General features: G+C 49.8%; 4 protein-coding genes, 2 long non-coding RNA genes and 1 pseudogene across 26 annotated transcripts; 1 reads left to right on the top strand and 6 right to left on the bottom strand.

The window, feature by feature from the left end:
- Window positions 1–49,531: 49,531 nt before the first annotated feature.
- Window positions 49,532–49,839, bottom strand: LOC144579208 (cystatin-B pseudogene; annotated as a pseudogene).
- Window positions 49,840–62,425: 12,586 nt separating this feature from the next.
- On the top strand, window positions 62,426–74,643 carry LOC100411698 (glycerol-3-phosphate acyltransferase 2, mitochondrial). 16 transcript variants are annotated; one of them, XR_013526263.1, is made up of 23 exons: window positions 62,426–62,531; window positions 64,841–64,968; window positions 65,119–65,232; window positions 65,925–65,998; window positions 66,412–66,516; window positions 66,712–66,840; window positions 68,375–68,474; window positions 68,929–69,062; window positions 69,338–69,476; window positions 69,573–69,785; window positions 70,206–70,328; window positions 70,497–70,579; window positions 70,909–71,027; window positions 71,676–71,746; window positions 71,821–72,079; window positions 72,162–72,310; window positions 72,499–72,576; window positions 72,861–72,919; window positions 73,115–73,246; window positions 73,329–73,449; window positions 73,532–73,597; window positions 73,904–73,959; window positions 74,334–74,643. XR_013526263.1 is itself a non-coding variant. In XM_054244485.2 (22 exons), exons 2-22 carry the CDS (start codon window positions 64,915–64,917, stop codon window positions 74,448–74,450), a joined length of 2,397 nt encoding a protein of 798 aa, XP_054100460.2. In that variant the 5' UTR covers window positions 62,426–62,531; window positions 64,846–64,914; the 3' UTR covers window positions 74,451–74,643. The 16 variants fall into 16 exon arrangements, 13 of the variants coding, with proteins under 13 accessions (XP_054100460.2, XP_054100456.2, XP_054100464.2 ...); XM_054244485.2 differs by lacking the exon at window positions 72,861–72,919 and having other exon boundaries at window positions 64,846–64,968; window positions 69,377–69,476; XM_054244481.2 differs by lacking the exon at window positions 72,861–72,919 and having other exon boundaries at window positions 64,846–64,968.
- LOC144579207 (uncharacterized) lies at window positions 73,591–74,228 on the bottom strand. Its single transcript, XR_013526266.1, has 3 exons — window positions 74,091–74,228; window positions 73,874–73,953; window positions 73,591–73,727 (listed from the first exon to the last, which is right to left on the bottom strand). It is a non-coding gene; the product is annotated as an uncharacterized LOC144579207 (long non-coding RNA).
- A 106-nt stretch (window positions 74,644–74,749) lies between the features above and the next one.
- On the bottom strand, window positions 74,750–85,495 carry LOC118142870 (oxaloacetate tautomerase FAHD2A, mitochondrial). 2 transcript variants are annotated; one of them, XM_078348563.1, is made up of 9 exons: window positions 85,360–85,495; window positions 85,218–85,327; window positions 82,087–82,337; window positions 80,748–80,964; window positions 77,302–77,361; window positions 76,861–77,023; window positions 75,359–75,467; window positions 75,139–75,226; window positions 74,750–74,997 (listed from the first exon to the last, which is right to left on the bottom strand). In XM_078348563.1, exons 3-9 carry the CDS (start codon window positions 82,329–82,331, stop codon window positions 74,935–74,937), a joined length of 945 nt encoding a protein of 314 aa, XP_078204689.1. In that variant the 5' UTR covers window positions 82,332–82,337; window positions 85,218–85,327; window positions 85,360–85,495; the 3' UTR covers window positions 74,750–74,934. The 2 variants fall into 2 exon arrangements, with proteins under 2 accessions (XP_078204689.1, XP_078204688.1); XM_078348562.1 differs by lacking the exon at window positions 85,218–85,327.
- Window positions 85,496–101,797: 16,302 nt separating this feature from the next.
- On the bottom strand, window positions 101,798–199,458 carry KCNIP3 (potassium voltage-gated channel interacting protein 3). Of its 5 annotated transcripts, none has more exons than XR_013526259.1 (9): window positions 199,329–199,458; window positions 186,017–186,182; window positions 112,762–112,886; window positions 112,273–112,342; window positions 111,987–112,057; window positions 106,026–106,133; window positions 105,248–105,912; window positions 104,481–104,543; window positions 101,798–103,788 (listed from the first exon to the last, which is right to left on the bottom strand). XR_013526259.1 is itself a non-coding variant. In XM_078348557.1 (9 exons), exons 1-9 carry the CDS (start codon window positions 199,341–199,343, stop codon window positions 103,741–103,743), a joined length of 771 nt encoding a protein of 256 aa, XP_078204683.1. In that variant the 5' UTR covers window positions 199,344–199,458; the 3' UTR covers window positions 101,798–103,740. The 5 variants fall into 5 exon arrangements, 4 of the variants coding, with proteins under 4 accessions (XP_078204683.1, XP_035127433.3, XP_017819546.3 ...); XM_078348557.1 differs by having other exon boundaries at window positions 105,248–105,352; XM_035271542.3 differs by lacking the exons at window positions 186,017–186,182; window positions 199,329–199,458 and adding an exon at window positions 178,806–178,940 and having other exon boundaries at window positions 105,248–105,352.
- On the bottom strand, window positions 192,862–198,202 carry LOC128929550 (uncharacterized). Its single transcript, XR_008476165.2, has 2 exons — window positions 194,310–198,202; window positions 192,862–193,925 (listed from the first exon to the last, which is right to left on the bottom strand). It is a non-coding gene; the product is annotated as an uncharacterized LOC128929550 (long non-coding RNA).
- Window positions 199,459–207,363: 7,905 nt separating the features above from the next.
- Window positions 207,364–223,064, bottom strand: PROM2 (prominin 2). Its single transcript, XM_054244478.2, has 24 exons — window positions 222,721–223,064; window positions 222,043–222,092; window positions 221,434–221,636; window positions 221,219–221,339; window positions 220,903–220,966; window positions 220,522–220,611; window positions 220,019–220,221; window positions 219,575–219,649; window positions 218,768–218,831; window positions 218,408–218,567; window positions 217,591–217,743; window positions 216,313–216,436; window positions 215,658–215,749; window positions 215,458–215,542; window positions 212,950–213,096; window positions 212,316–212,387; window positions 211,413–211,505; window positions 211,195–211,248; window positions 210,819–210,899; window positions 210,569–210,637; window positions 209,738–209,827; window positions 209,430–209,536; window positions 208,677–208,750; window positions 207,364–208,266 (listed from the first exon to the last, which is right to left on the bottom strand). The coding sequence occupies exons 1-23, from the start codon at window positions 222,968–222,970 to the stop codon at window positions 208,687–208,689; spliced, it is 2,511 nt and encodes an 836-aa protein (XP_054100453.2). The 5' UTR covers window positions 222,971–223,064; the 3' UTR covers window positions 207,364–208,266; window positions 208,677–208,686.
- Window positions 223,065–252,173: the final 29,109 nt, after the last annotated feature.

Genomic DNA, 252,173 nt, shown 5'->3' with positions numbered 1-252,173 from the left:
CACTAGAGAATATTACTTCAGCAATAAAAAGGGACAAATTGTTGATGCAACATGGATATATATCACGATAGTTATTTGGAGTGGAAAAAGGTAGATTAAAAATGAGTATATATGGGAATATTTCATTTGTATAGAGTATCCTTGGGGGACACCTTCAAAGACCCTTAGCGGATGCCTGAGACTGCAGACAGTACCGAACTCTGCATATGTCATGTCTTTTCCTATACATACCAGTGATCAAATTTAATTTAATTAAGATGAAGTTAATCTGGTGCTATATTGTTGCAGATAATCAGAATATATTTCTGTTCATCTGTTCCACCCACAAATCTAATGCCTTTTCCACCCTAACCAAGCTCTTCTCACGCACTGTAGCCATAACTTTTGCAGTTGAGATGCAACAGCAAAACCGGCACAAATTTCTTTTTCCTTCTTCACAGTTTCATGGATAGAAGATTCGTTCTTTCCCTAGATCTTAGCAACCTCTTTCTGTGATTTCTTTTTCCTGCTAGCTTGAGAGGGGCACATGTTGGCAAGAAGGAACTCAGGATCCCTGCCAGGTGCTCTGCCCTATGTGTATCCTGGACTAGCCACATCCTCCTCTGGCTTGCTCTGGTCTGGCCTCCTCCTGCGATAAAGGGGCTCCATCCACAGCCCTCTGTCCACGAGCACCCAGGCTCTGCTCACATTTTTTCAGGGACAGGGAGCTCACTCCTGTGTCAGTGGCTGGGCCCAGTACTTTATGAGGAGGGGGAGAATGGAAGGCAACACAGTCTTCAAGTGTTGGTACTGTGCGGGGTGAATGGAACGGCCCAGGTACCAATGTGCCCTTGGTGCTCCCTTTTGCTGGGTAGTCCTTCCTGTCAGAATGTGCTTCCTGTGACTCCTAGCTGGTAGAAATGTCCTCAGCTTTGCCCTGGATTTGTGCAGAGCACATTTTGTCCTGCATTTTCTAAAATGTTTGAATAAAACCAGCATGTCATTCCTCTGCCTCCTCTCCCCTAGTTCCCTCACCTTTCTCAGACTTCACATTATTCTCATGATGTCCTTGGGGTAGATCCAATCACTGTTGGTCATCATCAGGTGAGCCTCTTCCTGCTGGAGGATGGGGTGTCCGCACCTAGCTGAACCAAGGCCTGGCCATGAGACTTGTTTTTGGCCGATGCTATGTGGGTAGGAGCACCATATGCCCCTTATAAGTCTCCTGTTAGAGCCAGCCTGTGTTTGCCACATGTCTTTTCCCTCTGCTACTAGATGGAATGCTCTAAACAAAAAACCACTCTGTCAGCTTGGGTCCCAGAGTAAAAATGACATGGATTGAGCCACAGCCGACTCACATTAGATGTGAAACATGAGAGAGATGACCCTGAGGTCTGGGAGTCTTTTGTTGTTGCAGCAAAACTCAGCCCATCCTGTCTGATATGACTCATTTGCCAACATCTCTTAGAAAGTGGGATATCTCATCTTAAGAGGATGTGAATGGTCTGGAGTAAGATAGCATGCTCAATTCCTTGTCCAGAGATTATAGATACATCTGTGAATTCAACATCCCTTACAGAAGCACATCGTAATTACCTTGAGTGCAACGCATTCCTTGTGTACACGAATAGCTGGTAGAAAAATGACTTTCTCATTTCTTGCCTAAGCAAAAGATCATCTACACTTGAAGAGACCACTTGCCCTTCAGTGGCATTATATTTCATCCTGATGACTCTGACCTATCTCCCCAGCTGTTGGGCTAATTTTTTGAACATTGTATTAGGAAACTTTCGAACATACAAAAAAGTTGAAAAAAATACAGTGAAAACCTGTTTACCCACCACCTAGACCCCACAGTTTACGTTTTACTATAGTTGCTTTATCAGAAGTCTATCTCTCTATCCTACCTATCTGTCCTTGTCTTTTGATGACTTTCCAAGTAAGTTATAGACATCAGTATACTTTCCCTGCCCCCCTCAAATATTTCAACATGCATACATTGGCTAAAGTTCTATATTTGTTTATGTTTTTTAGGCGTATACAGGGTTCTAGCTGTCCTGTTTCATCCAAGGGGACACAACCAAAAAGCATTCGTGAAGTTAACATTTCAGAGACATAGAATCATCAAAAGACTGAGACCTAATCATGGGACTGTGAACACTCTCCTGCTGTCTGTCACCTTACTACATATGACATTACTAAAGGGCCTACTAACTGCAGTTCGTCTTACCCAGGACATCATGTCTGATATCAAGAAAAAAGTTACAAGTCATACTAAAAAGCAAAACACAAAGTTTGAAGAAAAGAGCAAGCATTAGACCCAGACTCAGATATGACAGGAATGTCAGACTTATCAGACTGGAAATTTAAAATAACTACAATTAAAATGCTAAAGGTGCTAACGAATAAGGTAGACAGCATGCAAGAACCTGTTACACAGAGAGATGGAAATCCTAAGAAAAAAATAAGAAGAAAGGCTAGAGATCTTAAACACTGTTACAGTGATGAAAAATGCCTTTGAAAGGCCCATGAGTATACAGGACATGGTTGAAGAAGGAATCGCTAAGCTTGAGGATATATCAATAGAAACTTCCAGGACAGAAAAACAAAGGACAGAGAGACAGGAAAAAGTGAAACAGACTATTCAAGAACTGTGTGACAGCTACCAAAAACAAACAAACAAACACATAATGGAAATGCAAGAGAGAGAAGAGAAGAGAAGAGAAAGAGAAAAAATGTTTAAAATGATAATAGCCTGGGCAATGTAGGGAGACCACATCTCTACAAAAAAATTTAAAAATTTAGCCAGGCATGATACACACCTCTGGTCCCATCTACTCAGTGGGCTGAGATGGGAGAAGGACATAAGCCTGGGAGGTCAAGGCTGCAGTGAGCCATGATTGCAGCACTGCACTCCAGCCTGGGTGACAGAGTGAGACCCTGTCTCAAAAAATATAAATAGTCAGATGTGATGGCACACACCTGCAGTCCCACCTACTCGGAGGCTGAGGCAGGATGATTGCTTGAGTCTGTCCAGGAGATCTGGGCTGCAGTGCACTATGCTGACTGGTTGTCTGCATTAAGTTTGGCATCAGTATGGTGACCTCTGGGGAATGCGGCACCACCAGGTTTCCTAGGGAGGGGTGAATTGGCCCAGGACAGAAACGGGGCAGGTCAAAACTCCCATGCTGATCACACCTGTGTAAGGCCGCTGCACTCCAGCCTAAGCAACATAGCAAGACACTGTCTTTTAAATCAACAAACAAACAAACAAAAATAATGACAGAGATTTTCACCAAATTAATATCAGGCACCAAACCATAGATCCAGGAAGCTCAGTGAATACAAAGCAGAATAAATGCCAAAAAACTCCACCCAGGCATAGCATATTCAAACTAGAAAATCAAAGATAAATAAAACAACTGGAGACCAAGGCAGGTTGATCAGAGACCAAGGTGGGTGGATCACTTGAGGTCAGGAGTTTGAGACCAGCCTGGCCAACTTGGCAAAACATCACTACAAAAAATACAAAAATTAGCTGGGTGTAATGGTGGGTGCCTGTAATCCCAGCTACTTGGGAGGCTGAGGCAGGAGAATCGCTTATACCCAGGAGGTGAAGGTTGCAGTGAGCTGAGATTGCACCACTGCACTGCAGCCTAGTTACAGGGTGAGACTCTGTCTCAAAACAAATAAAACAACCCCCTAAAAATATGTTGAAAGAAGCCAGGGGAAAAACCAGCTTATCTATAGGGGAGCAAAGATAAGAATAACATCTGCCTTCTCCTCAGAACCCATGCAAACAAGAAGAGTATGAAGTGAAATATTTAACATCTTGAGAGAAAAAAATAACCTAGAATTCTGTACCCTGTAAAATGATTCCTCAAAAGCAAAGAAGAAATACAGACTTCTCAGACAAACAAACTTGAGGGAATTTATTGTCATTGCACGGACCTTGTAAGAAATATTGAAAGAAGTTCTTCAGAGAGCATGCAAGTCAGTCTTTCTTTATATGAAAGAGAGGACTGAAGAAGGAATGAGTGAAGATAAAATAGAAACTTTTATTTTTATTATTCTGAATTGATCTAACAGATAACAGTTTGTTAAAAATAATAGCAACAATATATTCAATCATTTGTTCACACGTATATATATATCCACATAAACATAAACATATATACTTAAGTATGCTTATGTATAAGTAAAATGAATAACAGCAGTGATATAAGAGACAGGAGGCAGGAATTGGGATTATTTTGTTGTTATAAGGTACTTGGCACAATATACCAACTATATACTACCACGAAATAGTATATAGTGTTTGAAAATGGATTTGTATTCATTGTAGATGTATATTGCAAATCTAGAGAAAACACTAAAACAAATGAAAAAATAAGAATAAACTTTTTTTTTTTTTTTAAAGGAAGTTGTTTTAGTCCGCTTGGGCTGCTATAACAAAATACCTTAGACTGCATTATTTATAAATAATAGAACTTTATTTTTCATAGTTCCAGAGGCTAGGAAGTCCAAGATCAAGATAATAGCAGATTTGGTGTCTGATAAGTGCTCACTCTTGGCTTCCAGGATGTACCTTCTTGCTATGTCCTTCTGTGGTGGAAAAGATGAATAGCCCCCTCTCATCTATTTTATTAAAGCATTAATCCATTAATGAGGGCCCCACCCTCATGACTTAATTACCTCCTAAGGGCCTCACTTCTTACGTTGGTGATTAAATTTCAACATAGGAATTTTGGGGGAACATAGACCATAGCAGAAATATGCTATTTCTTTTTTGGTCATAGAAAATACTCAAAATCACAAAAGGCAGAAAAAGGGGGGAAGACAAAATAGATGAACAAATAACAAGACAACAAATAGAAAAATAGAAACAGATATGGTAGATATTAATCTAACTATGTCAGTAATCATTTTGAATGCCAATGGTCTAAATATAACAACTAAGACAAGATTCTGCGAGGCAGAAAACTATCAACAGGGTAAACACACAACCTATTATAGAATGAAAGAGAATGTTTACAAACTATGCATCTAACAAAAGTCTAATATCTAGAATCTATAAGGAACTTAACAAGCAAAAAATAACACCATTAAAAATGGGGAAAGGACATGAACAGTCCCTCATCAGAAGACATATGCACAGGCAACAAACGTAGGAAAAAATACTCAAAATCAGTAATCATTAGAGAAATGCAAATCGAAACCACAATGAGGTACCATCTCACACCAGTCAGAATGGCTATTATTAAAAATCAAAAAATAACAAATGCTGAAGAGGCTGCCGAGAAAAGAGAATGCTTGTACACTGCTGGTCAGAACATAAAATAGTTGAGCCACTGTGAAAAGCAGTCTGGAGATTTATCAAAGAACTTAAAACAGAACTACCATTCAACCCAGCAATCCAATTACTGAGTGTATACCCAAAGGGATATAAACCATTTTGCCATAAAGACACATGCAGGCATATGTTCATCGCAGCACTATTCACAATAGCAAAGACATGGAATCAACCTAGGTGCCCATCAATGATAGATTGGATTAAAAATGTGGTACATATATACTATGGGATACCACAGAGCCATAAAAGGAATGCAATCAATGTCTTTTGCAGCAATATGGATAGGGCTGGAGGCCATCATCCTAAGCAAATTAACACAGGAACAGAAAACCAAATATTGCATGTTCTCACTTATAAGTGGGAGCTAAATACTGAGTACACATGGACACATAGAAGGGAACAACAGACATCTGGGGCCTCCTTAAGGGTGGAGGTTGGGAGGAGGGTGAGGATTGAAAAACTACCTATTGGGTACTCTGTTTATTACCTGTGTGACAAAATGGCCAGCACACCAAACTTCCATGACATGTAATTTACCCATGTAATAATAAACCTTCACATGTACTCTTTGAACCTAAAATAAAAAGTGTGAAGAAAGAAATAAAAGAGATTGTCAGAGTAGATTAAAAAAAAAATCAGACCCAACTATATGCAGTCTGCGAAAAACCTATTCTAAATATAAGCATGCATCTAGATTAAAATTAAAGGGATGGAGAAAGATATACCATATTAACACTTATCAACCCCCCACCCCCCAGAATATCTACATTAATTTCAGACGGAGCAGACTTGAAGAGCAAGAAAAGTTAACAGAGATAAAAAGGAACATTACATAAGGAAAAAGGAGTCAATTCTCCAACAAGACATAACAATCCTAAATGTCTGTATGCACCTAAAAACAGCATAGAAATATGTCAGGGAGGCCGGGCGCGGTAGCTCACGCCTGTAATCCCAGCACTTTGGGAGGCCGAGGCGGGTGGATCATAAGGTCAAGAGATCGAGACCATCTGGTCAACATGGTGAAACCCCATCTCTACTAAAAATACAAAAAATCAGCTGGGCACGGTGGCGCGTGCCTGTAATCCCAGCTACTCTGGAGGCTGAGCCAGGAGAATTGCGTGAACCCAGGAGGCGGAGATGGCAGTGAGCGGAGATCGTGCCATTGCACTCCAGCCTGGGTAACAAGAGTGAAACTCCATCTCAAAAAAAAAAAAAAAAAATGTCAGGGGAGAACTGACGGAACTTCAAGGAGAAACAGATGAATCCACTGCTAAAGTTGAAGACGTCAACACTCATTGATCGGAAATTGGCAGACTGAGCAGGCAGAAAATCAGTTAGAACATAGTCGATCACCATCAATCAACCGAACACCATCAATCAACCAGATATAAAGGACATCTACAGACTACTTCATCCAATAAGAGAAAATTACACATTCTTCTCAAGCTGGCATGGAACATGAACCAAGATATCACATTTTGGGCCATTAAATACACCTTAACAAATGTAAAGAATATACTTAACATATGGTCTACAACAGACCGCAACAGAATTAAACTACAAATCAATAAAAGAAAGACAGCTGGACACCATCGAAATAAATGGAGATTGAACAATACTCTTTTAAATAATATCTGGGCCAAAGAAGAAACCTAGGGAAATTAAACAAGATTTTGGACTAACAAAAATGAAAAGATAGCTAATCAAAATATGTGGGATGTAGCAAAAGCAGTGATTATAGGGACATTTATAACACTGAATGAATTAAAGTATTAGATTCTGCATTAGAAAAGAAGAAATATTGGAGAGAGGATTCAAGATGGCCAAATAGGAACAGCTCTGGATTGCAATTCCCAGTGAAAACACAGAGGGTGAGTGATCACCACATTTCCAAATGAATTTTTACTGCCCACAGACCAGGAGATTCCTGGGTTTCTTATGGTTTAGATGCAAAGAGGAAGGTGCCCTTGCAAATGGAGATTTTCATTACAAATTTCTCTCACAAAGAGTGGTTTTTTGAGATGGAGTCTTGCTCTTGTCGCCTAGGCTGGAGTGCAATGGCACAATCTCAGCTCATTGCAACCTCTGCCTCCCAGGTTCAAGTGATTCTCCTGCCTCAGCCTCCTGAGTAGCTGGGATTACAGGTGCCCACCACCTGTAATGCCTGGCTAATTTTTGTATTTTTTAAATTGCATTTTAGGTTTGGGGTACATGTGAAAAACATGCAAGATAGTTGCATAGGTACACACATGGCAGTGTAATTTGCTGCCTTCCTCCCCATCACCTATATCTGGCATTTCTCCCCATGCTATCTCTCCCCAACTCCCCACCCCCTGCTGTCCCTCCCCTATTTCCCCCTGACAGACCCCAGTGTGTGATGCTCCCCTCCCTGTGTCCATGTGTTCTCATTGTTCAGCACCCACCTACGAGTGAGAATATGTGGTGTTTGATTTTCTGTTCTTGTGTCAGTTTGCTGAGAATGATAGTTTCCAGGTTCATCCATGTCCCTACAAAGGACACAAACTCATCGGTTTTGATTGCTGCATAATATTTCATAGTGTATATGTGACACATTGTCCCTGTCCAGTCTATCATCGATGGGCATTTGGGTTGGTTGCAGGTCATTGCTATTGTAAACAGTGCTGAAATGAACATACGTGTGCATGTGTACTTATAATAGAACAATATATAATCCTTTGGATATATACCCAGTAGTGGGATTGCTGGGTCAAGTGGAATTTCTATTTCTAGATCCTTGAGGAGTCGCCACACTGTCTTCCACAATGGTTGAACTAATTTACTCTCCCATCAACAGTGTAAAAGTGTTCCTATTTCTCCACATGCTCTCCAGCATCTGTTGTCTCCAGATTTTTTAATGATCACCATTCTAAATGGTGTGAGATAGTATCTCAATGTAGTTTTGATTTGCATTTCACTAATGACCAGTGATGATGAGCATTTTTTCATATGTTTGTTGGCCTCATGTACGTCTTCTTTTGTAAAGCATCCGTTCATATCTTTCACCCACTTTTGAATGGGCTTGTTTTTTCTTGTACATCTGTTTTAGTTCTTTGTACATTCTGGATATCAGCCTTTTGTCAGATGGGTAGACTCCAAAAAAATTTTCCCATTCTGTTGGTTGCTGATTCACTCTAATGACTGTTTTTTTTTTTTTTTGCTGTGCAGAAGCTTTGGAGTTTGATTAGGTCCTATTTTGCTATTTTGGCTTTTGTGGCCAATGCTTTTGGTGTTTTGGTCATAAAGTCCTTGCCTATGCCTATGTCCTGAATGGTTTTGCCTAGATTTTCTTCTAGGGTTTTTATGGTGTTAGGTCTTATGTGTAAGTCTTTAATCCATCCGGCGTTAATTTTAGTGTACGGAGTCAGGAAGGGGTCCAGTTTCTGCTTTCTGCACATGGCTAGCCAGTTTTCCCAACACCATTTATTAAACAGGGAATCCTTTCCCCATTGCTTGTTTTTTTCAGGTTTGTCAAAGATCAGATGGTTGTAGGAATGTTGTGTGCCTCTGAGTCCACTATTCTGTTCCATTGGTCTATATCTCTGTTTTGGTACCAGTACCATGCTGTTTTGATTACTGTAGCCTTGTAGTATAGTTTGAAGTCAGGTAGTGTGATGCCTTCCGCTTTGTTCTTTTTGCTTAGAATTGACTTGGCCTTGCAGGTTCTCCTTTGGTTCCATATGAAGTTTAAGGTGGTTTTTTCCAGTTCTATGAAGAAGGTCATTGGTATCTTGATGGGGATAGCATTGAATCTGTAAATTACTTTGGGCAGGCATACACAAGTTTCAATAGCCAAATCAACCAAGGAGAAGAAAGGATATCAGAAATTGAAGATCAACTCAATGAAATAAAATGAGAAGGCAACATTAGAGAAAAAAGTAAAAAGAAATGAACAAAGCCTCCAAGAAATATGGAATATGTGAAAAGGCCTAATCTACGTTTGATAGGCATACCTGAATGTGACAGAGAGAATGAATCCAAGCTGGAAAACACTCTTCAGGATATTATCCAGGAGAACTTCCCCAACCTAGCAAGGCAGGCCAACATTCAAGTCCAAGAAATACAGAGAACACCACAAAGATATTCCTCAAGAAGAGTAACCCCAAGGCACATAATCATCAGATTCACCAGGGTTGAAAGGAAGGAAAAAATGCTAAGGGCAGTCAGAGAGAAAGGTTAGGTTACCCACAGAGGGAAGTTCATCAGACTCACAGCAGATCTCTCAGCAGAAACCCTACATGCCAGAAGAGAGTGGGGGCCAATATTTAACATCCTTAAAGAAAAGAACTTTCAACCTACAATTTTATATCCAGCCAAACTAAGCTTCATAAGCGAAGGAGAAATAAAAACCTTTATGAACAAGCAATTGCTCAGAGATTTTATCACCACCAGGCCTGCTTTACAGGAGCTCCTGAAAGAAGCACTAAACACAGAAAGGAACAACCAGTACCAGCCACTCCAAAAACATACCAAATGGTAAAGAGCATCAACAAAATGAAGAAACTGTGTCAATTAATAAGCAAAACAACCAGCTAGTATAAAAATGGTAGGCTCAAATTCACACATAATAATGTTAACCTTAAATGTAAATGGACTAAATGCCAGAATTGAAAGACATAGACTGGCAAATTGGATAAAAATTCAAAACCCACTGGTGTGCTGTATCCAGGAAACCAATCTCACATGCAAGGATACATATAGGCTCAAAATAAAGAGATGGAGGCAGATCTACCAAGCAAATAGAGAGAGAGAAGAAAAGCAGGAGTTGCAATCCCCTCTCTGATAAAAGAGACTCTAAACCAACAAAGATCAAAAGAGACAATGAAGGGCATTACATAATGGTAAAAGGATCAATGAAACAAGAAGAGCTAATGATCCTAAATATATATGCACCCAATACAGGAGCACCCAGATACATAAAGCAAGTTCTTAATGACCTACAAAGAGACTTAGACTCCCACACAAAAATAGTGGGAGACTTTTAACACTCCACTTCAATATTAGACAGATCAATGAGACAGAAAATTAACAAGGATATCTAGGACTTGAACTCAGACCTGTACCAGGCAAACTGAATAGACATTTACAGAACTCTGACCCAGAAATCCACAGAATATACATTATTCTCAGCACCACATCACACCTACTCTAAAATTGACCACATAATTGGAAGTAAATCACTCCTCAGAAAATGCAAAAGAACGGAAATCATAAACAGTCTCTCAGACCACAGTGCAATCAAATTAGAAGTCAGAATTCAGAAACTAACTCAGAACCACACAGCTTCATGGAAACTGAACAACTGGCTCTTGAATGTTGACTGGATAAACAATGAAATGAAAGTAGACATAAAGATGTTCTTCAAAACCAATGAGAACGAAGACACAATGTACCAGAATCTCTAGGACACATTTAAAGCCATGTCTAGAGAAAAATTTATGACAATAAAGGCCCATATGAGAAGCAAGGAAAGATCTAAAATTGACACTCTATCATCAGAATTGAAAGAGCTAGAGGAGCAAGATCAAAAAAACCTCAAAAACTAGGAGAAGAGAAGAAATAACTAAGATCAGACCAGAACTGAAGGAGAGAGAGACATACAAAAAACCTTTCAAAAAATTAATAAATCCAGGAGCCGGTTTTTTGAAAAGATCAACAAAATAGACAGACCACTAGCCAGATTAATAAGAAAGAAAAGAGGGAAGAATCAAATAGATGCAATAAAAAATGATAAAGGGGATATTGGCACAGATTCCACAGAAATACAAACCAATATCAGAAATTACTACAAACAGCTCTATGCACATAAACCAGTAAACCTGGAAGAAATGGATAAATTCCTGGACACTTACACCCACCCAAGCCTAAACCTGGAAGAAGTTGAAACCCTGAACAGACCAATAACAAGGGCTGAAGTTGAGGCAGCAATTAATAGCTTACGAACCAAAAAAAGCCCAGGTCCAGATGGATTCACAGCTAAATTCCACCAGACATACAAAGAGGAGCTGGTACCACTCCTTCTGAAACTATTCCAAACAATGGAAAAAGTGGGAATTCTCCCCATATCTTTTTATAAGACCAAAATCATCCGTATACCAAAACCCGGCAGAGACTCAACAAGAAAAGAAAACTTCAAATCAATATTCATGATGAACATAGATGCAAAAATCTTCAATAAAATACTGGCAAACTGATTACAACAGCACATCAAAAAGCTTATCCATCACGATCAAGTAGGCTTCATCCCAGGGATGCAAGGCTGTGTCAACATATGCAAGTCTATAAACGTAATTCACCACATAAACAGAACCAAAGACAAAAACCGCATGATGATCTCAATAGATGCAGAGAAGGCTGTCAACAAAATTCAGCAGCCCTTTATGCTAAAACTCTCAATAAACTAGGCATCAACGGAATATATCTCAAAATAATAAAAGCTATTTATGACAAACACACAGCCAGTATCATACCGAATGGGCAAAAAAGGGAAGCATTCCCTTTGAAATCTGTCACTAGACAAGTATGCCCTCTCTCACTACTCCTATTCAATATAGTATTGGAAGTTCTAGCCAGAGCAATCAGGGAAGAAAAATAAATAAAGGGTATTCAATTAGAAAAGGAGGAAGTCAAATTGTCTCTATTTGCGGACGACATGATTATATATTTAGAAGACCCTATTGTCTCAGCCCAAAATCTCCTGAAACTGATAAGCAACTTCAGCAAAGTCTCAGGATACAAAGTCAATGTGCAAAAATCATAAGCATTCCTATACACCAATAACAGACTTAAAGAGAGCCAAATCAAGAATGAACTGCCATTTACAATTGCTACAAAGAGAATAAAATACCTAGGAATACAACTAACAAAGGATCTAAAGGACCTCTTCAAAGAGAACTACAAACCACTGCTCAAGGAAATAAGAGAGGACACAAACAGATGGAAAAACATTCCATGTTCATGGTTAGGAAGAATCAATATTGTGAAAATGGCCATACTGCCCAAAGTAATTTATAGATTCAATGCTATCCCCATCAAGCTACCAATGACCTTCTTCACAGAACTGGAAAAAACCACCTTAAACTTCATATGGAACCAAAAGAGAGCCCACATAGCCAAGTCAATTCTAAGCCAAAAGAACAAAGCTGGAGGCATCACACTATCTGACTTCAAACTATACTACAAGGCTACAGTAATCAAAACAGCTTGGTACTGGTACCAAAACAGAGATATAGACCAATGGAATGGAACAGAGGCTTTGAGGCAATGCCACACATCTACAACCATCTGATCTTTGACAAACCTGACAAAAACAAGCAATGGGGGAAAGGATTCCCTGTTTAATAAATGGTGCTGGGAAAACTGGCTAGCCACGTGGAGAAAGCAGAAACTGGACCCTTCCTAACACCTTACACTAAAACGAACTCCAGATGGATTAAAGACTTAAACATAAGACCTAACACCATAAAAACCTTAGAAGAAAACCTACGTAAAACCATTCAGGACATAGGCGTAGGCAAGGACTTCATGACTAAAACATTAAAAGCATTGGCAATAAAAGCCAAAATAGACAAATGGGATCTAATTAAACTCCACAGCTTCTGCACAGCAAAAGAAACAGTCATTAGAGTGAATCAGCAACCAACAGAAAGGGAAAAAAATTTTGTAGTCTACCCATCTGACAAAGGACTTATATCCAAAATCTACAAAGAACTAAAACAGATATACAAGAAAAAAACAAATCCATTCAAAAGTGGGTAAACGATATGAACAGACCCTTTTCAAAAGAAGACATATATGAGGCCAAGAAACATATGAAAAAATGCTCATCACTGGTCATTAGAGAAATGCAAATCAAAACTTCATCAAGATACCATCTCAGCCCAGTTGGAATGGTGATCATGAAAAAATCTGGAGACAACAGATGCTGGAGAGGATGTGGAGAAATAGGAACAATTTTTCACTGTTGGTGGGAGTGTAAATTAGTTCAACCATTGTGGAAGACAATGTGGTGATTCTTCAAGGACCTAGAAATAGAAATTCCATTTGACCCAGCAATCTCATTACTGGGTATATATCCAAAGGATTATACATTGTTCTATTATAAGGACACATGCATATATATGTTCATTGCAGCACTGTTTACAATAGCAATGACTTGGAACCAACCCAAATGCCCAGTGATGATAGACTGGACTGGGAAAATGTGGCACATATACACCATGAAATACTATGCAGCCATAAAAAACGATGAGTTCATGTCCTTTGTAGGGACATGGATGAAACTGGAAACCATCCTCAGCAAACTGACACAGTAACAGAGAATCATTATCTCACTCACAGGCGGGTGTTGAACAATGAGAACACATAAACACAGTGAGGGGAGCATCAGACACTGAGGTCTGTGGGGGGCACTCAGGGAGGGACAGTGGAAAGTAGGGAGTGGGGGAGGGATAACATGGGGAGAAATGCTACATACAGGTGATGGGGATGGAGGCAGCAAACCACATTGCCATGTATGTGCCTATGCAACAATCCTGCAGATTCTTTACAAGAACCCCAGAATCTAAAATTCAATATATATATATATGTAGAAAAGAAGAAATATCAAAGATCAGTAAAATAAGCTTCCACCTTAGGAAGGTAGACAGAAGAGCAAATTAAATCCAAAGTAAATAGAAGAAAGTAATCATAAAGATTAGAACAGATCTCAATGAAATTGAAAACAGGAAATCAGTAGAGAAAATCAGCAAAATCAAAAGTTGTTTATTTGAAGATAAGTGAAACTCATAAGCATCTAGTTAGGCTAAGATAAAAGAGAGAAGACACAAATCACTAATATGGAAAATGAAAGGGGTGACATCACTAATGTCCTTTTATGGATATTGAAAGGATTATAAAGGAATATTATGAAAAACTCTATGCCCACAGATCTGTTAACCTAGGTTAAATGGAACAATTCCTTGAAATATACATTCTGTCAAAACTCATTCAAGAAGAAATAGACAATCTGTACTGGGGCATGGTGGCTCATGCATGTAGTCCCAGCACTTTTGGAGGCTGAGGTGGGAGAATCTGTTGAGGCCAGGGGTTTGAGACCAGCCTGGGCAATATAGTGAGACCCTGTCTCTGCAAAATAGAAAATTTGATGGGTATGGTGTTGTATGCCTGTTGTCCCAGCTACTTGGGAGGCAGATGTGGGAGGATTGCTTGAGTATAGGATGTCAAGGCTACAGTGAGCAGTGATTGCACCACTGCACTCCAGCTTGGGTGACAGAGTGAGACCCTGTCTCAAAAAAAAAAAGCAAAAGACATTCTGAAGAGGTTTATCTGTGTTAAAGAAACCAAATCAGTAATTAATAACCTTTCAAAACAGAAAGCACCAGGCCCAGATAGGTTTACTGGTGAATTCTACTAAACATTCAAGGAAGAAATTATATCAATACTCTACAGTTTCTTCCAGAAAATGGAAGCAGAGAGAATACTTCCTAATTCATCCTATGAGGCCAGCATTACCCTAATACCAAATCACACAAACCTGTTACAAGAAAAGAAAACTATGGGACCAATATCTTTCTTTTTTTTTTATTTTGAGAAAAAGAAGGGGAAAAAAGAAAAAGAGGGAAAAAGGAATATTACTTCATTCCTAAAATGGGTTTCAATAATGGCCGATCAATATTTTGAGTGTTTAAAGTGGTTGGGACCAATATCTTTCATGAACATAGATGCAAAATTCCTCAACAAAATACTAGGAAGTAGAATCTAGGAATGTAAACAAAGAATTATACACCAAAACGAAGAGGAACTTATCTCAGGTATGCAAAGCCGGTTTAATATTCAAAACACATTTAGATGTATAATTATCACATCAACAGGCTAAAGCAGAAAAATCACATAATTATATTAATAGATGCAGAAACGACGTTTGACAAAATACAACACCCATGATAAAAAAACAAACAAAAAACCTCTCAGTAAACTACGACTAGAGGGGAGATTTGCAACTTGATAAAGAATACCTGCAAAAAACCTACAGCTAGCATTATCCTTAATGGTGAGAAACAGCTTTTCTGCTAAGATCAGGAACAACACAAGGATGTCTCCTCTCACCACTCTTTTTCAACATTGTACAAGAATCTTAGCTAATGTGATAACACAAGAAAGGGAAATAAAAGGTATACAGATTGGAAAGGAGGAAAAATATGCTCTCTGTTTGCAGATGACATGTTTGTCTATGTAGAAAATCTGAAAAGAATAAACAAAAAATTTCTAGGCTGGACATGATTGTTCACACCTGTAATCCTAGCACTTTGGGGTGCCAAGGTGAGTGGATCACTTGAGCCCAGGAGTTCAGAGAGCAGCCTGGGCAATATGACAAAACCGTGTCTCGACCAAAAATATAAAAATTAGCCAGGCATGGTGGTGTGTGCCTGTAATCCCAGCTACTCGGGAGGCTTAGGTGGGAGAATCACTTGAGCCTGGAAGGTGGAGGTTGCAGTGAGCCTAGATCATGCCACTGCACTCTGGCCTAGGTTACAGAGCAAGGCTCTGTCTCAAAAAAAAAAAAAAAAATCTAAAAATTTGAAAATTAGTAAGTAATTATACCAATGCTGCAAGACAGAAGGTTAATATGCAAAAGTCAATCATGTTCCTAGATGCCTACAATGAACAAGTGAAACTTGAAATTAACACACAATACCATCAAGCTAGTATCATACTGAATGGGGAAAAACTGAAAGCCTTCCCTCTAAGATCTGGAACACAACAAGGATGGCCACTTTCACCACTGTTACTCAACATAGTACTGGAAGCCTAGGTAGAGTAATCAGACAAGAGAAAGAAACAAAAGGCATCTAAATTGGAAAGGAAAAAGTCAAATTATCCTTGTCTGCAGATGATATGATCCAGTATAGCCAAAGTTATCCTTAGCAAAAAGAACAAAACTGGAGGAATCACATTACTTTACTTCAAATTATACTACAGAGCTATAGTAACCAAAGCAGCATAGTACTGACATAATGACAAACACATAAACCAATGGAACAAAATAGAGAACCCAGAAAGAAATCTACAAACTTATAGTGAACTCATTTTCAACAAAGATGCCAAGAACATACACTGGGGAAAAGACAGTCTCTTCAATATATGGTGCTGAGAAAACTAGATATCCATATGCAGAAGAATGAAACTGCATCCTAGACTTCTCCCTCTTGACATATGTAAAATCAAAAGTGTTTAGAGACTTAAAACTAAAACCTCAAATTATGAAACTACTACAATAAATCATTGGAGAAAATCTCCAGGACATTAGTGTGGGCAAAAGTTTCTTTCCCTGCCCCTCTCCCTCCCCCCTCCCCTCCCCTCCCCCACTCCCTTCCTTCCTTCCTTCCCTCCCTCCCTCTCTCCCTTCCTTCTTCCCCTCCTTTCTTCCTTTCTTTCTCTTTCTTCCTTTTCTTTCTTTCTGAGTTCTTTCTTTCTCTCTTTCTTTCTGACAGAGTCCTTTCTTTCTGTTGGAGTTCTTTCGTTTCTTTTCTTCCCTCCTTCCTTCCCTCTTTTCTTTTCTTTCTTTCTTTCTCTCTTTCCTCTTTCTTTCTTTCTTTTCTTCCTTCCTTCCTTCCTTCCTTCCTTCCTTCCTTCCTTCCTTCCTTCCTTCCTTCCTTCCTTCTTTCTCTTTCTTTCTTTCCTACAGAGTCTTGCTCCTGTCACCCAGGCTGGAGTGCAGTGGCACATTGTCTTCCCACTGCAACATCCGCTTCCTGGGTTCAATCCTTTCTCACATCTCAGCCTCCAGAGTAGCTAGTATAACAGGTGTGCACCACCATGCCTGGCTAATTTTTGCATTTTTAGTAGAGGCAAGATTTCACCATGTTTGCCAGGCTGGTCTTGTACTCCTGGCCTCAAGCAATCCACCCCCACTAGGCATCACAAAGTGCTGGGATTTCAGGCATGAGCCACCACACCTGGCCCAAAAATTTATTTAGCAATACCCCACAAACAGAGGCAGCCGAAGCAAAATTGTACTAATGAGAGCCCATCAAGTCAAAAAGCTTCTGCATAGCAAAGGAAACAACAAAGTGAAGAGACAGCCCACAGAATGGCAGAAAATATTTGCAAACAACCCATCTGAAAAGAAATTAATAACCAGAATATATGAGGAGCTCAAACAACTGTATAAGAAAAAAATCTATTATAATAATCCTATCAAAAACTGGGCAAAATATTTCAATAGACGTTTCTCAGAAGAAGACACACAAATAGCAAGCAGGCATATAAAAGGGTACTCAACATCACTGCTTATCAGAGAAATGCAAATTAAAACTACAATGAGACATTCTCTCACCACAGGTAACATGGCTTATGTCCAAAAGACGCAATAACAAACGCTAGTGTGGATGTGCAGAAAAGGGAACCCTTGTACACTCTTGGTGGGAATGTAAATTAGTAAAACGGCTACGGAGGACAGTTTGAAGTTTCCTCTAAAAACTAAAAATATCTCATGATCCAGCAATCTCATTCATAGGTATATAACCAAAAGAGAAATCAGTATATCAAAAAGATATCTTCACTCCCATGTTTGTTGTGGCACTGTTCATAAGAGCTAAGATTTGGAAGCAACCTAAGTGTCCATCACCAGATGAATGGATAAAGGAAATGTGGTACATATACACAATGGAGTACTATTCAGCCAAAAAAAAAGAATGAGATTCTCTAATTTGCAACAACATGGCTGGAACTGGAGAGTATTATGTTAAGTGAAATAAGCCAGGCACAGAAAGACAAGCATAGCATGTTCTCACTTATACGTGCAAACTAAACAAATCAAAGCAATTGAACTCATGGTGATAGAGAGTAGAGGAATGGTTACCAGAGGCTGGGGAGGGTAGTGGGGTGGGATGGGGATGGTAAATGGGTACAAAAAGTAGAAAGAGTAAATAGGCTTTAGTGTTTGATAACACACTAGGGTGACCATAGTCAATAAAAACTTGCTTGTACATCTAAAAATAACAAAAAGAGTGTAATTGGATTGTTTGTAATACAAAGGGATAAGTGTCTGAGCAGATGGATATCCCACTTTCCATGATATGATTATTTCTTATTGCATGTCTGTATCAAAACATCACATGTACCTCATATATATATATATACCTATTATGTGCCCAGAAAAATTTTTAAAAGGGATATATCAGAAAAAAATCACAATGCCATTTACATTAACACCCCCTAAATTGAAATACTTAGGTATAAATCTAACAAAATATGTATAAGATCTATCTACGCAAAACTACAAAATTCTGATGAGAGGAATCAAAGAGGAAGTAAATAATGGAGAGATACTCCTTGTTCATGCACACAAAGACTCATATTGTCAAGATTTCAGTTCTTCCAATTTCATCTATGGATCAAATATAATCCCAATAAAAATCTAAGCAAGGTATTTTTTGGATATTGATAATGTACTTTTAAAGTTTATTCAAATAGGTAGAAGACCCACAATAGTCAACACCATATTGAGGGAGAACAAAGTTGGAGAACTAATGCTACCCGACTTCAAGACTTGCTATAAAACGATCGTAATCATAACAGCATGGATTGGTGAAAGAATAGACAAGTAGATAAATGGCACAGAGAGCCTAGAAATAGGTCCCCATAAATACAGTCAGCTGATCTTTATGAAAGGATCAAAGGCAAAACTGTGGAGCAAAATTAATCTCTTCAAAAGGTGCTGGATCAAATAGATATCCACATACTAAAAAAGAAGAAGAAGAAGAAGAAAAATCTAGATTCTAGACACACACCACATATCTATCACAAAAATTAACTCAAAATGGATTAAAAACCTAAATGTAAAATACAAAACTATAAAATTTCTACAAGATAACATAGGAGAAAGTCTAGATTATCATGAGTACTCTGATGATATTTAAAATGCAACAGCAATGGTGCAATTCATGAAAGAAATATTTGATAAGCTGGACTTCATTAAATTTGAAGATTTCTGCTCATGGAACACACTGCCAAGGGAATAAGAAGACATTAAGTGTCAATAAAAAATTTTTTAAAAGATATAAATATATGCACTAAACAATGATTTCTTTCTTTCTTTTTCTTTTTTTTTTTTGAGACGGAGTCTCATTCTGTCGCCCAGGCTGGAGTGCAGTGGCATGATCTTGGCTCACTGCAACCTCCACCTCCTGAGTTCAAGCAATTCTGATTCTCCTGCCTCAGCCACAGAGTAGCTGTGACTACAGGCATGCAGCACCATACCCAGCTAGTATTTTTTTTTTTTTTTGTATTTTTAGTACAGACAGGGTTTTGCCATGTTGGCCAGGCTGTTCATGAACTCCTAGTGACCTCAGGTGATCTGTCTGCCTCGGCCTCCCAAAGTGCTGGGATTACAGGTGTGAGCCACTGTGCCTGGCCAACAATGACTTCTTAAAAAGAGAAAAGAAGACAAGCCACAGACTGGGAAAAAGTATTTGCAGAAGACCTATTTGAAAAAGGACTGTTATCCAAAATGTGTAAAGAACTCTTTTTTTTTTAATTTTTTATTGGATTTTAGGTTTTGGGGTACATGAGCAGAGCATGCAAGACAGTTGTGTAGGAACACACATGGCAGTGTGCTTTTCTTTCCTTCTCCCCTTCACCCACATTTGGCATTTCTCCCCAGGCTATCCCTCCCCACCTCCCCCTCCCACTGGCCCTCCCCTTTTCCCCCCAATAGACCCCAGTGTTTAGTACTCCCCTCCCTGTGTCCATGTGTTCTCATTTTTCATCACCCGCCTATGAGTGAGAATATGCGGTGTTTCATTTTCTGTTCTTGTGTCAGTTTGCTGAGGATGACGTTCTCCAGATTCATCCATGTCCCTACAAATGACACAAACTCATCATTTCTGATTGCTGCATAATATTCCATGGTGTATATGTGCCACATTTTTCCAATCCAGTCTTTTGATTTTTCCAATCAATGGGCATTTTGGTTGATTCCAGGTCTTTGCTATTGTAAACAGTGCTGCAATGAACATTCGTGTACATGTGTCCTTATAGTAGAATGATTTATAGTCTTTTGGATATATATCCAGTAATGGGATTGCTGGGTCAAATGGAATTTCTATTTCTAAGGCCTTGAGGAATCGCCACACTGTCTTCCACAATGGTTGAACTAATTTACACTCCCACCAACAGTGTAAAAGTGTTCCTTTTTCTCCACATCCTCTCCAGCATCTGTTGTCTCCAGATTTTTTAATGATCGCCATTCTAACTGGCGTGAGATGGGATCTCAATGTGGTTTTGATTTGCATCTCTCTGATGACCAGTGACGATGAGCATTTTTTCATATGATTGTTGGCCTCATATATGTCTTCTTTCATAAAGTGTCTGTTCATATCCTTTGCCCACTTTTGAATGGGCTTGTTTGTTTTTTTCCTGTAAATCCGTTTGAGTTCTTTGTAAATTCTGGATATCAGCCCTTTGTCAGATGGGTAAACTGCAAAAATTTTTTCCCATTCTGTTGGTTGCCGATCCACTCTAGTGACTGTTTCTTTTGCCGTGCAGAAGCTGTGGAGTTTGATTAGGTCCCATTTGTCTATTTTGGCTTTTGTTGCCAATGCTTTTGGTGTTTTGTTCATGAAGTCCTTGCCTACTCCTATGTCCTGGATAGTTTTGCCTAGATTTTCTTCTAGGGTTTTTATGGTGCCAAGTCTTATGTTTAAATCTTTAATCCATCTGGAGTTAATTTTAGTGTAAGGTGTCAGGAAGGGGTCCAGTTTCTTCTTTCTGCACATGGCTAGCCAGTTTTCCCAACAGCATTTGTTAAACAGGGAATCCTTTCCCCCTTGCTTGTTTTTGTCAGGTTTATCAAAGATTGTATAGTTGTAGATATGTTGTGTTGCCTCCGGTGCCTCTGTTTTGTTCCATTGGTCTATATCTCTGTTTTGGTACCAGTACCATGCTGTTTTGATTACTGTAGCCTTGTAGTATAGTTTGAAATCCGGTAGTGTGATGCCCCCAGCTGTGTTCTTTTTGCTTAGAATTGACTTGGCTATGCGGGCTCTCTTTTGGTTCCATATGAAGTTCATGGTGGTTTTGTCGAGTTCTGTGAAGAAAGTCAATGGTAGCTTGATGGGGATAGCGTTGATTCTGTAAATTACTTTGGGCAGTATAGCCATTTTCACGATGTTAATTCTTCCTAACCATGAACATGGAATGTTTCTCCATCTGTTTGTGTCCTCTCTGATTTCGTTGAGGAGTGGTTTGTAGTTCTCCTTGAAGAGGTGTCTTACATTCCTTGTGAGTTGTATTCCAAGGTATTTTATTCTTTTTGTAGCAATTGTGAATGGCAGTTCGCTCTTGATTTGGCTTTCTTTAAGTCTGTTATTGGTGTAGACGAATGCTTGTGATTTTTGCACATTGATTTTATATCCTGAGACTTTGCTGAAGTTGCTTATCAGTTTCAGGAGTTTTTGGGCTGAGGCGATGGGGTCTTCTAGGTATACTATCATGTCGTCTGCAAATAGAGACAATTTGGCTTCCTCCTTTCCTATTTGCATACCCTTAATTCTTTTTCTTGCCTGATTGCTCTGGCTAGAACTTCCAGAACTATATTGAATAGGAGTGGTGAAAGAGGGCATCCTTGTCTAGTGCCGGATTTCAAAGGGAATGCTTCCAGTTTTTGCCCATTCAGTATGATATTGGCTGTTGGTTTGTCATAAATAGCTTTTATTACTTTGAGATATGTTCCATTGATACGGAGTTTATTGAGGGTTTTTAGCATAAAGGGCTGTTGAATTTTGTCAAATGCCTTCTCTGCGTCAATTGAGATAATCATGTGGTTTTTGTTTTTGGTTCTGTTTATGTGGTGAATTACGTTTATAAACTTGCGTATGTTGAACCAGCCTTGCATCCCCGGGATGAATCCTACTTGATCATGGTGAATAAGTTTTTTGATTTGCTGTTGCATTCGGCTTGCCAATATTTTATTGAAGATTTTTGCATCTATGTTCATCATGGATATTGGCCTGAAGTTTTCTTTTCTCGTTGGGTCTCTGCCGGGTTTTGGTATCAGAATGATGTTGGTCTCATAAAATGATTTGGGAAGGATTCCCTCTTTTTGGATTGTTTGAAATAGTTTTAGAAAGAACGGTACCAGCTCCTCTTTGTGTGTCTGGTAGAATTCGGCTGTGAATCCGTCTGGACCTGTGCTTTTTTTGAGTGGTAGGCTCTTAATTGCTGCCTCGACTTCTGACCTTGTTATTGGTCTATTCATAGTTTCAGCTTCCTCCAGGTTTAGGCTTGGGAGGACACAGGAGTCCAGGAATTTATCCATTTCTTCCAGGTTTACTAGTTTATGTGCATAGAGTTGTTTGTAATATTCTCTGATGATGGTTTGAATTTCTGTGGAGTCTGTGGTGATTTCCCCTTTATCATTTTTTATTGCATCTATTTGGTTGTTCTCTCTTTTATTTTTAATCAATCTGGCTAGTGGTCTGTCTATTTTGTTGATCTTTTCAAAAAACCAGCTCTTGGATTTATTGATTTTTTGAAGGGTTTTTTGTGTCTCAATCTCCTTCAGTTCAGCTCTGATCTTAGTAATTTCTTGTCTTCTGCTGGGTTTTGAGTTTTTTTGATCTTGCTCCTCTAGCTCTTTCAATTTTGACGATAGGGTGTCAATTTTGGATCTCTCCATTCTCCTCATATGGGCACTTATTGCTATATACTTTCCTCTAGAGACTGCTTTAAATGTGTCCCAGAGGTTCTGGCATGTTGTGTCTTCGTTCTCATTGGTTTCGAAGAACTTCTTTATTTCTGACTTCATTTCATTGTTTACCCAGTCAACATTCAAGAGCCAGTTGTTCAGTTTCCATGAAGCTGTGCGGTTCTGGGTTGGTTTCTGTATTCTGAGTTCTAACTTGATTGCACTATGGTCTGAGAGGCTGTTTGTTATGATTTCAGTTGTTTTGCATTTGTTGAGCAGTGCTTTACTTCCAATTATGTGGTCAATTTTTGAGTAGGTGTGATGTGGTGCTGAGAAGAATGTATATTCTGTGGATTTGGGGTGGAGAGTTCTGTAAATGTCTATCAGGTTTGCTTGCTCCAGGTCTGAGTTCAAGCCCTGGATATTCTTGTTGATTTTCTGTCTGGTTGATCTGTCTAATATTGACAGTGGAGTGTTAAAGTCTCCCACTATTATTGTGTGGGAGTCTAAGTCTCTTTGTAAGTCATTAAGAACTTGCCTTATGTATCTGGGTGCTCCTGCATTGGGTCCATATATGTTTAGGATCGTTAGCTCTTCTTGTTTTATTGATCCTTTTACCATTATGCAATGGCCTTCTTTGTCTCTTTTGATCTTTGTTGCTTTAAAGTCTATTTTATCAGAGATGAGAATTGCAACTCCTGCTTTTTTTTGCTCTCCATTTGCTTGGTAAATCTTCCTCCATCCCTTTATTTTGAGCCTTTGTGTATCCTTGCATGTGAGATGGGTTTTCTGGATACAGCACACTGATGGGTTTTGGCTTTTTATCCAATTTGCCAGTCTGTGTCTTTTGATTGGTGCATTTAGTCCATTTACATTTAGGGTTAATATTGTTATGTGTGAATTTGATACTGCCATTTTGATGCTAAGTGGCTGTTTTGCCTGTTAGTTGTTGTAGATTCTTCATTATGTTGATGCTCTTTAGCATTTAGCGTGATTTTGGAATGGCTGGTACTGGGTGTTCCTTTCTATGTGTAGTGCCTGTTTTAGGAGCTCTTGTAAAGCAGGCCTGGTGGTGACAAAATCTCTGAGTACTTGCTTGTTCGCAAAGGATTTTATTTTTCCTTCACTTCTGAAGCTCAGTTTGGCCGGATACGAAATTCTGGGTTGAAAGTTCTTTTCTTTAAGAATGTTGAATATTGGCCCCCACTCTCTTCTGGCTTGTAGTGTTTCTGCCGAGAGATCTGCTGTGAGTCTGATGGGCTTCTCTTTGTGGGTAACTCGACCTTTCTCTCTGGCTGCCCTTAGTATTTTCTCCTTTATTTCAACCTTGTTGAATCTGACGATTATGTGCCTTGGGGTTGCTCTTCTTGCAGAATATCTTTGTGGTGTTCTCTGAATTTCCTGCATTTGAGTGTTGGCCTGTCTTGCTAGGTGGGGGAAGTTTTCCTGGATGATGTCCTGAAGAGTATTTTCCAGCTTGGATTCATTCTCTTCGTCCCCTTCTGGTACACCTATCAAACGTAGGTTAGGTCTTTTCACATAGTCCCACATTTCTTGGAGACTTTGCTCATTCCTTTTTGCGCTTTTTTCTCTAATCTTGGTTTCTCATTTAATTTCATTGAGTTGATCTTCGACTTCAGATATTCTTTCTTCTGCTTGGTCAATTCGGCTATTGAAACTTGTGCATGCTTCGCGAAGTTCTCGTATTGTGTTTTTTCAGCTCCTTTAATTCATTCATATTCCTCTCTAAGTTATCCATTCTTGTTATCATTTCCTCATATCTTTTTTTAAGTTCCTTAGTTTCTTTGCATTGATTTAATACATGTTCTTTTAGCTCACAAAAGTTTCTCATTATCCACCTTCTGAAGTCTAATTCTGTCATTTCGTCACAGTCATTCCCCGTCCAGCTTTGTTCCCTTGCTGGTGAGGAGTTTTGGTGCTTTCTAGGAGGCGAGGTGTTCTGGTTTCGGGTGTTTTCCTCCTTTTTTCGCTGGTTTCTTCCCATCTTTGTGGGTTTATCCGCTTATCATCTGCGTAGTTGCTGACTTTTCGATTGGGTCTCTGAGTGGACACCCAGATTGTTGATGATGAAGTATTTCTGTTACTTGGTTTTCCTTCTACCAGCCTAGCCCCTTCACTGTACGACTGCTGAGGTCCACTCCAGGCCCTGCTTGTCTGGGGTGCACCTCTAGCAGCTGTGGCGCAGCGAGGGATGCTACCCGTTTCTTTTTCTGCTATCTTTGTCCCAGGATGATGCCTGCCAAATGTCAGTCTTTTGGATATAGAGGGGTCAGGGAGCTTCTTGAGGAGACAGTCTGTTCTTTTTAGGAGCTCAATTTCTGAGCTGTGAGCTCTGTTGTTCATTCAGGGCTGTTAGGCTGCTATGTTTGATTCTGCTGCAACAGAGGTCATTTAAAAAACCCTTTTTTTCTCAAATGCTCTGTGTTGGGGGGTTCAGGCTTTATTTTTCGATGTCCTTTGAGGTGTCCTGCCCAGCTAGGAGGCAGACTAGCCACTGTTTGCCTGCCGAGTCTCCGCCCTGCTGTTGTGTGATTCGCCCTGTTCCTGCAGGCTCTGCTGTGGTCTCCGCCACGCCCTGCGGCGGAGTCTCTTGGTTGTAGCGTGTTGCCTTGGCAACAGCAGGCTGCGTCAGCAGTGGGCGTGTATCTCAGTAGGGATGGGTTGCCTCGGCAACGGGAGGCTGCCTCAGCAGTGGGCGTGTATCTCAGTAGGGACCGGTTGCCTTGGCAACGGCTGTCTGCGTCAGCAGTGGGCGTGTATCTCAGTTGGGGCAGGTTGCCTCAGTAGTGGTGGACGCCCCTCCCCCACAGAGTGTCTCGGACCGTCTGCTCGGGATAGTTTGAAATTGCGGTTTTGTTCGTCCCACTGGGTATCCCGAACGCTCTGTCCCTGCAATCCCCTGGGCTGGCCTACTGTCCAAGTCTCGTTCAGTCTCAAGTCCAGCCCTCTCAAGTCTCAGGTTGCCGGTTCAACAGGGCACCTGGACAAGCGCGCCCTGTGGGGATTGCTGGGTAGGGCCGAACGCCGCCGCGCCCCGGCTGCCGGCTTCGCCAGGCAGACTTACTGCCTGGCGTCCTGTGTCTTTTTTATACTTGGGAGTTTCCCTGTTCTGTGGGCAACAAAGATCAGTCTGGAAATGCAGCTCGGACTCACCTCTTTGCGGATTCAACGAGAGCTCCAATCCTGGGTTGTTCTCACAGCGCCATCTTGAGTCCTCCTTCATAAAGAACTCTTAAAACTCAACAATAAGAAAATGAATAACCCAATTGAAAAATGGGCAAAAGACCTGACTAGACAACTCATGAATGAGGACATACAGATGGCAAAGAAGCATATGCCATTGGAGAACTGCAAGTTAAAACAACGAGGTACCACTACACACCTATTAAAATGGCACAAATCCAAACACTTACAACCCCGAATACTGCTGATGATGTGGAGCAACAGGAACTTTCATTCATTGTTGGTGGGAGTACCAGATGGCACAGACACTTCAGAAGAAAATGCAAAACTAAGCATGCTCTTACCATATAATCCAGCAACTGCAGTCCATTCTACTTATCCAAATGGGTTGAAAATGTACGTCCACAGAGAAACCTGCACGTGGATGTTTTCAGTAGCTTTATTCATAATTGCTAAAACTTGTAAGTTATCAAGATGTCTTTCAGTAAGTGAATGTGCAAACCGTGGTATAGCCAGACAACGGAATGTTATTCAACACTAAAAAGAAATGAGCTTTTAAGCCATGAAAAGACAAGAAGAAATCTTAAATGCATATTATTCAATGAAAGCAGTCAATCTGAAAAGGCTACGTACTGTATAACTCCAATCGTACAATCTTCTGGAAAAGACAAAACTGTGGAGAGAGTAAAAATTTCAGTGGTTGACAGAGATTAGGAGGGAAGGAGAGAGGAACAGATGGAGCATCGTGAATTTTTAAGGCAGTGAAGCTACTCTGGGTGACACTATAATAGTGGCTACATGTCATTATACTTCTGTCAAAATCCATAGAAAGCACAACACTGAGAGTGAACCTTAATGTTAAATATTGACTTTGGTTGATAATGATATGAACATGACTTAGTTGTAAGAAAAGTGCCACGCTGGTGGGCGATGTTGATAGTAGGGGAGGTTGTGTGTGTGTGGGACAGGAGGTGTAGGGGAACTCTCTGCACTTTCTGATCAATTTTGCTGTGAATGTAAACTGGCTCTAAAAAATAAAATCTATTAATAAAGAAACTAAAAAATGAATAATATCTATTAAAAAATAAACATGTGTAAGCTCTAGATCTGAAAAATATAATCTAAAATGAAGTCTTCACTTAATAGGCTTGACAACAGATTGGACACAACCAGAAGAAAGGGTCGGAAACACAAAGGCAGGTCAAAGTAAGTTCTCCAAGCTGAAGCACAGAAAGAAACCAACAACGACAGAGCGGAGGAAGGGTCAGCAAACTGTGGGCCCATGGACCAAATATAACCTGTTGCCTGCTATTGTAAATAAAGTTTTATGGCAACCCAGACGTACCAGACGTTGTTTATAGAATAGCCGAGTAGTTGTGACAGAGACCATATGGCCTGCAAAGCCTAAAATATTAAGTCTTCCCTTTAGAAAAAAGTTTGCCAACCCTTGTAATAGAGCATCAAAATCTATAAAACAATATATTAAGTGGTATGTTATTGTATAACTGGAGTCCCAGAAGGAGAGGAGAATGAGAATGGGGCTTGACTAAATATTTGAAGAGAGAATGACTAAACACATTTCACAAAACTCATGAAAGACATCAACACACAGACTTAAGAATAAAAATAACCCTAAGATGTATAAATACAAGAAAGGCTACACCTAGATATGTAATCATCAAGTTAGAAAACAAAGTTAAAAAGAAGATCCTAAAATCATCCAGAAAATACAGATTATATTTAGGGGAAACACAATAAGAATTGTAGCTGATATCTCACTAGAAACAAAAGCAGCTAGAAGACAACTGAAGGACCACTTTAAAGGGTCTCAAGAAAAAAATCTGTGAGCTTACAAGTCTATATCCAATAAAAAATGTTATTGAAAACTAAAGGCCAAGTCAAGGTATATTCAGACAAATGAAAGCTTAAGGTGTTCATTGCTACACTATAAATAGTACTAAAGGAATTTCTGAGGCCAAAGGGAGAGAATCTCAGATGGAAGCCCAGACTACCCAAAAGAAATAGAAAGGACAAGGAATTATAAATAAGTGGACAAATATAAGAGATTATTTTCTGTGTTTTACTTTAGAAATACATGGTTGTCCACTTAAAGCAAAACTAGAGGCATGTAGAAGTAAAATGTGTAATAACACTAGTGCAACAGGCAGAGAGGGATCAATACAATTACACCCTTGCAAGCTCCTTTTATGATCTGGAGGCGAGTGATGGTTATGGTGTATGATTTGTGGAAATTTATCAAGCCGTGGCTTAGGATTTGTGTACTTCACTACATGTTAACTATCCTGCACTTTAGTAAAGTACCATTACCGGAGAGAGAGAATGGGCGTGACAGAGCGCTGCAGCCAAGGCAGACTCGCCGATGGAGCAGATATTTACATTTGTCAGGGGAGAGTCAGGGCCCCCTCCTTGGCAGAGGCTGCTGGGAGCTGAAGATGGGGTTGGCTGGGATTCTCCTTTGTGGAGATTGCAACAGGACTTGACCCATGAAGTGGAGAGCCCAGAGGCCTGGCCTTCTTGTCCTGAACCCGTGTCGCTTCTGGGGACCCTCTTCTTTGGTGGAGAAAACCATAATGTCAGCCTGGAAGGGACTTCTGATTTAACCACTTGATGGCTGCCATTTTATAGAGAAGGGCTCCGGGGTTCAGAGTGAATATATTCTAGAAACAGGACTGGAAACCAGGTGTCCTCTTGATACTGTAGCGGCTGTCTTGGGCCCATTCAAGCTTGTCCTTTCTAGGTCCACAAGTATTCCACTCTCTTCTCTTTTCTTTAAAATCCTCATGCCACCAACGCTAAATAACTGATGATAAAACTAATTTATACGAAAATGTGAGTGACTGATGCACAGTTAAAGTCTTCCCAAGAAGGGCATGCATAGTAACCACCTCCAAGAAACCATTCTAATGGTGTGACCCCATTCCGCACGCAGGCTGAGGAGAAATGTTTTGGGATGAAGCAGGCAGAGGTGACAAAAGGGTTGTTAGTCTGGAGGTGGCATGGTGCAGGAGAGAAGCAGGGCTCCGTCTTTGGCGAAGCTCACGGGATCATCTTGGACACATTCTCTGACCTCCGCGGGTCTGTTTCTTCTGCTGTTAAGTGAAGGCTGGACACTCAGATAGCCCCGGGCCCTTAAGCTCTGGTGTCCCGGCCCTGTTCACTTACAGCTTTCTGGAGCTTTTGCTTTACAATAAGCAGTCCTCTGGATCATCAGCGTCTCTCACGATGTTCTTAGAAGCAGATTAGAGACTTGGGTGTGTGGGTCTCCTTGTCACAGGTGAGGGAATGGGGCAGAGTGGTCGGGTCAGTGGCCCAGGGCCACTGTGTGGGATGACGCTGCCTTCCTCCCCCTCCCCCAGGCTGCCTCATGGTGGGGCTAAAGGAGCCTTCCCTTCCAGACAGAACCAGCTGCTTCTCTGGTCAGCCCAGCACAGTGGAGCCCTCCCTGGGCAGGGGTGGGAGTGCAGAGCCAGCCACGCTCAAGTCCCCAGGGGCAAGTATGGGGCCCCTGCCAGAGGGGCCCTTCCCTCTCATACTTCCCCAGGGGAAGCCACCCCCAATGCCTTCACCAGCTCCCAAATGCCTCCCACCTCTGCACCTCAAAGCCTTTGCCGAGGCATCCCCTCTGCCTGGATGCCCTTCTCTTCTTTTCTGCTGAGCACACTCCCAGCAAAGCAGCTCCCCAAGGCAGCACACGGCTCCTGCTGTCAGTGGTGGACGCTGTTTCCAGCTTACTTCAGTTTCCCTTGCTGCCTGCAGACTCCTCGCGGGGAAGGAGCATGTCTTGTGTCTCCTGTCCACCCACTTCCTAATGCTCAGACGTGGCATGCAGTGGGGTCAGGACACACGTTCTGAGAACTTTAGCAGGCCGGCATGGCACAGTGTCCCTGAATGCCCTCAGAGTCTGGGTCTGGCCCAAGCACGTTCTTGAGGATGGGAAGCTGGAGAGGTGGAAATATCTGGGCTGAAAGCCCAGCTGGTCACATAGGAGCTGGTGAACTGGGCACTTCACCTAATGCATCTGAGCCTCACCTTAACACAGGAGCCCAGCTCTCCTCTGCAGCCCGTGGTAGTGAGCAGGTGAGGTTGTGTCTGTGAAGACTTAGAGCAGACGTGCCTGGGACATAGGGCATGCTCAGCTTCTTCTTCCTGTGAATCCTCCTCTTATACCCAAGGGACCCTGGCCAGGCCACCAAGCCTCCTCTGTTTTCTCATGGTGAAGGGGAATAAGGGCCCCAGCACTGCCCAGCCCCTAAGGGGTGGTGAGGGGCACAGGTGGTTCACGATGACAGTTGCTGGGAGCTGCAGGAGAAGTGAGGAGGGCTGGTGGGTCCTGCGGCAACTTCCCAAAGCTCACAGGAGTGCTGGAGCTGACCTGGCCACTCTGCTCTGCTGCAGAAACACCAGCTGCTCCCTGGGCTCTGGGCTGCGTCTGCAGGAGTTGCAGACACCAGAGCCACAACCCAGTGGAGCCCCTGCCCTGCGGTTCTGTGTTCTTCAGTGCCGACCCACAGCTGCTGTGCACCTCTCTTGCTTTAGGGATTTAAAACGGTTTTATTTCCAAAACAAAGAGAACAAAGACTCCTTATGGCAATAATTATGCAGTCATAAGAGGGGGCTTAATGGGCCTTCATTAAAAGGTACCCTCAGGGAATGACAGCTCTGACAGCTGCCAGTACTGACTGTCTAGAGTCATGGTGTGGTTCCCTGAGGGAGCATCACCCCTTCCCCTGGGCTGCAGCTTTTCCTCTAGGGAATGGCATGCATGGGAAAAAAGTCTCAAGAGCCGACCTCTGGAGCCACCAGAGCCTGGTCTGGTCTCTGGAGTAGCCTTGGATGGTGTGCGGCTGCATTCGTGGCACTTTCTGCCTTATCAGAGAAGCAATGAACATATGCCAGGCCAGGATGTCAGAGGCGTTGAGGCTGGTCTGACAAATCCTCAGCCACATCTGACAACCTCCGTGCCTGTCATGCTGCGCTTGCTCCAACTGAGCCGAGGCTGCATCGGGATTCTTCAAACGGCCCTCCAGATAGCGAGGCTAGGGTGGCCAGGGAGTGGTGACTGGCTCTAAATTCCCCATCGAGTCCATATCCCCTCATCCCTGGGCGAGGTCACCCTGGGACCCAGAAAGGGTGTGACCTGAGGAACAGCCACTGCTGGATCCCGGCGTCCTCACACCCCTGGCATGTTTGGGTGTTTCCACAGCTCACTTGTCCCCAGGGAGAAAGCAGTGACTCAGGCCTGGCTGAGGGACCTGGACAGACACTCAGCATCTTCCTCCTGAGCCCTGTTTCCCGTTGCTCAGGAGAGGTGTTTGGATTGGTCCTTCATTCCTCCAAAAGTCCATGGAATCCCATGCAAGTGCCAGCTGGAGCTCCAGGCTCAGGAAAGCCAGAGCATCAGAGGCCCCTTTACTCCAGTCCCAGCTGTGTCTCTCCTGCGTGATCTGTGTCTCGAAAGCATAAGGATTCACCCACTTTAGTCCCATGGAGGGAAGCTGTCCCCTCTGCACAGAGTTGCCCAAGGGCAGGAGTTTGGACACCTCTAGGAATATGGCACAGCTCACATGTGGGTTAAGGTGTATGTGTGTTTCTGAGTGGGTGAGTGGCTGGGAGCTGCAGGATTTGGCTGAGCCAAAGACTGGGTGGGTTTGTCCATCTTAGTGTTGTTGGCCTGGAGCTCAACTGCTCTGTGATGGAGGAAGGTGACTCTGGAGCTGTCAGAAGCACAGAGAGGGGCAGAGGGACAGAGAGACGACAGGGACATGGGAAAGACAACACACCACTCCTTCCACGAGGCTTGCTGGATCTTCAACTCCGGGAGATGCCCTCTGAGCCTGGGAAGCAGGATCGGTCAGGAGAAGCCCCTAAGGAAGGGCTTTGGAACCTACCTGTGGCCACACTGTCCTCCAAGACAAGAAGAGACAGACAGGAGGGACTCTGGGCAGACAGTGGCACCGAGCTCTCAGGGTCAAGGGCTGAGTCCACATCGGGCTACACTTTCATTCCATAATGGCAACATAACAGAGTACAGAGTGCTGGCTAAACACTGGGTAGCTTCCCTGGTTCAAGGCCAACCTCGGGGCTGCCACTTTTTTTTAGTTGAGCAGTGGCCAACCGGCACAACAGGCCCCTTACCACATGCCAACACTGGGTAAAGCCTGTGCTGTAGGGGTCTTGGGAAACTGAATCTTGAATGTACCCTAATGTTCTTTCTCTCACTGGGTACTCCTCACTGGGCTGTCTTGGTTTGTGCCTTGTTCACTGGGCCAACTCCACGCTATATCCCCAGCCCAGCCTTGGCACTGCATCTGGCGCACAGATGGGGGATGGTAGTAGCCTTCAGGAAACTGCTCAGTGACAGGACTGCACATCGTGCAGGGGATGACTCATGTTATAATCTGTTGTTTAGACAAAATGCTTCTAAAAGCTTCCAGAGAAAAGGTGCATAGAGGAAAGGACGTCTGCAAATGTCATTAATGCATCCCCATGTTTAGCCGATAGAGCGTCTGGCGAATTCAGCGAGGTGCTGAGCTGCAGATATTGTCTCCAGCGGGGCTGGCGGGTTGACCCCTTTGGCTTCCAGTTGCTAGGCAGCTCCCCTGACTTTGTGGATACTGCCCTCCCTGCACCACCTCCGCTGCAACACCTCGTCACACAGAAACTCCAGCAATCCAACCCCACCTCCTCGAAAAACAAAAAATCAGTTGGGCGTGTGGTGGATGCCTGTAATCCCAGCTACTTGGGAGGCTAAGTCAGCAGAGTTGCCTGAACCCCGGAGGTGGAGGTTGCAGTGAGGCAAGATAGTGCCACTGCACTCCAGCCTGGGCAGCACCGTCTAAAAAAAAAAAACCACAGTAACCCTCAGAAACAAACGAGACAAGGAGCCAAAGACAGGCTAACAAAGGGTGGCTTTGATGACCAGGAAAGCACATGGCGCTCTCATTCCAGCAGTGTCTTTTAAGTAGTGGTGCCTCCTTGGGAAAAAAAGCAAAAGAAAAAAAAAAAAAAAAGAAACTCCTAGTAATAAAAGAAGCCCAGCCCTGCTCCTGCCAAGCTCAGCTCTGGCAGCAGCTGCTCCTGTTTGGAAGACCTATATCCCAGGAATATTAAATTTTTTATTGTGATTTTTTTAATTTATTGATGCACAGGGTGTTTATTTTATCTTTCGAACCAGTAGCAGCGGGTAAGGGAGAAACGGGGGAGCTGAAACTACCTAAGGGTGTTCTCCCTCCTCTGCTGGGGGTGGGAGATGGCACCTGAGCCCCCTTCGCTGGGCTACCGGGCCACACAGGCTCCTGTCTCTGCCGTGGTGTGGGAACTTGTGATATTGGGAGGAAAAGAAGTAAAAAGGATGGGAGCACAGGAGCAAAGGTACGTGGCCAGCGGGTGGCACAGAGGAAACTCAGTTGCTGCTCCCACATTCAGGGTCCTGGTCATCTGCTAGGACAGGCGCAGTGGAGGAAGCAGAGGCCAAGTCCGTGCAGAGGCTGCCCAGGACCGCTGAGAGGCCACCTCAGGGGCAGACACCTTATGTGCACCCAGGACTGAGAGTCTGCACCTTCTCCTGTGCTGCCTGGAAGCAAACAGGTAAGACCACAGGTGTCCACCCCCACGAAAATGGTGAAGAAAGTGCGGGGCCCTGGCAGGGAGAAGCGGGAGCATCACGGGAACCCAGGAGGTGGGGGTGGGGGATGCAGAGGAGGGCCTATTGTTACTCTTATTAAGTATCCATTCATCTTTATGAGACAACAACAAATATCTGGTGCCTGAACATGAGCATGAATTTTAAAAGATCCGGAGGAGTACCTGAGAAATTGTAATGATTATTGGGGAAAGGGAAACATTTTATCTTAGACATTTGGTGTCGATTAAGGTGTATGTTTTGGAGGGCGATATATTATTTTATTAAGCAGTACTGGCTGAAGTGGTTACCTCTAGAAACAGAAATTTGTTTTGTGGGACGGTTAGGGGGTTAAGAGACATATTAGCACTGTCTGTAACACTTCAGTGTTTTTCTAACAAAAAGAGATGATCTCGGACAATTTTGAAAATCTTTAAACTCTAATAAATAAACAAAAACAAAACAACTCCTGTCTGCAGCCTCTGGCCTTCCTTCTCCTGCACACCCTGCCTAGGAGCTCAGGTTCTAGGAAGACAAGCCCCTGCCTGCAGCTCACCTTCCTAAAAGGCCCCACCAACTTCCAAGAGAGGCTGTGTGCTGTGGCCAGGGCAGCTCAGCACCTGCCCAGCTCCATGGGGCTCCAGGAAGGCTCAGAGGGCACAGCAGTTAATCAATCCTGCTGTGGGCTGTCAGAGGGGCAGGTTGGGAGCCCAGGAGCCTGGCCCAGCTCCCCAGGGTGAGCTCTGACTCAGTTCTCTTGCTCCTTCCCCTCACCCGTGGCCTCTGGTTCCTGAGGGTGAAAAACAAGGGCTCGAGGGGAGAGGGTGCTTGGGGAGGCATCCCAGGCCCATTCCCTGTGCCAACCTCTCCTCCCCCTCCCGGCACTCCCCCCATACTCTCTTCTCCTCAGTGGCTGGCAGGTGGCATTGTTCGGCACCTGACAGCTCCCTCCACTCCCACAGCTCCTGCCTCCTGCACCATTGTGTCAATTTGGACAGCTGTCATGCCAGCTCTGAAACACACCCAGTGTTCCCTACCCAATTCTGGAGGACCCGCTCTGCTCCAAGAAGCCTGGTGACCTTGGGTGTCCTTTTTTCTGTCTGGGCCAGGGATCCACCTGGGTCAAAGAGACCAGGGGCAGTGTGGTGCAGCAGGAGTCTATTCCCATATTGTGTGCTCGCTGAGAGCTCGCTTCCCCTGGGGCATGAGAGATATACCACCTTCCTGCCCAGCTGGGCAAAAACATTAGGAGAGCTGAGGGTTGCAGGAAGCCTGGAGAAAGCAGTGTTTTCCGTAATGCAATATGCAGCATTCACCAGCACCTGAAGCATACAGGTGCAATGCTAGGACATAACAGATCACGGAGAAAGGGCTCCAGCACTGAAGAGCCCACAGCGCAGTGGAGTGGCCAGCTGACAAGTGCATGGAGGATGATGTGAGAAATTCCACAGTGAAGACATTTCAAGGCAGGAAGATAGGGCTTTGAATTCTGCCTAGGGGAACTCAGAAGCCTTTGCAGAAATGGGGGCATTTGAGTTGGGCTTTGAAGGATGGCTAGAAGTTCACCAGTTTCAGAAGACTAGAAGGACCTTGTAGTTAGCAGCCAAAGAGAAAGCAACATATGTTTCACACAGAGAGGCATCAGAAGGGCAGTGGTGGAAAACGAGACTGGAAAGACTCCGCAGATAGTGTTGAGCCTTTGCATCTGTTAGGGTGCTTTTGGCTGTCAGTAAACAAATTGTCCAATAAAGTATATAACCACACATCATGTCTTACTATGTGATATAGTTTGGATGGTCCCTCCAAATCTCAGGTTCAGATGTAATCCCCATGACTGTCAGAGCCTTGAATGCCAAGACATTTAGGCCACAGTGGAAGGGAGAACTATTAGGGCTCAGAGCCCAGGGCATCTGGTTGAGGAGGCATTGATGTCCCTGGTTGCTCCCAGCACCTCCCCTTGGAATCCTCACTCTGCTTCTAGGAAGCAGCGGCAGAATTCTTCAGAGCTGCAGCCGCTAAGGTTCAGGCTGAGGATGGATCAGTGATGTGGGCAGCAGGGCCAGAGCAACAGCCTCATGGTTCTGGCATTTCCCGAGTCCCCAGGGAGAGGCCCTGCACTGGCAGCCCTTTGCAGCAGCCTGGAGGAGCAGAGCTGTCCTTGTGATCTGTGGGGCACCACATGCAGGCCCTGAGCAGGCCCTGCACAGACGACCTCATCAAATCCTCAAAGTGACCACCTCCTAGAGCGAACACGATCACTACACCCGCTTCACAGATGAGGCGACTGAGGCCCAGGGAGGCTCCACACACAGCTGAAAAGTGCAAGCAGAGGGAGGAAAGGTAGGACTTCTGCACATGCCTGTCCCCACTCTATGCTGCCTGGGAGGCTGAGGCTGCAGGGTGGAGCCCCCTCCACCTCTGAGACCCTTTGTAGGACATAGCCAGTAAGTGCTCTGATCTTCCCACAGACAGGAGAGAGAAATCAACTTCCATGGTATTCAGGTGCCGTTACTCATAGCAGAAATGGATCCCAACAGACCTGAGCCCCTTACCCTTTGGAGTCCTGTAGTTATGGCCAAGTCTGTCACCACACTATCTCCCACAGGACCTGCCAACACCCACGGGATTCCCTGGCATCCTCACTGAGCATGTAAGAGGACCGAGGCTGGGCAGTGTTCAGGTGGCCTGTCCAGAGCCAGATGCCATGGGGTGGCTTCAGCCACGGGCCCTCTGCCCCTCATTCAGCCTGTGTCCTTAAATGCTTGAGTTGCAGCATTTGTGAACTGCTTATTTATGAGACCTCTGCAGATATGTTGAACCAGAATCTCCAGGGACAGGCCCAATTACATGCATTTTCTGCAGTCCTGAGTGAGGCTGAAGAGCAGAGCTTGCCTGAGTCAGAGAGAAGTGAACCGCCCAAGTCCACATAGCCAGCCAGGGGCAGAGCTGATGTCAGAGCATAGATAGGCCTGGATCCCAGGTCATGTCAGCTGGGGATGAAGTGGGCATTGGCTCCTGGGGCCCCCAGAGCTGGAGGGGGAGGGGCATAAAGGCCTAGGGGCGGTGGCTGTTCATCCTTCCCTGGGGCTGGGATTGCAAGCCAGCAGAGCACTTGCTGCTCCTCTGGGCAGCTGGGACAGCTTTGCCACCCAGCACACACTCTTCCTCCTGCTGGGAATATCTAAACCCAGCTCAGGAAGGTGCCTGTTCCTCGGAGGCCCCCAGTCTCAGCTCCTGACTCTGGCCACTGGCTCCCCCTGGGCTCTAGGCTGCTGCTGCTTCCAGGGACTGCCAGCACAGGAGGCTCTGAGTAGTTAGTGGGGAAAACACTAATCTGGGAGAAGAAACCCTGGGCTGGACACCTGGCCCTGCTCTTACATTGCCAGGCGACCTTGGTCTAGTGCGCCCCTTCCCTGGACTTGGGACTCTACCTCTGGATGCGCTGGGACTCGGCCTGGATCATTCAGAGTTGAAGATGAGGGTTGATGGGCTCTACTCCCCCTCTCCAGGTGAAGATTCTATTCATTCTTTCATTCATGTGACATTCAACAAATATGTATTGAACACTGATTTTGTGCCAACTTCTAGGCTTTAAGATATAACAGAGAACAAACCCAGGAGTAATCCTTTAGAGCTTTTTCAGATTAATCCTTTAGTAATCCATTTAGAGCTGTTGTTTTAGGAGACACAAGGGCACAGGGTGACATCATTAAGCATTCTGAGATTAGATGGATGGACACGTCAATAGATGAACAGATAAATGGATAGATGAACGAATGGGTGGGTGAATGGATACATGGATGGATGGATGGATGGATGGATGGTTAGATGGGTGGATGGATGGATAGACGGACAGATGAATGGGTGAATGGATGGATGCTAGATGGATAGATGGATGGACAGATGAATGGATAGGTGTGTGGATGCATAGATGGGTAGATGGACAGATGAATGGATGGGAGGTAGATGCATAGATGGATGGACAGATGAAGGAATAGATAGATAAGTGCATGGATGCATAGATGAATAGACATATGAATGGATGGATGGATGGATGGTGGATGGATGGATAAATGGATGGATAGATGGACAGACAGATCAGTGAATGAATAGAACAATGGAGGGATGGATAGATGAGATGAATGAATGGACAGATGAATAAATGAATGGAGGAATGGAAGATAGATAAGTGGACGAATGCATAGATGGATAGACACATGAATGGATGATGGATAGATAGATGGATATATGGACAGAAAGAAGAGTGAATGGATGGATGATAGATGGATAGACAGAGGGACAGATGAACAGATGAATGGATGGATGGATGGATGGATGGATGGATGGAATGATAGATGGACAGGCAGATGAACCAATGGATGGGTGAATGAGGAGGGGAAGGAACCTGAGCCCCTGCTCTCCTCCCTGTGTCTGCATTTCTATCTCAGGACAAAACTGACTGGCTGGGTCCCCCAGATGGAAGTGAAGGGGACAGTGGCCTGGCTGAGGCAGGGCTGGGGATGACAGTAGTTGGACTCTGGGAAGACTCTGGTGATGGATGGGCTGGATGTCAGGGAAGGTGGCCTGAGAGGAGGCAGTAGGGGATGGGCTGAGTGTTATGGGGACACAATGCAAACATGTGAGCCTCCCTGTCTTCTGCCTGCGTCCAGGTGGGAGACTCTCTTTGGGTGTGAAGACCCCCAGTCTGAGATGTGTTTTTTCCCATGTGTCCTGCCAGGGCACAGTGTATAGCATTCTGGGGACACCAGGTGTTGGTGAGAATGAATCAGGGAGCCATAGTCAGGGGGCCAGTGCAGGGAAGGGGTGAAAGGAGCACTGGAAGCAAGCAGGCTCAGGAGTAGGGCATGTATTTGCTATTTGTGGGGGCCATCTCACAGGGGGTGCCCAGCGGGCTGTGGTGACGTGCCACAGTGCTTTAGTCTTCTCAGCAAGTCTGCAGCAAGAAGCTGCTGGAAGCTGTGACATTCAGAGCTGCAGGATAGGCAATCAGCTCTATGAGTCAGGCTCTGCTCCCATCTACAGGCCTACATGTGAAGTCAAAGGGGCAGTCAGCCCACAGGTCTGCGCAGCTGGGCGGCACTGGGTGAGGATGGAATTCACTCCCATGCAGCCACTAGAGGCCTGGCCTCTGCTGGGAAGCAAGCTGAGGGCAAAGACTGCCCCACCAGGGCAAGAGCAGGAACCACAGCAGGAGGTCACCCCCCAGGCACCCAGGACACAGAGCTGGGTGCAGACAACCGTGACTTCGAGGAATGAGCTCCCTCCACACGCACCCCTCCCCAGCTGTCCCTGAGTCACCGGCACCCTTCCTTTCCACGGTCAGGGAGGCTCTGGAGCTGCTTCCTATCCCCCACTGTCCTGTGAGTCACTGCTCCACCCTCCTCATCCCTCCCACATGGTGCAATCAGCATCTCCCCTCTCTGCCCACAAAAGTGCTTTCAAAAGGCAGAGGCAACAGGCAGTGGGTGGTCAGGTGGGCAATGCTTATCACCTCCCAGTCCATCTCTAGTCTGTCAAGTGGGGCAGCAGCAGGGCTGGGAAGACCAAGTTCAAAAATTCCTGGAAGGCCTTGGGTTGTCAAGGTCTCCAGGCAGCATTTGAGGCTTTGAGGGGTGTCCCTGCCTTGCACCTGGGCAGGCTCCTTCCCTGCTCTGGGCTTCCCATCTTGAGCAGACTCTGGAACCCACCTTTCCACCATTAGAGTGACAGATGGGCTGGATATCAGGAAAGGTGGAGTGTGTTCCTCCAGTCCATAGCCCTGGGCATCTATGAAAACCCCTTTGAGATGAATTGACCCAGGTGGAGAGTCTGTGGGGTGGGGGGCCCATCTTCAGTGCTCTGGCATGGCTTCAATTTTCAGCCTGCTCCTGTAGCCACCTCCAGCTGAGGACCAGGCCCAGATCCACAGTGGCCTGGGAAGTGCGCCCAGCAGAGCAAGCAGAGCTGGACTCCAGTGCTGTCTGCCCCCTGTCCTGCTCCAAGGCCAATCATCTCCCATTTCTGGGCCTTGAATCCCTTTTACAGCGTGGGGTTGGATGGTCTTTGAGCTTCCTCCTGGCTCCCATCCTGGAAACCGACACCTACTTCTGTTTGCAGTTGCGTGACTTGGTCGAATCGTGTAACCTCTTGAACCTCAATTTCATTGTGTGTGAATGAAGCAGATAGTGAAAGCCCTTGAAGATTAGATTTTTGATAGAAGAATTGTAACAGCAGTGACCCCATAACCTTTACCATTTGCAAGGTACTTTCAGACACATCTCACTGGTCCCTCCCAACAATTCCGCCACCAAAGGTGGTGTTACTTTCATCCCCAGCACACAGTTTGAGGAACGATGGCCCAGCTGCAGGGGCAGGTGCAGAGGTGGGCCTGGCTCCCAGGTCTCAGCCTCTGGATGAAGGGCAAGATCTCTGCAGCTAAGGACCAGGGAGTGGTGGCACAGAATGTCAGGCCTGCTGGCCTTTCTTGCCCAGCTTGGGGCATCTCTGTGAAGGCCGATGAGTGGCGGCCCCTCCCCAGGTGCTGGGGCGAGACAGCGGGGAGCTGCTTCTGACAGCTGTGCAGATAATTGTCACTCTCCATCACTGCTAATAGCATGTTTAGCTTGCCGACTCCTGTTTGCCTGGTGCCTCCCACGGGCCCAGAGCTTGGAGTCTCTTCCTTGGCTGGGGTGGGACAGTGTGGCAGAGGGGCATCTCTGACACCCTGGCCCTGGCTGTAGCCAGTGGCTCCACCCAGGGCCCTGCACCTGGGAAGTGGCCTGCAGTGCCATGCCTTGGCTCCCACACTCCAGGGAAGTCTGTCTGGGCTCTGGGACAGCAGAAACTGTTTCCGGCAAATCTCCTACCTGACACTGGACTACGTGTGGGAAGGTTCTGGTCCAAGGGGCTTTCTCCAACTCTCTAGACCACAGGGAGCTGGCGGAGCAGAGGCCGGGGCACCTTCTGATTACACCTCTACCCCTGTCTCAGACTCCTTTGCCTCCCAGGCAGCTATACAATGTCTCCTAGTGCAGATCTGCCATGATGAGGGCAGGATGGACCCCAGCCTGTTAGCCCCTCATTTTTGACCCTTCCTGAGCCCCTACTGGTTAGGTTATTAGAAAGCTCAACTCACATTCTTGGGGACTGCTCCTCCCTGAGTCCACCCACAAATCTGTAAGCTTCATGGGCTTCCTAAAAGCAGCGTGACAAATTTCCCTCCTTGGGGAGAAGACCCTGTGGTCTGGCAGGACCCATTGCCCTTGGTTAGGCACCCTGGCTTTGATCTTGGGCCTGGCTCCTGCCTTAGCAGCCTTCGGACCTCTGTGGGGCCACTCCCTGGTGACCCACCCAGCCCTGGCAGGACGGACCCCGCCGTGGGCAACACTCGGTTCTGTTCATCTCCCTGCCTTGGGGAAGTACTTACCTGTGGTTTTGATTCACTTTTGATCCTGTATCTCACTTCTGGAATGTTCCCTCCATGAGGGCAGGGACTTGGTCCTGTTCATGGGGATCTCTCTGGCACCTGGAGCAGCTGCATAGCCCAGACGGGCGCTCAGTCAGCATCTGCTGCCTGCAGAAATATGTGCAAATTTGTCTTCTCACTGCCCTTAACAATATTTATCAGTAATTTTCCAAGTTTACCAGTTTTCTTGGATGTCTAATAAATACCCTCCCTTATTGACCCACAGTTCCCCCTCCCACAACTTGCAAAGTATTTTGGCTGACTTGACTTGTTTACTATTATAAATAATGTTGCTATAAACAGCTGTGCACATATAGCTATTTTTCGCTTTGCAATTATGTTTTTGGGAGAAATTCCAAAAAGAGGGATTAGTGGGTCAAAGAGCATGGCATATTTATGGTCCCGGATGTACTGGGTACTGGGACTGCCTAATTCTCAGCCCCCAGGCCACCCATGTTTTCCCTGAGGTCTAGCTCTGGGTGAACACCCACAAAAGTGTCTTTCCTTTGGTGCCTGAGGCTGGCCCAGCCACCCAGAAATGCTCCCTCTCTGGCTCCTGTGGGTATGGAGCGGACCTCATGGCTTGGGAGCTGGAGGCGGCTGTGGGAGTTTGCGGAGGGGCAGGAGGAGGCAGCTGTGGCAGCCATGGGGATGGCTTCACAGGCCAGGAGCCCTGTTCCAGGAGGGCGGTAGGACCCCCTCTTCTCCCAGAGCCCTTGCCTTCTCTTGCATGGCTCTCCTGTCCTGGAGCCACCCGGCCCCCTGCAGCTAAGCCTCTAGCCCCAGTCTCTGAGAAGGGGCAGTGGCCCCTGTAGTCAGGTGTGTTTGGAAGAAGGAAGGGGACCCAATGCCTCATCCTACTCCCGACTTTCTCCTGTGGCCCTAGGGCAGCACCCCGGGGAGAGTAGCCCGTGGAAGCTAGCTGCAGAGCAAAAGGTCTTCATCACCACAGAAAATGCACCTGAGATCTGCTCACCTTCTGCCGCCATCTCCTTATTTTGTCCCTCCTTACTCAGGTCCTTCAGCCTCTTTTCCCCACCATCAGCCCTAGATCTGCAGGCCTGGATGGTCAAAGGGGAGGGGTCCACATCGACCCCTTGGGGAGTCTTCCAGAACCTGGCTCCTACTGGAGGGCAGGGTATCCAGGGTGGCCCCTCCCTGGGCAAATCTTCCCATCCTGGGGAGACCAATTCTCTGTCTGGGGATGCCTGCATTTTATGTGGACCCGAGGCTTTCCCCTGCCAAGTGTTTGTGCCTGGGAGGTGGGGCCTGCTGTTCCTAAGGATTGGTGATCCCAGCCCAAGCAGGGCTAGGCAGCGCCCTGTGGGTGGTCCTGACTGGCCTGGGCGTGGCCGGTGCTGGTTGGGAGGAATGAGGCCCCTTTTGTCCCTGGGCTGTCTCTGGGAGCAGGATCTCTGTACATCCTGCCCTGTCCCTTCTGGCTTGCAAGCCCCTAGTGGCAGGAAGTTTTGGGAAGCAGTGTAGAAACAGCACAGGATTTGGGCGTTCTTATCCAGTTTCTGCCACCAGTGGGCTGTGGGATCCAGCCCCTACCTTGGTCCTTAGCCGGACACCCGCCTGTGGCCTTGTGCAGCTCCTGTGGCCTCAGCAGGGTGGCTGAGGGTGGCTGAAACCCAGGTTGTTGGGGGATCTGGAAGAGCCTGGCTCCTGCCTCCCCATGTGGATGTCAGCCGTTGGCCTGATGCTAGGAGCCCCTCAGGGTTGGGAAGGTTGCCCCCCTTCCTGCTGCCTCCCAGTCCTCCTCCCATGCCCCCACTCTGCTTTTCTGCTGACTGGTGAAGGAGGCAATGGCTGTGGGGCAGGTGGGTGCAGGTGTGGGGGCCCAAATGGGTTGTGTAATTTTTCTGGACAGCAGGTGTGAGAGGGAGAGGAAATTATTCTGTCTAAAATCTCAGAGATGAGTCCTTGAGAGCTGGCACAGTGACAGCTTCATGTCTGGGTGGGGAGGCAGGAGACAGGATGGGCCGTTTGCAGGAGCAGGAGCAAGGCAGGGCAGGGCTGGTCCTCAGGGAGAATCCCAGGAAGCCCACAGCAGCACAAAGATAAGCCCTCAGATTTCCCACGCATCACCTGGACAAAGAGCTGTGATGCCCGCATAACTGCCAGTCCTCACAAGGATCCAGAGAGCTCACTAGAAGGGCAGACATTATGATAACCCAGTTTACAGATGAGGAAACAGAGCCTCTGGAGGGGTTCACTGACCTGCCTAGGTCACGGAGCCAGCCCATTAGCGACCGAGCCAGGGCTTAAACCCAGGTCTCTGGATCCTGAATCCACATCTTCCTCCTAAATGACCACAGGGAGGTGAGGTCTCTGAAAGCAAAGCCAGGGAGGGCTGCCAAGGCAAACAGGTGCCACAGTTTTGTTCAGGCAGAAAGTGCCAAAGGTCCCACACTCCCACCTCACCCCACCCGGCCATCACCTTCAAAAGTTCATCTTTCATGCTAAGAGGGGGAAGGGTTGAACCGGGAAGACATCTTCCCTGGACCCTGAGGCCCAGAGGCTGGGCTGAGCAGCTCTCTGGGATTCACAGGGAGCCTCCTATGGGACTCCTAGATCTCTGCCATGATAATTTTTATTTATTAATAGCCACAGAAAAGGAGCCAGATAGCAATAGCTAGAAACTGAGCCCTCCATGGAATGTCTTCCTCCTTCCCTGGCAACATTCACTTGCATAGTGGGAATTCCTGCAGCGAAGGGCCAGGTGAAATGGAACAGGCAGGGGCTCTTGGTGAGGTGTCATTATGGTAGTCACTGGGGCTGTTCACAGGTGTTCAAGCCTCCTTTACACCAGGCCCATGGTAGGAGCTGACTTCTCCATCCACCTCAATTCAAGCATGGCCATGTGAGTTGTCCTGACCAGAAAAATGTGGGTGGAAGTGGATGGAACGTCACTTTCAGGCAGAAGCCTTAGGAGCCCATGTTCTCTTTCCCTGTCTCTGAGATCCAGGGCACACCTGTTGAGATGAAGCCTCTGTCACACTGGGTCACCCAGTGACTGTGATGCCCAGAGCCCTCCCGCTGAATATGTCAGAAGGAAACTTCACTGTTTTCAGCCACTGAGATCACGGGCGGCTTGTTACCAACGTAACCCAGCCTGTCAGCCTCGATATAGTCACCACGCTGGCCAGTAAGATCCCTGCCCAGGACTTCAGAAATAGGACCTCCAACTCTCCAGAGGGCTGGGCCCATAAGATGTAAACCTGGCTCTGTGTTTTGCACTGTGGGATCATTTTTCAAGGACAGTGAAGGAAGCAGGCACACGGTAAGGAGAGGTGCACAGCCCTCCTCAGGATTCTCTCTGCTGCCTAAGATCTGGATGCCTAAATCTCCCTGTGTCCTGGAAAACCCTTCCCTTTTCCTGTACAAGCTTGGGTTGGTTTAGGTTGCTTCAAGTATTGTAGGGCAGCCCACAGACAAAATCTCTTGAACAGTGAACTGGGAAGGAAGGGGTGATTTATTCAGCTGGGAGCTGGGGCAGGTGTGAATGCCCCAAATAGCTGAGATCCCCTAACAAAAAGAAAATCCCTGTCCTTTTAAAGGCTTACAACTCTAGAATTTACATGTGAAATGGTCTGGGTCCATGGAGTAGGTTTGGGGTACGTGACTTAGGTGGGGGTTTGATCGTGCTTAAGTAAAAACAATACCTTATGGAAAGATTCCTCCATAGGATGCCTGAGATCTATAGGAGGGTGATTACAGGTGGCACCCTGTCTGCCAGCCTTTACTTCTCCTGTTGAAATGCAATGTAGAAGTCAAGGGAGAGGTGCTCTTAGATGCTTAAGGGTGATTCAAGGTCTCCTTCCTCACAACCATGAGTCCTAACAGAGTCAAAGGGGACATGGGAGAAGTCTCCATCTTACAGATGAGACACTGAGGCTCAGAGTGGCCAAGCGCTTGTCCAGGATCATAGGGCCATTGAGGACTAATGCTCACCTGCTCCCTTTCTGGTGAAATAACCCAAACGGTAAAATCCATTGTGAGTCCTCCCTCTCCCTCTCCTATCCCACTCTCAGAAGTGGCCGCTGGAAGGGTAGCCAAGAGAAAGAATAGACCCAAAGCCAGGCAAGCAAGTTTTACTAACCTGTCCGGCTGCTCCATAACAATCAGAGGAGGCAATCCCAAGCTTACAAAACAGGGGTTTATAAGGGGTGAGAGGGGCATAAGGGAGTTTCAGGACTGAGGTAATCTATCTGCTGGTAACAGGCACAGGGATAGTTTGTCTACTTTTAACAGACAATACATCATCCTGTGACTTTTGTGCTGGCAGTGTTTTAAAAAAAGAGAGAAACCAGGATTTTTTTACAGATATGTGTCAAACAGGAATTTACAAGTATAGATAACCAACATATGTTTTCTTTGTCCTCCCTCAAGCTGCCTGGATGGCTGTGATCAGGTTTTGTTTAAATGTAACACGTCTGGCAGCCTTGATGTGGTGCCCAGCTAGGGGTTCAGGAATGCAGCTGCAGAGCAGTCAGTGGGGGGGAAGGGGTCAGCTTACCAGGAACAGGTTTTCTGAGGCAGATCGTCCCTAACAGCCACTCTTAAGAGTTTGGTGGGCATTGTATTAGACCTTTTAAGGCATGTGTTTATAAAGATGTATGTATACCACACTCATACAGTTAAATTGGAAAATGGAATATTGACCTCTTCTTTCTGCAATTCACTTTTTTCACTCTTCAGATTGTCAAAATTGCCAGATTCCCTCTTTGCCTGGCAAATCTGGTGATGTGTCCAGGAAGGAAGCGGTGAAGAAGGTCAGGGCTACCTTGGGCCCTTGTGTGTCCAGACTAAAACGATTGAGGTCAGAAAATCCTCCAGGCATGGCTGAGACTTCGACTCAGGTAGAATCTTCCAGAAACTGGTGCGGCCCCTCCTGAGGCTCCCAGTAGCCCCTCCGGGCAGTCGGTCCCTTGGGCTAGCTCTGGGCTGGAAGAGTTCAGCCTTTGATTTTAGTGAAATCTGCTTCCCTGTGGAATACTCCTGCAGGCCCCATACCTCCCCCTCAATTCTTGGTGTAAATTGCCTTAGAAGCCTTCCTTCCTCCCACAGTGGGCCAGGCAGGAGAAAGGCTGTTAGCTGTGGGGTAGGGGGTGTAGCCCCAGATTTTTACCTGACAACCCCAGTAATGGGCACTGCAGAGGCAGCCACAGACACCCTTACTGACCAGGAAGAAGTCAGGAGCCCAAAGGCAGAGAACTAAGGGCTGGGGGGCCTGGGGAGAACTCAGGGAAACCTAGACAGCCAGAGGCAGGCAGGCAATTAAAGAAGGGGGTGGAGTTTTCAATTAACAGGTCCTCTGCTAAAAGCAGATAATTAACAGATTAGAAAGGTTGTTGGCAAGGCTGCTTGCTGCCGGTGAGGAAGGACCAGGCTCCAGATTCCACAGGATGGAACGGACTCTTTGGACTGGGGAACCTGGTTGTGAGACTCAGCAAGGACACAGTGAGCAGGCTGGAAGGGCAGGAGGCAGGCCAGAGTGGATGGGGCAGTATAATCCCAACTGTCCCCTGGCCTCACACAGCCCCTGGATTGCAGAGCCCTCTTTGCCTGGGATGGGCTAAGGAGGCCCTTTATGAGAATATCTGGGGGTCATGGTGCTGACACCCCTGAAATTTGCATATCACCACAGGGCTCACACGTTTTCACAGTGATCTGGGGGAAGCTGCATAAGGCAGGGCTGGCAGCAAGGACTTTCATGTTAAACACGCTTCAGTTAAGCCTCGCTCCACTCCCCACCCTAGGGAACTCGGGGGTCATCAAACAGCCCAGATGCTCCTCAGACTTCTCAGTTAGCCAGGATCATGCCAAATTCTAAAGGAGCCAGTATGCACCTGCATCTGTGTCTTCCCTTCCCAGGGAGTTGGCAGAGGCTGCTGTTCCAGAGAGCAGGTCCTCAATCAGCCTGAATCCCTGAGTGCCTGCATGGAACAGATTCCCTCACCAGCACCCCTGAGACATGTAGTGGGAGTGAGAGGTAAACTACTGTGTTAAGTTATGTGATGGCTAGAGCTGTGTGTTACAGCAGCATAACCAAGCCTACCCTGACTATTAAACAGGGGCAACCTCACTTTGTAAAATGGGTAAGAAAGACACCACCTAGAACCATTATTGTGAGGTTGAGTGAGATGATCTATGACTTGGTTGAAGGGTACACTCAGCTCCTGGACCCCACACCCTCTCCAAAAGCAAGGAATGTTGCCATGGGCCAAGAGCCAAGGTCAGGGACATTTGATTGGCCACTTCTAGCAGAAGCCACTACTATAATGCTGAGCAAAGTGTTAAAGGGTTGAACACATATGGGGAGGGGCCTGAGCCATGGGATGCTGGCGGCCTGGGCTGTGCCCTCTCAGAGGGGGCTTGGCCAGCTCCCTCTCTCTGGCTTCTTCAGCTCTTTTCTGTCTCTAGTATGGGGAGAGAGGTTGGGGGCTGCCACCCCAACTCTTGCTGGCTGGAGCGGTGAGCATTGCTCGAGGTGTTGCTGGGCTCTGGAAAGGCTTCCCTTGGTTCTTCAAGACCTCAGGCCACAAGTGACTCTTGTGACCCTATCAGCAGCATGAACTTTTCCTCTGCCCCTCTGTCCCATAGCAGCCCCAGCCTTTTCTCCTCTCCTGGCCACACCTATACCCCACTTACCTTTCCATCATAAACCTCCAGCTTGTCCCCTGAGCTGACCCTGCTTCCCTCCATTTGGGAGAAGCCGTGGAAGCCTCTGGCTGTTCTCCTCCCCTCCTTTTTCAGCCTGTTCTCCAGTGTTCATGTTTGGTCCACAACATCAAACCCACTTTTTTTTTTTGGTTGATCTCATTTCTCTGGAGTTTCTGATGCTCTGTGTCCAAAGCCCAAGCCACCGTATTCTTTTCACTTTCCAAATTCAAAGCCCTCTCACCCTGGCTCTGCAGTTGGCTCCCTGCTCCGAGCCAGCTCACCTGATTCTTTAGGGGCAGAATGTTCCAAGCACAGGCTATAAAAATGTCCTTCCTAGCTTTTGCATATTTCCCTGGGACTCTTTCCCGCTTACCCAAGAAGACACCATTTCTCCCACAAAGCTGGCAGCTTTAATACCCTTCTCCAGCGCCCTTCCTGCCCACCGTGGCTGAGGTCACAACTCTGGACTATGAAATTCACAAACACAATCAGAGGTTATCTCCTGTCATTTGAGGATCCCTGATTAGAAAAGAACTTGATACCTAAGCAGGGCATGTATAGAAATAAAGAATTTGAAAAAAGGGAGAAAGAAAACTGGACACACAGATCAGCAAGGGTTAGCGGTTTCCTTGTCGCTGTCACAAGCAAACTCCTGTTCTGGGTCATGCCAGCTGCTGCCAACCTTACAACCAGAGGTACAGTCATTGGGCCTGTGCCATCCAGGACAGCAGCCACTGGCCACATGTGGCTGATGAGCACTCGAGAGGAGCTCAGAAAAGCTGAGATGTGCTGTGGGTGTAAAATACACACTGAATTCTAAAGACTGGGTATAAAAAGAATGTGAAATACCTCATCACCATTTTGTATATTGATGACACACTGAAATGATAGTATTTTGAATATACTAGGTTAAAATATATTATTGAAATTAATTTTACTTGTTCTTTTTCTTTTTTTTTTTTTTTGACATGTTGTCTCGCTCTGTTGCCCAGGCTGGAGTGTAGTGGTGCGATCTTGGCTCACTGCAACCTCCGTCTCTGGGATTCAAGTGACTCTCCTGTCTTAGCCTCCTAAGTAGCAGGGATTACAGGTGCCCATCATCACTCTGTGTTAATATTTATATTTTTAGTAGAGATGAGGTTTCACTATGTTGACCAGACTGGTCTTGAACTCCCGACCTCGAGATCTTCCCATCTCAGCCTACAACAGTGCTGGTATTGCAGCCACCATGCCTGGCCTCTTTTTCTTTCTTTCTTTTTTTTTTTTTTTTGATTTTTAAAATATGTATTTTATTTTTTGAAAATATTTTGAAAGTAATTAAGATACCTGATTGGAAGGGAGAAAAAATCAACACAATGAAATTTAGGAACAGAAATGCAAGAGCAGCTGCTGCATCCGGCCCCTTCCACCCGAGGGGCGCAGCCAGGAGATGCTCATTTTATGATCCCAAGTGTACGCTGTGGTCCACACAGAAATCACTAATTACCAGCCTTCTGGTGGAAGGACCCTGCCCAAAGTCAGGGTCAGAAATAGGACAGCTCATCGTGCTTGGCTTTGTTGGTCTGGTAGTTAGACAAGGTCAAGGGCTTGTTTTCATGAGGGAGACTTTGGAATACTCGCAAGTGGACAAATTCCTCATCACCGACATGCACCCTGATGAAGTAGTTCGTCTCCGCAACCACCTGGCTCCTGAAGGACACAGCCTCGAACACGGGGAACTTCTTGTTTTCTTTTTCTTCAAGCTGGGACCTTACCTGGTTGGCGATGTTCTGGGTCTCGGCGGTGGCCGGCTGCGCGGCGGAGGGCGCCACGCACATCATCGTGGCGGCAGCAGAAGGACTCGGCGAGGGGACAGGGCCTCTTTTTCTTTGTTAATGTGGCCACTAGAAAACTTTAGTTCCCCATTGCAGTGCACGTTGTATTTCTGTCACCCACCACTGCACAGGGCACTGCTCTGTCACTCTCACCATGGGGAACCCTGCTCTTGGAATGCCGTGGCTTTGTTTCTTACTGCTGCTGTAACAAATTGCCACGAGCTCAGTGATTCAGAACAACTCGTTTATTATTTTGCAGTTCTCAAGGTCAGACTCTGACCTGGGTGTCACTGGGCTACAGCCAAGGTGTCACCAGGGCTGCATTCCTTCTGGAGACTGTGGAGAAGAATCTGCTTCTCTGAGCTGCCCACATGCCCTGGCTCATGGCCCCCTTCCATTTCTAAAGTGAGCAATTGTTGTGAGGATTTTTCATGCCTCACATTCTCATGCGGACTCTCCTACCTCCCTCTTGCACATTGGAAGGATGAGCGTGATTGTACAGAGCCCACCTGAATAATTCAGTATTATTTCCTTACATTGAAGTCAGCTGACTAGTTACCTTAATCCCATTTGCTACCTGAACTTCTTTTGCCCAGGGTCCAGTTTGCTGACATATGCATGGCTTCCAGAAATTAGGACTTGTTCATCTTTGGGGCCTTTCTTCAGCTGCCCACTTGCCTGTGCCCCATACATCTGTTTTCTTGTTCTGTGCAAACTGGCCAGGTCTTGGAAATGACTGGTGTGGGGACTGCTTCATTTTCTCCCTTTTCTTGGTTATAGTTCAGAGATCTGCTGGGGGATGGTGTGACCCCAAACAAGCCAATTTCCTCCTTGAAGGGAGTGAGAAGAAGGGAGCATGTGACTTGACCAAGCCAATCAGCAAACGACCCTCCCTCTTGTTCAGGACGGGGCATGTGACAGAAGCTGGGCCACTCACAGCCCATATAAGGACTTCACTGAGATGCTGACAAAAGCAGGCCATTTGTGCCACAGGGGAAAGCCAGCCTGAAATGAAACTGTCTCACAAAGAAATAGAGATGAATGACTTGTAGAGAACTGGAAACAGAAAGAAAATGAAACTTGCAGAGAAAATATTGCAAGTACAGTTTGAACCTCTGGATCGAACCATGCCTGAGTCCCTCCTGGCTCTGACTTTTCAGTTAGGTGAATCCACACATTGTCTTTTTTGGCCAAGCCGTTTGAATTGGATTTTCTGCTATTTGCAAGATAAAGATCTGCCATGACTCAGAGAGGGGTTAAAGCCATATTTGATCTGGACTCATGAGAGCTCATGAAGCCTGTCCTCACCCAGTTGTCACTTCTCACCAGCCTTTGAGGCACGGGTCCTAAACGAATGCCCTGTCTCACCTTCCCCCAGATCTCCAAGAGGAGCCTCCTGCCTCTACTTCTCTTCCTTCCCTGGAGTCAGTGTTTAGGTGTGCTGGTCAGCCTCATCCAGCCCCTCTTTTCTGGAAACTGCTCTAACTCCATGGCTGGATTGACTGGCCAAGAGAGACACCAGGGTGAGCTGGACTATCAGACAGTCTCTCCTAGGAATCTGAAATATGAATTCAGAGAGGCCAGCAGCCCATTGTCCATGGGAATGCAGGAGCTGTGGGGCTGAGAAACCCCTTTCTATCCAGAGGGAGGGAAGGTATGGTGGGTGAGGAGAGAACAGCAGAGGCAGGCAACCCTGGGGCCAGGGGAGCCAGAAGGAGCAGCTGCCTCTGTCTCCAAGCGCTCACTAGCTTGAGGTCAGGTTCTTCCTGAGGTCTGACAGCTCCTCTTGCCCACTGGGTCTGAAATAAATCAATGATCATCCGGCCATTTTCGCTTTCAATGAGATAAATGAATGTCCATCACTTGCTATCAGAAGAGCCTTGAATAAGCCACTCTTCCCAATCCCACGCTTGCCCCAGGTCCCACTGCCCCAGATGGGGAGAAGGCCAAGTGAACACCCAGCTTGCAGGGACCCTCACCGAGGCAGTTCTCTTCTCCCACCTTGTGCCAGGCATGGGAGGCTGCTGAGGTGGCAGGCATGATGTGGGCTGCCCCGGGTTACTGAAGGCAGCAGGAAGCAGTGTTGAGTTGAGTCCCAGGACTCCTTACGCCACACCTGGTGGCCCAGGCAGCTAGCTGCCCAGCCCACAGCCATTCTCCCCTTCTTCTCCCTCAAAGCCAAAGTGGCTACACAACTCAGGACAGCGCAGGACAGGTGTCCGTCCTCTGAGTGGGGCTTCCAGGACAGCTACTGCTTTCCTGTTGGAGCTGGTGGCTCTTCACTGTACCCTTCCCCATCCCTATATTGCTCCCTGGGGCACGAAACTCTGCCTAAAGGTGCAGCAGCAGCCATTTGTGATCCTGAGGATGAAGGAACCTGCTGAGGATGGCAAAGGGAACTGGAAGAACCCTGGTCCCCTAAAGCCTCACCCAACCCCAGCAGTGGGACCAGCAGGGATCCTGACCTCTGGGCTTCTCATTACTCAAGGAAAAGAAAAACATCTAATCCTGCTTGCTTAAGACCCTGTTGTCAGGTTTCTGAGTCTTTGTTATTTGCAATTATAACTGATCCTTTCCTATGTCCTCTGAAAATTTGGGTCATGGGTGGAGCTTTCTGGTGAGAAGAAGAAGGGCTCAGGGACTTTCTAATTTCATCATTTTGCTCAGGGTCCAGTTTCCTCTCAAGTTTGCAAGGACAGATGGAAAGTCAGCAGAAATTTGGCCTTCTCAGTGACTGGTGGGTGAATTTTACAAGGATTTCTCGTCACGGAGGACGGGAGCCCAAAGGAGAATGGCCGCCATTGGAGCCTTTCCTCTCCCTCCACTGCTGCAAACACTGAGGTCTGTGTCAGGTGGGCTGCAAGCAAAGAAATCTCAAGTAATGGAGGCCTCATTGAACAGGAGTTAATTTTACTCATGTAACAAACTAGTGTGGTCCCAAGATTGTCTCACAGGCCAATGAAGTCATGAGGTTGGCAGGTCTGAGATTGTCTTGATTTTCCCCCATTGTTGCAAGATGTCTCCCAGTGTGGCAAGATGTCCCCCATAGCTCCAAACAGCACATCCTCAATGGTGAATAAAGCTAATCTCCGATTGGGAAGGGCCTCTGTCTCCTTGTGTGGTGGAGGCTGTTGAAGCATGTGCAGGAGTATCTGAACCGTGTGCTACTGGGGTAGTCCGCACCCTTCAAGCCAGTCATGGCTTTCCTGTTTGCTTTGCCAGATACTGGCTAAGGATAGGTCTGTGATGCAATTCTGACCAGTGAGACATGATGGAAGAGCTGCTGGGTGGGATTCTGGGAATAGTTCCCTTACTCTTTGAAAGATGGATCCAGGAAAAGAGAGTCTCCTCTGCTGGGTGTTGTCATATCTGGAGGTGATGCCTGGAACTGTGGCAGCTGTCTTGTGATCATGAGGGAACCTGGCCTGAAAACAGAGCTGGCCCACTGAAGAGGGCAGTACGGAAAGGTGGAAGAAACCTGGGTCCTTGCTGATGTCCCTGTGGCACTGAACTAAGCAGCCCTGAGCTGTCCTACCTCTGCACTGCTTGGCACAGGAGACGCATTTTGATTGTTTAAGCCCTGTGAGTTGGGCTTTCTGTTCCTCACAGCTGACAGCACTCTAACCAATCCACACATTTCCCTCTGCTCAATTTCCTGCTCCAGAGACACAGGTGCAGACCAGTACCAGGCAGCCTGGCTCTGGGGAAAAGCAACAGTGCTTATTCTTCGCTGACACAGTGGGAGCGCTGCCTCCTGCGGCTGGCTGCTCATTCCATAACCACACTGCCTGCCACCAGTCCTTTCTACTTTTCAAGGACTGTGTTCAAAACCCCAGGAAGTGGGAGGAGTGGTTTGGGGAGGTGTTGTGGGAATGGATAAAGGAAGGCCATTCCCTGACCCTCAGAGCCCACACTGCCTTCACCCCACACAGCCCTACCCAGCCCAGCATCTCCTCCAGTGCCCCTGGAGACAATGAAGGCAGTCATCCACTGGCTTCTCCTGTGCTGGGCAGGGCAGGAGGGCTGGTGGTTAAGTGCTGGAGAACCCCAAGGCCCTGGGGCTAGGCCGGAATGTGTTTCTATAGAGACATCATGGACATTCTGTCCCCTGCAGCCTGCCTGGTGCCAGATGAAAAGTGGCCAGCTTGGTACTTTTCTGCCAACTGATTATATAGATGTGCATCCACATGAGCTGCCTCTTGCAATGACCCAGGCCCCCATGAGGGCCCTCCCTACAGGCATTTGTGTTGAGAACACTCTGCGCCCTTCAGCCTCCTTTCTCTCTGGGAAAGGGACATTTTGGTAGTGAGAAAGGCCCAGAGGGAGGCACTTCTGGAGGCATTTTCTTTCTAGGAGGAAATGCTCCAGGGCTCTCTTCCATCACTACTAGCTGCCAAGTTGAGGGAATGGGGCGAAGGTCACAGGTGAGCTGCACAGCCGCGGAATCGCGCTTTCTACTTTTCAAGATTCATTCTCCAAGACGTCCCTCCATGAGCTCGTGCTCCTGCCATGCCAATGCTGGATGCCCGTGCTGGCGGCAGGTGGTGATGTGACCCAGGCCTGGAGCTGGGAATTACTACAGGCATGCCATTCTTTCTAGGCCAAGGGGGCAGCCTTAGGGCGTTTGTGAAAACCTCTTAGTAATGGAGGCTCACATTTCTGGTTTCCCAGCTGGAGAGAATATGCCTGGCACTGCTGGAGACCGTCTTTCCCACACAATGGAGTCAGCCTGGACTTTTTAGCCATTTTAATCAATAAATTGTCTTTGTTAAAAACAAATCAATTTGAGTCAGACTCTGTGTCTTGCAATGGAAAGTCTTTAGTAATATAAAGGCAGATGTCCCTCTTAAGCCAAATTAATCTCTCCTTTATTGCTCTCTCTATACCACACATACCCACTTCACTGGTGTTTACTGTTTCCCCACCTGCACGGGTGACCTCCCTCCTCCACAAAGGAGTGGACAGCGCTGCCTCTGCAGCCACCCCTGGATCCAGTTGCAGTTAATTCTACTCTCAAGTCCAGCTAAACTCCTCGGTGAATTATTATCATTGGTCCAATCAAAGCGGTCTGGTTTTATTTATTCTTTTCTCTCCACACTTACTCCCCTTCCCTTCCCCTGCATGGGCAACACACTCCCCATAGATTCCCCCACCTCTTGCCCTGCTTTTAAAATGCTCTTGCAAAACAGATACTTTATGTGCTTTTAATTTCTGCAAATGGTAATGTTTGGGTTCCCATGTTGCTTCCTCCTTTTTAAACTCAGCCCTGTGTTCAGGCCCAACCATGTGGCCGTGTGTGCATTTCGTCTCTCCTTGCTGCTGCAGAATTCTCCATGGTGTGGACCATTCCCACTTTGCCTTTCCATTCTCCAGCGTAGACCCCTAGGGTGCCTCCCACAGCCCCCATCCCACACTGCCTCACAGAACTCTGCAGTGAACATCTCGGTGTGCATGTTTGATGAATCTGTGTCAGTTTCTTCTACATCTATGGTTGTAGAGGATGCATATTATTGACCAAAATCCCTCCACAATGGTGGCTCTGGTCTATACTCCACAAGCAGTGCCCTCACCAACGTCCCACGTCCACACCCAACACAAACGCTTGTGTTTTTGTTTTTTTAAGAGACAGAATCTCGGTTGCTGCCCTGGCTATTGACAGTTGTCGTAATAGCTCACTGCAGCCCCAAACTCCCGAGCTCAAGCGATCGTCTCATCTCAGCCTTCCGAGTAGATGGGATGACAGGCATGTGCCACTGTGCCCAGCTCCAATACTTGTCTTTACCCAGCTAAATTTTGCCCAATAGATTGCATTAGTCTTCTACTGCTACTGAACAAGTTAACACAAGTTGTGTGGCTTGAAACACCATATAGTTTTCATCTTCCATTTTCTGTGGGCCAAAATTCTGGGCTCAGCTTAGCTGGGTTCTCTCCTCAGACTGCAATCAGGTGTTGGCCAGGCTGCATTCTCATCAGAGGCTCCATTGGAGGAAGATCTGATTCCAGGCTGCCTTAGTTCCCTGGTGGAAGTCATCTCCGAGTCGTTGTAGAACTCAAGGAGACTCGTTTCTTCAAGGTCAGCAGGAGCAAGGGAGTCTCATACCTTTACATCCTCTTTTAAAGGGCTCACCTGCTTAGTTGCACCCAGGATGATGTCCTTTTTGATTAATTCAAAGTCAACTGATCAGGGACTTTAATTACATTGACAAGTTCCTTTCCCTTTTTCCATATGGCACACTGTCACCTTTGTTATAAGCTATTGATTAGAAACATGTTACAGGTTCTCCCCACAGTTACCAGGAGAGGATTACAGAAGGGCTTGCCTATTGGGGTTCAGCTGAGAATTTTGTCTCCTATGTACGTATTAGGTGGTATCTTGTTGTTCAAATTGTAGTAAAATAAGCATAATGTAAAATTTCCCATCTTAACCACTGTTAATTGTACACTTCAGGGGTATCAAATATATTCACACTATTGTGCAACCATTACCACCATCCATCTCAAGAACTCTTTAATTTTGCAAAACTGAAACACTGTGTCCCATTAGACACTATCTTCCCATTCCCTCTTGGCTCAAGCTTTTGGCAATCATTCCAGTTTATGTTTCTATGAATTTGATTATTCTAGGTATCAGAGGTAAATGCAATACTGTCTTTTTGTCACTGGCTTATTACACTTAGCACAATGCCCTCGAGGTTCATCCATGGTGTAGCCTGTCACAGGATTCTCTCCCTCTTTAAGGCCGAATCATATTTCATTGCACGTGTAGACCACATTTTGTTTATGTATTCATCCAACAATGGACACTTGCTTCACCTTTCAGTTCCCGTGAATGCTGCTGCTATGAACTTGGATATACAGTATCTCTTTGACATCCTGCTTTCAATCCTTTTGGGAATATGTCCAGAAGTGGAAATTCTTGGTCATATGGTGATTCTATTGAATTGTTTTTTTAGGAATGGCCATGTTGTTTTCCACAGTGGCTGCACCTTGTGCATACCCACCAGCCGTGCACAAGGGTATAATGTCTCACTCCTCACCAACACTCGGTATTTTCAGTTTTCTTGACAGTAGCTCTTCTAGAGGGTATGAGGTGATATCTCACTGTGCTTTCCGTCCACATTTCCATTATCCTAAGTGATGCTGAGCATCTTTTTGTGTGCTCATTGGCCATCTGTATATCTTTTTTGGAGAAATATCTGCTCATATTGTTATAATGTATGTTTCTGTACTAATGATCTTGGCCACCTCCTCATGTGCTTCCTGGATTTTGGGGTTTCCTCTCCCAAAAATTACCTGCTCGTGTCCTTTGTCCATTTATTTTCCTTGTTAATTTTCAGGAGTTCCTTGTATATTGAGGCTACTAATCTCCTGTCAATTTTATACTGCACGTAACTTCTCTCATTTTGCCATGTGTCATTTGGAACAGATCTATTTGATTTTAACACCATGAAGTCCCCTCTGCTTTTTCTGCCTTATGGTTTCTGCTTTGAATTTTTGTCTAAGAAATCTCTTACTGCCTTTGAGTCTAAAAGATGTTTCCCTTTGTGTGAGTGTATGTTTTTTTTTTTTTTCTAGCATGTTATAATCTGGTCATGCATGGTGGTCAGCATGAAAAATAATCCCATATAATGTGGACGCTCAGATAACGGATTAAAGAATTATTCATGAACAATGTGAAAAGAATGTGAAACAAACTGAAAAGAATCATTCACTGATTCTTTAATCCATCATCTGAGCATCCACATTCTATGGGATCACATTGTTTTTCTCCACATACTAAGTAAGAGGTTTTTCAATAACAATAGCAACTCTTGGCCGGGCGCGGTGGCTCAAGCCTGTAATCCCAGCACTTTGGGAGGCCGAGGCGGGTGGATCACGAGGTCAACAGATTGAGACCATCCTGGTCAACATGGTGAAACCCCGTCTCTACTAAAAATTACAAAACATTAGCTGGGCACGGTGGCGCGTGCCTGTAATCCCAGCTACTCAGGAGGCTGAGGCAGGAGAATCGCCTGAAGTGAAGTGATAGCTGAATAAGGGAAAACTGACACCTTGATATATCAGGCCACCCCTCCCAGGAGCAGGACATGAATTTACGTGGGGAGTGTCTACACCCCGTTCTACTCCCACCCACCAATGAATCAGCAATGGATGGAGTTTGCTAAATCGATGCTAGGGAAGAGATCTCCAGGGAGGAAAACAGAGTGGGCCTGGAATATTCTTCTGTACCACTGCTTCCATTCCCAGCCATGCCTGGCAAGAGGGAGGAAACATCTTGTCATAGATCTATATTTCCTGGGTGGATGAAACCCAGGTATCCTAGAGGAAGCAGTTACGGCGGGAAGTTGGGGCAAAGGACGAGGGGACACAGAGCAACAGAACTCCTGGCTTTCCCTAGCATGAGCCAGTCCTCCCAGTCAGCATCTTGAGGTGGCACCGGCTAGCTCCCCCTCGTCCTGGGCATTGGGAGGATTGATGTGCTTCACTCAGCTTGTCTTCCTCATGACTTGACTGAGCCACACCTCAACCTTGTGAAGTAAGGAGCCAGATTATCACCCCTATTCAGGAGAAGAGGAGAAGCCATCTCCTGCTAAGGTCCGCAGAGAAGGAAGTTCACTCATCACTTGACAAACATTTATCAAGAGCCCATAGCGCAGCAGCTTCTCGGCCCTGGGAGCTGGCAGAGACCAGACAAATGGTCAAATGGTTCCAGTCAGCATTAGACACCATGGTGGACATGTTGTTCTTGTCAGGCAGCACCATTTCCTGAGAGAACAAACCCCCTGCACTCCATTCCTGCTAGGCCGGTCAATCGTGGTGCCCCCTCGCCAAAGACAGGAAAGAGGGCAATTGTCTAGGTCCAGCCACTATGGCAGGACATGCCACACCCCCTAGCCACACTGATTGACTGAGAGGGCAATATGAAGAGCCCTGCAGGACCAGAGTCTGCCCTGGGGTTTCACATGTATGTTGGGGAAAGACGTTTCTTTCTACTAAGGTTGCTGGAGGAGGGTGGAAACAAATCTTGGGCTGTTGCCAGTCATCTTTTTAAAGGAAAGAGGCTTCAGGAAGAAGAAAACCAAGCAGAGACAAGCAGTATGGACACAGGAGAGAGAACTAGAGGCCTGCCAATGTTGCTTTAGTACTTGGGTCCAGCCATGCCCGAAGTTAACACATTCATACTTTCTATGTGAGCCAACCCATGATCTTTTGGCTTATGCTAATTTGAGTTGGAATAAGTGGAAACAAGGAGTCCCACTGGACAGAGCCCCTACCAACAAATCCACCTCTCTGCTCCCTCTAATGAACTTTCACCCCTCAGATTCCACCAGACTCTTTTTGGTTGGGGCTTATTTTGATCATAATTCCCCTTTCTCAAAATGTCTTTGAATCCAGATTCTGCCAGTAAGTATCCTTTATTCCTTATTGATTTCTAACATCTGCTAGAAGGCCAAGCCTGCCTTCTGTGTCATCCTACAAGTTGGTGATGAAGATACTGATGTGGAGGCAGAACAGTGTAGCATGCTGCACCCTCCTCCCTCAGGGTGTCAGCCCTTGAAGCTTTCACACTGTCCCTTCACAGAATCCCGGAGTCCCAATATTAGAAATGACCTCAGGTTCCCCACTCACTCTCTCACAGTCTCTTGGCTCAAGTTTTCATCTATAGAGGTGGTGCCAGCCTTGGCCAGAGGAAAGTGGCCTGTGTGGTGAGTGTCTGTTGGCAGCTTCTAGCATCAATGTTCCCATTCTCCAGCCACTAGTGCCCAACCTGGACTTCTCCATTCTAGGCTGTGGTTTGCTGCAACGCTTAGCAAGGCTTTATGGAAGGTTCTGGAATAACGGAAGGGAACTACAACATAGAGCACCACCAGTGGCTACCTCTTGAGGTGGCTGTGCTCAGAGGACCTGGGCCTGGGAAGGAAAGGGGTGTCTCAGAAAGAGGCATGTCTCCTCCATTAATCAGGTTACTCGGAGATTGGCATTAGAATCACTGGACTGAGTAAGGAATGTTCACCTTCACCCCACAGGGCAGACACCATCCAATCGGGGGAGGGCCTTGATAGAAACAAAAGGCAAAAGAAAAGCGAATTTCCACATAACCATGACTAATGGAGGAGACATGCCTCCTTCTGAGACACCCCTTTCCCTCCCAGGCCTATGTGCTCTGAGCACAGCCACCTTCAGAGGTAACCATTGGTGGTGTCTATGTTGTAGATCCCTTCCATTATTCCAGAACCTTCCATAAAGTCTTGTTCGACATTGTAGCAAACCACAATCTCCATTCTCGCCAAGAATGGAGAAACAGAACCAAGAGCATAGGTACGGAGAGGGACAGATGAGCTCTATTATGGGAATTGGCTCCTATCATTATGGAAGCTGAAAAGCCCCACCATATGCTTTCTGCAAGCTAGAGAACCAGGGAAGCTGGTGGCGTAGTTCAGTCCAAGTTTGAAAGCCTGAGAACCTGGGTGTGGGGGTGCTGCTGGTACAAGTTATAGAATCCAAAGGCTGGATCTGATGTCCAAGGGCAGGAGAAGAAGGGTGTCCCAGCTGCAGAAGAGAGGAAGGGGGAAGCGGTGGGTGGTGAGAGGGAAAGAGAGAGAAGAAAAGAGAGAGCCTGAATGGCAAATTCACTTTTCCTCTGCCTTTTGTTCTATCAAGGCCCTTAACCAATTGGATGGTGTCTGCCCCCATTGAGTGAAAGTGAATATCCTTACTCAGTCCAGTGAATCAAATGCCAGTCTCTTCTGAAAATACCCTCATAGATATACCCAGATATAATGCCCTATCAGCTATCTGGGTATCTGGGTATCCCAGTCAAGCTGACAGCTAAAATTACACATCACATCTCCTTTTCTAAGCCCCAGACAGATAGGCAGGAGACCCTCTGCCCATTCTAATGCCAGCCCAAGTCCTTTTCTCCAGATGATGTACAGGAGAAAGGCCTGTCAGCACCTTCAGGGAAAACCTGTCCCCAGCCACAGGGAGGGCCTTTGTCCCTCTGGGAGCAGGCAGTTATGGTTGCATCAGGACATTCTGGGTAATGCATTATGGCGTAAGTCCAGGATGGGGCTCACCAAGCCCAGACCAGATTGGGCAGAGCACACCCCAAATTGGTTTCTGTTTCTCTCCGGGTCGGGTCGGTCACCATCAGTGGGCATGGTGGCTGGCCTGCAGGTCTTGCTGCATTGCAGCTCTGCTTGTCCTGCAAACTGCTTGAAGGAGAAAGAGTACACTGAGTCCTTGGTGTCCCAGTCCAGGTCTGAGAGGAATGCTTCTTTTTAAATGTCCAAATTGCAGCAAACAACCTCCAGCACCACCACAACGACAAAGTATGTTTCTTCCGAAGAAGCTGCACACCTGCGAACTCAACTATGTGAGCTGCTGGGCCTCCTCTCTATAGCCAACCCATGCAAACTTCTAGTCTAAGGCCTCTGCCTTGGGGTACTTCTCAGCATGAGAACGTAAGAGGTGAGGACCTGTTCACAATGGCAAAACTCAGCTGCCTGTACAGACGGTGTTCCTAGAACTAACGGGCATCAGCCCTCGGTAAGTTCAAGTCTGCCCTGTTAGGGGGCAACTTACAACTTCTAAATGGTCTATATTTTTCGTTTTTCAGCTTCAGAGTCTCAGGATCTCAATGCAGACAGGGCACCGTGATAAAAAAGAAAGGTAAGATGGGGTACAAAATAGAGTCTGCAGGTACCGGGAGGACATTGCAAATCCGGGTGAAGGTGAATGGAGCCACACCCAGCCTGGATAGACAGGAAATGGCACAAAGGGAGAGAAAGGCTACATGCTGCAGGGACAGGGTGTGGAGTCACATCAGGGTTGGTGAGTCAGAGAGGAGGGAGGGATGTGAACACGTTCTGTGCTCTCTTGGGTCCCGCCAGGCTCACGTGTGGCTTTGCTCCGACACGTTTTTGTTACATGCTGTGACACTGGACTCCTCTGGCATGTCAGGTGGGCTCCTTCCATGGGGGCAGGAACAGAGAGACAGTCATTGCGGGTTCTTTTGTTCTATACTGCTTGCCTCCCTCCCACTGGCTGGTCTCCTGCTGTGTGCTGGGAGCACAGTCAAAACACGAAGGAACCCAGGTCTCTGTTCACGTGGACCTTAGGGCCGAGACAGGAGTCGGGTGTTAATGGAATAACCACACGGACGAACACACTGGCCACAGGCCCAGCTGAAACCTCGGCACCTCGAGGCTGCGGAAGGTCCCCAAGTGAGGTCTAGGGTTTTCACGAACAAAGGAAATGACCCTGGGCGGGGGGAGCTGACTTGTTTTTCATGACTGCAACTGGCTCTTGACGATCTTTTCTGCTAAACGTCTCCAACTGGGAATTTTGCGAAACCCCTGCTTCGAGGAGAGTGAGCCCTGGGAACCTCCTTATCAGAAGATGGCCTGAGTTCTTGCTTGAGGCTCGGTCATCCGGGGCCTCGCGGCTGCTTGCATCATCACCCTCGCACCGCCAGCCCGGGCTGACTGAGAAGAGGAACAGGCCCCGCCCAGAACACGGGTCAGGTGACCACGTCCAGCTACGAGGGCACGCTGCGTGGGGCGGGGCTTCCGACCCAGCCGCGCTTCCCAATTGGCTTCGGGGCTTTCTTTGAGCTGGTCGCAGGGAGGTGGGTCCGCGCCTTCCAGAGGCTTCGCGGGGCCGCTTCTTTGGCGGGAGTTGGCGGCTGGTGTGAGGTGAGACTCGCAATGGCCCCTCTCTGGCGAGGCCCTGTCAGAGCCCGATCGGGACCATCCAGGGGCTTTCGTGCTCCAGGAGCCTGGTCTGAGCGGCCTGTTGAGGACCCCGCAGGAGTTGAAGGGGACGGAGCGCTGGCAGTGCGGGGCCTGTGGTGGGAATGAGTCTCTCTGGGGCGTGGTGTTGGGGGCGGTGGTGGAGAGCGCCGCTTTGCCTCGTCCTTGGCATCCTGTTCCCCTACATCCAGAGGGGGCATCCGGGACCCGACGTGGGGCAGGTGCTCTGCGAACATCTTGACGTAGTTCTGGGAGCGCCCGCCATGGCTCTGGTGAGGGAGCAGAGTTTTGAGCGGCCCTGGGCGGGGACTGTGGGGCGCCGAGGCCATGTTCCAGGCTCTCTGTAGGGCACAGGCATTCCAAACATGGGGGCAGGTTTAGAGTTTTACCCTTGATCAAGGGCTGAACGCCCAGATGTGTACAAGGCCAGGCATCAGTGATAATCAAGATGGAGGCAAAGGGGAGGGGTCCTGTTGCTGGGCTAAAGGGACAGTGGCGGGCAGCTGGGCCCTGCGGGGTGTGTGCTCAGAGATGCCAGAGTTCAGCCTTTTCTATGACAACCACGACCGGAAACCTTGTTTTAAAAAAAGGAAGTGTGTGTGTGTGTGTGTGTGTGTGTGTGTATCTCAAGCCCTCTGGTGTTAATGTAGGTTTTAATTTATAATGTTTTAGCATATTGTATAGCCAAATATCTATATCTATCTGTCTCTCTCTATATATCTATGAGTTGAATTTCCCTGGGGTGCCAGTTTGCAGCCTCTGCCATAGGAATCCTGAGCTTAGTCGTTGAGTTAATTGGAAGATGGGGGTTACCCCTCACCCTGGCTTTGACTCTGCTTCGGTAAAGCTAGCAGAGACCTACCGGGGTTAGATATGGGCACTGGGGGTGATCTGAAGCTAGGGGACAGACACCTCCTTGCAAAGTAGGCAGGACTCGCCACAGGCCTGTGTTTGTAGCCTTCCTGTACCATGTGTCTGTGAACGGGGCTATGCAAATATTTTCAAAATAGCTAGTGCCTTTGGGATGAGCCTCCCACGGCTCCCCAGACCCTGGGCACTGCAGGAATCCTGATCCCATTACTGTTTGGATTCATGGCTTGAAAGTGAGCTGACTCGGGAAAGGAGGAGTATGCCTGGGGAATTCTTGGGAGGAAGTTACCGTGGGTCAGCTGGCTCTTCTGGGCCCCTCTTGCACTGAGGGCACACAGCCAGACATACAGAGATGAGCCTCTGCCCTCAGGACACTCTGATCACATGGGGAGGTAAACTGTAGCCCTGGAAGAGGGCTTTGTATGGCTCCTTGCCTGGGAGGCTTGGGCTGGGGAATTCAAGGATGAGAGGGAGGGCCTAGAGGGTGTACCAGAAGCAACGTGGACTTAGAGCCCTGTGCAGAGTTGGGTGGGTGGCTGGGAAGGGAGAAGAGGCTCCCAGGTGGGCCTGATCACCGTGCGGTGGGGATGGAGAAATATGATTAGACCAGCCTACTCATCAGGGTCATGCTAGGAAGTAGGGAATTGGGGCTTTTAGGCCCCAAGTTTTGAGTCAGAAGGGGTTCAGTGCTGTTTTAAGGAACACAGATATTTGTTAGTTCAGGGAAATATTGTGGTGGGAAGGAGTGGTTGAGGAGGTACAAGTGGCTTCTTCTGAGGAGAAAGTTCATGTGAGAGGGGATTGATTGTCTCCGACTAGATGCTCATTCCCTGTGAGTAGGTCTCTGTGTTCTGACCCCCAGTTGTCCCTCTTCTGTTAGTCAGCCCACCTTCCCATAATGTTTGGATGGTTACAGGGGTATCTCCTGGTGCAGAGGGAAAGGGCAGCTGAGTAGGACCTGGTGGCCTCATGGTGATGGTCTTCGTCCTCCTTGGCAGTTTTATGCCTCCTTCCTGCCAATCCAGCCCTTACTCGTTCTCTCTGCACAGAAAGAATCAGCATCTCCAGTACAGCCCCTATCTGTGCTAGGAGATGGCAGGATGGGTGTGGATGGTAAGACAACCAGTCCCACTCACGTTGGCCTTAGGCAGCCCCTGACCTGGACATTGTGAGACCTTTTGAGGACAGCTGGCTCCTTGGTGGGACCAGTTGGGTGTGGGGCGGGGCCTTGATCTGAGCCAGCCCCTAGTTTCACCCTAAGTTCTCCTCACTGCTGATGGCCTAAGTGATGTCTGTCCTGGGAGTGGGGTATTGCAGTTACCCCAGGAATCCCTGGATTATGGCTCAGATTCCATATGGCTCCATCCTTGCACCTTTCCTAGCTCAGGTTTCTGTGGAGAGAAGGAGAGTGGCAGAGGTGACTGGTTCCCGAATCATATAGGCTCTCATTGCCACCATGTTGGAAAGCAGACTCCAGACCAAACCAAGGAGCAGCCCCAATGACCGAGAGGTAGTGTGCCTCCTCCCATTCCTCAGATCCCCTCTGTTCTGCTACCCCTTCTGCTGTGCCCCTGACTCCTAGAGCCTCCTTCACTCCATCTTTCCCCTTCTCCTGCCAAGGACTTTGAGTCCTGTCATCTCTCCTCATTGCTCTTTCCAGACTAGCCTGTGGTCCTCAGGCCTTGGGATGAAGCTGGAGGCTGTCACCCCATTCCTGGGCAAGTATCGTCCCTTTGTGGGTCGCTGCTGCCAGACCTGCACCCCCAAGAGCTGGGTGAGTGATAGTAGGGCCGGGCCCCAACCAGGAAGCATGGTTCTGGGAGCCAAAGCTCTGGGAAGCTGCTTCCTTTGTGTCCCTCCGAGCTTGGCTCTTCCCTGTCCCATGCCTCTGCTTCTGTCTTTCAGGGGAATGGATGCACTGGTATTGGCTGTGTGGTTGGGCTAGCTCCCAGGCCTGGGAGAGTTGGGTGGGGGAAGTGCAGAGGGGCCTAGGTGGTGATAGGGTGTGTCGTGAGGGCTGGGGTCTCATCATGCCTGTGTGAGTTTTGTTGTTCAGTTGTGGGGACATCACGCACTCAGACTTCCCCAGCCCTTGGTGCATACTTGGAGAACTCTTTTGGTTCATGCCATGTGATGGTGGTGAGGGGTCCCAGATTTCTGATGAAGACCCGGGCTTCATGCTGTCTGCTGTTAAGAAGATAACTTCTTGGAGACTTTCCTATGCCACTCTGAAAGAGGGTGATTCTGTACAGGATATGGCATTTCAGTTTTGAGCATGGGCCCCTTTTTCCTGGGCCAGCACAGGATCTAGGATCAAACACCTTTTGGGAAATATTGTGCTGTAATCTTTTCTCCTGGAAGACTTAGCAGGCCACCAGGCAGAGACCAGAGGGGCAGCACAGCGGCTCTTTTTTGCCAGTTTGCGGTGGCCCTCCAGGACATGCTATCTCTCCCCCTCTCTGGCAGGATTCCCTCTTCCACAGAAGCATAAGGGACCTAGGCTTTTGCAATGTGATTCTGGTGAAGGAGGAGAACACCAGGTAGTCAGAGCTGCAGAGTGGAGCAGGGTTGGGGACAGGGCCCCTTTGGTGCAGGGCTTCTGGGGCCCTGAGTTTAGGGGCCATTTTCTTCCTGTGATAGAAAAAGAGGGGCCCGGTCCTCTGTTCCATACAGAAGTCTGCAGGGAGGCGCACTTGGAGCTCTCTTGCAGTTCCTTCTGTGAGCATGTATGGATTGCCCACCATGTGTCAGGCTGTGAACCTGTACCCGACTCAGCAGGGTGAGGGGTGGGAATGGGGCACAGGTGAGTAGGCTGTTCCTCTTCCTGCTCAGGTGTTCCTGGGACATGAGACTAGGGTATGGTTCCTTTCTGATTGAATAGCCCTCTGTGAGCCCTGCTGGAGGTGGGCCCTCTCTGAATGATCTTCCCTCCTGCTTTGGGAGTTGTTCCCAGGTTTCGGGGCTGGCTGGTTCGGAGGCTCTGCTATTTCCTGTGGTCCCTGGAGCAGCACATCCCCTCCTGCCAGGATACCCCACAGAAGATCCTGGAAAGCACTGGGTGAGGAGGCAAGCACTGGGGTCTGGCTGGCACTTCTGGCATCCTGAATGGGATGAAAATGACACTAGGTAGGGGTGGTTGAGAGGGCAGGCTGGGGCACAGGTTCTAGAGCATGAGCTTTGCCTGGGACTCTTCCTTAAAGAGGAGGGTGAAGCCCCGCCCTAGCTGATACCACTTCTCCCAATCCCCTCACAGGGTACAGAACCTTCTCTCAGGGAAGGTTCCAGGAGGTGCTGGGGAAGGCCAGGTGCCTGACGTTGTGAAGAAAGAGGTACAGCGCATCCTGGGTCACATCCAGGCCCCACCCTGGCCCTTCCTGGTCAGGTAACTGTGCTGAGGGGCACTCACCCCTCGGTTGGGGTCCTTCTGGAGAGTGGGTGTTGACCAGGCTTGGGGAAGTGCTGGACTTCCCTCCTGGGGAGCTGGAGAATGTTTACCAGAGGGAACTGTGGCTGCCTTCACCACCGCCTCACATTGCCCCAGCACAGGTCTGAGTTTCTGTTAGATGCAGGGCACTGTTCCAGGGAAATGAAGGGGTAAACAGATACACGTGGCTAGGAGAAGGAAGGAGCAGGGCTGAGACAGAATACCAGGAAGGGGACAAAGAGACTGTAAGCCAGGGCCAAGAGGAGGAAAAGGAGCCAGGCTTGGGGGCTCACATTTCATTTCTACTCCCTTGATCTGCCTACCTTGACATCAGCCATTAGCCTCCCTTTCTGTGTTTCCTTCCTTCCGAGCCTAGCTGAGTTTCCAGGCTCAGGGTGCTAATAATGCTCTTGTGAGAGAGTCATGGGCACAACTCCCTGCTGTCTGCCTTCTCTTTGCACCTGAGCAGGTCAGCATTGCCAGAGAAACACAACAGTGGACTGGTTTCCTTGCTAAGTGCAAATGTCAAAGGGACACAGGGCACTCTCCAGGGCTCCCACCCAGCCGGCTCCTTTTTGGACTTACCCATTGTCAACTGATGCCCCATGTAATGCTTCACAGAAAGATAAAAGCCATCACATGGGACCTGCTGCTTATCCACCACACCTCCCTGCTACATACAGCTATGTGTCTGTCTTCAATTAAAGGTTCCAGGTCGGTGTGGTGGCTCAGGCCTGTAATCCCAGCACTTTGGGAGGCCAAGGTAGGTGGATTGCTTGAGCCCAGGAGCTCGAGACCAGCCTAGGCAAAATAGACCAGCCTGGCAACGTCATCTCTCCAAAAAATTAGCCGGATACAGTGGTGTGCACCTGTGGTCCCAACTACTTGAGAGGCTGAGGTGGGAGGATTGCTTGAGCCTAGAAGGCAGAGGATGTAGTGAGCCAAGTTGGTGCCATTGCACTCTAGCCAGAGCAAAATAGCAAGACCCTGTCTCCAAAAATAAATAGAGCTGTTCCTCCTGTTGAGTTGGGGGGACAACCCCACCTGCCTGCCCACCAGGGACTTCCCCCCTGCAGTTATCCCCTTTCCTTTTTCTATCACTAATTCTTCCCTGTTCTTCCACCTTTCCTGGCAGTTTGCAAAGACCAGGGTGGGTTTGGCCTGGGGAGAGGCTTGGTCTTCTTGTGTCCTTTAGACTAAATGGAGGCAGATGCTCTGATTCTGATGTGAGGCAGCTGCACCATGAGGTCTTGGGAGAGTAGCAGCATCTGGTGGGCATGCACTCTGGGTCAGAACTTACAGTCCCAGCACTGCTTCTTCTTAGTATTCTCTACCATGAAGCAGTTCTGTAGCTTCCCTGAGCCTTACTTTCCTCTTTTGTAAAATGATGATGGTGATGGGGCCTGCCTTAGAGGAACACTGGGCAGCCCTCCAAGGTGACATGGGGCTGAGATTCGCCCTTGTTGCACCTCAACCCCGGTGTCACTCCCAGGCTGTTCAGCTGGGCGCTGCTGCGGTTTCTGAACTGCGTCTTCCTGAATGTGCAGCTCCACAAGGGTCAGATGAAGATGGTCCACAAGGCCGCCCAGACGGTAAGGCCTGCCCTCTTTTGGGATGGGGATGGCAGGAGCAGAGAAGCAGAGGAGCAGAGGCTGGGCCAAGCCCTTAAGTCAGGAGTAGCCCCCATCTGGTCCTGCTTCCTGGCCTCTCTGCTCCCAGCTGTACAGCAGCGCATTCCCCATCAGCTGGTGGGAAAAATCCACTGCTCTTTGCCGACCTTCCCTTTATGTCTCACGGTCCTGCTCCCATGGGGCTTCCTCTAATGTCTTTTCATCATGGTCTTAACAACCATTACGTCAGTGCATCAGTGCGTCAGTGCAGTTACCTTAGAAGTTTTGGAAAGGCTCCTTTGCTTTTGGGAAATGTGCTCAGAGGAAGAACTCTTCAGCTGAACCCTCCCTCCTCCAGGGGTGCCCTGGGTTTTTGGCTGCTTGTGTCCTCAGAGTGGGGCAGGCTGGCACTTTCCTCTGGCTCTCCCTGGAGCAGGGTTCACCGCTTGTCCTCCTCTCTACTCACAAAACCCTCCTGGATGGGATCCTGCTGCCCTTTGTGCTGCTCTCCCAGGGCCTGGGTGTGCTCCGTGTGGCCTGGGACTCCCGTGCCTGCTCCCCTTCCCTCAGGTAAAAACCCTGTGTCTCTAGACACGCATGGGAGAAGTTGCAGGTTGGGATGGGGGGTGTGTATTGGGGTGTGTTGGCGGCAGCTCCCTGCCAAAGGCCCTCTTCCTGGCCTCTCTGTTCCTAGCCACACAGCAGTCTAACCTGTGGGGCTTAGATGGAGGGGTCAGCCACAGGCCCTAGGGCCATGGCTTTGCCACAGGGTATTCAAGTAGGACACAGTCTATTCCTGGGGGAGCTGGGACTCTCACTAGCCCTTTATTCATTCTCATCTTCAGAGCCCCTTGCCTTATCAGGCTCTGCCCTATGTCGCACAGAGCTCTGCTGAGGAAGCTTGGGGGGCTTTTCCTGCCCTCAGAGGCCAACCTCTCCCTGGACAGCTCTGAGGGGCTCCTTGCAAGGGCCGTGGTCCAGGAGGTGAGTGCCCCAGTGGTTATATATGGGCCAGGCTAAGGGGACAGGGGTCTGCTTCTGCACTGGCCTTAACACCCCTTCTGTCCCCTCCTATTCTAGGTCATAGATCAGCTGCTGGTCAGTGGGCAGCCCCTGCTCATCTTCTTGGAGGAACCTCCTGGGGCCCTAGGGCCACGGCTGTCAGCCCTGGGCCAGGCTTGGCTGGGATTTGTGGTAAGGGCAGTCCAGGTGGGCATCATCCCAGATGCTCTGCTGGTACCAGTGGCTGTCACCTATGATGTGGTTCCGGATGCACCATGTGACATATACCATGTGAGAATGTGAGACCCTCCAGCCCTTTGGGCAGAGGCTGATAAGGCAAGGGGCCCCTAGGTGGACAGCAGCTCCAGAGAGAAGGCACAATATTGTGTCCTGTGGCTGAGTCCCTCTTAGAGCTGCGGGGGCTTCAAAGGAATCATCCCTATAGTCATCTTGCAGCACCTGCCAGGGCTATTGCCATCATCTCATTTCATCCTCTGAAGACCTTGATAGGGAGGGATTTTCCCTGTTTGTTGGATAAGAAAAGAGGAACTTGGGGAGGGCAAGGTAATGCACCAGTGTGGCCTGAGATAAAACTGAGCAGGCTGGGACCCGAGGATACCCCTGGAGAGCAGGATGGGGTGGGCAGCCCTGATGTCCACTGAGAGCAGTGCCCCCGGTGAGGCTGTACAGTTATCCTCTCTCTTCTTGCAGGCCTCAGCCCCCCTTGGGCTGTGGACAGGAGCTCTGGCTGTCCTGCGGAGCCTCTGCAGCCACTTGGGCTGCAGCCGTCAGATCTGCTCCCGGGTGCACCTAGCTCAGCCCTTCTCCCTGCAGGTATGGAGCCAGCTGGGGAAGGCTGGGAGTACCTGGGGGTCTGTCCTGGGCCTCCTGGCAGCCTGGCCTTCAAAGCCACTGCAGGGATAGCCTTGCCTACTTCTAGTGGCTGTGGGCAAGTTTCCTGGTGGGCCAGAGCAGGTCACTTAATAGCCTTGTCCTGGGCAGGAATACACCATCAGTGCCAGAAGCTGCTGGGGCAGCAGGCAGACCCTGGAGCAGCTACTGCAGCCCATCTTGCTGGGCCAATGGTAGGGGCAAGGGAGCGTGTGGTCTCAGGGGAGAGGCAAGCAACCCGTCAACATCAGCTTATGTATCCTCCATAGACACAAACATACTAGCAGCCCTCCCTCACCAGATATCCTGGGGTGATCTAGAATAGTTCCAGGCACTCGCCTTGCTAACAGTCTGAGTGTGGGATATGGCACAGAGGCCTGGAAGGGGCTGGGGATTATAAATGCTATCCTCTGTCCTGGGGCTGGGATGGGGGGGACACCCTCACCTTTCAGAAAGCCCAGGGCTTCCCCACAACTGTTTTTAGGTTGGTGCCTTCATTCTGTGATCTATGTCTCTGTCCCAGTACTGCTGTTCCAGACACTGAGAAGGAGCAGGAGTGGACCCCCATAACTGGGCCCCTCCTGGCCCTTAAGGAAGAGGACCAGCTCCTGGTCAGGAGACTGAGCCATCATGTCCTGAGTGGTGAGGATGAACCAGATCTGGGCCTTTGGGGGTGGGTCCCTGAACTGTCCCCTCTCTCTGGGTCAGCCAGTTTCCAGGGTCCTTCATTCCAAGTGAGTGTCTGCACCTGAGCTGCCCTCCTTCTGTGGGACCTTGGGGACATCTGAAGAAGAATGGAACCTTTCTCCTGCAGGAGGAGCAGGGCAGTCAGGGCCAGTATGAGGGAGCACTTACTTGCATGGACACAGATGATGGCCTGAGCACAGGAGGCTGCAGCTGCTTCCCGAGGCCACACTCAGCCCTGCCTTCTGAGCAGAGTCTCCCTAGCTGTGGATGGGGATGGTGTTAACTGAATGGAATGATATGTGTAAGGGGCTTAGCACAGTGCCTGTGCAGAGGGCCCTTATACGGAGATCCATCAGTATCTTCTCTAGTGCCCCTGTGTGGTGGAGGCTGTGGGTTGGTGTGTGGGCCCCATGATGAGACCCAGGGTAGGGCCCCTAGGTCCTGGCCTGGCTCTCTGCCTCTGTGTGATAAATTCACTGCTCTGGGCATATGTTCCCCCTCCCTGGGGTGGAGTGGGGATGTCTGATAATGGAGGGATCAAGCTGCTGGACCTCAATGCCTGACCAGCATCTCCACCCGCTGTCCTGCCTCGCCCCACCCCAGCCAGTGTGGCGAGCTCTGCCATGATGAGCACGGCCATCATGGCGACACTGCTGCTCTTCAAGCACCAGAAGGTAGGGGGTACAATATGGTGGGGAACTCTGGGTGGGGTATGGCCCTCCTGATCATCCCTGCTCTGCCCACCCAGGGCGTGTTCCTGTCGCAGCTCCTGGGAGAGTTCTCCTGGCTGACGGAGGAGATACTGTTGCGTGGCTTTGATGTAGGCTTCTCTGGTCAGCTGCGGAGCCTACTGCAGCACACTCTGAGTCTGCTGCGGGCGCATGTGGCTCTGCTACGCATCCGCCAGGGGGATTTGCTAGTGGTGCCACGGCCCGGCCCAGGCCTTGCGCACCTGGCACGGCTGAGTGCTGAGCTGCTGCCCGTCTTCCTGAGTGAGGCTGTGGGCGGTGAGTCTTGAGGGGTAGGTGGGATGTGTGTGCAGGTGTTAAGGGAACAGATCCTTCCTCATAACGGTCCCTCCTCCCCCAGCCTGTGCGGTGCGGGGGCTGCTGGTAGGCAGAGTGCCGCCCCAGGGGCCCTGGGAGCTGCAGGGCATAGAGCTGCTGAGCCAGAACGAGCTGTACCGCCAGATCCTGCTGCTGATGCATCTGCTGCCGCAAGAGCTGCTGCTCCTGCAGGTCAGGCCTCCCCTGCGGCCCACTTGGTCCTAGGCCTTCCCCTCTTGGTGGTAGGAATGGCCATCCCTGCCCAAGCACCACCTCTGAAATCTCCTGGGTGGTAGGTTTGGCCTTGCCCTGCCTTTGGCTAGGCCCCCACCCATGTGCCTGGCTTGCCTGAGGCCACATGGGTCCCTTTTTCTCCCTAGCCCTGCCAGTCTTCCTACTGTTACTGTCAGGAGGTGCTCGACCGGCTCATCCAATGTGGGCTCCTGGTTGCTGAGGAGGTAGGCAGGGCCAGGGGAGGTAAGACCCCTGCCTGGGGCCTGGCCTCCTCCAGCCTCCCACCCTGAGTGCCAGCTGCCCCAGGCTCCTCCTCTGGCCTGTGTGTGCTGTGGGGGTGGGAAGCCCCTGGCCTTGCAGTGGGGAAGCCTAGCTCACACCTCTGCGCCCTGTGCCTTGGGATATGGCCACCTATGCCCTGGGCCCATGTACGTCTCTCTGGACAGCACTGGCTTGTGTGCCTCTGAGCTTCTCTGCACACCTCCTGTTTCACGTTTCTTGGCCACAGGGCTGCTGCCACTGAGGGTGGGTGTTCACTTCCTCTGACTCTGCAAGTTGGCCCAGCAGGTGCTGTGGTGTGGCATGGCTCTGGGCATCCTCTTGGGCTCTCTAGGTCTGGTTTTACTGGATTCACCTGCATGTGCCTGGTCTGGGGGTATAGGGTTGATCTCTGGCCAGCTTGTCAGAGCATGTGCCTGGTCTGGGGGTATAGGGTTGATCTCTGGCCAGCTTGTCAGAGAACAATGCTTCCATGGCCCCTAGACCCCAGGCTCCCGAGCAGCCTGTGACACAGGGCGACAGCGAATGAGCAGAAGGCTGCTGTGGAAACCGAGTGGGGACTTTACTGATAGTGACAGTGATGACTTCGAAGAGGCCGAGGGCCGGTACTTCAGGGTGTGTTGGAAGCAGCTGCCCCTGGAGGGATGTGGTAGGGAGGCTGTGGTGAGCTGCACTCACCCCCACCTGTCCCCTCCAGCTGAGCCAACAGTTGCGCTGCCCAGACTTCTTTCTTTTCCTCTGCCGCCTGCTCAGCCCACTGCTCAAGGCTTTTGCACAGGCTGCAGCCTTCCTCCACCAGGGCCAGCTGCCCGATACTGGTGAGGCCCTTCTTCCCTTGCAGTCCTCCAGGCAGGCTGTGTCTGTGCGGGGCCCCAGGTCTAGGTCTTTTCTCTTCCGCAGAGTCTGGCTACACAAAGCAGCTTTTTCAGTTCCTCCAGGCCACCGCCCATGAAGAAGGGATCTTTGGTGAGTCCCAAGTAGTCAGCCCCGGCATGGCTGAATGCTGAGCTGCTACCCCTCTTCCTGAGGGAGGCTCTGGGTGGGAAGTCCGAAGCTTTCTGGAGGCAGGGGTGTGTTTGCTGGTGGCTGCTGCCCCCTGCCGGACAGTGACAGCCCACTCTAGGAATGATGGCTGCAGAGTACAGAGGGTCTTCTGTCCAATCAGAGCTCTATCCCTCCCTGAGCTGCTGCTTTAAACGAGAGGAGAGAAGCCTGTGCCCAGTGGCTCCCTGTGCTCCCTACCTAGAGCCTTCACTTCTGTCTTCTTTCCAGAGTGTGTGGACCCAAAGCTCGCCATCAGTGCTATCTGGACCTTCAGAGACCTAGGGGTAAGAACCAATGTCACCATCTTCCTGTCCTCCTGCTCCCACCCCGATAGAGCTGCTCAGGAAAACCCAGCTATGTCCCATCACCCCACAGGGATGGCCTGATGGTGCCTCATTAATACCCTGGGGTTTACCTGGTGTCTTCCAGCAATAGATGTGCTGATGGGTTGGAGAAGGTGGGATGGTTTTCCTGCCTCTTTGTCTTCCAAATCACTGGCTCATCCTTCTAGGTGGGGTATGGGGCTGCTTTGAGGCAGCATTTGTACTTAAACACTGAGGCCTAAGGGGCCAGAGGTCTCAAGACAGGTTTCTGGGGGACAGGCCTGGCCCCTGGGCCCTGTGGACAGGGCACTCACGGCCCATTTTCCATGGCCCAGGTTCTGCAGCAGATGCCGAGCCCTGCAGGCCCCAGGCTCCACCTGTCTTCTACTTTTGCCAGCCGGGACAATCAGGAAAAACTGGAACAGTTCATCCGGCAGTTCATTTGTAGCTAGAACTGTGAGGTGGAGCCCGTATTGAGACTTCTCAGCTCCAGAACATAGCTGTGTCCTAGAGCCAGAAGACAGACAGGAGGCTGCAGACCCTTAGCTGCTCTATAAAATCAGAGCTTGGTTGTCCCTTGCCATTCCCTCCTTTGACATAATAAACAAGGGGACTGGTCGTGTGGTCTTTTCCCAAGCCCAGCAGTATCTTTTCGGCATATGTGTATGTGTGTTATTTGCTCTCCTCTTTCCCAGTCCCACAAAATTACCCCATCTTTTCCCATGAAAGAAAGCTCAAAAGAAGACAGACCGTAGAAGCCAAGCTGCTGCTTTGGCCAGACGAGTTTATTGAAGAGAGTTGTCTTTCTCCCTTCTACCTAGAAGAAGAGGCTTGCAGGGCTGGCCCCTGCCCACACCTGGCATTGGGCCTTTCCCTGGGCTAGGCTGAGTGGGAGCAAATGCCCCCCTCCTATGTCGAGGGCCTGTGCAGGAGTCATCACACCACCTTGTTGATGATGACACCTAGTTCTTCAATCTCACACTGGACTTCATCCCCCTTCTGCAACAGAGCAGGAGGCCATGAAGGTGTCAGCCCTTCTGTCAGACACACATACATACACGCAAGCCTGTACTTCTCAAGTCTGAGCCAAGCCTGCCAGGTCTTCGGGGCCTTTGCTCTCTTTCCTTTTCGCTAACCTACCTTGAGAAAGACAGGAGGTTTCCTGAATACACCAACACCTGGGGGCGTCCCAGTCAGGATGACATCCCCTGGGTAAAAGGTGACAAACCTGGAGCAAAGCAAGAGGACCCAGTGAAACCAGGGGCTGACTGAGGTGGCCACAGCCAAGGGTGGAGGGCTCGCATCAGCCTCCCCATGTGTGGCAGGTGAAGCGGGGCTGGCAGGACAGGCCGTCACTCACTGGGAGACCCAGGCTATCAGCTCCTCTGTCTTGAACACCATCTGCTTGGTGTTGCTGCTCTGGACCACTTCCCCGTTCACTCGGCAGCAGATCTTTAAGTTGTGTGGATCTGAAATGCAAAAATGGTACCTTGGAGTTATCCCTTTTCCCCCCTCGACCCCCCATATTTCATAAACACAACTGTAGGGGGCCTTCGTGACTTGCCAGGTGAAAAGGCTTTGTGCCTACACTGACTCAGTGCTCTACGTTAGAACTTTCTGTATAGACGTTGGCCTTCTCAGGCCTCCCTGTATCCCCACCAAGAGCACCAGGCAGTGGTCACTTGGATGAGCTGAGAAGATGTTCCAGACTCTGAAGGGGGAGAGAAAACTGGCTAGGGTTTTTGTCTTGAAAAAAAAAAAGGGGGGGGGGGCATCTGTCTACAGTATAGGACGACACTTGTAGATACAAAAATGACTTGGGAGGGCCAAGCGTGGTGGCTCACGCCTGTCATCACAGCACTTTAGGAGGCCAGGGCAGGTGAGGACTAAGCTAAGGAGTTCACAACCAGCCTTGGGAATGTAGTGAAATAATAAAAACAGCCAGGCGTGGTGGTGCATGCCTGTTGTCCCAACTACTCAGGAGGGTGAGGCGGGAAGATCACTTGAGCCCAGGAGGTTGAGGGTTCAGTGAGCTGAGATTGCGCCACTGCATTCCAGCCTGGGTGACACAGAGACCCTACCTCAAAAACAAAACAAAACAAAAAGACTCAACATCGATAGTGCAGTGAGGTAATGGCGCAAGCAGGGAGTGAAGCCTCGTGTACTGGAAGCTGTCGGGGAATGGATTACCGTAAGAGCATCCTGGCTAACCAGCACTTTTAACTGTTTTGCTGGTGGTCTTTGCCCTTAAGAAGAGCAGCTGAAACACAATTTAACTTTGCCAAGGACTCTGCACGGGGTGCTCTGAGGCACTGGGGTTTTCAGCATCCTGGCAAGGCTGGCCCACATGGAAACCCCCCACCTCCACCACCGTTGTGGGTGTCTGTGCCTTAGAGGCTACTCTGCCCTCTGGGCCACTGCCTCTGTCCTGGTGCGCTCTCCTATGTGTGGTCAGTGCTGCTGTTTCCACAGTGGCTGGGTGAGTCGCACTGGCTCTCGTCTCCTGTACTGTGGAAAATGCCTGGGCCTTGCGAGAGCTGTGCTCCATGATGCTCAACTTAAAGGCTGTTCCAGATGGTGGCAGACACAGGAAGCCCGATCCACCCGTCAGCTCAGTGTTCTTTGTAATTTACTTCATGCATGCAGTTTTATCCTCTGCAGCTGAGTTTCCTCTAGGGGGCTTGGGAAGGAAGCCCATGGAAGAACTCATGGCTGAGGATAAGAAACTTGCCCTGTATGGAGTCAGCAGTGAAAGGGCAGCCAGGGAGTGCAGGTGCACAAGTACCTGAACCCACACTCCTCCCTGCAGTGCTGTTCATCTGTACAGTAGTAGGCACAAGGGGGCAAGAACCAGGGACCTACCTGCTACACTGTCCTTGGTCACCAAGGCAGGGCCCAGAGGGCAGAAGGTGTCAAAGGTTTTTCCCAGCAGCCACTGTTTCCCATTGCGTCTCATTTGCCAGTCACGAGCACTCACGTCATGAGCCACAGTGAAGCCGGCCACATGGGCCATGGCATCTGTGGCCTATAGGGGCAGGGGATTTGGCCATACAGGAGGTGAGATCACGGGTGACACCAACCCCTATAGCAAAGGATCTCAAAGCCGTTATCCCATGTTAGTAGCCAGAGCCAGCTGAAGGTGGGTGAAGGGCAGGGCAGCGTCAGGGAGCAAGGAGGCTGACCGCTTTCTAGTGTCAGGGACAGCTGGCACTCGTGTGTTGGTGAGTGAGGTCAGCACTAGGAGAGGCAGGAGCTGGGGCTTCTGCTGCACTCTGGCCTGGGAGCCCACCCTTTCCACCTCACCTTGATGTGCTTGCCTTTCTTTCCAATGACCACGGCCAGCTCCACTTCCCAGTCTACCTCCTGTAGGGTGGGAGAGAAGTAATGAGCCGCAGTGGTTTCTGGGCCCATTGTTTATGCTGGGAGGCTGCACACCGTGGATCTCCGTCAGTATGGCTTGGCTGCCAGCCCATGTTTGCCATCACCATGAACCAGTGCCACGTGAATGACAAGGGAGGTGTGACTTATAGACCCATACATTTATTTTGGGCAGTGGCAGGCAGCATTATGGGATGTAGGCACAGGTCCCCACCCCACTGTGACTGCAGACCCCACATGTGTCCAGGGGTCACAGTTTAAGTCACTCTGGATACCTGCAACAAAGGATAAATACGAAGTCATATCACCTAGCAATATGTCACCGTACTGTGTCAGGCACTACTCTAAGTGCTTTAATATATTAACTCACTGTGGTAAGAAAAAGATTGACATTCCAGAAAGGACTTGAATAAGCAAGTCATAAGGAGGTAATACACGTGGCCACAAAACATGAAAAAATACTTAGCCTCTCCCATAGTCCATAAAGTACAACTACAAAATAGATATAATTTGGCTTTTAAAAGAGTTGGTATAAGTAAGTACATCTGACATCCAGATGTTGGTCTCTAATACCATGCCCTACTAAGAAGCACCAAGTTCCTGGGGAAACAGCTAATTCTAGGTCCAAGACAGACAGTACATGATGAGACTGGAACATCTTAGCCAGAAAGCAAGGATATACTAAAAGTGGTGGGGATGGAACCAACTTAATGGCCCCTCACCGGCCAAACTGAGGTTATCTAAAGAATGTAAATGATGAATTTCAAACAACTGAGTAAAAACAAAAATCATGAATTCATAGTGATATTGAAGACACAGAAATAAAATGGAGGGAGGCAGCTTTTCTGCATAGAATGCCAGCCAATAAAAACAGAAGGCATGATTTAGAAAAGTCATTGTTCTTCTGGGCCTGGTGCAGTGGCTCATACCTGTAATCCCAGTACGTTGGGAGGCGGGTGGATCACCTGAGCTAAGGAGTTCAAGACCAGCCTGGCCAACATGGTGAAACCCTGTCTCTACTAAAAATAAAAAAAAAATTAGCCAGGTATGGTGGTACATGCCTGTAATCCCAGCTACTTGGAAGGCTGAGGCAGGAGAATCACTTGAATCCAGGAGGTGGAAGTTACAGTGAGTGCAGATCATGCCACTGTACTCCAAGCTGTGCAACAGAGCGAGATTCCATCTCAGAAAAATAACAAAAAGGTCATTGTTCTCTAACTCTCAGTGCAATAATGGATTCAGTAAAGATGACCACAGGATCCCTGGATGAGAAGCTATGGGGCAATAAGATAGTTACGTGATCTCAAACTACCACCCACAGATTGCTTATTAATTACAAAAATGGAAATGCATCTTCACAATGGAGGGACCTAGTGAACGTCAGGTAAACCAAGTGGTCAACTTCTGGGACTACTGACATGAGCTTCCCAGTGGAATGCAACGGGAAATGTACATCTCTGTAGACCTCTTGATAAAAATGCTTACCCTGACACTAATCATGAAGAAACAACCAGACAAACCCAGGGTGTGAAACATGCCATGAGACAACTGGACTCTTCAAGGAAATGAGAGGGAGGATTGTTTGAGGTCAGGAGTTGGCAAACAATGGCCAGCTCATGATCTGCTATAATAAAGTTGGACTGAACCCCATCATTTCTGTATCATCCCTGGTGGTTTTCATACTACAGCAGCAGAGTTCAACTGTTGCAAAAGAGACCATATGACACTCACAGCCTAATATTTATTAATTGGCCCTTGATATGGTTTAGTTGTTTTCCCACCCAAATCTCATATTGTAGCTCCCATAATTCCAAAATGTTGTGGGAGGGACTTGATGGGAGATAACTGAATCATGGGGGCAGGTCTTTACCGTGCTGTTCTTGTAATAGTGAATGTGGGTCTCATGAGATTTGATGGTTTTAAAAATGGGAGTTTCTCTGCACAAGCTCTTTTTCTGCCTGGTACCATCCATGTAAGATGTGACTTGCTCCTCCTTGCCTTCTGCCATGATTGTGAGGCTTCCCTAGCCACATAGAACTGTTAAGTACAATTAAACCTCTTTCTTTTGTAAATTGCCCAGTCTTGGGTATGTGTTTATCAGCAGCCTGAAAACAGACTAATACAACCCTTTAAGAAAAAGTCTATGGAACCCAGTTCTGGATTGAAACCACTAAAGAGATATAACTGAATACAATGTGTGGCCTTGGTTGATTATGGGGCAACAAACAAAGTAATGAAATTAAAACTCATCTTTGGGGCAGTCAGCAGTACTTCCAATTGGGAACTGGGGCAACTGGATTACATATTAAATGTTATTCAAGTTAATTTTCTTGGTTGTGATAATGGTGGTATGGTCATGCAAGCCATTGTCATTATTCTTAGAAGACGCTATTTAAGTTCTTATGACTAAATTTTCTTAGTATTTGCAATGTGTTTTAAAAGGTCCTCTCCACCCTATGCCCTGCACACACACACACACAAAGTGTATGTTTGCCATATGGTGGGCAGGGAGAAGGCAAGGGAGAAAGAGCAAATACGGCCAAATGTTTACAATGAAACCAGGTGAAAAAGTATCTGAGCACTCACTTTGTTATTTTCCTTGCTTTTCTATAATTCCCATGACATTTCTAAAATAAAAATTTGAGAGAAAAAGTAACCAGTGCTAGTAAGGGTATATACACTAATGGTAAATGCATAAATTGCTTTTACAATTTTTTTAAAAGGCCAATTGGCAGAATTTTTCAAAAGTTTTGAAAAACTGTCTATACTTTGACATATTTAAATTCTAAGGGTTCATTCAAAAAAATAATAATTAATGGACATGCAAAGCGTTTAGAAAAGGATGTTTATTGCAACATTTATTTATAGAAGACAAAAACTGGAAATAACTATCCAGCAGTAAGGTACTCGGGAATATAACTATCCTGTCCAACAGAAAACTCCATGGTAATCTAAAATACATCAGGGAGAGTATTTAATGACATGAAAAAATGCTTCTGATGCAGTCTTAAGTTAAAGGTAAGTATATGCACAGTATAAACATATACAGGAGTGGAGAAACACTGGGAAGATAGACAGAAAAAAATTAATATTGTGAGTCCTGGGCAGTGGGAATATGGGTGATGTAATTTTTTAATGTTTATCTCTATTTTATTAATTTTCTAAAATGAAGGTGTATTGCTTTTGTAATTGGGAAAACATGTACATTAACTTTATTTCCAAGGCCAATGTTATTACTATGTATATAATTGCCTAGAGTTTCTGTTGAATGCACTATTGAGAGAGAGGTGGCTCCAGTAGGCTGAATACTGAGCTCAGAACACCCTTGTGGTGGGCCCAGTGACTAGGGAGAGCAGTGGGGAGGCACTGACCTGGCTCTCTGGTGGGAGGACCACCTCATCATAGGGCCCCACGATGGAGCTGGCAAACTTGCTGAAGATGATGGGCTCCTTGGGCACGGGCACGTTCTGTTCTTTGCAGTGGTCCACATAATTCATGCCCACACACACCACCTTATCTGGCCGTGTGACTGGAGCCAGGAAGGTTACCTCCGACCGTGGTAGGACTGGCAACTGGGCAGCCAAGGCTCTGTAGAGACCAGAGCAAGTGAGACGGCCTGGCTGGGAACAGGTTGCAAACCCCGGGCAGGCTGGGCAGATCCTGCAGCAGCTACAGGTTTGGTTTTTGAAATGATTTCCTAGCTCTATCAACCATCAGAGTCAGCATGAAAATCAAGCCCAGCTATTGTCCTTTGATATCAGAGCAGGGCTGTTATCCAGTGTTGATTTCCTCTTCCCCTTAGGTAACTCATGTCCATGTAAGAGAATTCAAAAGATGCAAACTGGAATACATGGAAAGGTTTCCCTTTCCCCTTCTATTTACCCCATTCCCCTGGCTCTTCACTGCTACTCTATGGATATTCTTCTAGAACCCTTTTGTACGCAAATGATAGCACATTATTTACTTTTGTTTTTAAAAAAAACCAGCTGATTTTGGATATCTCTCCTCTCTTTGTCTTATGGCTGCATATTACTGCTCTATAGAGATATACCTAAGTCCCTAATAAGTGGCATGAGGTTGTTTCCAATCTTTGCAGAATATGGCAATATGGGAACATACAGTTAATGATACTGGGGCTGGGAAATATTTGTATTTTTTCCCATTTTAATAGATGAAAATGACATCTTTAAAGTGTTTTTAATTTATTGTTCATCAACTCTTTAGACCAGATTCTATAGGGCTCCAGGCTTCAGGGACACTCTCACCTAATCTAGTCCAAACCCAGGAACAATTGGATTATAGAAATCGTCTTTGCAGTCCTCTCTCCTTGCAGGATCCAGGAGTCTAAATCACTCCCCCAGCTGCATAAGATGTCTTTTAGGACCCCTAGTCCCAGACCTGTCAGTCACGGACTCCACTCCCAGAGGAGGCAGTATGATGAAGTATAGAGTCCTGGTTCCAGCACCAAATGCATGGCCTTGCATGGTTAATCACCTCCCCTAGGCCTCAGTTTTCCCCTCTGAAAATTGAAGATATTGTTAAATAAGATTTCTAAGCATCTTTAAAGAGAACAGGTGGGAAAGGAAAGGTGGGGTTACTCTGATCACTTGCAAAAGAGCTACTTGTTGGTGCTGTTTCCCAGAGCAGGGATGGGGTGGGAGAGTGCGGGGGGACCAGGGCCGCTGATTCAGGGCGGTGCTGCCCACTTACCTTCTTGCCACTGACAGGGTGACTTCTCCCTGCTCGAGGAACTGTATCATTGTTTTGGGGAGTGTGGGGTCAAAGGCATTGAGGTTGATAACTCCTCCACCATTCCCTGTTTCCAGGCCCAAGTGAGGCCCCACTAGGTGGGGTGCCTGGAACTGCACTAGTCTCATGTCTCTGGATGGTTGAATGGGCCACTTCTGAGCCTGCAGCAGAGCTGTGAGCAACCTTCTTCTACCAGAGACCAGCATCAGAGCCTGCAAAGAACAAAGCAGGATCCATGAGACGGAGGATCCCAGAGCCATCATCAGGATCCCTGAAATTCCAAGGGCTACAGCCCCAGGCCCTTTGCCCCAACAACTGTTCCCTGCATACCACATGGGAAGTGGTCCAGGCTTGTATTTTACCTTGCTGTACTTCATAAGGTGAAACTTTTCTAGAGGAGCAACTACTATGTGCTAGGCACTAAGTCCCAGGGATTCCAAGATTCCTTCAACCGGTGCTCTCTGAAAGTTCCCATTGTGCTTGGCTCTGCTGCAGGCATTGGGGAAACAATGTAGCTCAAACTCAGCCCTGCCATTCTCCCTGCAGAGGTCACAGATGTTAACAACCGACCTAAGATTCAGCTATCAGGACTAGTGCTGTGAAGATGATCAGGGGCCCCTACTCTTATCTAGTTTCTTCAGGAAGTGATATGAGCTGAACTGGGCTGAATGAGCGGGACCAGGAATTGGCTGAGTGGCAGCACAGCGTGGGCAAGAGACTGCTGGTGAAATAGGCTTCACAGCGGCCACATGCAGATGATTTTAAATGTTAATTTGTTCCTGTTAACCTCCTACTTAAAATGGTTTCCAATGGTCACATGATCAAGCTAGACCCTCTACCAGGCTGTCCCAGTCTTCTAGGAGCAGCGCCTCACCTGCCTCTCCAGATAATAATTATTTCTTTTCTCGTGACAGAGAACAAGTTGCCTAAGGGAAGAGGTTGCAGACAAACAGCAGGGTCTGGGCCTGACAGGCATCACTTGGTCATCTCCTCCCTGTGTCCAGGGGACATGTTTGTCTCTTTCACTGCCTAGCACTGTGCTTGCTGCACAGAAGGCTCTCAGTGACATTCTGCCGAATGAACGAATGACAGAAGCAGGGCCTTGACTTTTCACCACTTGGGAAAGTTTAGTGCTTGTTAACTTCAGGAAACATGGCTGTGCCTTTCCTCCTCAAATCACCTAGAAAGTATCCACAAGGGCTGGACACCGTGGCTCCCACCTATAATCCCCAGAACTTTGGGAGACTAAGGCAGGTGGATCACTGGAGTTCAGGAGGACCAGCCTGGCTAACATAGTGAAACCCTGTCTCCACTAAAAATACAAAAAATTAGCTGGGAGTGGTGGCTGGCACCTATAATCCCAGCTACTAGGGAGGCTGAGACACAGGAATCAGTTGAACCTAGGAGATGGAAGTTGGAGTGAGCTGAGAACGCAGCACTGCACTCCAGCCTGGGTGACAGAGCGAGACTCTATCTGAAAAATAAAAAATAAAAAAATCCACAGGGCTCAGGTCCTGTTTTGAGTCCAAGGCTCCACTTAAAGACAAACACTGCCCTTTTGTTTTGTTCTTAATCCAAGTCTGGCCTCTATTCCTTACCACATAGTGCCTTCCCTGAATTGCTCCTTGCTCTTACGGTAAAGGTTGTATAGCCTTTTATGCCCAAAAGTGTGGAGGCACCTGAGCCCCAGCCTCTTGGTCCTCACCTTGATGATTCAATCTGCCTTGTTCAGTTAAAGACTCCTTAGACTTAGGTCACCACTGTTGTGGCCCGCCAATCTGACCAGAAAACCGAGGCTTTGAGTTCCCTGCCCTGCTGTCTTACACAAGCACCAACTGTGCTACTGTGAAAAGGCTGTTCGAGCCAAACTGCACACGCTCAGACACTCCACACCCCACACCCAGAAATAACGGTAACGGCTGATGCTGAATGCCAACTATTAAGTGCTCTACCTACAATGCCTGATTTAATTCTTGATAATTGTGGAAGGTTAGCCCCATGTTATAGATGAAAATATTAAAGCTTAGCAAGGTCAAGGGATTTCGCCAAGGTCGGGCAGTCCTAGAGCTAGGAGGGGAAGGAGTTGGGATGTGAATACAAGTCCAGGTGACATTGAAGTCCTTGATTCAGAAGCTTGAAATGCAAGCAAGAAAATCTAACTTCAGCCCCCATTCCCCTACCAAGGACTTTGTCTTTCTTTTTGTTTTGTTTTTTTTTTTTTTTTTGAGACAAAGTCTCCCTCTGTCACCAAGCTGGAGTGCAGTGGCTGGATCTTGGCTGACCGCAAACTCCACCTCTCGGGTTCAAGGGATTCTCCTGCCTCAGCCTCCGGAATAGCTGGGTTTACAAGCATGCGCCACCACACCCAGCTAATTTTGTATTTTTAGTAGAGATGGGGTTTCGCCAGGTTGGCCAGAATGGTCTCCATCTCTTGACTTCGTGATCCAACCGCCTAAGCCTCCCACAGTGCTGGGATTACAGGTGTGTGACACCGGGCCCGGCCCCAAGGACATTTTAACCCAGAATGTTGTGAGAATTGGCAACCTTCCATAGGAAATCCTTAAAAATTGTGGTGAGAAGTAGGGACCTCCCACAGGAGAGGCCTAAATACTAACAGCCATGGGTGGGGAAACTACAGGCACCCTCTGGCTGTTGCCTCAGGGACAAGGCTGGTTACCTGCTTTCCAAGAGGACCCCGGGCCACACTGACTGCGCCCTTCCCACATGACACACATGCGGGTTCATTCCAACCTTACAGCAATCCCCTCAGGTAGAGCGCCCTCATTTTACAGAATGGGGCACTGACTCTCAAAGGGGCGAAGACACGTGCCCAAGGTACCAGTCAGAAAGTGGCCCTGGGGCTTCTGCAGCAACCACTATGTCACGCAGCCCGAGCTCAATCCAACTCTGCAAGAGTCCGTAAGCAAAGGGGCGGTGACCTGAGGTGGAAACAGCAGCCCCCATCTTCCAAAGCCCGAGACTGGGTTGTGCACGTCGGATCACAAACCACAGTCCACTCGCCTGGAACCCGCGCCAGTCCCCTAGTTTCCCTATATGCCCAGCTCCGTCCCCGGCAGTTAGTGAGCGCTCACACATGTCCGTGTGGTGGGTAGCAGCCGGGGACCCGGTTCCAGTTCCGCCCTCCGTGAGAGACCGGTGCCAGGGACACTCTTCTGGCCTGACCCAGCCAGGCCCGTCCTACCTTCTGGCCTGACCCAGCCAGACCCGTCCTACCTGCGCTATAGGGTTAGGGCTCGCGGGGCCGAAGGTCAAGGGCTGCGGGCGCCTAAGCACTGGCACCGGTGACTGCGGCCAGCCGGGGACCTGCAGCAGCGATGAACCTTGGGCCGCTAGGCCGGCGTACCGGAGCGAGGCGCCGTCGCGCCCCTGTGACGTCACAGGCAACGGACAATAGCGGGGCGGCAATCCCGGAGGGGCGGGACCAACGCAGGGCCGGGCGGTTCCGGGCGGTCCTCAGACTGCTGGCACAGCTGGGCCTCAGGCGCTTTCTCCCGAGACGCTCCCTCTCGGAGGGACCCTGCTCTGGCTCGAGCCCGAGAGTGGGCGCTGCCCGAAAGTTTTTCCCTAAACGCCTTGCTGGCCTCACCCAGTGTCGGCCCCGTTCTGGGCCTGGCGCCGTTCTCATTGCTGGGGAAAGTGGTGGAGGAGACCAAGGCAGCGTGCTGGCTGGTAGAGATTTGTGGCTTCCGATTGTGACATAGGTCGTTGAGGAGGGGACAGATCACTGCCCCTGTTTTTCTTACGGGGAACTTGGGGCCAGAGCTGTTTTCCCAGGGCGACACAGGCAGTGAGTAGTGGCGCTGGCATTCCTGACCCCAAAGCCCAGCGTTTCCCAGCCTCTCTCAGCAGCCCGGCCTTCACCTGCACTGCTGGGCGCAGGTGGGGAAGAGAGGAAACGAGGCTCCATCCCCGGCAGAGGGCAGGCACGCAGGGAGCAGCGGCTGAACTCCACAGACAGCTACAGCTAGCTCTTGAGCTGTGGGCTTGAAGAGTGTGAGGGGCTCTGGGCAAGAGGCCCCCACATTACTCAAGGACCAGATCATCAAGGGGTTTACTTGGCCCACGATGGAGTCTGGATCTTGTTTAAGTGCACAGGAGACCGCTGGAAGGTCCTTGCCGGCATGTATTTGAGTGCCCGACTTGTATTTGAGAAGTTTTTCCCTGGCCACCCCTGTAAGGAAGGAAGGGTGTCTGGGTGAGTGGTGCAGGTGAGAATAATGGCGGTGTGTGGGGGAGAAGGTGAGTGTCCAGAGATGTTCAGGAGGAAGAACTGACAGCTCTGGATGACAGGAGGTGGAAGTGGGAAGGACGTCCAAGGCCGACTCCTGGGGTTCTCTAGCCGGGTAGGTGCACGGCCATTCATGGAGACAGGGCTTCTGGAAGAGCAGCAGGTCTGGGGAGAGGATGGTGAGCTCTGTTTTGCATGGGGCATGGTGGGCACTTGGAGACATGGGTCAGGAGCTTGGGACTTCAGCCTGACTTGCAGAAGGAGGTCACCACAGATACAGAAATGGAACCTGTGGGGGTGGCTGTGACCAGGGGGATGCGCTGAGGAGAACCTGGCAAAAGCGTGTCACTAAGCCATAGCTCCCAAAGACTTTCTGAAGAGATAAGTTACAGCCTGGAAGAAAATATCTGCAAAGCATATATTTGATAAAAGACTTGTATTCAGAATACAGAAAGAACACTTAAAAGTCCATTGATAAAATCAAAATTCAGTTTTTTAAATGGACAAAATATTTGAACAGACATGTCACCGAAGAAGATATACAGATAGAAAATTAAGACATGAAAAGATGCTCAACATCATTAATCATTACGGATATGCAAATTACAAGCACAATGTGACACCATCTCACACCTACCAGAATGGGCAAAGAAGACTGATTATACCAAGTATTGGCAAGAGTGTGGAGGACCTGGGACTTCTTGTATACTGCTGATGGGATCATAAAATAGTTACCACCACGATTGAAAACCATTTGGCAGTGTGTGAAGAGAGTTAAACATACACCTAGCATAGGATCTAGCCATTTCACTTGTGACGATCAACAGTATTGAATTTTACCTTTGCGCTTTGCTCCTAGAAATAGTGAAGGTTAAGGAATCCTGCCACTCTTTGGTTCCAGAAAACACCCTACTGGAAAGAACCAGTGACTTTCCATATAACTTGGTAAGACTCCCAGATGCTCCCTTGTTCATCCATGACCCGGCCAGACGCAGACCCTCTAAATTCCCATTCTTGGCGTCATAAATGATTAGCTGGACTGCTTGTCCCCATGCATCAATAAGAACACACTGCCTGTAACCAAACTTTGGTTCAGATTCTGTCCTCCAGGCCCCTGAGCTTTGGCCCACCAGCAGCTTGTGGCAACCCACAGCCCTCCTGAGAGTCCCTCGTGACAACAGGCTGTCATCAGGGTAAGACCTGCTGGATTGTGACACTCCTGCTCAGCCCACTTTTCCATAATAGTTATTTCTAGCCAAGTTTATTCCTCCCTATACAAGATTAGCCCCTTGCCTAACTCCTGAGACACTTGCTGATCATATGGGGAGCCCGACAATGGGGACACTGCAACGTTTTCCTATTGTAGTAGTCCCCTCCACACCCCACAACAATCCTTTAGGATTAATTCCTTACAGAATCCAGATTTTTTTTTTGTTTTATAGTAGCTACCTGAGAAATGAAAAAATATGCAACAACTTACACATAAATGTTCACGGAAGCCTTTTTATAAAATTTTTAAACTGGTAACTCGATTTTTCATTAACGGGTGAATGTGTGAACACTCTGTGTATATCCACATTAGGGAATACTACTCAGCAATAAAAAGGGACAAATTGTTGATGCAATATGGATATATAGCAAGATAGTTATTTGAAGTAAAAAGGGTAGATTAAAAATGAGTATATATGGGATTATTTCATTTGTATAGAGTATCCTTGGGGGATACCTTCAAAGACCCCTAGCAGATGCCTGAGACTGCAGACAGTACCTATCTCTACATATGTCATGTCTTTTCGTATACATACCAGTGATCAAATTTAATTAAGATGAAGCTAATCTGGTGCCACATAGTTGCAGTCAATCAGAATATGTTTCTGTTCACATCTTCCACCCAGAAATCTAATGCCTTTTCCACCCTAAGCTCTTTTCTTACACTGTAGCCATAACTTTTGCAGTTTGAGGTGGCACAGATTTCTTTTTCCTTCTTCACAATTTCATGGGTAGAAGATTCGTTGTTTCCGTAGCTTAGCAACCTCATTATGTGATTTTTTTTTTTTCCTTTTTTAAGTCAAGAGTGTTCCCATTTTCACTTAAAGGAAAGCTTCTCTTTTGGCATATTGGAATTGCTGGCACAACTCTTATTTTGCTTTGGGGCCATTATGAAGTCAAGTGAGGGTGCCTTGCACAGAAGCACTGTGGTACCGTGACAGTGGATCTAATCATGAAGTCAGCTCCTTGGTGACTAAGGGGCAAGGAGAGCAGATGTCATGGGGAAGCTGAACAGAGGAACGATCCCTGTCCCAGGTAGGATGGAGCGGGACAGTGCAGGATTTCATGACGCTACATGGAAAAGCACATCATTTAAAACTTGTGAATTGCTTATTTCTGCAATTTTCCATTTCATATTTTTGGGCCATGGATGACCTGAGCAACTGAAGTTTCAGAAAGCAAAATCATGGATAAGAAGGGACTACAGTACATTAGAAATGCAAATGAATGTGCAGTGACAGGAAACAGACCAGTGGTTGCTTAAAGTATAGGTGTAGACACCTCCTTGGAGAAACTGCTTGTACCTAGGGCCAGAGATGGTGGAGAGCTGGACAACTCCAGGGTGGTAAAACAGAGACCGTAAGACTGGCAGAATGAACTTTTTGTGGCCTATTATAAATTATTTAATTATAAATAAGACCTAAGGCCACGCCAGACAAAAGTCACATGCCCCTACACTAAAAGAAAAATGTTCTTTTGCCGTGCAGAAGCTGTGGAGTTTGATTAGGTCCCATTTGTCTATTTTGGCTTTTGTTGCCAATGCTTTTGGTGTTTTGTTCATGAAGTCCTTGCCTACTCCTATGTCCTGGATAGTTTTGCCTAGATTTCCTTCTAGGGTTTTTATGGTGCCAGGTCTTATGTTTAAGTCTTTAATTCATCTGGAGTTAATTTTAGTGTAAGGTGTCAGGAAGGGGTCCAGTTTCTGCTTTCTGCACATGGCTAGCCAGTTTTTCCAACACCATTTGTTAAATAGGGAATCCTTTCCCAAAAAGGGGAGGGCCAGTGGGAGGAGGAGGTGGGGAGGGATAGCCTGGGGAGAAACGCCAAATGTGGGTGAAGGGGTGAAAGCAAACAGAACACACTGCCATGTGTGTACCTATGCAACTGTATTGCATGCTCTGCACATGTACCCCAAAACCTAAAATGTAATAAAAAAATAAGAAAAAAAAAGAAAAATGTTCTAACTCGCCAGCGGACAGATGCTAACTGATGCCCCCAGACTCCAGACTCCATTCCACAAAGCACAACTATAGGTTTGATTGAACAAGAGACTGACTTCAGTAATTTTTTCCTGATTAAGACACCACTGACCATGGGCTGGTTCTGGCCAGTTTATAGTGGCTGCGCACTGAGTGCTTTTGTGTTCTTGTTTTTTTTTTGAGGCAGCGTCTGGCTCTGTTGCCCAGGCTGGAGTGCAGTGGCATGATGTTGGCTCACTGCAACCTCTGCCTCCTGAGCTCAAGCCATTCTCCCACCTCAGCCTCCCAAGTAGCTGGGACCACAGGCATGCATCGCAGCACCTGGCTAATGTTCTTTTACCTTTTTGTGGGAAGAGATGGCCAGGAGCGGACCTGTGTTACTTATAGTTAAATGATTACAAGCTTGCTTTGCTTTTTATGCACTGAGATTTGTGCCACGGATCATATCCAAACTATGGTGCAGTAAAATAAAAGCAGAGATCAAGTGGTAACAGGAGGCCTATGGTCAAGACCACCTGAGAGCGCCTGTAACCGTGGAACACTGTGGGACTCTAGACTTTCAGGCTCCAGGCTTGCATGTGGAGGCCTGACGCACCTCAGCCTCTCTGATTTTTCCTCTGAAGTGCCTGCTTTTGGTTTCTGTTAAAGGCCACATTTCCCTGCCTGTGGGATGACCAGCCTGCAGGTAGCTACCCTTTCCAAGAGATAAAGCTCTCCTGGCTAAATTTCTATATTTTGTGACTTTCAGTTGGCAATGTGGCAGAATAACCAGAAAGGAAATAAAAGCTTTTGATCCCTGCTTTCTCCATGGCCACCCTTATGATGTAGGTTGGTTTTGCCATGAATTCTTTGTCACCGCCTCAATGCACACCCAGTCAAGCAAGTAGCTTGCTTCTCTCTCTGCCTTTTCCTTGCTCTGGCTGGTGACTCACATGTTTAACAGAGAAAACAGAAGCCTTCACTTGGGGGGAATGCCCTCCATTTCCTACCCCCACTCCCTCAGGCCTTCCACACCTGCACCTGCCGTGTGCTGGCCCCAAAGATGGGGAGAGTTCCCCTTCCCAGGCCTCAGGTCCTGTGTAGGAGCCCCGGAACTTTGGTTGCCTTACACTGAGAATTAATCCATATTCCTCTTGAGCAGGTCTCTGCCTATTCAGCAGGTCCTTCCCCCTCTCTCTTAAACGAAACCAAGCAAAAGTCTTCTCTGGCCTGTCAGGTCTCCATCTGCAAGCCTGGAGCCTGAAAGTCTGAAGCCCTGCTTGCCCCAGCTGACATCTCCCACCCCGTGCCTGTTTGCCAGTGTTCCTGATCGCCCATCAGAACTTCCCCAGACAAGCCTCTCACCCAACTCTGCTATCTTAACTGTTCTTATGATAATGTAAATACCTCTCACCCAACCCTGCCATTGTAACTGCATGTATACTCCTTGCCCCTACCCCCACCACTGTAACTGAAGTTACTCTGCAACACCCCTGCCCCCCCAAAACTACCCAAACCTATAAAACCAACTCCTATCCCACTGCCCTTTGCTAATGCCCTTTTCAGCCTTAGCCCACCTGCACCCAGGTGAATAAACAGCCATGTTGCTTACACAAAGCCTGTTTGAAAGGTCTCTTCATTCAAAGCGCATATTTTTCAACATGGCCCCACTTCCCTCCAGCTGCCCTTCCCACATTGCTTACCAACCTTCCTTGGAAAGTCTCCCACATGAGCTAATTCCCATATGAATCTTAGCTTGGATTTCCTTGTCTCCCATTCATTCCTCATTCTTCCTGATCTGATCTTTGCCCCAGTCCTCCCAATGAAACAAGTCTTACTTAAATCCTCAATTACTTCCATGGTGCTGAGACCAAAATACATTTTACGTCATTACCTCTAAGCACTCGTGGAGTCTCTGGGCCTTTTCCCTGTGCTTTAAATACCACCTTCCCATGGGTTTTGCAGCAGAGGTGAATGGTTTCCCTCCAGTATTCTTTCTCTCCCTCTTCCTTAGCAGCAAAATAAATGGCTGCCTAGAATAGAGAGACTGATTTCTCCATCATGCTTTGAGGCTACATGAGACCATGAGAGTAGTCTGGTTAGCAAGATCTAAATAGAAAAGTTTGGGGGTTCAAGGAATTGTTGAAACAGAACCAGCAGGCCCTTATTCTTCACTGTATTTATTTCTGCTGGCTGAAATGTGAACGTGATGTCTGGAGCACAAAGGGCCATCTCGAGCCTTGAGGTGACAGGCTACCAGAGCTGGGAGCTGGATCCCTGAGAATTATTGAGCTGCCAAGCAACTGCCAAACAGTGCTCTGTTGGCCTTTTATGCAAAAGAGAGAAAACAAAATCCATGGTTTTTAAAAGCTACCATTACTCTGGATCCCCAATACTTGCAACCAAACATATTCTCCATTGATAGGTCTTCTGTCATATCACATTGTTTTGAATTTTCCTCCTCTATCTGGGTCATTTTTCAGGCTCTCTCCTCCATACAACCTATAAATGTTAGTGCCTCTCAAAGCACAGTACTTATGTCTCTTCTCACTCATTAGGATCCCTGAGGCCACATTTTTCATGCTTGATGGTTAAATTATCAACTACAGAAAGAAGGCTCACGTGTATAACTCCATAAACTCAACTGTCTATCGGACACTTCCATTTTGATGTCTCAAAGGCCCACAAACTCATGATTTTTCCACATCAAATGTGGTCCTCTTCTGTATCTCAGAGGATGTCATGGCATCCTCCAGCCATTCACCTGGTCAGGCCCCAAACCAGAATTCTGTCATTGCCCTTTCCTCACCTTCACTCCCATTTGCATCTTCATATCTCGGCAAATTTACCTCCCCACATTGTTTGAACCAATAGACTTGCCACTATCCCAGGCCAAGACACAAATTGATCCTGCCACTATGGCCTTAGTGATGACTTACAAACATGTCTTCAAATTATTTGACATGCCTTCCATGTCCATAGACTTTATTGTGGGTGGAACCTAGCAATTCACTTCTGATGAGTAGAGAGTATGGGAGAAGGACCCTGCATTCCTTCTATACTAGCCTGTCTGCCTGCTTGGCTGCTGCAACAAAGACAATAGCCTGAGGGGCTTAAACAGCAGCCATTTGTCTCCTCATTTCTGGAGGCCAGGCACCTGAGATCATGATGTCGGTGGGCTGGGTTCTTCTGAGGCCTCACTCCTTGGCTTGCAGGTGGCTGTCTCCTGGTTGCCTCTGCCCGTGGTTGTCCCTCTGTGCACATATGGCGCTTGTGTTTCTTTATGTGTCCTAGTCTCCTTTCCTTATAAGGATGCCAATCTGGTTGGGTGAGGGCCCACCGTAGAGCCCTCATTTTAATTGAATTACCTCTTTAAAGGCCCTATCACCAAATCCAGTCACGTTCTGAGGTACTGGGTTAGGACTTCAACATGTGGATGAGGAGGGGCACATGCAGTCCATCACAACTAGATTCTAATTGGTGACCCAGCTTCTTCCTAGCCCTCAGGACAGTGCATCAGTCTAGGCCCAATCAAGAGAGAGAAATCACACAGGAATTGTAACAGACAGAGTTTAATACAGGGAAGTAGCAACTATGACATGGGATTGGAGCCATGAGGGATTAGCTGGTAGGAAGTAACGAGAACTCTAAGGACTAAGGAAGGACCAGATACAAGGAACAGCCAAGTTGGGCACAGTGGTTTACACCTGTAATACCAGCCCTTTGGAGGCCAAGGCAGGAGGATCACTTGGGCCCAGGAGTTTGAGACCAGCCCGGGCAACATAGTGAGACCCTGTCTCTACAAGAAAAAATTAAAAAACAGCCAGTAGCATGGGATGTGTGGTCCTAGCTACTCAAGAGGCTGAGTTGGGAGGATTGCTTGAGCTAGGGAGGTTGAGGCTGCAGTGAGCCATGAGCATGCCACTGCACTCCAGCCTGGGCAACAGAGGGAGACCCTGTCTCAAAAAAAAAAAAAAGCAGCCAAACTCCTAAGATCCAAGGAAGCACCAAGGAAGAAGCTGCCACCCCACAGACCATGAGATCCAGAACTTGCTAGAGACAGCAGAGGGTGCTGTAGTTTTGTGCTGGTGAAACTCGCTGAAATTTTGCATCCATTGTAGCAACCATATTCCTGTTGGAACCAAATTTTACTCTGGGACATCAGGACCCATCGCTGCAGCCACTGGATCAACCCTCATGTTTTGCCTGTTGATTCAGTGGCATAAGGAACCCAAAGTGACCAGGAAGCAGTCTTAACTTCTCTGTCTCCTGGTGGAGGCACTCTCCCTTTGAGTACAAATGTCTCCAGGCCAGCAAAGCTCAAAGTGGCCAGGATGGGAAACAAAACTGCTATGAGTGAGTTATTAAATGTACTAGTGAGAGAAGCACTCTTACTTCTTATAGTCCATAGACGATCCTGGGCAGGGAAGTTGAAACCCTCTAGAATATGAGTCCTGTTGGGCAAAACCCCTGCCTCTTCCATGATGGAGGGGGTCCAGTGTAACCAACCTGCCACCAGGTGGCTAGCTAGTTTCCGTGGGGAATGGTGCCATAGCAGGGACTTGACATTGGTCTCTGCTGTTGACAGACTGTCTGAACAGTGGTGTTTGCTAGGTCCGCCTTGGGAAGGGGAAATCCATGTAGTTGAGACCACACATAGACCCCATTCCTGCCACCATTCTTTCCACCATCCCTTACTCCAGACAGTCAAATATACTGCTCAAAGTTCTTTCCACTGGAGGACTTTCTTCACCACTGCCCTCAGAGTCATCCCTGAGTGGGGCTGCCATCTGCAGCTTGTCACTCTTGGGTGGCATCAACAGATTGTACAGACCCATCCATAAGTCTTGCTTGAGTTTCTTCTTCCTCAGTAGACTGACCCTAAAGAACATGCAGAAAGCAACAGGCAGGCATTGAGGGAGAGGAAGCAATGCAACTGAACCCGATGTCAAGGGAACCTGAGCCACCTGCTCCTGCAGCTTAGCTGTCCCTTCCCCACTGTGTGAGCTCTGACTCTTATCTGCCACTTCCACTTGATGTCACATCCAGCTTATGACTAGGTGGGTCTGACAATACAGATTGTTTTGGGAAGCTCAGGCCACATGGTTTCCTGACAGCACATGGTTAGGTGTTCAGTCTTTACCAAAACCCAACAGCAAAGCTAGAGGCTGTTTCTCAAAAGGAGAGTGATTGGCTCCAGGAGAGTGTATAGACTGGCTCCAAAATCCTAGCAGTCCAGCTCTGATGGTCATATTAGTATCTTCCAGAGGCTCCACAGCTCGTGTGTATTGGCCATGAACACTCCAACCATCAAGTGAGTTTCACCTCAGCTGCTGTCTAATTGCAACTGGCATGAGTGACTGTGCCAGGAATCACCTAGCAGCCCTGTCAAGCCCTGGCCTTGTGACATTTGAGAAAGCTTAGTGGCTGTGTGGCAGTAGCCAAACAGAGTAGCCTCCTCCCTGGTTTCTCTGCATACTTGGGTCCCCTCCAATCTGGTGTCCATGTTTCAGTAAGAGTGGGGTTTTCAAAACACCAATATAATTTAATACATCTCAGTGGCTGCATGCTGCTCTCGGGCTGAGATCAACACCTTTGGGGTGGTTCTGCCCTGTGGGCCTCTCCCATTTCCCCAGCTTTTGCCTCTGGGATCTGGCTGCAGCCCCAGGCAGTGCTGTTTCCCTCCCACCCCTTACCCTTTTCCCCGCCCCCGCTCCACCTCATCCTGCAGGCTGGGCTCAAAGGCTGCTCCTTGGGGGAGCCTCCAGCTCATGCGCCTGGCCCAAAGCTCTCACAAAACCATGGGCTTCATATTCCTGATCATGCCATCAGATGTAAATTTGTGCCTTTTGTAGGATTTAATTTATTAATGTCTTGTCTCTGAAAAAATGTAGAGTCCACCTGAGAAGGCTTTGCAGGTATTCTGCTGTTCTATCCCTATTCCCTGGCACAGTGCTGGGTGCACAAGTTATTTTTTCTTTGTTTGTTTTTGTTTCAATGAATGAATGAAGAAATGGCTGGATGGGAGATTGGGTGGGATAGATGGGATAGGTGGTTGTCCCTGCTAACCAGTGTCTTGTTGCTTTTTCTACATCTGCAGGGGCAGTGGAATGGGGCCCTGGAGTGGGCAGGGAATGGGGTTAGGGTGGGTGGGGGAGAAGAGGAGGAGACCAGGGATTCCTGCCCTCTGGGCCCCATTTGCTCTGCCCAGAACAAACTTCTACCTACTTGGAAAGTTTTCTACTGGGAAAGCTTGTCAACAAAGCAAGAAACTTGAGGATTTCAAAATCCTGGTTGGCTATCAGGAACTGACAGATGCCTGGCTCCTTGGTGCCTTATTTTTAGTTTCTGGATGTTTTACTGTATTTGGTGATTTTTCAGAACTGGGAAAAAGTTCCACCTGGCTTGATGTGCTATCTTTGTGGGTCAGGACACAGCCAGAGGAAAGTGAATGGAGGAGGGGTTGGGCTGGGGTGGGTGACCAGAGGTGGTCCCCTCCAGTGCAGGCAGCCCGCCAGCCGAGGTGTTTCTAAGAGACTTTGACCCTGGTGTAACTTCATAGCTGGTCTCACCACCCTGAAGGCTCAGGGCCCTGTGCCTGGCCCCGCCCTAGAGGCCCTTCCTGGGCCTCCTGAGCACTATGCTGTGGCCTCTCTCCCTATGCTTCACTTCAGCAGCACTGGCTGAGCTCTGCCTCCTCACTGGCTCACATAAGTGAACAGTCCAGAGATTGGAAGGCGGTGGCTTCAGGTGCAGTTGCAGGGCTGACGCCCTTCCAGGTTTTGTTTACTCTCTCTTCGGCCCTCAGTCAGGACTTCCCCTGCTGGCTTCCTTCCATGGCTCCTCACAGTGACGAAATGGCGCAACAGCTCCGGAACTCACACCTTTGTAGCTTCAGAGATGCAGGAGGAGGAAGCATCTTTCCTAGCCTTCCCAGCAAAGGTCTCCCTGGGCCTTAATGACTATAATCCGGTCATGTGCCCACTCCTCCACCAATCACTACGACCTGAGGAAGGCAATGCACCCATTGGCTTAGGCCTGGCCTTGCTCTTCTCCCTTGGAGGTGAGGGCCGACTCCAAGGTTTCATGGATGGAGAGTGGAGGAGGGTTCCCCCAGTGAGACTGGGGGCTATTGCCAGGAGAAGACAGAGGAGACTGAGGAGGCAGAAGACTGGTGCTCAGTCAGGAGACCGGACACCTTCCTCCTTTCCCTCATGGTGCCCAAAGCCATGAGCGAGAGAGATGCTCCTGGGGGCTGTTACCCTCAGGCAGAGGGATGGGGTAGACACAGATCCTTCATCCCTGAAAGGTTTGATTATGTTCAAAGCTGGTAAGAGAGCTTACCCGGCGGGTATCTGTGCACAGGTTGAAGATTAAGAGCAAAGGCAGGAACAGCAGGGCCTGGTGAGCTTGAGAGAAGCTGGGTTTCGTCTTTGAGGAACAGAGAGAACAAAGAGGTGCACAGGGCTGGCAGGGAGGCCAGTGCTAAGACTGATGGCCCTCTGTGGCCGGGCAGCAGATGCGGGTGCGTGGGAGGCAATGGGGGTCCACTGAATGCTGCCACCCCTGCTCAAAGACGGCTGCCTCCACCGCTGGCACTGCGCAGGAGGCTGACTCCCTTCCAGGGCCACACAGGGCCTTCTTGACAGGCCCACGCCTGGTACACAGCCCCTTTGTCAGGACCTTTCAGCTCTGGCCAAAGCCAAAAAACACCCATGTGTTCCCCTTCTAGATCCCTGAGATATTCCCCGTGAGTGGCGGGGGTGTGGGCGGGGTGGGAGAGTTTCTTCCTGGTACCATCAGCTTGGCCTCTCTCAGGCATGGAATTACTCCTGGCCATGCTGGTTCTGTCACTGGCCCTCGGGCCCCCTTCCCTGTGCAGTGCAGGCCCAACCTCCCCATCAACTCTTTTCCCAATCTCTGACCCCTGCAAAGCTCACTCTGCACATTCACTTGACAACCAGCTGGCTGGGACAAAATCCAGGCCACTGCAGCTGGATGACCAGCGATTTCCTCTCCAGGAATGGCTGGCCTTTGGTAGACCCTTAACCCAAGGGATTGGGGCCCAGGTGAGAGGACCAGAGGGCTGGGGTAGGGCCCAGTACTTGCTTTGGGCTGGCAGCAGTGCCTCTGGACTTGGGTGCTTGTCTGGAACAGAGGTTGATGAGATCAAAGAACCACCTTTGGAGGAGGGCAGAACTGGGTCGGAGAGGACCTTCAGAGTAGGTGTGAAAGCCTTACTTATGCTAGACAACCCTGCCTGGAATGTGTCCACCAGGGAATTCAGGACTGGTGACCGGGATCAAGGGCTCCACAGCGATCTGAACACGCAGCAGACACGGCCTGCACCAAGGAAGCCTGTGCTCACTCCTGTTCTGTTCACAGTTCCAGGGGAAGTCCCAGCTCTCCACTGCATCCCCACAAGTGCAGTCCCCCACCTGTGCCCGAGGTGGCTTCCTGCATTGCTGCTGTCACCATCAGGGCCTGTTCTCACTGCTTTCTGCTGTTCCTACAGACTTGAATTTCCTGACAGCAGGAACTGAGGCCTCTTCCCTGTGGACTCGCTATGCAGCTGTACCCGGGTGTGGGAGGTGTTTAATAAATGGGGAATGACACCTTCCTTGCCTAGACTGGGAACAAAGAGCTTGGAAGACATGGGGAGTGAAGGTCAAAACCCCACCGGAAGCAGATATGCAATGATTAGGGCTCAGGGAGGGCAAAGGAGCTTGGGAGGCAGCCGTGAACTTCAAGGACAGTTTTGGCTTCTTGAGGGTTCAGGGCCATGGGGCACAGGTTGGAGACAGCACGGTCCCTAGAGAGTGCAAAGAGGTCTCCACCTCCCCAGGGCAGGGTGTGGTCGTGTCAAAGTCCGGGTCTGTGGGCCTCAGCTGTCTTCAGGCATCTCCTTCTGTGGGTTCCTGGAAGGCCACTGCCTCCCGCCTTCCGGACCTGACAGGCACCTGTGAAGGGTGTGAGTGGGGCTCATAAGCTGTCTTCAGTCCAGTCCAGAAAGCCTAGAGGGTCACGTACAGGCTCCTTAGGAGCGCCAAGGGGAATTAGGTCGGGGACATGCATTGTGCCGGTCCCCAGCCCCCAGTGCGCTCGGTGTGCTAGTTACTCAATACATTCAGTTTTGGGGGCAAACCATATGGAGAGTGAGGCAGAAATAGGAACGTGTCTTTGGGGCTATGAAGGAAATGACAAGGGAACAGATGCTCTTCCAAGGAGCTACCTCCACGAAGGCCAGAATGAGCTGGAGGCCGCGGTGTGGCCCTGTTGCCCCCTGGTGGTCAGCAGGGGACACAGCCGTCAAATACGCACTCTTGTCTCCCAAAAACCTCTTCTGCAGCCGAGAAGCCTGAGACCTCCTAAATGCGGCCCAATGGCTTGGATTGCCCCTCCTCAGCCAGTCGGTCCCCTCCTCAGCCAGCTGGTCCCCACACTGGCCTTGGGGTTACCAGGAAAACTGAGGACCAGCACAGATTTGTTTCCAAGATGTGGAAACTCCTTCTGAAATGTCTGTTCACTCTCTGATGGCTTATGGGTGTGAGTCATTTCCATAGAAAGGGGACAGATGCAGGCACACATCAGTGGCTAAGAAGGAGGGACACCCGTGTTTATTAAGAGATGAGTAGACGTGCATGCAGAATCATCACACCAGCCCTAGCAGAGGAGTTTTGTTGTTGTCGTTGCTTATTTTACAGATAAGGGAGACCAAGGCTCAGCAAGGTAAGCTGACATGCTCAAGATGACACAGAAAGTTCCCAAATGGAAGCATTGCCATGTGCCCTAGATGCCACAAGGCCTTAGAGACACGGCATGTGTTGAGCAGTCACCAGGGGTGTGGACTGGAGACATGCTCTTCTCTGCCTTCAGGAAAGGATGAGGGGGGCAGAAGGACTCCCCTGCCTTTACCCCCTTCCCACCCAGACTTCTATGTTGATGTCTGGGTGGGAGCAGCACAGTACTGGCTCCTAGAACAGATTGGACCTCTCCCAACCCTGTCCCAGGGGCTGTCAATCCATAGGCCAGTGAGAAGCTTGGCAGGGTAAAGCTGTGCCCAGCAGAAAGGGCCATCTTCTGTCCAGTCAACTCCTCTTGGGGCGGTGGGAGTGTGCCCTATGGAGAGAAGATGCTGCACATGACAGAGAAGTGAGGCAGAGGGCAGCCATGTTTCGTAGAAGCAGTGCTGGGGCAGGGAATGGTCTGCTCCTCAATGCCAGGCCATGAGATGGTCCAACCCATTGCTGGAGCTGGATGTGGTATCTGAACATCCCGTGCTCATTTAAGACTGATTCTGTAATGCAAGCTCTCTCCTTGTACTTGTTTTACAGATGAGGAAACTGAGGCACAGAGAGATTGTGTGACTTGCCCAAGGTCACACAGCTGTTGTTGTATTGTGGCAGGTGGGTGACTATGTCACAAGGGTGTGTGGGGAGCTCCTGTCTGTCTTGTATGCTTGAGGCTAACACAAGAAGCATGAAGGGCATAGAGAGCAGTAAATATTGAGGGAATCTAAAGAAATGCAATGCTACTTGCAAAAGTAGTAAAAAAAAAAAAAAAAAAAGAAGAATCAGTATAATTTCTAAAAATAGCTAATGCTAAATTTCTAGCCCCAGTGCTCTCCCAGACTTTATCACCTCCTCATCAAGAGATAAAGACTATTTCTCTTATGCTCAAAACTCAGTAGGACTTCATGTGACTCTTGATGAATAGAACATGGAAGAAGTGATGCAGCTTGACTTCTGAGGCTAGGTCATCAAAGGCAATACAGCTTGTTCCTGGTTCTCTCTCAGGAGACTTGCCCTTGAGAACCCAGCCACCATATTGTAGGGAAGCCCAGGTCACACTGAGAGCACACACTTATATGTGACCTGGGCTTCCCTACATCCCCAACTGATATTTCGGCTTTCTGCCAGCAGCACCAACTATCAAACATGTGAGTGAGCGAGACTCACTTCTGCCAGGCATCACTTCTGGGAAAGCAGTGAGGCTAGAAGTATCGCATTAGTTGTTTTTGAAAATTATACTGATTTTTTTTCTTTACTATTTTTTCAAGTGACATTGCATTTCTTTAGATTCCCTCAATATTTACTGCTCATCTACACCTTGCATCTTGGACCTTTTAGCTGGGAGATCACCTTGCTTCCACATGAAGTAAAGCCCTTGAAATTTTCTTTAGTGTCTATTGGTGGCAAAGTCTCTTATTTATTTATTTATTGAGACAATGTCCATTCCACCCAGGCTGAAACGCAATGGCACCATCTCGGCTCACTGCAACCTCTGCCTCCCAGGTTCAAGCGATTCTTCTGCCTCAGCCTCCTGAGTAGCTGGGATTACAGGCACCCACCACCATGCCCAGCTAATTTTTTTTAGTAGAGATGGGGTTTCACCATGTTGGCCAAGCTGGTCTTGAACTCCTGTCCTCAGGTGATCCACCTGCCTTGGCCTCCCAAAGTGCTGGGATTATAGTCGTGAGCTACCACACAGTGCTGAAAATATTTTGCCTGGTATAAAATTCCAGGTTGACAGTTACTTTTCTCTCAACAAAATGGACATGCCATCAAGAGCTGGCCACCAGTCTATCTCTGTCTTTGTGACCTCTTTGTCTTTGGTGTTCTGCAGTTCACTGTAACATGTTTGGGTGAGTTCCGTTTTATCCTGTTTGCTCACAACATGTTTGGATTTCTTAAGCTTGAATTGGCGAGTTGGGGAACTCCCTCCCCCCAGGCTCTCATTCTTGTCTCCTTCCCGGCATTGTCCTCACAGGGCTTATCCTTTTGAAAGTAAACACCAGGAGATGTGTTCAGGCAAATCCTGCTTTTTTCTGCCCTGTGACCCTCCCTCTCCAGCCAAGGGGACACCCAGAATGACTTCCTGGAACTGGGAAAGAAAAATTATCTGGGGGTGAAGTACACATGGTGCCTCAAGAAGTCCTCCCGCCCTGTTGGGTCTGCGTGGAGGCTCCAGGGCTGGCCCTTCTCGTGAGGGTCCCAAAGGGCCACCACACGCATCTCTCCTCATTGGCCTCAGTGAGGTCACACTGTGAGCTTGAGAATTCGAGGGGCATTCTGCGCTCCCAGGACCAGCTGTCATTACCAGCACAGCACCGGGCAGGATCCACAGCTAATGGCAACAGGGGTGGGAAGGGCTGAGCTGATGTTTAGAGCTGGGACAAAGCCAACAGGAATCCTTCTCCTTTGTCAAGTTTATTTTATTAAAATATACAGGACTGAATATTAGTGGATGCTGAGAACAGGAACCACCCTCCCAGGCCGGGGCCAAGGGAGACGCTTCTGCCATGCAGACATGCGGCTGGTCTGTGTCCCAGTGTGGGAGGCTCCTCCTGGTTGGGCTGTGCAGCCAGTCTGGCTCCGAGGCCAAGGCGGGCAGGAGCGTGGTGGTGACACTCTCCTGAGGCCTTGGCCCTAGAAGCTGGGAGGGCTGGGCAAGGGGTGAGGGGAGGGAGGAGATCCCTGAGCCAGGGAAAGCTGATGCCCTCCTGGAGGCAGAGGCTCCCAGTGGGCCTGGAGCCTGGCGTCAGTGCAGCTCCATGGGGGAGGCCAGGCTGTGCGTGAATGCCGAGGGGCTCCCATAGCCTCCGCCATACCACCTTTCCTCTGAGGGTCTGCTCACTCTGGTGCTAGCCTCCTGGGGCACCTGGGGCCAGGCCTGAGTGGAGCTGGGGTGGCTGCCGATGGAATGTATTATATGGGAATGTTCCTGGAGGGGCCGTGCTGCCTGGGACCAGGTTCCTTCTCCTCGAGGCCCCAGCAGGAGTGAGCAGGACGGTTTCTGCTGATCCCCCAACTGCAGGCTCCGCAGCCCTTACCATTGGCTCCAGCTTTGGGCTGGTATCCTCCATCCCCAGATGGAGGGGACAGCCAAGCAGAGTCCCCAAACTTTGTGCTTTTGAATGTTGGTCAGCCAGGCTGGGCTAGGGCTGGCCTTTGGGGCCCCACTGCTCTCAGGCACAGAGCAGACCCCCCCCCCGAGGCGTCCTCCCTAGGGCCACTGCATTGGGGCTACTGGGCCCAAGCCTCAGCCAGCAGGAGGGCCTGACTCTGAGAAGCAGTGTGCTTGGCTCCCAGCAGGGCTTTGCCTGAGCTGTTAGGGGTGCTTGTGCTTTTTGTGCAAGGCTGGGGCAAGCCTGGGCAGAGGAACGGTGACACTGCTTCTGAAGTGGGGCTCAGCCAAGCCATTGGGCCATAGGAGGGGTGCTGCAGGAAGAGGAGGGAGATGCCCCTTTCCAGGCCCCTGAGCTCTGCCCAGGCTCCCTGGAGGCCAGTCCCTGAACCACGTGCCTCCTCCCGGGACCTAAGAGGACCTCGGAGGGAACAGTTTGTGCTGGAGGGTGTGTACAACCCCACCCACCGCATTCCCATTGAACCAGGACTGGGGCAAGGAGAGGCTCATCTCACCCTGTGGAGCTGGCAGAGTGCCCTCAAATTCTCCACTAAGACCCAATCCCCAAGCTTCAAACCCCCGCCTTCCTGCCACGGAGACAGAAAGGGGCCCAGTGGCCCCTCACCACCCAAGCTTGCCCCACAGTGGGTAGCCTGCCCCAGGCAAGCATTTCCAGAAAGCTGCAGGCTCGGCCTCCATCACCCCATCTCTCCTGCCCCTCAGCTGGCCCCTCCAGGGTCTTGAGGTGAGGGGCTTTCTAGAAGCATAGGTAGTGGGCAGGGAGAGGCTGTGGGGAGGAGGCCGGGGGGCCTGGAACTGGCCCACTGTGTGGCAAGAAAGCAGAGTGGAGAATAGGGTGAGGTGGGCTCACACCGGAGATGGGGCCCTCCCCTGCAGGGGTGCTTGAGTCCCTTCCTGGTGACATCCAGTGGCTGGTGACCTGCAGACCTGCTCTGTCAGCCACTCACCAAGAGGCAGCCTCGGCTCACTGGTTTGGGGAGGGCTGGCAGGGGCTCCTGGACTTCGACTACAGGAGGGGCTCCAGACTTAGCCCCTCCTTGATCTCTGTCCCTCTCTGCCAGCCCAGATAAATGGCTGTGTGTGTGTGTGTGTAGCAATCTGTTCACTTTTTGCAAATCTATTTTTTAAAAGTTTCTCAGAGGCTGCTCCTGGCAGGATGGAGGTTTCTTGGGGGTGGAGGTGGCCATGGCCATGCACCCATCCTGACATGTCCTAGATGACATTCTCAAACAGCTGCATGGAGCTCATGATGTTCTCATCCTGTGTGGAGAGAAGAAGGGAGGCCAATCAGGTGCTGGGTGGGCTCCAAATACCACCCCGCTGAGCAGATTCCCGCTAGGGACTGACTCTGGCAACTTGTCTGTCTGTCTGTCTCACTGAAAGGAGGGGAGCTGGGGGCAGGGAGGTGAAGTAGCTGGTCCCCAGCTGGTGAGGCATAACCTGTCTTCAATGCCACTCCTGACTGCAAGCCCATCTGGTACAAGCTGATGAAGGGACCCTGGCTGGCCCCAGCAGAGGCAGGGGCTAACCAGAGCTGCTTTGGAATGGGGCAGTGGAGGCACCGGAGGCCCAGTGTCTTGCTGCCAAGATGCTCTCTGGAGGGGCCAGCAGCAACAGTGCGGAGACTCTGGTGCCTCCCTGCAGTGATTCTCTCCTTCTGGCTGGCCCCATGTCTGCCCCTGACTTGAGGCTCTCCACGGTGGGGCTGAGGAAGGGTACGGGGGAGTGGGGGGATGCTGTGGGCTGCAGGTGTGTGTGAGGAGGAGGATGGACTCAGACAAGAGGCGAGTGGAGCTTGGGGCTGCCCAGGAGGTGGTGAGGGGCCAAGGACAGCTGCCATGTCCTGGGCTGGCAGGGGTGGGACTGGAATGGGGGAAGGGGTGGACAGTACCAACCACCCACCTCCACACAGAGCTGCAGAGAACTGTGGCCTGGCCTCCTGTGCTGCCTACCTTCTGACAAGTCTCCAGGAATTCTTCAATGGTCACCACCCCGTCCTTGTTCCGGTCCATTTTCTGCAAGACAAACCATGCCCAAGATGAGTCTGTGCCCCAACAGACATAGCCCTGTCCCTGGCCTGAGGAAGCAGCAATCATGGGTAGGTGGGTGCCTACTCTGTCCCTACCTGGATCCAGGCCACATAATGCACCCTCCATAGCTACCTCCCACCCCACTGCTGAGGCTCCAAGCATCTCCCCACTGCCCCCCAGGCCACTTCCATGAGCCTACCTGGGCTTGGGTTTCCCAGAATTTGTCCCCATGTTCATCTGAGCCCTCACCTCCCTGACAGGCAGCCAGGACAGAGGGAGCAACAGAGTCACAGGATGGCCTATGTCTCGTGGCCCCAGCAAGTGGGAGGCAAAGCCTGCAGTCTCTGCAGCCCGCATGCATATAGGTGAAGGCCCCAAACCGCTCCTGTCCCAGAGTGGCTCCCTGGAGGAGCCACACAGCTCTCAGGAGGCACAGAGCTCCAGCCCAGGGTCAGCTGCCTTGGGATCCCCAGCCCTGGCCCCCAGATGAGGTCCACAGGGCAGAGCAGTGGTGTGATTCCCTTCTCAGGGGTTCTGACAACCAGCCAGATTGGAGGGGCAAGTTTAACCTCCTTGTGGGGAGTGGGGCGGCTTGGAGCGGCAAGCCACTTGCCTAAGGTGGCCCCAAGGGTGAGAGCCTCTTCCTCTGCCAGGCTCCCCTCCCTGGGCAGGGGCTGGTGCTTGCTCACCTGGAAGAACCTCTCCACGTGCTCTGCTGGCGCATCCTCCCGCAGAATGGGGTAGGTGTGTCGGCCCATCATGTCATAGATGGACTTCATGATGGCCAGCATCTCCTGGAGGGGGAGGCTACTGTGAGCCTGCTGCAAGGCTGGGGTGGCTGCGAGGGCCCAAAGGGCAGCATCCAAGGGTGCAGGGCACCTCCAGGGCAGTGATGAGTGAGTGTGAGGGGCTGGATGAGCTGGGGAGAGGAGCCTGCCCGCTTCCAGGGCACCCAGAACGAGCTTCTGACTCTAGGGGAAGCTCATCTCCCAGAAGAGTGGGGGATGGATTGTTACGTGCATATCTCCAAAAGGTGACATTGCAGCAGAAAAAGTGCTTGGACCAAACAAAACCTGTCTGAGGGCCCACACGGGAGGGCTCCCATCTCCACTCCTGCCTTCAGGGACTAAACTGCCCCCTTCACTTGGTGGGGGCCAAGGCCAGGACCTCTGGCTTCTCCACTTGAGTCTCTCCCAGGCCTTCTGCATAAGATAGGATGATGGAGAACACTTGCTGAGCTGGAATGAGCTGTGCGGTACAGGGCAGATGAGCCCACACTCCACACCTGGATGTCCAGGGCCTAGAGCCCGGGAAAGGAGGACAGCCTGCTGGCTGCTGTCCCCAAGGCCAGTATCTGGATGGAGAGGGGGAGAAGACAGTTGGGCGGCAGGAATGGGGAGAAAGAGCGGCCGGTGGTGGAGCAACAGGAGGGGAGGAGGGGACAGCCCCGCCCCCAGCCCCCACTACCTCTTTGGTGATGTAGCCATCCTTGTTAATGTCGTAGAGATTAAAGGCCCACTTGAGCTTCTCGTGGACTGTGCCCCGAAGCAGGATGGAGAGGCCAACCACAAAGTCCTATGGGGGAAAGAGAGGGCAGGCCGTGACAATCCAATGCCCAGGTTCTAGTTCCAGTTGCTGTGTGGATTCTACTGAAATTCACACCTCCACAGGTGCAGAGCCTCCCTAATAGACCGATGGTATCCATTCAGGTTAGCACATGCATAGTTGTGCACCTGTGTGAATGTGTGAACCAGTGTGAGTGCACGTGCATGTATCTGGGTGAGTGTGGCAGGAGTGGCATGGTAGCTGATATTTTTATTTGATGTCAAATAAAGTTATTTAAATATATATGGTGTTCTAGACCCATTTAATGCAGTGCTACCACCAGAGAGGCCTGGGGTGCTCTTTTAATAAAGGAGGTGCTCTACTTTTAGTCTGACAAACATCTGTATGGCAAAGGTGCTTGAAAACTTCCAGCTTAAAAAGCTAGAGGAATGATGCTCAGCTTTTTATTTTTTGGGTTTTCTTTTTAGAGACAGAGCCTCAGACTGTCACCAGGCTGGAATGCAGTGGCATGATTACAGCTCATTGCAGTCCCAAACTCCCAGGCTCAATCCATCCTCCCACCTCAGCCTCCTGAGTAGCTGGGACCACTTGCAGTAGTCCATGCCTGGCTAATTTATTTCATAATAGAGATGGGATCTCGCTATGTTGTCCAGGCTGGTCTCCAACTCCTGGCCTTCCAAAGTGCTGGGATTACAGGGGTAATTCCAGGGCCATCTTGCCCAACCCTGGTGCTCAACTCTTGAGTCATGACATGCTGTGTGTGGCCATCACCTCTGGCATGTGACACTTTATTATTAATGTGACAAAATATGACTGTTCAAATGGTTTCCTGTGACAACTTCAGCTGTTTTGTTACAGCAGTTGGTAGAAAGCAGGTCTTTCCCCCACCTGTTGGAAGGTTTAAAGGTGAAGCCCTCCCTGCACCCTGGGGTCCTCCCAGGCTACTCTGAAAGAAAGGGGTCAGAAAAGGGCTATCCCAGCAAAATGGGATAGAGGTCAGTCAAAGTGTGAGAGACAGGACCATGCACCAAGGCCTGAGGTCCCTCAAGTGTTAGATTTTTGGGATTGGAGGAAGTCTGTACCATGAGGGAGAGAGAGGCAGAGAGAAATAGATGAAAGTGATTTGGAAGAACAAAAACTATTAGGTTGAGAGATTATAAATCTTGCATCACTAAGATAATAGGATGTCATAAAAAAGGAGTAACTGGAAAAAAGAAAGAGCTCTTAGAAATTAAAAACAAGAAAGCAAAATGACAGACTTAGAAGAAAGGTTGGGAGAGCAAATGGAATCTTCCATGAAGTGGAATGAGAAGACAAACAGCTGGAATATAGGGGAGAAAAGAGGATAATGAGAGGTGCACTCCGGAGGGCCAATGGGGGACACAGGCGGTTTGGGAAGTACGGGAGAGAACGGAGGAAAGTGGGTCAGAGCAATCAGGAAAGATTTCCTAGAAAGGAAGTGGAGATTTTCCAGTGTCTACCAGGGCTTGGCACAATGCATGAAAACAGTCTGTAGTTTAGCTGCAGGCACAGATCATGGTGTAATTTCAGCAAATTGGGTACAAAGAGAGGATCTTATAAACTTTCACAAAGAAAAGCAAAGCCAAACAGAAAAAGCAAAATCGGGTCCCATTCATGGGTGAGAGTCAGCAGTGGCACCTGCTCTGCAACAGCACCTGGGACAGGAGGCCCAGGGAACAATGCCACCCCTGCTCTGAAGGAGAGCAGCTTCCCCTGGGAGTGTGGGTCCCTGCAACAGAGTAAGAACAGAATCAAGACACTCCCAGGTGCTCAAAGGCTCCAAAGTTACAGCCCACAACCTCTTTTATAGGAAGCAGCTGGGTGGTGAGCCCCTGAACACACGAGAGTAAAGCAAGGGAGAGGAAGATCGGGGATCCCAGGACCAGGAGGCCCAGCCCAGCAGAGATGGCAGGAGGCCCCAGAGGGCAGCAGGCCCCAGCGAGGATGGAGCCCTGGCAGGCTGTGGGGACCTCCTCAGGCAGATGCCCGGCAGAGGGTTCAAATGACTGGAGAAGGGCCTGGGCTTAAATAAATAATGAGGTCACAGAACGCCAGGCAAACGAATCATCAGAACCAATGTTAACTGTAGGCAAAGGAAAGGAAGACATCATCGCAGTGGACAGCAAGCTCAGAGAGGGCTCCAGTTCACAGATCAGAGTAAACCAAGGCCTTATCCAACCTGAAGCCTAGAGTCTGTTGGAAAGCTGGGCTCATTGCAGTCCCAAACTCCTGGGCTCAACGATCCACCCACCCAGCCTCCTAGGGGATGGGTGGGGGGCTGGGGGATGGGAAAGGTGTGTGTCTGAGGGAGTCCCAAATTCTCACAGCAGGGGGTTGAAAAGTGAAAGGAGCCTCCTGGGGACATGAAAACAAGCACTGGCGCCTGCCTACAGCAAAGGTTTCCCACCCGCACCCTGAGAATCTGCTGGACTCCAGTCATGTGTGTACAAAACTGAAGACAATGAAAAAAATTTTTTGAGACACAATCCCACTCTGTCACCCAGGCTGGAGTGAAGTGGTAACATTCTCAGCTCACTGCACCCTCTGCAAGTGATTCTCTTGCCTCAGCCTCCTGAGCAGCTGGGGGTACAGGCGCTTGCCACCACGCCTGGCTAATTTATTTGTATTTCTAGTAGAGACAGGGTTTCACCATGTTGGCCAGGCCAGTCTGAAACTCCTGACCTCAGGTGATCTGCCCGCCTCAGCCTCCCAGAGTGCTGGGATTACAAGCACCCAGCCAATGAAAATATTTTAAAGGAGAAAAACCCAGGTGTTGTGGCTCACATCTGCAATTCCAGCATTTTGGCTTGAGGCCAGGATTTCAAGACTACCCTGGCCAACATAGTGAGACCCTGCATCTATAACAATTAAAATAAAAAAAATAGCCAGGCAGTCCCAGCTACTCGGGAGGCTGAGGTGGGAGGATCACTTGAGTCCAGGAGGCCAAAGCTGCAGTGAGCTATGATAGTGCCAGTGTACTCCAGCCTGTCTAAAAATAAAACAAAAAATTAAAAATTACAAAACAAAGGAGAAATATTGTTATACTTCTATTATAGCCAAGTTTAGGGAGTAATAACCACTGAAGCTTGGGCATGGTTTACACACTGGTGAAGGTTTAAGTTATCCTTGAAGCCCCGGGTCAGACAGGCCTTCCTAGTGGGTGGCAAAAGCATTGAGCACAGTGTTCTCCCGTGGACCCTGGGTGGGCACCATTGTCCTCCACCTTGTCTTCAGCTGGCATGGCCTGTCAGGTGGTCTGTCAGTCTGCAGTGGAGAAGCTGCAGAGCCCGCTGCTAGCAACTGGGAATGTCCCCATCTAGTGTCTCTCAGCCTCTCTCAGTGTGTTGGGTATGGTAGAGACAGTATTAGGAGATGGAGGGAATGTCCCGTTAGGCCACTGGCTAGTCTCCATTTGTAGAGGTAACACACAGATGACCCCAAGTCCAGCCAGCCCATGTCAGAGTGCACGCTGGTTCTAAATTCCTTGGCCACCCACAGTGCAACCTACACTGAATGCCAAAGTGTAGGAATCCTGTCACATCCACAGCCTCTGCTCTATAGCTGTCCCCATGGCAGGGCCTAGGTAGGGTAAGGGCTCCGGCAGGGACACAGCACACTTCCAGGCAAAGGTGCACCAGAGTGCACAGGAGGGCCGCCTGGCAGAGCCTGCAGCAGGTGCTCGGCGAGGGGCTGGGAGGCGCATGTGGCTGCCAAGCTCGCAGACCTGCCCTCATGCTGCTCGGCCAATGGCACATGGAGCAGTTTGCTGCCAGGGGAGGTAAGAGAAGCGGCCACACCTCCAGATGTACCTACGCCTGGATGCTACTTCCAAGCTGGGCCTGACTTGATCCTGGGCACTGGAGAGGCCCCAAAGATCTATGGAATCGTTCTGGAAGCTTTACATGTCTCTGGCAAGCTAGATGAGTTGCATGAGCAAGGCCCTGGTGGCCAGAGTGTTCAGCAAATCTGTGTGGGGTGCTGCTCGAATGGGGCTCCCTGCCTCTGGCAAGTCCCAGAAGGTCTGTGGGGATGGGAGCAGGAGCCATTCAGAGGTGGGATGTGGGATGGCATCGCTCACTTGGCTCTACTGAGGTCTGCATGTTTTCCCATTTGGTCTTTTTGGATATTCTTTTTGGTGAGGAGAGGGAGGGTATATTATCTTTTACGAAATCCATGCATCTTGTCTCTAAGAATATATAGAAAGGGACAGGACCATTGCAGACAGTGTCACGCCGGCTTGCCTTGCATCATAGGCATATATGGGAGGCTGCAGCCTGGCAGTGAGGATGGCCGGTGGGTGTCCCCCAGACCAGATTCAGTGCCTCCACTCCTGGCTGATCCCAGCTGTGGGGCTCCCAGGATGGGGCAATGCGGGCTTGCGCCCTCTTCCTTTCCAGAGCAGAACACTTTGAAATCAAGAAGCTCCTCAAGGTTGAAGCCAGAGGACCTCGCTTCGTGTGCAGAGAAGCCACAGAAGGTCTGGAAGATGCCAGGGATGAGCGACCTTCTGAGAAGGTGCCCAGCAGAGGGGATGCAGCTCAGCCACTGACAGACCCAGCCCAAAGGGCTGCCACCTGCCTCCTTAAAGGGCCACAAGGCTGTCCCTTGGGGGGAGTGAGGGAGATGGCCACAGGAGGGGAGGGGCGACTGTGAGCCTCCTGAGCACCGGCCATGCCTATGCGCAGGGGCGCTGCTAAGCCTCTGAGTCTTCTCATTCCAGAACAAGAAAAACCACTCCTGGCTGCCTGCTCCCTTACACTGCTTCCTAATGACGCTTTACTGCCTGAAGTCTCAGGTGCCTCTTAAAGGGCACCCCAGGAGGGAGGCTGGGGAAAGGACTATGAGTCCTCCCTAGCTCCTCTGTGCTGACCGGGTGTTTTCTGTGTGCTGTACGGTTGGTATTTCAGATACTGCAGAAAACACTGTCTGCTTCTATGTGCAGAGCCCTGAGTGTGGCTCAGAGTGGAGGGGTCCTGTGGTCACAGGGCAGGCGGGGAGTGTCAGTGTGCCCGGCGGGCCTGCGGCATAAAAATAACCCTTGCAGGTTTATCGATGAGTTATTATTACCCCCTGTGGCCGGGGCCTTCTGGCCCCATGTGCTTCTCTGTGCTTTCCTGTTAGCTGCCCTTGGCCTGGAAGCTGAGCTGTTGGTGTATCGATCAGGCCGGCTCTCAGCAAGGTTTTCCTCCCCAAGGTGGTTTCAGCTTTTCGCCTACAGCTATTTTTAGAGTCTTGTGCTCCACAGATGGGGCCTCTCTCCTAATGATCCCGTGTGGCGGGGCTGGGGAGGATCCCAGGCCAGGCCCCCACAGGGAAGCTGTCTGGGTGGGGGACAGGCTTCTCCTTCCACTGAGGGTAACACCAGGCTTTACTCTCAGTGCCCAGCTGGGATGAGCCCTGGAGCCTGCTCAGGCTGGGATGTTTTCTAGATATTTCTGGCCTATTTTCTGGGTAACAGGGAGTAAATTCTGAAGCTGGAGGTCTCACATCCCACTATAAGCAAACTAGACCTCTGAGTCCTGAACCCTTTGAAAATGCAAATTCCTGATTGGTCACTACCACCCCTGTGTGCCTCGGGGCCTCCCTTGGTCGGGCAGAGCTGGATAAAAACTCTTGATTGGAAGAAAAGGCGGAGAATGCGGTGCCGGCCCAGCAAAGTCAAACACCCCTGACCTCACTGGCCCAGGGCCAGCCACATCCAGTCGGTCCCAGGGTGACACACCAGATCCTTTCCAACCAGGGCCATGGCTCTCTCGACAGCCCTGAGAGTGATGCCAGGGCAGGGATTCACCCCTGCAGCCACCGGAGCAGGACACGTGGGAGGAATCCTCGAAGACCTACCTCAAAGTGGATGGCCCCGTTCCCGTCGGCGTCGAAGGCGTTGAAGAGGAAGTGTGCATAGGTGCTGGCATCTGGGGAGGGCAAGGAAGAGGCTGGGGTGTGTCGGGGCTGCCTGGTGGTTAATCCCACACCTCAGGCAACCCCAGCTGGGGGTGCTGTGTCCTGGCTGGCAGTCCCTGTTTCCCACAGGACAGGGGCAGCACCAAGCTTCTAGGATGCAAGGGCAGCAGGAGGGTCCCCTCCCTCCACACTGGGACATAGCAGGGTTCCCCGGCCTTGGACTCACCTCCCTGAGGGAAGAACTGTGAGTAAATGAGTTTGAAGGTGTCTTCATCCACCAGGCCCGTGGGACACTCCTGCAGCAGGAAGGCACCCTCTCAGCACTCGGCCACCCCCAGCTCCAAGCCCGGCTCTAAGGGACTGGACTTTCCCACTCCCTTGGGGGCTGCCCACTGCCTGTGGCACTGCTGGGGTCCCCTGGCCTGGATTTCAGAAAGCCCAGGCAGGGGTGGGGTGAGAGGGAGCAGGGGTGAATAGGAAGGGAGTGGCTGCTCCCCCATACCTTCCTCCTCTGTACTGGCAGCAGAGACACAGAGGGAGGAATGTGGCAGCCTCAGCAATGCCCATTCTGGGGTGTGCCCCCGCTATACAGTGTTCCCACAACACATAAGCCCCTTAGAGGCCCCTGGGATATTTAGTGTGGCGTGGAGAAGTTTCCTGGTCTCCCTGGGCCAGGGTATTCAAGGCTTTTCCCAGGAGAATGGGGAACACTCACATTCTTGAAGCCCCTGTAGAGGGACTGCAGCTCCTTCTTGGTGAACTTGGTCTGGGCCTGCAGTTGGTCCAGCCCCTCTGGCTGGTGGCGCACCGTGGACAGCTCCAGCTCACTGTCACCGCTATCTGGAGTGGGACACAGACCAGAGAGCGTAAGGCCTGTAGCCCTGCTCCTCCATCTTGCTGCAGTATGGGCAGATGCCAGGGCATGAGATGAAATAGTGGGTGGATGAACTCTCCTTGCATGACTACCATGTACAGCCACACAGGCTGTGCACTGCACAAACCGAGAGGCTGTGACTGAGTGGCCCATGCAAGAGCTGTGCCTCTGCTTTCCTGCCCGCAACAGGGTGGGCCTCCCAGTCATAGCCCCGGCAGTGGGCTAGCTGCACGGTGGGACAAGGTGGGAGCTGCTCTTGTCCTAGAGAGGCATGAACAAGGGGATACAGGAGGGGGAAAGACAGCAAGAAAGGCATGAGGTACCCTTGAACGTCAAGATCCATTCCTAGTCCACTGCTCCATATGGTCCTCCTTGACTTCCCCCAGGAATGGAGAGGGTGCCTCCCTTGGCCCTCAAAGCCTAAGGTGATGCTGTGCAGCTACATTTGGCAGAGGGGTGTCATTCACATCTGCGTAGGAGACTAGACCTCCAGGGCTGTGGGAGCAGGTATCAGACCTTTTCTTTAAATACACAAAAATGTTTACTATCCATGGCTACCTTTGTGGAGGAGATGCGATTTCCGGTGAATTTACTTTTTTATTTATGATTTAAAAAAACATTTTTCTCATTTCTTTTGGTGTGACATGCATCACTTTTACAATAAAAAATAAAGCTAGGGCTGAAACAGTACTGAGTGCCCACACCTTGCTGAGCAGCATCCTCGCATAACTAGAGAGTGCCACCTTCCCACAGACTCAGGACACATGCTCCCCACTGCACCGTCACCCCATCTCCCCTGGACCACACAGAATGGATGGTGGTAATCCATGATCACCCACATGGCTGCTGGGCCACACAGAATGGATGGTGGTGATCCATGGCTGCTGTTGGCTGCTGCCTCTCCCACTGCACAGCGAGCTTTTAAGGAGCAGCTGTCCTGCACAGCTCGTCCTATGCCCATGGTGTCTGGCATGGTGCTGGGCACCAGTCCTGTGCTGAGCTTGGTCCATACGCAGGCCTCTCCTGAGAGCGTAGTGGGAAAGACAGCCTGCACTGCCCACTCTCAATAACCACGAGTGCCCTGAAAGCCGCTCAGCAATTGTGCTGTTTCCTTGGTCCACACATGCTCCCAATCTCCAAGATAACTATTTCATACCTTCCTTCCCTTTAAGTTTCCAGTATCTCCTCCCCCATCCTTATCCTCAGGTTGCTTTCCAATTCCCTGAGAAGATAGAAGCTATGGAGGAAAACTTCCCCAAGCCCTCACCCCACACCTACCCACCCACCAGCACCTGGCCCACATGTCTGCACCTCCACAAGCTCCGTGGCTGAACTGTCCCAGTGAAAGCAAACCTGCTGCTTGTGCAGTGGGTCCCAACCCCTCTCGCCTACCCAGGCAAGTGGTGCCAGCAAGTCCCTCACTCTTTCCTCATCGTCTTTTCCTCTCTTCTGGATCATTCCCATCACCATATAGACATTCTGTGGAATCTGGAATCCTTAGTCAAATTAAGTATAGTCAAACCCTATAAACCAGCATCCCACACAGACTCTTCCCCAGCTGAGGGGCCGGCACAAGGATGCTCACAGCAACAGCATTTTTGGTGGGAGAGTTGGAGGCCAATCAGGGGTCCATGTCAGACAGAATGGGTAGGCAAAATATGGAGACCACACACCCAGGAGAACTGTGCCATGGAGCAGATGTTCACACAGCAGTGTGGATAGATGGATAGTAAGAATCCTTTGATTAAGAGGTCAACTTTTCAGACTGGATTGAAAAGCAAGATTCAACTATATGCTGTTTACAAGAGGGATACTCCTAACACAGACAGATTTAGGCCAGGCGCTGTGGCTCATGCCTGTAACTCCAGCACTTTGGGAGGCCAAGGTGGGTGGATCACCTGAGGTCAGGAGTTTAAGACCACCCTGCCTAACACAGTGAAACCCTGTCTTTACTAAAAACACAAAAATGAGCCAGATGAGGTGGCGGGTGCCTGTAATCCCAGCTACTCGGGAGGCTGAGGCAGAAGAATCGCTTCAACCCAGGAGGCAGAGGCTGCAGTGAACTGAGATCACGCCATTGTACTCCAGCCTGTACCACAGAGCCTGAGACTCCATCTCAAAAAAAAAAAAGAGAGAGACAGATTTAGAGTAAAAGAATGGAAAAACATATGAAAGCTGGATGCTTTATAATGATATAAGGATTAATTCATCAAGAAGACAGAATGATCTGAAGTAGACATTACCTAGTAACAGAGCTTTTAAATACCTGAAGCAAAAAAAATCAGAGAGAAAAATAATTAAGCCATGATTACAATTGGAAGATTTTAGCATCCTTTTCCAGTAAATATGACAAGTGATGATATAAAAGATTTGAAAAACACCATCAACCAATTTGACCTAATGAATATTATAACACTGTATAGTTGTAGACTACACATTCTTTGCAAGAGCATACCCTATGCTTACCAAGATATATCAGACGCTGGAACACAGACTCTTACCACAATGGTATTAAGTTAAAATTCAGAAAAAGATATTTAGAAAACCTCAAGTAGTTGGAAATAAACAATACATTTCTAATGAGCTCATAGGTTAGAGAATACACTGCAAGGTGATCACATTTTGAGATATTTTGAAGTGAATGATTAAAAAAACAGTATATCAAAATTTGCTGGAAGCAGTTAAAGCTGTGCTTAGAGGGAAATTTATTGCTCTCAATTCCTTTATTAGAAAAGAAGAGGGCCGGGCGCAGTGGCTCAAGCCTGTAATCCCAGCACTTTGGGAGGCCGAGGCAGGTGGATCACGAGGTCAACAGATCAAGACCATCCTGGTCAACATGGTGAAACCCCGTCTCTACTAAAATTACAAAAATTAGTTGGGCACGGTGGCGCGTGCCTGTAATCCCAGCTACTCAGGAGGCTGAGGCGGGAGAATTGCCTGAACCCAGGAGGCGGAGGTTGCGGTGAGCCGAGATTGCGCCATTGCACTTCAGCCGGGGTAACAAGAGCGAAACTCCGTCTCAAAAAAAAAAAAAAAAGAAAAGAAAATAGCTGTAAAAGCGATGACATAAGCTTCTATATCTAAAAGTCAGAATCTAAAAATGCCATACAAATTAGATTCAAAGTAAAAAGAAGAAAGAACGTAATAAAAATAAGAGTAGAAATCAATGACAGGTTGGGTGCAGTGGCTCACACCTGTAATCCCAGCACTTTGGGAGGCCAAAGTGGGTGGATCACTTGAGGTCAGGAGTTTGAGACTAGCCTGGTCAACATGGCGGAACCCTGTCTTTATTAAAAATACAAAATACAAAAAGAAATAGCTTGGTGTGGTGGTGCATGCCTATAATCCCAGCTACTTGGGAGAGTGGGGCATGAGAATCACTTGAGCCCAGGAGGTTGGAGGTTGTAGTCAGCTGAGATCACACCACTGCACTGCAGCCTGAGCAACAGAGTGAGACTTCATCTCAAAAAAAAAAAAAAAAAAAAAAAAAAGAAAATCAACGACAAATATAAGCATAGAGGCAAACCTTATAATAAAGTCATTAAGAAACTCAAAAGTCATAGACTGGAAATACATATCTCCAGAACATGTGTCTGTCAACGGACTCATTCCGAGAATACATAATAAACTTTTACAAATGAACATAATAAGACTAATAACTCATTTTTTAAAGAGATGGGGTCTCGCTATGTTGCCCAGGCTGGAGTGCAGTGGCTATTCACAGGTGCGATCCCACTACTGATCAGCACAGGAGTTTTGATCTGCTCCGTTTCTGACCTGAGCCAGTTTACCCCTCCTTAGGCAACCTGGTGGTCCCCCGCTCCTGGGAGGTCACCATATTTATGCCAAACTTAGTTCGGACACCCGATTGGCATTGCGCACTACGGCCCAGAACTCCTGGGCTCAAGTGATCCTCCTACCTCTGCCTCCTGAGTAGCTGGGACTACAGTCATGTGCCACTGTGCCCAGCATAACTCAATTTTTTAAATAGGCAAAAGACAAGGACACTTCACAAAAGAAGATATACAAGTGTCCAATAAGCATAGGAAAAGGTGCTTGACAGCATTAATCATCAGAGAAATTCAGGTGACCCAATGCAAAATGCAAAATATCCAACCATCTATTGTCTCAAAAAGACCAATAACACTAAATGTTGGTGAGGATGTGGAGCAACTGGAACTTCAATATATTATTGATTTAAGTGTAAACTGGTATAACAGTTCTTCAGAACTCCTTGGCAGTTTCTTATAAAGCTAAAACATACATCAGCCTTATGACTTATTTACTCAGGACAAAAGATATACATCCACAAAAGGACTTATGCAAGTATATTCATAGTAGCTTTATTCATAATAGTTCCAAACTGGCAATTACCCAAGCAATAAACAGAAACATTGAACTGTGGGACATTTACGCAATAGAATATTATTCCCCATTAAGAAAGGATGAACTGTTGATATATGCAACAACATGCACACATTTCAAAAATATTATGCTAAGCAAAAAGCCAGATGTAAAGGAGTTTAAACTGCATGATTCCATTTAACAAAGTTCTAGAACAGGCAGCACTAGTGCATTGTAAAAGAAAGCAATACAGTGGGCGGTTGTTACAAGGGTGTATATGATCATCAAAACTCACTGAACTGAACATTGAACATCAGTGCATTTTGTTGTATGTCAATTACAACAGTTAAGAAGAAAACATACTGATGACACTTATGCTTTCAGTTATGATGGTAGAGTGACTGTCAGGCTTACCGTCCCAGTGCAAATGACTTTAACATTGCAAGAAATAGATGAGGAAAATGTTTCCAGGCTTTGGACTATAGCACAGGGATGCAATTTTTGAAAGCAGGGGAACTGAAGGGAGCTGCATATTCGCCCTGGATATTTGCCTGGAGGTACTTTCCAGACCACAGGACAGGGAGGTAGGGCACAAGCCAGGGAGCAGCAGTCTTGCTGAGCTGACAAGTCACAGATCAGTTTGGGGCTGCTAAGGCAGATGGAATTTTCAGAGCAGAGTCCTGGAGAGGAAGAAACTAAAAGAGTGGGCCCAGAAGTCGGAGTGGAAGTTCCCTGAGTGGGGGCCTTGGCCAAGGGCTAAGCTACATATGCTTAGAATGAGACTCTATGAGGGTCAGAGGAAAGTCGCTTTCTGCAAGGGAAGAGGTGGGCACGGAGACAGAGGGCCAAAAAGACATATGAGAATTCACACAGTGATAGGAAAACTGGAGTACTGGCTCAGCCAGACTGGAGATACCTCCCTAAGCAACTCAGGTGTTAGCTGAAACCCAGAAAAGCTATGCTTTAGAGTATGAACCACATCCTTGAGTAAGCACATGTTCTAGACCCAAGGACAAAGTCAAAACAAACCTACTCTAACAAAGCCTACAGTAAAATCTGGGGAGATCACGTGGATTGGCCAATAATTTAAGTATCTGCCAAACTAAAATTTGTTAGCAGTTGTATTAAAAATTAGTTCAACCCTTGTGGAAGACAGTGTGGCGATTCCTCAAGGACCTAGAAATAGAAATTCCATTTGACCCAGCAATCCCATTACTGGGTATATATCCAAAGGACTATAAATCGTTCTACTATAAGAACACATGCACACGAATGTTCATTGCAGCACTGTTTACAATAGCAAAGACCTGGAACCAACCCAAATGCCCATCGATGATAGACTAGACTGGGAAAATGTGGCACATATACACCATGGAATATTATGCAGCAGTCAAAAACGATGAGTTCGTGTCCTTTGTAAGGACATGGATGAATCTGGAGAACATCATTCTCAGCAAACTGACACAAGAACAGAAAATGAAATACCACATGTTCTCACTCATAGGTGGGTGATGAACAATGAGAACACATGGACACAGGGAGGGAAGCACTACACACTGGTGTCTGTTGGGGGGAATAGGGGAGGGACAGCGGGGGGGGAGTTGGGGAGGGATAGCATGGGGAGAAATGCCAGATGTGGGTGAAGGGGAGGAAGGCAGCAAATCATACTGCTACGTGTGTACCTATGCAACTATCTTGCATGTTCTGCACATGTACCCCAAAACCTAAAATGCAATAAAAAAACACAATATAATCCATTCCCTACAATATACCTTTCACAATGTCCAACAAACAATAAAAGATAAAAAGACATGAGAAGCAAGAAAGTGTAACCATAATAAAGAGATAAAGCATAAGCAGAATTATTAGATGTTTATTGTTAGAATTATTAGAAAATAACTTTAAAACAACTATTATTAACACTTTGAAAGAAATAAAGAAAAAAAGCCTAATATATGAGAATCTTAGTAGAAAAAACTAAAAACTATAATAAAAGAACCAAATGGAACATCTAAGCTTGAACAAAACAATATCTAAAATTAAAAATTCACTTGATGGGCTAAGTGCAGTGGCTCATGCCTGCAATCCCAGCACTTTCAGAGGCTAAGCAGGTGGATTGCTTGAGCCCAGGAGTTTAAGACCAGCCTGGGCGACATAGCAAGAGCCTGTCTCTACAAAAAAATTAGCCAGGCACAGTTGCATGCACCTGTAGTCCAGCTGCTTGGGAGGCCAAGGTGGGAGGATCACTTGAGCCTGGGAAGCTGAGGCTGCATGACCATGAGCCATGGTCATACCACTGCACTTCAGCCTGGGCAGCAGAGCAAGACCCAATCTCAAAAAAAAGAAATTAAAAAAATTGAAAACAAAAAGAGAGAGAAGATATAAATTACCAATATCAGGAAAGAAATAAGTACTAACCTTCCAGACATTAAAAGGATATAAAGAGGATATTATGAACAAGTCTTCCCACACAAATTCAACAACTTCTATAAAATGGACCAGTACCTGAAAAATTACAAACTACCAAATTTAGCTGAGGTGAAAAAGATAGCCTGAATAGTCCTAACCAATATTCTTCATAAACATAGATGCAAATTTCTCAACAAAATATTAGCAAACTGAATCCTTTGATGTATAAAAAGAATAATATACCACCATCAAGAGGGGTTTTCCAGGAACATGAGGATGATTCAATATTTGAAAATAAATCAATGTAATCCACAATATTAATAGTCTAAAAAAGAAAAAAAAGCACATGATTATATCGATTGATGCAGAAAAAGCATTTGACAAAATTCAACATCCATTCATTAAAAATAACCCAGTAAACTGGAAATGAAAGGGAACCTTCCCACCTTAATAAAGCACATTGGCTGGACATGGTGGCTCTCATCTGTAATCCCAGCACTGTGGGAGGCTGAGGTGGGCAGATCGTGAGGTCAGGAGTTCGAGATCAGCCTGGCCAATATGGTGGCACTGCATCTCTACTAAACATAGAAAAAAATTAGCAGGGCATGGTGGCGCATGCCTGCTGTCCCAGCTACTCGGGAGGCTGAGGCAGAAGAATCGCTTGAACCCAGGAGGCAGTGAGCCAAGATGGCACCATTGCACTCCAGCCTGGTGACAGGGCAAGACTCCGTCTCAAAAAAAAAAAAAAAAAATAGCATCTACACAAAATATATAGTTAATAGTTAACATCATTCTTAATGGTAAAAGACAGAATGTTTTCCCCACAAGAAAAAAAAAAGGTCAATATACAAAAATCAATCACATTTCTATAGACCAGTTGAACGATTAGAAATCAAAATTTAGGCAAAGGTATCTCCTGAATTTCAGTGGCAGTAAGATCCAAGATCCTTGCTCCAGTCTTTTTTTAAATCTTGTTTTGGAGCTAAACAGGGAGAGGGAAGAATGGTGGAAGCTTTTTGTGCTGCCTGGAAGCTGAACTCTGATGACTATGTAAAGGCTCATCAAAGGTATGGGCTTTGCCACTGGGTAGGTGAAAATGTGACCAAACCACAGTGATTATCAGTCAGGAAGGAGACAAAGTGGTGATCAGGACTCAAAGCATATTCAATAACACAGAGAAACCACTGCAGATGACAGATACTGTACACTGTTAGTGTATGTCTGTTGTTAGTCTGCATGGAGACAAACGTGTTCACATACAGAAATGGAATGACAAAGACACAAATTTTGTAAGAGAAATTAAGGATGGCAAAATGGCTATGGTTTCCACTAAAAAATTTTTTCCCATAGGTTTTTAGGGAACAGGTGGCGTTTGGTTACATGAGTAAGTTCTTCAGTGCTGATTTGTGAGATTTTGGTGCATCCATCACCCCAGCAGTACACACTGAGCCCAATTTCTAGTCTTTTATCCCTTGCCCCCCCCTACCCTTTCCCCTGAGTCCCCAAAGTCATTGTGTCATTCTTATGCTTTTGGATCCTCACTTTTGGTGATTTAGTTACTGTTTGCCACGATGAGAAGTCATAGAAAACTAGCTGGTCTGGGGCTGGAGAAGATCTTCAATTTTTCTGTTCACTCAAGTCTCAGGGCTATGCTGCTATTACAGCACAGCTGATCACTAATTAGAAGGTTATCCCTAGCACGGAGGTAGAAAATGGTGACTTAAAAACGTGTTACTCCAAGCAACTAGCTTAACTTTGTCCTGCAAATTTATCAGTTATTTATAATTTGCATTAAAATGTCACTTTTTTATACAAAAAAGTGGATGGATCTTGTAATTTCCTGTGGAACGCAAATCAAATTAGAATAAAAATCTTACACACAAATGAAAAAAAAACCAAAACTTAAAAAAATACCATTTACATTTGCTCATCTCACAAATGAAATACTTAGGTACATATATCTTGCAAAACACATATATAATCTGTATGCCAAAAACTACAAAATGCTCATGAAAGTGATCAGGAAAGATTCTGGATTTGTCATTTTTTTTTTTTACTAGAAGGATCTGTAGCCTTCTCCTTCATTAAACAGTGTTAATAAAATCACCTCTAAGTAAAAAAAGAAAATAAAGAAATCAGGAAAGATTCAAATGAGGGAAGAGACAGAACTATGTTCATGGATTGAAAGACTCAATGCTATAAAGATGCCAATTATGTCCAAAATGATCTACAGAGTTAATACAATTCCTATCAAAATCCCACCAAGAGTTTTTTGTACATATAGACAACATATTCTAAAATTTATCTAGAAAGACAGTGGGAGTAGAATAGCTAAAATAATTTTGTGAAAGAAGAATAAAGATATTTGTTTTCTTTTTTTTTTAAGATGGAGTTTGGCTCCATCACCCAGGCTGGAGTGTGGTGGCATGATCCCAGCTCACTGCAACCTCTGCCTCCCGAGTTCAAGTGATTGTAGTGCCTCAGTCTCCCAAGTAACTGGGACTATAGGCACGCACCACCACACCAGGCTAGTTTTTGTATTTTTAGTAGAGATGGGGTTTCACCTTGTTGGCCAGGCTAGTCTCAAACTCCTGACCTCAGGAGTTCCTAAGTGATCCACCCACCTCAGCCTCCCAAAGTGCTGGGAAAACAGAGATATTGTTAAATAAAAAGGCAAGCATAGACTGGGAGAAATAATATATTTGCCAATTGTATATCTAATAAAGGATGTCCAGAATATATAAAGAAGTCCCAAAACTCAGCAGTAAGAAGTCAAATAACTCAAATAAGTAAACGTCAAAAAAATCTAATCAAACACTTCACTATAGAGGATACAGGGCTGGTAAATAAGCACAAAAAAAGAGGCTTAACATTATTTTCTATTAAGGAAATACAAATTAAAACCTCAACAAAACACTACTATATACCTATCAGAATTGCTTACGTAACAAATATTGACAATGTCGGGTGCTGGGGGATGCAGAGCAATGGGAATATGTTGCTGGCGGCAGTGAGGAGTGGTAATACCACACTGGAATTCAATTCATCCTGGCACTTTCTTATAAAGATGCTCGTCCCATAAGACCCAGAAATCCCACTCCTAGTTATTTACCCAAATGAAATGAAAGCTACTATATTCACAAAATAACTTTAGGCAAATGTTTAGAGCAATTTTATTCAAAAGTGCCCCAAACTGTAAATAACCCAAATGCCGTCCGACCAGTGAGTGGATAAACTGTGGTACGTCACACAAGGGATGATACTCAGCAATAATGCGAAACGAACTCCTGACAAATGCAAAACATGAATGAATTGCACATGCAATGACGTAAAAGAGTCCAGACTCCAGAGGCAGATTGTGTATGACCACATTTATGGGACATTCTGGAAAAGAAAATATTACAGAAAATTACAGGGAAAGAGAACAGATCAGTCGGTGCCTGGGGGTTGACTACCAAAGAGGCAGCACTTTTTTCTGTGGTGATGACACTATTCTGTATCTCAGCCGGGTGTGGTGGTACGTGCCTGCAGTCCTAGCTCTCAGGAGGCTGAGGTGGGAGGACTGCTTGATCCCAGGAGTTCAAGGCTGCCTTGAGCTGTCATCACACTACTGCACTCCAACCTGGGCAACAGAGTGAGACCCCATCCCCAAAAAGTAAGTAAATCAAAATTAAATTAAATTAAAATAAATTGTTCTGTTTCTTGACTGTGGTAATGGTTATATGACTTTGCATATGTCGGCATTCATATATTGACACAGCCAAAATGGTAAATTTTACATTAATTTAAATTAGAAAAAGTTTAAAGAAAAATAAAAATACTTACTTATGGGGAGGAGGGAAATGGGGGAGGAAAAGGGGGAGAACAAAGGAGATGCTGTAAATGGGTCAAGGCTGATGATACCCATGAGCTACAGAGTAGGATGAACTTAATCCTCTTTCCTAAGGGCCAAGAAAGAAAATAAGACAAGAACTCCAAACCCACTGCTATTTCTTCCATTAAAAACCACAAAAGTCCTTGCCTGTATTTTCCCAGGCCTTTTTCTCACCTTCTGTAACTCACTGCCTATACTGCCTCTCTTCCTGTCCTCCCTTGAACTTACTCCACTCCAAGAAAATGGCTCTTACAAGGATCATGGATGTTCTCCATGTGGTTAATATTGTAATTTTGATTCAAAAATGACATAAGGGGCCAGACATGGTGGCTCATCCTGTAAATCCAGCATTTTGGGAGGCCAAAGTGCGTGGATCACCTTGAACTACTGAGGTCAGGAGTTTAAGACCAGCCTACAACATGGCGAGATCCCATCTCTACTAAAAATACAAAAATTAGCGGGGCACAGTGGCACATGGCTGTAATCCCAGCTACTGGGGAAGTTGAGGCAGGAGAATCACTTGAACCATGGAGATGGAGGTTGCAGTGAGCTGAGATCATGCCACTGCACTCCAGCTTTGGCGACTCCATCTCAAAAAAAAATGACATAAGGTCAAGATGTTAATCTATTCTTGCGTTGCTATAAAGAAATACCTGAGACTAGGTAATTTATTTATTTATTTTTTTGAGATGGAGTCTCTCACTGTCACCCAGGCTGTAGTGCCGTGACGTGATCTTGGCTCACCGCAATCTCTGCCTCCTGGGTTCAAGCAATTCTCCTGCCTCAGCCTCCTGAGTAGCTGGGACTACAGGCTTGCGCCACCATGCCCAGCTAATTTTTTTTTTTTTTTGTATTTTTAGTAGAGACAGGGTTTCACTATGTTGGCCAGGATGGTCTCGATCTCCTCACCTCGTGATCTGCCCACCTTGTCTCCCAAAGTGCTGGGATTACAAGCATGAGCTACTGCACCCAGCCAAGACTAGGTAATTTTTTATTTTAAGACAGGGTCTCACTCTGTTGTCCAGGCTGGAGTGCAGTGGTGCGATCCAGCTCACTACAGCCTTCCAGACTCAGGTGATCCTCCCACCTCAGTCTCCCAAGTAGCTGAGACTACAGGCATGCACCACTATAACCAGCTAATTTTTTGTATTTATAGTAGAGACAGGGTTTTGTCATGTTGTCCAGGCTAGTCTCCAACTCTTGGGTTCAAGTGATCCTTGAGACTGCATTATTTACAAAGCAAATAGGTTTATTCATTCGCGGTTCTGCTGGATGTGCACAAAGCATAGTGCTGGTATCTGCCTCTAGTAAGGGCCTCTGAAAGCTTCTCATTGTGGTGGAGGGTGAAGGGGATGCAAGCAGGTCACACGGCAAGAGTGGAAGCAAGAGACACAAGGAAGGAGGTGCCACGTTCTTTAATGTATGATATAAATTGTATAAAAGCCAGATTTCACATAAACTCAGGGAGAGAACTCACTCATTACCATGAGTATGGTGCTAGGCCATTCAGGAGGGGTCCCTGCCCGTGATCCAATACTTCCCACTAGTCCCCACCTCCAACACTGGGGATTACATTTCCACATGAGATTTGGAGGGGAGAAACATGCAAACCATATCAGACAACGCAAGAGTGAACAACATATGCCTATGCCACTTTTGAACAGAGATGCAAAACCCTAAACCAAATGTTAGCTAAATGAAGCCAATGGCATTTTTTTAAAAGTACATCATGATCAAGAAGATTTTATCTGAAGAACATAAAGCGGAAAAATTACATGAAAATCCTAATCCAGAAAGGGCATTTGATAAGATTCCATGTCTATTTATAATTAAAATAAACGACAGCAAACCAGGAGTCAAAGGGAAGTTCTTTAAGTTGCTTTGCTTATACCTGTAAACCACATGTTTACAAAACAAGTTACAGAAAATGTTGGATTTAATGGCAAAAGCTTAGACATACTTTAATTCACCACTAATCAATGTCCTGCCAATGCTCTTAAGAAATTTAGAAAAGAAATAAACAGTATGAGAATTAGGAAGTAAAGGATAAAATTAACATTATTTAGATGATATGGTGTCTAGAGGGACTAAAAGAATCAACACACATGGGAGTTCAGTAAGGTTGCCAGATACAAGATTAATCAACAGAAAAATCAATAGCAGTTCTCTACACCAGAAATAACCATCTAGAAAATGTAATTAAAAATACCAAGAGAAACACTCCCAATAGCAATAAAACTAAAGAGTCACTATAAGTACTAATAAAAACTCAAAGGACCTCTAATGTCAAGAAAGACATTCTGAATACATGAGACATTCCATCCTATGGCCACATAATATCAAGATGTCATTTCTCCCCAAAGTAATCTGTAAGTAAATTCAACGCAATTCCAGTGAAAAATCCAGTTGAACTTTTTTGAAAAGCTTGATAAGGGCCGGGCACGGTGGCTCAAGCCTGTAATCCCAGCACTTGGGGAGGCCGAGGTGGGTGGATCACGAGGTCAAGAGATTGAGACCATCCTGGTCAACATGGTGAAACCCGTCTCTACTAAAAATACAAAAAATTAGCTGGGCACGGTGGCGCGTGCCTGTAATCCCAGCTACTCAGGAGGCTGAGGCAGAAGAATTGCCTGAACCCCTGAGGCGGAGGTTGCGGTGAGCCGAGATCGTGCCATTGCACTCCAGCCTGGGTAACAAGAGCGAAACTCTGTCTCAAAAAAAAAAAAAAAAAAAAAAAGAAAAGCTTGATAAAACTTACACTGAAATGTATATGGAGAAATAAAAAATCCATAAAAACCTGAAAGAAAAGAACAAGGGGGGGTTCTATCAGATACTAGTACATGTCCTATAGTCATTGTAATAAAAATTGGATGGTTGGTACGAGGACAGACCTATCAACAAACAGACCAGAAAAGTAAAAAAGAGATGAAGATGTAGGAGGGAATTTCATGAAAGTTATGAGAAAAAAGACCACAGTGTTTAGCAGATGGTGTTAGGAAAACTGGATCATCATATAAGAAAATAAATCTAGATTTCTTCCATATCCCACATGCAAGAGTAGGCTCTAGGTGCATTAGAGACCCCAGTGTGAACAGTAAATGATAGAGCTATAATAAAATGGAAAGGAGCCTCTTGTTAACCTAAGGTTGTGGACAGATTTCGTAAAACGTCCAAAGCTCAAACCACAAAGGAAAAAAATGGATGGATCTGATTACATCAAAATTAAAGATTTCTGTTCAACAAAGTTGAGTGAGACACTCAATAGAACAGAACAAGATAGTGTACAGTGTTCACAAATGGCAAAAGAGAAATAGCTAGAGCAGGTATTAGCAGAAAAGGAAACCAGAAAGATGGATACAAATGAGAGATGGCTCAGTTTCAGTAATAAACAGGAAAACGTAAATTAGCATGAGAATGCAGTACCTCCTAGATTGCTAAAATAATAATAATGAAAAAGTTAGTCTTTCTGGCAAAGATGTGGATCAATGGTAATTCTGAAACACTCTAGTGCAGGGGTCCTCAACTCCTCAGGCCAAGGACCAGTACTGGTCAGTGGCCAGTTAGGAACCTGCATAGCAGGAGATGAATGGCAAGTGAGCAAGTGAAGCTTCGTCTTTATCTACAGTCACTCCCCACTGCTCGCATCACTGCCTGAGCTTCAGCCAGATCAGCAGTGGCATTACGTTCTCAGAGGAGCACAAACCCTATTGTGAACCATGCACATGAGGGATCTAGGTTGCACACGCTCCTTATGAGAATTTAACTAACGCCTGATGCCCATTACTATCCCCTCCCCCACCATCATCGGTGGAAAAAGTGACTTCCACAAAACCAGTTCCTGGTGCCAAAAAGGTTGGGAACCATGGCTCTAGTGAAAGTGGAAACTAGTACAAACACTCTGGAAACCTATTTGCATTTTTCATAGTAACTATGTATTATATAAATTGTATAAAATTAACACTGCGCCTAGGGCCCAGGAATCCTCTCCTAGTACATGCTAAATCCCAATGCCCAGAAGACATGTACAAGAATAGCCATTGGCACACTCTTTAAAATAAGGGCTTGAATCAACCAAGCATCCACCAACCACAGAGCAGATAAATATACTGTGGTCTAGGCTGGGCTCAGTGGCTCACACCTGTAATCCCAGCACTTTGGGAGACCAAGGCCAGAGGATCGCTTGAGCCCAGGAGTTTGAGACCAGCCTGGGCAACATGGTGAAACCCCATCTCTACTAAAAATACAAAAATTATCCAGGTGTGGTGGTGTGTGCCCATGGTCCCAGCTACTCAGGAGGCTGAGGTGGGAGGATCGCTTGAGCCGGGGCGGCAAAAGGCAGCAGTTAGCCATGGTCACACCACTGCACTCTAGCCTGGGTGACAGAGTGAGACACTGTTTCAAAAAATAAACAAATAAAAATATATATTGTGGTATATGCACCTGATGAAATAGTACATGGCAGTGAAAAAATGAATGAACTATATTAACACACAGCAAGATATATATTGTTGAATGAAAAGCAAATCCTAGGAAACCAGTATAAGTCCATTTTTTAATGGAAAATTCAAAGCCAAGAATAACTGAATCCTATATTTTTAGGGAAGAGATAAAATCATAAGAACAAAAATCAACGAATGACAAACACAGATCTGGCTATGGTAACCTCCACGGGGCTGGGACAGGGAGGATGGGTTCACTGGTATTCATTATGTTATTCTTTATAACTCACATATCAAATACATGTTTATTAGAGGCTAATTGACATGGTAACAATTTCATTTTCCTAGAGCAAGAGAAAATGAGAGAGCGCATGGGAGGCATGAGCAGACACCTAGTCTGGATTAAACCCTGGATGCTTGGACAAAAAAAAGTGGACAGCAATCCCAGGAGAAAAGGTCAGAGAATGTGCAAAGGCCACTGACAGAGGAGGAAGCTGGGAAGGCCAACAGGCACACACAGAGGTATTCAAAATTATTAGTATGGAAAATGCAGAGAACAATGAGAAAAAAAATGTTACTCATTTAACTTGCCAAACCTGAAAGCTATCTGAAATCAAGCCTTGGTCAGGAATGTGGGCAGTTTCTCCCCTGAGCTCTGGGCTCACCTGCGTCCTTGCCATCTGCACTGGCTGTCAGGGAGGTTTCTTATGGGCCATGTCCCGGGTGAGTTCCTGAGCTTCCCTGTAAACCTGCTCCACCTACAGCTTTCCCTGCTCAGTTGAGGCAACTCTAATTGAGCTGGAGCTCTGGAGGGGCACACACTCCATTCATGTGCAAATCCTGCCAGCTCTGCTTTCAACGTATGTTCTGCGTCTGACCCCTCCCCTCCCTCCACCCAGGCCCAGGGCTTCTACCCTGGACCCTGTTAGTCTATTCTTCAAATAGTGCCAAAGGAAGATGCCGTAAACATAATACACATGCCTCTGCTCAACAACGTCCCCCAAGCTCTCAGTATAAAATTCAAAGTCCTTAAATGGCCAGTAAGTGTCCCCAGCCCCTCAGCTCTGACCTCATCTCCCATGTCTCTCCCTTCAGTCCCTCCAACTTAGCCATGTGGGTGCCCCTCAAACCCACCAGGCACACTCTCTCCATAGGGCTCCCCAGTTGCTGGCTTCTGCTCAAACATCACCTCCTCCTCAGAGGAACATTTCCATTTCTCTCTATCCCCCATCTGTTTCTCTCTTCATTTGGCTATCACTCCCTGGCATGTGCAGATTTCTGTTTACTAGTGCTATGGATTGAATTGTGTCCCCTCAAATTAATCATTGAAGCCCTAACCCCCAGTGTGACTGTATTTGGAGATAAACAAATAACCAGATAACCTCCTTAGGAGGTAACCAAGGTTACATGAGGTCACAAGGTTGGGCCCTAATCCCATAGGATTGGTAGCCTTATAGGAAGAGTAAGAGAAACAGCTGTCTCTGCCTCCACATGTATGCAGTGAAAGGCCACATGAAGACAGAGCAAGAAGGCAGCTGTCTAAACACCAGGAAGAGAGCCCTCACCAGAAACTGACCCTACTGGCACCTTCTTCTCAGACTTTCTTTCTAGAGCTGGGAGAAATACATTTCTGTTGTTTAAGTCCTCCAGGCTGTGTTATTTTGTTATGGCAGCTGTAGAAGACTAAGACACCTGGTTTACTTTTGGTCTCTCTCTCTCTACAGGGTGACCGCAGCAGCGATTCAGGTCTCCTCACTGCCGTACCCAACCCTGGAACAGTGCCTGTGCATGGGAGGTGCTCTGGGACACGCTGGGTAGGCTACTCTCAGCTCTGTTACCTAGGTGACTTTACGGCTTACTGGTGTGGGCTTTAATTTCAATGTCTCTAGGCAGAGCCTGCCTCCTGAAGATTGTCCTAGGCCCCAACATTCCCTGATATTTACACCTGTTGGGCACAGAATGAGTGGGAGAATCAGGGAAAGAGAGATAATATTTCAAGACTCAGGTCCAGTGACAGCAGGCGAAATGGGATCAAGGGTGCCCGAGCAGGGAGGCTAAGGTGAGCCAAAGCACATGTGGGCACGAGAGCCATTGAAGGGCCCAAAGCAGAGAAAGTGTTCTCTGATTTCCACTCCAGAATGACCACTCTGGCCACAGGGTGTCACAGTGAAGTGAAGAGAATGGAGTGAAGGGAACTGGCAGGAGGTGTCAGGAATGAAGAAGCCAGAGTTTCGAGCTGCTGACTCAACCAGGGGAGAGCAGGAAGAGTCCAGAATGACCTGCATTTTGGACCTGGGAAACTGGATGACTGCTAGTGTCATCCACCAAGACATGAAAGATAAAATTACCCAGAAATGGAAGATAAAGCAAGAAGATGGCTGCATGGCTTTTCAGCGTAACACTGGAGCACTGTCTATAGGAAACTTGGACTTTCTACTATTGATTAGGGCTCCAGCTCTGTATGTTTAGATGTTAACTTGTAGAAGATTGCTCAGGCCAAAATGGTGATGCCAATGAAGTCAACCATTTCCCAGTGTGGCCCTCCTCCTTCTTCTTCAGGGGCTAGTCCTGGGCCACCTCCCCCCATCAAGGTGCCCATTTGCTGTGGTCTAAATGTTTGTCCCCTCCAAAACTCATGTAGAAATTTAGTCACCACAGGCTGATTGCTGGCAAGATGGCCAAATAGGAACAGCTCTGGTCTGCAGCTCCAGCAAGACTGACACAGAAGGTGGGTGATTTCTGCATTTCCCACTGAGGTACCTGGGTCATCTCAATGGGACTGGTTGGACAGTGGGTGGAGCCCATGGAGGGTGAGCTGAAGCAGGGTGGGATGCCGCCTCACCCAGGAAGCACAAGGGGTAGGGGAACTCCCTCTCCTAGCCAAAGGAAGCCATTAAGGACTGTACAGTGCACTCTGGCCCAGATACTGTGTTTTTTCCCACAGTCTTCACAACCCGCAGACCGGGAGATTCCTTCCAGTGCCTACCCCATCAGGGCCCTGGGTTTCAAGCACAAAACTGGGCGGCCACTTGGGCAGACACCAAGCTAGCTGCAGGAGTTGTTTTTCCATACCCCGGTGGTACCTGGAATGCCAGCAAGACAGAACTGTTCACTCCAGAAAGGGGGCTGAAGCCAGAAAGCCAAGTGGCCTGGCTTGGAGGGTCCCACCCCCATAGAGCCCAGCAAGCTAAGATCAACTGGCTTGAAATGCTCGCTGCTAGCACAGCAGTCTGAGCTTGACCTAGGATGCTCAAACTTGGTGAGGGGAAGGGTGTCCACCATTGCTGAGGCTTGAGTAGGTGGTTTTCCCCTCGCAGTATAAACAAAACTGCTGGGAATTTAGAATTGGGTGGAGCCCACCACAGCTCAACCATGCCATTGGGGCCAGAATGCTTCTCCTCTCTGGGCAGGGTGTCTCTGAAAAAAAGGCAGCAGCCCCAGTCAGGTACTTATAGATAAAACTGTCATCTCCCTGGGACAGAGCACCTGGGGAAAGGGGTGGTTGTGGGCACAGCTTAACTACTTAAATGTCCCTTCCTGACAGCTCTGAAGAGAGCAGTGGATCTCCCAGCACAGTGTTTAAGCTCTGATAAAGAGCAGACTGCCTCCTCAAGTGGGTCACTGACCTCCTGTATCCTGACTAGGAGACACTTCCCAGCAGGGGCTGACAGACACCTCATACAGGAGAGTTCTGGCTGGCACCTGGTGGGTGCTACTCTTGGATGAAGCTTCCAGAGGAAGGGACAGGCAGCAATCTTTGCTGTTCTGTAGCCTCTGCTAGTGATACCCAGGCAAACAGGGTCTGGAGTGGACCTCCAGCAAGCTCCAGCAGACCTGCAGCAGAGAGGCCTGTTAGAAGGAAAACTAGCAAATAGAAATGAATATTACCAACATCAACAAAAAAGTACATCCACCCAGAGACTCCATCCAAAGGTCTTCAAAGACCAAACTTCAAAGACCAAACTTCAAACTTCATCCGACTTCAAAGACCAAAGGTAGATAAATCCATGAAGATGGGGAAAACCCAGTGCAAAAAGGTTGAAAATTCCAAAAACCAAAACACCTCTTCATCTCCAAAGGATCACAACTCCTCACCAGCAAGGGAACAAAACTAGATGGAGAATGAGTTTGATGAATTGACAGAAGTAGGCTTCAGAAGGTGGGTAATAAACTCTTTTGAGCTAAAGGAGCATGTCCTAACCCAATGCAAGGAAGATAAGAACCTAGAAAAAAGGTTAGACAAATTGCTAACTAGAATAACCAGTTTAGAGAAGAACATAAATGACCTGACAGAGCTGAAAAACAGCACGAGAACTTTGTGAAGCATATACAAGTATCAATAGCTGAATTGATCAAGTGGAAGAAAGAATATCAGAGACTGAATATCAATTCAATAAAATGAGGAAGACAAGATTAGAAAAAGAAGAGTGAAAAGAAATGAACAAAGCCTCCAAGAAATATGGGACTATGTGAAAAGACAAAATCTACATTTGATTGATGTACCCTTTCAGGGTAATATGGAACCAAGTTGGGAAACACTCTTCAGGATATCCCAGGAGAACTTCCCCAACCTAGCAAGGCAGGGCAACATTGCAATTCAGGAAATACAGAGAACACCGCAAAGACACTCCTCTAGAAGAGCAACCACCAGACACATAATTGTCAGATTCACCAAGGTTGAAATGAAGGAAAAAATGGTAAGGGCAGCCAGAGAAGCCCATCAGACTGACAGCAGATCTCTCAGCAGAAACCCTACAAGCTAGAAGAGAGTGGGGGCCAATATTCAACATTCTTGAAGAAAAGAAATTTCAACCCAGAATTTCATATCCAGCCAAACTAAGCTTCATAAGCAAAAGACCCTTACAGACAAGCAACTGCTGAGAGATTTTGTCACCACCCGGCCCACCTTACAAGATCTCCTGAAGGAAGCACTAAACATGGAAAGGAACAACTAGTACCAGCCACTGCAAAAACATACCAAACTGTAAAGACCATCAACACTATGAAGAAACTGCATCAACTAACAGGCAAAATAACCAGCTAGCATCATAATGACAGGATCAAATTCACATATAACAATATTAACCTAAATGCAAGTGGGCTAAATGCCCCAATTGAAAGATACAGACTGGCAAATTGGATAAAAAGTCAAGACCCATCGGTGTGCTGAATAGGAGACCATCTCACGTGCAAAGACAAACATAGGCTCAAAATAAAGGGATGCAGGAATATTTACCAAGCAAATAGAAGCAAAAAAAGGCAGGAGTTGCAATCCTACTCTCTGATAAAGTGGACTCTAAACCAACAAAGATCAAAAGAGACAAAGAAGAGCATTACATAATGGTAAAGGGATCAATGCAACAAGAAGAGCTAACTAACCTAAATATATATGTACCCAATACAGGAGCACTCAGATTCATAAAGCAAGTTCCTGGAGACATACAAAGAGACTTAGACTCCCACACAATAATTGTGAGAGACTTTAACACCCCACTGTCAATATGAGACAGATCAACAAGACAGAAAATTAACAAGCATAGCCAGGACTTGAACTCAGCGCTAGACCAAGCAGACCTAGTAGACATCTACAGAACTCTCCACCCCAAATCCACAGAATATACATTCTTCTCAGTACCACATCACACTTATTCTAAAATTGACCACATAATTGGAAGTAAAACACTCCTCAGCAAATGCAAAGAACAGAAATCATAACGAACAGTCTCTCCGACCACAGTGCAATCAAATTAGAACTCAGGATTAAGAAACTCACTCAAAATCAAACAACTACATGGAAACTGAATAGCCTGCTCCTGAATGACTACTGGGTAAATAATGAAATGAAGGCAGGATACAGATGTTCCCCAATGAGAACAAAGACACAGCATACCAGAATCTCTGGGACACATTTAAAGCAGTGTGTAGAGGGAAATTTATAGCACTGAAGGCCCACAAGAGAAAGAAGGAAAGCTCTAAAATCAACACCCTGGCATCACAATCAAAAGAACTAGAGAAGCAAGAGCAAACACATTCGAAAGCTAGTAGAAGACAAGAAATAACTAAGAGCAGAACTGAAGGAGATGGAGACACGGAAAACTCTTCAAAAAAAAATTCGATGAATCATGGAGCTGGTTTTTTTTTTTTTTAAAGGATCAACAAAATATATAGACTGCTAGCCAGACTAATAAAGGAAAAAAGAGAGAAGAATTAAGTAGACACAAAAAAATGATAAAGGGGATATCACCACTGATCCCACAGAAATATGAACTACCATCATAGAATACTATAAAAACCTCTATGCAAAGGAACTAGAAAATCTAGAAGAAATAGATAAATTCCTGGATACATACACCCTCCCAAGACTAAATCAGGAAGAAGTCAAATCCCTGAACAGACCAATAACAAGTTCTGAAATTGAGGCAGTAATTAATAGCCTACCAACTAGAAAAAGTCCAGGACCAGACAGATTCACAGCTGAATTCTACTGGAAGTACAAAGAGGAGCTGGTACCATTCTTTCTGAAACTATTCCAAACAACAGAAAAAGAGGGAATCTTCCCTAACTCATTTTATGAGGCCAGCATCATTCTGATACCAAAATCTGGCAGAGACACATCGAAAAAAGAAAATTTTAGGTCAATATGCCTGATGAACATCAATGTGAAAATTCTCAATAAAATATTGGCAAACTGAATCCAGCAGCACATCAAAAAGCTTATCCACCACAATCAAGTCAGTTTCACCCCTGGGACGCAAGGCTGGTTCAACATACACAAATCAATAAATGTAATCCATCACATAAATAGAGCCAATGACAAAAACCACGATTATCTCAATAGACACAGAAAAGGCCTTTGACAAAATTCAACAGCCCTTCATGCTAAACACTCTCAATAAACTAGGTATTGTTAGACTATCTCAAAATAATCAGAGCTATTTATGACAAACCCACAGCCAATATCATAATGAATGGGTAAAACCTGGAAGCATTCCCTTGGAAAACCAGCATAAGACAAGGATGCCCTCTCTCCCCACTCCTATTCAACATAGTATTGGAAGTTCTAGCCAGGGCAATCAGGCAAGAGAAAGAAATAAAGGGTATTCAATTAGGAAAAGAAGAAATCAAATTGTCTCTGTTTGCAGATGACATGATTGTATATTTATAAAACCCCATTATCTCATCCCAAAATCTCCTCAAGCTGATAAGCAACTTCAGCAAAGTCTCAGGAGACACAATCAATGTGTAAAAATCACAAGCATTCATATACACCAGTAACAGAGAGCCAAATAATGAATAAACTCCCATTCACAATTGCTGCAAAGAGAATAAAATATCTAGGAATACAGCTTACAAGGGATGTGAAGGATCTCTTCAAGGAGAACTACAAACCACTGCTCAAGGAAATAAGAGGACCCAAACAAATGGAAAAACATCCCATGCTCATGGAGAGGAGGAATCAACATCGTGAAAATGGCCATTCTGCCTAAAGTAATTTACAGATTCAATGCTATCCCCATCAAGCTCCCATTGGCTTTCTTCACAGAATTGGAAAAAACTACTTTAAATTTCCTATGGAACCAAAAGAGAGCCCACATAGCCAAGATAATCCTAAGCAAAAAGAACAAAGCTGGAGGCATCATGCTACTTGACTTCAAACTATATTACAAGGCTATAGTAACAAAAACAGCATAGTACTGGTACCAAAACAGATATCTAGACCAATGGAACAGAGACCTCAGAAATAATACCACACATCTACAACCATCTGATATTTGGCAAACCTGACAGGAACAAGCAAAGGGGAAAGGATTCCCTATTTAATAAATGGTGCTGGGAAAACTGGCTAGCCATAAGCAGAAAGCTGAAACTGGATCCCTTCCTTACACCTTATACAAAAATTAACTCAAGATGGATTAAAGACTTTAATGTAAGACCTAAAACCATGAAAACCCTAGAAGAAAACCTAGGCAATACCATTCAGGACATAGGCATGAGCAAAGACTTCATGACTAAAACTCCAAAAGCAATGGCAACAAAAGCCAAAATTGACAAATGGTATCTAATTAAACTAAAGAGCTTCTGCACAGCAAAAGAAACTATCATCAGAGTGAACACACAACCTATAGAATGGGAGAAAATTTTTGCAATCTATCCATCTGACAAAGGGCTAATATCCAGAATCTACAAAGAACTTAAATGAATTTACAAGAAAAAAACAACTCCATCAATAAATGCGGTAAAGGATATGAACAAAGACATTTCAAAAGAAGACATTTATGCAGCCAATAAACATATGAAAAAAAGCTCATCATCATTGGTTATTAGAGAAATGCAAATCAAACCCATAATGAAATAACATCTCACACCAGTTAGAATGGTGATCATTAAAAAGGAAACAACACATGCTGGAGAGGATGTAGATAAATAGGACTGCTTTTACACTTTTGATGGGAGTGTAAATTAGTAAATTGTGGAAGACAATGTGGCGATTCCTCAAGGATCTAGAACTAGAAATACCATTTGACCCAGCAATACCATTACTGGGTATATACCCAAAGGATTATCAATCATTCTACTATAAAGACACATGCACACATATATTTATTGCAGCAGTGTTTACAACAGCAAAGACTTGGAACCAACCCAAATGCCCATCAATGACAGACTAGATAAAGAAAATGTGGAACATATACACATGGAATACTATGCAGCCATGAAAAGGATGAGTTCCTATCCTTTGCCAGGACATGGAGGAAGCTGGAAACCAACATTCTCAGCAAACCAAACAAAAAGAACAGAAAACCAAACACCACATGTTCTCACTCATAAGTGGGAGTTGGACAATGAGAACACATGGACACAGGGAGGGGAACATCACACACTGGGGCCTGTTGGGGGTTGGGGGTAGCATTAGGAAAAATACCTAATGTAGATAATGGGTTGATGGGTGCAGCAAATCACCATGGCATGTGTATACCTATGTAACAAACTTGCATATTCTGCACATGTACCTCAGAACTTAAAGTAAAATAAAAGACAGAAAGAAAGAAAGAAAAAACAAAGAAAGCCAGAAAGAAAGAGAGAGAGAGAAAGAAAGAATTAATTTAGTCACTACTGTAACAGTATTCAGAGGTGGGACCTGTAAGAAGTGTTTAGGTCTTGATAACACCATTATCACAGGAGTGGGTTTGCCCTCTCCTACTTTTTCTCCCTCTCTGTTCTTCTGCCATGGAATCATGATGCAGTAAGAAGGCCCTCACCAGATGCTGAGCCCTCAATCTTGGACTTTCCAGACTCCGGAACTGTGAGCCAATACATTTCTGTTCATTATAAATTACCCTGTTTGTGGTATTCTGCACAAAACAGCCTAAGACAGAAAACTGGTACTGAGAATGGGGTGTTGTTATAACAAACACTTAAAAATGTAAAAGTGGTTTTGGAACTGGGTAGTGGATAAAGGCCAGAAGAATCTGGAGAAGCAGATTTAAAAAATGCCTGTCACCATGAACAGAACATTAAGGGCTCAGAAGAAGAGAAGAGATGTAGAAAAAGTCTGAAACTTCCTGGAGATTAATTAGTGGCTGTGATCAGAATGTTGGCAGAAATACGGGTGGTGATGAGGTCTCAGAGGGAATTGAGGAATAAGGTATTGGAAACTGGAGGAAAGCCCATCCTTATAATGACAAGGAACTTGGCTGAATTGTGTCCACACCCAGTGGCTTTATGAAAGGCAGATTTTTTTTTTTTTTAGACGGAGTCTCGCACTATCACCTGAGCTGGAGTATGGAAGGCAAAATTTAAGAGTGATGAACTGGGATACCCAGCAGAAGAAAATTCTAGCAAATAGTGAAGGTGCTGTGTGCCTTCTTTCAATATCATATAGTAAAATGAAGGAAGAAAGAAATGACTTAAAGACAGAACTTATCAGAAAGGCATTTGAGGATCTTGCAGGCTGCCCCTCTCATCACAGGCCCAGAGCTCTAGAAGGGCAGAATGGTTTTATGGGATGGGCGGCCTGCTGCCCAGGACTAGCTTTGGGACTCTGCTCCTCACATTCCACTGCAGTGCTCCTTGGCTGCCCCAGCTGTGGCTCAAGTGGGCCTGGGTATGGCTCAGGCCATGGCTCCAGAGGGCGCAAGCAGTTAGCCTTGGCAGCATCCATGTGGTACTAATTCTGCAGGCACACAGAGCTGAAGAACAGTAGAGGTATGGCTACCTCTACCTGGGTTTCAAAGGCTGGATCAGAGAGCATGGGGGCCAGGGCAGAGACCTGCCATAGGGAAGAGCTACTCCAGAGAGTCCCTGCTAGGACAATGCCTCATGGAGCAACAGGGGCCCAGCAAAGATGTGGGAGGAGCTGCCCAGGGCCCCAGTGTGTCCAGGAGATGGGACATGGAGATAAGGAACATTATTGCCAAGTCTTAAGATTTAATGTTGCTCTCCATGGTGGGTTTTGGACATACTTGGGACCAGTTACCCCTTTTTTTCTTGCCTATTTCTCCCTGAGTATTCTGGAAGCACTAACCTGTTTAATTTCACATGCTCACAGCTGAAGAGGAATTTGCTTCAGGATGAATCATGCCTTGAGTCTTACCCATATCTGACTTAGATGAGACTCTGGGCTTATGAGCTGCTGCTGAAATGAGCTAAGACCTTTGCGGATATTGGGATGGAATTAATATATTTTATATGTGAGAAGGACATTAATATTGCGGGGGTGGGCAGGGCAGAATACTATAGTTTGAATATTTGTCCCCTCCAAAACTCATGTTGAAATTCAGGTGCCACTGTAACATTATGAAGAGATGACCTTTTTAAAAAAAAATTTTTTTTTGTTTGGTTTTTGAGGGGGGTCTCACTGTGTTGCCCAGGCATGTCTCCAACTCCTGAGCTCAAGTGACCCTCCTAACTCAGCCTCCCAAGTAGCTAGGACTACAGGTTGCACACCATTATGCTTGGCAAGAGGTGGGATCTTTAAGAAACATTTAGCTGGCTGGGCGCGGTGGCTCATGCCTATAATCCCAGCACTTTGGGAGGCTGAGGCGGGTGGATCACGAGGTCAAGAGATCCAGACCATCCTGGTCAACAACGTGAAGCCCCATCTCTACTAAAAATACAAAAATTAGCTGGGCGTGGTGGTGCGCACCTGTAGTCCCAGCTACTTGGGAGGCTGAGGCAGGAAAATTGCTTGAACCCAGGAGGCGGAGGTTGCAGTGAGCTGAGTCCTGCCATTGTACTCCCGTCTGGGTAACAACAGCAAAACTCCGTCTCAAAAAAAAAAAAAAAAAAAAAAAAGAAACATTTAGCGTACAAGGGCTCTGCCCTCATGAATGAACTAATGGCCTTTATTGCAGAAGTAGGTGTGTTACCTTGGGAGTGGGTTTGCCCCTTATTCTCTCTTGCTCCCTGTGCCCTTCAGCCATGTGATGCTTTCCACCATGTTATGATACAGCTGGCCCTCACCAGATGCCAGCCCCCCAATCTCATACTTCCCAGCCTCCAGAACTGTAAGCCAATACATTTCTGTACAATACAAATTACCCACTCTCTGGTTTTCTGTTATAGTAGCAGAAAACAGACTAAGACACCATTGATAGCCAGAGGGTCTGCAACCAAGTTTGAATTCCTCTATCCAACAAGAATTTTGCCAAAAGAGTAAAAGCATGAGGCCTTTTTGATGTTTAAAAGTTGTATGGCAGCTTGACAGATTCAAGCTGGGCTTTCTTCCCAGTGTGTAAAAGTCTCAGTCAGGTCCTGTCCTGTATCCCATGAAGTCCTCCCCATGCAAAAGCTCAGCAAAGTGGCTCCAAATCTTTAATTCATTGAGAAAATGTAGCAGGTACTGGGCAAGGATACCTGCCCACCCCAGTGGGTGAATCCTGTGAAACCTCACTAGGCTGTACCAGTCCCTCTGCAAAGACCCCTGTAGGCCTTTTTGACCACCCCAGTGGGTAAATCCTGTGAAACGTCTCTGGGCTGTACCAGTCCCTCTGCAAAGCCCCCTGTAGGCCTCCTACAGCTTGTCACATAGGGGAGAAAGCAGAAGCAATGGAAGATTCTCTAAAAACCTCTTGAGCCTATGCCCCCTGCTGTCATCCATCCCTTTCCACTTTGCAGCAAAACTCTGAAGAAGTGCCATGCTCCCTGGCTCCTGTCCCTCCTGAACACACTCCATGCAGATTCTCTCTGCACCAGGATTCCCCAGAGCTGCTGGTCAAGGTCCCCTTGGTGCACTGTAGCACATTCATGCCCCTGTGTGACACTGTGCCTGGCCAGTGCCTGACACACCCAGAAGCCAAGGGTGGGCACAGCTGGTGCAGACAACAGCCAACCAGCTCCAGCTCCAGCCACAGGGCACCAGGCTGTGTTGTGATTGGATCTGGTATTTCCAAAAGTACCCATGTGGTCACCAGGGGAATACTCATGGCCTTCCTGACATAGATACTGTATTTCAACACTATTAATTAATTTACTGATGGAAAGCCCTGGAATTCCTGCAGTCCTGTGGCCACTGTGGCCCTATACTAGTGACTTCATGTCATACCTTCCTTACTGATGGTGCACTGGGCAGGACGGCTGCCTAATCCACATAAGGCCTATGGGGACCAGGGAGAAAGCAGCCCTAACCACTGCCCCAGGGGCCTGGCCTCTAGAGTACCCTGAGCTCCTGAGAGGCACAGTTGGGCCTGGAATTGCCCACTGGTACCTTTGACTGACAGTCAATGAGGCTTGGGGAAGAGGGAGACACAGCGTCCAGCACGCCATGAAACGGGGCTTCCTACCCCTGCCCCGGGCTGGAGATCTCAGCCTTCACTTAGTCTGTGCTGCTTCGGTCACTCCTAAACCCTAGGGTCCCACAGAAGGTCCGGGGACTGCCATGGGGTGAGGGGGCGCCTCTGGGGAAAGACTCGCTTTTGAATCTAAGCTGAGCTGTCCATTTCATCCATCATGGGGCACTGGACTTGTAAGACTTCATTGGAGAGTCTGGTGAGACTGCTATGATGCCACCACCTGTATCTAGGTATATGACAGTGGAGCCGCTGACCTGGGGAGGAAGCGACCTTGCCCAGGTTCCCAGTCTAGAGCAACATCAGGCGTCTGGCTCCAGCCCAACCTGTCTCCTGCAGAGGTCACCCACGCCAGCGAGCCTGGCCCAGCAGTCCCCAGGCCAGCAGGCTCTGGGCTTCCAACCCTACAGGGCACGGGATGAAGGATGCAACACGATGAAATGTGGGCCACGTGCATCTTCCCGTCCTACTAACTCGTAGGACCAGGGTAGTCATGCATGGTTGTGGAGAATGTGGCCTGGGACATTCTGGCCAGAAGCAAGGTAAATGTACACTTTCAAAGTGCCTCCTCTGTGCCCGGTGCTGCCTTATAAGCTCTGTGCACACTCACATATGCAGTCTCCACAGCAGCCCGGCGCGGGGGCTCCTCTCACTGTGGACTTGGACCAGGGCAGCTGCGTCCACTTTGGGCTCCTGACACCTGTCCTATACGAGGCTGGGACACACACGGTCCCTGAGGCCCTGCAGTTGGAGCTGCATTCAGAGCAGGAATGCCAGTGTTTGGTCCTCACTCTGCCTCTCCCTGGCCCTCAGTTTCCTCATCGATAAAATAAGCCTGATGAGGACAAGATTAGGATGTGCACAAAGTGTCCCCAAAGAGAGAGCACTCTCTAGAGGTTGGCTCCTGTCATTGTGATCAGCATCCCAGATCTGGAAAGCCTGCCCAAGGAGCTGCAGGAATGCTGACGGACTGGCAGTTTACAAAGGGCAGTAGGCCCAGCCAGGGAAAAGGGCATGCAGCACACTCACAGCAACACCACTGACCCCAATAAAGGTGCGAGAGGACGTTGGGGGAAAGGAGAGCAAGAGAACGAGCAGGAAGGATCACAATGGGCCCTTGGGCCTGCTCCAAGCCAAGAGATGGCTGGGACCCAGCAGGCCCCAAGGTCACCTCTGCAAGACCAAGCCCCTGGCAGTCTCCTTGGCCCTGCAGTTAGAGGCGCATTCAGGGTAGGTGCACAGAGGGCATGTGCAGAGCATTTGGGGCCACTTCCCTGGAGGGAGGAGCAAGGGCAGTGGGCCAGACCCTGCACATCTCAACTCTAGGCATTCTCCTCTTCCCCATCACACCCCATACCTCTGGCTGTCCCCAGGCCCACAACCCAGGCTCCCTGCCTCCACCCCAGCCAGAGGGACCCTTCCTGCAGAGGGTACCTTCCTGGGGCTACTCTAAAGGGAGGGCCAAGACTCCATGTTACCTGTGCTCCTGGTGGCCTCACCCTGCCTGGTATTCAATGCATGTCCAATAAGTGTGTGCTATGGTGGCATATAATTTACATTTACTGAATGCCCACTGCTTGCCAGGCAGTGCTGGGGATACTGTGAGGCCCTAAGTGTAGAGACACATGCCCCTGCTGCTCTGAGAGAGCCACAGCAGGGTGGGACAGGAACACAGAAAATCTGAGGGCTGTGGCATCTAACACAATCTGAGGAGGCAGGGAGAGGGAAGGGTCTGGGGGAGTTTCCAGGGCAGATGGTGCCTCTGCTTCCCACCCCTCACTTACAGGTGAGGAAACCACTCAGACAGAAGTGACTTGCCCATGGGAAGCGGCGTGCCCAGGTCTCGGCCAGCGCTCCTTCTAGAATGGTACTGACATGGGGTCAGATACTCTGTGCTGGGGCCGTTCTGTGTGCTGTGGGATGGTGAGTAGCACCCCTGGACTGCACCCCCGGACTGCACCCCCAGATGCCAGTAGCACCTTCCCAGCTGTGACAACCAAAAATGTCTCTCGGCGTTGCCAAACCTCCCCATGGGGTAAAACTGCCTTGGTTGAGAGCCGTGTGGAAAACTGAGCTGAGCTAAAAGCAGCAACAGTGAAAGCCTCGTGTCACAGATGTGGTCACAAAGCTGTGGGTTAGGGCTGCATCAATGTCAAGACAGCGCCCAGGCTTGCCCGCCCACACCCACCTCTGCTCGTCTTTCCCATCTGAATTTCTGAGATCCGAGTTCCTCTTTCAACTTTTCCAAAGTTTTTTTGGCTCAGCACTTCCCCCCTGTAAAGTGGATACTAGGAGGTATTATTATCCCCACTCTACAGATGAGGAAGGTGAGGCTCGTGGAGGTTAAACATACAGAAGTCACCCAGTAAGCAGGTAGCCAAACTGGCTGGAATGGAGGGGAGCCCACTGTGTTAGACCAGGCAGGAAGGACCAGCAGGTCAGGGTGCCTGGCTCCAGCCCAATGCCAGCTGCCTCCCGCTCCGGCCTCTGAATCGGATCTGATCCCAGAAGGCTCTTGGTGGAAGAGCTGAGCTGGACCACATGGCTGCATCCAGTGAGGGGCCTGGTGTCAGCTGCTCTTCCTCTGGGATCAGTTCTGTGTGGAGTGCTGTGGGAGACCCCTACCCAGGTCCTCCACATGGAAAGCATCGCATCCTCTTCCTGGGACTTGTAGCCTTGGCACCTGAACAGTCTTGGCAACTCACTCACTTTGTGCATAGGGCTCAATCCTCCCACTAGGAGACACCCCTGCCCCAGCCAGCATGTGATTCTACCCAGCTGGGAGGCCCTTACAGCCCCCACCCCAACACACACTCTCAGTGTTTGCTAACTAACCCACATGGCTAATGGTGGGACTGCAGGCACTGGGACAGAGTGCCAGGTTTAGGGGTCAGATGCCTGGGAATCCCCAAATCACTGAAGCAACAACCTGACAGGCGGCATACCTTCTTCAGCCATGGACGTGAGGCCACCTGCAGGGCGACAAGGCTATCTTTTGTTTCCATACAGGAAAGCATCCAGCCTTCCTGTCTCCCTCTTGGATATGTCCGGCCAGCAGTTGTGATGACCGGCAGAGGCCTGGCATCGTCAGTGGATCAGGGCCCTGGCAGGCCCCCTGGCCAACCCCTAACTGGCAACAGGATGCCCCTGAACTGGAGGGCATGGGAGGAAGGGCTGGAGAGGAAGGCTGGTCGGGGGGCATGGGGACTCCAGGAGGGGCTGCTAAGTCAAATACTGGGTCTTGTCCTCAGGTGACCTGGATCTTGGATGTTCGGGGACCCAGGGGCTACTCCCTCCTCCACTTGCCACCCCTCCTTCCAGCTCTCCTGTTCTTTCTCCCTGACCTGTTAACAAATGTTGAGGGTCCTGGGGTTGAGCCCTTGAATCTAGTCCCCTTTCTGGCCTATCCACTTCTTTTGTTTGTCTGTTTGTTTTGAGACAGTCTTGTTGTGTTGCCCAGGCTGGAGTGCAGTGGTGCGATCTCGGCCCACTGCAATCCAGGTTCTAGTGATTCTCCTGCCTCAGCCTCCCAAGCTGCTGAAATTACAGGTGCTCACCACCATGCCTGGCTAATTTTTGTATTTTTAGTAGAGACAGGGTTTCACCATGTTGGTCAGGCTGGTCTTGAACTCCTGACCTCAAGTGATCCACCCACCTCCTAAAGTGCTGGGATTAGAGGCGTGAGCCACCATGCCCGGTTTGTCCTACTCACTTCTCTGGTGACTTTCCCAGTCTCACAGTGCTATATCACCACATTTGCCAGTGGCCTGTAAACTCGTTCTCAGCCAGACTACTCCCATGAATTCCTGACACACACACCCAACCACCTCCTTCATGGGTCCACTTAGATTTTTTTTTTTTTTTTTTTTTGGTAGAGACAGAGTCTTGCTATGTTGATGAGGTTGGTCTGGAACTCCTGACTTCCTGTGAGCCTCTCACCTCAGCCTCCCAAAGTGCTGGGATTATAGGCATGAGCCACCGCGCTCGGCCTGCACCTGGATTGTTTATTAGACAATATGTGAGGCAGAATAATGGCTTCCCAGATCTGTCCCCACTCGAATCCTTGGAGCCTGTAAATGTTTGGTCACATGGCAAAGAGGTATTAAGGTTGCAGATAAAATGAAGGTTGCTATTCTGCGGACCTTAAAATAGGAAATTTTTCCTGGGTTATCTAGGTGGGCTCAGTGTAACACTTAAGTCCTTAAAAGTGGAAAAGAGAATCAGAAGAGAGAACCAGAGAGGTGGCAGCATGAGAAGGACAAGGTGTGGGAAGGATTACGCTGTCTTTGAAGATGGAGGAAGGATCAAGAGCCAAGGAGATGTGTCTAGAAGCTAGAGAAAGGAGAGTGGATCCTCCCTGAGCATGCCCAGAAGGAGGGCAGCCCTGCCACCACTTGCTTGATCTTGGTCCAGGGAGGTCCCTGCAGGCCTCTGAGCCACAGAGCTATACAATAGTAAATGTGCGTAGGTTTCAACATGACATCTGTGGGAATTTGTCACAACAGTGATAACAAAATTAAGACATCCCAAAGGTACTAAGTCCAAATGGAGCGGCTCACCTTCCCACAAACCTGTACCTGCCCCAGTCTTCCCCATCTCAATAAACGGCCCCTGCACCTTCCAGGTGCTCAGGCCAACCTTCCAGACTCCTCCCTTCCTTCATGCCCCACTGTAAACCGACAGCTCTCCCTGGGAAATGTATCTGGAACCACAACTTCCCCCCACCCCACTGCTGTCTCCCTCCTGAATGGCTGCAAATTCGTCTCATAGGATCTGCTTCCCCTAGTGCCTCACATCCCAAGTCTGCCCTCAACACAGCAGCCAGCAGGACCCTGCTGAAATGCAAAGCCACTTCACTCCTCTGCTCAGAATCCTCCAATGGCTCTGAGTTAGTCTGACAGTAAAAGCCAACGTCCTTGCAGAAGTCCACCCCGGCCAGGCTTGAGTATGTCCCCAGCACACCTGGAGCTGGGGAAGACAGAAGCCGCTGGGCCCGAGTGCAGACTTTCTGAGCCCACAGGTTTAGGGTAGGGGCCTGCAGATGCACATTTCTACCAAGCTCCCCGGGGCTGCTGCTGCTGTTGACCCAGAGCACATGTTGAAAGCCCCCATTCTCGAAGGCCTTGCGCCTGAGCTCCCAACTCTGGCTTCAGAGTTCACTTACCCCTGATGACACTGAACACTGCTCAGGAGGAGTGGCTGCAGTGACTTCCCCATGAAGTCACCCAGAGAAAGAAACTGATGGGGGACCCAGGGCAGAGAGTCCCCCAAGAAACTCCTAAAAATCCAATTGCCTGGGTTCCACACAGAGATTTAGGGTTCAGTGCCCTAGGGAGAGCACGGCAGTTTTTTTTTTTTTAAGTTCCTAGATGATTCCGATGAAAATGTGCAGCATGGTAGAGGCTGGCCCACCACCTCCATTGCCACTGCTCCTCACTCACACAGCTCCACCCACTTCTCCTGATGACACCGAACACACCCCACCTTCAGCCTCTGTGCTCTCAGTAGCAGCCCCCACCCCTGCTGCTCTGGGCCCCCTGCTCTGTGCCCATCCAGGCTCTAGCTCTCACAGGACCTGGCCTCAGGCTTGCCGGCAGGGGCTGGGGCACAAGGGACAGGAGAAGGCTCCAGTTCTTCCTCTTAGTCAGCGGGTTCCCTCATGAATTTAACAAATCCTCCCGAGCTCCCTGGTGCCAGGCACTGTTCTAGGCACACGGTGCTAATGTGAGCAAGACAAAGTCCCTGCCCTCGTGCAGCCTGCAGCCAGTGGAGAGAGACCAAAAACCGATGATAAACAGAGATACCCAGTATCTTAAGGGAGTGACAAGGCTGTGGAGAAAAATAAGGGAGTCTCGGTTCCCACAGGGAACGTGCTAGGAGCCTGGAACCACAGAGGGACAAAGAGGACCTTTCTGTCACCAGCATATCAGGGATGCTGCCCGCCTGGGCCCACCAGCACCCTGTACCAGCAAGGCTCCATGGAGAGCCACAGGGCTGAGCCTTAGAACACTTTGGGAGCAGACCCCCTTGAGAACCGTATTTCAGCACTCCAGAAAGAAACACCCAACATGCTATCTTGCCCATAATTTCAGGGGCTTTATGGACCTTCAGGGCTAGGACTTGCTGGGCAGGCACCAACCCCAGCCCAGCCTCACAGAGTCCAGGTCCCAAAGCCAAGATGAGATCCCCCTGATGGCCCTCAGGGCTGTTCCAGCAGCTCCAGGCTCCTGTACCCTTGCTGTGGTGAGGCTTGTGGATGGCAGGCAGCTTCTTCATCTCTGATATCCTGTAGGTCACCAGGAATGGAGAAATCCTAATTAAGCAGACAGGGTGAGGACTTCCTTTCTACCACCTGGAGCCTGTCACACTGAGGTTGGCTTGGCCTCCAGCCAGGCCCATGCCCTGCTGCCCACCGATTTGCTCTGGTGGGCAGGACAGCCATGCCACCACCCTGGGCTCAGCCCCCTTGCCCATGGATCAAGGGGTGAGCTTCCTGCTCTACTACAGCTCAGGAAAAGTGATGGTGGTGACTCCGCCATGAAGTCACCCAGGGAAAGAGACTGATGGGGGACCAAGGGCAGAGAGGAAGGCTTTTTGACTGCTGTGTGTATTTCCAGAAGGCTGCATCCCCAGAACCCGGATCCATTAGTTCCTAACAATCCCCAGGGCACCATAACTCTGGTCTATTACAGATGAGAACCACGGAGGCTCATTCTGGCCCTCAGTGGCCACATTCAGGCTGGTGGGACAGCCCGGGCTCCTCATAGCTCATCTGCCTGGCCAATGGGAGTTTCCAGGCCCTCGGATGGCTGACACCATTCCCCACCAACAGAACATCTGGAACTCACGAGGCCCTCCCTCCGATGAGGGTGGGGTGTGGTGGGGGTGGGGGTGGGGGTGGGAAGTGTCTGAGTGAGAGAAAGCTGCAACCACGAATCAGTGCTGTTATTGTATCACTCACATACTCATTGCTAGTATCCTTGATATGCCCTGCTCACAAAACCTGCACATTATTAACCATGCAAGCCTCACTGACTGGTTCGAGTCTGCCAAAGCCCTTGGGGACTGGACTTCTTATCAGCCCCACTCTATAGATGGTGAACTGAGGCTCAGATGGTTTAAGGGATTTTTACAGCCAGTTTATGAAGGTGACAGGATCCCAGCACAGGCCTGGCTGACTCTGAGGCTCTGAGCTCCCCCAACTGCCTGAAGACCCCAGAACTCCAGGGGCATGAGTGGGCACGTATACCAGAAAAGGGAGACTCATGCGAGCCTGAATGGGGTTTTTGACAGGTAGCATAAACCATCTGCTGTCTTGCAAAGAAATCCCTCCTCAGAAATCTCAAAGGCAAACTTTGCACTGCCACCGACTGTGGGCCAGTCGGCTGCTAGGAAGGTTGAGGTATGAAGTGAAGTGAGGCTGGCTGGTGCTCCTGGCCACTGGAGGGCCCAAGGATCAGGGAAGAACAATGGAGAGATCATGGCTTCCCTGGGCACCAACGACCCCCTACACCCACCCCAGGCTCCTAATGGGGAAAGAAAAGGGGGTTAGGGGGATGAGGGATGGTGCTGCCCTGCAGGAGGCACCGTCCTCTGAGGCACAGCAGCACAGGATGCTCACCCCTCCACACTCCCACCCCAATCACAGCAGGTGTATTTCCCACGAAGTTCCCTGCACAGATTCCCCCTGCCAGGGCCAACATCCGGCCAAGTGAAGACCCAGCCTGGGCCACTTTCTCCCCCATCTGCAATCTAAAGCTCCTGGTGGCACCCCTCTGAACTACTCTCTGGGCCTCATACACTCACCAAGAGAGAAGGTGTGGCAGAGCCCAGTGGCTTCTGAGGGGCATGTGCCCATGGGCTTTGGGAAAAGAGCCAGCCCTGGACACCAAAGGCAGAATGGAGGGAAGTTTTGCTTCCTGGCCCCCTCCTGCCCTCAGCAGTCCTTCGCAGGAACTTGGGGCACATCCCCATGCCGGAGGGGCTGCTGGGCAGCTCCCAGGCAGAGTCGGGCTTACTCTCTCCTATCCCCAGGCCTCTGGGTCTCAGTACTGAGAGCTGGAGCCGGGCAAGGTCAGCAGAGTGCTGGGGCAGGCAGAATGCCCACATCTTCAGAGAGGGCAGCAGGGACCAGATCAGGACGAGCTAGCCCCTTCCCCATGGTCCAGTGGTGCAGAGCCTCTTTGAATAGGGGAAAAGCTACATCCCTGGCTTCAGGGTCCCCTTCAGAGCCAGGTGTGCTATGCAGGGGGCCCAGGGGGCCATCAGTGTCTGATCCAAGTGTGGGTCTGCCTCCTCAGTTAATATTTTATTGGGACAGAAATGTGGCGCCTGCGGGTTTGGTTACTTATCCCAAGGGCTTGAACCTTGCCTGGGGAGGGGAAACTGGATACCGGGTGGGGGGCGAAAGAGGAGGCCCCATCACGTGGCAGAGGCCTGAAATCACTCCCCATCGCCAGCCGCCAGGTGCCCTGAGCTGAGGGTCCTTCCTGTCATCTTCACTCTGGACCACCTCCCGCTACAAGGGTGGCCCAAGCCTCACCAGGGGCGCTCGAACTTCAGGCCTAGGACGGCCGGGGCTGTCCGCTCAAGGTGTCACCAGGCGCCTCGCTCACACCCAGCCCAAGGGCTGCGGCTTCGTTCCCTCTGGGGCTCCTAGGAGCCCCGGCCCTCTGCGTCTCCTTAGTCCCAGGCCCAACCCTCCGGAGCCGGGAGGGGTAGGTGGCTCAGGCCGCTCCTCGACAGACCAGTGCACCCAGGCTTGCGGGTGCTGGTCCCTCCCTCCAGACCGCTGGTCTCCCGCGGAGGCGGCGGAGGGGCGGGAGGCCACGCATTACCTTCCATGGATATGGGCTCCAGGATGCCGAACTGCTTGAGGACGGCGATGAACAGCAGCACTACCACGGCCATAGCACACAGCTCCATGCCCTGGATGCCCATGGCGAGCCGGGCTGCCTGGGGCCCTGCGGCCCGGGCGTACCCCTCGTCCGAGCGCTGCCTCAGAGGCGCCGGGGGCCGCGCAGCCCGCACGGCTCACATGCCCCCGGCAGGCGGGGCTGCGGGGTTGGCGGGGCTGGGGCCCCTCGGAGGGTGGCGGCGGCGAGCGGGGCAGGCGGGAGGCTGGACGCGGCTGCCGAGCTCGAGCGCAACTTTCCGAGTCAGCCGGCAAACTTCGAGGCGCGGCGGCGCGAAACACAGCGCGGGCGGCCAGCGCGGGCCAGCGGCGCCTCCATGCCCCGCGCGGCCGCCGCGCTTCTGTCGCCCCCTCTCCAGTCCCGCGAGCGCGGGGGCGCGGGGGTCCCGGGAGCTCCGGCCGCCCCAGCCTCCATCGCCTCTCCCTGCGCGCTCATTGGCCTAGGCTCGGCGGCCACTCCGGGAAGCGTCCCAGCGGCCCCCCCCGCGCCAGCCCGGGAAGGGCTGACGGAGCGGGCCCCGCCCCGCCCCGCAAGGGCCAGCCCGGGACAGAGTCTGGCCCGTCGCCACCGCTGCTCCACCAGCCCCCGGAGGCCGAGCGGTCGGCGGTTTCTCCCACGCGCAGGATGGGGGCCGAGGAGCTGGGCAGGGGCCGGGAGCCCGAGAGAAGGGGGCGGTGGCTGAGCTCTCGCGGGTAGGTGCTGCGCCCTGCCCGCCCCGCCCCGCCGGCCCGCCCCGCCCCGCCCCGGCCCGCCCCGCCCTGCCCGCCCTGCCCGCCCCGCCCCTCCCCGCCCCGCCCCGCGCCGCCCCGCCCCGCGCCGCCCCGCCCCGCCCCTCCCCGCCCCGCCCCCTCCCCGCCCCGCCCGCCCCGCCCCGCCCCGCCCCGCCCCGCCGGCCCGCGCGCAGTCGGCGGCGGAGGATCCGGGAAGCCTTTGCGCCCCGGCGCATTTCCCGCAACCCCGGCCCTCCGCCGGCGGCTAAACTGCGCCCGGGCTGGCCCCTTTGAAAATGCAGAAGTTGGTATCCAAAGTTCTCCGGTTCCGGAAACCCGCGTGCGCTCAGGGATTTAGGGGAAGTGTGGGCTTTGGCTCTGGCGTCCTTGGAACGGAGCTCGGGCGCTGACTTTGCTGCGTGACCTTGGTCGAGTCACGGACTCGCAGCCGCCATCGCCTATTGCTCCGCAGAGAGGGGGAGACGCCTGCCTTCGGGCGGCGGGGAGGAGCTAAGCGGATGCAGAGTGCCACTGGCAGGGCAAGCGCATGTTTACTCGTTTGTGGGTGGCTTTATTCCTGCCGGGGGCTGGTAGAGCAGGGGAAGCCGCGGAAAGGAATAAGAAGAGGAGAAGACGAGGCGTGGCCGGGCGGAGCCGGGTGTCCTCGGAGCCGCGAGGCCGGGAACTTAACGCGGGAACCTGGCTCTCTGCTGCCCTCCAGCGGGCGCGGCGCACCCAGAGCATCCCGGCCGGACCGACTTAGCGGCCCGCCCCTCATTCTTCCCGCTGTTGGCGGAGGGAGAAATCCGGCTCCGAGCGCGAGTCCTGTTTCGATTCACGGCCTGCAGTTTCCATCTAGGAAGCTTCTACCACCACTCGGCCATTGATTCAGCGGATACTGAACACGTGCTTGGTCCCAGGCACAGAGCTCGCTGCCTGGGTGGGGTGGGAGCCATGGCGCGTGTCTGCCAGGGCCCTCTGGAGCGCGCATATGTGGGCCAAACCTTTGGGCTCAAAGGTGTGATTCTCAAAGGCTCTCCCCGTGGGCATTCCTTTTCCTCCATTTTACAGGTGAGGAAACTAGGCTAGAGGGCGAATTACACAAGGGAGACAGGGACAGCCAGGCCTGCTGGAGTCCGGAGCGGGGTCTTTCCTGTGACACCAGCCTGTTTCAGCTAAGCAAGAGAGGGGCTGCGCAGTGCAGCCTCACTGCATCACATGCATAGTTAAATGTCTAAGCCTTTTGGCGATACTTTAAAAGAACAGTAAAGGCATAGCTTTTAATTCCAGTTCCAGTTAATTGGGATGTGGTGAGTCTCCACTGACCAAAGGCAAAAGTTCTAAGCAGAGAGGCTAACAATCCCCAGAGAAAACAGCTCTGCTCCAGGTTAAAGAGCCTCCTGCAATGTAATTTACACACTTAAGTACTGAGCAAGATCCAGCCTGTGCCCAGCTAGTGCCGGCTCAGCCTTCATCAGTGACTTGTGAGAACCTAGCAGTACGTAACTACTCTGAGCCTCAGTTTCTTCATTCATAAAGTGGGAACAACAATCCAGCCCCCGCTCCAATGGCCCCTGTAATGCACGCTTAAAATTGCATGTGCTCAGCTTCACAGGGTGACACGTGTTAGATGAGATAGAGAACTGAGCATGCAAAGGAGGCCATCTTGGGGGTCCTGAAGCTGGTATCCACCCCTCTCCCCTGCCTCTGTTTCCCCAGGTGCTCCTGAGCGTCTTCCCAGTTCCCACTGAAAGCGTCAATGACTGCCCAGAAACCCTGAGCTATAAACAAGACATCGATCCCCTGGCTGTGCTGTGTAAAATATTAACAACGCTTAAGTGGATACCAGGCCTGAGAGCAGTGTCCGCGCGGCATTAGCCGCCTGGGCCACGGGCCTAATGGATGAGGAACTGACTCCTGGGCTTGCTCACCAGCTTGGGGCCCGTCAGCTCTGGGGCCACAGTGGGCTCACTGAGGCTGGGCTGATGGTCTTATCACACTCCCCTTTCCTGGGACTTGGAGAAGGAAGCTGGCAGGTGAGCCCTCAGGCCCCATGTATCCCCCACACCAATGAAGTGCTTTCCCAGGCGTCTATAGACGCCTGCCCTGGCGTCTATTTCCTCTGTCCCCAGCACACCCCAAGTGCCTCCATGTGGCAGTATGCTGCATGTGGGTGGCACTCATTGCCTTCAGGGGAAGACACAGGCTGGGGGTGGGGCACAAGCAAAGAAACCTCTGCCCCGTGGGGAGTTAGGGAAGGACTGTCACAGAGGCGGGGACAAGTTGAGGGGCAATGTGGAGGGAGCAGTTCCCTGGGCCTTGGGTGATTCGGGAAGGCTCGGGCCTGAGCCCTCTCCTGAAGTCCTCAGGATGACTAGTCCTCAGGATGTCCTGTGTCTTGCTCTAGTTTAGGAGGTTTTCAGAGAAAATTGCTTTGGGGTGGGGGTGGGGGTCACTCCAAATCTGGACATGTACCCCACACCTGAGGTTACGACCATGCCTGCAATATTGAAGCTGCCAGTCCAGTTCTGTCTCCAAGAAGCCAACCCAGATTCTAGTAGCCCTGCCTTGTCTGCCTTTGCCTATGAACTAGCCCACAGCTGCCTGGGCCACACTTTTTCTCCCTGCATTTTGGCTCTGCCCCGGCATCTTCCATGTTGTTACTACAGCTATGTTGGCAGTTCCCAGGGCCTGGGACTCTGTCAGTTTGACCAACATTCCCCGGATACCCCATGCTACCTGTTCCTGACCACCTAGCTGCCTGGGGATTTTGTGAGGTCTCCTGACTCATAAGGTGGGGTCTGGGCTGGATGCATGCTGTTTGAGTCAGCCCCACTCAGCACACTGGTCCAGTCCCAACTCTCCTGAGTGGGGCTGGCAGAGGCCTCCCTTATTCTAGTTTAGTTCTAATGCTTTCTACTGGGCAAAGCAGGCATTATTCAGTTTATTTATTTTTCCCATATTTTATAGAAACCAGACAAGAATGCCCAGAGTGGAATTTCACACCCTCAAGGCTCCTCAAACTCAGCACCTGCAAAGCTGACCTCTTCATCCTCTCCCAACCCGCCACTCCCCAAGTCTCCTCATCTCAGTGTACAGCCAAAACCTCGGCTCTTACCTTGGAATATCTGCCTGTCCCCACCTCTGTCCAGCCTATCACCAAACTCTAGCCCTGTGCCTCCTGCTCCATCTCTGCCCCACTGCCATCAGCCCAGCCATACCATCGTCCTCCCTTCTGGACTCGAAACATGCGTCCCCAGTGCCTCTCCCCACCTCCACTGTGCTTCTCCTGCTACCTCTTCTTGGCTCAGTAACCAGCATGATCATCTCAAGACAAAAAGACCCTTCCCCTTCCCAGTTGGAAAGCCCCAGGAGCGCCCATTTCAGCACTGGCTGTGTTTGCCTCTGTGGCTGGTGACCATACGCCAATTTCCTTTTCCAGCCTCAGTGCAGTGACTTTGAAGATTTGCTCAATCAGTGTGAGTTTCTCTTTTCCACTCCATACCACCCCTCTGCTGCCACCGTGGTTGGCTCAGGGATGGCCGCCAGATGGGAGCCAGAAGACTGGCCCAGGGAAAAGCCAAGGTTATAGAAGCTAAGTGGCCAGCCTGCCACCATGTGGGAACAACAGGCCTGAAAACGGAGTCATCTCAGGAGGAAACACAGCAAAAAGTGAAGAGAAAGGGACCAAGTCCAGTTGGCAATGCTATGTGCGCCATGACACATCTAAGCTTGTATCTTTCAGACATATGAGCCAATCAATCCACCAGTTATGGCTTAAGGCAATGTGACTTAGGTTGCTGTCCCTTGCAGCCAATAGAATCCTAATAATGCATTCTCCATTACTCATGGAACAATGACCACAGTCCTAAAAAGACCCCTAATACAAGCAGCTAAAGCAATTACTATGTACCAAGTGTTTCAACATGACTCATCTCTTTCATTCCTCACAGTTCTGATAAGGTAGGAACTGGAAAGGAAAAGAAGTTGAATCACAGAGTGGTTAATGCTTTGTTTAAGGGCACACAGCTGATAAACCAGAGTCAGGATTTGAATCCAAGCAGTTCAGCTCCAAAGCCTGTGATTTCATTTCAACCTTGTCCCCCATGGCTGGACCCCTCCTCTCTCTTGCTTGTGTGGCTCTGGTCACACTCGCAGCTACCTGACTGAGCCCAGCACTCTCTCACCTTGGGGTCTTCGCACATGTCCTTCCCTGGACTATGCACACTTTTCCTCTTCCTCGTCTTTGCCCAGTTTCTGCCTCATCATCCTTGGGGTCTGCACTCCAGTGTCACTTCTGCAGAGTTGCCTTCCTGGATCTCCTCCCCATCATTGGTCTCTACTTCACCCCCATCCTTTTCCCTTCCTGCAGTTACTGTAATGGGAATGTAGACATTTGCCTATGTGTTTATTTGTTTCTGCTTTCCCACTAGAAGACCTGCCTTGTATAAAGATTTATTTGATAGGGCTATTGCCTGCCTTGTATAAAGATTTATTTAATAGGGTTGGCACATGACACCTTTTCCCAATTGTTTCAGTACAGGCGTCCTAGTGTCACTAGCAAGAGTATGGGTCTGGGAGTCTAGAAGAACCAGGGATGAGTTCCTACGCCCAACCTTAGCCTGTTCATGGACTTGGCCACAGCACATTGCCTCTCTCAGCCTTCCTTTCCTCCTTGTAAAATGAAGTCACTTGGTGATATTATCTGCCTCTTGCACAATGGGCTATGGATGTGAAAGTGTCTCAAGATGCACAAGAGGGACCTTGTTTCTAGACACCCTGTTTCCTCAGAGCCAGGACAACATAGAAAATGACACCAAGGGAGCCCAGCTCTTTTGACCTTAGACTATTGCCCAAGCCCTCTGTATTAATCCATTCTCACATTGCTGTAAAGAAATCCCTGGCTGGGTACAGCGGCTCATGTCTGTAATCTCAGCACTTTGGGAGACTGAGGTGGGTGGATCACCTGAGGTTGGGAGTTTGAGACAAGCCTGCCAACATGGAGAAACCCTGTCTCTACTAAAAATACAAAATTAGCCTGGCATGATGGTGCGTGCCTGTAATCCCAGCTACTCGGGAGGCTGAGGCAGGAGAATCACTTGAACTGGGGTGGGGGTGTGGAGGTTGCAGTGAGCAGAGATCACACTATTGCTCTCCAGTCTGGGCAACAAGAGTGAGGTCCGTCTAAAATATAAAAAAAAGGAAGAAATCCCTGAGACTAGGTAATTTATAAAGAAAAGAGGTGTGGGCCAGACGCAGTTGTTCATGCCTATAATCACTTTGGGAGGCCAAGGCGAGCAGATGACCTAAGGTCAGGAGTTCGAGACAAGCCTGACTAATATGGTGAAACCCTGTCTCTATTAAAAATACAAAACTTAGCTGGGCATAGTGGCAGGTGCCTGTAATCCCAGCTACTAGGTGGGCTGAGGCAGAAGAATCCCTTGAACTTGGAAGACGGAGGTTGCAGTGAGCCAAGATCATGCCATTGTACTCCAGCTTGGGTGACAGAGCGAGACTCTGTCTTAAAAAAAAGAAAGAAAAGTGGGGTAATTGTCCTATGGTTCCACAGGCTGACCAGGAAGCGTGGTGCTGGCATCCTCAATCATGGTGGAAGGTGAAGGGGGAGCAGGCATACTTTGTGTGGCAGGAGCAGTAGCAAGAGAGAGAGTGAGGGGGGAGGTGCCACATGCTTTTAAACAACCAGATCTCGCAAGAACTCAGTCTCTATCATGAGAACAGCTCCAAGTGGATGGTGCTAATCCATTCATGAGAAACAACTCCGTGATCCAATCACCTCCCACTAGGCCCCACCTCCAACATTAGAGATAACAATTTGACTTGAGATTTGGGTGGAAACATGGGCCCAAACCATATCACTCTTGAATCAGACTCCCAGGGGCCACACAGAACCCTTCCACACAGTCTCTGCTCTGGCCCAATGTCACATGAAATCTGGGAGGCTTATGGCTACAGGTAACAGAAAACCCACTCCTTGGCTTAAACCATAAGGAAATTTACTATGTCACACATGGGAAGTCCAGCCAGAGGGTGTCTCCGGGGGGTAGCAGCTTAGATGCAGCAGTACCAGCAAGAACCTGGGCTCTTCATCTAACTACACTGCCAGCTTTAGAATATCTAATCTACCTTAACCACAGCCTGCTCCCATGATGATCACAAGACAGATGTCCAATTCCAGATCACATTCTGACATGATACTGTCCAAGGGGAGAAGAGACTATCTGTTCCTGTGTCTCTTACTGTGAGAAAGACTTTCCCATTAGGCTTAGCGTGAAGAATCCCCCCATGTTTCATTGGCTACAATTGTGTCACATGCCAAGCTGAAATCAATTGCTGGCAATGGAAATGAGGCCACCACTGTGGCAGAGACTGCCACCTTGCCACCAAAACCCATTCTCCTCTCTTCTACAGTAACAAAATCTTAGCTAGACATGTGACTGTCTGGCAGGGACTGTATTTCTCAGGCCTCCTTGCAGTTAGTGTGGTTGTGTTGTTGCTGGTGCCAAAGGAAGCTATGAATGCTGCTTTGGGGACAGAGGTCCCTTCCTTCCTTCCTTCCTTTCTTTTCTTTTCTTTTCTTTTCTTTTCTTTTCTTTTCTTTTCTTTCTTTCTTTCTGAGATGAATTTCACTCTTCTGCCCAGGATGGAGTGCAATGGTGCCATCTCAGCTCATTGCAATCTCCGCCTCCTGGGTTCAAGTGATTCTCCTGCTTCAGCCTCCTGAGTAGCTGGGATTACAGGAATGCACCACCACACCTGGCTAATTTTGTATTTTTTGTAGAGATGGGGTATCACCATGTTGACCAGGCTGGTCTCCAACTCCTGACCTCAGGTGATCCACCCACCTTGGCCTCCCAAAGTGCTGGGATTACAGGCATGAGCCACCACCCCTAGCCTGGGACAGAGGTCTTAAGACAGTAAATGACTCTCTTCCTTGTTCTCTCTTCTCCTTTCCCACTGGCTGGAACTCATACATGTTGGTGACCAGCTTCAGCCATGCAGATCTTAGGGGTTGGGGGAGAACACAGCCACAGGGTGAAAGGGACCTGGGTGCCTGAATGACCTCATGGAACAGAGCCTCCCACAAATCTAGAACTTTCACATAGGGATGTTAAGGGGGAAAGAAATACACATTTTTTTCCATTTGTTTTTTAAATTTGTCTTACCCGAATTTCATCTTGAAGGAAATACACATTCTTTTATGCCTTAAGGAAAGATAAAAGATCAGGTAAGAGCTATCAATTTGGAAATAGAGGTGGAAAGAGAGATGGAGATACCAGGTGTTGAAGGCTTATTCACAGTGTTGGAAAAGCCAATTGCTTTTGGACCAAACAGAAGAGATAAGACTGACGCTACTCGGTTTTGGGGGTCTCATTACAGCATCTGGTCTGACCTAATAATAATTATTATTGTTACTATTTTCAATCTTTTTTTTTTTAGGCAGGGTCATACTCTGCCACCCAGGCTGGAGTGCAGTGGCGCAGTCTCAGCTCACCGTGACCTCTGCATTCTGGGTTCAAGTGATTCTCCGACCTCAGCCTCCCAAGTAGCTGGGATTACAGGCACATGCCACTATGCCCAGCTAATTTTTGTGTGGTTTTTGGTAGAGACGGAGCTGTACCATGTTGGCCAGGCTGGTCCCAAACTCCTGATCTCAAGTGATCTGCCTGCCTGGGCCTCCCAGAGTGCTGAGATGACAGGTGTGAGCCACTGTGTCTGGCCTGACCTAACTAACACAAGCATGATGATCAGATCAGTCAGGCCTGGCTCCTCTGTGGCTGAAGGAGGATGGGGGACAGATGAAATTGGGGCCAAAAGCAGAGCTTTTAGAAGAGGAAGAAGGAAACAGGTAGATTGGGGCAGACAATCAGCAGTGTCTGCACTAACACCTGGCTCCTTATAGCATCTAGGCACAGGGCCCAGAGCCTCATCCTCCACCTGTTGAATCAAGAAAGCAAGTAAAGAGCGTCAACTCCCTCCAAGGCAGGGCTTTACAAAGGCTTCAGGCTGTGTCCCATCAGCCTCTACTGATGGGTCTCTCCTTGGGTGGGGCTTAGACAAGTCAATGCTGCAAGCGCTTATGAAGGCTTTTCTCTGGGGATGGACCTTAGAGGGGTCATTAGAAAAGTTCCTCAAACTCAGGCATACCTGCTGCCATTTGCTGAACAAGTACCCGCTAGGTGCTTTACACAAACATCCTGATTTCATCCTCACATCAACCTCATGGACAAAGGAAGTGGCGCCATTTACCCCTGTGGCAGAGACTTCTGGTTGCTGATTTTGTGTTGCCTTTCCCCTTCTTCCTCTCGAGTAGCATCCTTACCTTGTTGGAATTGTTTTTCTCTGCCTTTTGGCTAAGATCAAGTCTAATTTTGTTGGGGACAACAGTGGTTTTGTGTTGTTGTTGTTTTTTTTTTGCCACAGAATTACATTTCCCAGGGTCTTTGTGGCTAGATGGCCGTATGATATAGTTTGGGCCAATGGGACATAAATAGAACCATTGGATAGGGCTTTTAGGAAATAGTCTTTATGGAAATGGAGGGACTCAGCTAGCATATACTTGTTGCCATTTCTTCCTCCTCATTTCTGGGATGGGTTTATGATGACTGCCCCTGGAACCATGAAAGAAGGACACAGGTTCCTGGGCTCTGATGGCTGGAGTTACCAAGCTAAATCTGTGGTTTTCTCATTGCTTGAGAAAGCTAAACCCCTGTCTCATTTAAGTTACCATACTTAGGTGTTCTATTCCACGAAGCTAATGTCAACCTCAAATGGATTCTAAGGTGGAGAAACTGAGCCTAACAGATGTGCCCAAGTGTCCATAGCTGGTGAGAGGCAGGGCTGGGGTTTGAACTCACCTTGAAGGCAGTGCACAGTGACATGCTGCCCCATGGCCTCTGCCTCCCCACCCACCTCCTGCCCTGGCCGTGCTGATGCCTGGGGGCCTCTGTCTTGCCAGTGTCTGCCTGCTCCTCGTGGGCCATCAGTCTTGGGCCTGTGTCTTCTTCTACAGGCCTAATACCTGACTAAGAAGCATTCACTGTTTGTTCTCCTGCTTCCCTCACCACCTCCAGGTTCCCACACTGTAGCCCTGTGGTTGGGCTGGACTTTCTTGGCCCCAGTCCTCATCAGCACCCCCAGTCTAACTGCCTGCCTTTCTACTCTGGCCCTGCTTCTCACAGAAGAAGTCTAGAAGCAGAAAAGTCCAACATGAAGACAGCAGAGAGCTGGCTTGACAGATGAGGGTAGCCTGGACCGAGGTAGCGGCAGAAGGACTGGAGAGGTGGGGACGTCATCAAGGGGAAGTAGTAAAGCCAACAGACCTTGGGAAAGTAAGTTAGCCTCAACATCATTCCATTTCTGCAGCTATAAGGTGGGAATGATAGTAGTACATATGGGAAGGTGACATCAATTAGATGTATAAAGCACTTTAGAATAAAGCCTTGGTCCATTTAGGGTACTCAATAAGGGCTGAAACCTCAATTATTATGACAGAGAAAGGATTCATTTTACATCCTAATGACACACTCAGAGACCAAGCAGTAACATAGATGAGTTTGAATAAATTTGTATTTTTAACCATATAGGCCTCATTTTCTCCCCCATCTCATTGAATCTAGGAAAGGGAGGTTCCAACTGTGATAGAGTAGGTGGCATCAGACTAATCTGACCACTGAAAACAACTATAGGACCTGGACAGAGTATGTAAAGCATCTCTAGGAGGGCACTAGACAGCAACTAACAGAGGGTAATGGTCCTTGAGAAGAGAATCACAGTGAATGAATCCCACAGTTCACTTTATCTTTATTCTTGAGTGTATTTTCCAAAATGCTGGGCATCAAAATCTCTTAGCACTGGTGGTCACACTGGATGAAAGAAATAGAGCTCAGACTTCAAGGCTGCTAAGGCAGCTATGATTTGAGGCGTTAGGGGTCTGGAAATGAGGGAGCCACAGAGAAGAAGTAGTCCCCAAAATCTGCATGAAAAAATCCTTTGGGGCCTTGGCTAATTGCTACACTCTGCATTAGCAGGGAGAGACTCTGGAGCACTTGCAGGGAACAGCTTCTGTGATGCTGACAGTAGAGCAAAGATCCCAAGGGTCAGACAGCTCTGAGGAAATATGGAGGTCCAGGCCCAGCCAAAATGGAGAACACTGGTGAACACCCTGGGCTTTCTGTTGAGACCTCAGGAAAGCCATTTGTTAGGATTAAGATCATGCCTTAAGAGAAGAGCTAAACTTTATGAATAAGTAAAAAAAGCTGAAACAGACCTGCCCTAACAAAGGCTAAAAGCAATCTTTGACAGAATTATGTGATTTGCCAGGAATTTAAATACCTGCCAAAACAAAACTAACTGCTCTTTATCAGGAGGTAAGCAAATCCAGGGCCTGTATAACATACCACTCACAATTTCTAGCATGCAATAAAAAAAAAAAAAATTGTCAGACATGAGAAGAGGGAGAAAGTGGCTGATTATGATGTCAATAGAAATAAAATTCAGAGGTGACCCAGATGTTTAAGTTAGCAGATAAGGACACAGTTTAAAATACCTATGATAAATATGTTTTTAAAAATAGAAAAAAGAAATGGACAAAGTAAAAGAAAAGATGTAGTTTAAATTTTAACAGAATTTGGATCTTATACCATTTAAAACTTGATCAGAGAAGTACAACCACTATGAAGAATAGATCCTTGCCCATTACAGGAGCTGTGGGATATCTTGGCATCTTAGGCCAGAATCAGGACCAGTGATCTGAAAGGAAAGGAATTTCATGTTCCTTAATTAAGAGGTTCTGGTTCCTATGAGTGATATGGAATCTGGGCTTTGTTATAAGAATGAGACCTTGTATAATTGTGGAAGCTGAGGAAGAAGTCTTATTGAAGGCTGTTGCCTCTGCATATGACTGAAGTTGCTGTAGGTCAGCAGGACCAGAAAATGGGAGGAAAGGCTGGACATGAAGTAAGAGAAAGTGAGAACAAACTGGAACTCAAAAGGGCAAACTAGAATCCACATCTGTCTCTCACTGCCCTCAAACATGACAATACTGGTGACCTGCAAAATAAGCTCACACTGTCTAGCACAGAGCTACCTGTGTGCCTGACCCAGTGTTCAACAAAAAATTACAAGACCCAAAATCTAAAATGCAATAAAAAAAATTACAAGACATGGCAAGAGACAAGTAAGTGCAAATACAACAGATGATAAAGGAGCAACAGATAAACAAAAAGATATGTGACAAATAGAAAACAAGTGGCAAAATGGCAGTGTAAATCCAATAATATAAATAATTCCATTAAATGTAAATGGACTAAAAGTGAATGGAAAAAAAACCAGAAAACAATATAAGGAGGACATGGGTCAGTCAAAAAGTCTAAAAAATGTATAGCTGGAGTCCCAGAAGAAAAGGAGAGAGAGAAAAACATGGAATTAGAATTTGAAGAAATACTTAGAACTTGAATAAATTATGATAATAATTACAAAAGAAATTATTAAAGAAATAATAATAGAGTTTGAAGAATTTTCCAAAACGGTTGAAAGATATCAAATCACAGGTTTAATAAGCTTAATGAACCCAGGCAGGACAAATACAAAGAAAACCACAGGTAGGCACATCTGCTATGGTGTGGAGATTCTGACGTGTGCATAGTCAAACTGCTGAAAATTAGAGGTAAAGAGAAAACCTTAAAAGCACCCAGAAGAAAAACAGACACATTATATTCAGAGAAATAACAATACAAAAATGATGATAGACTTCACAACAAAAACTATAGAAGCCAGAATACAATGGAATAACATTCTTCAAAATGCTCAAAGAACAATAACAGGCCATCCTAGAATTCTATACCCAGCAAAAATGTCTTTCATGAAATGAAGGGTAAATTAAGGCATTCTGAGTTAAGTAAAAACTGAGAGAATATATCATCAGTAGATACATTCACAAGAAGTACCGAACAGATATGATTTCCCATGTGGGAACCACATTCTGGGAAAAGATCTTTGCCCATTACAGGAACTGTGGGATATCTTGGCATCTTAGGCTAGAATCAGGACCAGCGATCTGAAAGGAAAGGAATTTCATGTTCCTTAATTAAGTGTTCCTGGTTCCTATGGTTCTCATGATCAGGAAAGGCTTGGAAGGCAGGAGAAGACCAGGCTACTTGGCCAAGTGAGGACCTGACATGTGCCCAAGTGTACTGTGGTAGCAGGTCCCTCACTGCATACCTGCAGCAATATTCTTCTTTGAGTGCTCAGTGACATGTCTGACTCCCCCTTGGCCAGGAAGAATGGATCTCTCTTCATGCCCCCATCCCATAAGGCATATCCAAATCCCCATCTGTTCTGCCAGACGTCTGTAAGTGTCTAGTAACATTGAACAGGCAATGGAAGGGGGACACTTGAGGCCAGCTTGTCCTGTGAGCCCCTCACCCTGCTTCCCAGTCCCTGGTGATGGAAGGTTCCCATTTCCTCTCTCATGTGGAGGACTTCTCATCCCATCTTGTGTCTTTTCATGCCCCTACCCAGATCCAGTCCAGGGGAGCTGACCAGTCCCAGTATGACAGGACTGGATGAGGCCAGCTATAGCTCTTCTCTTCATACTCTTAGAGTTTGTACAAAGTCCACCATGTTTGTTTGTGAGTTTCTCTGGTTAAATTTCTGGGTTTTAGCTGAACTTGCTTTGCCACCTGTCTCTGCTGGCAAGACAACAGGGTAATGATGAGTAGGGAGACCCAAGGCTGTGTGACCTCAGCTGCCTGGCTTTGCACCTCCCTGAGCCTCAGTTTCCCTCATTTACAAAGTGGGGAAGCATTCCTTAACCCTTGCCCACCCTGCATATTGTCACGAGAACCAGGTGCACACATGCCTGTGCAAGTGCGCTGTGAACGGGGGTGCTGCAGGACATGCTAACTAGTGTGGCACTATTCTAACCTCCCCCTCAGCCTAAGCTAGCACCCTCTGCACAGAGTGTATGCAGGAAGCACGGCTGGCCAACTCAGAGCCTGCATTCCCCTGGCACTTGCCCCAGTTGCACGGGTCATCAATCCTCATGTTTTATGACACTGACGCAAAGTGCTCTCCAGTCACATCCTTGCTGCTGATCTGTGAAGATCTTTGAACATAAGCATTTCTTTGTTTGAACTTGAGCAGAGGGACTAAGGGTGTCTTGGGGAATTTCCATCTGGGACGCTTGATGCTAGGATCTCAGCTTCTGTGGTGTCTTCTGACAGCTCAGAGAGGTATGTGTCTTGCAGATGGCCTGTGTCAGCTGAATGCAGATGAATGACTTGGGAATCAAAACCTTGGGTTCTGAGTCAGAAAGCAGCAGGGGAGCAGCAAGGATGTTGGGCAGGAGTGAGATGCCCCCTATCCAAGTCCCACCTTTGCCTCAAGGAAGCTGGGGGGACTCAGCCACCCATCATGCCCTCTGGGATCAGTGAGGGAATTGGGTAAAATAATAATGGACACCAGCAGTGTCATTCATTACTGCTTACTGTGTGCCAGGCACTGTCCTAGGCACTCACTTACATAGTATCATTGAATCCTCACCATGCTCCTATGAGTTATCACAATTGCAACTAACAGAGGCAACAGGACTTGCCCATATGATCTCTAGAAATATGGGGACTCTATCCTGAGCATGTGCTCTCAGAAGTCCCTGGAAACACCGAAGCATTCCCTTCTTCAAGGCTAGGTTGGCTGAGGGTGGCCCTGGTGAGGCCACCATGGGGGAGGAGTCAGGGCCCAGGGGAGTCTGTTTCCCAGCAGCAGTAGTGGGAGAATGGTGTTTGATTCTTCTTTCAATCCAGGCGGATAAAAGATTTCAAAGTCAGAAGAGGCCTAAGTTCATGCATCTACTGATTTGACAAACACTTCCTAAGTCAACTCTGTGCCTGCCAGATGTGGTATTACATACAGCAACTGCAGCCCTGGCCTCAAGGAGCTTATACTCTAGAGGTGCAGGCAGACAGTCAAACAGTTATAAGGGCCAAGCATGTGATTGGGGATTTGTCCTCAGAGCAAGGGAGTATTCATTTGGTTTCTGTTTTCTCTATAACCATCACTCTAGCTGCAGTGTGACTGAATGTGGGGTGGGGGAGCTGCAGTGGTTTTCCCCCAACTCCCATTTCACATGGGAGACAAGCGAGGCCCAGCCAGAGGCTGTCACACTGCAGCATGACAGAACTCATGCAAGACAGGGCATTTTACATTTGCATAAGCTTACATTTTATGAAGCATCTTCACGTTTGTCTTCTCCCTTTGTCTCTAAGTCTGGAAGACCCACAAGGATGTAATTGTGATTCCCATTTAACAGATAAGAAAATTGAGGCCCAGAGGGACAAAAGGTCTTCTCAAACATCACAGAGACAAAAAGAGTCAGGGAAGGCTTAAGAACCCATGTCTGGCCGGGTGCGGTGGCTCACGCCTATAATCCCAGCACTTTCGAAGGCTGAGGTGGGTGGATCATGAGGTCAAGAGATCAAGACCATCCTGGTCAACATGGTCAAACCCTTCTCTACTAAAAATACAAAAATTAGCTGGGCATGGTGGTGCGTGCCTGTAGTCCCAGCTATTCGGGAGGCTGAGGCAGGATAATTGCTTGAACCCCGGAGCTGGAGGTTGCGGTGAGCCGAGATCACGCCATTGCACTCCAGCCTGGGTAACGAGCAAAACTCCAACTCAAAAAAAAAGGAACCCATGTCTGAGATTCCAAAACCAGGACTTTTCACCACCACATTGTCTTGAAAATATAATGGGTGCATAGTAAAGGCTCTGAGAAGTTCTGTAGTGAAAGAATTTGTGTAGCTTCATCTGACTAGTTCTTCACAAATGTGTTTCCCCACAAAATCCCGTTCCACATGACACATATTAATGTCTCACAGCCCACACTTGGAGAAACCCTGTTTGACTATGTACACTGCTAGGGAATAGACAGCATGTTTCAGAGCCACCTTGTGGCAATGACCTAAGCTCTGGAGTCAGGCCAGCCTGGAGCAGATTCCCTCCTCACTGTGGGGCCCTGGAGAAGCCCCATTTCTTTTCTCCTTTGATTTTCTCATCTGCAAACTGTGGATTCCTCACTATGTCGCTGGGAAGATGAAACAAACTGATGCTTACGCTTGCTCTCTTTAATATTAAGGAGCACCTCTTCCTCTCCGTCCCTTCACCTGTTTTCTGGGACTCCTTTTAGATGAAAGTTGAGAATGCTGAACTCTTCTCCATGACTGTCAAGTTCTTTGTGATAATTTCAAAATAAGGGATGGTGTTCAAGACCAGCCTGGCCATCATGGCCATCATGGTCTTGAACTCCTGACCTTGGGTCATCCACCTGCCTTGGTCTCACAAAGTGCTGGTAATACAGGCGTGAGACATCGCACCAGGTCAGCCTTATATATCTCTTAAAACAGTTGCCTCAGAATAGAATCAGATCATCAACACGTTCTCCTGTTGGTACGCTTCTGCCCCCGAGTGCCAAGGCCATTTGTGTGTCACATGCATGTTCTTGCCTGGCTCTGTGCAGTCCAGTCAAGAGCTTAGAGGACCGACCTTTCGCCTGTGATCGTGGGCACCCGAGTTTCTTGGCCTGTACCTCCTCTCTCTGTCTGAATGCTGAGATGCTTATCAAGGCTAACTTGAGTAAACTCGCTCAACCAACCAAACAGACTTCTTAGCCCTTAAACCAAGCCACGGGAAGAGAAGGGGTCAGGGATCACCAGAAAAGCTGGCTCGGACTGTGTCCTCCACATGTCGTGTGCAGATGCTGCATGTCAGTGTCCCTTCTCAAGTGGCTTCTTCCATGTGACTTCATGCTTGGCTACAAGAAGTCGCCCAGGCCTGCATGTTACAGCCTCTGAATCCCAGACATGGGGCCACCCACTGTCAAAAGATCTGGGAAGGAATCTCTTTGGCCCAGCCTGAGTCAGGCACCTGCTGTGATTGGCTGGTTGGGTTGGGTAAGAAGCTGGGAGCCCTCGTGGCTACGAGCACTCTTTGGAATGTGTATAGGTGCCTTTCCGAACAAAAGAAACAATAGCAGCCTTCTGCAAATGTCCAAGCCAAGCTCTGGGGATGGGTGCAGACAGGTAAGAAGGCCTTTAGTATCAGTGCATGCCTGGCTCAGTCCTGGGCCACTTCTGCTCAGTCTATATATTTGCTGATGACCCTAAAATATATCCCTCCAGTTCCAGCCCTGCAGATCCCACCTGCCTCCTTGAAGCCTCCACTAGGATCTCTTTACGTGTCTCAGACTTGAAATGCTACCACTAAGCCCTCTCCTCCCCTCACGCCAGGCCAGCTCCTCTTTTTCTTGCCACAGCAAATAAAGGCTTAGTTCTCCCAGCAACTCCAGACAAAAGCCTTGGCCTGACTCCTCTTTTTCTCATGCAGCCGACACCCAGGACATCTGCAAATCCTTTCAGTCCCATCTTCAGAATGCCTCCAACCACTCCGCTGCACCCTCCCTCCTCCACTGCCACCCTGCCATGAGTTGGTGCCTTGACAGCCACAAAACCCTGGTGCCCTCCTTGCCTACCCCTCAGGCTCACCTGTCGGCAGTAGGAGGGGCCTCTCCTGCCAGCTCACCTCATCCCTGAGCTCTGGCCCTCACTCTTGCTGCCCCTCTGCCTGCCTGGACAGCTTCCCTTTCACTCTCCCTTGCCCCTTGGATCTGTATTCAAATGCCGTGTGCTCAGCAGGCCCTGCCCTGGGCATCCCTCCCTTCTTCCCCATCCTAGATAATTTTTGCAGCCCTACTCCCTCCCAATATATAGTTTATTCAGCAATCTCATTTTATAGCCTATAAGCCTTAGAGGGTTTTGATCTGTCTGGTTCCCTGCTGTGTTCCCAGAGCCTGGGATAGCACCTGCCAGATGAGGAGCCCCATGGCTTCACAATGGGGTATTTCAGACCAGAGAGCAGAGGAGGGATCCGTGCCAGCCTGGTGACAGGACTGGGAGTGACAGCCCTGGCATCCTGGCCAAAAGGGCCCTCTGCATTGGTGGCCACTTGCTCCTGGTCAGCTGCAGTTTTAGTGGCTGTGTGCCCGTCCTCTCTCAGGCCTGTGTGGTGTTTGTCTGGCTGTGAGAGTTTTACACTGGGCAGCTGCTCTGCAGGGTGAGGACAGGTGACTCTCCCCTAGCACCGCTGTGTGACCGGGGCTGGACCTCGAGGGAGAGGGAAGTGAAGTTGGCAGTGGAGCTCTTGGTAGCCCCTGGTCATCCTGCCCTGAGGGCAGGGATGGGACAAAACGCAGTCCCCTAGACTCCACCCCATATGGTATCGTCCTCAGAGGCTGCAGGGGAACAGCCCCAGCCAGGAGACCTGGTGCCCAGGAGATGCTATTAATATTGATTTGGCTACACCTCCACCCCCAGCCCTTGGCAGGGAGGTCTGGGCTGAGGTTTGTCCAGGGACCCATTCAGGATGAGCCTCTTCATCACCTCGAGATGCCCAGGATCCCTGTCCCCCCCTGCCCAGCAGCACTGCAGGGTGCCTTGGGGAGCCAGGGCCAGACCTTCCTGCTCCTGCCTTTTCTCAGCCCAGCCCTACACTCAATTACTCCCAGGTCGCCTCGGCTGCAGCAACCGGTGGTGGCTGTGGCTGGAGGTGAGGGACGTTGTGAGCCCCTCCTAGAAGTGGTCATAGGCAGGGCAGGGAGGTCAAGATTTGCAGCAGAAAAGGGGAGAGGGGGGCCCCTGGCAGGGAGGATGAGAGGGGGACCAGAGTGGGGGTGAAGGCCCTGAGTTGGCATTTTCAGGTTTGCGTTTGGAGACAATTAGGAGCTGAATTATTAAAGACGCTCAGGGAAAAGCTGTTTTTAAGAAAGCATGAGTAAGCAGCGCCATCTCACAGCAGTAGCGCTCAGGATCGAAGGCGATCAATGGCCGTAATGGCTGTAAATATTTACTCCGCGTAATTGGGAACGTGCGCACCAACCACGAACCTGATGCAGGGGTTCGTGCCCAGAACACCCCTGTCGGGCCGGCCAGAGGGTACGGCTTCAGCCCAATGGCGGGTCCCCTGCCCCCAGCAGCCAGGGAGGGAGACCAGCAGTGAGGGAGCCCCAGCAGTGCAGGTGCCCTAAGGGCACAGGCTCTGGATTCAGATACAGGGGGGACCTACCAGCTTGATCACACCAGACAGGCTGCTAGTGATGCCCACCTCAGGGCATATGAGCAAGCCCAGTGTGGGGTCCAGGGTGGCTAGTGCCCAGTGAATGCCAGTCCTATCGGCCTGGGGCCTGGTGGTCCAGAGGTGGAGGGCCAGTGTCAGGAGGGATACCTGGGGCTCTGCTCTTACCCCAGCCCTTTGACTTAGTTGAAATACAGGACCAGCGTGCTCTCGAAAGCAGGATATTCTCTGTAGAAGTGCTGTGGGATGAGAGGGTTGTAGGGCCACTCTGAGGCTCAGCCAGTCGCTGGGAGCCACAGCACTAACTAGGCACTTACTGTGCATAGAGTACTCCTGGGCTAACCTATTTAATCCTTGAAGCAACCCAAAGAGGCAATTTCTTCTCTTATCACAACCCATGTTAAATATGAGAAAGTGGAGGCCAAGAGAGGCACAGTGACTTGCCCAAGGTTGCTGCAGTCTCAGCCCTCCTACCCCTCCTAGGCACCATCTCTCCCCTGCCCTCCTCTCCTCTGCAGCTCCCCTCTTCCCCATGGGCCACTGAGAGGTGTCCCCGGCCCCGGCCAGCAGCCCACATTCCTAAGGGCGTAGCTAAAGCCCAGCAAAGGCCAGAGCCCGGAAGTGGCGGGAGCCCAAAGGCGTCTAACCTGTGTTTCTTCCTCTGAGGTGTGTGCTGGGCATGCACTTTGCCCAGCAGTCCCTGCACCCCAAGAGTCTGGTATTGGGGAACAATGCCTGCTTGGGTCAGGCTCCCCAGCGGCCCAGTTAGCAGATCTGACTGTAGATTGAGAATGCTGCTACAAGAACAGAACCCGAGCCCTTCCCCAGCACACAGGCACGACAGCCACAAAGGACCTGAAGGTGGTGAGCACGCGCGCGCACACACAGGGGTGTGCACACAAATGCACGCGCCACACACATGGGTACACGCAGCTAAGCAGACTCGCAGTGGCGGCCAGCCCGCCCTCCCCAGATTCACCACTTCCTTTGTGAGATCAGTGCTTGGAAACAGCTCAGCCGCCCACTGCATGGCCTGCCGCTCTACTCCAGGTGCTCAGATAGAGGCCACACCTCTCTGTGTGGGCCTCACATTTCCCAAGTGGGGACACTGAGGCTCAGATAGTGTGTGGAGCGGTGGCAGTGCTGCTCTGGGAGTTAGACCTACAGGACCTCAGACAACTCGCATTCTTTCTCCAGGCATCAGTGTCCCTGTTGGTGCCACAAGAACTCAGCAGGTCTAAGATGAAGGTCAGAGAGGCTGGGGGAGGGGGAGGGTGTGCCATTATGTTTGGCCCATTTTCCCAGTCCTGGGGCCTGGTGGGGGCGGAGGATGGTTCAGGGTCTTGAAGGCGTAAGATCCCCATGGTGAAGTCCCCATGGGACGAGGCCTAGATAAACTCCACATGGGCCCTTGCCTCTGCTCTCTTCCCATGAGAGGGTTTGGGGGCCATGGAGCCCCAGGTCTGTCCAGTACAGGCTGGCAGTAGGTCTGCAAATCTCCCCAGCTCAGGTCTGGCCCCAACAGCCCAGCCATAGCAGATTCTTTGGCAAGTTTAGCATGAAAGTTTGGGATGAGAAGATTGGAAGGGGCCCTCCATGCAAGGTGGGTAAGCAGAGGGGAAGGTTTCCCTGGCTCCTTCCCTCCCAGCTGGGCTGAGTCCTGCTGCATGCAGGCTCCAGGGTGCCTCATGCTGTGTGTTGGATGGATGGATGGATGGATGGATGGATGGATGGACAAACCATTCCCTCTCTCAGTCTCAAGCTCTTTCCAAGAAGGTGGGGGCAATGGTGACGTCCCCTAGAGGATTAGCATGAGGACTAGCTGTGGGCACAGGTGTGGGCACCAGCACCTGCCCAAGACAGAGAACGTGTCCTGCCACTCCAGGTCCCTCCTCACCGTGGACATCCCCTTGCTCTGGCCCCAGGAAGTGCTCAGAAGTCACGTCAACTGTGGCTATAAATGAAAACAACAGCCACTGCTTCCAGCTGCATGTGTGTGTAAGAGAGCCTGTGTGAGTGTGCATGGTATGTGATTATGTGTGTGCACCTGTGTGTGTGTGAGTAGTGCACATGCAGGGTTCTTGAAAAGCAGGTAGGGGGTCCTTCAAGTGGCCTCAGAGCCATTAAGCTGGGATCCCTCAGAGCCATTGTCCCTGCAAGGGGGACAATGAGGTCCTGGGGTGGAGTTTGGAGGAAGTGGTGGCACTCATTACAGACAAGATGGGCATGGTCCCACCATCAGGACTCACAGAGATTTTGAGAGTCAGAGGGTTGACCTCGGGTCCCTAGAATGGAACTAGGCAGGGACCTACTCAAGCCTTCCTTGCTCCATCGACATGGCACAGTCTAGGCCTGGTGAACAGTCAGCCTTCATTGCCCCAGAGAGAGAGGGACTTGTCCCATGCAATCTGACCAGGCAGCTGGGACGTGCCAGGCACTGAGGTGACAAGAGGGGGCAAGTCTTCTGAGGAGGTGACCCCTAAATAAGGCCTGCTGGGGAGAGCTGCCTGGAGGTGTGGGTGCTCAGGGCAGAGAGGGCCCCACGAATGAATGCCCTGCGGAGGAAGGGCAGGGCAAGGGGAGGAGGCCTAGTGGGACCAATGGGCTCAGCCATGTTGGCAGAGCCAGGTCTCACAGGGCCCTGTAGGCAGAGGGGCATTTGGAATTTGTTCAAGGACCAACGGAAACAAGGGTTTTGGTAGGAGAGTGGCAGGCTCCAATTTATGTTTCCGAAGCTGCCCCTAGGCCAGGTGGCAGGAGGAGGCCCACTCTCTGGGGAGATCTTAGGTGGGAGGCAGGGAACAAGGAGCAGAGTCAAGAGCACTCCCCCGCCCCCACCGTGGGCATTCCCGCACCATTCACAGGCACAGCCACGCTGCAACAGGGGGTGTCCTGTGGGGCTCCCCTTGTGAGAGCAGGGCCAGCAGGCCCTGCCAGGTACACAGGCCCTGTAGGCCATGTTGGGAGCTAGGAATTTGGGAGCTGTCGTCCTCCCAGAGCCTGGCTCAATGCTGTTCTTGGGCCTTCCAGGTGGGAGTGTGTGAATGTGTGTATATGTGCATGTGAGTGTGTGTGCGCATATGAAAATGTGTGCTCGAGTGTGTGTATGTGTATGTGTGCACGTGTGAATGTGCACATGTGTATGCATGTGTATGTGTATGAGTGAGTGTACATGTGTGTATGTGTGCGTATGAGTGTGTATGTGTATATGAGTGTGTATATGAGTATGTGTGTGCATAAGGGTGTATGTGTTTGAGTGTGTGTTTGTATGAGTGTGTCTGTTTATGAGTGTGTGTACATGTGTATATGAATAGGTGTATGAGTGTATACATGAGTCGTGTTTATGAGTGTGTATGAGTGTGTGTATGAGTGTATGAGTATGTACATGTGTGAGTGTATTTATGTGTATGAGTGTGTATATGTGTGCATGAGTGTTTGTGTGTATGTTTATGTGTGTGTGTGCACATGCACATGTGCCCTGACCTGCCCCCTGCCCTGGGCATCTTGCCTCACTCCAGACAACCTGTCTGTTTTGGGGGTAGGGGACAATGGCTGCCTTGGTCCCCTGAACCTCCTGCCTGGTCAGGATCCTCCTCATACAATACCCAGCTCTCAGCCAGACCCCAAACTTCTGGGGTGTCCCCAACTGTCCTCTTATGTTCTTTCTCAGGCTTAGAGGCAGGCACAGGTTTCCCTGTGTCCCTCCTGTGGGCTGGCACTCCCTGCCACAGCCGCTCTGCTACTCAGGCAAGCTCCTGCGCCATCTCCACCAGGCCCCAATCCAATCCCAGGATTCCGGTCACTGCCTAGGCCCAGGCCCAAGCCTATTCCTCTCGGGGAAGGCCGCTCTCAGCCATCCGAGTGAGGAGTTCAGGCCTGTGGACACCACCAGCATGGCTGGCTGCACCTTGCTTCGAAGGGCGGACACTTCCCTCCCCACGCTGTCCCTGTCCTCTGCCTGTCACTCAGCCAGCAAGGGACTGGAGCCCCCTTCCACTTCCCAGCACAGCCTCAGCCAGCCGGGGGTCTGCCCCCTTGGTCCTGGGCTTTTTGCATTTCCTCTCAAGTTGGAAGACACCATAAGACTGTCATTTTTTATTTTGCAAAGCAAGGGCATGAAAATGATTTTTAAGACAAACTACTCACGACCTTCAGCATTATTTCAAACAAGAATGAAAACCTGAATCTGTGACAGGGAATCCTTTGAGTCACTTATTCCCCACAGAGGCCCCGCCAGCGGGAGGGGAGGTGGGGAGATCGGTCTATCTGAGAGAGTGGAGATTGCAATGCGGTGACCACGGGCTCCCTCTGCCTCCCCAGCCCCATCAGGTGCAGGCCCCAGGTGTACACATGACCCCCACGGTCAGGAACCCTGCGTGTGGCCTTGGTGGCCCTCCACTTCCCTGCCTGCCTGAGCTGGCCCCTCATCCATACAGGAGGACAGGCCTTCCTAGGTGACATCTCAAACCCACTGCCCTCCTGAGGCCTCTGGGGTGACATAAGACAAGGCCTTTGTCACCCCCAAGGCCCTTAGGGCCCTAGGGGCCAGGACAGGGACTGCAGGGGAATGGTTCCCAGCCTGTCTGGGGCTTAGCTCAGGGCATCGGGAGCCAGAACACATCCTGGAAGACAAGCGGCATCCTGGGGATGCCAGATCCAGGTGTCCTTAAGCCCCAAAGCTGTGAGAGGGTGGGAACAGAAAACGCAGTGGAGTTAGTGACTTGAAGGAGTGAGATGGTCCCAGGAGGCAGAGGGGTTGGCACTTGCTGTCCCCTGGTGGAAGAAGGCGGAACACCTGCAGAGAGCGCTCCTGCGCTGGCAGGGAGGGACCCTTTCCTGGAGGAGTGGCCAGGTCTGCGGGCTCCAGCCTGGTAGATTCTGCCCCAGAGCCCCAAGCACCCAGTGCCCTCTCTTCCACTGCAGTTCTGCCTTTTCCTTGAGTAGCCCCAAGCACACAAAGATGTTTCCTCCCATCCCAGAGCATCTGAAAGCTGTTCCTGTCTCCTCTCCCCACCTTCCCAAAAAACTCTCAACCTCCTGCACCCCAGAGGGCAGGAATGTGGGCCCCACATGCACAGAATACTGGAAAGAGTCCTGCCCCCAGGAAGCTGGTCACAAGGTCAAGGGGCCCTATGCCTGGGCAGGTGGCTCTGTACTCTTCTGGAGGCTGCCCTGCCTACCTCAGCAGTCAGCATGTCCTTCCACTGACCATCCCATCGTGTTCCTGTCCACCCCCCTCCATATGTTCTGTTTGGCCATTTGGAGGCAGGCAATGGGGGAGGCTGGGTGGGTGGAGGCCAGAATGGGGGTCAGGACTACCGCAGCCCATTCTGACTGGAGAACCCCAAATTCCTGGACAAAGAAGAGCATCGACCTGCTCACAGTGGCTCTTAATGAACTCTGCCTCATTCACAAGGCCCTGGGGAGGTGTTTGAGAAGTGCTCTGAGCCGAGAGGCACAGGGCCTTGGGCCTTGCAGGACTCAGAAGCGCCAGGGAGAGCTGCCAAGGGCCAGGGCTGGGCGATGCTCTGAAGGCAGGCCCCGTCCCATGAGCAGGAGCCCCAGGCTTCCTAGCCCCTGTGCCTGGATAAGTAGGGTGGGGAGAAATCACGGGATAGAACTCTGGTCCTAGGCCTTGAAAATCCTTCTCTCCAGCCTTCACTTCACAGACAAGGAAACTGAGGCCACAGCTCAGGGCCCTGAAGCCAGTCATTATCACCAGCCCTGCCCTTGTGGCCAGGAGCAGCACTGCGCTGGCCCTTTATGGACACTGATAGAATCCTTAAAACCACTCTCCATTATGCCCATTTGATGGGTGAGGAGACTGAGATGCATAGAGACCCAGCAACTTGTCCAAGGTCACAGCAAGGTGGGGAGGGCAGCAGGCTGTCCACAGGGATGGGGTTTTTTGTGTACTTCTGACAACAACCTCCGCAGTGACCGAATTCTTTTTTGGGGGAGTGGAGGAGGGTCTCACTCTGTTACCCAGGCTGGAGTGCAGTGGCACAAACATAGCCCACTGCAGACTTGACCTCCCCGGTTCCAGTGATCTGCCCATGTTGCCCGAAAGTAGCTAGGACCCCAGGTGTGTGTCCCCGTGTCTGGCTAATTTTTGTGTTTTTTATAGAGATGGCATCTCACTGCGTTGTCCAAGCTGGTGTCAAACTCCTGGGCTCAAGCAATCTGCCCACCTCAGCCTCCCAAAGTGTAGGGATTACAGGCGTCAGCCACCATGCCCTGACACTCTCATTATTCTCATGGCCATTTTGCAGATGAGGAAACTAAGGCTCAGGGAGGTTAGAAGCAATTTGCTCACACAGAGCTGTGAGTGGCAGAGATCAGATTCTGCTTAAGAGTAGTGGAACTGTGGCCCGAGGAGCATTCAGCGACCCTTGAGGCACTGTCTAGCACGGCGGTCAGGGCATCTGACTCTCTGAAGGGCAGAAGTAAGCCACACATTTGATTAGGGCTCCAGTGTCTTCCTGGCCTGTAACATGGATAAGATGCCATGGTTTCCTCTTCCCTCTGGCAGAGGAGATAACCCTGCAGATGGTGACCCCACTCACCTGGGTCTTTCTCCATTTAGTCTCGTGTCTGGACTGAGCAGTCCTGTCTCTGTGTGCCTTGTTCCTACCCTCTCGAAAAAGCCCCACATTTCTCTCTTAAATCAGCTGTCATTCTGTTAGTTCCCTCATTAGGGAGTTCAGCAGAATCTTCACTGCACTCAGCATCTATTTGCAGAGTGGTGTTTGTAGAGTATCAGAATGATGCTTTGTCAATTCAAGCCAGATGTGCCCAACTGTGTGTAGCCTCTGGTCTCTGTTGCCTCTGTCAGGTGCCCCAGCCCCAGCCCTGGCCCCCTTCCTACACTGCACCCTAGTCTTGTATCTGGGGCCCCAGCTGGGGCACCCGCCCTGTGATAGGGTGAGTGGCCCAGAGCACAGGGCTGGCCCTCTCTTGATGTGAACTCCATGCTTTCATCTGGTACTAAATATGACTTTTCTTTTTGAGTTTGGGAAACAGCAAGAGAGATGCAAGACCTGAGCTGCAGGCTGCACTAAGGGGCTGGGAGACCATCTCTGTGACCCACCCCCTCACCTGCAGAGGGTAGCCTAGGGAAGCCTGGGGGAGCAGGGAGGAGACGGCCTGAGGAAAGCTGGTGTGGAGGGGAGATGGCCTAGGGGAGGCTAGTGGGGAGGAAGGGGAGAGGGCCTAGGGAAGGCTAGTGGGGAGGAGGGGGAGAGGGCCTAGGGAAGGCTAGTGGGGAGGAGGGGGAGAGGGCCTAGGGAAGGCTAGTGGGGAGGAGGGGGAGAGGGCCTAGGGAAGGCTGTTTGGGAGGGGAGGAGAGGGCCTAGGGAAGGTTGGGTGGAGTGTTTCTCCTTTTCCCTTCTTCTCCCACCCTGGAGTGACTTCAGTCCCCTCCTCCCTCCAATTCAGGGACTTCTGCGAAGCCTGTGGTGATCTGAATTTGTCCTCTGGAGTTTGGGGGATGCTGGGCCAGCTGGGTCTGACCTACTCCTGGAGGTAGTGACTGTGGCAACACTGGCCAGCAGCCACCAGGGTGAGGACAGTGAACTAGACACCCACCCAGAGGCCATCATGGAACCAGAGGGGACACTCCAAGGGAATCCATCTTCAAAGTCCCATCATCCCCACAAGAAAGACCATCTGAAGAGAGGCAGCCTCAGCACCTGGGACACAGGCTGAGGGGCAGCAGGGGCAGCTGCCTTGGGCCAGTCTTTGAAGAGCATAGAGACTCCGGGACCTGCCCACACCCCATCACACCCCGCCTCCTCCTCCCTGACCCCCGCCAGGCTGCTCTGAGTGTCAGGAGGGAGTCCTGGAGTGAAGGAGGGGTACTGGGCTGGAAAGGATTCCCTCAGCACTTGCTGACACCTGCAAGGTGACCACAGGATCTGCAGAAAATTTAATGCAAATTGGCAGGGAAGAGCAGCCCCACCAAGTGGATTGAGAAGATCAGAGGCCACAGTGCCTCAAGCTCCCTCCAGACAGTTCCACACCCTGGCAGCAGGCAGTGGTGTTTTCAGCAGCACCCACCTCATTCTCAGCTGCACCTCCAGGTCCACACCCAGCCAGCTCTCAGCCTCCTCAGCCCTGCTCCCAGAAAGCACCTCCCCTCCCCGGCTTGTTGAGAATCCCAGAACCAGCATTGCCAGAGCTGGGAGAAGCTCAGAGGTTGACCAACAAGCCCCAGCCCTGGGCCAGGAGAGACACCTAGGGCCCAGACAGGGCTAGCCCGCCACTCTTGCCCTCCCTGCCTTGTTCTGAACTGGGGCTCAGTGGCCACCTTGGGAATAGCCCTCCTGTCCTCTTAATCCGGTACAGGGCTTATGTCTCACTCTCCCTAAGGAAGGCAAGGGACATGGGCAGAGACAGACAGCAGAATGAGGGAGAGCACCATGAGCCCAAGCGCCTATGAGGCAGGAAAAAGGTATGACACAGGCGCCCAGAGGAGCTAGCTCCAGGCAACGAGGACTCTTGTTTATGGCAACACCATGCAAATAAACTGGCCCTCTGGGCCACCCAGTGGAGGAGGGCAATGTCACTGTGGCCCCAGGGGAAGATGAGGAGCCAGGCCAAGGCGGCAGGAGGGATGCTCAGGTCACTAGCCAGGAGGAGAGAGGAGGATGCCCAGCTAGGAGGGTCATGCCCAGCGGGTCGGTGACCCCAGGCATATTCCTCTTCCCTAGGGCCTGGCCTCCCAGTTTCTCTCCTCACAGAGAAGCAGTCCACTGTCTCCAAAGTTCTCTTTTTCCCCAAAAACACTTCCTGGGGAAGGGGAGGGCTTGGGAGCCGAGGCACCGCTAAGCATTCCCCTGTCTTCTGAAAAACCGGAAGGCCCAGGATCCCTGGACTCCCTGAGTCCCCACCCAGAGCTCCCGAGCTTGCCACACGGGGCTAGACTCAGTGCCGCTCCACACAGCCTCCCACAGCAGGGTCCGGCGCCCCCTCCCACAGCCTCCCACAGTGGGGCCCGCCTTCCTCCTGCAGATCCGCGCTGCTTTATGGTACTCCAAGCCCGTTATTCTGCTGCTTTGGGGATGAGTGAGGCTATGCTCAATCTTACCTTTGCACACTTCTCGAAATGTTATGCATTAATTCTCCAGGCATTTGTGTGTCAGGCTCTGTGCTAGGCGCTCAGGAAAGGGCAGGGACAAGACGGGGGCTGAGACCCCCACCCCTGGAAAGGTTGTGGCAGCCCAGCCCCGCCAGCTGCTATGGTGACCTCTTGGCATGGGGGAAGCATCTCCTGCCAACAGGGGCAGCTGGCAGCACCGGGTCCTGGATTTACACGTCATGTATCTACGCCAGCTTATCTTCCCTTTCGGGACTTCATTTTCTCTCTCTTTGGAAACCACTTGACTTCTTTCACCTACTTTCCTCCACAGCTCCCCAGCACTTGCTCAGCGCTCCAAGCTGCTGATGGTCACTCCTTTCAGAGTCTGAAGCTCCTGATACCAGCCCTTCCCCAGGGTCCTTCACAGCAAATGCCAGATCCCTACACACAGGACGCCGCCCCGGGCTCTGCCTCGTGGTCCCCACAGCCGAGCTTTGGTCTTGGTCCTGTTCAACCCTGGGTGCAGGAAGAGGAGCTGGAGCCAAAGTGGTGGGGCACTGGCTGGCTGTGGATCACCTGCCTCCCAGGCTCCCCACAGGCCTGGGCCCAGGATCACACACTCAGGAAGCCCCCTACATCCCTGCCGAGGCCTCCAGGTTTTGCTTTGGTTTCGCGGGTTTTGGGAGGCAGCCGTCATTAACTGACTGAGCACTTTCTCTATTGAGGTCTCAGTACAGACTTGACCATTTTTGTTAACCTCATCACAGACACCCTTCTGCCTTTGAAAGAAGAGGAGAGGGTCTCCAGTGAGGGAGGCAGGAAGGGAGGGCCTGGGCAGTGGAGTTGGTGTACACGGGCTGGCTGTTGGGGGGCTGGCTTGAGAGCCGCCCCACCCCCTCCCTCCCCCAGGCTGGGCCTGAGTCTGCACACCCCACAGAGAAGCCGGCCCCTCCCCATTTGCTCTCCCTCCCTGGACCCAGGAGTGGGGGAGCCCAGGCTTGGCATTCACTGTCCCCAGGTCACAGTGAGGATGGGTGAGCTGCAAGACTGTGGTCCTTTCTGGTCCTGCTCCCAGGGCCACTGCCCACTCTCCCCAACCCTTGCCCTACATGAGGGGCTCAGTCCTTGGCTCAAAGCTGCCTCTTCTGCAGCCCCATCCCAGCCCCACCAAAGCAGCCCTTACCTCGAGCCAGGTTCCCAGAGATAAAGCAGAAGAAGATGCTGATGATGCTGCCCAGGTGCTTCCCACAGCTGTGCTGGCACTCCTGCAGCCTCGGGCCAGGGCTGTGCCCTGCCATCCTTGGGCCCGGCTTGATATGCCCAGCTTCTGCCCTGGGCTCTGCCCTGCCTGCCACTGTGTGGGCGGCACCCCCACAGCCTGCTTCCCCACCTCCTCTGCCAGCCCCTCCTCAGCCTGACACTCAGTGCCTTTCCTTTTCTAGGACTCCCCTCTCCTGGTCCATCTGTGTCTGTCTCTCAAACACAGCGTTTATCCTCTTGGTCTTGGCTTGTCCCCAGTGTCTTGGCCTCTCTGGGCCTGTCCTTCTCTCCTGTGCTCTCTGTCCCTGCCTCTGGCTCTCCCAGCCTTTCTGGGAACTGCCTGCCCCTCAGCCCTCAGCCCTCAGCCTAGAGCCCCAGGGCAGCCAGAGTGCCTTAGCCCTGGTGTCTTGGTCTGCCTCCTCATGTAGCCCCAACCCTGTCCCTGCTGCAGGCCAGCCCCTTCACCAGGCCCCCAGAACTCACTGTTCCCAGAGGCAGAAGGGCTCCAGTGGCTCCCTGGGCTGGGAGGAGTGGGGACAGGGTGGGCATCGCTCCTGAGCTCCCAGCACCAACTGAGGAGGTGGCACTGGTGTGATTATCAGCTGAGGGTGTCATCTCACTGCAGAGGGGCCTCACCCAGGCCCCAGAGCTTCTCTGCAGCCAGAAAGGGACCAACCTGCTCCCACACAGTCCCTGACTAGGAGGCTTGGGGCCAGGGTCCCTGAGCAGAACGGGGGTATTGGTAGGGCTCTGGCCTTTTGCTGTCTCTTGACCTCTGACCTCTACCCACTGGCATCCCTCAGCCCTGCTGTGTCTCTCTAAAGTGCAGAAGGGGAGGTAGGAAGGGGTTCCTCTGCTCAGGAGGATAAAGAAGAGCTAAATACGTGGCTGGAGCTGACCAACCCCCTGCCCTCCATATTTTTTAGCACCTAGAAATAAATAAAAGCAATAACAGCCAGGAAGCTTGCTAAGGTCTTTCTGGGTGCCAGTGAGTGCCTTCAATTGTCAAAACTACCCTGCAAGCTACGTGTGGCTGAGAATGCCAGTTCTGTATTCATTTTTCCTGCATTTCACCAGTAGAGTTCAGACGCTGCTGGGGATGGAAATGCACCCAGCTGAAAACGCCACCATTCTCCTGCCTTCCTTGCACTTAGGGCAGCTTAGCTCTTGACAGTGGAATGGAAGCATCCTTCTTCTGGAGACTTCTGTGAGTGTAGCCTTCCTGACATGGGGGCCACCACTCTCCCCTTCCATCTGGGTTCTCTTTCCTCTTGCCTAAAACGAGGCTGTGTGGGCTGCAAAGCAACCACCTTGCCACAGCGAAGGGAACGGCAAAAGAACCAAAGACGTTGACGCTGACATCCCTCAGCTGCCAAACGAGTTCCAGCCACTGCCTCGCCCCACATATCCCATATAGGAGCTGATGCACCTGTCTTGATTAAGCCACTGTTGCTTGTGGTTTCTGTTATATGCAAGTGCAGACAAGCCACCCGATCCCCTGCAGAGGGAAAGAGGAGTTGCTGCGCCTCAAACCCCTGCCAGTAAAGGAAGGTGCAGTGCCTGGCGGCCCTTCTGTGTACAGCAGTTAAGTGTGTTACTCACAGGCTGTGCTGCAGGTGGAGGCCGAGTACAAGCAGCACTGCTCCTCGGACCTAATGACCCAGCGCATTCAATGACACACGATGAGTCTAAGGCAAGTTGGGACGCTCTGTGGGGCCATAGCAGGCCCCCAGAGGGGAAATCTGTGGTCTCTAGGGTTTTGAGCAATGCCAAAAATCTCTCCTGTTGGCATTCAGCTAACTGCCCACTGCTAGGCTGCCAGGGAAGTGCCAATGGTAGGATGCCAGGTGGCCATGAGCACCCACCAGGAACAGGTATCAACCTCACCCAGCCCTGCTGGCATGTGCATGTGCACAGAGCACTCCTTTGTGAGGTCCAAGTGCTGTGGATGGGGCCCGAGGCAGGGCGGGTCTGGAGGGCTGGGGGAGGCTCTACCTGTAGGCCCACGACTCCCACAGTACCTGCTACACTGCCACCTTCCCCACAGCCCACCCACCCCCCATGGTCTCCAAGTCCATTTGAGAAGGAAAAACATTCAGAGGGGACTTATAGACAGAATTGCAAGAAACATTGGCACCAACTCTAGGTGACATTGAAGCCCAGCCAGGGAAAGTACATGGAGAAGGGACATCTTCCTGGTACTGCCCACGTTGTCTGAAGAAGAGAGGGCCCGAGGCACAGGCTTACGTTGATTCATGGGCGGTTGTTAACTATTTGTTCAGGGTCAGGAGGGTGGAGGGGCAGGATCAGGGGAGTAAGGTCTCGGGGCCCGGGGAGGAACCACCCAGAGTGTGGGACAGCAAGTGCTTCAAAAGTGCCCTCCAAGGGGTGCTGAGGCCAAGGAGGTGCTGGCTGATCAGGTGGGCCAATGGTCCCCTCTGTGCACCTCACAGCCTCTGTTCCTGGCCCCTCTGGCATTTGCTGGTGAACAAAACACCATGGGTTCAATAAAAGAACTTCTCCCTGGGCTGATCAGGCTGCAGCTGCGGTTCAACGCCCAGCCAGCCACCAGGTGGCAGGTCAGCCACTCTGCATCCCTGCTGTCACTCCAGGGCTCCCATTGTCCTCATGAAGTGATGATCACTCTGTGTATGACCTTCCCTCTGGCCTGTCCTGGTGCTGCCAGCATGCCCCATCATGGTGCCCCCACACCATAGTTTTTGAGTAACAGTCTCATTTCACCTTGGTGCAGTGTGGCCAAAGGCCAGGGCTCATAGGCTCCTGTCCCCACCCTGTGCCCACCCCCAGAGGCAGCTGACCTCACAGGACAGTGGTGAGACCTGCTGAAGATGGGTTCCAGTGCCAGCTGAGGGTTCCATGGCTGCCCTGTCAGGCCCCAGTGATGCTGCTGGATGTGCCTGCCTCTCCCCTGGCCAGAAGAAAAAGCCTGGAGCTGGGAGGCATGTGGAGGCCCCTCCCTTGTCCAGTATCCACTCACCGCACCTCTGCTGCTCCTTTCCAATATTCTAGGCTCTGGATAAGAGGTTTTAGGGTCCCCAGCGGGAGGCAGCAGGAGGTCTGCTGAACTGGAAGCTGGGACAGCTGCCTGGCCATGCTGGACCCCTCACACCACTCAGACCAACTGGCATCAAGGGCCGTTGAATGACCCTATTATCAAGGGGAACAGTGAGGACTCTACCTCAGATCCAGTGAATTCTCCAGGGAGCCTAGCAATGCTGCTGCCAATTACAAATGAAAGTCTGTGGGGGCGTCTAGCAAACCCACTGAGGCAGGACCACCAAGGACTCGGATCCCTCAGGAATGGGGGTTTGGATCATTCCACCAAGGACTCAGCCAAGGCCCTGGTGGTGGATTAAAGACGGCCACAGATGTTGTACTACAACCACCATGCAAAGGGGTTACTTTGCGGAAACCCTTGAAAGTTTGCACTAATCTGATGTCTCACTTTGATGCCATGTATCTTGATGCCTCACGATGTCGATTGTATCTTGTATCTTCAAAAATACAAAAATTCTGTGACCACATGTTTTTCTATCTTTGTGTATTAAAGATGAGTTAATTCACCTTTTGTTCCCATAGCGTTCTGCTACCCCTTTTTACCAGGAGCACTGGTGGTGGTGACTTTATGATTTTATGTGCAGTTACCATGGAACCTCAGGAGAATGAACAGCGACTGAGGAGGATGTGGGTCTTCCCTTAGTGGGAGAGGCATGTGCATGCATGTGTGTGCATGGTAAGTGTGTGTGCTCATGTGTGCATGTGTGTGCATGGGGGAGTGTGTGGGTGTGTGGTTGCATGTGTGTGTGTGTGTGCGTGGGTGTGTATGCTCCTGTGTGTGTGCGTGGGTGTCTGTGCTCTGTGTGTGTGTGCATGTGTATGTGCGTGTGTGAAGAATGGCTATGCCGTGTCACACAGAAGCATTCCTGCCAGAGTGGTCCAGGATAGCAGGCATCTCCTGAGGCAGCAGGGGCCCTGGCTGTGTCCCATCCAGGCCTCCACTTCTGGTCCTCCAGAGTTTCCCTGAACTTCCCGAGATCTAGAGCAGATGCTCCGCTTAAACCAGCTCACCTGGGTTCAATTGTCTGCAGCCGGGCCCCCAGGTTATCTATGGGGGATATTATTATTCCAGTTAAAGAAACCCAAGTCCCACAGCCCTTGTGGGCACCAGACTTGAGAAACAGGTCTGTCCAGTTGTGGCACTGGCCATGCCACTGGAGAGGTGGCCTGCAGGGAGGGACTTTAGATGCAGGGGAGACATGGGTGGGGTGGGTGGCAGGCCGGAGTCCCAGCTTCTGGGTCACAGAGGAGGGTCCAAGGAGCTGAGGATGGGGCACTTCTCCTTGATAGGGCGGGGCCAGGCTGCCTGTGCTCTGAGTCTACTGGCTCCCCTAGTAGAGGTCCTGATGCTGCCCACCTCCATCCTGGGGCCACCCAGGGCCCAGCCACAGATGCTCCAGCCCTTGCACAGTGTCTCCAGACCCCTGTGTCCTGCCTGCTCCTGGCTGACATTCTACCTCGCCCAAGCCTTGGGGACTCCGGAGCTGGGTCTTGGCTTTCACTCCCAGCTGTTCCCAACATGTGTCTCTGGCCCCGATTCTGCTGAATGGAAAAACCCCAGTACAAGGGCACAGTGTGTGTGTCCGCTCCCACAGGCCCCCAGAGCTCAGGACACTGTGCTGGGCCTTGAAGAGCACACAGCCGGGGTGCACTGAGTGGACCATTGTTCTTTGAACCCAGAGCCTACAAAGGCTCCCAAAGAGCCGGGGTGCCTCATCTGCACATGGCATAGCATTTCACACATGCACAAAGCCCTCAGTGTGACCACACAAGCCTGGCCTCCTTGCGGGACACACACGAGATGTGATTGGACTGAAGAGAGGCCATCCAGGAGCTATGCCCAAGGGAGACAAAGGGCACATCGGAGTCCCAGCTCCTCTGTTCCTGAGGTCCCTGGGCTCCCTCCTCCCTCAGCTCCCACCAAAGATGCCCATCAGGGCTCTGGACCCCAGCCCTCTCCCACCCCAAACCCTAGTGCCATCTGCTGAGTCATTTGACCTCTGAGCTGCTGCCGTGGACGCTTCGGTAAAACTGAGTGATGAGCTCTACACTGTCTCCCTCTCGCAACCAAACAGGTTCACGTCTGCTCCCAGTGCCTGCACAAGGTCTGGCAAACATGCCCACCCCGGGGAACAAACCCATCGCTGGTGCCCTGGCCCTGCCATGGCCCTTCCTCTCCTGTGTGCCTTCTACAAATTGTTCAGCAAATGTGTCCTGATAGCTGGGAGTAGAAAGGCCCTGCCCTCTAGGAAGCTGCCCTGAGCTGGGGGTAGGGCACACAGGGGTGGGCCGTGTAAGGGTGGTCCCCTTGCCCTGGCTTGAACATGCCATGCTGGCTCCTGGCTCGCCTTTCTCCTGGACCACCCCATTCAGCACAGCTGCTGCTATCACAGGTGTGCAGAAAGCCTTGGTGAAGGGTGCACATCAGCCCCAGCCCGTCCTGAGCCACCTCTGCCTGCCAGAGAGAGATGGATGAGGCTGAGCATCGGCAAGACCTGAGGAACAGAGAGTTCCTCTGCAGCACCCCCTTAATTACTTGTCGCCACCAAGAAAACCCTGGAAGACTGAGGTGGAGGAAATCTGAGTCTCGAGCGACACAAAGCTGCACTCGCCAGAGTGGACCTGAGCCCCCCGCCCATGCAATGACCACTGTGCCCTCGCTCCTACCCTAAGGGAAAACAGACGAGTTTTCATCCTGATGCAGAACAAAGAGTGCACTGAAGGTGGCTCTCCCAGTCATGCTATGTGCTTGTGCTTCTAGTGACCTTATCATATTTCTGCCACTTGCAAAACCTACCACCCCACCCCCGAGAAGTCGAAGGTGCACATGAATCTCACCCAGGCATTCATAAGTGCTAGCGCTTCCATGGGAAGGGGCTGGGGACAAGTGTCAGCCAAGCTGACAGCATCACAGATGGGTAGGGGCTCTGTGGGGAAGCAGAGGTGGTGGACCAAAAAGGGAGGGGGCTGGAATCACCCTGGAGTGACGTTTGTGGGTAAAGAATGGGGACCTGGTGCATGGACCTCTGGCCATGGCTGCTAGCCACTGTGCCTGCTGTTTGCCCAGACCCCTCGGGTGATCCCTTCCACGCATGACCCCCATCAAGCTTGGGAGGCTGGGACACCGATTGTACCCATTCTCCTGGCCGGGGGACTGAGGATCCCTGGAAATCACACAGCTAGAGATGCAGCTTGTTCGCTGTCTTGTTAAGGGCAAGTCTGTACCTTCTCCTTAAAGTCAGAGGCAAACTCTTACACATGCCATACTCACACATGTGATCCCATGAGTGTGCATGGTGTGTGTGAGAGCATGCAAATGTGTATGGTATGCCTACCTGTGTGGGCATAGTGAGTGTGCAAGCTCGAGTGTGATAGATGCACTGGTGTGTGTGCAAAGGTGTAAATGTGAGGTGTCTGCATGTGTGCGTGAGATCATGGGGGCTGCATAAGGCTGCCACTGTTTGTTCAGCTCAGTCATACTCGACAAACACCAAATATCACCCACAGCAAGCCCAGAGCAGTGATTTCTGCCAGTTCTTTCACTAACACCCCAGAATGTAACCCAAGGCAAACAGCACCAATCCTTGGGGTGAGGGCAGAGTCTCCTGATCACCAGGCACTGCACACATTATTGCCCATCTTCAAATGTGCCCTGTGGACAGGTGTCAGCCTGCCGTCTCATGAAGGATTTAGAAAGGATGAATGAGGCGCTCCAGATTACTCAGGAAGTGAGCAGTGGGCAGGGTGCAGCCTGGCCTGGTCTGTTGGACTCTGCAGCCTGGCTCTGTCTTCCTAGCCCACTGGAAAACCCTAGTATGGCTCCAGCTCTCTGTCTCCATGTTCTGTGGGTCCCACTGGGAGCTCAGTGGCCTGCATGGAGCAAGCACTTAATGAATGGGGAAGGGCATGAATAAATGAAAACACAGCTCCAACAGAGAGAGAGGTGGTGTGACCCAGGCCAGGGTTTCAGGCTGGCCTTGGAGCCCTCAGAAAAGACAGTGCTCAGAGCAGACCTCCTCACCCCCACCCTCAACCGCAGCGCGCGCCGGCCCCTACCTGAGCCCTGTGGGGCTGTGCTGGACAGGATCCACTTGACCAGGCAGCATCTCATCAAGGCCTGGCGGCTGAGCCTCGGCCTCTGCCACTTGACACCCTCCTTCTTGCTAAGAGGTGTGTGCCCAGGGTCCCCTAGGAGGCTGCCATCTGATGCCTTTGTCACCTCCTGCAGTAGGAACAGGCAGAGCAGCCCTGAGCCCCTGCACTGCTGGATGATTCTGAGCTGCCCTAACACTCTCCAGGGCTCACCTTCCAGGGCTGGATGCCTAGTGCCCCTCATCCTGGCCATTCCTGCCAGACCTGGGGGGGGCAGTTTCTTTCACTTTGCATCCTGGCTGTGGTATAGATGGGACCCCTGGAAGAGGGGAGGATAGGGGTGTAGAGAGGGGATGTCAGGAGTGAGCCCAGACTTTGCTCACTGGATTCCCCACTGTGGCACAGGCCAGGTTGTCAGAGCTGGATGGCCCCTTAGAAATCACTGTCCCAATTTCTCACCTGCCTGAAGCCCAGAGAGGGGAGAGGATCTGTACAGGGTCACACAACAAGCTGGGCTCCTTCACTCCCCCAGCAGGGCCCCTGCTCTGCCTGAGTTTTCATGTTGAGGCAAGCTGAGAATGAATGAAAGGCTAGGTGGTCACCGCAGAAGGGTTGCATTGATGGAACCCCCCACTGAGACAGGCAGTGATCTGAAGAAACGGCTCCAGTGATGGGTGGAGGAGTCTTGGGAGAGGCGAGCCGTGGTGGTCATTAAGAAGCAGTGGGCCAGCAGGGCGTGGTGGCTCATTCCTATAATCCCAGCACTTTGGGAAGCCGACTTGGGCAGATTACCTGAGGTCAGGAGTTCGAGACCAGCCTCGCCAACACGGTGAAACCCTGTCTACTAAAAATGCAAAAATTAGCTGGGCATGGTGGCCTGTAATCCCAGCTACTCAAGAGGCTGAGGCAGGAGAATTGCTTCAGTCTGGGAGACAGAGGTTACAGTGAGCCGAGATCGTGCCATTGCACTCCAGGCTGGGTAACAGAGCAAGACTCTGTCTAAAAAAAAAAAGAGGCTGTGGGCCATGAACCTGAGTCAGTGTGGATAGGAAAAGAACAGTCTGGGATCACGGTGGAGGCCCCAGGGCAGCAGGATTTTGGGGTCCCCAATCCTGACATCCAAACTGCCCACCATGCTCAGTTCCCATGCTGGTGGCAGGTTGGCCACTGGCCCATGAGGCAGCAGGTGCATGGAAGGCTGCAGCCGGCCACGGCATCCCTGCTGGGCCCCTACTGGGTCTAATTTTCTGCTACGTGCCATGCCCTCCTGCTCTGAGTGGCAGGGGATACATGTGACCTGGCTAACTGGATCATAGCCCACTAATGGCCCTCATGGCCATTCTGTCCATGATGCACTGCCTGAGCTCCAGCTGTGGCAGAGGCAGCACCCCTGCATGCATATGGATTCTGAGCAGTTGGGTTTGTTGCCAGTGAAGAGGGCCACTCAGGGGGGTGGGTTGGCAATGCCCTTCCCAGGCCATGGGGTCTCATGTGTGCTACCTTTGCAAGGTCCTGAAAAGTATTTGGTTGTTCAAAGTAAATAACAGATGGACGTGCCGTCGGGCAACTTCTACAGATGCAGCCCCTCAAGGCAGCTTCTGTGCTAGTTGGGCTCTCAGGTGCAAGGGCTAGAGACTGACCCAGGCTGATTTGAACTGGAAAAATTGACAGCAGGGAACCCAGGTCAGTCATAGCCTGCAGGGAAGCACAGACAGCCAGTTCTAGAAAGCAGACAAGATTGGAGAGCAGCACCGGACACCAGCCCTGGCCATGTCTGCCCACAGAGCCCAGCGAGGGGTCTCTGCTACTGCTACAAAGTCCGGCCCCTCTTCCAAGGCATGGGCCTGGAACCCCCACTGGTCTCTGCACACTGCAGTCTCCAGTTGAGGGAGGACTCCCTGGGTATTTCACTGGCTCATCCTGAGGCCCACCCATGCCCAGGATGGGCAGTCAGCTAGTCAGTGTTTGGTGAAGTAGTCCCCTAGGCAGGGAGATGTCCAGTTCCCTTATCCTGGCTTTTGGGCCTTCCCTAGCTAGGTCCCAATTACCAGTCCCCCAGTTCACAGTCGTTCCCCCTGTCACTGACACACCCTTGGCAACAACCCCTTCATGTCCCCTCCCTTCTCCAAGGCTCACCCGGCAATGAGGGGGCTCAGTGGTGCCCAGAGTTGCAGCAGCAAGGAGAGGCACTGACCATGCTGATGGAACAGAAAGAGGGTGGGAGCTGGGTTGGACGGGTGCCTGGGGTGCTGAGGGAAGCTCCCTACATGCACATGCTATGCACACTCATGTGTACACATGTTCGTATGCACAAGTGCACAATGCACACATATACATGCGCACACACGTCCTGTCAGGCTGGGTCAGGGACACACCCTCTCCATTATTCAAGATCTTATTCTAAGCAGTATAACAGATGGACACGCTGCCGAGAGGCTTCTGCAGATGTAGCCCCTCAAGGCAGCCCCTGTGCTAGTTGGGCTGTCAGGTGCAAGGGCTAGAGAGGGGAGTAGGAGAGACAGGGGCAGAGGGTGCTTCATTACGTCACAAATTCTTTGCTGTGGGCTCTGCATGGGGGTGAGTGGAGGACATCTGGAGAAACTGAGGCAGCCTCAGAGCTGCTGGTAGGAGCTCTTCCCTGGGACTCCCCAGCCCTGTCTGCATCCCATCTCAGAACCACGCTGGCCTGTCTGGCAGGGCTGCTTCTTGGGGCCCAGGGTTAGTCACAGGGATTCTGTCTTGAAGCCCCAGGCCCAGGTCATGTGGGAGATCCCATGGGTGTCCTGGGTTCTAGCTCACAGTGCTCTGTCCTCTCGAGAAGGCTGGATGAGCTCACAGGGCAGGCTGAGCACCCCCTGCATGAATGTCTATGCTGAGCTGAAAGTCATCTTGTCATGACAACCCCATGTTGTCAGTAACACCATCCCCATTTGGCAGATGAGAAAACTAAGTCCCTGAGAAGTTTTGGGACATGCCAGGGTCACACTATACATGGTCTTCTGATTCTAAAGTTCACATGGGCTTGGCCACAGGTTTTGCTAAGGCTGTTTCTTGGGCCGGGTCCCTGGGGTGGTTTCTGGAGCTGAGTGTGTTCTGAAGCCCCCTAGCCATGTCAGCTGCCTACCAAAAATGGCCTTCCAAAAGTTGAGGAGTGCTGTGATGCTCCCCCGGGCTAGGGGGCCCAGTGTGTCTTTTCTCCCTGTGGAGACAGTCTGGGTGGAGCAGTGGCCGGGGCTGCAGACCAGTCTCCTCCATCTGGCTGAGGGGCCAGAATCCCACCTGTGAGCCCCATGAGGCAGGCTCATGATGGTCACCACCCTCAATGAGGCAGGCCAGAGAGAGCCACTCTGCTTTGTGAGGCAGGCAGTGGGTTCTAAGGAGAGGAGGGGAGGGGAGGGGAGGGTTAGGGAGGGTGGGGAAGAGGAAGGCAGGGAGTCCCCAGCAGCTGAGCTTGGGCAGCGCCACACAACTGCCCACTGCCCGAGGCTCTGAGGCCTGCGGCCTGTGCCCATCAGGCTGGGTCATTCTCGCGAATATTTGATACTTGTCTGTCTGGGAGAGGGTCTGACTGAACTGTTAGGGAATGTTAAATCGCAGCCCAGGCACCCTCCTGCTGGCTTGGGAGGCTCACCACAGGGAAGGGAGGGCTCCCTGAGAGGCGGCCCCATGGCCCCTCACTCCACGGTGCCTTGGCGCTGGGAGGGGAGCTGGGGCAGTGATGAGATGGGACATGAATTAGATGCCCCCACCCTGCTGGGAGCCCTAGTACCTCCTTGCCTGGCCCTGGCAGCCCCACCGTGCCCCTCAAATGCCAAGTCTGCTCTCACACCAGCACCTTGGTACCTGTTGCCCTGGCACTGGATGCTTCTGCCCTGGGTGTTCAAGGCCTTACCCAGGGCTCAGGTTCTAGAAGAGCCCTTGCCTGACTCGTCAGGCTGCCCTCCCCATGCACCTCCATCTCAGCACTTCCTCACAGCACCCAGCCCTTGGGAATTGATCCTATTTTTGTGTTGTCTGGTGCATTTTCTGTCTCTCCCCTTTAGCATATCAGCTCTGTGAGCGTGAAACCTGATCCTCATGTGACCTGCTTTTCCTCATGACACAGCCTGGAACCCAAAAGATCTGCACTCTCAAAACTCAACAGTACAAGAGCAAACTGTCAGATTAGAAAGTATGAAGGACACGAACAGACATTTCACCAGAGAGAATGCATGGATGGCAGAGGAGACAGAAGAGATGTCCACCGTCACCAGCCATTCTGGAAACAGAGGAGGACCACCTGGAGACAGCACTACGTGCCTGTCCAAACAAAGACGATGACAACTGAATGCTGGTGACGATGTGGAGAAACGAAATCACCTCTCCATTGCCAGTGGAAAGGGTAAATGCTTTAGCCACTCTGGAGAATAGTTTGGCAGCTTCCTGTGGAAACTAAGCATGTGCTGCTACAGAGCCTGGCCACTGCGCTCTTGGGCTTTTATCCCAGAGAAATGAAAAGTTATGTTCAAGTGAAACCTGTACACACGTGTTCATGGCAGCTTTATCTGGAATGGCCCCAAACTGGAAGCATCCCAATGCCCCTCAGTGGGTGAATGATTAAACAAACCACGGTGTGTCCATATCATGGAATTCTGAACAAGTAAAACAAACTATTGGCGCACACCACACCTACGTGAACCTCCAGAGAACTGTGCTGAATGAAAAAAGCCAACCCAAAAGGTGACAGTCTGTGTGATTCTATTTCTATAACATGGTCAAATGACAAAGTTCTCCATTTTAGAAATGAAGAACAGATTAGAGGGCTGGGGTTAAGGATGGGGTGAGGCAGGTGTGAGGGCGGGGGTGTGGCTCTCACAGGCAGCAGGAGGGGCCTCGTGGGGACGGAGCTGTTTCGCATCCTGACGGTGCTGTTAGGTACCTGAAGCCACACATGTGATGAAATTGTAGCACAAAATGCACACGGAAATGAGTGCGTGTGAACTGGGAAATTGGAGTAGGACTGGTGGCTTGCATCATTGCAGACACTCTAATTGTGTTATCGTGCTGGAGTTTTGCAAGATGCTGTCATTGGGGAAACCGGGTAAAGGGTACAAGGGCCCTCTGTGTGAATTCCTAAAACTACATGTGAATTTACAATGTGCTCAAAAAAGATTTCTATTAAAAAATACTCTCACACCTCCAAAAAGAGTATGTAAGAAATGCAAGCATGCACGGTGGCTCAAGCCTGTAATCCCAGCACTTTGGGAGGCCGAGGCAGGTGGATCACGAGGTCAACAGATCGAGACCATCCTGGTCAACATGGTGAAACCCCGTCTCTACTAAAAATTACAAAAAATTAGCTGGGCACGGTGGTGCGTGCCTGTAATCCCAGCTACTCAGGAGGCTGAGGCAGGAGAATTGCCTGAACCCAGGGGGCAGAGGTTGCGGTGAGCCGAGATTGCGCCATTGCACTCCAGCCTGGGTAACGAGCGAAACTCCGTCTCAAAAAAAAAAAAAAAAAAAAAAAAAAAAAAGAAATGCAAGCATGCACAAGGCCCTTGATAAACACTCATGAATGATCAAAAGTCCCCTCTTCTCTTCAGAATTCACCTAGGACTCTCCCCCGACTCCTGCTCGATGCCCGCCTCGTTTTAATGGGTAACAGAACTGTCATTTTCCACCAGCTTCAGGGGATGGTCAGAATTAGGTGGCAGAGACCAGTGAAGCCAGAAGATCTGGGCCCTGGGGTCACACAGAGTCCCCAGTGGCACACCTGACAGTGTGGGCATTCAGGGCTGTGTCCCAGAAACAGCCCTAGGCTGGCCCTGGGGTCCTACAGTCTTCTTGAAGGTCACAAGTTTCCCTCAAGTGTAGAGGCTGCTGGTGGCCAGGCCATTCTCTGCCAGTCAGTTGGGGGCTGCAGTTTGTAGCTCCTGCCCAGCCAGGCAGGCCAGGACCAGGTCTTAACTTTTTTCTAAGTCCTCCTGGCCTGTGTGTAGCCAGGGGACAGACGGAAAAGGGAGGGCATAGGTGATGCACCTGCTGTGTGCTGGTGCTGAGTTCGGTGTTTGGAGGGAGTATCTTATTTAATGCTCATACCAAGTTTCTGAGGTTCCTTAGAACCTCAAAATTACCCAAAGCACCCAACTGAGCCCCAAATCCTATAATGGTTTCTAGCTCACCCCCTCTCATGCAGCTTGCGAGGGTCCCTGGGGTGTGCGTTCTCCTGTTATTCCACAGGAGTAAGCCCAACCTGTTGTGAGTCAGCTGTGTCCTGGGGGCTTTGGCCTGCGGTCTCTGGCACTGGGGAGCTGCGCCTCCAAGGTGCAGGAGATGACTCAGACTCAGGGCCAGTGCACTCTCCAACTCCCCACTGCCTTCCCCTTTCAAAGGGAGGGCACAGCCTCAGCTCAGAGCCTCAACACGCCACAGACGGTAGGTGGGAGTTTATCGCTGCTGCCTTAGTTCAAGGCACGGAGATGGTTACCTTCCACTTCTGCTCCTAGCTTCCTACTGATGGTGCCGATTTGAAGATTCCCTTTTAAAAGGATTCATTAAAATTCAACACATGAGTTAATTTAAATAAAAATAAGAAACGATAGCACAGGTCACAACAGATGCAGCAAAACAGTAAAGGCAAAAAATGTGTTTCTCTCTGTGGCTGAGGCTGGCAGCTTGCTCCACTCAGCCAGGCAACACCCCAAGTCTGAGTGATGGCGACCTCTCACCACACAGGCTGCTGATACTGACCTGTGGCTGGTCCACATTGACACGTGCCCTCTGTGCAAACACACACAGGTTCCAAAATTTACTTACTAGACTACCAAATAGCTCATTAAAAATGCTTTATATTGATTACAGGTTGAAATGATAATCATTTACATTGGGTTTAATAAGACATATGGTTAAAATAATTTAACTTTTTTTCTTTCTTTTCTGTGCCTACTGGAACATTTTAAGTGGCATCTGTGGCTTCATCATGTCTTCATTGGACAGCACCGGTCCGGATGGTTCTCAGACCTGCCAGCTGGCTGGCTTGGGACAGTGTCCTCCTGGCAGGGCACAGCCGCCCCAGCTCCTCTCTGCCACCCAAGTCCAGCTAGAGCCAGAGCTGCCTCAGAAGGGTGGCCTGGTGGAGTATGCAGGTCAGGTTGGAGGATGATGAGATAGGGGGCCACCTGGGGGAGGTGAGGGGTGACCAGGCTCAGGAGAGGTGGGGAAGGCTGAGCCAGGTGGAGGTCATGGCTGTGTGCTGGGGATATTATGGAGACAGATACTTAGGACCTACTCTAGATGTGGGCAGTGAGGGAGGGGTGGTGACTCTCCAGGGCCTGAGAAAACTGTCACTGCAGGGATGTAGCTGTCCCCATACCTTCCTCTCACAGTGAACACAGTCCCGTCTCTACCTGAGAGTCTCCACACCACAGACAAAGGCTAAGGGCTTGGAACAAACCTCCAGGACGTGGACCAGACATTCCACCTCATGACTCCCCACCCTGTGGGTCCCTGAGAGGCCAGGTGGCCCACAGAGCAGTATCCCACTCCCTGATCCATTCCCAGCAGGGCACAGCTTCATCTTGTGGGGGTCCATCTGGCTGAGAAGATGGAGTCAGACTGTCAGGGGTGTGCCAAGGTGATACCCTTGAGCTGCTAGTTCAGTCTCCATGGTTCTCAGCAACGGTGCTCCAGAGAAACTCCCAGAGAGCCTTCCAGAGTTCACGTGGCAGAGGTGACCAGGAGGCACATGGTGGCCTTTGAGAAGGTTGGATGCATGGCCAGAGGCCAGGCAGGGTCCTAGAAATCCTTTGTTAAAGCATCCAGGTTCCTTTCCCCAGAGATGGCACTCTAGGAGCACGTGCATGGGCAAGACACACGGCTGACTCCTCCCAGATGTCTACAGATTTAATGGATGTAAAATAGCAGTGAGTGGCTTCATATGGATGCAGGCTCAGAGGACACGGTTAGTTGGGGACTGAGTAGGAGATCACAGGCAGTGGATATGATTTCCAGTAGCCAAGGACAGGGGAGGGGTCTGTGGCCATCCAGTTACATGAATCCTGCACCCTCACTTCCCAGATTGGTGACCCTGACAGAGAACCTGATAGCTCCAAGCCTCAGTTTCCTCATCTGCAAAATGGGGGTAACAATATGACCTCACAGGGTTAAGGGGAAGGAGAGTTGACAAAGCCCCAGCAGGGGAGGCCCAGTGTTGATCCCAGGGAGGATCTGGCTGCCCAAGCCCACAGCCCAGCATGCCCAGCAGGGAGGCCCAGCATACCACTCTTAGCTGCTGCACGCCGGAATCACATGGGGAGGCTCCCACCACCTGCCTGCCCAGGGGCTGGATTGTTTGATGCAGAGAGGCCTGGGCTACTCTGTTTTTATACATCTCCTTGGTAGATCTGAAAATGCAGCTTGGAGAGTTTGTTTAGAGTGTCTGTCCCTCCAGATAGAAAATTCTTGGCCTTGCCTGGAAGGGGAAGGGGGTATCCTGATTCTCACCCCCTTCCTTTCTGGTAGGGCTTCCCTGAGATCAGGGCCAGCAGGGGACAAGGAGGCTGCTCAGATGAGGGGCTCCCCACCCCCTACCCTGTCCATGGCTGCTGCAGCACAGACTGGCCTACCCAGCACTACTTGCTGTCACTGGCTCTATTTCTATTGCTCGAGGCAGATGGCAGGAAGCAATGGTGGGCGTTGTGTCGTGCAGGCCCCCGGGCTATGGAATGGGGAAGCTTTGGGGAGCCTGGATTCTCCACTCACCCCTGGGCACAGACAGACATGAGCCAGGCAGCTCGCCTTGTTGGGGGAGATGAAGTTGTCGTGAGTCCCTGAAGATGTGCATGCACATATGTGCGTGCATGCGCACGCACACACACACACACACACACACAAATATGTACACATGCCTACGAACACATCTATATATGCACACACACATGCACATACAGCCCTGAGCCCCATCGGTCTCACAGCACTAGAGCAGAAGAGGGGAGAACTGGGCTGTTCCACCCTGCTCTGATGGCTCCCCATGCTGCCTTACAAAGGAGGTTGTCATGTTAACCCAGGGGTGGACTTGAGTTGCCCATGGCCACATTGCCTCTTGGTGGCCCTCCCAGGCTCTCCCAGCAGCCAGAAGGAATGACATAAGTATTCCCTTCATGTGTGGAGGCCTCACTCTGTGCCAGTGGCCAGGCCAAGCTGGTTGGTAAAGGATCGCATTTATCTGGAGAGGTCTGTGATATTCAGACTTCCCCCAAGAAAATGAGGAGACAATGGCACAGAGGAGCTATGTAACCTGTCAGAGGATACACAGCCAGTGCATGACGGGGCCAGGACTGAGCCCAGGTCTGCTGGTTCAAAGCCAGGGCTCACAGCCAACAAGGCACAGCTACAGCACCTCCTGGCCATGCCCATCTCCTGCCCAGGGTCCCTCAGTCCTGTACGGTGAGGATCTGGGTTCTGTGCAAGAACCATGGACATTAGTGTGCACATGTGGGGGCACTGCTGGAGGTGGCCTTGGACTAAGTCAGCCAGGCCTGTGCCCTCCCAGCCTCACACTGCTCGTTACAGGGCCTGGCAAATGCTGTGAGCCTCTCTCAGAGCCAGATGGGAAGACTGAGGCCCAGGGAGGGGAGGGCCCTGCCCTTAGTCAGTGGGGCACAGGTAGGGTAGAGTTTGGTTCTCTCAGGCACTGCCCAGAGTACCCACCTTGAGAGAGCTGAGCACAGGGGCATGTGGCACCAGCGGCAGGGGACTGGGATCTGCCCCTGGCCTGTCCCAGCGTATGCCTGCTGTCCATGTGCTGAAGGTTGGGGAAGGCTGGGGGTGTTGGGCAGGTGGGGAGGCCAGGCCAGAAAAGACCAGCAGCTGCTTTTCCTGGCTGATCCTAACTCAGGCCCGGCCAGACTGATGGAGAGGGCACACTGGGCATAGAGCTAAGGTGGCAGATGGGAGGGGGAGGCTGGGCCAACCCTAGTGTGGGACAACTCCCACCCACGCTGCCCTCCTGTCTCAGCTCGGCTGCTCCCTCTCCAACTCTGCGAGTCCCCTTGCTTCTCTCCCTGCCACAGGGCTGTTCTGTGGCGTTCCAGGATGTGGGCTGATCACAGATGACAGATGCACCTGCTCAAGGGGAACATTAGTCAGCTGGAGCTGGAGGCCCTGGGCAGGGAGCCACAAGGGGACTCACCCCACACTGTGCCCCATGCTGTGCCTTCCCTTCATTCTCAGGCTCCTGCCCACCCTGGGCACCAGGTCAGGAAGACATGCTAACTTCTCTCCCCTCTTCTGTTTCACCTTGGAAACTGAGGTACCTTCTTCCCCTCAGAAGCCACAATGGCTGCTCCTGGAAGTCCCTGGGATGCCTGGGGGTGCTCTGGGGAGGGCAGGTGGGCTCTAAGCCCCCACTGCTGAGTCAGAAAAACAGTTCTCTGCCTCTCACAGAAGGTTTTGGTAAGACAAGGCAACCTGAAATCAAAATATTGGGGTCCTTTCCTTCCTAACTCTGCATCTGCAGTGCAAAAATGGGAAGCAGCTAGCTCAAGGTCACGTGGCTAATGCAGGAGATGTGACCTGGGGGGTCTGGCTTGTGTGCACTCACTAGAGGGCTCAGAGGGCACAACAGACCACAAGGCCAGGGAGCCAGGCCTGTGGCTGGGATGCACCCCTCCTCTGCCATCTGGTTAAAGGCATGCCCTTCTCCTGCGTCTTCCCACAGCCCCCAATCCCTAGAGACCTCCACTCTGGAGTAAGACAGAGCAGGGTTCAAATCTCAGCCACAACCTTTTGTAGCCTGCAGTCTGGGGCAGGCCTCTGTTTCCCTATCTGTAAAGTGGGGACAATACTAGCAGCTGTCTTGTGGGCTCTCTGAGGGTCCAGGGAGGTAATGCAGGAGACAATGGCCTGGATAGTGGTTGGCACCCCAAGGCTCCTGGCCCTCAGCCCTGCCCTTCTTCCGTGCTCTACCTGGAGAGCAGAGGCAGAGCCCTTTTCTTCCCAGTGCAGCCTGGGGTCTTTTGAAATGTTGGAGCAAATTAGGGCCCATCTGGCACAGTGCCCTGCAATAAGGCTGGAGGCCAGGCAGAAGGGGCTCCCAGTGCATAGGCTAGGCTGTGAAGACACCCCTGCCACAGAGTCTGTGGATTCGTCGCTCCTTTCTCCTAAGAGCTCATGGGATCAAGCTCATGGAGTTCTGGAGCTTCGACAGGCTGTTCCCCTTCTCTGAACTTCAGTGTCTACAATGGGAATGGCAGTGCATCCCCACCTCCTCCCAGGAGTGAGAATTTGTGAATGGCTGGAGAGTGTGAGGAGAAGGCTGAGGAGCCGGGCAGTCATGAGGCATTACTGGGGGCAGCCACTGACCGTGACCCAGGAGTCAGAACACCTCCCAGCCTGAGCTTTGACTACAGTCCCTGCTGCCACAAGAGAGGAAGATGATTTTTCACAATCTCCCATTGATCTTGTTGAGAAACCTAGTGGTGGCTTCTCCTGGGCTTGGCCCAGCACCAGAAGGTGTGGGTTCCACTCCCCTCCCTGGCCAGGCCAGTCACAGGAAGGACATTAGCAGATATAAGGACAGTGACACCCACTGGGGCCCAGGAGCCGGTGTGGGAGGGTGGAGGGCAGTGTGGGGTCACAATGGCTAAGGGAAGAACCAGATGTACCTGCAGGACTCAGGCCACTAGCTCTGCCAGTCTGGCAAGGGCAGGGGTGGCCAATCTCCCAGAGTGAACTTTGGCAGTTAAGAGCAGCAGAGGAAAGGCAAGGGAGGCGGGAAGGTCCCTTGCTGGTGAACAGAGCTGGCTGTGTGTGCATCTATGTGCAGCCTGACTGTGAAAATTCCCATCTCCATGCAGGGTGGTCATGCAGGGCGGCTCGATGCATCTCTGCCTATGGACACAGTTGTGTGTATCCATGGCTATGCAGTCCATGCTCATACCAACACCCAGGATGCACTGGGTCTGTGCTGCATGTGGTGTGTGCTTGTGTGTGTGCAGCAAGCACGTAGTGTATGAGCCTGGGACAAGGTGCTAAGTTTTTCTGCTCTGCCCTGCCTGCGTGGTGGTTGCTGGGGAGACTTGAGGTGACAGGAGAGAAGGCACATTTCTCATGTGCAATGCTGCCATACTCAAAGAGCTTCAAGCCATCACCTCAGCTGATCTTCTTGGCACCCTGGAAAATGGAGCAGACAGAGCAAGGGAGGCCTGGGGTTTGCGAGCAGTGTGGTCCTAGCCAACCCCCAGCCCATGCTGGCATGCTTTCCTCACAGGTGAAAGAAGCAGGAAGCCATCATCTCTTCAGGGCAGAGATGCTGAGGTGCCATCCCCGTATCCATTCTCTCCTGCACGCAACACCCTGATTTTACTGGGGAACTTTTGCCCTTCTTTCTTTCTTCTTCCTGCTAATATGTCAGTATGAGTCCACATGTGCTGGCTGGAGCTCCAGCGGCCATGTTGCCCCTTAAGGTAACCTCAGGGATGATACCGAGCAGCCTGACATGCTGTGACCGGGCCCTCCAATGCCCCTCTGGACTTCTGCACGACAGACAAACCCCACCCACTTTGTTCCCTCCACTGCTGTTTGGGGTGTTCTGTTATGAGCAGTCAGACCTGGTCCTGAACTATCCTGAATGTGTGAGCCGCAGACCTTTGGAGAGTCAGCTAGAGGCTGGGGTCCGGCTTATATCTCCTTCCCTCCTTCTTCCTCCTTTAATTATTTACCCTTCCCCGCTCCCCACCACCGTTTCTTGAACTCTGTGGCAGGCATTTTCCTTGTGTTCTCTCTCTCAACCCTCCACAGCCCCAGTGAGAGGGAATGTGTAGGAAGTGTTCTTGTTAGGGGCTCCTAGCCCTTTCAGGGGAAGTGGGCACTCATTCATTACTTGAGTGATTGATTAGAAGATGCGTTCATTGACCAGCCTCCAAGCACAAGTGACTCCCTCCCAGGCTCGCCCCTCCCCCAACCCCGAGGGCTGTGGGCTCCAGGTTCAGTGTTAGCCACGCTGGCACCTGGCCCAGAGACCTAATTGAGCAGGACAATTCGTGGGCTGACCCCAAGCTCCTCCTCTGTCCAGCTTCTCTTCCACAAATGCTTAAAAGCTCTCCCATCTAAAGGGAGCCCCAGGAGTTCAGCCTCCCAGCCAGGACACCCCAACGCTCACTTTTCCCAAAGGAAAGTCGAACAAGAGGGATGAGGGTCAAAGGGAAAAGCTTCCTGGTCCAGGGCAACCCCCGGAAGCCCCCATTCCTCCACCCGCACACCCCTCTCCAGAGCAAGACCCCAGTCCCCCAGCACCTACCTTAGCCGGCTGCATCCTGGGCGCTGAAGGAAACTGTTGCCAGTCTCCTTACTTCCCAGCCGAGGCAGACAAGACTGCCCAGGCCGACTGGCAGCTGCCTCATGTTTGCCTGGACCCAGACGAAATTGTCACCAGCGGCTTCTCCTGCCCACCCCTTCCTCCCCTGAGGCTTCTACCGCTCCACCCCTTTGCCTCCTCCCTCCCTCCCTCTCTCCCTTCCTCCTTCTCTCTCTCTCTCTCTCTCTCTCTCTCTCTCTCTCTCTCTCTCTGCCCCCTCTCTCTCTCACTCTCACTCTCTCTGCCCCCTCTCTCTCTCACTCTCTCTCTCTCTGCCCCCTCTCTCTCACTCTCTCTCTCTCTGCCCCCTCTCTCTCTCTCTCTCACTCTCTCTGCCCCCTCTCTCTCTCACTCTCACTCTCTCTGTCCCCTCTCTCTCTCTCTCTCTCTCTCTCTGTCCCCTCTCTCTCTCACTCTCACTCTCTCTGCCCCCTCTCTCTCTCTCTCTCTCTCTCTCTGCCCCCTCTCTCTCTCTCTCTCACTCTCTCTGCCCCCTCTCTCTCTCTCTCTCACTCTCTCTGCCCCCTCTCTCTCTCACTCTCACTCTCTCTGCCCCCTCTCTCTCTCACTCTCACTCTCTCTGCCCCCTCTCTCTCTCACTCTCACTCTCTCTGTCCCCTCTCTCTCTCTCTCTCTCTCTCTGTCCCCTCTCTCTCTCACTCTCACTCTCTCTGCCCCCTCTCTCTCTCTCTCTCTCTCTCTCTCTGCCCCCTCTCTCTCTCTCTCTCACTCTCTCTGCCCCCTCTCTCTCTCACTCTCACTCTCTCTGCCCCCTCTCTCTCTCTCTCTCTCTCTCTCTGCCCCCTCTCTCTCTCTCTCTCACTCTCTCTGCCCCCTCTCTCTCTCACTCTCACTCTCTCTGCCCTCTCTCTCTCTCTCTCTCTCTCTCTCTGCCCCCTCTCTCTCTCACTCTCACTCTCTCTGCCCCCTCTCTCTCTCTCTCTCTCTCTCTCTGTCCCCTCTCTCTCTCACTCTCACTCTCTCTCCATGGCTCCTAATCCTTCCCTCTCAGAGCCTGTCCAAGCCTCTGTCTGACTCTCCTGGCCTCTCCCCTACCCACCCAGTCACCCGTGTCTCTCTCTCTGCCTCCCCTGCCATCTGCCTTTTTCTCTGCTCCTCTTGCTCACCAAGGAAGGTTGGGGGTGGGGGGTGCAGGGAGCTGGGGCTGGAGAGAGGGGAGCTTGGGGTAGGAGTTTCTGCCCCTAAGAAGTGGGGAGGAGCAGCAGTTGAACCCAGAGAGTCCAGGAGGGACTTGGGAAGTGGAAAAGGGACAGATCATTTCTGGAGGCATTTTCCAGAACAAGCCAGGACTCCCCCACCGCCCGGTTCTGCCTGCTACTCTTCACAGACACAGGGTGGTGCTACCCTTATCGTGATCTCAGCCCAAAAGGCCTCCAGGACAGCATGGAGCCACTGCTCCCAACATCTGAAGCGTCCTCCCTCAGAGTCCTGGCCTGAGGTGCTGGTCTGCAAGGTGCTGGTCTTGGGCTCCAAACCCAGAAAGAGTAACAGCCACCAGGGCCACATCAGCAGAGTGACACTCAGGGGTCCTTTCGCATCTTTCATCTGTCATTAACCACCTCTCATTAACTACCTCCATTCACCTGCCTCTGAGCGTGGGCATCTCCCCAGAGTACGAGCTGCTCTTGCTCTCCAGCTGTGCTAGGTCCCCTCCCAGCTCCCAGGTCCAGATGCATCCAGGGCTGCTGAGGACCTGACCGGATCTCCTGGGCTGTGAGGGTGGAGAATGGAGGTGAGGGGCCCCAGGCATCCCTGGGGGTGGGGACTCTGTCCTTTCCCTTGGGTGGGCAGCTCCTGGACATTTGCTTGCTCCTCAGGGAAACCACCCAGGAGCCAGGTGCCTGAAACCTCTGCCAAGTTTCCCTTTTTGGAGCCCAGAAGAGCCAGCCTGTGCCAGTAGTTCCCATGGAGACGGAGCCCTGGGATGCGCCCCTCCTTTGCAGCCTACACAATTGCACTTGCACGCCCTTTTTCTTTTCCTTTTCATTTTTTTCTTTATTTTCTTTATTTATTTTTATTTTTGAGCCAACCAATTAGCTCCAACTTTCAGATCCTCAGGGGAAGAATATAGCCTGGAGCTGGTGACCCACCAAGGCAAGGAGGACTGTTTCCAGAGGGGAAGTGGCAGCCCAGGTGTCTGGCCCTGTGTGACTTCAGGACAGGCTGGACATCACACTGGGGGAAGGGCTCGGCAGAGCCTGGAGGACTCCTCAGCTCCCTCCCCCAACCACACTGCACCCTGGGAAGTGGGGGAGGTGGAGAGGGAGGCAAGGTCCTTCATGGCTGTCAGCTCCCTGGGAGCTCATCTGTTTTTTTTTGAGACAGGGTCTCACTCTGTCACCCAGGCTGGAATGCAAGGGAGGCCTGGTGTTTGGGGACAGTGTGGTCCAAGACAGCCACCAGTCCATGCTGGGATGCTTGTCCTCACAGACGAAAGAGGCAGGAAGTCTCTTCAGGGCAGAGACGCTGAGGTGCAATCATGGCTTACTCCACCCTTGACTTGCTGGGCGCAAGCAATCTCATTTTAGCTTCCCGAGTAGCTAGGACTACAAGGCACATGCCATCATACCAGGTTAATTTTTGTATTTTTTTGTAGAGATGGGGTCTCACTATGTTGCCCTGGCTAGTTTCAAAGTCCTGAGCTCAAGCGATCCACCTGTCTCAGCCTCCCAAAGTGCTGGGATTCCAGGCATGAGCCACCATGCCCAGCCCCATCCTTCTTTCACTGCCTGGGACAGTGCTGCCTTTGACTCCAAGCAAGCCTCCACAAGCAGGGATGCATGGAGCATTTTAAGTCTTCATAGTGGCTTTGGGAGAAAAGTGTCATTCTGTCACTCTACAGATGATAATGGTGAGACCCAGAAAAGCTAAAGGACTTGCCTAAGTCATAGGCTCAGGAGAAATAAAGCCAGGTCCCAAAGCCTCTTGCATACTTCCCAGAGTGAGCATCTCGGGGGGTGAGATGCTGCAAGCGGCTGTGTGCCCACGGTTTATATAGCAGCTTGGAAACTTGCTGACCGCACTGCCATGATGGGCTGGTCTTCCTGATGGTCTGGCTGGAGGAGTCAGTAGCAGAGGAGCCCACTCGCCACAGCAGCACCCCCAAGAGTCGCTGGCCTCTGTTTGGCACACCCGCCTGCCAGCATCCCATACTCAGTGTGCTCTCCTCAGAGTTCACCAGCCATGACACTGCCCTGCCCAGCTGCGCCCACCAGCTGTTTGGTCTTGTGAACCTCCCACTGATTCTACCACCTGGGTGGGTGCCCCTCATAAAATACAGATGTGGGGCATGTGTGCCCCCTGCCACTGCACCCCCCTTCCTCAGTGGCCTGTCCAGAGCCCCAGCCACTTCCAGCTGGGTCCCTACCCTGGGCCTGTGGGGAATGCAGGAATGAGCAGGGGCAGGAAAAAGGTGGGGGGACTCCCATGTGGCCTCAGCAGCGGCCCTGCTGTGAGCACACAGGCATCTGCAGACTTCCCAGAGATGGCCTTGGCATTCCCAGTGTTCTGTGCAGTGCATTGGACCCACAGAAGGTTGAGTAGGCTGCAGGAGGACCTTGTCTCATCCTCTAGGAATGCTTCAGCCCTGTGTTTCCCACTGTGCTTTCCTCACTTAGGGGCTTTGGGGAGAAACTGAGGCTGGGGGCAGTTTGGAAGTGGGAAAGGAAGGGATGATTTCAAGCCCGGATGACAGTTGGGTTTCCTCTGGTCAGTGTCTCAGGAGGCAGTCACGGTCTGTTTCAGCTGACCAGGGCCCTCACACTTGCCCTACCCAGACAAGCGGGGGGCTCATGGGGCCCCCCGCCCACAGGCCTCGGGGGCTTCTGCACCTTCCCCCACTGTTGCTCATGATCCCACATTCCAGGCCCAAATTCAAGTCCCTCCTCCCCAGGCTCCCAAACCCAGCTCTATGGAGCCCCCTGCTCAAGACTCTCTTCCTTAGGCCCTATTTTTTGTTGGGTTCTGGCTGAGGGGTATGGGGGGAGAGAGAGAGAGAGAGAGAGAGAGAGAGAAGCCTGGCCAGCTGTGTGCATTCTGGTAGGAAAATACAAATAGTCCTCATCACTTCACATCACAAAACACAGGCTCAGCCCCATCCAGGCCCGTGTCATCGTCAACTCTCCTGCTCTCCACCCAGCTCAGGCCTGGCAGTGGGGGCCTGGGGTGGACAGCAGACATGGCAGCCTCTAGCTGAGCTGCACTCTGGGTTTGCACAGGTTGAGAGCTGTCCCTCTTTCTCTATGGGCTCCTGCAAGGGTCCTCAGAGCCTGACCCCATGATCCCTTGACTAGAGTATTTCATGTGGGCCTTGGGGGACCCACGAGCTCCTCGATGCCTAGTGGCAGCTCCGCATCCTCTTGGCTGTCAGTTCACTCTCTGGGCACCCTCCTCTCACTGGACCTAGGAGACTCCCTCCAGGGTCTCTCACAGGAGGCCCATCACCTGGGCTGCTAGCCCTCTCCTTAGCTCTGCCTCCAATGCAGCCAGCCTGATTGCCCTCTAGACTTTGCAGTGAATGAGGCATCAGTCCACGGGATTTCTCAAACCGGAGGGGACATTGAGATGCTCTCTGGAGCTTTCTATAAAGCCCCTTTTCTTGCACTTGAAGTGAAGAGAGGGCGGCCGACCTCACCCCTCAGACACAGTTCACCTCCCTGAAACCTCCCTCCCCTAACCTCAGCCCCTGACTCGTTGGCTCCCACTCCAGCCCTCAGAGTGGGTAGGGGCTCAGCCACCTCGTCCCTAAATTCTGCTTCATTCGTGGGCAGAGGCCAAGGGCTGGAATGGGGTCCCCCTCTGCACATCCCCTGCCTCCCTCCTCATCCGAGCTGCAATTCTCCGTCAGCATTTGTAAGATGGATGAGTGTAGACGGTTCCAGGATGCACACACCCAGCACGTGCTAGGAAGGGCTGGGACCATGGAGAAGGACCTTTATTCTGCAACATGTGCTGTGTGCACCAGGTTGGCCACCAGCCTCCTGGTTCATGTCCTGGCAGTCACGCTAGAATCAACGGACAGCCCTGACTCGGGGAAAGTAGGGAAAGGGGAATCTGTCCACATCCGCCCAGAGCAAGGCCTCAGGCTAATTCCAGAAGACTCAGATGACGCCTGAGTGCCACTGTTTTCAGCTGCTTCATTCGGATGAGTGTTACCCTTTCCATTCTGCCCACATCCAGTCTCTGTGCCTGAGCTTTCTCAACTGTCAGGCAGGTAAATAACAATGCCTGCCTCCCAGTTAATTCATGGAAAGTGCTTCCTGACTTATGCTCAGAGCTCAATAAGTAAATATTAACTCACACTGTTTGTCCCCTCAGGTGGTTGGGCAGGCTCTTGCCATGTGGTTCTCCCTTTGTACACCTTGAGCCAGCTGGAGCTGCCCTGAGCAGCCACCTGGGACCTCAGACACCCTGGCCCACCTGGCATTTCTTTGGCAGAATTTGCCATGGGGCCTTCTGCTGGGTGGCCAGTTTGGAGCATCTGAAAGAACTCTTAGCACCCCTAATCTGTCATCCCTGCCACAGAGACAACAAGGACACTTGGTTCAAGTCACCTTGGAGACAGGGCTCTGCTCCCACATGCCCGCAGGGTTGTTTTTTTTGTTTTGTTTTGTTTTTTTGAGACAGGGTCTCAAAAAAATGGAAACTAGCATTGCCTCCAGGAAGAAACCTTCAGGGCCACCAGAACCAAGGGACCTGCTTCCAAAGCCTGGCTGGGCTTTAACTTCTGAGACCCTGAACCAGCCATGTAACTTCCTGGAGCTTCCTCTGTTCAACCAAGCTCCCTCAGAGACTGTCATGGGACAGAAGAGATTGTGACCTCAAAGAGGCTTTGTTTCACATATAAAGTAGCATTAGCATTTTAGGATCCCAGCATTTTAAAAGCCAGAGAAATAGGCAATCTATTTTTCTCTGTGGCTATTTCTGTCTCTCTGACAACTGTGGAGAGCCACCCCATCCCCAGGTGACCAGTATTACTGTGGTGTTCTCTAAACAAAAATCCTCTGCAAAAGACAATGGTCAATTATCTGGGCCACAGTTTCTGGACACTAGAAACAAAAACTGGCAGCCTTTTCTCAATTGACAGGGGGAACATCTAAGTCGACTTTTTAGGACGACTTCTAATAACCGTGGACTGAGTAACCCATTCAGGACAACTTAAAAAGCTGCTCAAAATTTGTGTCTGGGGAGCATTTTGAACAGCTTTTAAAGTTTTATATACATATATATATAACTTTAAATATATATATTTACTAAATTATGTATGCAATATTTAGTAAATGTATGTACTATATATATATATTTGCCTAACTGAGCACAAATATATGTACCATATATATATATGGTACCATTATATATATAATGTCTAACTGAGAGTATTGGGAAGGAAACAAAGCAGTGAAGTATTACAAGGCCAAGATCTGGGAAAAGAAGGCAACTCAAGAGACATATGAATGGCATCTGGGGCCATGTTCTCTACAGGATGTCTGCTGATTCCAGAAGACACTGCAAACCCCACCACCAGGAAGGCTACCTGGAAAATGTTTTATGCTTTGGATTGGGGCCCCAGAGGGTTTCACCCTATGAATATGAATGAACTGGAAGTAGATCAGCTCTTAAAGTGACTCAAATCATCTCATTCCCTACAAGTAGATTAAAGAGATCTGGCTCACTGTATCCCCAGCCACCTGCAAGACATAAACATAATCATCACAGAGGAAGATAACTTCATCCTAGACCTGAAATTACTTGTACAGGTTTGCAGATACAATGTGTGGTACTCAACAAAAAAAAACTGCCAAGTATGGGAGGAGACAGGACAAAATTAATAAAACAAGAGAAACAACAGACACTAGAAACAGACTCATGGAGGCTCTGTATAAGGGACTAACTGAACTTTAAAATAATTGTGCTCAATATGTTCAAATACATAAAATATTAAATAGGTAATTTTGATAGAGAACTGAAAATCTTTTAAAAAATTGTTTATATTCCATTTGTAATCCCATAAATTTCATTTTTAAAATGGAAGGGTGCTACTTCCCCCACATAAGTCAACAGATGATTAACCAGCAAAAAATACTTCTAGGAAAAGCGAAAACGAGGCAGTCGTGCTACATTCAAGGATGCTCATCTGACAGTAGTAATAATACATTGCGTATGAACCATTCTAATTCTTAGTAGAAAAACTTGATGGTTTATAAGATGCAGTTAAACATAGACATTTCCAGCCTGGGCAACATGGTAAAACCCCATCTCAACAAAAAATACAAAAATTAGCCAGGCATAGTGGCATGCACCTGTAGTCCCAGATATTCAGGATGCTGAGGCATGAGAATTGCTTGAGCCCAGGAGGTGGAGGTTGTAGTGAGCCAAGATTTCACCACTGCACTCTAGCCTGAGCAACAGAGCAAGACCCTGTCTCAAAACAAACAAAAACAGACACATCCTGAAACCCAGCAGACAACCATCTTAAAAGACCTTCTGCCTTTAAATAGGGGCCTGTCTCCCTTTTATCTTGTACCTGCCCAGATGCTAGCTCTACCCCTGGCCCAGAGCAGTCATGGCAAACAACAGCAGCAACAATAATAACAATAGGCAGCTTCCATATACTGAGCATTTTTTTTTTGTGTGCCAGGCCCTGCCAAGGGCTTTCCATGAATTATCACACTTGATTTCACAACACTTTGAGGGAGCTGTGACTATTCTCCCACCTTATAAGTGGAGAAGCTGAGTGAACAAGCATCACAGCCAGGCTGTGAGTCTGGGTCTGCCTGCTCCTGACAGTAGGCTCCCAGGCTGGGACCTACTCTCCAACTGCAGATTGCTGGAATAACCCCTGGATGCCTGCAGCCAGAGGAGACCTTAGAACTCTCCTCTCCATAAACACTCATTAAACACCAACTGAGTACAGGGAACCAGCCTGGGAAACCTGGTTTTAAGGACCCAGAACCAAAGCTCAGGGAAGTGAGAACACTTTAATGGATCTGAGGTCTGTCTATCTCTTCTCTCTCTTCTTTCTCATTTCTGGAATACAGCATACAGCACTCAGAGCTGACACAGAGATGGGCTGGGGATGGCCCCAGGCCACATGCGCAGGATAGAAGGGGTAGTGCAAAATCCTGTTCTGGCTACAAGATGCCTCCTGAGAAAGCTGGGTGGGGGCTGTGGAAGATGCAGCCTTCTGAAGAGATAAGGGTGAGCCTCTAGTGTAGCTCACGTCCCAGATCCCTTCCTTGGGAGCCAGTACTCAGAGAGGAGCTAAGTGCCAGCACACCCATTTCTAACCTGAGTGCAGTCAGGGAGGCTCAGCCTTCAGACAGGCCTCCCTCACCTCACTGGGCACCAATAAATCCAGGCTGGGAACTGCAGAGGGCCCAAGGCCTTGGGGCAGTGGAGGGCTCAGGGGCCATGGGGCAGGGCCTGCAGCTAGCCCAGACCTCAGCCATGGTGACCCCTGCCTGATAAGTGGCGTTACCTGAGTGGTTTGGTTGGGCAGGATGGTCCCTAGGGCCAGCAAGGTAGCAGTGGGGATAAGGGGAAGAGGGGACAAAGGGAGAAAAGGACATCCTTGCAGGAAGTAAAAAGCCGGGAAGGGCATAAGAGGGAAGTAGGGGCTGGGGGGAGGCCAGATGAGAATGGGGAGGGCAAAGAGCTTGAGAAGGGCAGAGGGAGGCTTGGCAGGGGAGGACACATGGGAAGGGGAGTGAGGTTGGACCAGGCCTCTGTCTCGCCCCGGGGACCAGGCTCCAGCAGGCGGAGAACAGGCTCTTCCTGTGAGGATGTTCTGCAGCAGGAGGGTGAGGGGTAGACACCTGGAGGGACTGCTGGCTCTGCAGCTCCACAGATGTCCCATGTGATCCTGAGAGTGAATGATGGGTGTCGTGAGCAGAAAGGGGTAGAAAGGAACATGCAAGGTGGGGCCAGGTAAGCTGGAGCTGGGGACAGTCTAGGCCTGGATGCCAGCCTGGGTTCTGGGGCAAGAGCTACTGAATGAAGTCCTGTGGCCCAGGCTAAATCAAAGCGGAGGACAGGCACCCTTGGGGTCACCTCACCCTGTCATGGATTAAGAAGGAAACGGGTAAAGAGGAGGGAGAAGAGAGCAGGGCTGTCAGCCCTACTGCTGGATGGGCCACACCCAGCATCCAGACCCCACCATGTCCCCGAGCCTTCCTGCCCTCCTGGGCCCTGGAAACCCCAGACCCTAGCCCCTCCCCAGCCCACTCCCTCAATCCCTGGCATGGAGCAATTAAGTGAGTTGGGAAAACTCACCCATGGGGCCCTACAGCTTCAGAGAGGTGACCCGGGGGATGTGGAAAAGCTGAGTCTCCTCAGAGCTGGTGGAGCTGCCACATCAAAGAATGGGAGTGAGCATCCCCTTCCTCCCAGACTCTCAGCCCTGACACTGGGACAAGCCCAGAGAGTGAGCATCCCCTTCCTCCCAGACTCTCAGCCCTGACACTGGGACAAGTCCAGAGAGTGAGCATCCCCTTCCTCCCAGACTCTCAGCCCTGACACTGGGACAAGCCCAGAGAGTGAGCATCCCCTTCCTCCCAGACTCTCAGCCCTGACACTGGGACAAGCCCAGAGAGTGAGCATCCCCTTCCTCCCAGACTCTCAGCCCTGACACTGGGACAAGCCCAGAGAGTGAGCATTCCCTTCCTCCCAGACTCTCAGCCCTGACACTGGGACAAGCCCAGAGAGTGAGCATCCCCTTCCTCCCAGACTCTCAGCCCTGACACTGGGACAAACCCAGAGCTTTGAAGGTTTCTCCTTGGAAGCCCTTCAGAGAATGGGAAGGGTCCCACAAAGCTGTACCTGGATGGATGCAGCAAGAGGAGTAAGGGGCAGACATATGGGAGGACTTCCCAACTTTGGAGCTACTCAGAGTGTGGCTCTTCAGGGCTTGGCCATGAGCCTCCTCTGCCTGGGAGGTCTCAGGAGGGGCTGTGGCAGGGGACCCTGGGGGCTGAAAAGACACTTCCCTGGCCCCTGATGCTGCCTGCAGAACTGGCAGCTCCTCACCTGAGGCGTTTCCGAATGGGACGGAAGTATTTGGAGGTCTTGACAGCAAAGATGATGCTGGGGATCAGGAAGAAGGTGCACCATGCCAGGCAGAACCAGAAGGCATTCTGCAACAGGGTGAGGTCGGCTCACTGCCCTATGTGGCACCCAGCACCCCACATATGGCACCCAGCCTCACCAAGCTGCCTTGTCATCAGAGCTGGGGCTGGGGCCATGCCTGGCCTCACACTCTGCTCACCTGGCCCTCCCTGGAGATCAGGAAGGCTTGGGGACTTGGTGGACAAGCCCTGATGAACTGGGACACTCACCCAAGGGTCAGCCATCATGTCACATAGGATCACACGACTGTTGTCTAGGGCTCCAGAGAGGGGCTGGCAGGTGGCGATGCGCTGAGTCACCTGTGGTGCCAACATGAGGCAGGTGATGCCAGACACCAAGACCCACAGGCCGGCACCCATATCCAATTCAGGCAGAGTGGTTGACAGGGACAGATAGGCCTGGGGACACCGCTGGGGCCACCACATGCTTTTACACACATGCAGAGAGGCAGGTACAGACAGATAAGGACACACCTTACTGGCTCCTTACTGGGCCCCTCCCCTTTCTGTCTGTTCACCAGCCTGGATTAAGGCTACTGTGACCCAGCACCATGCTTCAAGCCACTTTCACTGGGGAGGTAACATGTGTATGTACACATGCACACACACACACACTCACACACAGATACACAGACACACTCAGGGTAAAGCCAGACCCCTTCCACTCTAGTGTGGGTGTCCAGACAGCTTGCAGAGGCTATTTTCAGTAAGGATCTGCAGTGGGAGACGGGCTTTGAGGACTGGCCTCGGACAAGCTGGGTAAGGGGCTGGCCCAGGGAAGGGCCCGCAGGCCGGGTGTGATGAAACATTTTGGAGAGTGCCAAGCCCGCCCACACTCAGCTCAGGGAAGGGCTGCTGCAGAGGTGGGTGGGCAGAGCTCAGCCAGCAAGCAGTGGCACAGATGCCAGGTTTGGGAGTTTGGGTTTGATACTGAAGGCCTGGGTCATCCCCAAGGGGCTCTGGGAGTGGGGGCAGGGCAAGGCAGGGTGAACAGCTGGTCCGGTGCGGCAGGGAATCAGTCATTGCTGAGACCCCACTCACCTCCTCTCTCACCCAGGCTACATACTGGGAGAAGTAGCCCATCTCCCGGGCCAGGAAACACTCACTCACCTGCAGGAAGGAGAGGAAGTCTGGGCTGCAGGGGTCCCGGAAGAAGCTGTGCCCTATACCCTCGACACCCCCCCCATCTAGCAACTTGAGGACAGGCCCAGCTTTCCTGGGAGCCAGTGAGAAGCCAGGACTGGAGAAGCCTGGGGTGGAAACCCCTTCCCCCATCCCACCCGCCACTCACATTCCTCAGGATCCTGGTGGCCCAGGCAGGCAGCTCTCCTTTCAGGTAAGTGACATTGGCTAGGATATCTGAGGTTTCCAGCTGGAGGGGATGAGAGCCTCAACTCAGTGCCCCACACTCACACATCCATTCATTAATTCAACGCACACTGCAGCACACTCAACAGGAGACGGTTCAGCCCTGACAGACTTGCCAAGGGTGGTGATCCCCCAGGCTCTGCCCACACCCCCAGCTTCCTCCGGACCCCACCCCACAAGCTGGGTGGAGTTCCAGAGTGAGATGGGCTCCTGCTTCCTCCCTTCCTATGCAGTCACCGCTCTACCCCCTCAACCCCCGCCCTGACCTCGCACCACACATCCCCACCCCCAGCAGCCACCTGGAGATTCGGAGCAGAGGACTCCAGGGTCCTGACGCTGAGGTTGAGCTTTGCCTGTGGAGAAGAGATCAGGGCTAGTTAGAGGAAAGAAGGAAAGGGAAAGGAAGGAGGGAAGGAGGGAGGAAGGGAGGAATTCTCAGAGCTTCCCTCCGCTTTTACTCTCCCCTCTCCAGCTTTCCTCTCCTCCAGGACCATGCTCTCTGGGCCTCCAAACTGACCACAAGGCTCTGCTGGGGGACAACCTTCTCCTGGTGGAGGTTTCTGAGTCCGTGGGCCTCCTCCTGCAGCCGCTGCCCCAGCAAAGAATTGCCCTGAGAGGAGACAGAAATCAGAATGGCCCTGACCAGTACCCACCTACCCCTCACCCAGACTTTCAATCCAATATACCAAGGGGAGGTGGGGAGTGCTGGGCTCAGAGGCAGAAAACTGAGGCCTCCTTAAGCTCCAGGGCCTGATGTGCGTTTGGGGGCCTAGGTCCAGCTTCTAGGTCCACTCTAGCTTGCTGGGTGCCCCTAAGTCAGCTACAGAACCTGCCTGTGCTGCAGGGGCACCTGCTGAAATTGAGGATGCTCCTGGCTCTACCCACCGTATGGAGTTGTTGCAGGGCCTATCAGATGTTTCAAAGAGAACTTTTAAACCCTAAATAATTATAAATACAAAGTGCTATTTTTCTCCTCAAGGGCAACTTGGGAGGCTGAGGCAGGAGAATTGTTGAACTCAGGAGACAGAGGTTGTAGTGAGCTGAGATCAAGCCACTGCACTCCAGCCTGGAGACAGAGTGAGACTCTGTCTCAAAAAAAGAAAAAGAAACATTTGACCAACTGTGTGAGGCCAGAGAAGTTATTTCATTTTCTCTGAGATGAAGGACAGTTCACCCCACAGTGTTTCTGGCTCAGAAACACTGCATGGCTTGCCCAAGGCCACGCAGCCAATGGGTGGCAGAGCTCGAATCAGAACTGATGCTGCAAAACCCTCCAGCCCAGCCAAGGGTCAGGAGCCTCAGGCCCCACTGGTATGGGTCCTCAGTTCCCTGCCTTTACCCTCACATCCTCCCACCCTCTCCCACCTCCCAACCCCCCTGTGGCTCCTACTGCCCAGTGGGGGCCCTGATTCCCTCTCACCTGGGCCTGGGCCAGTCCTTCCAGCTCCTGGGCCAGCTGCTCTGTGCTGGTCTTCACCACGGGTCTCTGGATCTGCAGGCAGATAGGAGAGGCCAGGAGGGATGAACCCAGCTCCCCTGGGGCCCACCTCCACCTGCCCCCAGCCTCCAACTCCTCAGTCTCATCAAATACAATCTACACCAGTTGAGTGTATTGTGACACATCAGTCACAGCGGGTTTTCCCTGGAACTATGAACTATTTCAGACATTTTCCAAATGAGATAGAAACAAGAACAAATGAGGCACCCTCTGGTGTAACTCAGAAACAAGAACAAATGAGGCACCCTTTGGCGTAACTCAAGGAAGAGGCAACTTCCCACTGAGTCCCCTGCAGCAGTGGATTCAGAACCATGAACAGCAACATGGTCCACTGGACTGGAGGAGAGGGTGTCCATTCCCGAATGACCTGGGTGGTGACATGAGGACAGGTCCAGGGCACATGGTCTGGGGACACCTCCACAGGAAGAGGCCCAAGGAAACATGTGGAGGAACCCAAAGCTGGGACAAGGTGAGATGCACACCCAGTTCCTCTGTGGGCCCCTTTGTTCCATCACCACCTGGCTGAGGAAGCCCAGCTGAGGTACACACTGCTGACCTGAACAAGGAAGTCGGGGTAGTGGATGTGCTGGAGCCCACTGCTCTGCAGGGCCTCCAGGTCCCGGCGGGCGGCTGAGCTCAGCAGGTCCAGGCTCTGTGTGTCTATTTTCAGGCTCTGCAACTCCTGCTGTAGCTTGTTCGTATACTGGGAGGGCAGGTACAAGGGGGAGTCATGCCCAGTTGTTGAGCCAGGACCCCAGAGATGCTCCCGTAAGTAAGGGGGTCACCAGGCGATATGGTTTGGATGTTTGTCCCCTCCAAATTTCATGTTGCCATACACCTTACTGCAGCCTAGATCTCCTGAGCTTCAGTGATCCTCCCACCTCAGCCTCTCTAGTAGCTGGGACTACAAGTGCTAAACACCACACCTGGCTTTTAAAAATAAAACCTGTAGAGAGGGGGTCTCCTCATGTTGCTCAGGCTGGTCTTGAACTCCTAGATTCAAGTAATCCTTCCACCCCAGCTTCCCAAAGTACTGAGATTACAGGCATGGACCACCATGCCCGGTCTCAGGTATTCCTTATAGCAACACGAGAACAGACTCACACAGCAGGCCCTCAGGGCCCCCTGCCCTGGGAACCCCAAGCCCCAGACAGGCTCCCAGTAGGTACCTGCCCCAAATTGCCAAGATCTGGCCTTCCTCCAGTGCCCATCTGGCTTCTGGGCCAAGACAGATCTTCCCTGGCCACCTGAAATAATATAGCTTTCCCAGACCCTCTTTATCCTGTCAGCTGTGTCAAGGCCTTCAAAATGCCTGTTGCTCTGAAATGATCTTATTTGTAGGTAATTGTTCATTGCTGTCAGCTCTACAAGAGTGGGGCCTTGCCTGCATATTCTGCCCTGATCCCCCAGCATCTATCTGCCCTGATCCCCCAGCATCTAACTCAGAGGCTCACACATGGTGGGCAGGGTACAAGTTTGTTAGCTACAGGAATGAATGAATGAATGAATGAATGAATGAATGAATGAATGAATGGACACAACTGCATTTTCAGGAAAGAGCCTCGGCATTTTTCTGCTATCACTGGAAGAGATTTAGAGGTTGTAAAATTCAGCCCCAGTGTTTAACAGGCAAGAAACTGAGGTCAGAGTGGAGCAACCACTTGGGAGGTGACACAACAGGTTAGAGACTGCAGCCCAGCTTGGCTCTCCTCTCCCCATTCCTCCAGGCTGCCTTCTCCTGGAGGAGAAAAGGCCTGGCCCTCTCAGGTGGGGGTCTTCAGGCTGTGTCTCTGGCTGGCAGCAGCTGCAGGAGAAGTGGGAAGTGGGTGGTGCCCCCCATTCTCTGGAAAGCCCTGTGTCATGCACATGTCTGCATGCCCATTAGTATCTCCTTTGAGGTTGAGGATTCTTATGGCCACATTTGGTACATTGCCAGGTGGCCTCAGAGGACTGCCCAGTGCATCAGAATCCAAAGCCTATCTGTCCAGACCTTTCTGTGAGCTGGACTCTCCCCTGCCCAGGACCAGAGCAGAGACTCCTCCCCTTGAGAGCCAAGACTTCCTGCCAGCAGGGGGATTGGGCTCCTCTGCCCAGGGCCCTGGTTCAGCCATCCCTGGCCAGCCTTCCTCCACAGGATAGTGTCTCAGCCTAACACTGAGGTATTGCCTGCTCCAAGGACCTCCTGTCTGGTTAAAGATGTGGAAGGAGGAGTGAGCTCTATAACTGTCCCAAGTTGTGCAGTTCAAGGCACAGATGGGACTGGGCCATCTGGCTGTGCTGTCTGTGGGCTGAGGCTGTTTGGTGGATCCAGGGCTTGGAAGGATTTCCCGGAACAATGCAAAATCAGCAGTTAGCATGCTCTGTGTTTGGGGAGGGAGGGAGGACCTGGCGGGCCAGGGGATGTGGGTTTCCCTAGGATCTGCTTAGGAGCCTGGAAGTCGAGGAGGGCATGTCTTACAGCTTCTGTGCAGCATGAGGAGGACCCATTCTCAAAGTCCATTCATCTTGTGAAACAGCCCTTCCTTGCCTTTGTTCTAGAACTGTCTTGACATCATTGGCAAGTGTCTCCAGTTCCACACACCAAGTTCCAGCAAAGTCCAGTGGTTACGGGAAGAGGCTCGTGTGTCAGGCTGGAGGTGGAATCCTGCCGCCACCACCTCCCACCTGCATGAGCTTGGCAGGCCCTTCACCAGCATTAGCCAGACTCGTCACCATCCTTGTTGCTGCCATGTCCCTCCCCAGCCTCCCCCTCCCAACTGGAGCATCCCAGCCAATGCCCATCCTCAGTCAGGACACCCCCCTCGTACCCCTGCTCATTGTCATCAGCCTTTCCTGCTGCCACCGTGGCTGTGCTTGGGTCTGGCCATAGCCTTCAGGTGCACACAGACACACCCACACACCCAGAACCTTCCCCTGGGCTGGTAGCTGGGCCTCTGCCCTTAATCACTCAACACAACTTCTTGGGTCTCCTAGGTTCAAAGAGATGGTGCCTCCACAGAGGCAAAAGGACCAGAAGAGAGGGGTCTGAGGAGGGCTCCTCACAGTTCCCAGAATGTTCTCTCACCTGGCTGATATCCAGGTGCTCCTCCAGGTTGTAGGAGTCATTGAGCTGCAGGACTGTCCAGAGTGCTGCCCCTTCCTTGCACTGCCTAAGGAGGAGCCAGGAGGAGCCTTGTGGGTGGCAGGGGTGCTGAGGTCCCTGAGGGACACCGGCCCTCCTCCTTTCTTCCCTGGTGCCTAGCCCTGCCCAGGCCATCCACTCACCGATAGGCTTGGTGGATGCTGATGTTTTTCCTCAGGCCGAGAAGGTGCGACAGGTTCATGGATGGGGGCAGGTTCCCTGGGGTGTCTGCAAACTGGGGATGGGTAGTGAGAAATGGGCACAGAGAGGGGTGGGGGCGAGGCCACCCTGGTGCTGTAGGGCCTGGGCCCATGCCTCGGTGGCACAACAGAGACCAGGGGTAGGACACATACCCTCACCCTCACTCACACCTGGCCTCTGACTCTGATGAGTCCCAGGCTCTAAATCCTCACAGGGGCTCTTCCCACAGATTCCTAGGAGGGATGACCAGCCCAGTCTTCCACAGAGAACCCAGTCCAGCATCTCAGCTCACCGGGCACCAGGGTCCCAGCTCCCAGACAGTGTTAGGAGAGGAGAGGGCATGGGTCAGTGTGCCATCTCTCAGGGTCCCTACCCTGGGGCCTGGGCAGCATCCCAGGGACTCATGGGTACTTTCTCTCTCCCTCCCCCATCAACTGGTGGATTTCTGTCTCTTTCCTTAGCCATGTCCATCTCACTCCTCCCCTCCCTGTCTCCCTCTAACCCCATCTGACCCCCACTTTCTCTCAACCCTCTTGCTCTGCCCACACCACCCCCACCTCCCTCCCCAGGAGAGCCTGTAAGCAGAGACAGGCTTACCTCAAAGAGCTCACCGCTCTCCCAGCTCCGGCACACCAGCGTCTGCACATTGCCACCCACCAGGAAGGTGGCAAACACCAGGAGGATGAGGGGGGCAGCGAAGAGGAAGCTGAGGCCCACACCTCTGGGGAAGGCGAGAGGCAGGACTGAGGGGCAGCAGGGACTGGCTGCCCTGACCATACCCTCTGTCCCACCAGCACCCCAGGGCCAGCCTGCTTAGTCAGCTGGCCCCAGGACAGAGCATTTACGGGAGAGGAGCTTGGAGGATTTGGCCTCCTGGGGAAGAGGGAGAACCCAAAACTGCTGACAGTCCCAATCTCACCTTCACCTTGTGCCCACCCTGTCCCTGGTGCTCTGGCTGGCCCTGGCAGCCTAGAGGAGAGAACAGCTCTTTTGTTCAAAGATCCAGGACTTGCTGGGTTCACACCTGTACTCCCAGCACTTTGGGAGGTTGAGGTGGGAAGACAGCTTGAGTCCAGGAGTATGAGACCAGCCTGGGCAATATAGTGAGACCCTAAAAAAAATCAAAAATTAGCTGGGCATAGGAGCACATGCCTATAGTCCCAGCTACTCCAGAGGCTGAGGCATGAGAATTGCTGGAGCCCAAGAGGTTGAGCTGTAGTGAACCATGATGGTGTCGCTGCACTCCATCCTGGGTGACAGAGCAAGACCCTGTCTTAAGAATAACAAACAAAATAAAAACAAACCCCGAAGAGCCAAGACGGCTCACTTCTGTGCCTAGGGCCAGCACTCAAAAAGGTAACCTGGCATGGCCAGGCATGGCCCGCCAACAGGGCAGCATCCCAGCAGATCTGAGGAGTAAAGATCTTAGACCAGAGGGCTCAAAGACCTTGTGAGGTGGGCACAACCCCATACCAGGTTGAGGCTTGGAGAGAAAAACGGGTTGGATTTCAGCCCCCCTTTACCCCTGTAACGAGGCACTCTTGCTTAGTGAACAGGCTATACAACCGTATGTGGCAGCCTTGGCCTTAGAGACCATCTAGTCTGTGGCTGGCAACAGATTCCACCTCTGGTGCTGCCCCTTATTAGTGAGGGTAAGGACTCTAGGCTTTGTCTGACTCAAGGGAAGGAGTGCCCATTAGGTGCTACAGCTGCCCCTGCTATAGGAAGGAAGTGCTGCTTGTTGGCCATTCCTGCTCTGGTCTAGCCCCTTTATTGAGATGAGGATACTGGCAGATGTGCTCAGGAGCCACGGTAAGTGGCCAGCCCTGTGCTTGAGGTTGGGGGGTGGCGTTCCATCTCCCAGCCCTCTCTTACGCCATGAGGAAGCGGGCTCCAGCTTCGCCCTTGGCTTCTGAGTGGCTGGGGTCTTCCCTGGCAGACAGGCCCCAGATGCCCAGGTTGAGCCCTAGCAGGTTGCAGAGCACCACGAGCAGGACCACTGAGCACAGCACACAGCCCACGATCCACCTACCACAGAGAGGACGCGGGTGTTACTAACAAGGGAGGTGGCTGGCACCAAGATGGGGCAATGGGGGACCTGGCAGCTAGGTGTGGCCTCTAACCCCAAGGCTGGGGCTTCAGAAGTGCACATGCAGACCCTTCCCAAGACCCTACTGCTCCTGTGTGGCCTCCAGGCTCAGGCTCTGAGGGCACACAACCTGGTAAAGACTTGGAGGCCTGTGGAGTCAGGGGTTTTGGCTTAAAAATACACAGAGGCGCGCGGTGGCTCACGCCTGTAATCCCAGCACTTTGGGAGGCCAAGTGGGTGGATCACAAGGTCAAGAGATCGAGACCATCTCCTGGTCAACATGGTGAAACCCTGTCTCTACTAAAAATACAAAAAAAAAAAAAAAATTAGCTGGGCATGGTGGCGCGTGCCTGTAATCCCAGCTACTCAGGAGGCTGAGGCAGGAGAATTGCCTGAACCCAGGAGGCGGAGGTTGCCGTGAGCCGAGATCGCACCATTGCACTCCAGCCTGGGTAACAAGAGCGAAACTCCATCAAAAAAAAAAAAAAATACACAGAGGCTCAGGGGCTGATAGGATCTGGGAATGGGGCTCAGGGTGGCATAGAGGCTGGGCTGCCCACCCCACCCCACCCCACCTCATTCCACCCTGCGGGTGCCGAGCACCTGTAGGTCTCGTATCTCTGCACCTCCTGCAGGTAGGGGCGGCTGCTCTCTTCCACCTCCTGCAGAGCCTGGGCCCAGTGGGAAGCCGATTCCGAGCCCGGGAACCCTTCAGCCAGCGTCCTCAGCCCTTCTGGCTGCTGGGCCACTGCTTTCTTCAGCTCTGCCCAAAGTATCAGGGACTTGTGGGATGCGGAGGGCACCCTGGGGCCCAGGGACAAGACAAGTGGGCAGGAAGAACGTCTGGGAACCACAAAGGGAGGACAGCCCCCCACTGTCCCACTCCACTCTCAACAAGCCTCCCTGGTAGGGGTGGGGTGGGAAGCCATGCTGGGCAGCTGCCTCTAACTCATGCAGCCTCACCTTGTACCACGCTGGCCGTCTGCATGGCAGCCAGGGCTGGAAGGGCATTGAAGGTGCCGTTCTCCTGCAGGAACCAAGTGGGGTTGGGCCTCCCCATCTCTGCCAAGTATCCCCTCTTAGGAGACCCCAAAGTCACCAGGTCTAGAGGGAGAGGAGGGGAGGGGAGGGGAGGCGAGGGGAGGGGAGGGGAGGTCCCCCCCTTAGTGCTCCAAGCTTCCCTCTGTTCTCTTGGTCACTGCCCTCCTCTCCCCTCCCTCCACCCAGCCTGACTCAACTTCCCAAAATGTTGCTCCTCCCAAAACTTCTTCTTCCTATCCCGCCCCTCTCCCACCACTGCAGTGAACTCTTAGCCGCCCTGTATACAATTGCCAGGTCTAGCTCTTAAAGGTCCAGCTCAACCCACCCTTCCAGACTCAGCTCTGACTTCCTTCCTTCTGGAACCTTCCACTCCAGCCACCCAGCATGGCTGACTCACCATTTCCCCAGCTTCATGTCCCAGTCCTGGGCACTGACTCACATCGTGCCCTCCCCCTTGGCCCATCTCCAGCCGGGGAGCCGCCTGCCCTCTGGGCTCAGCCTGAGCCCTGCTCTCTTGCCATCCCCACCGCCTTGAAGGTCCCAACTCTCCCTTCTGAGCACAGATCATGTGCACACCAAGGATGGTCATCAGGAGTCCCCTGCCCAGGGTGCTGTGTGGTGGGTGGGGCCCCAAGTCTCAGGTACAGCTGAGTTCCTGTCCAAAAGGTAGAAATGGAAGCCCTCACTTGGCAGGTGAGGGAGGAATCAGGCAGACCAAGTGGCTCTCACCTCCTGGACCATGCTGGAGAAGTTGGCCTCGGGGACACCCTTTAGCCGGTGCAGCACATGGTCCACAGAGGGCACCTGAAATGGGAGAAGGGGGGGTTATGACAAAGTTCATGGAGAGGCCTGAGGGGGATCCCTAGGGGCAGATGGGGGGGCAAATGTCTCTGAACCCCAATGTCCTCAAGTGTAAAATGGGGACTGCCATGGCTCCTACTGCCCCTGGCAGCAACAAGAACTCCAGGAGCTCACCCATGTGAAACTCATGCACAGGGCATCATGGCCTGAGGAGTGCTCCACCCACTGCCAGGATGACCCGCATTAACCCTGGGTGGGTGGAGCAAGGGAGGAACAGCGGGGGAAGGGATTAGGAATTTGCCTCAGGGATCCCAGGAGTGGCAGGCAGCCAACCCGCTGTGGCTTTAAGAGGACTCTGTCCCGGGTCTGCACCTGGCTGAAGTCAGCAGCCAGCTCCAGGGTGCGGGCCCGGCTCAGGGCCCCTGCACAGTCTCCCTGGCACCCAGACTCCTGCAGCAGCTCGACAAGGCGGTCCCGGTGTTCCCGGATGGCTGGCTTCAGGTCCTGCTGCCCAGCCTGCAGCTCCACCACTGTGGCATTCAAGGCTTGCAGGTGGTGCATGGAGACCTGCAGGACTAAGAGGCCCACATCCAGCCTGAGCAGTATCCACCATAGGCATCCCCAGATGCCTTGCAGGAGGCAGAACTCCCCTCCCCCAGCCAAAGGGACCTGCAAATCATTGACCTCCTGCCTACAACGAACGCTGTCCCAGTGCCCGTTAAATCAGGGGAAGGGGGCTGGATCCTGGGGTACAGCAATGGGGAAGTCAAAGGTAGGGCAGAGGCAACTCAGGAAATCCAGGGCTGGGTGCAGGTGGGATTGCCCCAGGAGGCACCCACTGGGCCCCACACCATCCAGGCGTGGCTCCAGCTCACCCTGGCCCAAGCTGCCCACAGCTGTCAGCAAGGGGTACATGGTGCTCTTGAGCTGAGTATGGATCGCACTCCCGATGCTCACCCCGACACCTGCAGAGCACAGGGCAGTCTCAGGGTGGGTCCCAAGAGTGAAGGGGCCCTCCCCATACCCATCCTGCCTCTGCAGGCCCCACCGGGCTCTGCAGGAGCCAGTGGGGGGCAGGTGGCACAGCTTCTCCCTCCAGCAGCTGAGTGGCAGCCACACTTTCCAGCTGGCCCTATCCCCACCTTTGCCAGCCTGTTCCCAGATGGGGTCTTGAATGAGGGAGTGAGAGGTCCCCACTGAGGTGCCCAAGCAGGGGCCCTAGAGCCAGCTTGCCTGCCAGCCCCTGAGACCCTCACCATCCAGCTCCTCCAAGACTCGCTCCTGGGGCAGGAAGAACTGCTGTGCCATGGCCTGCAGCTCCTAGGCAAACACAGGGCCCTGAGGCTGCCCTTCACAGTCACCCAAAGCCCTGACCCCCACCTCTCCCCAGACCCCTCCCTGACCCCATAGCATCCATCTTGAGGGTGGCTGTCTCTCTGGCAGAGGCAGGCAGGGGCAGAAGGGGTGGCCTTCTGATGTGCTGGTTATGGGCCAGTGAGGGCCCACTGGGCTCCATCCTGCCTGGGCCCAGTGCTCACAGGGGCACATGGGGGTGTGGGTGACAGTGCTCACTTGGGGGACATCGGAGACCAGGCCCTGGAGGCTGAGCAAGGTCTCAGGCACGGCCTCGATACTAGGGCCCGTCTGTTCATGCGTGTGCTGGTTGGTGACGAAGGCACAGACCACGCCAATCCTGTGGGAATGGAGGGAGGAGGAAGGGGCTTGCCGGATACAAGGGAGCCTGGGGCCATGGCCCACCCTGCCTGGGGCCCTGGGCAGTTCCTTACAGCAGCACGAGGGTGGTCAGCAGCAGGAAGGCCATGAGGGCCGTGCGCTCACAGGCCAGTGCCTTGTGCTCTGTCTTCACTCGGCCCCCGCAGTGCCGGTGGTAACGGCAACAGCAGAAGCAGAGCCCGGTGGCGGGCACCAGCAGCATGTAGAGGCCCGCGATCACAGCACACACCACGTAGCCTGCCTCATACTGCACCACCTGGGCAGGTGGCAGGGCATGAGGGGTGGCCCAACCCCACTGCCCAGCCCTGGCTCCTGCCTGAATCCAGAGGGAAACCAGAAGGCACGGGAGTGCCATCAGGGGCATGGCCTGCATTTCATGGAACCTGTCCCAGAGGAACTGCTCGCCACCATCTCACACAGGAGGAAGCTGAAGCTCAGGAGGTTCCAGCTCCCTGCAAACCTCACTGCCAGTAAACCGCAGATCTGTGGTTTGCATCCAGGTCTGTGGATTGCAGCGCCCGTGGAGAAGGGGAGAGGATGCCCCAGCCCCCGCCTGGTGGACACCCGGCAAGATGGGCTGAGTGGAGCCAAGGCTTTTCTGCTCCCGCCCTGCTGCTCACCCCAGAACTCCCTCCCCTAGCACCTTTCCCCTGATTGCTCACCTCATTCACCTTCACCGAGGCCAACTCATTCAGCAGGGCCTTTACCAACTCTATCGGAAAGAGCCAAGCTAAGGATGTGGGGGCAGCCACTGCCCTGCGCCTGTGTCTATCCTTTCCCCACTGCCAGGACAAAGTGTCTCTGGAACAGGGCTCCTCCCACCACCATGGCACCCTTGAAGAAAGCTGCATCACGCAGCCCTGCATCGTCCTGCCCTGACCTCAGCACTGCTACGGGAAGGCGAGTGGAGGAAAGGCCTGCAGATCTCCTCCTGGACCCTACAGGTCTGTCTGAGCCTGGGCAAAGGCAGAGAAGGGGCCTGGCCTGGCAGTTCTTCCCTTCAAGCAGCAAGGGACAGGACTGGGAGGGTCCCTCAGCTGCTCCTGGACACCCCAACCCAAGCACCACTAGAGTCAGAGGATGTCTGAGCCAGGTCTAAAGTATTTCTAATATAACCTCCTCACTTTACAGATGGAGCACCTGAGGCTCTGAGAGGAAATGAGGCCTGCCCACAGTCACATACCAGGTTCTGGGGCCCTCCCCAGATGCTGCCCTTTCTACCCCAGGAAGATGGCAAGTGCCTGCTGGTAGACTGGGCACATCCCATGGTAGAGGGGGACAGAGAAAGCCTGGCTAGGGACTCAAATGCTGAGGCCCTCATCGGGGATAGGCACACTCACCTGAAGGGAAAGGATTGAGCTGCACCACGGAGAGGAAGCGGCGCACAGTCCCATAGAGGGAGTCCAGGGGCCCTGGAGCACGAACTCGAGGGGCCAGCCACCGGGCTCTGGCTGCTGGGGTGAATGCCAGGTGCTCTGCCTGGCCAATAGACCTGCAGTCTGTGGCCCCCGCCACCAGCTGACTCAGGGCCAGGCCCAGGCCCAGGCCCAGGCCCAGCAGGGGAGCCAGCAGAGCCCGTGTGTGCCTCATGGGGTCGGGAAGGTAAGGCGCTCAGACTCAGGAGGGAACAGGCAAGCCCAGGGCAGGCCGTGCATCCTTCTCCAGCCTCTGTCCCTCTCTCCACAGCTCTCAAAACCTGCCTTACAGGTTTGGGTTCCTGAGCTAGCTTGCCTCCCGCCTCCCTGCCTGCCTGGCTTGGAGCAGAGGAAGGGCAGGGGTGGAGATTCAGAGTAAGGGGCAGGGCCAGGCTGGAATCGCCCTTGGTGGCTTGGGGTGGAAGCCTGGGCTCCCCACCACCCAGATTTTTGCAGGCGAATGCTGCCTCCAAGCTGAGTCCAGAAGGCACCTCACCAGCTCGGGATCACCTAGGGTGGCCTCATTTCAAATATTTTGTTCCATGCCCAGACCCAGCAGCCCTGTCTGGGAGCTGTGAAAACAGCTGCCCGGTGAAGCCCTTGCCAAAATGATCATAAGACTAGACACACAGGGCCAGGACACAGGCTTGCTCTCCCTGCTTCACCTGGAAGATGCTCTGTCCCCACAATTCATGCCCGTTGCCCACTACCAGGCCAACCTGGGACAGAGGCCCACCTGACAGGCACAGGCCTTTGGGAGGGCAAATCCCAGAGGTGTGTCTTTTGGCCTGGCTATACCCCATCCAGTCAGCAGCTGAAAGAACTGATAGGATATGCCCAGAAATGTGTCTGCACAGGTCTCTGTTTTGTAAACAGCTGTATGCCCAATACCCAGAAAGTCACCTGTAACTGAGCAGGTCATGGGGAAATTCACGGAAGGGCTGGAGGATATCAGAAACAATCCCGAAAGCAAAATGAGTCTCTTGCATCACACACTGGGCAGTTGCTAAAGAGCATGCTGTGGAAATGTTTCTTGTGACTGAAGAATACTCACATGCACTCATAAGTGCAAATAGCAGATTACAAACCAGTACACGCAGTGAAGGTGTGAAATGGCGATCATTTCTGGGTGGAGTCGCTGGCGATTTTTCATTCTCTTTTGCTCACATGTACTTCCTCATTTCTGTACATTAAACGTGTGGTACTTGTATTTAAAGAAGTAATTGAGACCAGCACAGTGGCTCGTGCCTGTAATCCCAGCAGTGTGGGAGGCCGAGTTGGGTGGATTACAAGGTCAAGAGCTTGAGACCATCCTGGCCAACATGGTAAAACGCCATCTCTACTAAAAATACAAAACTTAGCTGGGCATGGTGGCACACACCTGTAGTCCCAGCTACTCAGGAGGCTGAGGCAGGAGAATCACTTAAACCCAGAAGGCGGAGGTTGCAGTGAGCTGAGATAGCACCACTGCACTCCAGCCTGGCAACAGAGCAAAATTCTGTCTCAAAAAATTAAAAAGGGAGTAATAGAAGTTTATGAGATTCCATGGCAGCTCCCTGCCCATGCCCAGAAGCCTTGCAGAGAAGGGCCGGCTCTGTGGCTCCTAGGACCCCCAAGCTCAGCCCAGGACAATAGGTGAGAACGGGCTGTGGGATGGGTGAGGTTCAGGGATGTCCAGCTGTCCCTGGTGGGGTTATCAGGGAATTAGGGCCCTAAGTGTGAGTCAGGCCTGGGCCCACAGTAGAGCTCCTACTCTCCCCATTGCTGCCTCTGTGGCTTTCTCAGAGCCAGGGGAGAAGAAAACACAGTGGCAGAAGGCATAGTCCAGTTAATAGTGGGGTGCAGACAGGAAGCAGGGCCTCATCAAGGGGTGATTCAGAGATGAGGATCAGGGACATAGTGAAGAATAATCTGGGAGTTCCCTGGCACCCCAGGTCTGGTGGAAGCAGGCTGTGGACCCCAGGGAGGGTCTAGGGCCACTTCCTCCTGTGGGGGTCCGACGCCAGTGTGTGCAGAGAGGCCCTTGGCCACACTGCCTATGACAGTGCTGTGAAACTCAGTGAAGGCTGAGCCCACCTGGGCCCACCCACAGCTCTTCCTCCCAACTCACCTGAGCCCAGCATCTGTGTTGGGGGCTCCTGGTTCCCCTGAGACTGCATTGAGGAAGGGCTGGTCTCTCCAGCCTCACTGCTTCTCCCTTCTCCTCCCTTCAATTTAGGCTGTCAGGAAGAATGCCTTCCCCTGGGATGGCCTTCTAACTCCCCAGCAGCAGCAGGATGGACACAGCCCTCACCTGAGTACCTGCCACTTAGGCGATTTTGTGTCTTTTGACTTGGGTGCTCTAGTGGTGGGGAAATTCAGGTCCCAGCTTCCTGGTTAGGACTAGAGGACCTTGGGGACCTGGGAAATAAGCAACTTTGGCCTCACGTGCTCCACTCCCACCCTCTCTCTCTTCTCAATTATTGTCATAATTAAGTCAATCATTGGTTACTGCTATTGTTTTTATACGTGTGTATGGTAAAAACACCATCATTTGGAGATAAGATTTCCCCTAGGAAAAACAAAAACATACCAAGCCTCTTCCTCGGCCCAGGGCGGGAGGGTTGATGAAGATACTGAATCTGCCTGTTCAACAGATGGAGAAATAGATGTTTGGAAGAAAGGACTATTCTGAGTCAGCGGCCAGACCAGGAGAGGACGTGACAGCTCCCCTTCCCCAGTGGGGTACCAATAAACAGTTCATCATCAGACCCGCCAGTCAGCCCCTACCTCCTCCCACCTGCAGCCCTACCTGGCAGAGCAGGTGGGGTTCAAGATCCAGCCCTGGAGCTCTAATTGAATTCCGTGGGAAGGCCCAGGAAGCAGGCGGATGGGAGCTGCTTATAAGCATGGGTGCCCCTGGGGCAGCTACTAAGGGCCTGGGACAGGCAGGCTGCCCAGCTGGAGGGCTTCTGGAAGTGGGAATGGGGGGCCAAAAGGTGATCAGGGTCTGGTGCCTCCTTTTCCTCTCATCTTTCTGGGCACACCTGTACTCTTTCTGCTCCTGCTGACCCCTGGCACCCTCTGACCTCCATGGGGAATTCTTTAGTTGACCAGGAGAAGCTGCTCCTAGTTGCCCTGGAAACACCTCCTGGGGCCACGTGCTCACCCTGACTCATGCATCTCCAGAAGATCCATGTTTCCCAAGCCCCACAGCCCCAAGGTGAGGAAGAGTGGGGAAAGGCAGAGACCTGAGCAAGGGGAAGAACTCTGCCCTCCAGAAAGCCCCTGGGGCCCTCTGGCTGCCTCACGCAGCCACGCTGGGAACAGATGGGTGAGATACTCAGACACTCTTAAGGAAATCGCAGGCAAGAAGACAGGCTCCTCTCTTTCTTGCCTCTGCTACCCATGCCATACACTGGAAATGCGTTTTAAACCAACTCAAGGGGCCAAAGACCCATTTATCAGACCATCAAGGCTTTGGCAGAGTCACTGTCTTAGTCAACATTTTTGATGGCAGGAATGAAAAACCCACTTAGGCCAGTGGAAAGATGTGAAACATGAGGATCTATTATAGAGATACAGGGGCACTTTTGGAGCCCAAGGGGCCTCAGGAGGGCTCAGATCCTGGAACAGGAAATCCACCAAGGGCTCCTGTGTCTGTCTCAGACCCTCTCTCTGGGACGGGGCCTCTCCCCGCTGCACATCGGCCTCCTCTGCAGAACAGACTCTCTGCATACAACATGGCAGAGAGGGCTGAGTCTTCCTGTTCTCCCAGGTGGTCTACTATGAGTCCCACCAACACCACAGGCCACTCTCTCTGTCCTAGTGGGAGGAAAATGATGGTCCCAACTGGAGGCAGGGTATCCCAGTCTACCGGGACCTCTGACCACAACAGACTTACATGGGGCAAGCATAGCGGCTGGGCCCAAGCTTGCAGTGTGTGGTGGCTGCCCCTGCCTGACTTCTCGTCCCTTGTTCCAGCATATAGCTACCCATCCAGTCTTCCAGCACCCCTCCTGAGAATGGCTTCAGAAAGGACCATCGTAATTGCAGATGGACCCCGGGACTCCCCTGCTTCAAACCTCCTAACAGCTCCTGCACTGGACCCCTTAGTTTTTCTCTGGGGCCTTCCACCACCAGAGCCCTTCTCAGTTCTCTAGGCTAGTTCTTGCAGTCCTTGGCTCGCCACACTCCCCTCCATCCTGGCCCTGGGCATGATTCCCCCTCTTTGTCTCCAGCCTCCATGTTCACACAATTTCTGCTCATCCTTTAAGACTTGGTTCAGTGGTCACCTTCTCTAGGACCTCCAGTCTGAGTGAGGGTCCCTTCAAGGCATCCCTTTAATATGAAACCTGCTCCCATATTATCCATTCACTTGTCTGCCTTCTCTACATAGACAGGATTGAGTTTTACTCATTGTCACACCCTCTTCAGTCCTGAACACAGAACTCAGCATATTATCAGCTTATTCTCCAATCTCTAAACTTTGGAAAAGCACATTTGAATATATTTAATGATAATATTCATTCCCCATAAGGGCCATTAAAATAAACAAACCAAAAACCTGGCTGTGCGCAGCAGCCCGTGCCTGTAATCCCAGCACTTTGGGAGACCAAGCTGGGCAGATTACTTGAGGCCAGGAGTTCAAGACCAGCCTAGCCAACACAGTGAAACTCCATCTCTACTAAAAACATAAAAATTAGTTGGGTTGATGCCTGGCACCTCTAATCCTAGCACTTGGGAGGCCAAGGTGGGTGGATCGCTTAAGCCAAGGAGTTCAAGACCAGCCTGGCCAACATGGTGAAACCTGGTTTCTACCAAAACTACAATTAAAAAAAAAAGAAAGAAAAGAAAAATAGCCAGTCTTATAACCTGATCTTTAAATAAATAAATAAAAGTATTTTCAAAAAAGGAGAATGAATGGGTACGTCTCCAAACTAAAACTACTCTGTGCCACTGTGGTGAGTGCACCTGGCAGGTAAGGGGCGAGGTGGGTGGTGTGGGAAAAAGAGAAGGCTCCTTGGTGAGCCCTGGGACCTTCTTCATGAGCCTCTCCAAGCAGTAAGGATGGGATTTGGCCCAAATAGAGGCTATCAAAGTGTGGAAGTGTGTGACGGTCTCAGCAAAGTGCTGAGAGTCCCCATAATGGTGAGTGCAGGTCCGTAAGGCTTTACCACGGCTACCTGGCAGGGACTAGAAGGCCGCAGGACATCAGGACCTCAGGGACCTTTGACAAAAGTGATCACAGTCAGGAGGGCAGGGGCCTTGCAGGCAGGGGTGCCTGTGCTCTGGTTCCCTGTGGCAGGGTGAGCTTCTAGAAAAAGCAGGTCATGTTCAAACAGATTCTCCAGAAAGACCTGCTATAGAAAGGCTTTGGGTTAATGAAAAACTTCAGTCTTTGTAGCCCAGGCCCACAGGATAGGCTCTGCCTCCTCTCCATGCCGGGTGAGTCCCCTCAATGAATCCCCTCTGATCCTTCTTCATGATCTATGGCCTGGTGAGTGCCCTCTGCCCCCTCTCCATGGCCAGGTGAGTCCCCTCAGTGAGTCCCCTCTGCCCCCTCTCTGTGGCTGGGTGAGTTCCCTATATCCTCTCTCCATGGCCGGGTGAGTCCCCTCTGCCCCCTCTCCAGGGCCAGGTGAGTCTCCTCTGCCCCCTCTCCATGGCCAGGTGAGTCCCCTCTGTCCCCTCTCCACGGCCTCTGTGTCAAATGGGAGAGCAGCATCTTCTAGCCTGAGCCAGATCTCCTCATTACCCAGAACCTTCTCGACTGCCCTCTCTCTCCAAGGTCAGGAAAGGTCTTGTCTCAATGTTAGGTTCAGGCCACATCTGAAACTGGCATCAGTTGCCCCTCTACCTGTGGCCTTGGAGGCCTAACCCCCGGGGAGGAGACAGAGATGGAAGTCTGGTGTGCAGAACCTCGAGGCAGCTGAGGCCATGTGTGGTCTAGTAACATCACAGAGCCTCCCTACAGCCAGACTTAGAAAGACAGTGGACACACGTTGACCAACAGCTGCTGGGCCTAAGCTGACACCTTCTCCTCCCTACATTCAGTGGAAGGAGAGGTCACTGGCGTTCCCCCTTTGGAGAGGTCACGTGTCTGTTTCCGCCCCTTTGGAGAGGTCATGTGTCTGTTTCTGCCTCTTCGGGGCTCACAACAGCAAGGTTCATCAAACTCTCCTGAGCCCTGTGTGGCCCCTGGAGTCTCCTCCTCAGATGCTCAGATGCTCAGGAGCTCTGCACCAACAGGCTGAGATAGACAGACATTCTATTGCCCCATTTGTCCTCGAGATAGTTCTGGGAGTCCCAGGGTGGAAGAGCAGAGGCTTCTGCTCTGGTGCCGGGAAAGAGGTAGGGTAAGGCCTAAAGATGAGCCTGCTCAACCACAGCCGGGAGCCTGGGATGGGGGTGCCACGCTGGGTGAAACATGAGATGAGAACCCTGAAGGAAGTTTCTGGCAGCCCATGACCTGCTCTGTCACAGCCTGCCCTGCTCAGCATCTGGAAAGCAGTCTCATCAGCAGGACCTACTGCTCAGAACCAGGAAGAAAGTGCGTGGTTCCAATGACAGGAGGGGCCTGGAAAGGAACTGGAGGGACTGGAACAGAGCTCACACCCACTGCTCCAAAGGGAGGCAGGAGGATGAAACTGCCAACTGAGGATTCCCAGACTCACAACTGCTTGTGGAAACAGAAATACCAGAAGAATTAGCTGACCGCAAGTTATAGGGAGTTAACGATGTGATGAGACACCCAGGATACTTTAAAGGCTAGACAGCCCCGGAGGTCAAAGGTCTGGCAGCCAGGGTCATGGCCTGGTCCTGCACTGCCCAGCCCTGCTCTGCAGTTTGGACTCCCTCTCAGGACAGCCACAGCAAGATGAGACAGGACCAGGGGCACCAAGCCAGAAGGGTCACCTGTACCAAGGACAAGAGCTGCCCCAAGGGTCAGGAGGGAGAACAGGAAGGTCAGGGGAAGGTGGTGTTGCTTTCTCACCTTCCACACTGAGAGGAGCCAAGAGATCTGATCCTACCCAGCCTTCTCCCATCACTTCTTACCTACGTTCTCTGCCTTATACACCCAGCCACCCACACCTGGTTTAAGCTGTGGAAGGGTGAGGACAGGCACAGCGCAGCCCTCCAGGGGCCACTCCCAGCAGCATTTCCCTTTCCTATGCCGTTAGTGCACTCTGCAGACAGAAAGTGCAAGCTCTCCACAGACCATGGGAGAGGACATAGGACACCTGACACCCAAGAGGCCCCAGCGCTCCCGTACCTCCTGTGTAGACCCCAAGAATTAGATCCACATGGCATCTCCCAGGAAGTAGGAAGGACCTGAACCATTGATTTCTGAGGCTCTTTGAAAAAGAAGGCCTTTCCTCTCTGGGTGGGCTGCAAAGAGAGCTCATCTCTCACTCCCATGTCTCTGCCTGGCTGATCATCACAATCACCTGCAGATCCCTGGCTCATGTCCCAGAGACCCCAAATTCTAATCTCCAGGAGTAGAGTTCAGTGTTTGTGAGTTTTGTGAGATTTCCAGAAGGTTCTGGTGAGTCAGGGGGCCTGAGAGTCACTGCCGGGGCAGCCCCAGGACCCCTTACAGGACACATAACTTATCCTGTAGGGCAGGGGCACCCCCACCTCATATGCTCCTGACATTTCTATATGGGCTGGGGAGGGGGTCAGGATCCCATTTTGCCTGTGGCTGTCTCTCCCCCTACCTTCCCCATCCACCACAGCCTGTACCCTGGGGATAAGTAGCCTTTGCGCCAGGCTCCAGGGACCAATACACACAGGTAAGGAATAGGCATGAAAAAGGAGGGAGGGAGAGGGTGGGTGCCCTCCACTGCTCTCAGAAGGGGTGGGGCAGAAAGCAACTGGGTGGCTGGGAGGAGCCTGGGTGCAGATGGGCCCTAGAACATATCTCAGGAAGTCTTCAGCTAGTTGGGGGGACACAGCTGGAATTTGGGGAGGAGTAATACCCACTGTGGGCATGTGTAGAGATGCAGACACTCCCTGCCAAGGTCTGGGCAGCCTGTGGTGTGTTCTGGGGGAGCACTGGGGGCCAGGAAGGCTATGTGGAGCTCTTAGGGATGGGCTACCAAGCTGACAGGAAAACAGATGAAGTCAGTGACCAAAGCAATTCTGCTGCAGTGAACACCTACCTCACTTCAGCTGATTGTTCCAAATGCAGAGGACAGCAGAGAAAGGACCTCAAAATCAAGATGGCAGTGGAGCAGTGACATCCAAGTACAGAAGACAGTGGGGCAAGGCTCCCCAAATGCACAAGAGAGTGCATTAGCAGTGCATTAGAAAGACAGGGAATGTTGGAGCCAGTCCTTCCAGAAGCACAGCACTCACTTGGGAAGTGGAAGGATCCCATGAGGTCAGGAGTTCGAGGTTGCAGGAAGCTATGATTGAATGAGCCACAGTGACAGAGTAAGATCCTGTCAAAAAAAAAAAAAAAATTAAGAAGCAGCATAGGACTGTGGAACAGCAGCTCCAAATGCAGATGACCTTGGATCAGTTACATCCACATAAACGCAGAGGACAGGAGCTCCAGTGTCTCCAAACGTGGAGGGCTGTGGGCATAGCCTCTGATGCAGGGTGTGTGAGGCTGTTTTTGCATTGCTATAAAGGCATATACCTGAGACTGGGTAATTTATAAAGAAATAGAGGCCAGGTACAGTGGCTCATGCCTATAATCCCAACACTAGGAGGCTGAGGCTGGTGGATCACTTGAGGTCAAGAGTTCGAGACCAGCCTGGTCAACATGGTGAAACCACGTCTCTACTGAAAATACAAGAATTAGTTGGGCGTGGTGGCACATGCCTGTAGTCCCAGCTTCTCAGGAGGCTGAGGCAAGAGAAAAACTTGAACCCAGGAGGTTGAGATTGTAGTGAGCCGAGATCACACCACTGCACTCCAGACTGAGTGACAGAGCGAGACTTCGTCTCAAAAAAAAAAAAAAGAAAGAATGAAAGAAAAGAGATTTAGTTGGCCCACGGTTCTGTGGGCTGCACACAAAGCAGGGTGCCAGCATTTGCTCAACTTCTGGGGGAGGACTCAGAGAGCTTTCATTTCTGGTGGAAGGTGAAGGGGAAGCAGGCAAGTCACATGGTGAAAGCGGGAGCAAGAGAGAGAATGGGGAGGTGCCACACACCTTTAAACAACAAGATCTCGCGTGAACTCACAGTGAAAACTTACTCATTACCAAGGGGATGGCGCTAAGCCATCCATGAGGAATACGTCCCCTTGATCCACAGTCCTCCAACCAGGCCCCACCTCCAACATTGGGGATTACATTTCAACACAAGATTTGGAGGGGACACAGATCCAAACCAAATCGCAGGGTAAATGGAGCAGTGTACTCAAAGGCAGAAGACAGTGAAATGCCTCCAAATGTAGGCTCCTCTCCATGTGGAATGGAGCCATGCCTTCCACATGCAGAAGACAAGGGGCACGGCCATGGAGACGCACAGTGGAGTGGGGCAGTTCCACCGAAGGCAGAGGACAGGGCAGCTGTGTCTCCCAAATGCACTGGGCAGCTGAGCAGTGACTCCAGATGAAAATGAGAAGGCAGCAGAGACAGCCTAGTGCAATGGGCTTGGGAGCCCTGCCTCCCAATACAACAGTGTGGGTCAGAGCCTTCCACGTACAGAGCAAAGAGGGAATGCTGCCTCTTTAAATACATAAGACTGGGAAGCAGTACCAGGCCAATGCAGATGACAGAGGAGCATTGGCTCCAAAGGGAAGCAATACTCCTGGAGCAGTGCCTCAGCCTGCAAAGGACAGGGAGGCACAGCTCCGAAGGGGAAGATGGGGTTCATGCCTGCGAATGAAGAAGATGGTAGAGCAGAGAGCAGCAGCACAGTGTCCCCCAAACACACAAGCAGAGCCGTGCCTTCCACATCCACAGAAGGATGGAACAAGGGCTTTCCACTGCAGAAAACACTGGAATGTTTTCTTTCAAATGCAGAGAACATTGGAGCCATGCCTCCAGCTAAAGCGTACAGTGAGCAGTAACATCCAGATGCGAGTACAGCAGAACGGTGCCCTCAAACGCAGAGACAGCAGAGCAGTGCCTTCATGAGATGTTGGACACTGTCTCAGCAACTTCCCAGGGCAGAAGACAGTGGGGCAGTGCTTCCAAATGCAGAACACTGTGGATCAAGGACCTCCAAATGCAGACTTTTATAACCAGCCAGATTAGCATTTAAGTGGCATAAAGATGGCAATATTAGACCTAAAGGACCTAAAACATGAATATATCCTGCATTCTTTTTTGTGGAACTTCCTAAAGGATGTGTTCCTCCAAACCAATCTATCAACTTAGGGGATTTACTGTCTCCCTAGTTACAAGGAATATAACTTTTCACAGATGAAACTTGACGCAGGGTAGAATTCTGGCATCAAACAAATGAATAATTCATTTTCTCCTTAAGTATTAAATTAATCATAAGAAAAAGAAATTATGTAAATAAATGCAGGCTATGGAAATTTGTTTAATGGATATAAATTAATTACTGATGCCAGAAAAAAAAAAGGATGTGTTCCTCAAAAATGGTGGCACAAGCCAAGAATAAGTAAGATACAGGAATCAAAAGACAGTGACTTGATGCCAAAAGAGAGGCAGAGACACCTTAAGATGACAACCAGCTGTTTACAGAACTTGGAGGACACCCAGACCAGATTAGAGTGAAAGAGGAGTGGTGTGTGTGTGGATGGGTGGAGGGGAAAGAGGGATACTTGGCGGTAGGGGTTCTAGAATAAAGGAAAACTGTAGAAGGTGCCCGATGGAGTATTGGAAATAAAAATATGTGTCTAGTAAATTATGCAAGTTACCAAACAGGGAAATTTTATAACATGGACTAAGAAAAGAGATGTGATCATAGCACACCTGCAAGAGTCAGGCCAACGTTGGAGGTGGAATTCATTGATATTATAGCAATTGTGGCCGGGCATGGTGCTCACACCTGTAATCCCAGCACTTTGGGAGGCCGAGTCAGGCTGATCACCTGAGGTCACATGTTCAAGACCAGCCCGGCCAACATGAGGAAATTCTGTTTCTACTAAAAATACAAAAATTAGCTGGGCATGGTGGCAGGCACCTGTAATTCCAGCTACTTGGGAGGTTGAGGCACGAGAATCACTTGAACCCAGGAGGCAGAGGTTGCAGTGAGCCCAGATGTTGCCACTGCACTCCAGCCAGAGTGACAAAGTAAGACTTTCTCAAAAAACAAAACAATTAAATAAGAAAAAACAAAGAAACAAAAAACAAGAGCAAACCTATTAAAGCAATTGTGGTGTGATGAAAGAGGATGAAGGCGCTACATCTGAGTCTCTCATAATAGAAAGTTAATAAGCAATGTCTGTGTTCATAAATCTAGATATAGCAACATGTTTTAGAAATATGGAGGTAATATCAGAAAAAAGAAGAGAACACGCCTGTAATCCCAGCACTTTGGGAGGCCGAGGTGGGTGGATCACAAGGTCAAGAGATCGAGACCATCCTGGTCAACATGGTGAAACCCCGTCTCTACTTAAAATACAAAAAATTAGCTGGGCATGGTGGCACATGCCTGTAATCCCAGCTACTCAGGAGGCTGAGGCAGGAGAATTGCCTGAACCCAGGAGGCGAAAGTTGCGGTGAGCCGAGATCGTGCCATTGCACTCCAGCCTGGGTAACGAGCGAAACTCAAAAAAAAAGAAGAGAAGACAGTGTGATTGCAGGCAGCCAGGGCAGGGCGGTGTTTTGCTGATTTTTCAGTATAGCTCTTTTTGTACTGTTTCGGTTTTTTTACCATATGTATGTGTTATTTTGCCAAAAGTTTAATATTTTATGTGAAGGTGATCAGGTTTCTGTATTTGTTTCCTATTATTTTTTAAAGAAATCCCCACAAGCTTAGTGGCTTCAAGCCATGCAAATGTATGATCTAATTGTTCTGTAGGTAGGAATCTGGGTGACTCTCAACTAGTTCCTCTGCTCTGAATCTCACAAGACTTAAATCAAGGTGTGGGTTGATGGCTTGAGCTCTGATCTGGGGGCTCTGGGGTAGCATCTAAAATGTTGGAAGTATCCAGGTCCTTGTGGCTGTAAGACTGAGGCCCCCAATTCCTTGCTGGCTGTCAGCCATGGGTGCCTCAAATCCTTCTCACCTTTGGAATCTCTCTGACTCCTGAATCTGCCATATTCTCTCATCCCTTCAGCCTCATCTCTCTGACTGACTCATCTGCTTCGTAATCTGTATTTAACGACTCACACTGGAGCCAATTAAATATTTCAGGATTGACCCCCTATCTTAAAGTCAGCCGGTTAATGGCCTTAATTACATCTGTAAAGTCCTGCCATAGCTGTACCTTGAGTGACATTTCTTAAATAGCCAAGGTACAGGAATCCTCCAGGGATATCTTTAGAATTCTGCCTATAATAGGTTTCTTGATTATAAAGCTCCTTATTGTCTTTAATTTGCGACTGTAACTTCTGAGTCTCCCAGAAGGGGGATTTCTGCGTCATGTATCTCTTGGATCAGATTCAGTTGAATACATCAGAAAACTCCAAATAACAGTGTGTAAATGGAAACGGAAATATATTTCCTCTCACATAAAATGAGACTGGAGGTTGAAAATTTAGGGGTGTCCTGGCAGTACCATGAATGTCAACAATCCCTGCTCCTTCTCTCTTTTTACTCGATCATCCTAAGGCAATTTCTAACCTTGTGGTTGCTTCACAGAACAAAATGGCTCAGAAGGTCTAGTCATCACATCTACATTCCAGGCTTGGAGATGGCTGAGAGGAGCTATATCCCTCCTGGTTGAGGCAACCTCCTTTAAACAGCCTTCCCAGAGGTCATCCCCAGACCTTGAATTCACATCTTATTACCCAGAACCTGATCATAAGGCCACACGTAAGCTACAGGTAGGGTGGGAAACATAAACGTTTAGCTGGGCATTGTGCCGCCTGGAATAAAGCCAGAGCTCTGTGGCTCAGAGACACTGCGTGGATCCAGCCTTCAATGCCATCCTCTGCATCTTGAGTTTATTTGACTGCAGATGCATTTTTTCTGAGTGTACCAAGCAGAATCTCCCTGTCAAAGCACAGGTCAGAAAGTGTGGCTGTTCTCCCTCACTTGCATTCTGGTTGCCTGATACATTTAAGTTTTACTCTCCTAGCTCCCAATTAGTAAAAGTATTTTAGAAGCAAATAACATAGTACTGAAGAAAATAAAACACATACCCATAAGTTGTGTTGCATTAAAACAGAATCCTGCACTTGTCAAGCCTAAATGATATAATTCATGTCTTCTCTATTCCGTTTCATTCCTGTTTTACTCCACTGGTACTCAAATATGGTAGAGCGTGCACTGACCGGTACCACACCTTCATGCACCTCTGAAGAAGAAGGGGAGCCCCCAGCCCCGCACGGCCCATTCCTACCAGCCATGGCCCTGGAACTCGATGGATGGGCAGACGCAAATAAGAAACTCCAGGGATCTCTGCCTGGAGGTCCCTGGGCCCTCTCCTTTCATATCCAACCAAGTGGCTCAGCCCATCCCACTGCATTTCTTTCACCTCCTTGCAAGGCCACTTTATTTATCAAAGACCTCGGCACAGTGGAGGATTCTCTAGTGTCCCCTTGCTCACTTTGCTGCTAGTCACAACATGGAATCTGGGAGCCAATCCCAATCCACAGAGAATTGTGTAAGGGTCTTTGATGAATGTTTAGGGATAAGTAAGGTAAGTGCCACAGAGGAAGGAATGGCAGTCATCACGTTCCTCCCGATGCCCGCACAGGTCTCCACAGCAGGGAATCGCTCTGGGCTCTGCCTGCCTGCAGGGCCTTCCTCTTCTGTATTGTCGTGAGTCTCCTCCTGTCTCAGATCCTGGCACTGAAAACCCAGACTTGTAGCCTGATGATAACATCATTTAGGGTTCTGTCTGGGGCTGGAATGTGAGCCCTCTCCATGTGCATAGCTCAGGGGTCGATCTCAGAGGTCACTGTCGGAGGCATGCCTGGAGGACACCGTGCGCTCAGAGAGAACCACTGGGGCTGCAGGCCAGCCTCATCTTCTCATTTAAGATTCATGATCCTCTGAGGACCCCAGTCCCCCACATACCAAAGTGGGGTTTGGTCTTGCTGACCTCTGAGATCGACCCCTGGCTTCACCCAACGGCTGCTGTTGATCCCAGCTCCCAGCATGCAGGAAGCAGGTGCCCTCCCTCACTAAGCAGCACTCTTGCAAATGAGGCAGGGCCTGAGACAGCAGAGGCAGAGGCGGCAGTTTGCCTGGGCCCAGGGAGACAGAAATGGGCCCTTTACTCTTGCAGTCGGTCTTTCTGTTTCCAGAGGGAGAGAGGATGAGAACCCAGGAGACTGGCTTCATTGTCCAGGTTTCCGTGGAGACTGGCAATGTCCCAGGGGGAACCGTGGTGTAAATTACAATGCGCTTTGGTGAGGGAGGCAGTGCCCCCAAATGAAGATGGGCGCAAAGGGGAGCGAAATGGGAACTGTGAGTGTCAGCAGAACGGAGCTTGAGAGGAAGAGCTGAGGGGACAGCTGGCATTCAGGATCCAGGCTAGATCAGGGAGCAGGCGGGTAACACAGAGGCCAGACACACTGTTTCAAAGTCAGTATGAAGCAACAAGGCGGCAAACTCACAAAGGGACAGAATGTCAGCATAAAAGGGCAAATGTGTGTTCAGTGCCCAGCAACTAGACAAGCCAGTGAGTGCAGACGAAGAAGCAGAAGCAAAGTGCGGCAGGTGAGCACACGTTCCAACAGGCAGCAGGCTGCTGGGAGAAGCACAGAAGCAGAAAGCAGAAACTCACACATGGGCCAGCAGGAAGAAGGAGGCTTGGCCCCTTCCTGTGACATGTTGGGAGCCACACAGCAGCTGGACCTGGGTGTGAACCTTGGAGACAGAAGTTTCCCAGGGAAGCTCCAAGATCCAGCTTTCACCAAACCAAAGCTCTGACAAGAAGCTCCAGGGTCAAACATGACTTCTCCCAGGTGGTGTCTGGCTCCCCAGGAGCACTTCTGTGGGAAGAACAGCCCTTGCTTCAGGTGGGGTGGGGAACAGCTGGAATCCCTTCTTAGGACTCTCTCAACTGGAAAATCACTGTGATTCAGCAGCACCCGCTCCTCTACAGAGCAGCTCAGCAGCTCTGCATTTAAAATTTAGCCAAAGGTAGCAGACTGTCTGTCCTGAAACCCAGGGCTCAGGTTTAGCCTGTATTATCACGAAAAACAGCTCACAAGTGAAGCCATCAGGTCATAACACTCCCCTCCCACTTGGTGCCCCGCAATCAAGTTCCGTCCCAAATGTTTGTTGGCCACCACAGCCAAGACAATACTCCCTATTCATTTTCCTCTCCCAGACACTGGGGAAGACCATACATTCTAGCCTCCATTGCAGTTGGTTCGGGCCCATGTGGCTAATTCTGAGGAGCAAACTATAACTCAAAATAAAAGGGATTACTTCCCGGCTGAAGCACAGCAAAGTAGACATGAGGCTGCCTGGCTTCCTTCTCTGCCGGGAGATCCAGAAGCTGTGTGCTGAGATCGTGATGTGACAAGATGGTGGCACCTCCATCTGCCTAGATCTCTGGGTCTTGGCAGAGCTGCCAAACTCAAGCCCCCAACCCCCCCAGTACACACACACACCCCAATCCCAGTGAAGAGTGACAGAACATTCAACCCCAAAATAGGTCACTTTGACATAAGGATTACCTCAAGCTAAAGGCGACTTGAAAACAGCAGACCAGAGCACTCTAATCTTCCTTCTCTCCCTGAAAACTGAAGACAAAAGCTCCCACATGAAAAGTGCCGTCCTTTCTCCAGAAGAGAGGAACATTCTTCAATGGGAAGTTTTTGCCAAGAGAATTCCCTGCAAACAGACCTTGTTAAAGTATTTCTTCTCTTCCTGGAACCTCCCCACATATTCAGTTATTCTCCACAGTCGCTTCTTGTCTAACCTGATACACTTACAGGCAGGTCTTGTCATTTCTTTCTGCCTTTGATCCCTTATGAGAATTTCCATTTGATGTAAAAGCTACACAAATGTGTTTGGATTTCTCCTGTTAATCTGTCTTATGCCAATCTCATTCTCAGGCTCAGCAGAAACCCTAACAGGTGAAGGATAAGGTTTGCCTTCCCTACAGTTTATGGTGATGAGGATGGGACCACAGAAGGCTAAGATGCCCCATTTGCTCTAGAACCTATGGGTGGGGCCCTGGGAGAGGCAGGAATTTTTACTGAGTTGGGCACTGTGTCTGTTGTGCTTAGTCAAGGGATCCAGGTTGAGATTTTTCCTTGTCCCTTCCATTCAAAATTTGGATTGGCAGGAGAAAAATATTTGTACGAATTAGTTCTTTGAATTGCAACACTTGTGAATTTGGTTCTGGGTACGTACTGGTTATTGATCCACAGCCTCCTGTGAAGAGTCTTTGTTTTCTTGTCTCTGACTTTTGAAAGTGTGGTTTGTCACAGGGGAAAGTCCTAAGAAGAGATTCTCCTTTCCTCTTGTTTCATGTTCTAAGAGCTTGGCTTTGTGACCAGCAAAAATATTCTCTGGTCTCTGCAGGATGGGGACGCAAGTGGTCAGGCTTCCATCAGGCGCCAGCCTGTGGCTATGAGTCCAGAAGCTCTCAGGGAAACTCGTCCTAAAACAGGGATCACAGTTCACAGGGCTCATTGCTGTCTCAGGCTTCCTTGCCTTGTTAACAATGAGGATCTCTGCTTTCCTAGGCTCTCATTGGGAGAGCCTTTGCATTGAGGAGTTCCACGTCCTTTGCACACTCTTTGGGGATGTCTCTGCCTCTATGTGTGAGCCAAGAAAGGCTAACTGATGTTAAGCCATAAAAAGGCTTATTGGCAGCCCGGGCATGGTGGTTCATGCCTGTAACCCCAGCACTTTGGGAGGCCGAGCAGTGGATCACCTGAGGTCAGGAGTTCAAGACCAGCCTGGTGGCCAACATGGGGAAACCCTTTCCGTAAAAAAAAAAAAAAAAAAAAAGTTATTGGCTTTGAGTCATCATTAAAATAGTGTCCCTTTGAAGATTTGGATTTTTATATGTGAAAGGACTGTTTTAGAGAGTTCTCATCCTCAACAAATGTCTTATTGTTACCTACAGGAAGATAGACTGAAACAAAAAAGTGAATAAGGCCAAGATGAGAATCAATGTTTATATAAATTAATAAGTTTGTGTTCCTGTATTTATACCTAACTTTTGGCTAAGATTTTAAACGAAAACAGTAAGATCTCTGTTTGCATTTGTATGTTTACATCTACATATATATGTTATGTATAGGTGATTTTTCTTTTACCTTCAAATGTTTATTGCCAAAATCAATTTGTAAAAAAGAGCTCTATTGAATTGGCTTAATAATAAGCATTTATGTAAATGCTTATAATTTAAGCATTTATTAATCTTTCATATTTATTATTTAAGCATTTATTTCATAAATAATAAATACATTATAACTGTAAATAATTTATAACCATAAACAAATAATAAATAAGCATTTATTATATAAATGCTTATGTAAGTTATTGGTTTAATTAAATCAAGTGTGTCTTGAGGTCTTGAGAGTCATCAGCGTTAACAATAACGTGGACATACAACTTATTCTACCTGTGTTTACTAGTCAAGTAAATTTATATTTACTAGATGTTTAAGATTATAAATCATAAATTCAGCCTAACAACAAAATACACAATAAAAATAAATTGCTCGACATATATGCCAACCGCTACAATAAAAAGAAAAAAGAAGAAAACGTTGGAAAGAACTTATTTTAACCTTTATATTATTTACTTATGTGATTGTTAAAATACTTGCCTGATTTATCTACAACAAAAATAAGATGATTACCAGCTTTGTTTAATATCTCATGAAATTTTCACAAACAATTCAAACAATTGTTAAAAGCAAGTAAATGAAGTAAAGTGACATAAAAGTTTATAAATGGACTTTTTAACAATGGTTATGTTTTATATTTCTGCTTAAAAATAAGTTCCAAAATCTTTTTTTTGAAACTTTCAAGTTCTACTAAGTTAAAAGATGAATATTCATTGAATATCTAGATCATTTCCAAATAAGGTAAAATACTAAAACATTAATTATTATGTGTGTTTAAGTTTCTCTAGTTTTTGGCTTCCTGTTTTTTTTAGAGAGACAAAGGATATTTCATTCTATTAATAAACATCTTCTTTTAGTCACATTGAAAAATTATATTATGAAAAAGAACATAGAAAATTAAGAGATGGTATATTGGTACAATTTGCTGGTATACTACAGGATGTTAATATTTAGATGATTCAAATATTGTTTACTTTCTAGGTTGCTCTGTAAAAGAAATGTTATTAATGATTAAAAATTATAATCAATACTGTAATCTCAGCACTTTGGGAGGCCAAGGAGGGCTGATTGCCTGAGCTCAGGAGTTCACAACCAGTCTGGGCAACACAGTTTCTACTAAAATACAAAAAAAAAAAAAGTTGGGCATGGCAGTGCGCCTGTAGTGCCAGCCACTCGAAAGGCCGAGGCAGGAGAATTGCTTTAACTTGGGAGACGGAGGTTGCAGTGAGCCAAGATTGCACCACTGCACTCCAGCCTGGGTGACAGAGCAAGACTCCATCTCAGAAAAAAAAAAGCACAGTACCCAATAGTTTTTCAACCCCTGCTCCTCTCTCCCCGCTTCCTTCCCCCTCTAATAGTCCCCAGCATCTGTTGTTTTCATCTGTGTGTCCATGAGTACCCCGTGTTTAACTCCCACTTATAAGTGAGAACATGTGGTATTTGGTTTTCTCTTCCTGTGTTAATTTGCTTAAGATAATGGCCTCCAGCTGCATCTATGTTGCTGCAAAGAACATCATTTTATTCTCTTTTACAGCTGCATAGTATTTCATGGTATATGTGCCACATTTTCTTTTTCCAATCCATTGTTGATGGGCACCGAGGTTGATTCTGCATCTTTGCTATTGTGAATAGTGCTACAATGAACATATGAGTGTGTGTGTCTTTTTGATAGAATGATTTATTTTTTTTTGGATATATACTCAGTAATGGGATTGCTGGGTCGAACAGTAGCTCTGTTTTAAGATCTCCAAGAAATCTCCAAACTGCTTTCCACAGTGGCTGAACTAATTTACATTCCCACCATTAGTGTATAAGCATTTCCTTTTCTCCAGAGCCTCCCCAGCATCTGTTATTTTTTGGGTTTTTAATAGCCATTCTTACTGGTGTGAGATGGTATGTCATTATAGTATTGATTCGAATTTCTCTGATGATTACTGATGTTGGGTATGTTTTCATATGTTTGTTGGCCACTTGTATGTCTTGAGAAGTATCTGTTCATGTATTTTGCCCTTTTTAAATGGGATTATTCGTTTGTAATTGTTTAAGTTCCTTATAGATTATGAATATTAGATCTTTATTGGATGCATAGTTTGTTAACATTTTCTCCCATTCTGTGGGTTGTCTGTTTACTCTGTTGGTTTCCTTTGCTATGCATAAGCAAGCCCTTTAGTTTAATTAGGTTCCACTTACGCTTTGAGGCCTTACATGTACATCTTTAATCCATCTTGAGTTAATGTTTGTATATGGTGAAAGGTAGGGGTCCAGTTTCAATTTTCTGCATATAGTTTGCCAGCTATTCTAGCACCATTTATCAAATAGGGAGTCCTTTCCCCATAGCTTATTTTTGTTAACTTTGTTGAAGCTCAGATAGCTGTAGGCATGTAACTTTATGTCTGGGTTCATTGTTCTGTTCCACTGGTTGGTCTATGTATCTGTTTTTGTACCAGTACCATACTGTTTTGGTTACTGCAGCCTTGTAGTTTGAACTTGGGTAGTGTGATGCCTCCAGTTTTGTTCTTTTTGCTTGGGATTGTCTTGGTTATTTGGGCTCTGTTTTGGTTCCATACAAATTTGTTTGTTTGTTTATTTGTTTGAGACAGAGTTTTGCTCTTGTCGCCCAGGCTGGAATGCAGTGGCACAATCTCTGCTTACTTCAACCTCCGCCTCCCGAGTTTAAATGATTCTCCTGCCTCAGCTCCCCTGAGTAGCTGGGATTACAGGCACCCGCCACCATGCCCAGCTAATTTTTGTATATTTAGTAGACACGGGATTTCATCAAGTTGGCCAGGCTGGTCTTGAACTCCTGACCTCAGGTGATCCACCCGCCTCAGCCTCCTAAAGTGCTGGGATTACAAGCATGAGCCACCGTGCCTGGCCATATGAATTTTAAAATAGGTTTTTTTCTAATCCTGTGAAGAATATCAATGGTAGTTTAATGGGAATGCCATTGAATCTATAAATTGCTTTGGGCAGTGTGGCCATTTTTATATTTATTCTTCCTATCCATGAGCATGGAATGTTTTTACATTTGTCTGTGTCCGCTCTGATTTCTTTGAAAGTCTGTAGTTCCTCTTCAAGAGGCCGTTAACTTCCCCTGTTAGCTGTATTCCTAGGTATTTTATTCTTTTTGTAGCCACTGTGAATAAAAGTTCATTCGTGAGCTGGCTCTCTTGCTAGTCTGTTGTTGGTGTATAGGAATGCAAGAGATTTTTGCGTATTGATTTTGTATCCTGAAACTTTGCTGAAGTCGTTTATCAGCTTAAAAAGCTTTTGGGCCAAGATGATGGGGTTTTCTAGATATAGGCTCATGTCATCTACAAAGATAATTTGACTTCCTCTCTTCGTATTTGAATACGCTTTGTTTCTTTCTCTTGCCTGATTTCCCTGGCCAGAACTTCCAACACTATGTTGAATATAAGTGGTAGGAGAGGGTGTCCTTGTTTTGTGCTGGTTTTTAAGGGGAGTGCTTCCAGCCTTTGCTCATTCTGTGTGATATGGCTGTGAGTTTGTCATACATGGCTCTTACTGTTTTGAGTATGTTCCTTCAATACCTAGTTTATCTAGAATTTTTAACATGAAGGGATGCTGAATTTTATCAAAGGCCTTTTCTACATATTGAGATAATCACGTGGGTTTTTTCTTTAGTTTTGTTTATGTGATTAATCACATTTATTTATTTGCACATGTTGAACCAAGCTTGCATCCTGGGGTTGCAACTTGACTGTGGTGGATAAGCTTTTTGATGCGCTGCTGGATTTAGTTTGCCAGTATTTTATTGAGGATTTTTGCATCAATGTTCATCAAAAAAATTGGCCTGAAGTTTTCTTTTTTTGTTGTATCTCTGCCAGTTTTTGATATCAGGATGATGTTGGCCTCATAGAATGAGTTAGGGAGGAGTCCCTCCTTTTCCATTTTTAAAAATAGTTTCAGTAGAAATAGTACCAGCTCTTCTTTGCACCTTCTGGTAGTATTCAGCTGTGAATCTGAATGGTCCTGGCCTTTCTTTCATTGGTAGGCTACTTATTTCCACCTCAATTTCAGAACTTGTTATTGGTCTATTCAGGGATTTAATTTCTTCCTGGCTAAGCCTTGGGAGGGTGTGTGTGTCCAGTAATTTCTTCAAGTCTTCTAGATTGTCTAGTTTATGTGCATAGAACTGTTTATAGTATTCTTGATGGTTGTTTGTATTTCTTTGAGGTCAGTGGTGATATCCCCCTTATCATTTCTGATTGTGTTTATTTGATTCTTCTTTTTTTCTTTATTAGTCTAGCTAGTAGCCTATTTTATTATTTTTTTCAAAAAAAAAAAAAACAGCTTCTGGATTCATTGATTTTTTTGAAGGGTTTTTAATGTCTCTATCTCCTTCAGTTCCCCTCTGATCTTGGTTATTTCTTGTCTTCTGTTAGCTTTGGGGTTTGTTTCTCTTGGTTCTCTAGTTCTTTTAGTTGTGATATTAAGATGTTGATTTTCAGATCTTTCTAGCTTTTTCATGTGGACCTTTGGTGCTATAAATTTAGTGCTTAGCACGGCTTTAGCTGTGTCCCAGTGGTTCTGGTATGTTGTCTCTTTGTTCTCATTAGTTTCAAAGAACTTCTTGATTTCTGCCTTCATTTCATTATTTACCCAAGAGTCATTCAGGAGCAGGTTGTTCAATTTTCATGTAGTTGTGTAGTTTTGAGTGAATTTTTTAAATCTTGAGTTCTAATTCAATTGTGCTGTAGTCTGAGAGACTGTTTGTTTTACTTCCAAATATGTGATCAATGTTAGAGTAAGTCCTATGTGGTAATGAGAAAAATGTATATTCTATTGTTTTGGGGTAGAGAGTTCTGTAGATAGCTATCAGATCCACTTGATCCAGAGCTGAGTTCAGGTCTTGAATATCTTTTTAAATTTTCTGTCTCAAAGATCTGTCTAATATTGTCAATGGGTGTTAAAGTCTCACACTATTATTGTGTGGGAGTCTAAGTCTCTTTGTAGGTCTCTAAGAACTTGCTTTACGAATCTGGGTGTTCTTGTATTAGGTGAATATATATTTAGAAGAGTTAACTCTTCTTGTTGAATTGAACACTTTACCATTATGTAATGTTTATCATTGTTGGTTTAAAATCTGTTTTGTAAGCAGCTACAATTGCAACCCCTGCTTTTTTCTGTTTTCCACTTGTTTGGTAAATTTTCTTTCATCCCTTTATTTTGAGCCCACACGTGTCTTTACATGTGAGATGGGTCTCCTGAAGACAGCATGCTGATGGGTCTTGGCTCTTTATTCAGCTTGCTCTTCTGTGTATTTTAATTGGGGGCATTTAGCCCATTTACATTTAAGGTTAGTATTGTTATTTGTGAATTTGATCATGTCATCATGATGCTAGCTGGTTATTTTGCAGACTTGTTTATGTGGTTGCTTCATAGTGTCACTGGTCTGTGTACTTCAGAGTGTGTTTTCACAGTGGCTGGTAACAGTTTTTCCTTTTCATATTTAGTGCTTCCTTCAGAAGCTCTTGCAAGGCAGCCCTAGTGGTGATGAATTCCTTCAGCATTTGCTTGTCTGTAAAGGATCTTATTTCTCCTTTGATTATGAAGCTTAGTTTGGCTGGATATGAAATTCTAGGTTGAAAATTATTTTCTTTAAAAATGTTGAATATTGGCCCCAAATCTCTTCTGGCTTGTAGGGTTTCTGCTGAGAGGCCTGCTGTTAGTCTAAGGGTTTCCCTTTGTAAGTGACCTGGCCTTTCTCTCTGGCTACCCTTAACATTTTTGCTTTCATTTTGACCTTGGAGAATCTGATGATTATGTGTCTTTGGGTTGATCTTCTTATGGAGTATCTCACTGGGGTTCTCTGCATTTCCTGAATGTTGGCCTGTCTTGCTAGGTTGGGAAAGTTCTCCTGGATGATATCCTGAAATGTGTTTTCCAACTTGGTTCCATTCTCCCTGTCTCTTTGAGGTACCCCAATCAGTCGTAACTTTAGTCTCTTTACATAGCTCATATTTCTCAGAGGTTTTGTTCATTCCTTTTTATTGTTTTTTCCCCTATTCTTGTCTGCCTGTCTCATTTCAGAAAGACAGTCTTAAGCTCTGAGAGTCTTTCCTCTGCTTGGTCTATTCTGTTATTGATACTTGTGATTTCATTGTGAAGTTCTCATGTTGTGTTTTTCAGCTCCATCAGTTATGTTTCTCCCTAAACTGGCTATTTTGTCCGTCAGCTCCTGTATTAGTTTATCATGATTCTTAGCTTCTTTGCATTGGGTTATAACACACTCCTTTAGCTCAGCGAAGTTTGTTATTACCCACTTTCTGAAGCCTACTTCTGTCACTTCAGCCATCTTAGCCTCAGCCCAGTTTTGTGCCCTTGCTGGAGAGGTGTTGTGAGCAGAGCAGGCTGGAATGGCTGAGTCAACCAAATCACAGAGATGGCAGCTTCCCCTTCCCTTGGAAGCTCCATTCCTGGGAGAGATCAGAGCTCTGTCTGTATAACCCTGGCTGGAGTGGCTAAAGGCCCTGCAGGGAGGTCCCAACAGTGGGAATGGATCAAGGTGCTGCTTAAAACAGTCTGGTCATGATCTGGCAAATCAGCTGTGTTGTGTTGTCAGGGACACTTCCTCTCCCAGACCATTTGGACTCTCCAAAGCTGGCAGGCTGGAATAGCTGAGTTGACTGAACCAGAGATGGTGGCTGCTGCCCTACCTGCTAGGAACTCCATCCTGACTCAGGCAGACTCTAGCCTATTGCTATTAGCAGGCTGGAATTCCCAACCAGTGGGTCTTAACTTAAGAGGTGCCGTGGAAGTGGGGCCTCCAGAATGACACTGCTTGGCTCCCTGGATTCAGCCCCTATTCTAGGAGTACGTATGAGCAGACCTCCCACCTCGCTGGAGATCCCAGGTCTGGAGTATGTAAAGCTCTGGGGTCTCTCTGTGTGCCTGAGTGGCGACTTTGCTGAAACTCCACATAGCTTTGTGTATTGGATCCTAGGCCCTGGCAGTGTGGGCTCATGAGGGGATCTCCTGATCCATGAGTTGCAAAGATCCACGGGAGAAGCATGGTTTCCAGAATGTGGTCACACAATTTCTCACCACTTCCCTTGGCTGGGGGTGGGGGTGACTTTGGCTCTGTGCCACTCCTGGGTGGGCCATTGCCCCACCTTGCTTTTCTCCGTTCTTCATGAGTCAAGTCATTTGCCTAGTCACTCCCAGTGTGATAACCTGGATATTTCTGTTGAAGGTGCTGTATTAACTTGCCTCTTTCATTCCTCTCCATGAGTGCTGCAAACCGCAACTGCTTCTAACTGGCTATCTTCGCTCATCCCCAAGACTAAATTCTAAATAAAGTGTTTTGGTTTTTTGGTTTTTTTTTTTTTTTTTGACATGGAGTTTCGCTCTTGTTACTCAGGCTGGAGTGCAATGGCTTGATCTCAGCTCACTGCAACCTCCGCCTCCCAGGCTCAAGCAATTCTCCCACCTCAGCCTCCTGAGTAGCTGGGACTACAGGCACGTGCCACCATGCCCAGCTAATTTTTTGTATTTTTAGTAGAGACGGGGTTTCACTATGTTGACCAGGATGGTCTCAATCTCTTGACCTCGTGATCCACACGCCTCGGCCTCCCAAAGTGTTGGGATTATATGCATGAGCCACCACACCTAGCCTTTTTTTTTTTTTTTAACCTTGAACTAACTTTGGAATTTCCCAGAGAACACCTGGAAGATCTTAAAGGATTTTTTCTCATCTTGTAAAAGTAGATATACTAATTCGGCTTATTTGATATGTTAAATATTGCAATAAAGCAAGTGACCCCAATTTTTTCTTTCCTAGTGCCTATAAAAGTTATGTTTAAACTATCCTGTAGGCTGCTCATAGTGGATCACGCCTGTAATCCCAGCACTTTGGGAGGCCAAGGTGGGCATATCACCTGAGGTCAGGAGTTTGAATCAAACCTGGCAAAACCCCATCCCTCCTGAAATACACAAAAAGTTGCTGAGTGTGGTGGCAGGCATCTGTAATCCCAGCTACTCAGGTGGCTGAGGCAGGAGAATGGCTTGAACCTAGGAGATGGAGGTTTCAGTGAGCCAAGATTGCGCCACCACACTCCAGCCTGGGTGACAGAGCTAGACTCTGTCTTCAAAAATAATAATAATAATAATAATAATACCCTGTCCTGTAGTCTATTTAAAGTATGCAAGAGTATTATGCGACTTTAAAAGTACCTATGGTAATTAAAAAATACTGCTAAAAATGCTAACTGTCATCTGAGCCTTCAGCACGTCATAGTCTTTTTGCTGGTGGAGGGTCTTGCCTTGATGATGATGGCTGCTGACTAATCAGGGTGGTAGTTGCTGAAGGTTGTGGCAGCTGTGACCATTTTTTTAAGTAAGACAACAGTGAAGTTTGCCGTATCAATTGGCTCTTTCTTCCACAAAATGTCTCTCTGTAGCATGCTCTTTGACAGTGTTTTACTCATGGCAGAACTTCATTCAGAATTGGAGTCTCTCCTCTTAAACCCTGCTGCAGCAACTAAGTTTATGTAACATTCTAAATCCTTTGTTGTCATTTCAGTAGTGTTCACAGCACCTTCACCAGGAGCAGTAGATTCCATCTCAAGGAAGTCCTTCTTTTTCTCATCCACAAGCAGCAACTATCTGTTCAGCCTTTACCATGAGATTGGCAACAATTCAGTCACACCTTCAGGCTCCCCTTTTCCTTTGTTGAGATGGAGTTTCACTCTTGTCACCCAAGCTGGAGTGCAGTGGCGCAATCTCAGTTCACTGCAACCTCTGCCTCACAGGTTCAAGCGATTCTTCTGCCTCAGCCTCCCAAGTAGCTGGGATTACAGGCATGCACCACTACACCCAGCTAAGTTTTATATTTTTAGTCGAGACGGGGTTTCACCATGTTGGCTGGGCTGGTCTTGATCTCCTGAGCTCAGGTGATCCACCCAACTCAGCCTCCCAAAGTGTTGTGATTACAGGTGCAAGCCACTGCACCTGGCCCAGCCTCCATTTCTAATTCTAGTTCTCTTTCTCTCTCTGCCAGGCCTTCACTGAAGGCTTGAACCCTGCAAAGTCATCTATGACAGCTGAAATCGACTTTTTCCAAACTCTTAGTAATGTGGATATTTGACCTCCTCTCATGAATCACGAATGTTCTTGGTGGCATCTAGAATGGTGACTCCTTTCCAGAGGCTTTCAATTTACTTTATCCAGATCCATTGAAGGAGTCACTGTGGCAGCTATAGCCTTATGAAATGTGTTTCTTAAATAGTAGTAAGACTTGAAAGTTGAAATCCCGCCTGAATCCATGGGCTTGATAGTGGATGCTGTATTTGCAGGCATGAAAACATTAATCTTTTTGTACATCGCTATGAGAGCTCTTAGGTGTTTACGTGCACTGTCAATGAGCAGTAACATTTTGAAAGGAATCTTTTTTCTGAGCAGTAGGTCTCGGCCCTGGGCTTAAAATACTTAGTAAACCATGCTATAAACAGATGTGCTGTCATTCAGGCTTTGTTGCTCCATTTACAGTGCACAGGCAGAGTAGATTTAACACAATGCTTAAGGACCCTAGGATTTTAAAAATGATAAATGAACACTGGCTTCAATTTAAAGTCACCAGTTGCTTTAGCCCTAACAAGAGAGTTGACCTGTCCCTTGAAGTTTTGAAGCCACACATTGACTTCTCTCTAGCTATGAAAGTCCTAAATGGTATCTTCTTCTAATAAGAAGCTGTTTTGGGCCAGGCATGGTGGCTCATGCCTGTAATCCCAGCACTTTGAGAGGCCAAGGCAGGCAGATCACAAGATCAAGAGATCAAGACCATCCTGGCCAATATGGTCAAACCCCATCTCTACTAAAAATACAAAAATTAGCCAGGAGTGGTGGCACACACCTATAGTCCCAGCTACTCAGGAGGCTGAGGCAGGAGAATTGCTTGAACCTGGGAGGTGGAGGTTACAGTGAGCTGAGATCACGCCACTTTGCTCCAGCCTGGGGACAGAGCAAGACTCTGTCTCAAAAAAAAAAAAAAAAAAAAATAGAAAAAGAAAAAGCTGTTTTGTCTACATTGAAAATCTGTTGTTGAGTGTGGCCATCTTCATCAATGATCTTAGATATCCTGGATAACTTGTGTTTTCTCTGTCAGCACTGGCTTCTTTCACCTTGCATTTAATTTATGTGATGGAGCTGGTTTCTTTCCTTAAACCTCATGAACCAACCTCTGGTAGTTTCAAACTTTTCTTCTACAGCTTTCTTACCACTCTAAGCCTTCATAGAAGGCTCGCTCTGGATTAGGCTTTGGCTTAAGGGACTATTGTGGCTGGTTTGATCTTCTGTCCAGATCACTCAGACTTTCTCCATGTCAGCAATAAGGCTGCACTGCTTTGTTATCATTCATATGCTCACTAGAGTAGCATGTTCAGTTTTCTTCAAAAACTTTTCCTTTGCATTCACAACTTCACTAACTATTTGTGCAACAAGCCTAGCTTTCAGCTTGTCTCAGCTTTGGACATGCCTTCCTCACTAAGCTTAATCAGTTCTAGGTTTTGATTTAAAGTGAGAAACCTGTGACCCTTCCTTTCACTTGAACACTTATAGGCCATGGTAGGATTATTAATTGGCCTAATTTCAATATTGTTGTGTCTCAGGGAAATAGGGAGGCCCGAGGAAGGTGGGTAGGGGAGCATCTGGTCAGAGGAACAGTCAGAACACACATTTATTTGTCGATTAAGTTCACCATATTAATGGTGGTTCATGGTGCCCCCAAACAGCTACAATGGTAGCATTAAAAATCACTGATCACACATCACCATAACAGATACAACAACTGTGACAAAGTTTAAAATATTGTGAGAATTACCAAGGTGTGACACAGAAGTGAGCACACGCTGTTGGATAAATCATGCCCATGCAGGGTGGCCGCAAACCTTCCATTTGTAAAAAACACAATATCTGCAAAGTGTAATAAAGAATCAAAGTGCAAGAAAAATGATGTATGCCTGGATGTGAAATCCCTAGGAATTTATCAGTGCCCTTAGTGTCCATATAATCAGTCATAATTCTATGTATCTTAAGGTGTTGCATTCCACAGAAATGATAAAATTTTCTTGTCAACTCTGTTATAGTAAACTCTCACCATATCCTCAATCATGGTTATTTTAGAGGGTTGTTGTTATTGTTAATTTTCTTTGTCTATCACAGATGGTGGTTGTACTCTGATGCTTTCCCGAAAGCTCTTACAATCAGCTACAGGCAAAAGTGTTTTATCTTCAGATGGATTCATGGAAAGACTTTGACAAGCACTATGCAATGACACAGGCTCCTGACAATGTTCAGATCATACCATTGAACAAGGTAAGAATTTCCACAGCTCTAATGAAGGGGAAGAATGGATGGATTCAGAAAACTGCTAATCCAACATAGAGCAGAACGAGAATGAATTACATGGAACTAAATGAACTGAAGAAGATGATCGTAGTTTGTGTAACTGTTTAAAACACTGGTGATTCTTTAATGTTTTGTTTACCATATTTAAGGAAACCCTTTTTTCTCTTAAGCTATGTATAGCTTAAAGCAGTCTGGGTAAATTAGACCTTTGTAAATAAGGTTGAGACATTTTTCCTTTTCTTCCTACCTGATTCCTCCAGAATTCTGGAAACTGAGTATTCTTATCTTCATGGCGATATAGCTGTTTTCATAGGTTCAGCAAGAATCTACTTTTTCTATAACAAGACACAATTTGAAAACATTAATTATATTGCCAAGGCTTTGACTGGAATGTCCTATTTTCAGATATGACCAGACAGACTTAAGGAACTGGAGGTGACTTCATGGAATCAGAAAGCCCCCTGACAAGACCAGCCTGGCTTCTTGCCCACAGAGTCTCCTGCCTTCCAGATGAATAAAGAAGGCTGCTTCCTGGCAGATCCAAGCAGCTCAGGAGATCTCTGATGAAAATAGAGGTGCTTGTAGGGAGACAGTCCTGTTTCAATTAAAGCTGTAACCTCTGAGGAGGTGTTAAACAGTACTGTATTCACCAGCTTTGAGCTTCTTCCTCT

The sequence above is a fragment of the Callithrix jacchus genome, chromosome 14, assembly GCF_049354715.1.
Source record: "Callithrix jacchus isolate 240 chromosome 14, calJac240_pri, whole genome shotgun sequence".
Classification (NCBI taxonomy): domain Eukaryota; kingdom Metazoa; phylum Chordata; class Mammalia; order Primates; family Cebidae; genus Callithrix; species Callithrix jacchus.
The sequence above is the reverse complement of the archived record's forward strand: the minus strand, read 5'-3'. Positions and strand labels throughout refer to the sequence as shown.

Bases quoted from the DNA above. Each gene is read 5' to 3' on its own strand.
- LOC100411698 (XM_054244481.2), top strand. From the start codon at position 64,915: ATGTTGGAAAGCAGACTCCAGACCAAACCAAGGAGCAGCCCCAATGAC. The intron at 69,477-69,572 runs GTGAGTGCCCCA...CTCCTATTCTAG, and splicing joins CAAGGGCCGTGGTCCAGGAG to GTCATAGATCAGCTGCTGGT. The intron at 72,577-73,114 runs GTAGGCAGGGCC...CATGGCCCCTAG, and splicing joins GGCTCCTGGTTGCTGAGGAG to ACCCCAGGCTCCCGAGCAGC.
- LOC118142870 (XM_078348563.1), bottom strand. From the start codon at position 82,331: ATGCTGGTCTCTGGTAGAAGAAGGTTGCTCACAGCTCTGCTGCAGGCT. The intron at 80,965-82,086 runs GTAAGTGGGCAG...TGGTCTCTACAG, and splicing joins ACCCTGTCAGTGGCAAGAAG to AGCCTTGGCTGCCCAGTTGC. The intron at 77,024-77,301 runs GTGAGGTGGAAA...CTGCCCCTATAG, and splicing joins AGAAAGGCAAGCACATCAAG to GCCACAGATGCCATGGCCCA.
- KCNIP3 (XM_078348557.1), bottom strand. The intron at 112,343-112,761 runs GTGAGTGTTCCC...TTCCTGCTGCAG, and splicing joins TCTACAGGGGCTTCAAGAAT to GAGTGTCCCACGGGCCTGGT. The intron at 105,353-106,025 runs GTAGTGGGGGCT...CTCCCCCTCCAG, and splicing joins ATGGCTACATCACCAAAGAG to GAGATGCTGGCCATCATGAA.
- PROM2 (XM_054244478.2), bottom strand. From the start codon at position 222,970: ATGAGGCACACACGGGCTCTGCTGGCTCCCCTGCTGGGCCTGGGCCTG. The intron at 211,506-212,315 runs GTGAGAGGGAAT...GTCTCCTCTCAG, and splicing joins AAGGACTGGCCCAGGCCCAG to GGCAATTCTTTGCTGGGGCA. The intron at 208,751-209,429 runs GTGAGGAGCTGC...TTGATGTGGCAG, and splicing joins CCCATTCGGAAACGCCTCAG to CTCCACCAGCTCTGAGGAGA.